Source organism: Apodemus sylvaticus, chromosome X (genome assembly GCF_947179515.1).
Source record: "Apodemus sylvaticus chromosome X, mApoSyl1.1, whole genome shotgun sequence".
NCBI lineage: Eukaryota > Metazoa > Chordata > Mammalia > Rodentia > Muridae > Apodemus > Apodemus sylvaticus.
Window position 1 is genome coordinate 120,914,028 of NC_067495.1, and position 285,283 is coordinate 121,199,310.

Here is a 285,283-nt window from a genome sequence, read left to right on the forward strand (position 1 = left end):
TTACATAAGTCGGCTCCATCTCTGTGTCAGCCTCTTTCTGTCCTACTACCAACATGCAAATTCCATTTTCTCTTGGGACATTCAAAAGAAATAACCTGTCAGTGCTCACTTTCAAGACTGGTCAGGAGAGTCAACTGCCAGGTACACATGGACAACACTCCTCAGAGACATCTCTTTCAAAATCAGAATACTTGCGAACACCAAGATCATGTTTCCCCACCAAGCAATGGAGTAAGAATCCCTCTTTAATTGCAATCTCTTGCTTGTCACTCATTTATGATAATTACCTGGTGCTTTGAGACATTTGAGTTTGAGCACTTCCAAATTCCTCCCAGCTTTTGCAATCTTAAAATTCAATTCTATATTCTCCTAGATTCCCTTACACTGAGAACATTGTGGATTGACATGGGCTTTCATGAATGGATAATTTGGCAACAAGCTGGAAAGGCATTTCATTTGCCCTCTGACTGAATTTTCTAAATAGAGACTCTACATCTCCACACTATAAAGGCATTATTCTCCTCTACTGGAATTATGGTAATTTCATTATGCCATGTACTATTATCATCCTGTCAAAATGAAAATCTTCCAGAGAGCAGGCAAAGGCCTTATCAAATCAAGTGGAAGTGATTAAGGGCAGTTTTAAAAAATAGAACAATTATACATACACTGTTAAATAATGCAAAGAATGAGAATCCAACTAATCTTCAGATTTTCAGAAGTAAAGTTTACAATGTGGCAATTCATTGACTCAATAGCAAATTATCAATTCATTAAATGTTTAAACCATTTATCAAAACTGTGAATGACAAAGCAATCAGAGACTTGAATAATTAGACTCTGAGTCTGTTCTTTGTATAAAATGCAAATGCACCCAGCACAACATAATTTCGTACTTAATGTTACTCATCTAACCAGCATATTCCTGCCCCAATGTGAAATCTTTGTTTTAATCATGAGATACAACTGATATGGAAGCCACAAAAGAAAATCTCATTTATATAATCATAACAAGCATGTTATCATGGTTGTCAAAATTAATTAAACCCAATTCACTCTGTTTTCTAAACTTAAATTTGACATAAAACATTTTGGCAAAAGTCAAACCTGCTAAAGAACTGCAGAAGTCGGTAGGTACAACAATCAATTGTGAATCCCCATAGTTTGTTTAGCTTCAATGAAAGAGCTACTACTGATTATAAGAGACTAGACCACCGAAACAATTTTTAGAGCTTAGTAGAGTGTGAACATTCTCTCTGTACAAGCTTTAAACTTTGACTTCTAGTAAGTGATAATTCCCACTGGTGCAATTACAACAAAAGAAAAAAACTGAAAACCCTCTATTAACTGACACTTCTGGGGAAGACATTCTTTCCTAAGGCAAGGGATGCCTGTATTTCATATTACAATGACAACTTGATCATCTTCCAGGCATAGCCAGTATTCCGCCTATACCAGTGTTTCTCAAACTTCAGTATAGATCAGAAACATTTGCAAAACCTGTTAAATGTACATATCCTGAGGTCTTACTACACGCTTCATTCAAACTTCTCAGCAGGGACTGGAGTGATGGCTCAGTTGGTAAAGTGCTTGCTATATATGCATGAGAGCCTGAGTTTGGATCCCTAGCAGCCACATTAAATGCCAGGTAAGGCAAAGTTTTCCTATGTCCTCGTTTGCTGTGTTAGACACCACAACCAAAAGCAACTTCAAGGAAGAAATGATCCGCTCAAATCCAAATGGATCAAGGACCTCCACATAAAGCCAGACACTCTGAAGCTAATAGAAAAGAAACTGGGGAAGACCCTTGAGGACATCGGTACAGGGAGAAAGTTTCTGAACAGAACACCAATAGCGTATGCTCTAAGATCAAGAATTGACAAATGGGACCTCATAAAATTGCAAAGTTTCTGTAAGGCAAAGGACACCATCAAGAGGACAAATCGGCAACCAACAAATTGGGAAAAGATCTTCACCAACCCTACATCAGATAAAGGGCTAATATCCAATATATACAAAGAACTCAAGAAGTTAGACTCCAGAAAACCAAACAACCCTATTAAAAAATGGGGTACAGAGTTAAACAAAGAATTCTCACCTGAAGAACTTCGGATGGCGGAGAAACATCTTAAAAAATGCTCAACTTCATTAGTCATTAGGGAAATGCAAATCAAAACAACCCTAAGATTTCATCTTACACCAGTCAGAATGGCTAAGATTAAAAATTCAGGAGACAGCAGGTGTTGGAGAGGGTGTGGAGAAAGAGGAACACTCCTCCACTGCTGGTGGGGATGCAAATTGGTACAACCACTCTGGAAATCAGTCTGGCGGTTCCTCCGAAAACTGGGCACCTTACTTCCAGAAGATCCTGCTATACCACTCCTGGGCATATACCCAGAAGACTCCCCACCATGTAATAAGGATACATGTTCTACTATGTTCATAGCAGCCCTATTTGTAATTGCCAGATGCTGGAAAGAACCCAGGTATCCCTCAACAGAAGAGTGGATGCAAAAAATGTGGTATATCTACACAATGGACTACTATTCAGCTATTAGAAACAACGAATTCATGAAATTCTTAGGCAAATGGATGGAGCTAGAGAATATCATACTAAGTGAGGTAACCCAGACTCAAAAGGTGAATCATGGTATGCACTCACTAATAAGTGGATATTAACCTAGAAAACTGGAATACCCAAAACATAATCCACACATCAAATGAGGTACAAGAAAAAAGGAGGAGTGGCCCCTGGTTCTGGAAAGACTCAGTGAAACAGTATTCAGCAAAACCAGAACGGGGAAGTGGGAAGGGGTGGGTGGGAGGACAGGGGAAGAGAAGGGGGTTTGCGGGACTTTCGGGGAGTGGGGGGGCTAGAAAAGGGGAAATCATTTGAAATGTAAATAAATTATATTGAATAAAAAAAAAAAGAAAGGATCCTTTTGGTTTACAAGTTATAGTCAATCATTGCAAGAAGTCAAGGCAAAAACTCAAGGCAAGAACTTGTAGAAATCATGGAGCAATACTGCCTACTTGCTGGGGACAGCAAACAATGACAGGGACAGCCTGCAGGAGGCCAGGATGGAGACATCTCAGTAGCCCACAGCCGCTCTTTGTAACAACAGTTGTTCCCATTTCTCCTAACCTTAGCCCTGGACGACAGCTGTGTAGATTTCATTTGTGCGTGACTGTTTTTCAGTTGGCCTTGGTGTGCATAATTATTCTATCTGACTTTCTTACTTCTTTCTCCTTATGGTCTGGCGAATTCTCTGAAACTAGATGTTCCCTGATGTAATGATTCTTAAACAATTAAAAATTGAGGACACAGCACAGCACAGTCCTAATGGCCCAGGTGCACGCTATGTGTTCTCATCTTAGAAACAATGCAGTGACTGCACAATGGTAGTTCCAGATTAGTGCTTGACTTGCAAAGAAAGTTTGATGAAATTATTAGAAAATGAATTAAAGCCAACATTGGGACCCCAAAGAAAGAAAAAAACACGATTAAAGTTATGAAATAAGTTCTGTACAACATTTGAGAGTGGTTCCTGGATAAGCAAGTATAGAATATGTTAAATCTTAGATTAGTAAAACTAAGTCAAAACACTGGGACTCTTAGGAGAGTCATTGTGTGCAATGTGTAGAAGCAGAAAGCTAGGGGAACTACCGAGTTAAGGGTTAACTTGATTCTTTCTGGCCACTGCCTGGCAGCTTTGCCCATGTCATTTATCATTAGAGCTTCATAGGAAAATTCAAGTAGCTGGCCTGAGAGTTCTGAGCTCTAAAGTATAAGTTAAAGTTAAAGTTTAGATAATGATAAGTTTGTGATTATTATTATTTTGGATATAGGCCTGGGAATAGGGAAGCTTGAAACTTTGGGGAACAATTGTAATTCTTGATTCTTTGTGGGACTTGGTTATTCTTTTGAATTTGATTTGGCAACAATTATACAATGTCTTTTTTTTAAATCTGCTTTTGGAGTATCAATAAAAAGACTGGTGCAAGAAGAAGGCAAGAGAGAATGCAGAGTGAATGTAGAGAGAATGTAGCAAGAATATAGAGAGAATAAAGAGAGCATGTAGAAAGCGAGTAGAGAGCATGTAGAGAGAGTGTAGTGAGCATGTAGAGAACATGCAGAGAGCATGTAGAGAGCATGCAGAGAGCATGGAGAGAGCAGGTATAGAGCATGTAGAGAGCATGTAGAGAGCATACAGAGAGCATTAGAGAGCATGTAAAGAACGAGTAGTGAGCACGTGAAGAGCGAGTGAGAGAGCGAATGTGGAGAGCATGAAAAGAGCATGTGAAGAGTGAGTGAAGAGAGAATGTGAGGTGTGTGTGAAGAGTGGGTGTGTGTGAGTGAGAGAGTGCATGTGGTGTGTATGCGTGAGATGTGTGTGAAGAGTGTGTGTGAGTGAGAGGAGAGTGCATGCAGTGTGTGTGTGTGTGTTAGAGAGAGAGAGAGAGAGAGAGAGAGAGATGTGTGTGAAGAGTGTGTGTGTGAGTGAAAGGTGAACACACAGAGGTGTGTATGAGCGAGAGAGTGCAAGAAAAGAAAAGTGCACAGGAGAAAAGCAGAGTATGCAGGAGAACACAGAGTGCGCAGGAGGATGCAGAGTGCACAGGAGAATGCAGAGTGTGCAGGAGAATGCAGAGTGCGCAGGAGAATGCAGAGTGTGCAGGAGAATGCAGAGTGCACAGGAGAATGCAGAGTGTGCAGGAGAATGCAGAGTGTGCAGGAGGATGCAGAGTGTGCAGGAGAATGCAGAGGGTGCAGGAGAATGCAGAGTGCGCAGGAAAACACAGAGTGCTCAGGAGAATGCAGAGTGCGCAGGAGAATGCAGAGTGTGCAGGAGAATGCAGAGTGTGCAGGAGAATGCAGTGCACAGGAGAATGCAGAGTGCGCAGGAGAATGCAGAGTGCGCAGGAGAATGCAGAGTGCACAGGAGAATGCAGAGTGCGCAGGAGAATGCAGAGTGTGCAGGAGGATGCAGAGTGCGCAGGAGGATGCAGAGTGTGCAGGAGAATGCAGAGTGTGCAGGAGAATGCAGAGTGTGTGCAGGAGAATGCAGAGTGCACAGGAGAATGCAGAGTGTGCAGGAGAATGCAGAATGTGCAGGAGAATGCAGAGTGCACAGGAGAATGCAGAGTGTGCAGGAGAATGCAGAGTGCACAGGAGAATGCAGAGTGCGCAGGAGAATGCAGAGTGCACAAGAGAATGCAGAGTGTGCAGGAGAATGCAGAATGTGCAGGAGGATGCAGAGTGTACAGGAGGATGCAGAGTGCACAGGAGAATGCAGAGTGTGTAGGAGAATGCAGAGTGTGCAGGAGAATGCAGAGTGTGCAGGACAATGCAGTGTGTGCAGGAGGATGCAGAGTGTGCAGGAGAATGCAGAGTATGCAGGAGAATGCAGAGTGTGCAGGAGAATGCAGAGTGTGCAGGAGAATGCAGAGTGTGCAGGAGGATGCAGAGTGTGCAGGAGGATGCAGAATGCACAGGAGGATGCAGAGTGTTCAGGAGAATGCAGAGTGTGCACGAGAATGCAGAGTGTGTGCAGTCTCAAGCTGCGAGCGAATGGGCGAGAGAGAAGAGAGTGAGAGAGAAGAGAAACTTTAAGCCTTGAAAAATTGCCTGTCAGCTTGTACCCAAAAAGTAGTCTGTGTATATTTAGTATGCGCCTTCCAGATATCCCTGCTTCCAGTTAAGAACTCTGAGCCTGGATCCTGTGTCTAGGCTGGACCCTGGCTCCTACTGTCTCTCTTTGATTGGCTTGCTCAGCTATTTTTGTAGACAGCAATCACCTTGCCAGGGGCAGAAGTGGCTGGCCCCTCCCATGTCAATTAGCAATAAATAAAATGCCCAACAGCTAGGACCATGAGTCAATTGAATGCAGATGATTCTTCAATTAATGTTCCATCTCTCCAGGTTCCATGTGTGTTAGGTTGACCGATGATGCTTTGGTAGCTTGTAATCCCAGCACAGGAAAGTGTGCCCTCCCCCCAGTCTTTGAGCAGGAATTTCAGAACTCTGCTAGCCACTACAACTAGGGTGTAGCTCTATCCCTTTGTTCTCCAAGGACCTGCAGCTTCCTGAGATACACTAGCCACCTGATGCCAGCCTCCTGCAGAGCAAGCGAACCAGTTCTGCAGACCTGTTTCCAGCCTTTGGAAGAAGGGTCTTCCCTCGCCAATATATTTGGAGACCCCCCAACAAACTTTGAGCCTTGAACAAGAAATTTATCTTGGCTCCATGTTTCTCTCGCCATCCCGCCATGCTGTTTCTATCCTCAGCTTTCCTTTCAGGGAACCTGGTAACCTGTTCGAATGTAGCCGTGGGTGGCTATAGGAAAGACAGAGACTGGAGGATCCCTTGGGCTTTCTGCACAGCCAGAGTAGCCAAATCAGCATCGTTCCCATTCACAGAGAGTTTGTCTCAAAAAGTAATAGGGACAAATCAGTGGCTACACCACTGAGGATCACACATACAAATCACTCATGCTCATGCAGGCAATCATAATTAAATTCAATGAAAGCAAATAACATTAAATTAGGAGAGGGCTTATTAGGAAAGGGGATTTCAATAGGAAAGAGGGATGGATAAGAATCTGCAATGGGGCTGCGTGTCCAAAATTAATGTATATGTGTATGAAATTGTCAGATAATGAAGAGGTTAGAGATAGCTTAGCAGGTCAAGAGCACTTGCTGCTTTTCCAGAGTACCCAGTTCCCATGTTGGGACACTGACTGTGATTGGAGCTTCAGAGGATCTGGAAGTCCTATTTGAGCCTCTCTGCATACTCAATATACACACAGAATATACTTACAAAACACAAACATAAATAAAAGTTTTAAATAAGGTGGAAAAGAATGAAGAAAGACTTCCAATGGCAACCCCCAGAGATAACCTCTGGCCTCCACATACAAGTACACACATACACACACACACACACCTCAGCCAGACCTCAAAATCTTTATTTTTAACAAATACAGTAGGTAGGTTTTCAAAGTAGTAGTTAGTCAAAGAACCTTTGGAAATGTTTCCACATAGCGTTTTCCTTCTACCTTGGCAATATATTATTTGGAATCCTCACATTATGAATCTGCCCAGCATCTCTCTGGAGTGCTTTCTGCACGCTCTATTTAACCTCCACTTATGCTCTCTGGCCTAACCCCATCTCATTAGCCTGAACTAGAAAACAGCATATAGTTCTGACTCTTTCTCCATATATCTACCTCTGGCATCTTCACACATGCATTTCCTTTAGAAAGCACCAGAAACTGCACCTTTTCTCAGAGCCTTCCACAATCCTCCCTTCAAGCCGTTTCCCAAATATTTGGGACCAGGAACCACTCAAGTAAATGTACTCAAACCTCCCACCTACCAATGACAGCATTATCAAAACCTTTGGTGCCCTCAATATTACTCTGCAGAGTAGACAAGGGGAAAAAAGATGCCAAAGAAAAGGTGCAGTTTTCTTTTCTTGAAATTTCAGTTGTCTGCTGATATGAACTGTACAAGTTATCACTAAGATGACTGTAGCCATCTTGACTGTGGTCTCCATTACCCTGCCAAATAACCTTGGCATGCATTCAGAACCACATGGAACAAACAAAGTCATTAAGATAAATCATCCAAAATTTTGGTGCCAGCCACCAATGTTTTGATTCCTTCCTTCTCTCCCCCACACTCCTTTCTTCCCTCTCTTCCTCACCTTCCTTCTCCTCTCTCCTCCTTTCTCCTCCCCCTCACCCCCCCCCCTGCTCCCAACCCCCTCTATGGATGTTTCAGTGCATATCCTAGTCAAACCTCACACTGAAAAGCCTGGTGACTCAATCCTGATGGCTGGGAAGACAGGAATGTGCCACCACACCAGGTTTCAGCCTAAGTCTTAACATAATTGTTTACACAGTACTGGTATTTTTGCATGTGGTTTTGTTTCTAAGGAAGTCCTGCTACATTTTGATTGGCAATGGTTCACAGTCTATATTAGCATATAAGCCTCTTCTTCCTTATCTGGGATGTGAGGCTCTTCTCTGACTGGCACCAACACGTGCTTCTTTCTGTCCCTAAGTCCCTAATAAATGTTCTCCGTGCAATCCTCTCAGAAAACTCCTGGTGGTTCTCACATGTCAGGCCTTGCTCACTCACTGAGAAAACTGCCAAGTAGGAATTCACTGGGAGAACCTTTCCTATCAGTGCCTGGGTCCCACCTTACATCTGCATTTTTAATTGTTTACTTTATTTACATTTCAAATGTTGTCCCCCTTCCTGGTTTTTAAAAATAACTTTATCCATACAATATATTCTCATCATGAACAAATACACACACACACACACACATACCACACACCATAAGAACACAAAATTGGAAATCATAATATATAAGCAAAGACCAGTAATGTTTTTTAAATGGCCAAACAAAGCATTATAAAACAAAAACTTCAAAAATGCCATCAAGTTAGTTCTGTATTGCTTATCCACTGCTGGACATGGGACCTGCCCTAAGTGTGGTTTGCACACTCAGTGAGTCTCCATTGGAGAAGACTAATTTTGTTTTTCTGAGGGGTTGTCAATTGGGCAGCCCTTCTGGTATAAGGATGGAGAATCATGCCCACTTTTGTTCTCAGCACTGGGACTTGGTGTGACTTGGACTTGTCTTTTAGTTTATATGTGCATCAGTACTTCTGTGTCTGCAAGGCAGTTTTCTTGGTGTATTCCATCCCCTCTGATACATTTGTGATTCCGAACTCTGGTGCTATTAACCTTTGAGGCTGGATAAGTCTTTTTTTGTGTGTGACAGGGCTATGCTGTCTTTTCTGACTGTTTAGAAGCATAGCTGGAGTCTACCCTCTATGTGCCAATGTTACATCAGTACAACCAAAAATATCTCTTGACATTGCCAAATAGCTCCCTAGGGGAAGGTAAACAAAACCATCCAGTGTTGAGAGCTGTGCTTCTAATTCAATTAAGTGAGAACTTCTCTGAGTGCAGCACAATGTTCTTAAAAAAAAAAAATACCCCCGCCCCCGGGGATGATTCCAATTTACAACCAAGGTTAAAAGCTACTACTTTATAGAGATCATCGAGCCTTGACATTCTCAACTCTCAAATGGGGATGATGAGAATATTGGATTCATAAATTGTTCTCAAATCAAAGAAAACATGTCTGAAAATAAAGGTGGTGTGGTATGAGTTCTCCCATCTTCTGTGAAATACGTATCCTGGGCTTGTGAAATTGTGGTCAACAGTTTACCTATTTTTTTTATAACCTGTAGGCAAGGTAATTTCATGAAACTCACATTAAATCCAAATTTTGTATTCATATGCAATGGTTTGAATACGGCTTGAGTATTTCTCCAAGAATCCCTGTCTTAGAAGCTTTGTTCCCAGCATGGTGATATTGAGAAGCAACAGAAAGTTTAACATGAAAGCCTAGTTGAAAGGTTACAAGTCTAGTCCCTCTCCATGTCCTTGAGCTTCCTGGTTAAGAATGTGATATTTTCATAATGATGCATACCATCTACCATAGTGCTATACAGGGGGCCCTCACCAATGCCACTGCTATGTTATTTGAATTTTCCACCTCAAAAAGTATGAGCTACTGAACCCACATAAGACTAGGCCTGTCATCAATCCACTATGCATTAGGAATGGCTAGTGCAACCACACCTCACCTCCTGAATTTGCTGACTACTAGTGGAGGGGAGGCAACTGCTACCTGTGGTTAAGAGCACTTGTTGCTCTTGCAGAGGACGAGGGTTCAATTGCAGGTGGCATGTTAGATGTACAATAGATGATACACTATGGGTAGGAACACACAAGGCCATGCCGGTGAGCTTCCCATTCAACTCTGGGATGACCTTGCCCACACAGCCTTGGCAGTGCCAATGGATGCAGGGATGATGTTCTGAGCAGCCCCACAACCATCATGTCACAGCGTCCCAGAGGGACCATCCACAGTCTTCTGGATAGCATTTGATATTAGGAGGATCTTGAGACTGACATATGGAGACGGCCTTCCCACTGATGACATTTTGCAGTTTCCCATCCTCAGCTTTACTGTGCCATGAACTTGCCATGGGAAGAGTCATACTGGAACATGTAGACCACGTAGTGGACATAAATGAAAGGGTCATTGGCAGCAAAAATACCTGCTTTTCCAGAGTTGAAGGCCGCCCTGGCAACCAGGCACCCAATCCATTCAAATTTGTTCACTCTGACTTTCACCCTAATGCCTCAGGGAGGAGGCTGGCACTGTACAAGATGTAGCTGTCTCTGGAAAGGGATTGGCATAGGAGACTATATTTTTAAAATTAAACTTTAGATTCATATCTATTATTTAACTATGTAGACCTACAACTCTTAAAGTCCTGAAATAGAGAACATGATCGATTTTAAATTTTTATTCATTTTTAATGTTTTGAGTATTTTGCCCGTATGTATACCACATATATGTGGTATCTATGTGTACCACGAGCATGACTGATGCATGTGGAGAGCAGAAGAGGTCATTGGATACTCTGGAACTGAAATCACAGAGGGGTGTGAGCTGCCCTGTGGGTGCAAGGAAAGGAATCCACATTCTCTGGAAGAGCAGCTAGTGCTCTTAACTACAGAACCATCTCTCCAGCTCCTCCCCTTTTTCTCTAGCAAGATTTTTCCCAGACCCAAGATATTTTAAAAAAGACTGTTCGAACTAAGGAGAATTCAAATGTGAAGAACTGGGATCAGGAATAGAAATGGGCTTAAAAATGAAAAGGGATTCCCAAGCCATCTGTACTTAAGAGTATTGGGAAATTTTAGGGGTATTTCCATTAATGTTAGGAAGAAGGCAAAAATAAACTTGCTTAGGATATCATCTTGCCACATCATACATTATTATATTGAAGGTCATAGACAAGGCAACAGTAGAGGAAAATAACTAAATATGTTAAAATTGAAAAGGACTGTATAATTATGATGATGAATCTTCACCAACAACTTGACTAGATTTAGAACCACTAGTCAAGACAACGCAAGAGGCTCTCTGTGAGTTTGAAGTCAGTCTCATCTGCATAATGAGTTCCAGGATGGCCAAGGCTACATAGTAAGACCTTGTCTTAGGAAGAAAACAAATAGAATACATCTGCGTATAAGTATAGAAGTTTTTTTTTTTTCAGAAAGTTTTGACTAAAGATGGAAAACACACCCTGAATGGGAATAGCATCAACCAGTGTCCAGCGATGAGCAAAACAAAAATGTTAACTAAGCATTCATATCTCTCTCCTTCCCTGGCTCACACTTCAGACATGCTTGGGAGGATTGTAGTGCTCTACCCTGAAAATATTCAATAATTTTAGAAAAAAGGAAACCTTTTCAGGTGTCAAAGAGATTATGTTAGTTATAAAGCTTGTTCACCCACATGAAATGGGGGCAGGAAATGGTGTTCATACCTTCAGACACACATAGGCAGGCCCCTGGAGCTTATTGGCCAGCCTGCCCTAGTGAAATTGATGAGTTTCGGGTCCAAATCTGTATACACATGCACACACAACCATACAAACATGTATACACACACATGCAATTTCTGTCTGTCTGTTTGCTTGTTCGTTGTTTTTTGATATAGTCTTGCTGACTGTCTCAGGATTGCCTTGACTGACATGGAAGTCACTATATAGACTGTTGTGTCACAAAAATTTTCTTGGAATGACACAACACAGACATCTATTCACCCCAGATAGGGAGCCCACAATGGAACAAAGTACAGATAGCACTCGTATCTGACACATTTACCACTATTACCTTTGTAGCTTTCATAACACAGGTGTCTAGTAATATCTAGTAACACATATGATGCTTAATCTATATCATAAACATATGTCAACATTTGCAGGGCCCGGTGAAAAGGGCCCAGTAAAGTAACATTTTTAAAATATTGATCCGCAATGTTCCAAAAGCATGCATGTGTAAAAACTGCATCTTAAATAAGGATTAACTACAAGTTTCCTTTTTTTCTGCGTAAGGATTCAAAATTTTTATCATAGAGTCTTAGGCTTTACATTGAAACTAGCCCCAAAGAAATATCACTTGTCCAATTTTGGAATGTTATGAAACAATATCCCCCAGTTTCCTAAACAGGTTACTGAAATGTTTCTGTCCTTCAAGCATAAGGTTGCAGCACACTGACACCAAAGTAGATAAAACAATTGAACTCTTGTCTATTACACTGAATATTAAAGGGATTTGGGATAACATGAGTCAATGTTATTTTTCCCACTAAATGTTCCTTTTGTTTTGGACATCATTTTCTTTATACCATTTAAACTTAATTTTAAAGTTGCATATAAACACATTGTTTATACCCACACATACACACACACACACACACAATATATCAATACAGCATATGTTTCTCTGTTTTTATTGAACCTGAGAAAAATCTTTTATTTAAAGCACTGTTATTGCCTCCTAAAGTACTGGCTGCTTTTCTAAGCAATTTTTGTCCCTTCCTGTGTAATTGGGAGTGCAGGAGTTATCCTGGACTAGGAAGCAGGTATCCTGGGAAGGAAGATGGTTTACATCTCAAATGGTCAAGTGTTGCCCAGCTGGAATCGGTCCCCGTGGAGATTGTCTTTCATAACAGATTTCTTCTGGGGAATAGCAGAATTAGTAGGGTTTTTTTTTCTTTTTTTTCAAAACTCTGCTTCAGCAAGACGTGAAGAAAAAGAGTCCACAGGAGCTCCTCTGAGTCCAGATAGGATAACAAGAGGGCTGCCGGGGAACCCGCCACTAGGAATGGATCTGCTCAATCACCTTCGTGGCCCCGGCCCTCCTCCGATGGCTGGCGGATGAGGAAGGTAAATGTCCGCTCTGTGAAGCAGACAGCTAGATATGCGCATGCGGAGAAGGAAGCCATCAGGAGGTGAGGAGCGGCTCACACAGAAGATGGTGTGTGTCCAAACAAGGACTGCTCTGTGTCGTCACAGAAGAATGAGGTCCTGCTGGGAATTCCCTCTGCAGGATCTGGTCTGACTGATACACAGTTCTATAAATGTATATGTTGTCTCCTTATCTCTTTTGTATAGTTTACTAAAGTATTAATATAGTTTTAAGAAGTAAATATTTTTGGTTGCAAAACTTGAATCTTCATCTTTATATGATCATATCCAAAATCTTTGATCTAAAAGAAATAAAGGCCCCGTATTTAGTCCTGAAAAAAAAAAGAGTTACCCTGAGTGGCAGCCCTATAGTTTACCATATTAGCCAATTATAGCTGAGGAAGAGGCCCTACACAGAGGAGGAAAAAAAAGATAAACAAAGCACTGTTACTCTTGCGTCTGCTTGTCACACTCACACACAAGTACAAGAGAGAGCAATCTGAGTACAACAGCCTTATGGCGCAAGATTATTATTAAATGATACTGGAAGAAAAACCAAATTCCCTTGTGGAGAACTGCTTTCCAGAGGAGACCTCGCTCACTTTTTCCAGATTTTCATCTACTTTTCAGTTGAACTCCTTGTGCTATCTGTCTCCCTGGCAAGTCTGCTGTCCTCCAAAGCCTTAGGCAATGATCTCTTCCTGGCTTTCTTCTTTCTCTCTCTCTCTCTCTCTCTCTCTCTCTCTCTCTCTCTCTCTCTCTCTCTCTCTCTGTATTTGGCTCTCTGGCTCTTTCTTGCTCTCCCTCCCCCTCCCCCTAACTTTCCTTCTCTCCCCCCTCCCTGTCCTACTCCACTACTCTCTCTTACTCCTTCTCTGGACATCTATGGAAGCTATCCCCTAGCTGTGATAGACGAGGTAGATAAAGACCTACTGGAATCCAACTTGGGGAGTGGCCAGAAGCAGGCAAGTGTGTAAGATTGTTAACACCACTTTGACCCACATTCACCCAGCACCCCCCCCCCCCAAAGTAATCCTTTCTCCAGTATCTGTAAGATGCTGTGAACTTAAAAGTTCTCCTTCACTAGGGCTTCTCCCGTTTCTGTTTCCCTAGCCTGTACCTGACCTTATCGCCATGCTGAGAAGTTATTCTAGTCTCCGTTCCTGGAAAGACACCACCTGCCATCTTCACAGTCAGTATTGGACTTGCCCCAGCTCTGTGCTTGCCCATAACAGCCTGGGCTTCTCTCTACTTTGGTAGACTCTAGGGTCTGTTTCCCGGGATCTTCGCTCACCCTTGAACACAAAATGTGAAATCTGAACAACATGGAGGATGATTTTCCACTGATTATGGAGAAGTTTCTCAGTTCATGTGGACTTCTCCCGACTCCTTTCCCCCCACAGAAATGGGTCACATCTCATAGTGTCACAATCATCTGTGTAAGTTGCCATAACTCAGATTTCTGGAAACCAAGTGTGTATGGGGTGGAGGCCAGAGGTGCACTCTTTCTAATTCCTAGATGTTGCTGCTTATGCACCCTTAGTGCCCCAGGCCGCTGTGACACAGTCCACTTCTAGCAAAGGTTTCCGTTCAGAAATCTGAAGGCTTCTCCATGGCTGTGGAGCTTGTTCTGAAGACCTCACACTTGAGACAGAGGCAAAGCTAGGGTTGCTTACGAAGACAGAGGTTCGTCTTATTTGTTTCCCTTGCCCCCATTTCTCCTGCTCTTTTGCTTGTCTCTGTCTTCTTTCCATACAACACATAGGGTTCTCTGGAAGAAAAGAGCTGACATAATGAATATATATTCAAAAAGGATTTATTAGATTAACTTATGTAGTATGATCTAAGTAGCTGATGTCACATCAGAGAGGCTGAGAATATGGTAGTTGCTGGATCCATAAGGCTGTGTGTCTCCATTGTCCCCACCTGGCAGAGTCCTGGCCTGGAAGATTCCTGTAGAGCAGTGGTTCTTAACCTGTGCGTCAAACTACCCTTTCACAGGGGTCACCTAAGACCATAGGAAAACACAGATATTTACATTATAATTCATAGCAGTAACACAATTACAGTTATAAAGTAGCACTGCCCATAAATTTTTGTTGGGGGGAAGGTCACTACAATATGAGGTATTAAAAAGTCATAGCATTAGGAAGGTTGAGAACCACCACACCTTAGGGCATGTTGGAAGCCTGAAGAAGCTGGTTCTAATAGTATTAAAGGATCAATAGTGGCAGCCACAGAGTAGATGAACTCAGCAGGCACAGCAAACCCCAAGCCAGAAAACAAGCAGTAAGCTTTCATTATTCTATAGCCTTTCATCTGGGCCACCAATGAGAAGATGCCACTCAGCTAAAGGGTAGGCCTTCCTACACCAGTTAAGACAATCAAGACAACCTCCCACAGACATCCCACAGGCCAACCTGACATAATCCCTCATTAAATCTCTTTTCCCAGGTGATTCTAGGTTGTGTCAAGTTGACATTTAAAATTAGCTGAGTGCTCCTCTGTTTCCACTACACCTGAATTCCATTGCTCACTCTCATCCTGCCCAAGACCTCTCTCATGCTCCCACTTTTCATTTGATCTACTTTGATACACACATACACACACACACACACACACACACACAAATGCAAGCAAGCACACAACACATTATGAATCTAAAATATGTGATGTGTTTTTCTAAGTCTGACTTGTTCTACCTGATCATTTCATTTTCCGGAAAATGTTAAGGGAATCAGTACACTAACCTATATCCCCATCAGTAACATTTAAGACCCCTGTTTCCCCACAACCTCATCCACATTTATCCTTTATTTTCTTGGTACAATCCATCCTGACTGGGGTGACATGGAATTTCAATATAATCTTAAATTGCACTTCTGTGAGGGCTAAGGATGTCAAACACCTTTTCAAGGGTTAAATGGTCACTTGTATATCTCCTTTTGAGAACAATCTATTCAGATCATTTATCTATTATTTGAATACTCTGATTTTTGTGCTTAGTTTGTAGAAAGTTTATATAGTCTAGATATCAACCACCTATTTGATATATAGCTGGTGGTGTTTCTTTCACATTATGTATTTATTAATACCAGTGAAGAGATGAACTTGCCAACAAGATTACAGGAATCTTCTCAAATGCCACCAGAAGGCATGGCCCACAGTAAATGTGGACCTTTCCACTTCAAAAGATCCAGATTTAGGGAGGGTCTTCCCACTTTAAATTACCTAATTAAGAAAAAAATCCCTCACAGGTGTTGCTTGGCCTGTCCTCCCATTTGGCCCACCTGCCTAGCCAACCAGAGGACACCGCTTGTGGGCAGAGCTTATTGAAGTCACTCTTGGCTGCTCCCCTCAGAACTGGGTTGGGTGGAAAGCAAGATTGCTGCTGTCTAATCTGAGCATTAGTGGCACCAAGAGTTTGTGCCACCAGAGGCGAGACCTGTGGAAGTGAAGCAATATGTGTTGCAGGGCAGGCGTTGGTGAGATGTGTGCACCTTTTGCCTCAGTCTCAGATATTCTGCAATTTAGATCCCACACAAAATCACTGGCAACTGCTCTTCCCACTCCCAGAGCTCTTGCTTGCTGAAGGGGAGGGGGAAATCTGAACAGGAATTGGCTATCTTTTGTATTCAAGAGCACCTTCTTACCATATTCTTACTACCTGGAGCTCTCAGAGGCCATATAAGCAGACAGGACTAATGCAAGATGGTGCCCAATCATTGCACCTTAACTAAATGCTGGCCTGGAAGAGACTATTTGCTGCACCAATGAGCTCTGCAGATCCCAGGTCCTGCCTACTTAGGCTGCTCTTCTGCACAGTTCTAAGGTCTGTCTTGGTTGTTTTCTGAATCTCCCTTTTTGTTGTTGTTTTGTTTTGATTTGATTTGGGTTTTTAAATTTTTCTTCTATTTATTTGTTTGTTTATTCATTCATTCATTCATTCATTCATTTCATTTCATTTCATTCATTCACTTTACATCCTGATTGCAGGCCCCGCTCTCCTCCCAGACCCACCTTTACAATTTGTAGCAGATATGCAGCTTGGTCTTCATGTAGATCCCCTAAATTAGAGTGGAGTCTGTCTCTGACTCTGATGCCTGCCTTTGGATCCCCTTCCCCTAACTGGACTGCCTGGTTGGGCCTCAGTGAGAGAGGATGTGCTCCACCCTGCTGCAACTGGATGTCCCAGGGCAGGGTGGTACCCAAGGGGAACCAGAGAAGGAAAGGGGTAATGGGGTAGGAATCTCTCATTCTTTCTCATCCTCTGCTATGTATTACTGAGCCTCTCCACTCAGGCAGAAAAACTTCTCTCTCACCCTCTGTTCCACTCACCAATATTCCTAGGTGATGTATTTGATTACTCTTAAAAGTTTATCACAACAAGCTCCTCACATTGTTATATCATAGACAAAAACATTGAGATTGACCAGCACACAGCTATAAAGTGCCCTCTATCCCTCCCATATCCCCCTTCCATTCCTCCTGAATTCATGAGCTCTCTTCTCATTGTTATTGTCACAGAAATATAAATGCACAAACATTTAGCTATAGCCTGCTGGGTCCGTTTAGTGCTACTTGTGTGCATATGATTTCAAGGCTGCCCAGCGGATGCTGATAGCCAATTGAGTAAGTACTGATAACCAATTGGGGGCCTCATCCCTAGGGAAGATTAGTTCTCCTGTTCGCAGGGGTTTTTTTTGTTTGTTTGTTTGTTTTGTTTTTTTTATTCGATATATTTTTTATTTACATTTCAAATGATTTCCCCTTTCCTAGCCCCCCCCACTCCCAGAAAGTCCTGTAAGCCCCCTTCTCTCCCCCTGTCCTCCCACCCACCCCTTTTTGGTTGCCTATAGTTCTTTGTCTAGGACTGAGGCCCTATGAGATTTCCTTCTTCCATGTTAACATGTGTATTGGTGTTGTGCTTGCTCAAGGCTTGTTTTTACAACCATGTTGTGGAGGTGTCGCTTCTCAGAGACTCAATCACACAGAAGATTCTTTTCAAGACTGTTGGCAACCAAAACTTCAGCACATTCCCAAAAGTCACTCACCTCATGCAGTAGATAGCTGCTCTCCAACTGATTTGCTTCTCGTTTAATCAGTGGATGCTAGTAAATTCTGCTGTTTTTAACTGCCCTTTTTCTGGTTTTGTGTTTCTTTTGATAAGTTTACTCCTAAATCCTCCCATAATTTTTGACGTTGTTGAATTATTTTCTTACTTTTACTGTACAGAAATAAGATTTCCTTCTGTATGATAATAATGGACCTTTAACACTGCTCCATGTATCCTCTTACTTCATTTATTAGTCACAATAATTCTTAGTATATTCGTTCGAATTTTCTACATACAAAATCATATGATATGCACTGTTTCTTCTTTCTTTACTTTTAAGATGTCTTATATCTCACTGTTTTGTCTTCTTCCCTAAGTAGAACTTCAATGTGTGATCAACTAGAAGTAGTCAAGATAGAAATGGTAGTAATGGGGCTGGGGACATTATTCAGTAGTTAAGAGCACTGGGTGCTATTGCAGAGGACCCAGGCTCAATTCCCAGCATCCCTATGGTTACTCACAAACATCTGTAACTCTGGTCCCAGTGGATGTCAGACCCTCTTCTAGCCTCCTCAGGCACTGTACACATGAAGCAGTGTCAGCCATGCAGGCAAAACAGCCATACACATACATAAAAAATAAGTGATAGTAGCATTCCTGTGCTTTGTGGGAAATCTCAGTTGTTTATGATTTCTGTAGACTCTCATGTCACATGTAAACTACATATGACTATAGATCAATTGTAGCTATGCTATTTCTTTTTCACATCAGTCTACAGACATGGATCTTTTCTCACTTTAGGACCCAATAGGAAGACGCTTTAACTTAGCTGGAATGTCCTACTCTCCTGGTAGATATCAAAACCAAGAAGTCATATATTGAATAGACATAGAAAACTGTAGCACATATACATCATGGAATATTAATCCTCTCCAAAGAAGAAAATTATGTCACTTTCAGGAAAACGGAACATGAGGTTATCATGCTAAGAGAAATAAAACAAACATGGAAAGATGAATATATGTTTTCTTGTATATCTTTTTATTATTATTATAAAGAAAGGAACAGAGAAGTTGTGATGAAGTAGAGTAATAGAGGAAAATATGATCAATATATTATATGCATTTAAGAATATCACAATGAAACTCATTTTGTACAATGAATATACACTAATAAAAATCATAAACTGTAAAACAGTAAAAAATAGCAGGTAAGAGTACTTTCTACTTTGGCAGAGGATGAGGATTTGATTCCCAGAACCTACATGGTGGCTCACGATCATCTGTTCCAGGATAACTCCAGTTCTAGGATATCCAATGTTCTCTCTGAGCTCTATGGGCACTGCATAGATGTGGTGAACAGACACACAGGCAGGCAGAATGCCCATACATATAAAATAAAAATATGTCTTCAAAAACCAAGAAAAGAAAACAAGAAAAATATCCAAACAATCCACATAATCATATACAATTTCTACTCAGATGCACCTACCACCTGTTACACAGGTTCCCCAGTCTAACCAGACCTGGAAACTGAAATATCTATAACACAGAAGCACTGGAATGTTCCTTTCAACATTTTTGCATTACGGTGGCAAGAAGCCACCTGAAATGGGTACAGTCTGAGTTTATGGCTCTGAGAACCAAGTGCCTGGATTTTCCTATCTTCAAAAAATTAAAATCGTTTTTTAAAGATTTACTTATTATGTGTAAGTACACTGTAGCTGTCTTCAGATGCACTAGAAGAGGGCATCAGATCCCCATTACAGATGGTTGTGACCCACCGTGTGGTTGCTGGGATTTGAACTCAGGACCTTCAGAAGAGCAATCAGTGCTCTTAACCACTATTAGCCTAGAAACTTGGAATACCCAAGACATAATTCACATATTAAATGATGTCCAAGAAGAACGGAGGAGAGGCCCCTGGTTCTGGAAAGGCCTAGTGCAGTAGTATAGGGCAATACCAGGACAGGGAAGTGGGAAGGGGTGGATGGGGGGAGAAAAGAGGGTTTATGGGACTTTCGGGGAGTGGGAAGCCAGAAAAAGGGAAATCATTTGAAATGTAAATAAAAAATGTATCGAATAAAAAAATTAAAATCAATAAGATATCTACCTCAATTCCTCCCACAAGAGGCACAGCAAGTCCACTAGGAATGACAGTCATATAGAACCATCTTTGTATTTGTTTCTGGGATAAGGTCTTATAGGTCTCCCTGGCTTATCCCATACTCAAGATCTCAGGCCTCAGTCCCATAGTGCTATGATTTAGGAAAGATGGGGAGCAAATTTCATCAAATTTCATTTCTAATTTCTACTACTTCTAAGAAGTGTAGAAAAAATCTTAACTAAACAAGTTCAATTAAATATAGTATTATAAAAATGCTTTGAGACCAGATTTCTTTGTGGTCAAGATGAGTTGACTCTTTAGAAGTTGTGGAGGGTTACAGAGAGAATTGCCCCTGAGAAAACACCCAGAATTTGAAAGTAAGGGAACATGATGACCCTGTGACTTGATAAGTATAATGGTAGCACATTTTCTTCCAAGCTTCACTGTCAGCCAGCAGACCGACTCAATGATTTAATTTTCACTATCGACAACTAATTTGAATCCAGAAGGTATTAGTCTCATAAAATTAAATGTTAACTTCCAGATACTACTGATCTGCTTTGGCTTGCAGTCAGCTCAAAAAGACTCAGTGTATTGCAGAATAAAACATTAGCCAGAATTGAATGTAAATTAGTACGCTTAGTTTGGTGTTTCCTCCACTCCCAAACTGATAACATCAGTTTGTATTCCTCAAATGTTCTTTGCAGCATTCTTGTTTATCTATAAGGTTTTTTCTTCCATTAACTGAATAAAAGTGTGAGGCCGGATATGGTGAAAGATTTCCAGTTTAAGGACAAGAGAGGACTGAGGTCACAGAGCCTTGGAGTCAGCCTGTCAAACAAAGGACAAAATGACACTGTCCCATCCATATAATACCCAGGAGCCATTTCCTGTGCTCCAAGTCTTCTCAACTGTGGGTCTGCAGCCAAGAACAGAGCTGGTTTTCTGACACCTTCATGAATGCCCCCCAAATATTATGTAGCCTCTTGCAGACTTGTGATCAAAGTGAAAGATTTTTCTTCTGCCATTTGGAAGTTTCACCATGCCTAAAATAAAGTCTTTAAAACAAACCCTCCAGCCCCCCAAAAATTAAGACCATTTTTATTCAATTATAATATTACTAAATGCCTTTGTGTTTCTACTGACATCTACTCCAAAGAGTTTGCCCTGAATTCCTCTCCATCCAATAATTTAAAAAAACGCTATATGTTGCACATCTACTTGCTATGGAGACAAAGAATTTAGAGCTTATTTGAGCCAGTAAGCATTCCAACTTCACCTGGACACATTTCATAGAGATGTTTATTCCAATTTGGGCCCTGTCATTTGAGAATTGTATGTTCACTTAGTCCCTTAATTGATCTTTTTAAAATTACTTCCTGTTTTGCTTTTTCAGTTTCTTGTATATTCTATATCGGAGGTTCTCACCACAGGGGTCACGACCCCTTTGGGGCGGAACAACTCTTTCACAGGAGTTGCCTAAGACCTTGAGAAAACACAGATATTTACATAGCAGTAGCAAAATTACAGTTATGAAGTAGCAATGAAAATAATGTTATGGTTGGGGGGTCACCTTAACATGAGGTACTGTATTAAAGGGTCTCAGCTTTAGGAAAGTTGGGAACACTACTCTATATATTAAATTTCTGCCTGATGTTATAGTAGTTTCCTTTTCCTGTTTCTGTGATTTTAAAGAAAACTGTCAAAAAATCAACTTAAGGGCTAAAGGATTTGTTTTGGCTCACGATTTTAGGGAAGTCATGGCAGCAGGAGATTCAGGCAATCGGTAACATTGCATCTAAACTCAGAAGACAGAGTGGGTAATACTGGTGCTTGTCTCACTTTTCTCCTGGGCAGGATCCCAGCCCAGGAAATGCTACTACTCACATTTAAAGTGGGTCTTCCCATGTCATTTAACCTAAACTAGACAATTCCTCACAGCCATGCCCAGAGATTTATCTCTAAGGAGATTAGACCCTATCCAGTTGACAATCAATTTAAACCACTACAGATGTCCTTAGCAAAGATTTTCTAAATCTGTAGGCATTTCATTCATATACTTAAGTGTTTCTTTTGCTGTACAAATGTTTTTCAATTTCATGAGGTCCCAGCTGTCAAATGTTGGTGTTAATTCTTGAACAATCAGTCCTTTTTAGGAAGGATTTGCCTGTGCCTATATAACATAAAACTATATAACATAGTTTTCCCTATGTTTATATCTGTTAGTTTTAGAATTTAGGATCTTTACATAAATGTCTTTTATATATTCAGAGTTGATTTTTATACAACGTTAGAACTAGGGATCTAGCTTCATTATTTGACATATTTACCTGATTTTCACAGCACCATTTATTGAATAGGTTGTGTTTTCTCCAATGTTTAGTTTTGGACGTCTTTACCAAAAACAGGTGGCTGTATTGGCACAGGCTTATATTTGGATCCTATATTTTAGTCTATTGATCTGTTTTGTTTATGTGCCAGTACCAGGATGATTTTGTTACTAGAGCTCTCCAAGATAACTTGAGACCTTCAGCATTATTCATTTGCTAAGGATTGCTTTGGCTATTCATAGTCTATTGTGACTCCATGTGAATTTTATCATCACTGGATTTTTTGTTTTGTTTTATTTTTTGTATTTCTGTGAAGAATGGTTTTGGAAATTTGGTCGTGATTGCATTGAATATGAAAATTGGATATGAAAATCTTCTCCAATGGGTGGGAGCCAGGAGGAGTGGCAAAAATTTATGCAATATGTCTTGGGGTATAATGCCTTGTAAGTGCTCAGTTATCAGGTGATTAAAGAAAGCAACCACGTTGGACACTGTGACATAAGATGGGAAAGTTCTCCGCCCCCCCCCCTCCGGCTTTTCTCTTGTCTTAATGCTCAAGATAAAATTATCTATTCAAAGAACCAGCTAGCTCTTTATTTCATAGGTTTTTGTTTTGTTTTGTTTCACTTAGTTTTGTACAGGTGTGCTTTATATTGGTATTTTTCATTTATTTGTTTTATTTCTTTTGAGAAACAAATGGTCTTCAGCCTATGTAGACTTCAGCCTTCCTAGGTAGCTGAGGATGTCCTTCAATTTCTGGTCATTCTGCCTCCATCTTCCAAATGATGGAATTACTATCACAGCTTCTTTATGCTCTTCTGAGAATGGAAGCTGGTTGTATTGTCCTCGACAAGCACTCTGCCAACTGAGTTCTAGTCCTGGTTTCACTGATTCTTGGGTTTTGATACTGTTTCTCATTTCCATTTTGTGTATTTCTGGCCTAGTCTTGTTTCTTTTGATCTGCTAGTTAGGAGTTTGCCTTGTTCTTGTTTTACCAAAGCCCTATCATAAATCATTCTTTTAATTAAGATCTTATTTTTTATTGGATATATTCTTTATTTATATTTCAAATGTTATCCCCTTTCCATTGCCCCCACTCCCAGATAGCCCCTATACCATCCTCCCTCCCCCTTGGTTCTATGGGGGTGTTCCACCACCCACCCACTACCACCTCCCCACCCTCGATGCCCCTATATTGGGTCATAAGATCCCATTGTTAATGCAGGCCCATATTGCTGTGAATTCGTCTCTTAGGATTACTTCCTTTTATCCCACAGGCTTTTGTACTTTGTGTTTTCCTTCTCATTTGATTCTTAGATTCCTTCTTGTTTTTTTTTTTTATAAATGATTCGTTTATTGTTCAATAATACATTGTTCAGACTCCATGAGCTTGTGCATGTTTTGTTTTGCTCTTGCTGTGGGTTTCTAGCTTTATTCTACTGTGGTCAGAGAAAATTATAAGTATTTATTTCAATTTTCCTATATTTGTTCACATTTGCTTTATGTCCTATTATATAATCTATGTTAGAGAAAGTTCTATGAGATGCCGAAAATAACATGTATTAGTTGGTATTTGGATAGAATAGTCTGTAGAATGTCAAATAGATCCATTTGAAAAATTATGCCTTTTACCTTATTCATTTTTCTATGTATGTTTTGTTCTGGGGACCAGGTTCAATCATTACTACTACTCTGAGACTAGAATATTGTCTGCAAACTGCAAAAAGTCACTATGAAAGAATACCCCCTAAACAGTAATAATAAAATAAGAAATAATCGCGTCTTGAACCAGAGGGGAAAGGGGAGAAAAGAAAAGAGAGAATGAGGACACAGTGGGGGAAAGCAGGCCTCTAACTTGGCACTGGGTAGTCTACAACATGAATAGCACTCCTTGCCTGTTTCCTGGTTCAGGCCTCAACTCTATGCAATCCTTCAGGGCTCGCAGCTGTTAGGCAGTGCCTTGGCAGGTCTTTACACAGTTAGATCCCATGCTAGTCCCGTCTCCAAGGCTCAAGTTGTGAAGGCTCTCTCAAACCTGAGTGGTCTTTTGTGATGTCACAGTGGCTGAGCTAGTTTTCATTGGTCAGGTTTTGACTATGGGAGTTCTTACATGTCACCTTAAACCTGCGTCTATGTTCCCCTGCAGATTCTGGCTCTGACGAGGTTTCCACTTCATTGACTATTGCATGGTTCTGATGTACTATTACTTCACACAGTTTAGAAGTCAGGTTTTGGCATATAGATAGTTTCATGTGTTTTGATTTTGGTTTCCTAAGACTGTGGGTTTATGGGGGTGGTGAGGGGTTGAAGTATTCATCTCTTCTCTTCTTCTGCTACTCCTCCTTTCTTCCTCCTTCTTCTTTTATTGCGAGATAACATTTTACTGCATGACCTTGACTGGCCTGGAATTCCTTATATAGAACAGGATAGCCTTGAGCTCACAGAGATGTGCCCGCCACTGCAACCCAATCATTGGTGTTAAAAACGTGCATCCCCATACCTGGACAACCAAGGTCTTTTAAAAATGGGATTTCTGAAAGGCATGCAAAGACGTCATGACTTGCAGTCAAAACTGATTACCTGAGTTCAAACCCAGAACTCATGTGGTGGAAGGTAAGAACCAAGTTTAAAACATTATCATCTGACCTCCATACATGTGCATGTGGGTACACTACCCACCCTCCATCCATAAACAAAACATAAAATAAAACAAAATAGTACCTTTGCTGGTTGTGTACTGAAAAGAGGATTTTCTTGGCCTCTCCCTTTTGCCCCATCCCCACCCCACTTTTCTGCTCTTAAAAATGTCTGGCCTCATTTCAACTCAGCTCAACATCAGCAGGGACTAGTGGACCCAGCTGCTTCAAAAGTATGTCCTGCCACCTTGGACGGCTGATGTGCATGACAGTGTAGTCCCTCTGTGATAGTGGGGTTGTGAAGAATCACATGTAGAGGAGGCCAAGCCTTCTTTACACAAGTCTGTACACACCAGTGGAGTTGCAATAAACACTTAACAGCCAAAAAATAATCTGGCCTCAGTGGGATGGGGATGCACTTGATCCTGTGGAGGCTTGATGTCCCAGAGAAGGAGGTTACTAGAGGGCTGACGGGGGAGTGGGTGGGCGGGTGGGGGAGCACCCTCTTAGAAGTGAAGGGGAGGGGAGGGGAAGATAGGGAAAATATTTGAAATGTAAATAAATAAAATAATTAATAAAAAATAAAAGAAAATATAACATTTTAACAAAAAATGACATTGAAAGCATAGTGCCAATTTTCTGCAAATCTCTGACTTAAGCCATGGCTCCAAGTCAGTGTACTACACTTGCCCTCTCTGGGAGAAAAGAGTTCACCAAGCAGAGTCAGTCTCTTGGACAGGTTTAGGACTTGCTTCCCTATTTGGCTTTGCAAACTTTCCTGTTTTACTTTACTTCTGAAACTAGGCTTTCAGTCATTTCAAACCTCTTTTCCAATATGCCATGGTTTGTTTGCCAGAGAGTCTAGCAAATTGGGCCTATGTGTCACCCACCATTTCCAACCTGTCTTATGTTCACTTTTGCCATCTTAATCAGAGCACTGTGCTTACCTCAGAGACCTTCCCAAGATCCAGCCTGTTGATGCTCTCTCATAGGAGAAGGTGGGGAGTCACCTGAGATTCAAGTCTCTCCCTGCTGCGCCTCCCTTGCAGCTATATATAATTGTGACTCAGGGCATGTAGTCTCATAAAGTACTATCATATAGAAGATGAATGACTAGCTCAAGATCAAGGAGGAACTCCATCTATATAGCTAAGGGACATCATCATTCATGCTAGGATGGGGCTTTTTGATGAAGCAGCAATTTTCAGGTCACCCATGCTCCTATAAGAATCCCTTCACCCATCTTTTGTAGGAAAGCCCAATAAAGTCATTACTCAACAAGCTAGAGATGGGATGGAGTTGCTAATTTGGTCTATCGTCAGTGTCTTCTCTGAGATGAGTAGACATTTGTTCCTGTGTCCTCATGAGAAGTTCACCCAAAAAAAATCACCTTTAATTAAAAGAAATTATACCAATCCTGAGAAAAGCCTTCTACAATAATTGTTCTAGAGTTAGGGAAAAGCAGGAATAGCCGTTATGGTACAACAAGCAACCTGGAAATTCATTTAGTAAGGCTCCCTACTAGAGACAACATGTCTGATTACCAGCCATCTTTTTCAATGAGTAATACTCCAAACTCAATCAGAATGTCAACTATTTGAAACTTAGAATATATTTTTCTGTAAGAACAAAAAGGTGATTGGGAGCTCAGACCAGATCCTCAAATACTCTTTTAAACTACTTGACTGCTACTAGTAATCTGTATTCCGGGTCTTGAAAGCAATAAGCTGTAACACAGAAAATAAGACAAAGGTGCCGTCATTTTCCTTCAAGTTACAGACTATTTTATGACCCAAAGACCAAACCTAGGTGTGACACCTCTGCTCTTTTTTCGTCTCAGTAATTTGTTTATTTATTCACTTTATGTCCTGATGGATGCCCCCCTCCAAGTCTTCTCCCTCACAAAGTCCCTCCTCCTACCCTCTTTCTTTCTCCTCTGAGAGGGTGGAGGCTCCCTGGCTATCCCCCCTGGCACATCAAGAGTCTGCAGGGTTGGGTGCATTACCTCCTACTGAGGTCAGACAAGGCAGCCCAGATAGTGGAATGGATTCCACAGACAGGCAACAGCTCTAGGGATAGTTGTTGGGGTACCCTTATAAAGACCAAGCTGCACATCTGTTACTTATGTTGGGGAGGGGGTAGGTCCAGCCTGTGTATGCTTTTTGGTTAGTGGTTCAGTCTCTGAGATCCCCAAGGGTTCAGGTTAGTTGACTCTGTTGGTCTTCCTGTGGAGTTCCTATCCCCTTTAGGGCCCTCAATTTTTTCTCCAACTCTTCCATAAGAGTCCCCAAACTCTATCCAATGTTTGGCTGTGGGTGTATCTGTCTGAGTCAGCTGCTGGGTGGAGACTCTCAGAGGACAGTTATGCTAGTCCCCTGTCTACAAGCATAGCAAAGTATCATTAATAGTGTCAAGGATTAGTGTGCTTGCCCATGGGATGGGTCTTAAGTTGGGCCAGTTATTGGTTGACCCTTCTCTCAATCTCTGTCTCATCTTTATCCCTCCTACATTTCTTGTAGACAGGACAATTTTGGCTTGAAAGTTTTGTGGGCATGTGGTATTTTTATCCCTCTACTGTGGGTCTTGCCTGGCTACAGAAGGTGGCCTGTTCAGGTTCCATATCCCCACTGCTATGGGTATGGGGGTATCTTTAGGATGTGACAGAGACCTGGGATGGGGGGAGGCTCCCAGGAGTCAATGGGGCTGACCACTGCTCTTTTAATGGTCCTCTCTAAAATTAGTTAACGCTTCCCAAGAGCCTGGAGGATATTATAATCCTTAGTTATAGATATGAGTTGTAGCAAATGGGGCAGGCTGGGCAACAGGTATTAGAAATCCAGCCATGATATATTCTTTGTAAAACATGGACATTAACTCTAGACAAACTGAGACACAAATCAAGGACTGTTTATCAAACATTTGTGCACATATATGGTTTGCAATAGGGCCAAGAGAAAAAAATTTTTAACCAAAGAGCTTACAACAGAACCAGCAGTGTTAACTCCACCAGGTGAGAAATAAGACAAGTACCACAATTTTGAAACAAATTTGAAGCAAGTATTATTAAATACTGGTCAGGACGATGGACACTGGCTAGGTCCATACTAGAGAGTCCAAGAGTACAGCGCCAAATTACATTAGTCAGGGGTTATAAAGGCAAACCCCACAAGGCTGTGTACTTTCTGTCTTCATCAAATCAGGGGCAATCAATCATCATGATGTACTTCCTACCTAAGTACCTCCCACCTACCTCCACCTACATATGATCAAGCACATCCTGTGCACTTGACTCAACTAAGCCTGTTTATGGAACTGGAAATACCTGGTTTGTTATCTTATATGAACAACATTCCTCAACATTCCAGGAAGTTATCTGAGCTTGGGCAAGTGGAGCTTATAGGGTCCAGGCATTTTTGTTTGTTTTATGATCTCTTTAAGCACAGCAATTTAAACTTAAAACATAATTTTAGTCAACATAGCAGCAAAACAAATCTCAACTTGCTGAAAAGTTCGTCTAAAAAATTTTCACATTCCTTCAGCCCAGGAACAGAATTGAGACTAATGTAAGTTTGCAGCTCGATTTACTAGGAGTTGACCATCCAAAATGATGCAAGCTGATGCACTACAAAGATGGGAGTCAAATGCATAATAATCTGTTGAGCTGATTTGAAAAGCATTTCTATTCTTTTAAAGAAATAGCAATGGCTCATTTTTTAAAACTTTTTATTTAAAGTAGTCTTTTCTTATACAGTATATCCTGACTACAGTTTCCCCTCCCTTTCCTCCTCCCAGTTCCTCTTCCACCATATCTTCTCTCAGGAGCTACTCCCTTTCTGTCTCTATTTTGAAAAAAAAAAAAAACAGGCTTATAAGAGATAACAGCAAAATACAACACAATAAAATATACTAAGGTAAATAAAAAACAAACAGCACATCAAGGTTAGACTAGGCAAACCAGCAGAAGGAAAAATAGCCCAATAGAAGACACAAGAAGTCACACTCTCAGGAGTCTCATACATACACTAAACTGAAATCCTTAACAGTTACATGTTAGTCCTATAAGAATCCAGAAAAGAACCTGCAGGACTCCATTTTGAAGGCAGGAGCCATTTTGTAGTATTGTTTCCTTTTTACCGTAAAAGCTAAGTTTTTGTTTTTAAGTTTCTGTTTTCCAGAATGTGACACACATCCATGACATTGAATTGTTTTTGAGAGCACCCTGACCCTCCCTAATCAGTGACCATGTGATGACTGTTTTTCTTTTTGAGATTTTTCTGTACCTATCTGCCACTGTCTCACTTGTATAAACCTGTCTTGCAACTACTCGTGATTTTACTCATTAAAAGGGCCTGAGAAACAGAATCTGGCTTAAAAATTGTGGTAGTGGTCTTACTCTTGTCCAGGGAGATGAACACCAGCAAACTCATACTTGGAATTTTTTCACAAATCAGTCCAGGTTGGAATATTAAAGTGGCTAGGACCATTTCTTAACTTTCTGTTCCCTTTCAAAGATCCATGTCTGATGACCTTGGCTTCCTCCTAGAATCAGGCTTCATCCTTTTCTTTGACTTTTCCCTATGTAATACTTTCCTTCCCAACCTCTCAGTACGTTCCTAGGAAATACTGGAACAAGATGCTGTCCCTATGGAAATCACCCCCCTCCCATTAACACTATAACTTAATTGATACTCACGTGCCTAGAAGACCTTACATCTAATTGTGAGAAGCTCATATACCACAGCCAACTAGTACGTGTTTTGGGTCCAAGGCCTTAGAGTACCTATAGAATCATATTACAGACAACTGCCTAGCCAATCTACGTGTATTAAAAACCAGGCCTAGAACATGAACTCCTGCTATCCCAATGCAGCCTCCAATTTTAAAACAAAGCAAAACAAAACTAGGGGCTGGAGAGATGACTCAGCGGCTAAGAGCACCTACTGCTCTTCTGAAGGTCCTGAGTTCAATTCCCAGCAACCACATGGTTGCTCACAATCATCTGTAATGGGATCCGATGCCCTCTTCTGGAGTGTCTGAAGACAGATACAGTGTACTCATATATAATAAATAAATAAATCTTTTTTTTTTAAAGGGGGTGGGAAAAGAATGGAAGAAGTAAGAACCCACAAAGTAGCCAAAGACCAGCTACATTCATATGTACAAAATATCAAATAAATGTTTTAAAAAACCTAATGTGTATCATACTAAACATAAATCTGTGCCATATATCATTCTAAGAATGTTACATAAATTCTTATTTAGTCTTTAGAAAATCCTGATAAAATGGTTGTTAAATACTAGTATTATTTCACAATGTGAAAACTGGGACAAAATCCTTTAAAAACAAAACAAACAAACAACAACAAAAAGCAAGAACAGAAAAACAGCAATGAGCCCAGAATGCCAGGCAAGATGTGCCAACAGGTAGGTGCCATGAAGGGGTAACCAACTATTTCCTGATTGGATAAGGGGCCAGCTCCACAGGAAGCAGCATGACTGGTACTGTACTTCTGATCAAAGCCCATGGCTTGAGAGGTCCCAGGCCAAGGACAAGCCTACTACTACTGTTGTTTTGCTAAAAGACCACATTGTAAAACTGCTTTCCGAATTTGTGTATGCACCACACAGATTAGTGCTGTGCTAAACCTTGGCTAGAGGAGCTTCTCTCTACACTGGGCATCGGTTAATGCAGAGATTCATAACCAGTCAAAGTGCTGAGAAGAAATGTCTAGAGCTTGGCTCTAGACAGGACATCTACAGTAACCTCCTATGGCTCAGAGCATTTCTAAAGAGAAAACAGAAGAAATGTAAGAGGCAGAGGATAGGGAGGAGTTTAATTCATTTTTAATTTAAATTGAAACCATGTTTCTTTTTTAAGATTCATTTATTTATTTTATGTATATGAGTACACTGCAGCTATACTGATGGTTGTGAGCCATCATATGGTTGCTGGGAATTGAACTCAGGACCTTCAGAAGAGCAGTCAGTGCTCTTAACCCCTGAGCCATTTCACCAGCTCCCTGAAACCATGTTTCTACAGACACTTTTTGTCAGGGCCAAGCAGATTTTTCTTGCATGTAGAGTATAAAAGGAAACACTGCTTGGGGCTGGAGAGATGGCTCAGCTGCTCTTCCAGAGAATCTGGGTTTGATTTCCAGGACCCACATGGTAGCTCACAACTGTCAGTAACTCCAGGGGATCCAATGCCATCTTCTGGCTTCTGTGGGTAGGTACCAGACATGCACATAATGTATAGACATACATGCAAGCAAAAAACAAATAGATATGCATATTCAAAAAAGAAGTACTTCAAGGATGCTAATTCTTGCCAATCCAATATATGCTTTGTTGTGTTTACAAATACAACTAGATATGATGAAAGTAACGAGAGAAGAGATATTAGAAGTCCCCACTAAAAGTGTGGCCACCTTGATGACTGAAAAACTGCTTTGCCCACACCCTGCCCTGATTCTTAGATACTTTTTAAAGCTGTAATGGCCATTCTTACCTGGGTCAGGCTTTAAAAGCTTAATTTCTTTGATATGTTGCTAAATGGAGGTGCTTAATGGAGGGAGCAGAAGGAAAGGAGAAGACTCTGATTGGACATAAACTGGATAAGTATGCAATTATAAATCAGACATAGCCTTTATTTCATGGATACGAGCTAGAAAATACTTAACCCCTAGTTTTAGGTTGACCTTTTTTTTTTTTCCAGATGACAGCAAGATGTCATTTAACTTGAGTATCTGCCTGACTAAAATGCTACTAATTTCTCTGCACCCACAAGTTGTTTTGTATCAGAACCTCAATTATACTGCACTATGTTTATGGATTTTATGATCCTAATTTTATGTAGTATGAAATACTACCTATCTCGGGTTGGACATCCCATTATTAACAAATAACATTTATGAATTTTTACTGGGTGTGCCTCTGCTAGGCACTACCATCTATGTACATTTTATGCTTTCTGGGATAATTGATCCAAGGCATCAATAATAAAGAGAAAAATATTCATGGCTTATAATTTTAAATTTATGATTATTTCTTTATGATACACAGGAAACCAGGTATAAAATAGCACATGAATCTAGAAAGCAGGTATATTTGCAGAGGACTGTGTCTACTTGAGAATGACCTAGGGCTAAGTGTGATGGAAGAGGTAGCTTTCCACAGATTTATCTAAAAAGGCACTGTGCCAGATTTACACCAAGGTAGCATTAGTACTTGGATGCCATGGTTAACTGAGTGCTCATGACCAAAAATATCACTTGGATTCCAGACCATTGATGAAGCAATTAACCACACTAGTCCAGGACTAAATGAGTTTCTGGAGGCAAATTCTATTTGGATATGATTCCATTCTGCCTTAAGACATTTTGGAGCCGGGCGTGGTGGTGCACACCTGTAACCCCAGCACTTGGGAGGCAGAGGCAGTCGGATTTCTGAGTTCAAAACCAGCTGGTCTACAGAGTGAGTTCCAGGACAGCCAGGGTTACACAGAGAAACCCTGCCTCAAAAAAACCCCAAAAAATATGTTTGATGAATGTCAATAGTAAATATTATCCTAAGGCACAGAAACAAAAGGCCAAAGTGCTTAGAGCCTCAGGTGGAGTTAACTCTCTCAACCATAGATTGTAACCTAAAAAACTAGATGCTGGTCTAAGAAACAACAAGCTCCTTCCAGTTAACGTTGTTCAGTGATGCAGACTGTAACACGGGGCAAGATAATTCTTTTTGAAAAAAATGTCTGTATTTGCACAGTTAAAGTATTCATCATAAAAGATAGGATGGCAATCTGTGCACGGATAGTACACACACACACACACACACACACAGAGAGAGAGAGAGAGAGAGAGAGAGAGAGAGAGAGAGAGAGAGAGAGAGAGAGAGTCAATTTCCCTTTCTTTCTTTTCTTTCTGGACAATTCAGACCTAAAGCCATTAGATAAGGCAGAGCAAGAAAGCCATCCATGGTAGACAGTGGTGGGCAGGGGCCGGGGCAGGGGCAGGGGCAGGGGCAGGGGCAGGGGCAGGGGCCGGGGCCGGGGCCGGGGCAGGGGCAGTCAACTAGATTAAAACGTCAGAGGCCAAGCGGAGGGAGGAGGGTGTTTTTGTGGAGGGTGCCTGCTAGGAGGGGTTAGAGTCCAGCTGTCTGATGAGAGCATCCCTGTGGAATGGCAGGCTGACTGACAAAGACAGCCCCTTTGGCCTGCGTTCTCAGAGCCTGAGTAGGATGAGGAGGACATCTGTGTGTGTGTGTGGGGGGGGGGGGTGGTGGTAATATGGGGAGAACATTGGGGAGGAAATCCGTGTCAGGGGAGCAGTTCTTACACAGAATCAGAGGCCTCCATACCTATAGAGCTTCGTGTCTCACCTTTTTGCTTGGGTGTATAATCTTCCACTAGAGCATTATTGATTTACCAGGGGATACGCTCTTAGAGAAAGCTCTCCTTCTCCTTCCCAGCAGCTAGCAATTGTAAAGAGTGCCAAAGCTAGAAATGTGGTATGTGTTCAACTTCTCCTTTCTACACTGGAATTTGGTCTGGTCTGAACTTGTAAAGGTTTTGTGCATGCTGTTGCAAGTGCTGTGAGATCATGTGTGAAACTGCCCTTTCCAGGCAGTGGTGGAGCACGCCTTTAATCCCAGCACTTGGGAGGCAGAGGCAGGTGGATATCTGGGTTCAAGGACAGTCTGGTCTACAGAGTAAGTTCCAGGACAACCAGGGCTACACAGAGAAACCTGTCTGGAAAACCAAAAAAAAAAAAAAAAAGACATTTTAGGAGGGGAAGGGAGTATTTTTATTCACCTGGAAAAAATGAACATGTGACATCACTAATATTTTATTACATTGATCAATAGTAATCTTATTTTAAGTATCTCTATAGATGAAAAGCTGTTGTCTGTATATATTGTCTTGTGCACCTCTACATCTCTGATGAATTCTACTAAATTACACTTCCTTGCCTGCTGTGCACAGTGGTTTTCTTCCAATAAATTAAATCTTCACAGTACATGTAACACACCTAAAACAGTGCCTACTCTATAGTAGGTACTCAATAACCGGCCTTAGTTTTAATTATTATTGGTGCTATATTTACAAGTTTATAAACTAGGAATCATCAGAAAGAAGCCCCCACTTAGGTATATTGAATCAGAAGCCCTTTGGGTGAATTGTCAGAGTGATTTTAGAACTCAGGTAATTCGAACGGAGAAATAGCATTTGGAAATTACAGAATTTAACCAGCATGAAATCCCAGCATTTCTGTTCTTATTTGGATAAATCTCATTTATAGACTTCTTATCTCTGTGGGTAATAAGTATATTACATCCTAACAACCCATGCTTTCTAAGGAATATTTTGAAAGAAAGGGCTCTTTCAGGATCAGAGCTCACAGGTGCCTTACAACCACCTGTAGTTGCAATTCCACGAGGATCTGACACCCTTTTCTGGCTCCCCAGACCCAGACAGATTCACATTATTAAAAATAAAACCGTTCTTACAAACTAAATTATGCTTCTAATGACACAAAATACCAAGCTAGTGTATTACAGCTTCTATAAAAGCAACCTGAGAAATCTGTATCCACAATAATGAAAAAAAAAAAAAAAAAAAAAAAAAAAAAAAAAAAAAAAACCTCAAGGCCAGACACAGCTTTTAAAACAGAGGTACTTTTCATAATATTTGCACCATGGTAACAATGAGTGTATTGAGTCTCTGATTTTTATAAATATGGTTATACAATAGGGAAATGTCAGGAAACTTACAGGGTGTTGTGGAACTAAGTAGATCCTCTTCTCCAGCCTTTCTTCCACACGCCATCCCTTTGTCTCACCCTGGAAAGACACTGACACAGCTGGCCATGGAATCAGATGGGCAATTTTCACTCTCCTTCTGACCCTCCAATCCCAGTTCTTAAATCTTATTCCCAGCTTGGCAGCAGACCACCTGCTATGGTCTCTCCTTCTTCTCTTCTCCAAAACTCAAGAAATTAAGTAGATCCTCTCCTACAGCCTTCCGTCCTCACTCCACCCTTTTGACCCACCAACACCCAAGATCCACTCCCCTGGAAACCAACAGGACACAATGGCTAGGGAATCAGATCCTCCTGGCAGACTCAGCTTTCCTCCCTTCTGTGGACCCTCTGAGGCCCCTGTTCTTTGAGTCCATCCTTATCTTGCATGCCCATTTCCAATACCTAGAAACAAATTTACCTGGGATCCCCAGTAGTCACACCTAACAGAGACTCAGAAGCATTACCTAACAGGTAACCTACAGGCACCACCACACACTCCTAGGATCCAGGAAAAAGAAACCTCCCACCCAACAAAAGCATGATCATATATCAACACCTAGAATTGTAATCATCCCAAACCCAGATACCTAGGACACCATAAAACACAAACACCCAGGACAGTAAGTCTCCACTAGAACCCAGCTAGACACAGAACTACAAACACTACTACAATAGACACAGAACTATAAACACTACTACAATAGGCACAGAACTACAAGCACTACTACAATAGGCACAGAACTACAAACACTACTACAATAGACACAGAACTACAAACACTACTACAATAGACACAGAACTACAAACACTACTACAATAGAACTTCAACACAGCTGAAGGATGAGACAAGAATTTCAAAATACTTTCTCATTAGGTTAGAGGTTCTTAAAAGAGGATATAAATAAATCCATTAATGAAAATACAGAGAAATGAAATGAAGAAAACTTTAAAGACAAGAAAGTAGAAATGCAATCAATTAATAAAAAACAAACTGAGGGAAAACAGCAAATGAAAGTTTTAAGAAGTCAAACAGGAAACTCAAAGGCAAGCCTTCCCAACAGAATACAAGAGATGGAAGGATCACACGTGTTGAAGACACCATGAGAGAAGAAATGGATAACACTATCAAAGAAAACTTAAATTTTAAAAAAAGGTACAAAATATCCAGAAAATCTGGGCTACTATGAAAAGACCAAATCTACAATAATAGGAATAGAGGAAGAAGAAGAAATCCAGGAGGCCAAAAATGCAGAAAATATAAACTAAAGAAGGCCATGCTTACCGAGGTACAAGATGCAGACAGAATACCAAATAGACCAGACTAGAAAACAAATTCCTGATGACAAATAATAATCAAAACACTAAACACATAGATCAAAGAAAGAATATTAAAAGTTATATGGGAAAAGCCTGGGTAACATATAAAGGCAGACCTATTAGAATTACACCTGACTTCCCAATGGAGAAACTAAAACCCAAAAGGGCCTGGGGAGAAAATCTACATATTCTTAAACCACAAATGCCAACCCAAACTACTACACCCGGCAAAACTCTCTATCACAGTAGATGGAGAAAGACATTCTACAATAAAGCCAAATATAAGCAATATCTGAAAACTTCAACCTGAAAAGGTAGGTTGAAAAGGTTAGCCACACCCAAGAAAACACAAGGAATAAATCATCTCAGACAAACGAATCAAAAGAGGAGTAAAAATACTCAATCAAAACAACAAAGTAATGGTGTTGGTATCAGGAACTGGCTTTACAGTTACAGGTAGCCTCCAAATCCAGCACTGATGGTGACATCACCCATAGGCCACAGGGACCCACACATCTGTTCCCATTGCAATCACCATACATTCCCAGCATCCACCTGGTTTACCTCCCACCTTTACCTGTGAGCAGTTAAGTCACAGCCTAAATAAAAGGCAGACCTTATCCTTCTGCTACATCCAAGAAATACACATTAACATCAAGGATAGACGTCATCTCAGGATAAAATATGGGAAAAGATATTGCAAGCAATTGAGATCCAATAAGGAAGCCAGTGTAGCTATTTCAATTTCACCCAAAAAAAGGCTTCAAAGTAAAACTAATCTGAAGAAAATAGGAAAAGAAACTACATAGTCATCAAAGGAAATCTACAGCAAGAAAATTGCAATTCTAAACATGCAAGTACCAAACAAAAGGATGCCTATACTTATTAAAAAAAAAACCACTACTGCAACTAAAATCACTCATTGACTCCCACAGTGATAGTGGGTGACCTCAATACCTCATTCTCACCAATACAGAGGTCATCCAAACAAAAACTAAACAGAGAAGTCCTGGAGCTAAATCACATAAACCAAATGAACCTAAGAGATATTTACAGAACATTTCACCCAAAGATAAAAGAATATACTTTCTTCTCAGCAAATCATGGAACTTTCTTAACAGTTGATCACGTATGTAGACACAAGGCAAGTCTCAACAGATAGAAGAAAATTGAAATAGCACCTTGTATCCTATCTGACGCCACAGATATCAACTACAGAAATAACAGTTTACAAAGCCATGGAAACTGAGAAGTTCACTGCTGAATGAAAGATGGGTCAAGAAAGAATTAATTTTAGAATTGAATGAAACCTGGTATAGTGGCACACACCTTGAGTCTCGGCAGAGCCAGGGGGAATCTTTGAGTTACAGGACATGCTTGTCTAGAGAACGAGTTCCAGGACATCAGGTTACACAGAGAAACCTAGTCTCAAAAAACTAAAAGAGAGCCGGGGCGGTGGTGGCACACACCTGTAATCCCAGCACTTGGGAGGCAGAGGCAGGCAGATTTCTGAGTTCGAGGCCAGCCTGGTCTACAGAGTGAGTTCCAGGACAGCCAGGGCTACACAGAGAAACCCTGTCCCGAAAACAAAAAACAAAAAACAAAAACAAACAAACAAACAAAAAAACTAAAAGAGAGAATTGAACGTTTCACTGCCTGAGGGAGTGACCAGACTCAGGAAGCAGAGAGACACATTGTATCCCAGGAGCCATGAACTTAACCTTGACAAAATCTATGACACATGCCTCTCAAGGCAGCTGGGAACCAACTTTATGGCTCTTTGCTATGTCTCCTTTCTTTCTTTCTTTTTTTTTCTTTCTTTCTTTCTTTCTTTCTTTCTTTCTTTCTTTCTTTCTTTCTTTCTTTCTTTCTTTCTTGTTTGTTTATGTGCATTGCATGCACTGTTCCTGTCCTCAGGCACACCAGAAGAAGGCAACAGATTCCATAACAGATGGTTGTGAGCCACCATGTGGATGCTGGGATTTGAACTCAGGACCTCTAAAAGAGCAGGCAGTGCCATCTCTCCACTGAGCCATCTCTTCAGCCCTCTCTTTTGCTATTATAATTTATTTTGTTTCATTTTAGGGCATGCAAGTCAATCCTTATAGGAGACAGCAGACATGGAGCAGCAAATAGATCTCAAGGCTATAAAGCTTTCTAGCATAGCCAATAACAAACTTCCCAGAGGCATTCCTGTGCACCATAGCCCAGAGAGCAAAAATAAAATAAAAAACAAGTAATGCCTTTGCCAGGTTTTGTGCAGCAAAAGAAAAGAGTAAGTCACATAGCTTTGAATATTAAATGGTTAATATTTCAGCATGAAAGTCTTGAATGTCAATGCTCAAATTATCACATGACCATCACTATCGTGGGGAACAACATGTTTAGCATGGAGGCCCCCAAGATCTCAGAGCCATTAACATAAAGAGGAAAGTTATTTCCTTCCCACTTAGAAAGTGAAGCACAGGAGAATGAGGCACAGAAGGCCAATGGACTTCAGGAGGAGCAGATGCATTCAACGGAGCACATTCAACACAGCAAGGAACAGCAACTCTGTTCCCCTGAACACCCTTCCCCTGAGATCTCACCAGGCCTTTTCTCTCCTCAGTCACAAGTTTCTTCATCTGCATCATTCTTGGTAGGCTCACTCTGTTCTTCATAGGTGAATAATTCCATTGCCCCGTTCTCTTCCTTTTCTTCAGGTGTAACCTCTGCAGACACGTTGGAAGCTCTTTCTGCATCTTCCATGGGGCAAGTCTGTCTTTCAGGTATCCACAACAGCTTTTTAGCACCCTGGGGCGGCAGGGGTGGGTGGGAGGAAAGAACAGCCTCAGCTCCTATGAATTAGTGGATCCTGGCCATTCAATTGGCCATAAATAACATCTCTCCAACGGACTAAGACCCTGAATTGTTTCAGACAGGCTCAAAAACATTGAGCAGCAGTAAAGTCATCTTACCCAAATTTTTAAAAAATTAAAGTACATAAAATAGAAGATAAAATAAAGTGAGGAGGAGCCATTGTTACACTACTTCCCCTTCTTTATTTTTAAATAAAGTTTAAGTTGTCTATTTGCTCTTTCTATAAAATATTGACCCTGAGTGTTATATGGAATGCCTGTGATGTGGGTTATATCAAACTGTTGACAATATTCCTGAAAAGGCCTGGCAGTATATGTAGGAGAATTGTTAGTTTTTAAGATTTTACAGGGGCATAAATTAGCAAAGGTGTTTAACAAAATTTTTATTTTTTAATGAGAAATACAAATTTAAAAGATTAACCCAATTTTATTTTCTAGCATTTTATTATTTTATATAGAAAATAGAATATCATTCATGCAATGTATTAGAAAAGCAAGAGGAAACAACATTTTAGCTCTCTTTAAAGCGGTAGCAGCAAACTTTTGGCATAAACTTGGGTTATTTGTCATTTTTTATCCTTTTTCCTTTGTTGAATGAATGTTGTGGCCTATAGTTGATGGCCACAGACAGAGTTACTCCTAGAGTATATGAAGGCATTTGAGTGTATCAGCATAGAGGCAGATGAAATCATTAATATCACCTTTCTTTCGAAAGGGATGGATGGCAGTTTGGCTTGCAGCATTAGGATCCTAATATGGAGCCACCATCTTGCACAGGCAGCTCAACCAGGTACGCAGAGAGCACCAGAGTGAAGGATTGCCCAGGACACAGCATGCCTGGATTCCTTCCACACTGAGGAGCTAGGCTCGCATCCTGCGGGGAGCGTCTAACCTGCAGAGGGTCCCACGGTTAGATGGAGCCCTGGTGGTCCGAGGTCGCCAGCCACCATCTTGCACAGGCTGCTCAGCCAGGGAAGTGCCTGACCTGCAGAGAGTCCCATGGTTAGACAGAGCCCTATGGTCTGAGGTATCCACCATCTTGGCCCTGGCAGCTCAGCCAACTCAGCCAGGGGAATGCCTGAACTGCAGGGGGTCCCAAGGTTAGACTGAGCCCTGTGGTCAAAAGTCACCACCATCTTGGCTCCTGCGACAGAGCAGCCAGATCAGCCAGAGACCTGTGCCACATCTGACACGGGGAAGACTCCACTACCTAATACTCTCTAGAGAACTGGCAGGAACAGGTTAATCGCCACGGCCCCTTTCCATCAGATGTGGTAGACCTGTGACACATCTGACACGACGGGGAAAATCCTACTTCCTGAAACTCACTCAAGAACAGACAGGAGCAGGGTATTCAGTAGAAAGGAGGGCATTCGAGAACCAGCATCAGCAGAGCATTTGAAACCCAGCAACAATCCCTGTACTGGGCTGTTGGCCCTACAGAGTGATCAGCTCTTAGAGGGGGTCCACATGGCATCCACCATCTTTACTACCAGGTGGAACAGACAGGCAACACCAGGTACACAGAGACAACCCGAGTATAGCATTGCTTGGAGCAGGACACACTAGGGCTTCAATGGCACCAAAGAGTAGGGCAGCACATCAGCAATCTGTGCCAGGGAAAACCTAGTCATCCAGCAGTGCAGAAATAGCCTTACAGTCCCACGGGAGGTTCAAGCACCAGCCAGTGGCTGCTGTCACTAACCAACTAACGTCAGAGATAACCAGATGGCAAAAGGCAAACGCAGTATCCTTACTAACAGAAATCAAAGCAATATGGCAGCATCTGAACCCAATTCCCCAACATGAGCAAGTCCTGGATACCCCAACACACCAGAAAAACAAGATTTGGAGTTAAAATCACTGGTCATGATGCTGTTAGAGGAACACAAAATGGACATAAATAAAGCTCTAAAAGAAATACAGGGAAACATAGATAAGTTAGAGGCCCCTACAATGGAAACACAAAAATCACTTAAAGAAATTCAGGAGAATAGGGGTCAACAGATAGAAGCCAATAAAGAGGAAACGCAAAAATCACTTAAAGAAATGTAGAAGAAATTGAGTCAACAGGCAGAAGTCATGAAAGAGGAAACACAAAAATATACTAAAGAAATACAAGAAAATACAAACAAACAAGTGAAGGAACTGAGTAAAACCATCCAGGATCTAAAAACAAAAGTAGAAACAACTAAGAAATCACAAAAGGAGACAACCTTGGAGATAGAAAACCTTGGGAAGAAATCAGGGGCCACAGACACAAATATGAACAAAAGAATACAAAAGATAGAAGAAAGAATCTCAGATGTGGAAGATACCATAGAAACCTTTGACTCAACAGTGAAAGAAAATGCAAAAAGCAAAAATCTTGTAATCCAAAACATGCAGGAAATCCAGGACACAATTGGAAGACCAAACCTAAGGATTATAGGTATAGATGAGAGTGAAGATTTACAACATAAAGGGCCAGCAAATATCTTCAATAAAATTATGGAAGAAAACTTCCCTAACCTAAAGAGAGTTTTGCCCATGAATATAAAAGAAGCCTGCAGAACGCCAAACAGACTGGACCAGAACAGAAATACCTCCTGTCACATAATTATCAAAACCCTAAATGTACTAAACAAAGAAAGAATATTAAGAGCAGTAAGAGAAAAAGGCCAAGTAACATATAAGGGAAGACCTATCAGAATTACACCAGACTTCTCACCAGAGAGCATAAAAGCTAGAAGATTCTGGGCTGATCTCACGCAGACTCTAAGAGAACACAAATGCCAGCCAAGACTACTATACCCAGCAAAACTCTCAATCACCATAGATGGAAAAACCAAGATATTCCATGATAAAACCAAATTTATACAATATCTTTCCACAAACCCAGCCCTACAAAGGATAATAGGAGGGAAACATCAATACAAGGAGGGAAACTATACCCTGGAAAAAGCAAGATAGTAACCTTTATCAAGCCCAAAAGAAGATAACCACTCAAATACAAAAATAACATAAAAATAACGAAGTAATAATCACTACTCCTTAATATGTCTTAACATCAATGGACTCAATTCCCCAATAAAAAGACATAGTCTAACGGACTGGATATGTAAACAGGACCCTACATTTTGCTGCATACAGGAAACATACCTCAGTGTCAAAGACAAACACTACCTTAGAGTAAAAGGCTGGAAGACAATTTTACAAGCAAATGGTCCCAGGAAACAAGCCAGAGTAGCCATTCTAATATCAGATAAAATTGACTTTCAACCTAATGTCATTAAAAGAGACATGGAAGGACACTTCTTGCAGGTCAAAGGAAAAACACACCAAGAAGAACTCTCAATCCTGAACATCTATGCTCCAAGTGCAAGGGCACCCTCATTCATAAAAGAAATTTTACAAAAGCTCAAAGCACACATTGCACCTAACACAATAATTGTGGGTGACTTCAACACTGCACTTTCCTCAATGGACCGATCAGGAAAAGAGAAACTAAACAGGGACACGGTGAAACTAATTGAAGCAATGGATCAATTGGATTTAACAGATATATATAGAACATTTCATCCTAAAGCAAAAGAATATACCTTTTTCTCAGCACCTCATGGTACCTTCTCAAAAATTGACCATATAATTGGTTACAAGACAGACCTCGACAAATATAAGATCAAAATAATCCCATGCCAAAATAATCAGATAACTATGCAATAAGACTGGTCTTCAATAGCAACAAAAACAACAAAAAGCCCACATACACATGGAGGCTGAACAATATTACTCAATGATACCTTCGCCAAAAAAGAAATAAAGAAAAAATCAAAGACTTTTTAGAATTTAATGAAAATGAAGGCAAGACATACCCAAATTTATGGGACACAATGAAGGCAGTGCTAAGAGGAAAACTCATAGCCCTGAGTGCCTCCAAAAAGAAAATGGAGAGATCATACACTAGCAGCTTAATGGCATACCTGAAAGCCCTGGAACAAAAAGAAGCTAATTTACACAGAAAGGGTAGAAGACAGGAAATCAGCAAACTCAGGGCTGATATCAATCAAGTAGAAACAAAGAGAACCATACAAAGAATCAACGAAACCAGGAGCTGGTTCTTTGAGAAAATCAACAAGATAGATAAACCCTTAGCCAGACTGACCAAAGGGCACAGAGAAAGTATCCAGATTAACAAAATTAGAAATGAAAAGGGAGATATAACAACAGAAACTGAGGAAATTCAAAAAATCATCAGATTCTACTACAAAAACCTATACTCAACACAACTGGAGAATCTGGAGGAAATGGATAGTTTCCTGGACAGATACCAAATACAAAAATTAAATCAGGATCAAATAGAACAACTGAACAGTCCCATAACCCCTAAAGAAATAAAAGGGGTCATAGAAAGTCTCCCAACCAAATAAATAAATAAATAAATAAATAAAAGCACAGGACCAGATGGTTTCAGTGCAGAATTCTATCAGACCTTCAAAGAAGACCTAACACCAATACTCCTCAAATTATTCCACAAAATAGAAACAGAAGGAACACTACCCAACTCGTTCTACGAAGCCACAATTACGCTGATACCAAAACCACACAAAGATCCAACAAAGAAGGAGAACTATAGGCCAATATCCCTTATGAATATCGACGCAAAAATACTCAATAAAATTCCTGCCAATCAAATCCAAGAACACATCAAAGCGATCATCCACCATGATCAAGTAGGCTTCATCCCAGGGATGGTTCAATATACGGAAATCCTTCAATGCGATCCACTACATAAACAAACTCAAAGAAAAAAAAAACCCACATGGTCATTTCATTAGATGATGAAAAAGCATTTGACAAAATTCAGCATCCTTTCATGCTAAAAGTCTTGGAAAGGACAGGAATTCAAGCCCATACCTAAACATAGTAAAAGCAATATACAGCAAACCAGTAGCCAGCATCAAACTAAATGGAGAGAAACTTGAAGCAATCCCACTGAAATCAGGGACCGGACAAGGCTGCCCCCTCTCTCCATATCTTTTCAATATAGTACTTGAGGTACTAGCTAGAGCAATTAGAAAATATAAGGAGATCAAAGGGATACAAATTGGAAAGGAAGAAATCAAACTATCACTATTTGCAGATGACATGATAGTGTACTTAAGCAACTCAAAAAAACTCCACCAGAGAACTCCTACAGCTGATAAACAACTTCAGCAAAGTAGCTGGTTATAAAATCAACTCAAGCCAATCAGTAGCTTTCCTATATGCAAAGGATAAGCAGGCTGAGAGAGAAATTAGGGAAATGACACCCTTCACAATAGCCACAAACAATATAAAGTATCCTGGGGTGACTCTAACCAAACAAGTGAAAGATCTTTATGACAAGAACTTCAGGTCTCTGAAGAAGGAAATCGAAGAAGACCTCAGAAAATGGAAAAATCTTCCATGCTTGTGGATTGGTAGGATTAATATAGTTAAAATGGCCATCTTGCCAAAAGCAATATACAGATTCAATGCAATCCCCATCAAAATCCCAACTCAGTTCTTCACAGACTTAGAAAGAGCAATTCTCAAATTCATCTGGAATAACAAAAAACCCAGGATAGCTAAAACTATTCACAACAGTAAAAGAACTTCCAGGGGAATCAGTATCACAGACCTTAAACTTTACTACATAGCAATAGTGATAAAAACTGCATGGTATTGGTACAATGTCAGGCAAGCCGATCAATGGAATAGGATTGCTGACCCAAAAATGAACCCACACACCTATGGTCACTTGATCTTCGACAAAGGAGTTGAAAGCATCCAGTGGATTAAACATAGTCTTTTCAACAAATGGTGCTGGCTCAACTGGAGGTCAGCATGCAGAAGAATGAGAATTGATCCATTCTTATTTGCTTGTACTAAGCTCAACTCCAAGTGGATCAAGGACCTCCAATAAAACCAGACACACTGAAACTAATAGAAAAGAAACTGGGGAAGACCCTTGAGGACATGGGCACAAGGGAAAAGTTCCTGAATAGAACACCAATAGCTTATGCTCTAAGATCAAGAATTGACAAATGGGATCTCATAAAATTACAACATTTTTGTAAGGCAAAGGACACTGTCAAGCAGACAAAACGGCAACCAACAAATTGGGAAAGGATCTTCACGAACCCTACATCCAGCAGAGGGCTAATATCCAATATATACAAAGAACTCAAGAAGTTAGACTCCAGATAGTCAAATAACCCTATTAAAAATGGGGTACAGAACTAAACAAAGAATTTTCACCTGAAGAACTTTGAATGGCTGAGAATCACCTTAAAAAATGTTCAATATCATTAGTCATTAGGGAAATGCAAATCAAAGATTTCATTTGATTTCACCTTACACCAGTCAGAATGGCTAAGATTAAAAACTCAAGAGACAGTAGGTGTTGGTAAGAATGTGGAGAAAGAGGAACACTCCTCCACTGCTGGTGGGGTTGTAAGATGGTATAACCACTCTGGAAATCAGTTTGGCTGTTCCTCAGAAAACTGGACATAACACTTCCAGAGGTCCCCACTATACCTCTCCTGGGCATATACCCAGAGGATTCCCCAGCATGTGATAAGGACAAATGCTCCACTATGTTCATAGCAGCCTTATTTATAATAGCCAGAAGCTGGAAAGAACCCAGATATCCCTCAGTGGAGGAATGGATACAGAAAATGTGGTATATATACACAATGGAGTACTATTCAGCAATTAAAAACAATGAATTCATGAAATTCTTAGGCAAATGGTTGTATTTGGAAAATATCATCCTAAGTGAGGTAACCCAATCACAAAAGAACACACATGGAATACAGTCACTGATAAGTGGATATTATTAGCTCAGAAACTCTGAATACCCAAGACACAATTCACATATCAAATGACTCCCAAGAAGGAGGAAAGAGAGGTCCCTGGTCCTGAAAATGCTTGTTCCAGCATTGTAGGGGGGAGTACCAGGTCAGAGAAGTACGAGGGGGTTGATAGGAGAATGGACAGAGGGAAGAGGGCTGAGGGAACTTAGGGGGAGGGGGAAAGTGGGAACGGGAAAATCATTTTGAATTTAAACAAAGAATATTGAAAATAAAAAATTTATAAAAAAAATAAAAAATATTTTTAAATTTAAAAAAGGATCCTAATATGCCAGTTGTTTAGCAATAATCATTCCTGCCTTCCCATCAACCATCATGCAATTGACTACCTGCAAAAGACAAAAAACAAAATCTGATGTGGCTCATCAGATCCCTGTCCAATTTTAGAAAGTTCTTCTGTCTTACCCCCCCCCCTCGCCCCCGAATCTGGTAGCTTATGCTGTGCCTGTAAAGTCAAAGCACTCGTTTATCCATAAGCCTCAGGAGGCTATGTAATCTGTCTTTGAGCTTTATCATACATGCCTTCTCTTGTTAAATTTCAAAATTTATGGGCACATTATTTTGTGGATTTCTAGTAGCTTGGTCCTGACATCTTTTTGAATAAACAGTCTTTCACAGTATAGATTTACCCCCCTAGTAAGTCAAGGTTTTGTTAAGATCTGGCAATCAAAAAAAAAAATTAAGTTTCCCCAGAAATAGAAGCAAGGAGAAACAATGCAAAAGGAGCATTTGGTTCATATTGAGCACAAGCCTGCTTAAGATCATTAAAAGTCTTAAATGAAATGGGTACATAGTTTCTACCTCTTTGCCCTGTGTTATTAGGATTGGGCATTTCACACACTAGGAAAAGAGAAAATCCTTCCATGCCTTTTCCCATCTCCAGGGCTCGATACAAAGTCTCTTATCTGGGAGACCCTTACCATGACTTAAAAGGAAGCAATTCTCTTATGAAAGGTAAGGAACTTCCCAACAACTTCAGAAAGAAAGGAAGCAAAGCATCGAACAGAGGTTTTTTTGTTTTTGTTTTTGATTTTTTTTTAATTCGATGTATTCTTTATTTACATTTCAAATGATTTCCCCTTTTCTGGGTCCCCACTCCCTGCAAGTCCCATAAGCCCTCTTCCCTCCACCTGTTCCTCCATCTACTCCTTCCCACTTCCTTGTTCTGGAATTCCCCTGTACTCTTGCACTGAGTCTTTCCAGAACCAAGGGCCACTCCTCCATTCTTCTTGTACCTCATTTGATGTGTGGGTTATGTTTTGGGTATTCCAGTATTCCAGGCTAATATCCACTTATTAGTGAGTGCATACCATGATTGATCTTTTGAGACTGGGTTACCTCACTTAGTATGATGTTCTCCAGCTCCATCCATTTGCCTAAGAATTTCATGAATTCATTGTTTCTAATGGCTGAATAGTACTCCATTGTGTAAATATACCACATTTTTTGTATCCATTCCTCCGCTGAGGAACACCTGGGTTCTAATCAGAAACTGCACTGGATGGATAGCATTTAAGAACACAGGAAATTGGAGTTGGAAGTAGGGGGACAGCAAAGTCAGCACGAGGAGAACAGCCTCATCAAGACAAGGACATTAGATAATACATATTCAGGGTCTAATTTTCCTTTTCTTCCCAGCATTAGTTCTGCCTTTTTCTGATCACTTTCACTTTAAATTGTGTCATTTTTATCTTTTGTTTTTCTTTCCAAAACTGAAAGGTATCACCAGGAATTATTTCTGGTTTTCTTACATCAAATTCTCCCTAAATTGCTCTTCCTGAGATCAAGTTCTGGGATCCAGAGATCCCTGTACAGAGAAAAAAGGCTGTTTGCTAGTGAATGCCAGGAACTTCATCAACTGGTGTGTCCCATTTTCACTCCTTTCTCCAGCAACAAAGTGTACAGAACTTCTGCAACCAAATGTTCCTCCTTTGACTCTGTCCCATCTCATTACCTCTAGTGAATGCTCCTGACTCATTAGACTTGTGTGCACGGTATTCCCAGGAGATCCTCACCACTTAACTTTTTTTCTTTTTTCTTAAATTCTCATATTTTAGGTCCTCCCTCCTGGTGCCACCTGTAAGCTCCCCAGCTTACTTACAGAGCCAAGGTCATCTGATATGACCACAAAGAATAAAACCAGGCTCGTGTTGGAGGGACCACATCAAGACTGCCTCTGAGACAATTTTATTGAAAGAAATCAGACTTTTTATACCTTTATCAGAAACAGAATATAATGGCAATTACCAGGTTCAATATAGTTGTATTGGCCAAGATACAGTGAAGTTTTGCAAAGTATTCAGGGTACATAAGACTAAATGTCCTGTCAAGCATCCATGAGTGAACACATAGAGAAACACAAAGCAGCCTGAATGTTTTATTTACTGCCTGAGGGAGTGTATCGGTCTCTCAGGAAGTGGAGAAACACATCGTGCTCCAGGATCCATGGACTCTAACCTGAACAGCCAGACACATGCTTCTCGGGGCACTTAGTCAGACCAACTCCACGGTTTCCTTCATCATTCCATGAGATGGAACCCATGCATCTTCTATTGCTGTGAACAGACACCATGACCAAGGTAACTCTTCTAACAAACATCATTTAATTGGGGCTGGCGTATTGGTTCAGTTCGTTATCATCATTGCAGGAAGTGTGGCGGCAAGCAGGTAGACATGGTGCTGGAGAAGGAGCTGAAAGTTCTATATCTTGGTCTGAAGGCAGACAGGAGGAGGTTCCAACATTCCACACTGGTCAGAGCTTGAGCACATAGACCTCAAAGTCCACCCCCACCATGACACACTTCCTTCAACAAGGCCATTCCCCATGGGCCAAGTATTCAAACAAATGGATCTATAGGGGCCAACCTATTTAAACCACTGTACTATGCTTGACACTGGGTAGCTAAGTAGGTAGACCAGGGACCCCGGGAAAAGCCAAACACTACTGCACTGCTAAAGAAATGTAACAGCAAAATGACTTGCAATGACATTCTGCTATACTCATAGTTGAATGTCTTGCTCAGCCATCATTAGAGAAGCTTCTTTCTGCAGTAGATAAGAACAGACACAGCTGGACAAGGTGCAGAAAATGATATTGGAATACTTGGTCTTAAATGGGATGTCTCCATCAATCCCATACCATACCCCATCTAGGAAACAAGGTCTTCTAAATACAGCAGGACTGATGGCCATAAGAACTCAGAGACTGTGGCAGCATGCATAGGACCTGCACAGGTCTATACCAGATGGACTCTCAACACTGGGAGAAGTGGACACAATGTCTCATCCCTATCCCCAAAGTGATCTCCAAATGATAACCACTCACCAATGAAAAATTTCTTTTCTCCAACAGAGTTTCACTGGAGATAAAAATCACTCTCTTAAGACCAGGACTGTGTCCAGCAGGAAATGGATAACACAAAAAGAACTCAATATTTTTCCAGGTGTCTTGATCTTTATTTTACCCTTTGTGTTTTGTCTGGACTTTCCCCCACTCCCCTCCCCCTTATTACCCTGCAGGTCTTTTATTTACATAGTATGACTTGCAATTTTGTGTTTTTAAGGCATTTATGTTGATGTTAGTGTGTGTGCACACGCGTGAATGTTTGTCTATCTATATTTGTTTCTCAAGCTTTTACCCCAGATCTTCTTCTGTTCATGTTATTTTTAACATATTTTATTATTATCTTTAAATGCCTGCTTTCTAATGAAAACGAGCAAGAAAAATGCAGATTTGAGTGGGTGAAGAGGATCTGGAGTTGAGGGAGGGCACCATAATCATATATGAAAAAAGCTAATTTCAGTTATAAAAAAGAAAGGAATGTTATCATAAATTTCAGGTTATATACCCTCTTGCAAATATTCAAAATTGTTTTCCTGGACCAAACAAAACCATCAAAAAATCTGTATGTCTGGACCACTTCTACTATGAAATGCGTTGGGGGAGGGGCAATCATAATCACCCAACCACTAACACTCAGGGCCATTCAAAAACACTTTGCACTTTGTTTTGTTTACTTTTGAAATGTTACACTACATAGTCCTGGCTGACCTGGAATTCACTAGGTAGATCATGACTTTGAACTCACAGAGATCCACCTGTCTGTCTCCCAAGTGTCACACTTAAGATGTGTGCCACCAAGCCTGGTACTTCCTACTGTTTTATTTCCAGGAAAAAAATCTTAACTTCTTAGTGAATGCAAATAAATTTCTTTCCATCTTCAGTGACAACAAAATGCTCTGAGGAGGCTGGGATCTTATCTGAAATATAAATATACCCAAGCCCACTAATACATCTAAGATTAAGACCTTTACGTAAAAGTGACAAACCTCAAAGCCACTCATTAAAACTCAGATTCTGCATATTGCATAACTTTTATGGGTATCACTGGTATGTTATCCTACATCACTTGTAAATAAATAATTGATTCAAACTGGGTGTGGTGGCACACACTGTAATCTTAGTACTCAGGAGGCAGAGGCAGGCAAGTTTGTCAAGGCCAGAAAGGACAATGCAGAAGGCTATCAAAAATATACACAGAGCAGCAGAGCATAAAACTCATAACATGACCAGGAGTGGTGGCACACACATAAAATGTCAGCACTGGGCAGGTGAGTCAGAAATATAAGGCCTCCCTCAGCTAAATGGTGTGAGGCCAGCCTGAGATTAAATACTTATTATGCTAACTACCATTAAATGTCCTATTTCATTCACCTTCACTAATTATGCTATATTAAAGGTAGTAAGCAGTGAGCCCTGGCTCAGCAAGCCTCCACAGAGCATCTTCCTCTACTTAACATTGTGTATTGTCTGAATCCACTAATGAAAATGGATGGTCCATAAGGGCAGATACTTCTGTTCTGTTTCTAGGATAGAAGAGGCACTTAAAACATCCTGAAGGAATCTCCAAAAGGAGAAATACTCTAGATCAGGCCTGAGACAACTAGAGCCTGCACACCAAATGATGCTATGTTGTACTTGCAGACAGGAGCCTTGCATAGCAGTCATCTGCGGCTCTACCCAGCAGCTGACTGAGACATAGATACTTACAGACAAACCTTGGACACAGGTTGGGGACCCCTATAGAAGAGTTAGAGGGAGGATAGAAGGCCCTCAAGGAGATTGCAACCCCCTAAAGACCGTGTCAACTAACCTGGACCCCTGGGAGCTCCGAGACTGAGCCACCAACCAAAGAACATACATGGGCTGGTCCTAGTCACCCCACCCTCCAAGATACCTATTTAGCAGATAGCTGCCTTGTCTGCTTGTCTGGCCTCAGTGAGAGAGGATACAGCTAATCCTGCAGAGACTTAATGGACCAGGGGGGGAGGATGCAGAAGGGGGGGCACCCTCTCAGCAGTATAGGGGACAGGGGTGGAGAACTCTGCGAGAAGAGACTGAGGGCAACATTTGGGATATAAAGTATTTTTTAAATAAAAAAAATAAACCCTTGATGCTAAGTCAAAAAAAAAAAAAAAGAGCTCTTCTTTAACACATTTCATACATATGATTTAAAAGTAAATCATAGTTATTTTCTCACATTCAACTCACAAATCACTTTACTCAAGATTTTTTTCCCTTGAAATATTATTTTTGGCCAGGTATCTAACAGGTGTTCAAAAGCCAATATGCAAACTCCACACCCATAAATAACTGTTCTGCTTATGTTCTGAAAATTTTAACTGCCCAAAAAGGAACATTCGAACATCTATTATTTTATTAATTCTAAAACAGGGTCATCACTTCATAATCCTCTTTTTTTAAAAAACATATCCTTTTCCAACTCTGAAAATTCTGATTTGTGTAGATATAGTCTTCAAGACATTGAGAAAAGAGATACTAGGTATATTTTCAGTCCAGAGCTTACCCTAAGTGCAAAAAATAATTAACAATAGTAGCATATTACTAGGTGTTATTTGACAACGTAGCCCATGTAGAAAAAAAATAAGGGCCAAAAGATAATTAACTTTTAATTTATGCTAAAGAAGTAACAATATACACAATGATATAGTCATTTGAGAAAACTATTGTTTATTTAGAAAAATGGTTACACTGGTAGAATTCAGTAGATAAAAAATTCTCTTAAAAATGTCACGTGAAACTTTTCCAGATGTAAGTTTAGCAATACAAAGCTCCGGTAGCTGTAAAATTAAAACACAATTAATTTTTTATTCCCTTCTACCCCCAAGATTTCATAATTACAAGGAAAAAAATGGCAAGGGACAAGTGAGCGCTGGTATATTTTTCTTTGTAGAACATGTTTTAATGTTGTACACATACTATATAAAACGATTCTTAGGCGTTGCATAAGACAGTGCTCCACTTTATTTTTAGTGACTAATATTAAAAACAGGCCAAATAAATTAAAACTGAGTTCTAAGATGAGGTAAATTCAAAATCATTCATTAACTGTTTATTTTCAGTTTCAACATTAAAAAGGAAGCATTTCAAATGGGGGAAGGGACTTGAAACTCAGGCAGTATTTAATCAAAAGTGAAATTCTGTACACATGTAACCTTATTTGCTTATTGGGAAGTATATGCAGCACATTGTGCTAAAATATGGAATAATTAACACTTTCAGCCATTACTGAAAATAAACATGTAGAAATTAAGCAACAAGTTAAAGTACAATAACATACAACACAACAGTTTTAGGTTTTCTGCATGGAGCAATAAAGCAGGTAACTGAAAATGGGCCCGCTTCATTCACAATTCTCAGAAATCTACTCAGGAAAATACAATTCTGGTCACAGCTGTATGATTTCATTTCATTTTCCACCTAAAAGAAAGAAAACTGGTTACACAGATAGACAAGTGGCTGAGGGGAGTGAGGAGGAAAGCCAAAGCAAGGCAAGAAGAGGCCAGAGAGAGAAGGCCAGGGAGTGATCAAGGGGAAAAAAGGGGGAAGGAAAAACCATTTTAGGAAACAAACGACATTATTATTCTACTAATAACAAAGACCTGGAGGAAGTTCCCAGAAAATGAGGAAATATTTATGTGTCTCTGTCTATTCTTAGAAATCATTAAGACACTATGAATTTTACAAAACATTGAAACATTTTTCTGTGTGTGAGAGGGTGGAAGGATTCTGGGGTAGAGAAAAAGATTAAAGAGTAACAGGTACATTCTATAGGCGCAAGGAATAATGTATCAAAAATAAACAGAACATTTAACAAAGGAAAAGAACCTATCTTACATGATCAATCAAAAGAAATAGAGAGAAAATGACATCGATTTTTTTCACAAGGACACAATTTTAATAGTGAATTATATTAAGATGCAATGTTTGCTAACTTATAAAAATTGCTTTAAAAATATATTGACTCAATTATACTCATTTCCTTTCCTTTATGTAGACATTTTTCAAATACTGCATAATGAAATAAATTCAAAATGTGATCATTACAGCATGTGGCAAATAATTCATCTGCCTAACATTGTTCTCAAATTTTAAATTAATGCTTAATGCATTAAACTTTATTAATGAATATACTACATTCACACAGTTCCAAAAATCATAGCTAGAAGGGGCCTTAGAAAATAATTACACTTGCATGAAATGCTGACAAATAATTTACATATCATTTCTACACAGCATTCTGTGCATACCGCGTATAATCTTGACATCAATTATAATTTTGGATACATTGATGTTGACCTTCTAATTTTATTACTTAGAAAGTACAATTGTTTCTGTCCCTCAATGAATAAATGGGTAAACAAAATATGATACACATTCATTCTATGGAATATTTAACCTTTAAGAAGGAATGGATTATTGACACATGCTACACCATGGATAACTCTTGATAACATGATGGTAGTTGAAAGAACCCTGGCTCCCAGGACATGATATTGCACAATTCCATTTATATGAAATGTCCCAAAACAGGCAAAATCATAGGCAGAAAATGTGTCAGTAGCTTCCAGTGGCTGAAGAAAGAAGAGGGATAAAAATGACTGCTAACCTGTATGTTCTGAGATTAGACTGCTGTGGTGACTGCACCACACAGTCAATGTACTAAAGACCACTGAATTGTCCACTTTAAAATGTTGACTGCATTTCAGGGTTTTAAACTGAAAATGGATAATGCTCCAATAAAGAACTTCATGGTATTCACATGACCATGTTGGTGAGAATAAGAAATGGGTCACGATTATGTTTCTGTAATATTCCAATAAAGAAAAAGAACATCATGGTATCTATATGACAATAATCAAAATAAGAAATGAGGTCTCAATTATGATCATGCCACACTATGAGAACTCCTTAAGGAAAAAGAAAACTTTTGATGACATATTTAAGGGTATATATTAAATGATAAAAATGTTTTTGCCATTAAAACACAAAGATCTTTCCCATGAATTGGAATTACAATTTTATAAGAAGCCAAAACCCTCCAAGCAACATAATCAGCCCAATGTTTTCACACATAGAGAATTCACACACAAAGGCAGCCTATCTACATCATTAAGGAATTGGTTCCAGGAGGCAATTTCCTCTCCTTTCTGAGAAAGAAAGATGAACTAAAAGTCAGTTTGTGAATTTTCCTTTAGATGCTACTTCTGGATGGCATATCCCACATAAAAATTGTATGCTCGGGGACCTTGCTCCAAGAAATTGCCTGCAGGTGAAAATAATGTTCTGAAAAATCAGTGACTTTGGAATGTCTTGTCAAAAGGATGGTGTTGTGTCTGCATCTTCTGACTTAAAGCAGATTCCCATCAAATGGACAGCACCAGAAGCTCTTAATTCTGGGAGATGTCATTCTGAGAGTGACTCATGGAGCTTTGGCATCCTCCTCAGGGAGACGTTCAGCTTAGGGGTCTGTCCACACCCTGGAATGACAAATCAGCAAGTCCAAGAGCAAGTGGAAAGAAGATACTCAATGTTAGTCACGCCAGCTCAACAGTGTCCACAGAGTCTTATTCAATAACACTGAGGTTTGGGGGTTACAAGTGGAAATCCATTCTGAAGCTCAATGAACTTCGAGAAGAGGTAGTTACTACCAAACATACTTATAACCCTAGAAATTTGTGAGTATGAGTCAGGAGGGTCACAATGGGTTTGATGCCAGTCTGTGCTATATAGAATTCTAGGACAGCCTGAGCTCCAAAGTGAGTCCCTGTGTCTAAAATCCCAGAACACTAAGAAGGCATAGTGACAAAACAGCACTGAACTCACAGTTTGGATTTTGTTCTCCACACATTTACAATATTATTGTCATTAACAATGAACTTAAATAAACTTGAATCATACATAAGCAAGATTAGCTTATAAAGCTAAGGTGTCACAGAACCCTATCTTTTCCCAGTTAGGATTTTGTTGATAGTGTTCAGTTCAGTCTGCTGTCAGTCACACAACATATACTCTTTTGAAGCTATCAACTGTATTCTTGATGCCACACAGAACACAGTCAAGCAAGTGTCCTATTCTGCTGAGAGAAGATTACATGTATAAAAATCATTTTATATTATATTAGTAACTATCAAGTTCTCAATTCTTTTTATCAGATTCAATAGTTCAGATGTCTCTTAAAATAACCTTTTTGAGAATATTAAAAAAAAATAAGAGAAACTTTAAAATACAAACCTGCCCCAAGAGTAACTCAATGGGTAAGTGTCATTTGACGATTTTGTGACTCACCCCTTCAATGTTTACCCCTCTCCCTCTCCAAAGCTGAAGCACATAGAAGGGTGAAGTTGACATTTAGAATATCAAAGGAACATTCACAAGGAAGAAGTTATAAGGAGAAAAACATAGGGACAGGCATCATAATCTAGCATTCCATTCCATCAACAGGTACCCTTACAAACTTTTACAGCAAACACAATCCCTGGGATGTTCTGTGTCAGTGAAATGTAACACAAAGTTAAAGTTGAGAATCTTTTAAGCTGAAACTTAACTGCATACAGGGTTGCCTGTCAGAATGAAAAATGTACAAGGAGGATAGTCACACACATGGGCAAGTGTAGGAGAAGAACCGTTTATAAGCCCCTATCCCAATAAGACCTTGAAAACGCAAAACAAAATAGTACCTTAATGACTATTTGTCTGCCTGAAGAGGAAAAGTAAGGAAGTGCAGAACTCTTTCTAGCTTCAGCTACTTAGTGCCTATGAGTATTGGTTTACATAACCTACAACTAGTACTTTTAAAGAATAGAAATGGTAATGAAGAGAAAATAGTTGTGTCTATCACTTCAGTCTCTGATCAAGAGCTTTATATATATTAAATGATTGCTATATGTAAACCAAATTTAAAAACAATAAATATCCTCAAGGTTATAAAACAATGGTTAGTCGGTATGGTTTCCCTTCCATCAAACAGTATAAGTAAAACCGAGCTTGTTTGATAGCAGGAAAAAAAAATTTTTTCTTCTAGCATCGTTCTCACCAACATTTTCATTGATTAAATCATTTCACATTGCAGTTACTTCTTCTGTATACAGATTTCCATGTACAGTTAACATACTGCCTAAACATCACAGATAATAAAAATAACTGCTTATTTGATTAGAAGAATGGGTAAGAGATCATTTGTTCAACAAAAATCACAAGGGAAGCATTTAGATATGTCTCATGCTCATACAAATGTGGGAACCAGTAACTAGGACAAGCTCACATATGAGCAATGACTAGCTCCTGAAAATGCATTCATCAAATATTCTATTTCCTAATAGGAGTTACTACCATATTCAGACAAGCCTTGGAATGCCAATGCATCCCTGAAGTTAGGAATCTGTGAGAGCTTAGGAAGCCAGTTTCCCAAGTACAAAACAGGAGGGGGAAAAGGCTAGACTAGGAATTATACAATCAATGTCTACAGGGGATAAGCTATAATGGAAACAAAATTGACCATGTATAGAATACTGGAATAAACAGCCTATTTCTTCCTCCCCTAACCACCTTGTCTGAAAAATCCTTGTTCTATGGGGAAAGCACATAGGTCAAAGTTTGATTGCTACCATGTAAAAATCAAAACACAATGTCAAATGTTTCAAGTCATGAAATGAAATTGAAATTCTGAGTAGTCGATTCTTTCGAATTGCTAAAGGATATTAAAATATAGTGTTTTTGTAGAATGGTACATGCGTATAATTCCAGCACAACTGAGGCTGAACTGGTTGGTATGTGTGTATGTGTGTATGGGGAGGGTGGCACTGATTTGTTATCAACCTACGCTACACAGTGAGTTATGGGCCAGCTTGGAATACAGAGTAAGAGCCTACTTAAACCCAACCAACAAATAAATAAAACAAGGCTTTCTAAATGTAAACCCTGGATAGACTAAGTAAGGCCTTACCTAACAAGGCATTTTATTTTCAAAAACTAGTTACTTTTCTTATCTTTTAAAGAATAAAAGAATTAGGTTGCATATATGAGACTAGAAGTCAAAAAGAAATTGGGACTTGTGGGAATGGCAGGCTAGAAATACAATGAACTAAAAGTATGGACAGAATAGGGTATGAGTTATGGCCCATATATACCAGGTAATAAAGACATAAGTCACAAAATGGTTGTTAGCTAACAATTTAATTAGCATGAGTTTTTGTTTGTTTGCTTTTCCCCCCTTTGGTGTTGGGGATTAAACTTAGGGCCTTGTACAAACCAGACAATCTACCACTGAGCTACATCCTAAGCTTCAGGCAAGGATTTTTAAAGATTAAATTATAAGAAAATGTTAAGGCAAAAGCAGCTAGTGATGTTCAAGGAGAGGTAGAATCTGGACAAAGATTTTACAGGTAAAAACAAAATGCAAGAGTTTGGGAACTAACAAATAGGAGAAAGGATAAGAGACTCTAAAAAGAAAGTAATCTAAATCACATTTATGTATGGTATTCTCTTGATTCTAATGTACCCATTTTAATATGTCTGTACTCAAGGTGACAGGTACAACAAATCAATGTAATTTCTCTGCTGACTCCCTAAACTAACTTAAAATTAGAGAGCACATAAAATTATGGCAATGTAATATGTTAGTAGCTCTTCTTTCTGCAGATTAGGAAACAAGTTAACAGGGGATCAAGAGAGGCAGATTTTGATACACCCTGGAGACAGACAACGGTACCATAGGAAATAAGGTTTTTGATGAAAAGAAAGAAAATTGGAAAAGCTTCCCCAACCACGGATTAAGCACAAATACAGAGGCAACCAGAAAATAACCAGAAGAAGAAAATCAATCATAGACTCCCAAGAGTAAGAGTCTGTCCCAGAAGGAAATACGTGGGACACACACAACTGTCACCAAGCTACATATACCTGTAAAAATTCATCTAGTTCTAGATTTCCTACAAGACCAGCAGTCAAACAGCTAGTCCTTTCCAATCATACTGCCCCTCACCTTTTGTTCCCAATGGATACTCCATGGCCAATGTAAATATAACTCATAAAAATCTGTATCAGAACCTTCATGTGTAAGAAAGCAAGCTTGGGTTCTGAGCGAAAATAGACGCATAAGATCACAATGAAAGCTGTCAGTGACCAAAGTTGATCTGTTCCACATGAAAATTTGATAGGAAGGATTTATGTTTCTTTTAACAGCATGTTAAATAAAAACAAACTAAAAGGCTAAGATTAGAATAAAAACAATATATAGTATGCATAGTATTCAGGAATATTATATATATTATATATAATACAGATCATATAATATATAAATATATATTATGGTTCCCCAGAGTAGATAGTCAGAAGGATGCCTAGAAGACTGAATAATACTATTTCTTTTACAATTTTCCTAATTAAGAAATAAAAAAAGGCTATTAGCCAGGTGAGGTGGTCCATACCTTTAATCCTATCACTGTAAATTATAAATACTACCCCCACTTGTTGGGCAACAGGTGCTTTAAAAATATAATTAATTTTCCAGAAACGATGGGACTAGGTGGCAAAGAGAAAGCCAGGTGTTCTTAAATACATATTGATGGCTTTTTAAGTGTAACTAATCAGCAAGATTAAAGTGAAAAGAGCTTTAAAATAACTTCAAATTTTATATCTATACACAAAAAGTCTGTTTGTTATAGTCAGGTAAAAATTCGAGTAGCTGTATCCTGCAAAATAGATGTAGTTCTTTTACCCTTTCCAGACCTCCTTTAGGTGTATCTCTAAATGCAAAGGAGGGGAGAAAATACTCACCTTGGTTGAAATTGTTCATTATCTGTGCTTGTCAGAGGACTTATGAGTAGATGACAAATTAAGGGAAAACAACTTTGGGGCAGGAAGATCGTGTCCTATCGTTTGGTATGACCCCTTCAGTTTCTAGGCCTAGTTGGCTCTGATCAACCTAGTAAGTGCAAGTACTGAGAGCTCTGCTCACGTGTCCCATCATTCTGCACTTCTCATCACCATCCTTCCCGGACCAAGGGATTCTGTTTCTCTTTTTTGTCTTGGTAACAATACGAAGGGATAGCAACTACTAAAGTACAAGGAGTCTACACAACTTTTGTCATAAAACATCTCTATCACTACAGAATCTTTTTTTTAAATCATGAAAATCAATCTGTTTTCAGATTATACACTGAAAGTTAACTACAGACATCATTTTAAAACTAATAAGCCCCTGCGTATTTAGATTACATAGAAGAAAGGTTTCATTCTAAACATGAATAGTACCAAATCCTTCTACTATAGTGAGTGAAATATAAAGATGAAAAGGATATTGTTTCTTCTCTTCCTTTCCTCCTGAACTATCCCGTTTTTCTTTCTTTTCTATCTTTTCTTTATCATGCCTGGATTCCTATGAGGAATGATGAAATTAGTTTGGAAAGGAAAAATCAAATACATTTTAAAAAAACAGCTTGAAATTCCCTTTTATCATCTACCAGCCATAGTTTTTCTTCAAAAAAATTGAACTCACTCCTCCAAAAGTAAAAACCTTCATAAACCATAGGGAAGTGTGACAGCTTATAAAACAGGAAATGATATTTGCAAAAAAGTATAGCAGTCACATATCCAGAATATCTAAAGAAATCTTAAAAGTGAATGTCATAAAAGACCCATTTTGAAAATGATGTGAAGAGATTTCTCCAAAGAACATATACAAAGGCATGGAAAGACAGACATTTGGTACAATTAGTCACTGAGGAAATACAAATCAAAACCACAATGAGTTACAACGCACATCCACTAGGATAGCTGTGAATAACCTAAATTAAAAGGAGCCAGTGTTGACAAGGATGTACAGAAATTGCACCCTAATGTGCTGCTAGTGGAAATGCAAACTATATAGCCACTGTTTGGCAGCAATTCAAAAAGGCTATACAAAATTATCTAATAACCTAAAAATTCTATTCCTAGGTATATACAAGAAAATTGAAGGTAGTCAAATGAATTATCTTCATATCAGTACACAAAATGTAATAACATTATTTATAATAGCCAAAAATCAGAAACAATCTAAATATCCAACAATTGGCTAGTTGTGGTGGCTTACCCCTGTAATCTTAGCACTAGGGAAGCTGGGGCAGGAAGACAGACTGCAAGTTTGAGGGTAGGTTGAAGCACTGAGGAAGTCCAAGCCAGCTTGGGCTACTAAGGGAGGCTCTGTCTCAAAACAACAAAAATTCACCAACTAACAAATGATTAAATAAATGTGATATCTTCATATAATAGAGTATTATTTGGTCATAAGATATTAAGTAATGGCAGATACTACAATATGGAAGAACAATCTCAAAATCATTCTAAGAAGTCAGACACAAAAGACTGTATTATTTTATAATTCTACTTAATATGAAACATTAAAAATAGGTAAAGCCACAGAGACAGAAAGATTATTAGTGGTTGCCAAGGACTGGGGAAGGCAAAGTGAGGAGTAAATGTATCATGAGCCCATGCTTCCCCTTTGGGACAACTACAATGTTTTAGAAGCAGACAAATACCAAATTACAATATTGCAAATATACATACCACTTAATTCAGTGGTTGTCAACCTTTCCTTCCTACTGCTGTGACCTTTTAATATAGTTCTTCATGTTGTGGTGATCCCAACCATAAAATGATTTGTTATTTTATAATTGTAATTTTGCTAGTATCATGAATAGTAATATAAATATTTTTAGATGGGCTGGAGAGATGGTTCAGTGGTTAAGAGAACTGACTGCCCTTCCAAAAGTCCTGAGTTCAATTCCCAGCAACCACATGGTGACTCACAAACATCTGCAATGTGATCTGATGCCCTCTTCTGGTGTGTCTGAAGACAAGACTACGGTGTACACATATACATAAAATAAATAAATAAGGGTTTGCAAAAGGGTCTCTGCAACCCACAGGTTAAGCACCATTGATTTAACTGTATCATTCTGTTATCCTATGTGAACTTATCTCAACTGAAAAATATTAAAAGAAATAGCCTATCTTTGGAAGCATACAGAATTAAATTATTCACCATTTACTTTCTAAAATTGCTTTTTAAAACTTATAAATATACTACACATTTTTAACATTCATAATAATGCTTTGTTAACAGTTTACAACTTAGTAGTGGCTTGTCAATTATTTTATGGAGCATGCTTGAGATTTGAAAATCAATCATAAGTATATAACAGAATGCACTTTATACATATATAAATATACTTCAAGAATAAGAAAAACTAAATACAAAGAACTGTGGATAGAGGAAAAAGTTAACACAAAGAAGTAAAGTGGTGAGCCAAGTGGTGGTAGGAGTGGTGATTAGGAGTGGTGCACGCCTTTAATCCCTGCACTTGAGAGCCACAGCTAGAAGGATCTCTAAATTCAAGGCCAGACTGGTCTAGAGAGCAAATTCCAGGACAGCCAAGGCTACACTGAGAAACACCCCCACCCCTTAAAAAAAGAACTGAAGTGCTAAGAGTAAAAAGGAGAGAAAAAGAACCTCAGAAGTGTACTAATTCTAACTTCACAGTAATTTAGGACACACCTAGTTCAAATTTTCTAACCAGAGAACCTGCTCCCTCTCAATCCTCCTGTTCCCATTCCAAAATTAACAAATGACTATCTGGCAAGACTATACATACATACATACACACTGAAGCACTAAAGTTATAGGGGTAAGTATTTTCCTCACAAGGCCATACCACTAGATGAGGAGCTACATGCAATTAATGGCTGCTTTGAAAGAGAGCCAGCCTTCTCTAAGGACAAGACCTCTGAATGGTTCTCCAATCCCAAATCGTCAGTCCTAACACATACACATGGACAGCACTAAATGGACTCAGCAGGTGATACTTCCAGACACATAGATAGGTGTGATAATAATAATCATAAAGAGGTCATGAAGTTTAGAGGAAGTTAGGGGAAGACACAGGAAAACAGAATCAAGAGTTTGGGGTGGAAATGATGTAAATACAGTACTCATATATGATAGTCTCAAAGAATAATAAAATACATGTTTTCTGAAAAGTATACAGTTCCTATGCATTCCTAATTTACCTTTTTGCCACCAGATGAGATTTTATCCATCTTCTCAGATTTAAACGAATCACTACTGCTTTTTTCTTTGCCTGAAGATTTTGACTTATTTTTCTCTTTGTCTTTCTCATTTGGATATTGAGACTCACATGGACTCTCACTTTTGTGTTTTGAAACCCCCACTAAAATTACAAAAGAGAATAATGAAAGGCTTTTCCAGTTCACTCTGATGGCTGCTTTCAAGGTATTAGTAAGTCTACCTACTTGTTCCATTCTCCTCTTTCCGCCTCTTTGTTATGTCCGGTGGCACTTCACGGTCATTGTTTGAATGATCCTAGAACCAAGAATTGTGAACTACATTGATCAAGGGTTATAGTTTTTATTTTGTTTTGAAGTATTACTTTTATACAAGAAAGACATCACTAACTAGTACTGGAGGATATTTACAGTACCACATATTTGGTAAAATGGAATGATTACTAAGCTGAAGGTTTACTGTAGAAGGCATGAACATACTTTAGGATGAAAATACTAGCTAAAACTTGAAACAGACTGCTGTAGAATAAAGCAGTATTTTCTAAAAGCAGAAAAACACATTACTATACACAAAATAAAGCTTTTCCAAGCTAATTTTTAAAAATTACAAACCCTTTTCCGCTCTTTCCTGTCCTTTTCATCTTTTTTCTCTCTTTCTCTGGATCTTTCCCTTGACTTGTCCAAATCTTTCTTGTCCATTTCTCTCTCCTTACTCTTGGACAGTGGTGGAGGATTATGGTTAATGTAGAGCTGTTAAAATTAAGGCAATATTACTAAAGATTATTAGTTTTCCAGTATTGACAGCCTTCGGTGTTTCTTTTCTTTCTTTCTTTCTTTTTTTTTAACTAAACGAAAGATAACAGGTAATTATATATAAGGTCAAAACTAGTTATCTATTTGTTTTATGAGAGCTAAAATAAAAGAATGCAACACATATACAAAGCCTTTAATCCTACACCTTAGAAGGATTCCCATTTTAATTCAGTTCATTATTGCCTCAAGTAGCATTTCCAGTAAATTTACAAACTAGCATTCTCCTTGTCACTCCAGTATATAAGAGTTCATATGTAAAAAACAGTGACTATACTTTCTCTGCTGAAAAGACAAAAACAAATCCCTATGCAGTCAAGATATTTGTTTTACCATCTACTAATAAGCAGTCAATGACAATGGTCAAAAAAGTTATAAGTAAAATCTAGCCATTATTTTGCTACTACATCCATTTTGCAGAGGTATAAACCAGGCAGTGATTATCTCAAAGACTTTTGGAAATATAAAGACAGATGCATATTCTCTACTTCTGAAAGTACCATAGTTCTATCAAATAATCACAACTGTGAATTCTATCTCACTGGTTCTAAACAGCCCAGGACACCATCAGTTCAGCTTATGGTGACTAGACTCAGAAGATGGAAAAGTGACAGAACAAATATTCTCTGTAAAAATGTCTATTAGTGATAAAACAGCCAAACATTAAGGTTATTCTAATTCCAACTGAGAAAAAAATCCTACTTCTGAAAGTTGGAAATATAGAAATCCATTATAAAAGAAAATGTTTAGGAAGTAGTCAGAAAATAATCAGATGCCTAACTTTATTGCATTTAGAACTGTGGTACAAATCTGTTTCATTTGATACATTAAAGGAATAATGGATAGAATTCATTATGTAGCTACCTAATTTTATATATACCCTAGGAAGAAACAAAACAGTGAATGCAAGGTAAAATAATTTTATAGTAAGGAATCCTATGATAATCTAAGAAATGCAAGAAAAAGAACCATCAATTTGAAGTTTAAACACTTATTTTTAAACACCAAACATTTTCAATTCAGTTGCCTAGGAAATGTTATCAAAGCAACAGAGTGGATTGTTTTAAAAAAAAAAAAACAAACTATGTTTAAAAGCTAAAGAATGACTGAAACACTCAAAGTGTTTATTGATAACAAAGATTAATAGAATAATCCATACTCTTAAAGTACTATTTAAAAGATACTTTCACTGGGTGTGCCTTAAATGACACTCAAAATTTTTCTAATTGTGAAATTTATTACATCTTTTCTCACATATTCAATATTATTTATGGACTAGATAAGATAAATTGAATAATAGATTTAATACTCAACAATTTCCTTAAAGTACTGCTTCACTTTTCCTACTACTAGAGTACTGCCACACACACCAAAACAAAAGACATTTTCCATGCCTATGTGAATTCTGTACTGTAAGGAATTAAGAAACTTCTCTAGGATTTCTGGCATTAATACTGAAATATTTCATTATTGACATTCAATGTCAAATAGTTAACTGATACACAATCCAGTTCTAGGTTTAGAAATAAAGCAATTAATTTCCTCCTCCCTGTCTTTCTAATAATTGTGACAGCACCCTTTACTATATTGCCTACTGAGGAGAATTCATACTTCTTCGTTTAGGCATTCTAAGCATGCTACATAATCGTCATAATTATAACCTAGCATACAGCAACCTAAGGTTCTGTGGCCATCAGTAGTGCCAAACTTTCATCCTTTTTACCATACTGGAATAATTAATTACTTTTATCTTAAATTCTTGGGTTTTTAAAAAAAATAATAGCTTGAGAGCCATCAGCACCCTAAATTATTTCTCAGCTCTATGATTCACTTTCCATTAGACTCCTATTATTATTGTTATTTATATACCACTTCTGTAACAGGGTTTGCTTAGTAATCTCAACCTATTTATTTCTGTCCATAACCATTTCTAGTACATCTCCATCTAGATGCCTTTTCCATTTTTATATACATCTACAATGTTTAACACACTCTTTGCCAGATAAGGTTAATGATATGACAGGACAATCTATATGTAACACTGTAGGATTTTTGTTACTGGCTTGATTTTATTTCTTTAGCTTGAGACCATGAAGATCTAACAAAGAAATCTAGCCAATTTTCCACATCAAGCCTTGGTTGGCGTAGAAACATGTTTTTAGCACTCTCTTCATCATATGTAGCTGCTTGTACTGCTAAACCAAAACACAACTGATCAGAAGTAGAACTATATGAGGCAGAAATGGGAGTGGAAAGTGAACTAACAAAATACATGAATCCTATATTAGGTTAGTCATTTTTCATCTCATTAAAAATTAAATCTATGCATTACTTTACTATGAATTGGAAAGTAAAATATACCCAAGAATTATTAAGAAAGAAAATTTGGGGAGCAAAGCATAACTTTAAAATAAAAACAAACTAAAATCAAGGAAACAATTTTACATGTACAAGTAACAAGGTAACATGAAAGACAGACAAATATCTTTACAATAAAACCTCTAGGAAGTAAAAGCTATCCCAGAAACAGGCTATATAACTTGCTCAAAGTCCAGAAAACTTTAACACAAGTCATTCAAATGCTAATAGATTTTCTATATACTTAAAATTATAAAACAAGCTACTACAAAAAATACTACTTTGGAGAGCTTATGAAAGGCTTATGACTTCATTAAAAATATTTCTTGAGTGGCTAAACCTTTAAGATCTCAAGCCAAGCTAAGGATCTAAAACATGAAATGAATCTTATAATCTTTAATAGAGCGTGTGTGTGTGTGGAGAGAGAGAGAGAGAGAGAATTTTTTCACACTTTCTGGTTCCATGTGTAATAATCATTGAATTTCAAGTGCCCACAAGAATCTTCTTATACAAAAATGTTGGAAATTTTACTTGAATCACCACGTTTAAAAAGTAATATAAACACACTAAAGGAGCTAAGAAACCTTTTGCAGCTATTATTAAATTGGATGTTAAGAACCAAGAAACCTTAATTTTAGCTCACATTTTCAGTAATGACAAATTGTATACCACTGGGAATAATGCCACTGGGAATAGTTCAATCTCTCATTTGTCAAAAAGACACTACCATCTGCCCTATTTAATTCATAGTACTGTTATAAGCATGAGGTGAGACAAATACATATCATCTAGACATGGAAAACTGACAAAACAATCCTCATAACAAATGCAAGAAATAGTAATCTTCATCACTAACAAGAAAATCTAGTTAACCTTAACATCAGGTTTCAAACCACCTTGACATACACCTTAATAAATAAATACTAACAAATCAAAAATATTACAAGCCCATAGATATAAAACAACGCACACAAGCCACTGGTTAAGACTGTCAAATGCAATCCCAAACTGGCTGCAAAGACCTACTATACTACAGTACAATGTTATGATAGCCAATAAAAAGGTTTTACTTTAAAATAAACTACTCACAGTTTAGCATAGTAAAAAAAAAATGTACAATTTTTTAAAGTATATAAAATTTCAGGTAATAGTTTATCTTAAAAACAATGCCATATTTTTAAGACAGGCACTTTGGTTATCTTAACCACTAATGTTTGCCCAGAATCCACAGACATTTCAAAATTCCATATAATCTATAAGCAAAGAATCATACTTAGCATATAAATAGAAAACATCTAGTAGAAAAACCAGCTGGACAGTGGTGGTGCACGCCTGTAATCCCAGCACTTGGGAGGCAGAGGCAGGCGGATTTCTGAGTTTGAGGCCAACCTGGTCTACAGAGTGAGTTCCAGGACAGCCAGGGCTACACAGAGAAACCCTGTCTACACAGAGAAAACCTGTCTGGAAAAAGCCAAATCCAATCCAAAAAACCAAAACAAACAAACAAACAAACAAAAAAACAAAGAAAAACCAAAGTAAAGAGGGTACAGATTTCATAATGGGACAAAATGACATGATCAATGAACTCCATAATAAAATACACAAACTGCACACTGTTTTTAAGAATCAGAATACCCTGGAGAGTAGTGTAAAAGAAAAGAATTAATACTGACATATAAACATAGCCAAAAGTTGAATACTTCCTTCCAGGAGAATGATTATTTTATATTTACTCTATCATTTAGTATTATGCCACAGCTACTAAAAGGATACTTCAGCAGAGAGAGATATAAAGAAATTTATGGACTGAGATGGATTCAATTTTTAAAAGTTCTATGAATGCAGCAAATTACTTTTTTGTTCTTCTGAGTTATCTATAAACAAATCAATAAAACTGGCAAGTTTGCTCTGTGAAACTATGAAAGTCTACCGACCACCCATCTCAAATAAACCAGCAACTCTTCCTTCCCCAAATCTAAATCATAAAAGAAAAATACATAGCACAGCAAGAAAGAATATATAAAAATACTGGTACATCAACATACAACAATGTGTCTATGTGGTCCACTGTCATCTGGGTTTTTTTGTGTGTGGTCAGAATCTTTAAAGATGATTCTCTATAAACTGATAAATTTCTCTCAATCCTAGCACACAAAGTTTACTATGATGATGGCCCTTACTAAATAAAGGATCTTAGCAATTTCTGGTTTACTTAGGCATGATTTTAAAAGACTCAAACCTTTGATGAAGATTCCTTGAGATCGATGAGACTGTCCTGTAGAAAATGAATGGAGATGACAGGTGAGCTGGCATAGTTCTCAGAACCCAGAGGAACTTTGGGAAGTATGTCTGTAACCTGGAAACAAACCAGCTATTTCTTGTGAGGATAAATTCCAGGAAATCATTATCAATATGAATATCAGCAATCAAAACAAAAATCAAAGCCATATAATGAAATTTTAATGTAAAAATTGTAAACATTAAATATAAAAAATTTAAAATTTTGTTCTGATTGAAAATTGAAATTAAATGTAGATGCCACATGTTTCATGTTAAGCTACAAGTAATTAAGAGGCTATAAAAAGGCAAAACATTTTTCTCTACCAAAAGTTGAAAACAGTAGAGGTCACCACGAGAAAAAATAACTAATATTTTTATAGTTATCCTCTAATTAAAAGAGTTCAAATTTTATCTATTTACAACTCCAATAAATATAAACATTTTATTCTGTCTAGAAAATTCAGTGGCATTAGAAGAAAAAATATTTTATATAACAGTTTTCAATATTTTGTTGCAAAGTACCATGATTATTCAATCTCATGCCTCTCACAAGGAAAAAAATTAAAAAAAAAAAAAGAAACCAATTACAGTATTCCACCACAGTGCTCTGGATGAAGAATTAATTAACTTACAGTTCTTAAAAGTTCAACGTACTGCAAATTCAAAGATTCCATGAAATTAGATGACTTTAGAATTAAAATTAAATATGGAGCAAGGAATGGCTACCCTGAGTCTTCAAGAAGGCTACACCCACGATTTTGTGCTGCAGTTGAATGCCTGGGGTTTCTCTTTGCTGGGTGGTAGGACTGGATGCCACATCTGCTCTTATCGTAACGCAAGGTTCAACTTGTTGGGAACCCAATGGGTATAAACAAACCTCCAAGGGAAGATACAACAGAAGCTGCATGCTCACTGAATAAACACAACTACAGGAGAACTGATCACCAAGGAGACTTTAAAATGGAACTCCTTTCAAGACTCCTTCTTAGAAGGCACATCGGTATGATGCTCATCAAGAAGCTTGATAAATTCAGAGGTATCTTGTTTATCCTGTATCATTCAGGAAGTCTTCAGTGCTATATAATCTTCAACATTTATGCCGAAAAATAGCTTCATTCTGCTGAAAAGATTCATTTGCTTGTAGCTACCATTGCACTCCAAAAAGGACTGCTTAAAGCAGTGAGGCACTTCTGGGTAAAATTTCTCTTGCACTTTGTAACACAATAAAATTAGTGCTAGGAGTCCTTGAAGTTCTAACATTTTTTATAAGAAAAATACTCAATAGGAAAAATCAGTCCACCAATACAGAAAAATTTCATTTTCTAATGCAATATAAAACCTCCAGTGGCTCCAGTGAATACTTGGCACAAGACTTGAAGGAAGTCAGGACATTGGTATTCCAAACAGGTGAGCCTAATACGGATGCTGCCTTCCTCAGGCTATACTAACCTTTACTGTGGAGGAATGTGATGGAGAAGGATGAGTATCAAGTTTGCGGCGTTTTTGTTCTGTTTGGACAAAAAGAAATAGTCAGAATAGGGTATATGTCCAGTCATTCCAAACACTTCAAAAAATGAACAACTTTAAAGTCCAAGTATTTGTTGCACTAACAAAATCACTACCATAACAAGACAAGGAGATAACCAACAAGATAATTAGATCCAAAAAGTAAATATAAAAAGGTACACTTGCCCCTGTCAGGCTCCGAGATATCTGATCGGGGAACAGGTGACTTCAAGGACCCTGAAACTGGTGTTTTTTCTCCTCCTTTAACATTTTCCTTTGATTTCATTTCCTTTGATACATCTCTTTCTCTGGATGGCTCCTTCTCTCTTTCCCTTTCTTGAGTCGATTTTGAGTCTACGATGGGGATGGTAGTCTTGAATTTTTCATCTTTAGCTTTTTCTTCCTTCTTGAACTTCTCTTTCTCTTTCTCAGATTTAGGTGTTCTTTCCTTTGTCTCTCTTGCTTTGTCATCTTTATTTGGCCGTTCTTCCTTCGGTTTTTCTTTACTATCTTTACCAAGTACCCTGGCCTCTGGAGTTGTAGCTGGAGTCTTCTCTTTTTTCTCTTTTTCTTTCTCTTTTACTTTTTCTTTGTCATTTTCTTTAACAGCTTTGTTGCTTAAGAATAAAAAAAAATATTTAAAAAAAGTCATCATCAAATATATCCCATATTTAAAACCATAAGTGAGCCAGGAGTATTGGTGCATGCCTTTAGTCTCAGAACTTGGGAAGTAGAGGCAGGTGGACCTCTGTGAGTTTGAGAACAGCCTGGTCTACAGGGTAAGCTGCAGGACAGCCAGGGCTACACAGAGAAATCATGTGTTGACATGGAAGCAAGCAAACAAATACACAAATAAGCAAATAAAAAAATCAGAAAGGGCTTCCATTGACTTAAAAAAATGCCATGAAACTAAGAAGAACCCTCAGAAAGATAAATAAGGGTTTTAGGGAAAGTCAATTGTTTTGTTGTTTCTAAGAAATATATATCACTGCTAGAGATGCCTACAGAGTGAGCCTCAAAAGATAGAGGTCAATCTACCAAGTGAGTATAAGCCAAAGTAAAGCTGTCATAGCTCTTCTGGTAGCTAACAAAGTAGAATTCAATTTTTTGTTAACAGTTAAATAATGTAGCTATATATGAATGCTTCAAGAATATGCAACAATCGGGCTAGAAAATTGGCTCAGTGGTTTAGAGCACTGACGGTTCTTCCACAGATCCTGAGTTCAATTCCCATTAACCACATGGTAGCTAACAACCATCTGTAATAGAATCTGATGTCCTTTTCTGTTGTGTCTGAAGACAGCTATAGTGTACTCATATACATAAAGTAAAATGAATCTTAAAAAAGAATATGTAACAATCAAAGCTCATATGCACTGAATGTTAGATCTGTGAATTTCATAAAAGGAAACATTAATGTACATAAATAAGTCACACAGTTCTTGATAAAGTAACAGTGGATCATTCTGACATTCCAATGTCAACTTTAGATAGCATTCAGACTAAAAATCAACAAAGTAAGTACAAAGTTAAACTACACCAAAGAGCAAATGGACGTTACAGATAATCTGGAGAATATTTTACCAATCAGAAACTGAATGCACATCCTTCCCAGCAGCCCATAGGATGCTCTCTAAAAGATACCTTATTCTGACCACAAGTATGTCTTAAGAAATGCAAAACTGATATAATTTTTTTCTATCTCATTAAATCATAGTGGACTATAATAGAAAACAATAGCAAGAGAAACTATACAAGTACTTGGAGACTGAAAACTGCACTCATGACTGACCAGTGGGTAGTTGAAATCAAGGAGAACTTTTTAAAATTCCAAGAATAAAATGAAAATTAAAGCACAACGTACTAGACTACTTCAAATACAACTAAGGCAATTTTAGCTATAAAAGCTTAAATAAGCCGGGCGGTGGTGATGCACACCTGTAATCCCAACACTCTGGGAGGCAGAGGCAGAGGCAGAGGCAGGTAGATTTCTGAGTTCGAGACCAGAGTGGTCTACAGAGTGAGTTCCAGGACAGCCAGGGCTATACAGAGAAACCCTGTCTTGAAAAAACAAAATCCAAAAGCTTAAATTAAAAAAAAAAAATCAAAGTCTGAAATAGTCTAAGCATGTCTTCAAAAACAAGAACAAAGCAAACCACAAAGCAGCTGATAACAAGAAATAATTGAGGTCAAGGAAGAAATCACTGAAACAGAGACTAAAAGAATAATATAGAAAATCAACCAATCAGAGCCACAGTTCTTTTTAAAAAAAACTTTAAAAAATTTAGTAAAGGTCTAGCCAAACTAATCAAAACAGAAGATTCAAGTTAATAAACATTAGAGATGAAAAGGGTAAGTTTATTAATTCCAATGATATCCAGTATCAAGGAAAAACTAAAAATCTATAACAAATGGGTAAAAATTTTCTACACACACAAATTAATTCAATGAAATACAAGCAATTTAAATAGATTCATAACAAGCAATGAGACAGAAGAGAAGGCCAGAACAATTCAGATTAGTAAAGCCTACCAAATCTTTATAAAAGTGCCAATGCCAAAGATTCTCAAAGTGTTCCATAAAATAGAAAGTAAAGAAACACTACTGTGGTGGTTTGAATATGCTCGGCCCAGGGAATGGAACTATTCAGAGATGTGCCCTTGTTGGAGTAGGTGTAGCCAAGTTGAAAAAAGTGTGTCACTGTGGGCATGGGCTTTAAGACCTTCATCATAGCTACCTGAAAGCGAGTACAAGCAGTCTTCAAATGAAAATGTAGAACTCTCAGCTCCTCCTGTACCATGCCTGCCTGGATGCTGCCCTGCTACCCCCTTGATGATAATGGACTGAACCTCTCAACCTGTAAGCCAGCGCCAATTAAATGTTGGCCTTTATAAGACTTGCCTTGGTCATGGTGTCTGTTCATAGCAGTAAAAACCTAAGACACTCTGAAGCTAATAGAAAAGAAACTGGGGAAGACCCTTGAGGACATCGGTACAGGGGGAAAGTTCCTGAACAGAACACCAATAGCATATACTCTAAGATCAAGAATTGACAAATGGGACCTCATAAAATTACAAAGTTTCTGTAAGTCAAAGGACACCATCAAAAGGACAAATCAGCAATCAACATATTGGGAAAAGATCTTCACCAACCCTACATCAGATAGAGGGCTAATATCCAATATATACAAAGAACTCAAGAAGTTAGACCCCAGAAAACCAAATAACCCTATTTAAAAATGGGGTACAGAAAGAGCCTGAGGGTAGCTCTAAGGTAGAGTGCATGTTTGGCATGCGTGAGGCCTTGGGTTCAAACTCAAGTGCCAACAAACGCAAGACAAAAATGGGGTACAGACAGTGACAGGCAGAGGATCAATGGAACAGGATTGAAGATCCAGAAATGAACCCACACACCTATGGCCATTTGATCCTCGACAAAGAGGCTGAAAACATCCAATGGAAAAAAAGATAGCCTTTTCAACAAATGGTGCTGGTTCAACTGGAGGTCAGCATGCAGAAGAATGCGAATTGATCCATCCTTGTCTCCTTGTACTAAGCTCAACTCCAAATGGATCAAGGACCTCCACATAAAGCCAGACACTCTGAAGCTAATAGAAAAGAAACTGGGGAAGACCCTTGAGGACATCGGTACAGGGAGAAAATTTCTGAACACAACACCAATAGCGTATGCTCTAAGAGCAAGAATTGACAAATGGGACCTCATAAAATTACAAAGTTTCTGTAAGGCAAAGGACACCATCAAGAGGACAAATTGGCAACCAACAAATTGGGAAAAGATCTTCACCAATCCTACATCAGATAGAGGGCTAATATCCAATATATATAAAGAACTCAAGAAGTTAGACTCCAGAAAACCAAACAACCCTATTAAAAAATGGGGTACAGAGTTAAACAAAGAATTCTCACCTGAAGAACTTCGGATGGCGGAGAAGCATCTTAAAAAATGCTCAACTTCATTAGTCATTAGGGAAATGCAAATCAAAACAACCCTGAGATTTCACCTTACACCAGTCAGAATGGCTAAGATTAAAAATTCAGGAGACAGCAGATGTTGGAGAGGGTGTAGAGAAAGAGGAACACTCCTCCACTGCTGGTGGGGTTGCAAATTGGTATAACCACTCTGGAAATCAGTCTGGCGGTTCCTCCGAAAACTGGGCACCTCACTTGAGAAGATCCTGCTATACCACTCCTGGGCATATACCCAGAGGATTCCCCACCATGTAATAAGGATACATGCTCTACTATGTTCATAGCAGCCCTATTTATAATAGCCAGATGCTGGAAAGAACCCAGGTATCCCTCAACAGAACAGTGGATGCAAAAAATCTGGTGTATCTATACAATGGAGTACTATTTAGCCATTAGAAACAACGAATTCATGAAATTCTTAGGCAAATGGATGGAGCTAGAGAACATCATACTAAGTGAGGTAACCCTGACTCAAAACATGAATCATGGTATGTACTCACTAATAAGTGGATATTAACCTAGAAAACTGGAATACCCAAAACATAATCCACACAACAAATGAGGTACAAGAAGAAACGAAGAGTGGCCCCTTGTTCTGGAAAGACTCAGTGAAGCAGTATAGGGCAAAACCAGAACGGGGAAGTGGGAAGGGGTGGGTGGGAGGACAGGGGGAGAGAAGGGTGTTTGGGACTTTCGGGGAGTGGGGACTAGAAAAGGGGAAATCATTTGAAATGTAAATAAAAAATATATCGAATAAAAAAAACGTTGTTTAGGGGAAAAATGGGGTACAGAGCTAAACAAAGAATTTTCACCTGAAGAATTTTGGATGGCTGAGAAGCATCTTAAAAAATACTCTACTTCATTAGTCATTAGGGAAATGCAAATCAAAACAACCCTGAGATCTCACCTTACACCAGTCAGAATGGCTAAGATTAAAAATTCAGGAGACAGCAGGTGTTGGCAAGGATGTGGAGAAAGAGGAGCACTCCTCCACTGCTAGTGGGATTGCAAGCTGGTACAACCACTCTGGAAATCAGTCTGGCGGTTCCTCAGAAAACTGGGCATGACACTTCCTGAGGATCCTGCTATACTACTCTTGGGCATATACCCAGAGGATTCCCCAGCATGTAATAAGGATACATGCTTCACTATGTTCATAGCAGCCCTATTTATAATAGCCAGAAGCTGGAAAGAACCCAGGTATCCCTCAACGGAAGAATAGATGCAAAAAATGTGGTATATCTACACAATGGAGTACTATTCAGCCATTAGAAACAATGAATTCATGAAATTCTTAGGCAAATGGATGGAGCTGGAGAACATCATACTAAGTGAGGTAACCCAGTCTCAAAAGATCAATCATGGTATGCACTCAATGATAAGTGGATATTAGCCTAGATAATTGGAATACCCAAAACATAATTCATACATCAAATGAGGTACAAGAAGAATGGAGATGTGGCCCCTGGTTCTGGAAAGACTCAGTGTAGCAGTATAGGACAAAACCAGAACAGGGAAGTGGGAAGGGGTGGATGGGAGAACAAGGGGAGGGAAGGGGGCTTATGTGACTTTTGGGGAGTGGGGGGACCTGAAAAGGGGAAATCATTTGAAATGTAAATAAAAAAATATATCGAATAAAAAAAAAAAGAAAACAGAAAAAAAAAAAACCTAAGATAGCTACCAAACTCATTATACAAAATCACTATTACCCTTACATCCAAATTGAATAAATATACAGTAAAACAACACAACTACGGACAATTCACCTAATAAGTTAAAAAACGCACACACATACATACATACATACACACACACACATACATACATACATACATACACACCCACATACACACATACATATACACACATACACATACATACATACATACATACATACATACATACACACACACACACACACACACACACACACACACACACACACACACACGCTTTTGGGCTGGAGAGATGGCTCAGCTGTTAAGAACACTGACTGCTCTTCCAGAGGTCCTGAGTTCAAATACCAGCAACCACATGGTGGCTCACAACCATCTGTAATGAGATCTGATGCTGCCTTCTAGTGTGTCTGAGGAGAGCAAAGATGTATTCATATACATAAAATGGATAAATAAATCTTTTAAAAAACCTTTCATGTTTCATTTCTTTATTTTTATACAATGTATGTTTTCCTTGCATGTATATATGTCTGCGTATGACATAAATGTCTGGTGCACACAGAGGCCAGAAGAAGATGTCAGATCCACTAGAACTAGAGTTACAAATGATTGTTAGCTGCCATGTGGCTTCTAGGAACTGAACCTGGATCCTGTGGAAAAGCAGCTAGTCTTCTTAACGTTGCTGAGCCATTTCTCTAGCTCAATATGCAAAAATTCTTAAAATCTTGCAAACAGAATTCAAGAACACATTAAAAACATGCACAATGACCAAACTCAATTCATTCCAGGGATGTAAGAATGATTCAAGAAATATAATACAGCAGATAGGCAGACTCAGGGTAAAAAAAATCACAAGATGATGCCAATAACTGCAGAGAAACACTTCAATAAAAACATCCTTCCATGAATAAAAAAGTCCTAAGGGAACTAGAAATATAGGGACCATACAACAAACCTTCAAAAACAGTTTTGGCAAAATCAGACTCAACTCAATTAATATAGTGCTCAAAATCTTAGCTAGAGCAATAAACAAGAAAATGAAGTGAAAGAGATAACAGGAAAAGAAAAATTTCAAACCATGTCTATTTAAAATGTAACATGATCCTATCCTTAAAAGACCCAGAAGACTATACCAGAAAAGTCTTTTATCTAATAAACACATTAAACAAATTATCAGGCTACAAAGTATCATGAAAATTAAAAGCTCTATTTACTAAGGATTAAATTGTTGAGGAAGAAATCATCCACAATTACCTTACAGAAAACAAAATACTTAGGAATTATTCTGAGGAAATGAAAGACTAATAAAAATAAATAAAAAGAGACCAACAGAAGAAGAGACTGTCCTATTCAGCTTACAATGCTTTAATTTTATCTTATTTTAGCATTATTAATTTTTTGATGCCTATTTGTTTTCTAATGAGTAAGAAAGGACGTAGATTTGGGTGAGTAGGGAGATGAAGAGGAATTAGAAGGAGTTGGGGTAGGGGAAATCAGAATCAAAATATATTATATGGAAAAATATATTTTTAATACAAAACAAGTTTTACATAGCAAAACTGACAGGATCATGAAAATAAAATTAAAAAAAAAATGAAATCCCATGCTTATGGATTAGAAGGATCAATATTGTGAAAATGGCTCTATTACCTAATGTGTTCTATATATTCAACACAATCCCTATAACAGTCAAAGGAAATTCTTCATTACAGAATTACACACACACACACACACACACACACACACACACACACACACACACACATATACATATACACAAACACACAGAGAGGCATGCTTGCATGCATACATACAGGCACACAAGCATGCACACACAGAGACACACACACAAGTACACATGCACACACCCAAAACTGAAAAATAAATACAAAAGACCTGGAATAGCCAAAGCACTCAACAAAAAAGGTAGTAATGCTGGAGGTATCTTAATATCCGATCTCAAATTATACTAGCGATCCATAGGGACAAAGACAGCATGCTAGTGGAACAGGAACAAACATGGATAAGTGGAGATCATTGGAACAGAATATAGAAGCAAGAAATAAATGTGCACAGCTACACTCACCTAATTTTCAACAGCAGTATCAAAACATAGATTGGAAAAAGGACAGTATGTACAACTATCATTGGGAAAACTAAATACTGCTATATAAATAATGAAACTAGATCTCTAGTACTCATTCTGCTCAAAATCAATTCAAAGATCAAACACCTTGATGTTAGAGTTCAAATTAAGCTTCTATACAGCTGAGGAAACAATCATCAGAGTAAATAGACAGCATGCAAACTGAGAGGAACGGCTTTGCAAATTATGTCTCAGACAGAAGAGTGATATTTAGAAATAAAAAATTGCAAATAATTCTCCAAAATTCACCTAATAAATAAGCAGGCTGGTAATTAAGTCATAAAATGAATATAAATGGCCAGTAAATCCTTTTAAAAGTGTTCAACATCTTAGCCATCTGAGAAATAGAAATTAAAACTGTTTTGAACCAGTCAGAATGGCTCTCCATTAAGAGAATAAGCAAGAAAAAAGTTGGTGAGAATGAGGGTAAAATGTTATACTTATAACTTGCTAATGGAAATGTTAGCTCATGCAATCACTATAGAAGTCAGTGTACATACAGGTTTCTCAAAAACTAAGAATAGAATATCTCAGCTGTTCCACTCCTGAGTGTACACCCAAAGGTCTCTAATTCAACATAACATGGAGATACTCACATTTTTGTTAATTGCTGCATTATTCACAATAAATGGGGCCAGCCTACTTATATATTAACAGATTTGTGGATAAAGAAAGTATGAGATGCATACAAAATGAAATTCAACCAAAGTGAAAACTGAAATGATGGCATTTGCTGGAAATGGATTCACCCAGAAATCTTTATGGAACTTGAAATTAGAAAGGCTCAAAAAGGCAAATATATCTCCTTTCATATGCAGAACCTATATGTAAGGATGTAAATACCATATATATTATGAAAATAGTAAAAGGGTCATGAAAGAACAGTTCTCATAAGAGAGGAACAAGAGGCAGAAGGAAAGATAATAGAATATACATGTCATTTAAAACAGAAGGAAGATTTTTTGGAAAGAAGACCGAGACTAGCAAGAGACAATGGGAGCAAGGGAGGTCACAGGGGTAAGGGCAAATTAGAATGAAGTATAATGAGACATATATATGGAAATGCCACAAGTATTCTATATGCTAACTTAAAAGAGAATTTTTTTTAAAGGAGAGAACTCTGGAGCTCGAAAGATGGCCATGTTTGTAAAGTGCTTGCCATGCAAGTATAAGAAAGTAAGCTCAACTTCTCAGAACCCACATAAAGACAAGCATAATAGACCTCATCTGTAGTCCCAGTGCTCCTATGGTACAAAGGAAGACAGAGAAAAGAGAACCTTTAAAAGCCTACAGGCGAGCTGGCCTACTACTATATGCAGCAAAGAGGATCTAATTTCAACAATGTACAAGGTGCGGAGTAACATCTGAGGTTAGACCTCTACACACATTGTGGCAAGCATGCACGACCACTTATATATACATAAATGTGCATACATACACGCCCATGGTATACACATGTGGATAAAGAAAGTATGAGATGCATACAAAATGAAATTCAACCAAAGTGAAAACCGAAATGATGGCATTTGCTGGAAATGGATTCACCCAGAAATCTTTATGGCACTTGAAATTAGAAAGGCTCAAAAAGGCAAATATATCTCCTTTCATATGCAGAACCTATATATAAGAGTGTAAATACCATATATATTATGAAAGTAGAAAAAGGGTCATGAAAGAACAGTTCTCATAAAAGAGGAACAAGGGGCAGAAGAAAAGATAATAGAATATACATGTCATTTAAAACATAAAGGAGATGGTATACACACACAGCAGCTGCAAATCAAGAGAGGGTTTAGAATTGTTACATACAATACAGTGTTCCTACCTGTTAGAGCCACTATTTCCATTGCTTGAATTCCCTTTTGGTGTGGTACTAGAAGCCTTATTAACAGCTTTTGTACCACACTGAGATCTCTCCCTTGATTTATCTGAAATAAAAACAAGGCTTTTGTTAGCTAACTCTAAATACAAACTCTGACTTCACAGCAAAATGATTAGTGGATAATTAGGAAGGCCCAGGAGGCTGATTAATTCTTAATAGTTAATTCTTAATAGTTACATACTCATAACTAGGGAATAAAATGCAATATGAGGCTAGCATTGTAATTATCATGTGATAAAACATTTCAATACATTGTTTAAAAGTGCCTACAAACAAGCGTACCAGTCTCCTCAGCACCGCTTTCATCTGATTTAGATGCACTTCCTATAGATGATGAAGAAGTCCCACCACCAGGCCCATTTTGTACACTGGCAACAGCATTCCTTGGAGGAGGATCCTTGTGATGAAATTCATTTTCAGGTATCATGTGTGACTTTCTACTTTTCAACTGCCCCGAGTAGCTGAAAGTCGCACAAAGTGTTTAAATACACATACACAAATCAAAAAAAAAAAGATAAATATGGGGTTTAGTCAAATAAAATTAGCAAATTTATTTACTCTGCTACTTAGCTCTAGGAAATAAAGTGCTACATTTCAGTATATTCTTCAAGTTCTTTAGAGTGTTCTAAAACCTTAGTCATTCTTTCAAATTAAACTAATTCTTTAACTAGAGAGCCTTTTTCTTTTTGCTACTCAAGATGTGAGAACTATTAAAAATTATATCTCCCCCCTTCAAGAAATATATTTCTTTGAAACTATCATCCAGTATAGACCGGAAGTTGATAATCAGAAGTGACAACTCTCACCAGCCTGTGGAAACATGATCGCATAATCTCCCATAATCTCCTGAAGCAAAGCAGAAGATAAGACTTCAACATTATAAAACAGTTTCAAATCTTCAGAATCCTTCTGTAATCTAGTCTCATAAATCACATTAAAATATAATTGTGTTACCCCATAGCCAATGCATAAAGATCTGGCCTCTTCTCTTTTTCTTCTTGGCATATTTTATTTACTCTTCTTTCCAAAGCCTGACCCAGATTCAAAACTTTTGGGTACCAAGGAAGTATTTTTGTTAGTACGATCAATATATTCCTGATGTGAGTATATTCGCCCGTCTCAAGGCAATGTACCGATGCCTACAATAGATGTTTAAAGAACTATTATCATAAAATACAGGTTTGAAGAGAAAAATATCTTTGAAAAATATCCACTAGATTTTACCTTGGTTAGTTTGTAATGCCATTTGTGGACAACATGTCGAAAATTTTCATAATCTAACTGATCGGCTTTATTCCCACCATCAAATCCAGTTGCCCGTAATATGGTAAGGAATCCTGGATAGTTTCCACATTCCTAAGAAAAATAAGTTTCTCATTTATAGAGGTAAAATTAATCCCACAAAATAGGAGAATAAGACCATTTCAGTGACTCTTACAGAAAAGAAAGGTTCAGCTTATCCAATGATATTAACTTGAAATGTCAAGTTGAAATAGAATAAAAAAGATACTTTTTATAATATGTTATTTGTGATTTTAAGTATTACTTTATAGCCGAATCTTAAATTCTTTTAAGTGACTAATCTGAAGCAATAATTATACACATAAGTAAAACATAAAGATACTTATTAATTATATACCTTTTCATATGTGGCTCTATCACTATGCCACCTGGTCACCGTCTCTAACATACAGCAAAGAAATCTCCCATACCGACTAGCTTCATTTTCAGTGCAGCTTGCAACCGTGTAAATTATGTCAGAAAAAACCTAGAGGAAAAATGTTCAAAAAAGATAAAACTAACTGAAAATATTATAAAACTATATTAAAGCAAATCATAATATACACATAAATTTAGTAAAAAAATGTACTTTCTCCTTTTATATTCACACCTGTGGAGATTTTCTTTTTTTTTGGCAACTCTAGATTCTGTAACAAAATAGCAATCATAAAGAATCCAAATGTATTTTTATAAAGAAATCTAATTTTTAATAATAAAAGAAAAGGCTATTTATTATCATTTTATTACATAATGCTTCTTGGAGACTTAGTCATTCATGACTGAAACTGAATAGACAGTAGGCAAAGGCAAAGGTGATAAAATTTAAAAATAGGCAGCAGGCATACTATAACACACATATTTTAAACCCACAAACAACAGTAATGCAAGACAAAAAGGCATGATGGAATATCCATCAATATGACACTAAAGAACTTTCCCTGCTTTCATGTGGTATGAATGTATAAAGGCTTTTATTTGGGTAGAAGGTTGCTATAGTTTTAGGGGTAAAAATTAAAGCATATAGAACGGCTTATAAGGTTACAAGATTATTAAATTCAAATCCTGAGTAAATAGGTTAACCTTGAGTGCAACAGACACCATTTCATGGAGATCTTATATATAGTAACACATTTAAGCCTCAGATCAATCTTACAAAGCAATTCCCTTTCTATAGATAAGAAAACTGAGGCACAGAGAGGTTAAATACCTTGTGAAAGATATAGTGTGGTGATTTGAATATGCTTGGCCCAGGGAGTGGTACTAATAGGAGTTGTGGTCTTGTTGGAATAGGTGTGGCATTGTTGGAGTAGGTATGTCACTGTGGGAGTGGGCTTTGAGACCCTCATCCTAGCTACCTGGAAGCCAGTCTTCTCCTAGCAGTCTTCAGATGACAATGTAGAACTCTCAGTTCCCCCTATACCATGTCTGCCTGGATGCTGCCATGTTCCTGCTATGATGAAAATGGACTGAACCTCTGACCCCCTAAGCCAATCCCAGGGAAATGTCCTTACAAGAGTTGCCTTGGTCATGGTGTTTCTTTACAGCAATGAGAACCCTAATTAAGACATATAGTTTAAAAGAAGTCTAGTTAGGATTCAAGGTCACAAACTTGGTATTTAAGATCATGTTAATTCACTGTATACATAATGCCTCTAGAGTCTATAATACTTAGCTGTGTTTATGTGAATTGTTTTTTTAAAGGTTGCAATAAAAACTTACTCGATCATAGCAAAGAAGTGTGGAAAAATTTGGAGTTTTCTGTTGATGTACCAATTCAACAAAACGAGCACAATAAACAGCATCTATTGCTGAAAAAATGCATCGAGGAAATATACACAGCTGTAAAAATTTTGTGATGGTCTCATTTTTGGTAGACTCTAAAAATAAAAGAAGAATGTATTAAGCAGTTATCTTCTTCCTAAAGTGTCTGAAGACTACCAAACATGACAACTGTAGTGTATACAATGTCATAAAACCACAAATAAGGTGATAAAGATTCCTATCACTTTTACTCTGTAGACATTTACCTATAATGTCCATATTATAGATATATAATATCAATACTATGATCCTGTGCAGAAAATTTAAATAATAAACTATCAGTATTATCATTACACAAACTAATTTTTATTTCACTAGCAAACTGTCATCAGTCACTTCAGTGAATACATGAGGTTGATTCTGTGGTAATGACTAACTAAAGCGAACAGTAAACAGAGCAGAATATGTGCATAATCACTTGAACACCGCCAAAGTTAGAAATGTTTGTTTTTGCAATTTAGCAGCAAATAGTCAATCCCAAGAACTTACTTGCTAAAAGCCAGTTGTCTTTTTCTAGTTTCAATCTCTGAAGTACTCTCTGAACATGTTCCATCTGCTTCTTTTCTTCTTCAAGGAGCTTGTCCTGAAGGGCTGTGCAACGCTCCTTTTCTTTTTTCTTTTTATTTGGAGGCTAAAAAGTAAAGTCAGATACTTTTCTAACTGTATTGCCTCCTTTCATGTATAAATTTTAAAGAGAAAAGTGATTATACAGTATGATTATTGAAGCATGATTGTACAGAAGGCATGCCTGAATGTATTACTTTCTTTCCATTCAGCACATCTGAATCAGTATCAGTCTTCACACACCTTCTGAACAGGTTTTCTTCCTAATTCTGGTAGTATACAGCTGAGGCAAACAGTAAGTCATCTTCATTATAACCCACTTGTTGACAAGCCATATGTACTGCCACTGTCTCTAGCATAGCCTATAGTCTCAGTACCTCATACCAAAGTACTCTAAAAGGCACGCAGCTATGTATCTGGTCTCTAACTTCAGACTAAATATCCCCCCACTTTATCAAAATCACTTTTCATATTACTCTCATAATCTTTTTAAAGTTCCATTTTTACATGTTATTTCATAGCTAAGGAATCTAAATCAGCTCTTAATTATATATTTATTATTCTACCTAACTTTCAGTATCTGCCTAATTATTTACCAACCTGACTTTTGAAATACATTATCAAGTAAAGGAGGTCTCCTTAAACCCCATACTACTCCCTATGTTTGCTGGATTATACATACATACATACATATATATATATATATATATATATATATATATATACACATATACACACACACATACATAATTATGGATGATAATAATAACCCTTTGGGAATTCCTATTGCTCTTGAAATAGGAGCCACACAAATAACATTAGGTTGCTATAGCAGTATTCAGTAGAAAAGACATGTGTGTCTTTTATTCCTTAATCATGATTTCCAACCATTTCCTAAGATCCTGCCCCAATCATTGAGATGTTACCATTAAATCTACTTAAAATAGAGAGACAAGACTGAAAAATCAAGAATCTTAAACTAAAAACATTACAAAATATGGATAACACACATAAATGTCTCAACTACATTTGCATTGCTACATCAAAACCTACCATTTCCTGATTGTCATCGATTGCTTTCATCTGGACTTTAAGTTTGTTGACTTCTCTTTCATAGCTGGTATGTGGAACTGCAAGGTCATACATTGTCAGTGACCAAAATGTAGCATAGAACTGAGGGCTGATATCATCCCAGACTTTGGCAACATGTAAGGAGACCACTGCTTCATGGACAGGCGCCATCACCATCTCGCATGATGTAATGTATTTATGGACTTTATGTTGCTGTTTACTTCCCTTTTCTGATTTTTTAAGTTCATCATATTTTGACTGGAAATAAAAAGTTAAAACATATCATATATATTTGTGCAAAACAATCGTGGCAATTCTAGTTTCTTACCAAAAGCACTTATTCCAAGATAAATTACTGCTGAAATCTGTTCTAATCCTTTGTTTCATGTTCTTAACTAGTTTTTGTCAATAAAATTTGACCTAGTATCTCCAGTAGGACATGTATCAACAAGTTGGATTGCCACTAAGAAAGGTTATAAAAAGTTACTGAGACTACTACCTCAGAAGCTAAACGTCCAGTTTTGCCAGACTTATAGGTTTCCCAGAATGCAATACTTTAATGCTGAAAATGACAAAATTCCAGACAGAACAATCAACTACTTTAGTCTACTTTCAAGCCAAATAAAATTTTCCATAAGCACCTGCAATAAATTAAATTGAAACCATGTCAGAACTGATGCTATAGTTTCTTTATCCTGATGCATTGTCCTAATTAGAAAGAGAATTGGAGGAAGACTATACTTTCAGTTCCATAAGATAAAAATAAATCTATTAGTGCAGAAATGCTGACATAATTATTTCCAAATGCAGCAAAGAAAATTAATACACTGTCTCATGTCTTTCAGCCATTTTATGATGAAAGACCTTTTGCCAAGAAAATGGGCATGATCCTTAAGGTGAATCTAAGTCCTGCAACCAGCTGTTTCTTTGTATTAGAAAAAGCATTGAAATAATTCAATTTATGCTAAGTATATAACAAGATGACCATCAGTCAAAGGTTTTGAGTTCTGCACTGATTGGTAATAGTCTCAGCTGCCTTGAGACTGACTGGGCTTCATGCATGCTGACTAAACTGAAAGTGTACAATCTATTACATTCAATGATATGTCACGCAAAATCCAGGAATCCTGCAATTATTCTAAAACTAGCACTATTTATTTTGATACCCAAGCTATTGAACATGCTGATAATTCCTGAAACTATAGAACAGATAAAGCTACAAAAATGTTAGCTATAGGAAATCATACAAATTCTATCAGAGACTATGAATGAGGGTGAAAGGATTTTAAATTTAAAAGGCAGATTTTGCCAAAGGCAACTAATAAGAATCTAGATGAGGGGGTTGACATCTGCTAAATGCTCTACCAGACAAGAGATAAAACAGTGCTGAAACTACCTGCATATGACAAGTTGACTACCTGAATAGGAAAAGTCTACAACAGCTAGGGCAAGGAAAACCTTCCTTTCAGATCTGTTTCAAGATGAGTCTCAATAATTAAAAGTGAAAATTAAGTTATATTTATGTGAAAACTGAATAACACCACAATAATACCAATCTTCCCAAATCTCTGGTCTTGAATCTGTGAACTTAGTAGTAGGCCTGCTACTAGTATCTAGTCAGCTTAGTCAAAAAGATGGTTATACTTCATCTACAATGCTAATTTTCCTTATCTAAAATTAATACCTAAGTTTATATATATTTTAAATTTTTTAAAGATTTACTTATTTAATCTATATGAATACACTTTGCTGTCTTCAGAAGAGGGCATCAGATTCCATTACAAGTGATTGTGAACCACCATGTGATTGCTGGGAATTTAACACAGGACCTCTGGAAGAGCAGTCAATACACTAACCTCTGAGCCATCTCTCCAGCCCTTATGTTTACATCTTCAATCAAACGGAGAATAATATAGTACCACTGATTTATGTCCAAAAAAGCTTTTTGTCAGGCCAAGAATCTGAGCAGTGTTTGTTTGAGGGCCCATGGTAGGCAATTCCTGAGGGGAATCTGAAGTTACCTCATGTCCTCTCTCACCATTTAAAAAAAAAAAGATTGTATTTTTAATATTCTCTCTCTTTCTCTCTCTCTCTCTCTCTCTCTCTCTCTCTCTCTCTCTCTCTGTGTGTGTGTGTGTGTGTGTGTGTGTGTGTGTGTGTGTGTCTGTGTGACACATGTATATGAGTGCCTGTGGAAGCCAGACGATACCTGATCCCCTGGAACTGGAACTAGAATAATGTGACCCTCCCCATAGGTGCTGAGAACCATCTTGAGAATAGCATCCTCTGTAAACCTCCAGTCCTCTCATCATTTTCTTACACATTCTCCCTCATCAAAAGCTAACTGAGGAATTCACTTAAGCAGCAAAGTTAGGGCAGTGTGGACACCCAGGTGGCCTATATGAAGAACGTTCATATAGGACACATGTGGCCTATATGAAGTGGGTTGGGAGCACCTTATTATTGCCTGGAGTATATAAATGCCACGATATATTTCTTTGTTCTTAAACCCTGAGAAGAAAATGCCATTTCTTTTATTAGATTATATTATCTCTTAAAAGGAAACACTTTCATGCCCCACAAAAGATATGTTACTGATAGGAATGACCTGGTCCATGTTTTGACCAGGAATATCTCAAACAGCCAAGTATTTGTTTGCTAGGACTCATTACTGATTAGGGTGTCCAGTTCTCAACGTAGTAAAATATGATATGAAATTCCTTAGATAAACCATTTCTTCTACCCAGGTTCTTCAAGAAATCAGGTCCTATGTTTCTATGAATGAGACTTTTTGATATGGTTAGAGTGAGAATATAAGACATTAACTACATATAGCAGTGAATTCTCTAGAATGAGAAACTTCAAATGAGTTCAAAAGCCATTTTTGTTCCTATTAACCCTCTAGAAGATACAGGCAAGGAATTGCTGCATTAACACTAGTGAAGTGGTCATTAAATCAAGTAAGACTGTAGCAGTTGTTCATATGTAAACACTAACAGTATTCTCAATCACATGATCAAATGAACGTCAAATTTCTCCCTAGTGTCTTTCTTTTTTTTTTTTTTTGATATATTTTTTATTTACATTTCAAATGATTTCCCCTTTTCGGGCTCCCCACTCTACACACAATATAACATAAATTTTATAGAAAATAAAGAGGAAAACTTAGTTTAAGAGAAGGGGACCAATGACTGGAGTGAATACCACATTTAATATAGAATTAAACCATTTCACCCCACAAATTGGACTGAAAGCCACAAATAGTATAGACTATTTTTAAAAAAGTAGAAGGGCCAGAATCCAAATTAACAAAATGGAGAATATGTTGGGTCTCTATGAATTGACTATGGCCCTGTGGGGAAAGTAATAGGAAGACCTGTTCTTTAAAACAGCATTTCATTGTTCACTGCTGAGGCAAGAATAGTAATAGAAAATCAGAGTAATCTGTATTTATCAAATTAGAGAATATTTAAAAGTCAAATATTTGTGTAAACCATTCTTGAACACCAATAAAGACATTCATACTTACCGAAATATGGTGTGCATACATTGGCCTAGACAGAAAAAATGCTGCATCGTGTGGTGTATGAAATTCATTACAGAGCACATCAATTGAAGGCACTCGTTTTATATAATCTTCTGTACTTAGATTGGATGCTAAAAACCCACCAAACTGTACTAGGGTATCATGACACTAAATTAAAAATAAGACAAACAAGAAACAAATGTTAATATTTTCCAAAAGCAACATAAACCTTTTTCAAATGATTAAGAGATATTATTTTAACAGAATTTTAATTGACAATTAAGAATCCAAATTTCAACAGGGACAGAAATGAAGAACACTATGTTCAGTGAAACAAACAAGGGGTAGAAAGATAATTTTCGCATATTACCACTTGTACATAAAGTCTAAAAAATGTTGACATCACAAAAGTAAAAAGAAGAGTAGATACTAAAGGCTTAGAGTGTCCCTGGAAAGTGGTAGAGAGATTCGGGAGCTGGAGTACCACAATGCGTCTACATAGGGGAAGTAAGCTCTAGTGATATACAGCCAACAGAGATTGGCCATAGCTTATAGCAATTTGTGACATATAAATATCTAGAAGAAAGGAGTTCAGTATTTCTCAACAGGAATGGTAAATGTTTAAAAGCTTAAAATTGGAATTACCAATTTTATAATTTATACATTACATACATGCACTGAATTATAGCAATATACCCTATAAACATGCACAATTACTAGGTATCAAATAAAATTCTAAATTAAAATAAATATTACATATTCACATATATATAATTGGTCAATTATATTTTTCTATATGGCCTCCAAAAGAAGAGAAAGAACATGTGAGCTCTAAGCACAGTGATACATATTTATAACCTACTACATCTTCGGCTATGAGTATAAAAACTGTAGTAACTAGAGAAACCAGGAAAGTGTAAAGGGACCACTATGGTGGGGGGGGGGGACAATAGAGAGGGAAATAACAGGAGACAGCCGACTTGAAGAGGGCAAAGGAGAAAATAAGGAAATCTTTAATACAGGGGTGAGGAGGAAGGGAAATATAAAAGAGAGGAGAAGGGTAAAAGAACAGTGAAGATGTCAAAAATGTCATAAGGAATCGTACTATCAATTATCTACATAAAGATGCTCATAACACATATCAGTGCTTAAATATATAGTTTGAATGAAATTGTCCCATCTGAATTGACAACACTCTCCTAAAAGCCATAGACTATCAAAGAGAAACTTAATACTAGGTTGAAAAGCCACCTTTTGAGTTGCTAGCCAAGGACAGTCTAAGAGACTCCCAAAGCACTTACCTAAAATCCTATACAGCAATACATACATGCAATGAGAAGTCAACGACTTTGTCATTGTTTAAAGGATTAAAAAATAATAAGCACAAAAATATTATTACCCAACAAAATGGGTTTAAGTATTAGCAATCTTATTAGTAAGAAATAAGAGATAGTATCTACTATGGAAAAATTACAATTTCCAAAGATCAAAAAAAGGCATACAATCTGATGATGGCCGTTCATGATGGACTGTCTCATTAACTGAAAACCTTATATATAACATCTCCTATACCCATCTCGTAAATAGCATAGTTTGCACAGAAATAGAGGCCCTATTTAAGGAAAGCCTACCAGACATTCACATGATGTGTACAAATGATATGTTTCAAATGACATCACAATTTCTATTTTATTGAGATTTAAAAAAAAATGTCTTCCTCAACACCCAAGCTTCTTTCACTTACCTGGTCATAGAGCTTCCCCACAAGTTTCAAGTGTTTCTCTCCACCCTCCTGAAAAATTACCCCATTCCTCTGTTGTGCCATAAGCAAACAGAGAGGAAGAGCAAGATCATGGTCCAGTAGTGCATCCTTTAATCTCTGAGAAGATTTTTTAGTGTTTCTGATCTGGCCAAAATAACCACCCTGCATAAAAGAAGACAAAAATTCCTGCTATATGCAATGTATTCCATGCTGTCTCACTGGGAAAAGACACACAAGAAAGTTGAAGCATAATCTTTAAAATATTTCTGAGCTAGAATTTATTATCCAATCACATGGGAAATATAATCAAGGTGATTGGAGGTTCAGGACCATCCTCAATTACACATGTTTGAGGCCAGCTTGAAGTGACTACAAAGGACTCTGTCTTAAAAAAGCAGAATAATAAGAAGACATGCCTGGTTTAATATAAAGCAACACTGAATAAAATAAAGCATTTCTACAGCCTATATACATTCTCCTTAACAAATCTGTTTTAATGATACTATTGTTTATTATAAGCTGACTAATAGTAGCTCAACTGTGTTTAAACTCTTTGTTTCCATTTTCTACTTGGTAATATGTTACAAAGGATTATGTTTTTATTCAGGGAAAAGATTTAGTGGACTGTGATAGAGATTTATTCCAGTGGAAATATCAACGAAAACCTTTTCAGTGCAAATATAAGTTATTCTCTTATACTTTTGTATGTTTTAAAGTTCCAATTACTAGTGTTTGACAGCTCTTAAAAAAGAAAGTAGCAGTGGTTTTGAGAGGAGAACATATATGGCTTTGACATTAAGCTTTAGCTAATTAGATACTGTTTAGATTCTACACTATGATCACATATACAGTATTGTACAATTATCTGTGGCAGGTATGTTCCATAACCCACAATGGATAAATGAAAAAAAAATGTAGATTACAGTATGAAACTCTACAAAAACCATGTTTTCCTATGCACATATACTCATGACAAAGCTTAATTAAGCAAAGTAAGAAATTAGAAATCAACCAGACTCCCTGAGTTTTAGGAACTAGACTAACCAATGAGTACACATGGATGGGACCCATGGCTCCAGCTGCATATGTAGCAGAGGATGGCCTTGTTGGACATTAATGAGAGGAGAGGCCCTTGGTCCTGTGAAGGTTCGACTCCCCAGCTAGGGCGGCGAGGTGGGAATGGGTGAGTAAGTGGAGAACACCCTCATAGAGGCAGGGGAAGGGTGATTGGAGGCTTGTGTAAGGGAAAGTGGGAAGGGGGCTAACATTTGAAATGTAAATAAATAAAATAACCAATAAAAAAGTAAAAAAGAAATTAGCAACAATTAATATAACAATCTGAATGATACAATAAAAAGTACATAAATATGGGCAATCTCCAAATATGTCACTGCACTGCACTGACATTCTTATGATGTGATATGAATCAACACTTAAGCATAGTGATGAAGAACAGAGAAATTTAAGCAAAGGTTACTTGAATACAAGCATTTTGCAATATAGCCGAATGATAACCAGGACTACTATCCACATAGCCAATTTGACAAAGATGGCTATTATATGACTAATGAGTAGCTCAGACAGTATGGATACGATGGCCAAAAGGATAATTTATGTGCCAAAAGTGAGAAAGGAGAAGGGCAAAAATTTTTATGATTCTATACAAAATGGATCTCAAAGTAAAAAATTATCATTTATTTCCTTACAGATATTTTTCTTTTTAATTTTGACCCCTTGAAAGTCAAAGCCACAGATCTAGTAGAACAATAGTTGCCTTACCTCAGCCTTCAGCTGCTCCCCACCAGTCATGGCCTCTAATTGCTCCATTGTCATCTCCTCTGTAATTTCGATTCCTGCCATTTTCTGTACCACTTCTTTCAATATTAGTAGGTCAAAACTAATACAAAATTTAAAAGAAATATAAAAATTAAACTATAAAAATTAAAAGTATTTGAAGCTAAAACTTCAAGTATGAAAATAATAATAAATAATGAATAGTCTCCTGAGAATCTTTACTTAGACAAAGGAATGAGTGACAACAGCAAGGCTTTTTTATTTTCAAAATAAATGTTACATCCATTCTAGTACTACAATGAAAGTATTTCATGTTTCTCTTTGATTTATTTTTACCTGGATTAATTTGAAGTTTGGAGATAGGATACAAAAATAAAAATAATTTGAAACATCTTCTTTTTCCCTTTACCCAAGCTTCATGTGTTTTTCCTCACAGTTTTCATTTGTCATTTCCCTTCACTTCCTCCACACACACACCCTGCCTTTACCTCTCTCCTATTTTGACTGTCAATAAATAAGAAATGTTCTCCAGGAGTTCACGTGTTAAGGACTTGATCCCAATCTGATGGCACTATTTTGAGAGGTTCTTGAAACTTTGGGTGAGGTCTAGCTGGAGGAAGCAGATGACAGAATGCTGTCTGTTTCTTTCACTTCCTCTCTCATCACTCCCTCCACACCCTCCTTCCCTTACCTCTCCCTCTCTCTCTCTCTCCCTCTCTCTCTCTCACACACACACACACACACACACACACAGAGTGAGAGAGAGAGAGAGAGAGAAACAGACAGACAAATAGCCTCTTCCTTTCTTGCTGATAAATCTGTGGCCCCACACACTTTTAAGCCTTGATGTTCTGCCTCACAGCACACTGAAAGCAACAATTGCTAACTCAAGACTGAAACCTCTGAACTCACTTGCAACTGATTCCTCAGTTGCATGTTGCTTCTTTTAGGAATTTGTCACAATAACAAGAAAATAACACAAATATTTCAGAGAATGAATGTGGAAGTAGATTACTTAAGCCATGGCCTAAGAATGCATATTAGCACAGATAGAGCCACTTGCTCACACAAGTGCAGCTGTCACCAACTTTTCTAAGTCTGATGCTTAATCTACTGTTTATATTCATTCAACAGCTGCCCCAATAACATGTTCCTCAGCCGCCAATTCAGGATGCTCAATGATTGTTTTTTTACAGCGAAAACCATCTCTCTAAAACTCCAAATAATAAAAATGAATAAAGCCCTAAAACATTCATTCATAATTTAAAAAAAGAAGGGGGAAGGAAGGAAAAACAAAAGGGGAATGTGTCAAGTTGTGGTACTTGAGCCTAAAGTAAAAGGTTTTGTAAAATAAGCATTACAATCTACATTTTTGTAATGTAGTAATATATTTTTGAGACAAAACCTCCCTAGATTTCCCATACTAGCCTCAAACTCATGGTCCTCTTTCTTAAGTATTCTGGATTTATGGCCATCTGCCACCACACCTGGCTAAGGATGTACTTTAATCTGCAACATTTTCAACTGTCACTAGAAAAAAACACTTTGTGACTTTTATAACTTTCTCTAATTACACAGTACTTCCAAAGGTCAAAGTACAACTATCAATGTACAAGTTATTGAACAAAGGTATACTTTTCTAATATTCGTATCAGGAGCTTCTTTGCAATGTGTCATACTTTCTTAAACTAGGCAGTTTGGTGCAAACAAATATACAACTACCAATCCATCCAGGCTGTAACTCTAACAAATGTGGCATTCAACTGTTTTTAAAATGTTTTAATTAAATGGCCACAAATATGAATTGGCAATAAGGCAAACTAAACTACAGATTAAAATGACTGCTCTCAAGGCTTGTAAAAACAAACAAGTAAATTACACTCCTGTGATAGAGATGACAAAGCTATAGTCCCCTGTCAAGCCCAGAGGCTATACTATCTTCAATTTTTTCCAAAGCCAAAACAGCAAAGTACCCGTTCAAACCACCAAAGAGCTTTTATTTTTTTATTGAATTTCTATGAGAAATCTTCTAAAAACACTATGGAATTATTTGATTATAATCAATATACTTGTGCTGATGTTTAACAAATCTATTTATTCAAAGCCTACGCACTGCCCACAATAAACTTCAGCCTTTACAAAGAAGCACAGAAATCTTACACATCAAATTCATATCCAAAAAGTATTTTTCCTGTATACTCTCTTACAGAAAAAAAGCTTAATAGTATAAAATAAGTTAACTGACTTTTCAATGATGTATATATGTGGCTAAATTTTATAGTACTAAAGCAACCATCCCTCTGTATTGACTTCTAGTTTCTCTTAAATATTCAATAGCTGGGCATGGTGGCACATGCCTTTTATCAGAGACAGAGGCAGGCGGGTGGGTCTCTGAGGTCAGGGCCAGCCTGGACTCACTGTGAGTTCCAGGATGAGACTGTGTGTGTGTGTGTGTGTGTGTGTGTGTGTGTGTGTACACGCACAAGTGTGTATACAATTCTAACACTTGAAATGTTAAGTGAAGATTTCAATTCTGAGGACAACCTGGATTACATAATGAGACTCTACCTTAAAATATATATATTCTATAAATAAGTAACTATTCCAGTTGAATCTATGTGACTTTAAAAGTAACAGTAATCTCAACATTTCAAAACCACCTGAAGTGCTTGAGTTATTGAAGTTCATCCCCATATAATTTACCTTTTGCCTGCCTTTAATTGGTTGGCTACATACTGAAGAAGACCAGCAAGATCAATCGGGTATTTACGGAATACTGCACCACAGAAACTAGCCAGACCTAGACGAAATAAAAAACAAAAATGGTTCATTAGACAAAAAAATATCGTAAGTATAATTTCAACAAATTCAGTTTCTAAAGTAAAATGAGGTATGAATAATTTCTTAAGACATTTTTATTTTTGTTTCATGTGTATACATGTTTTCCTACATGACCATATGTGTACCACGTTCATTATCAGGTGCCTAAGGAAGAGCTAGAAAAGGGTCTTAGAGCTCCTGAACAGGTGATGTGCCTGACTGTGAGCTGCCATGCTGAATGTTGGGAAACCTGGTCTTCTACAAGAGCAGCCAGTGCTCTTAACCATTGAACCATCTCTCCAGCCCTGTAGATTTTGACTGTATAACTGAATGGAGTTTTACCATAGTAATAGCTAATATTTATTAAGCATATATAAGTAAACAGATTATATTGATTATAATAATTGTCTTAGATTAGCATAAATCTACTGATGAGGTAAACTGAAAATAGATGGGTCACGTGACTTGCTCTTCATAATACAAGCTAAGCAGTGGTTCAAACTATGCATCCTGGCCAATTAGGACTTAATCATATAGAACACTGTACTGGCTAGTTTTGTGTGTCAACTTGACACAGGCTGGAGTTATCACAGAGAAAGGAGCTTCAGTTGGGGAAGTGCCTCCATGAGATCCAGCTGTGGGGCATTTTCTCAATTAGTGATCAAGTGGGGAGAGCCCCTTGTGGGTGGTACCACCTTTGGGCTGGTTCTCTTGGGTTCTATAAGAGAACAGGCTGAGCAAGCCAGGGGAAGCAAGCCAGTAAGAAACATCCCTCCATGGCCTCTGCATCAGCTCCTGCTTCCTGACCTGCTTGAGTTCCAGTCCTGACTTCCTTTGGTGATGAACAGCAATGCAGAAGTGTAAGCTGAATAAACCCTTTCCTCCCCAACTTGCTTCATGGTCATGATGTTTGTGCAGGAATAGAAACCCTGACTAAGACAAATACCAAGGAAACTCAAACAACTAAATGCCCACCCTTAAAAAGTTTTGAGTCAGAAACTATTGTTTACATCTAGGAACACATAACAGTTGTACACAACAAAAGAAACAGGTAATTTTGCTAGAAGCAGAATGCTTTTTTGTAATATGTATGGGTGTCTTGCCTGCATGTATATTTATGTACCATGTGTATGTTTAGTGCTCACAAAAATCAGAAAAGGGTTTCAGACTCCCCAGAACTTAGGTTAAAAGGGGTTGTGAGTAACCACATCAGTTCTCGGACTAGAACCAGAGTCCTCTAGAAGACCAGTCAACACTTTTAAATGTTGTGTCATATTGTCAACCTTAGAAGACCAATTTTAACCAATAGCCCCTATCATTTCCTGGAAAGGAAGTGAAGACAAGAGGAAGATTATCCAATAATCTATAATATTTAAGTTATTTGCTAATTATATAAATCACTACACCAAACTTAAGTCCTGCCTTAAGGAGCTTGGAGTACAGTGGGAAATTCAGATTCATATACATTAGACAAGGGAAGAGTGTAATCTCTAAATAACAGTAAGTTAGAAAGAAAGGGAATGTCAGTTTCCAAATGCTTCCCCAAATTCTCCTATTTACATACTAACCCAGCCCAATCCCATTAAACTTCCCAGATCAGATGACAATCAAGACCAGGGTGGTATGGCCAGAGACAACTTCCTCAAATTCTATCATAGTAAACAAATAGTCTCTTGAGTAAAGAAAATCAGTAAGTACTTTTATCACTGTACAGACCCAAGGTCTCAGATCCTTTGCAGAACAAGCTTAGTGGCTAGATACTGTCAAGAGCTCTGGAGAAATAAGCACTTAAAAGCCTGAAAGCTTAGGCAGGCAAATAAAGCAAGGCAGTTACCACCTCCTTAGCTTCACAGATAGTACTACCATCCAGTTGGAAAAAGTACGCACTCTGAAGCCAGCTTGAGATGGTTGTGTCATCATGTTTCATTCTCTCCTTTTCTGGATTAGCTAAAGCTTCAATGATACAATCTTTCATACATTAAGAAAAAATTATCAGAACATCAGTAACAAATACCCTTAAACCCCCACATCTTCAGAGAGGAAAGAAAATAGCCACCATATTCATTATTTATCAACTCTCTTTCCCATCTCCTAACAGGTAACATTCCACCTATATCAACATGCTTGATAAAATGAGTGTTTCTCTCCTTTTATACAACACAAAGCACTAACAGATGTGCATGCATATACAAGTACAAATATACAATTTCCTTTTCAATACTTTGGTCTGACAACAGATCAGCCAACTGGACCAACTTTAGATTATTACTAAAGGAAGTCAAAGAAAAATTAGTCATTCACCACTTAAATATAAGGGACACATGAAATCTATATTTTGCTCCACATGAAAGGATACAGGCCAAGACATCATAATTCAATGAAGTGAGGTATTTCAATGAATCTACTACAGGTGTTATTAAGTTATCGTATTTCTGGATTTGTGACAAGATCTGGAAGATCAAGAAAGAGTAAGTTGCATTAACTACATAAAAACAACTTCTATGCTAAGTAAGGTTCATACTTTTCTAAAACTAGAAATAATACAATCAAAGTGGTTCTAGCCAAGCAGTGGTGGCACGTGCCTTTAGCTCCAGCACTCGGGAAGTAGAGGCAGGAGGATCTCTGTGAGTTTGAGGCCAGCCTGGTCTACAAAGCGAATTCCAGAACAGCCAGGGCTACACAGAGAAACCCTGTCTTGAAAACAAAGTGTCTTTACTGTTTTGCATTTATATAAAACATTTTACATTATCATTGCTATATAGACTATTTTCCTAAGGCTACATTTTCCACTTAGGAAACAATTCAAGAAGTCTAAACTTGTATTTTATAATAGTAATGGCTAGTCCTGTTTTAAATGTTATTTAGAGTCTTTCTAAAATAGACTCTGCTTTTTCTCACACAGGTACATATTTTTTTGTCTTTTTCTTAAATTTGGTTTTCCAAGTGAAAGAGAAAACATGGGGTTTGGTAACTAGAAAGTTAGGGAGGATATGGGAAGACTTGTGGGAGGGGAAAATATGATCAAAATATAATATATGAAAATTTCAACAATGATAATTTTAAAAAGAAGGTAACACTGCTATAACAGAGTTAAAGTGAAACGTTATTCAGATGTTTCTAAAATTTAACACTTCTGTTGTACATTACTAGAAAACAGATCAATGTGTTAAATACTGTATATGAAAAGTTTTGTTTTTAGCATAAAGTGGTATTTCATCTGCTTTTTCCTAACATTTTAAAATTTACTTCATTTCCTTTCCACTTGTACTGATATAAAGACAATCAAAAGGAATATCTCTTAAAATAATATTAACTTCAAAACATACATAATCGAACAAAATTGTTGGATTGCTGTGGCTCAGCTTGCCAATCTGTCTTCCTGAAGGCTTCACATTTTCCTTGGTTAGGCGCCTACAAAGGGAGAGAAACGTCAAGGCTCATACTAAGTAGCATTACTCAGGATGCTTTGCTGTATGTACTACATGGAAAAAAATACATCAAATGGATCCATACAAACAACTACATTTTCATCCACTCTGTAGCAAAGGTGGACTCTCTAAGGAAATTTCAGAGTTTAAATGCTAGTTATCTACTAAGGGTAAAAGTTATTTTACTGTAAAAATATATGAAAACTTTTAAAAAAGAATTACACGTATTTTAGATTTATAAGGTTTCATTTATCATTTCAGATATTAGTTCTCTCATTTTCTTATTCAAGATATACAATTTTTAAAATTAATAAATTATATTCCTTTAATTTTTTTTATTTCTTCTATAATCGGCATCTGTTTTCTAAGATTCTAAATATCTGTATCAGTGAAATCCTAAAACTTAAAATAATTATTACCCAAAATGTGAAGCTTTTTGGAGATGGTTAGATAATAAACACAGAAACTCTATATAAACAGCAACAAGTGAACAAATGAAAGAAGCTTTCTAAAAGAAATGTCCATTTAACACTTCTAAACATTCAAAAATACATAATGAATTAAAGTACAAGTTTGACTTCTAATTCAAGGAATGTAACCATTTTTAAAGTAATAATATAATTATGTTATGAAGCTTATGATAAAAGCAATCCAATAATTAAAATGTAATAATCAGCTGCTTCCCCTTCTTGTTTCCTACAGCTCAGTTTCTCCTATTCCCAGCCAATAGAGAAAAGTGACCACTGGTTTTAAATCTGAAATCATATTCACCTTGACCTTTAACCTAGCACCACCCTTCCCTATTTCGAACCCTGCTCCAGGTAGTTCTCCTATTCGCCTCACTCAAACTATACACTTTTTATTCTATTCCATTTGTCTTCACTACCCTAAAGAGAAAATAAGCAAACTTATACAAATATTCTCTTGATAGTGTCCTACCTTCAAGCTACCAGAATGTCAGGCATATAAAAGTCAATCGATGAGCATTTGAAGAATGAATGATTGAAAAATTATAAAATTATACAAATAATACCCTAATATGTTTTACTGTCAATGTAAAAAGTTGTAACAAACTCATAAAGTTTGGTGCAACAGCTAAGCTACAGCTAAAATGTAACAAAAATCCAAGTACATTAAAATTTCTACACATATTGTTCTACACTAAATAAAAATTTGCATCCATGTATGCATTCATTTATATTAATGCTTACTATGACAAAGCACTAAACATTAGGAATAGAAAAATGAAGAGTAGTTCTTGTTCTCAAGCCTAGCCCAACTAAAGACCCAGATTTAAAACAATGTTTTTTAAATTTCTGTGTTTGTTTGTTTGTTGATTTTTCTGACATAGTCTTATCTCAGGTAGCTAAAACAGGAATCAAAATCATTACCCTCCTGCCTCAAATTCCCAAGTACAAGAAATAGAGAAGTATACTATTATTCCTGACAAATTTTCTTTTTGAAAAGAAAACAATTTTGAGAACAGCACTTATATCCAATCAATAACATAAATAATATATACACATTGCCTTTTATATATATACTTGGAAAGATAAATAAGAATCTAAATACTGATTATTTTATTTGTCTCCTCTGGGAGAGAATTGAATATGTGAAGAACAGGATGTACACCTTTAGAAAATATGTATACTTTATAAGGGTACAACAGGATGTTTTTAATCTATATAGGCATTATAGAATAAATGTGTCAAGCAAATTATTTTTCATCTCAAAAACTAAATTACTGTAATGTGAATCTTTAAAAGGTAGTCTTCAGGAAATTTTGCAATAGACATTATTATTGTTGACTATGGTCACCACAAAGTATAATCTATAACTAAAATATTTCTTACATCTAAGTAAAATCTTGTATCCTTTGATCAACATTTCTCATTTCCTACAACTCTCTCTTTTCCCCAATAATTCTTCTACTAGTGTCCTTTAACATTTCAAAAAAGAAAATTCTCTCATTCACAACATGGACAAACTTGAAGAACACTGTGTTACCTGAACTAAGCTGAGGAGAATACAAAGAAATGCTATATGATAATATTTTTATGTAGAATCAATATACTCATTCATCTGCTGATTTTACACACTTACAAAAGGAACACTATCATAGTAATGTGCACAAGTAGAATGCTAGCATAATTTTCCTAAGGTGTACTGGTGGCACAAATCAATTTTGTTTGTCAGTATGTGCTGTGGAGGCTTCAGAGAGCTGGCACTCATGCACATTTTCTAAAATGAATCACCAGATGGAGAGGGAAAAAGCAAGCTAAGGGAAAATTTGTACAAATAAAGGAAACAAAAAATACATGCAAAGGAAGGAAAGCTAAGGAGAGCATGGTACAAGATGGTAGGAAAGATTAAGGACTATGTCTCCCATCACCATGCCATAAAGCTTGACATACACCTGCCAAGTATTATCAAATCACCCAAGGATTTTGAAATAAGAGAATAATTCAAGGTACTATACAATTCCAGATAAAAGAATAAGGCTGTGGTTACAGAGTAAAGAGAATCAAGAAAATCATTAATAATCATTATTTTTAAAAAGCACTCAACTCAGTGCCTAGCACAAATAGTATATGTGTGCATATATCAATGACATGATCATACGAATATATAGACATATAGACAAAACCTGATCTGATTGCAATAAGATAGAAATTGGGGGGATGGAGAGATGGCTCAGCACTGACTGCTCTTCCAGAGGTCCTGAGTTCAAATCCCAGCAACCATATGGTGGCTCACAACCATCTGTAATGAAATCTGATGCCCTGTTCTGGTGTGTTTGAAGAGAGCAACAGTGTACTCACATGCAAAAAATTAATAGATAAAACTAATAAATAAATATGAACTCTGCCATGTGCTAAACACAATCATTCAGTGTCCTTAAAAAAAAACTATTAAAACTGTATCTATAGGCTTCAGAAGCTAAAACTCTCTCAGGTTCATCGAACTGAATAGGCTCTCCAGCAATAATTTCTTCCCCTAGAACTTAGATATTTCATTCTCTCTATTGTCACACCTCATTATAAGCCAAACTATGACCATGTTCATGCCAATTTTCTCAGTAGCCAATGTTCAAAGACTATGTCACTGGGCAAACACAGTATCATTGCAAACTATTATACTTAGTGAAACCAAAGAAAACATAACTTTAATTAGAATAACTGTAAATGGATTTATGAAATGTTGGACAAATGACAAAATCCTTGTTGAAAACAAGTTTTCATAAGCTTCAAATAACTTACAAGAAAGTAGAATGAATATCATCCTTATGACCAGAGTTTGGTTCCCAGGACACACCTGAAGTAAGGTGAGAGCCCATGCCCACAGTTCTGACCTCCATATGCATGGCATACGTACACCCACACCTAACCCCATACACACACAGTAATCTAAAAAAATGTAAAAATAAAACATGACCTTGTAATTTAAATGAGCTAACAAAAACTAAGTCATTCTAGCTGCAATATATAATCAGTTATACCATTAAGAAATATTTATAAGCTTTCTCAAAATTGACACTCTACAAAATAGCTGAAACAAAGCAAATTATATCCAGACATATTTGAGGTAAATATAAAATAATTAAACTTACTTCATAATATACTTGGCTCTGTCTATTGTTTGAGCTTTTACTTTTACTAAAAGCGGGTGACCATTATAAGTTTCATTCTTCCACTGGCCATATAGACGATATCTTTAAGAAAATGAGGTGAAAATTTAGAAAATATTAAATGCTTAGAAGTTAATGTACTAAAATTAATAGGAGTTAACAACCTGAATAAGTATTTACCTATGCTGATAGGGAAATGTCTTAAACATTCCCCACAGCTCCTCAGACATGCAAGCATTGCAGTCCATCAAAGAAAGAGATGGAAGTAATACCTGGTCAGTAATGCTAAGCAAACAGCTAAGGATAACTTCCTAAAAAGAAAACAAAAACAATTATTTCATTAGAAGGTATATTTCAATATACCCTCAAAATAGGTATAAGTCTTAAAGGAATGATCATTTTTAAATCACACACACACACACACACACACACACACACACACACACATAAAACGTTCCCTACCCTTTCAGTGTCTTTTCTCCACCTAAGATAGCAAATGAGGAAAAAGATGGAGAGAAGGTAACAAGGCAAAGAGTGGCTTAACCTTTTTCCTTATACAGTATGGAATCTTCAAAGAGAGGATTATTAATCTTCAAAGAAAATGTTCAATGTGTTGCCAAATGCTGTACTGTACTGTAAAGTGTAAAATAACTATTTCTAAGGATAGCCAAGTCTCGTTCACAGTAAAATATTCGGCATGCTATATCCTGACAAACACACCCATTATTTAATTTTTTTCAGTCTCTTACCGTTTTCTCTTTATCTTCTTGTTTGCTTCCATCAGACTGAAACTAAAATTTAAAACAATATGTCAGAAAGTTGATCATTGCCTTAGTTTATAATCTGAAAAAAGTTATATATTATTTAGTTGTTTGCCATATATATATATATGTATGTATGTGTATATATATATATATATGAAATAACTTACCACTAATAAATATTTCAAATTTTCATGTATATTTTTAATCTCTAAATAATTTTTAAAAATCCATGGATTTTAAGTATAAATCAGGGGAGGTGTGTAATCCTCTGTGTAAAATGTGTGCCCCCACATTGTTTATGTAGTTCGGGGAATCAAGCCATGGGCTTCATTCACTAAGCAAGCATTCTGTCAGCTGATCTACATACATACCTAACCCTAAGTTATCAGTTTTAGGTGGCAATTCTTTTCTCCTTATAAACGAAAGCTTCCTAAAACTCATATTAAGCATTAATTATTAAATGTAATGAAACTGTAACCACCATGATCACTTAGTTCTAATATATTTATGTGGGTTTTTTTTGGAGGGGGTTGGATTTGGTTATTTCGAGACAGGGTTTCTCTGTGTAGTCCTGGCTGTCCTGGAACTCACTCTGTAAACCAGGCTGGCCTTGAACTCAGAAATCTGCCTGCCTCTGCTTCCCAGAATGCTGGGATTACATACAGGCGTTCACCACCACCACCGCCAGGGTGTATTTACGTTTTCAATCCAGGTCCTTCTCAACTTTCCTAATGCTGCAGCTCTTTAATACAGTTCCTCATGTTTTAATGGCCACCAACCATAAAATTATTATTTTTGTTGCTACTCCATAACTTTAATTTTGCTACTAAGCAGTGTCTCAGTTCCTAAGACCATTGGATGGTCATGACCACAGGTAGAAAAGTGATGCTTTGCCAAATCACTAAAATTCAAATACTAATGTAACCAAAAGTCAAAATTAAGGAAATGAACTTCAGTTGCATTGTAATTCACCACTACCAAAGCACTCAGCAAAAAGTAAGTCCAAAATATTTGGGACACCGCTGACAAAAGAATCACATCCTGGGTCTGTACTATCCCAATACAGGCTGAACCTTAAAGTGTCTTGTTTGACAACACTGTCTAGTCACTTAATAACAACTCTGAAAGCTAAGCAGAATGGCTCACTCCTTTAATCTCAGCACTTTGAAGACAGATCTCTGAGAGTCTAACATCAGCCCTGTCTATACATAGTGAGTTCCAAGGAAGCTAGAGCTGCACAGAGGATCCTAGTCTCAAACAAAAAACAAAGGAAAAAGAAATGTTAGTGGTGCCTATAGGTGTATATGTGTATAAAGGTATGTGTACCAAAAGTACAAAGAAAGAACTGATACCTAAGGACAATCTAGACATGAGGGAAAGACCTAGTTCAAAACTCAAGCATGGGAAGGAGAAAGCTAGGATGCAACCAAATACTCTGTATACTCCAGAGGCATCTAAGTGCTTTATTTTACCTAACAATTCTGGATGCCTAACAACATACTTTCTTTTTCTAATTGGCAGATTCAAGAAAATATGGTTCTCTTTCACAGATACAGCTGAGTCAACATGTATTTTGTCAGCAAATGAGGAATTCAATTACAGAAGAGTGGCCTGGCAGAAAAAAAAAGAAACAGCTATTGTTTGTTGCTGTTTTCTTTTAGATAGAGAACTGGTCTCTCAGGTAACATATAACTTATAAGGGGGGGGCGGGGAAGCAGAAAGTAGGACAGGCCATAATTAGAAAAACTCGACTTTATTGTTTATCATTTAAGACAGTTAGGCGACCCCTTTCCCACTAAACCAAGATTTAAATGAGCCTAATTTTCACAGTAACGTACTTAGCTGGTTTGCTTCCCGAGTAACTCAAGTGAGTTGTGAATGTTCATGTTGATTCTTTGTATTTCATAAGCAAAAAAAATAAATATGGAAAACAAAACAAAGCTACCTAGATGTACACTAAACATTCCTATCAAAAACTGATTATAGCAAGGATTAGGCAGAAATAATCAGGGGGGACATGCAAATCAAAAGCAAATTTTTAAAGATAAACAGATTCTACCCTGTTTATATTTTCTTTACTTCTTAGATCAGGGGTAACCTAGACTACTCAATGCCACTGTGACACCACACTGAAACAGGAGAGAGAGACACAAGGAAGTAGGTCCAAGGGGCCATTATTTACAAAGTGCCAGGCACTGAGCTTTTGAACAGAAAGAGGACATAGTTCCCATCTTTGAGGTGACAACTCTTAAGCTACAAGTACATTTAGCATTTGAATTTTAAATTTAAGTAAAACAGCACTCAGCTATGTTTACAAAGCCCATCATAAAAATGAACTAAGAGGTTCCAACATCACTCTATAAAAGCAGTGCAGGTGATGGCACTATACAACAATATTCAGCACCAAAAAAAATAATAGCGAAAGGTATTTCAAGACATGCTTGAGAGTGTTGAGAAATAAAGAAGGAATTATAGACAAAACTATAAACAAATAGCTTCTTATAACTAATAACCTAATTCAGTGCCTTTAACCCATGAATATTTCAAATGCTGCTTAAGACTATATGGTACCTCTGATTTTAAAAACACTTAAGATTTGTGACTAGAATGTCTGTTAAAGAAAAAAAAGTATAGCACTATTTTCACTTGCTTATTCTTTATACTAAGTACCAATTATTAAGTACTTAGTAGGTATGGCACATTAGATTTAAAACTACCTCAAATATGCCGCAAAACTATTCTATGAAAAACCTTTTTGATAGAGAGAATCCAAAACAGGTCCCATTAAAGTCATTCTAAACTGACCTAGAGAGATGGTATAGCAGTTAAAAATCACTGACTGCACTGGGAGGTGGTGGCGCACACCTTTAATCCCAGCACTTGGGAGGCAGAGGCAGGCGGATTTCTGAGTTCGAGGCCAGCCTGGTCTACAGAGTGAGTTCCAGGACAGCCTGGGCTACACAGAGAAACCCTGTCTCAAAAAAACCAAATTAAAAAAAAAAATCACTGACTGCTTTTCTAGAGGACCCCAGGTCTGATTCACCACACACATGAGGCAGCTAACTGTAACTCCTGTTACAGTTACTTACTATCTGTAACTTCAATTCCAGAGAATCCAACTCCTACTTCTGGCCTCTGCAGACACTGTACATGTATGCTACATAGACATAAGTGGAGCCAAAACATCCACACACATAAATGCAGATTTTTTAAAAATAATTAAATAAAAGTAAAATAAAATAATTTAGAACTTCTGAGGGAAGTGACATACGTCTGGAATCCAGGGATCTAGAAGAAGGTGAATTTTGAGTTTAAAGCAAACCTGGGCTAATTATCAAGATAAAATAAGAATAATTTGGAGTTTAAAAATCTAACTCGCTCTGCTCCTTCCCCCTCTCTCTGACTCTCTTCTCTCTCTGACCCCTTTCTTCTTCTCTCCCCTTCCCTTTCCCCCACTCTCCATGTGTTTGTTCCTGGAAGGCCCCTTCCCTCCCTCTCCCTGCTACCCTTACTTCTCCCTCTCTTTCTCTCTCTTTCTCTCTCTTTCTCTCTCTCTCTCTCTCTCTCTCTCTCTCTCTCTCTCTCTCTCCCTCCCTCCCTCCCTCCCTCCCTCCCTCCCTCTCCTTCTCCTTCTTCTCTGTGCCTTCTTTTTCCTGCCTCTACTCCTTTATCACCTTCCCTTCATGCCCCTAAATAAACTCTATTTTATACTCAAAAAAAAAAAAAAAAAAAAAAACTCAGAGAGTTACAGGAATAGGAGATTACATCTGGAAATTCTTTCACATTCTTCCAGTACTAGATATGGCTATATTTAAATAGTTTCCATCATAAAACAAAAAATAATATGTGCATATAACTTTTGAACAAATTATGGCTTATACATTAAATCTATTTAAAGAAATGCATTCTTATATTTTAGTTTGCATTTCCCCAGAAGCAGACCATACTCAAATTCAGGAATGTAATCCTAAGAAGCACCAATAGAAAATTGGCCGTGTGGATAAAAAAGGTTCAACACCACAACAGGTTCTGAGTCTCTAGAAATGTCTTGAAGATAAATGATTCTTATCTTTCATTGGTTGAAATCTGAGCAGAGGGCCTGAGATGGTTAATGGTGAAAGCACCTGTGAACAAAGTTAATGACCTGAGATTGACTCCCCAGAACCCAGAGAGTAGATGGAAAGAACAGACCCTTAAAAGGTATTCTTTGATCTATACATGTGCTCTGTAGTATATATATATACATCAACATGTATATGCACAGCATAAATATACTTTTTAAAAAGCTTAGAAAATGGAGTATGGTATTAGTTCCTTGGCAACTCCTACCTTACTTATGTGCATAGCATATGATCCCAGGAATAAACACTGAGAAATCAGACATCATGCTAACTACTTGATGGAACAAAATAGTATACGACAGCATTTCCTATGTCCTGAGTTAAAAAAAGAAAATAACAAAAACCCAGTTTCTCACAGGTCAGCAGTATCACAAATATTTTCAAATGTTACTTTAGTTCTTTACATTTGGAATTATTCTTTCTTGAAATTAGCTTCAAGGATTGCTGTCCCAAAACAAATACTTGATGGCTGGAGCAATAGCTCAGAAGTTAAGAGCACTTGCTGCCCTTGCAGAGGGTCTAGGTTCAGTTTCCAGCATCTACACAGTGGCTCACATTTCGTTGTAACTCCAGTTCCAGGGGATCTGATGTCATCTCTGGCTTCTCGGGCACCTGAACACATGTAGACATGCAGTGCATGTGTGCGTGTGCGTGCATGTGTGTGCACATGCACACACGCGCACACACACATCTAAAAATGTATTTATTGGAAGATCGAGCAAGGGTTAAAATACTTATCTACCTTTTTCTTTATATGGAAATATACTTTTAGGAAGAATATAATCAACTTTGTACCTGAAGTCCCACTTTTAGTAAAACAAGTCTCCTTAAAACTAAGTCACACACCATTCATATAGAGTTGCCATTTGCCTATTTGTTCTTAATATCTTAACCTAGAAAGTATCACTAATGTTAAAATTCCTACATAAGCTTCTTGTCCTGGTTGCTACTAGAGAGCAGCACCCAAAGCCCCTCCCAAGCCATGCCCCATCCCACCCCCCTCACAACCCCATTGCCAAGGGTTTCAACAAGGGCCACAATGTACTGAAGAACATCAGCAAATCAAGGCACAGCCAGCACTGCTGGCACCTCACCAACACACCAAGTGGGACATGATCCAGGAAGTGTACAGCCTCACAGCTTACAAGCGACTCAAGGACATGCTCAAAGTGTTCAAGAACAAGCACTACCACAAGTTCATAAAGAAAAGGATGGGCTAGCACATCTGCACCATGAGAAAGGAAGAGCTGGGCAATTTGCTGGCAGCAATGAAGACATGCTTGTCTGTGGCCAGGAAGGACTGATGGCCCCACCCTGTTCCCCCCTCAATAAACTTTATGTTGCACAAAAATGGCACATAAGGTTTGATTTGTAATCCATCCCTAAATAATTTAACACTGTCACGTGAAGCAAATGAGGTGAGTTTCAAACCAATTATTATAAATGACAATGTAAATAAAAACATCTCAGTAGTTCTCCCTGATCAGCAAAAATACAGTAGGAGGTACAACAAATGGTATCAATAACAAGTGTCTATTTGAAAATATTTATCTACTTGGAAATAACTATAATGAAATGTTGTTTTGGGTTTTTTTAAATATTCTTGGACTGATGAACTGGCTTATTAGGTAGAGGTGCTTGTCATCAAAGCTGATGATCTGGGTTTAATCCATGCAACCTATATAGTGGAAGGAGAGAACTAACTCTCACAAGTTTCCTCTGACCTCCATACAATTCTATGGCATACATGCATATACACACAAACACAAAATAAATGTCATAAAAAGGTTTTTTCTTCAGAAAGGAAGTAAAGAACCAGGGGCAGGGGGACAACAGGAAGGAGGGCATCTAGCCACCTCAAGATCTATCTACACCACCATTGGGCACATACCCAAAGGACTCTTCATTCTACTGCAAAGGCATTTGATCAAACATGTTCACTGTTGTTCTATTCATAATAGCCAGAAACCAGAAACAACCTAGATTTCATTTCCTTCTGCAAATTAATAAGACAAAAAATATATGAATATAATCTGTACACTACCAAAAGAGAAACAAACACCATCCCAGTGTTTGATATACAATGGTGTTCTGCAAGTAAGATATGCTAATACAATGGAATCTATACCCAACACTGCTTGGGTGATGAAGAACCAGAGACTATCTAGATAGTTCATTACTCCTAATGGCATTCTGCTATACTCAACTGCCTTTTCAGCCATCATCAGAGATGCTTCTTCCTGCAACAGATGGGAACAAATATAGAGACCCAAAGCCACACATTACACAGAGTGTAGGAGAGTTTGAAATACTCAGCCCTATAAGCAATGTCTACAATAAATTCCTTCCCTCAAGTCTCAGGGATCCCTGCAGAAGAAGAGGCAAAAAGAGTGTAAGAGCTGGAGGGGATGGAGAACACCCTAAAAACAAGGCCCTCTAAATCAACATGATCAATACTCATATGAATTCAGAGAGACCGAGACAGCATGTATAGTCGGCACCAAGTCCTTTGCAGATATATTATCGTTTCTACTTTAGTGTTTTTATGGGATTCCTAAGTGTACAAATGAGTGGGTTTCTTTCATGTGCCTTCTCTTGGGTTCTTTTCATTTTGTTTGTTTTATCTAATACTGATATATTAGTTTTTGTTTTATCACATTTTATATATCACAATTTATATTATATTATATTATATTATATTATATTATATTATATTATATTATATTATATTATATTATATTATATTATATTATTATTGTCCCTTAGAAATCTTTTGTTTTCTAATGAGAGAAAGGGGGCAGATGTGGATGGGAAGGGAGGGGAGAGGAATGAGGAGATGTAGAATGAAGGAAAACTCTAATCAGAATATATTATGTGAGGGAAAAAATTATAATTTCAATAAATAAAAAAATTGTTTTCAAAATATTATATTATGTTATGTTATGTTATATTATATTATTATTGTCCCTTAGAAATCTTTTGTTTTCTAATGAGAGAAAGGGGGCAGATGTGGATGGGAAGGGAGGGGAGAGGAATGAGGAGATATAGAATGAAGGAAAACTCTAATCAGAATATATTATGTGAGGAAAAAAATTATAATTTCAATAAATAAAAAAAATTGTTTTCAAAAATGCTATAATAAACCTACTTCTCTGTATGCTAATAAAAATAAATACATAAATATTTGCTTTTCTATAAAATAGAGACAAGCCCCAAACTCCAATGACTGGTTCACACACAATATCCAACTAGAACTATTTTCTGCCCTTGCATTTTGGAAAGAGACAAGACTGAGTGGATATGTGTCCTGCAGGTGTTTTTCAGTAACATTTTTGGCTTTTTGAGGAAGGTTATCATCAAAGGAAATGGAAAGATATGCTACTAACAAGACAAGACACATCAGCACTCCATGAACTGCAGTGTATTTTTTGGAATCTCAGCATTCTCAAAGTCAAGAAGCCTGATACAGAGGAACCTTTCATGAAGTATGGTAGAATTGGGGGTTTCTCTGTTCATAGGGGTTGTGTCTTCACACAGTACATTAAAAACAGAAATGCCCAGAATGCTGGATCAGAGAGGATAGTAGGGACTGCTGGTCAGATTTTAGATTATTAGTCACTGCCACCCCCTCTAAGATCAAAAACGAGGATCAAATATGCTTACTATATTAGAATAACAATATGGTCTTTGGACCAGCAGCATCAATATTACCAGGGAACATGTTAGAAATGCAAATTTTTGGGCTAGAGAGATGGCTCAGTTGTTAAGAGCACTGACTGCTCTACCAGAGATCCTGAGTTCAATTCCCAGTAACCATATGGTGGCTCACAACCATCTGTAATGTGATCTGATGCACTCTTCTGGTGTGTCTGAAGACAGCGATAGTGTACTCATATACATAAAATAAATAATTCTTTAAAAATTAACTAAAAGATATTTAAAAAAAGAATTGTGGGCTGGTGAGATGGCTCAGCGATTAAGAGAACTGACTGGAGCGGTGGTGGAAGCAGCAGCTGCGACGGCACCTGGTCCAGAAGAAGGGCCATCAGCAGTGGAACCAAGAAGCCACATCAGAACTCTGCCTCTCGCCAGTCAGTTACAAGAGTCTCTCCCTGCCATCTTGGATCTCAGGCACCAGAGAGAGCAGACAGACTGAGGTACACAAATATAACCCAAGGCCAACATCGCGGGGTTCTAAGCCCAACGGGCGTTGGCCTACACCCAGGCCCTGGGCTGTTGGGGGGGCCATCGGTGTGCGAACCAGGCCAGGAGGTTGATTGCCCGGCCAGCGCACATTCCGCCATTTTGACTACAGGACACCAGAGAGTCCTAGCAGGCAAAGTCAGCTAAGAGTCATAGCCCAAGGCTAACATAGCAGGGGGTCTAAGATGGACAGGCTTTGGACTGACCCCAGGCCCTGGGCTGCTCCGTGGGCCATCTGTGTGCCAACCCAGCATGCAGAAGAATGTGAATTAACCCATCCTTGTCTCCTTGTACTAAGCTCAACTCCATATGGATCAAGGACCTCCATATAAAGCCAGACACTCTGAAGCTAATAGAAAAGAAACTGGGGAAGACCCTTGAGGACATCGGTACAGGGAGAAAGTTTCTGAACAGAACACCAATAGCGTATGCTCTAAGATCAAGAATTGACAAATGGGACCTCATAAAATTGCAAAGTTTCTGTAAGGCAAAGGACACCATCAAAAGGACAAATCGGCAACCAACAAATTGGGAAAAGATCTTCACCAACCCTACATCAGATAGAGGGCTAATATCCAATATATACAAAGAACTCAAGAAGTTAGACTCCAGAAAACCAAACAACCCTATTAAAAAATGGTGTACAGAGTTAAACAAAGAATTCTCACCTGAAGAACTTCGGATGGCGGAGAAACATCTTAATAAATGCTCAACTTCACTAGTCATCAGGGAAATGCAAATCAAAACAACCCTGAGATTTTCACCTTACACCAGTCAGAATGGCTAAGATTAAAAACTCAGGAGACAGCAGATGTTGGCGAGGATGTGGAGAAAGAGGAACACTCCTCCACTGCTGGTGGGGTTGCAAATTGGTACAACCACTCTGGAAATCAGTCTGGCAGTCCCTCAGAAAACTGGGCGTGTCACTTCTGAAAGATCCTGCTATACCACTCCTGGGCATATACCCAGAGGATAACATGTGCCACAATGTTCATAGCAGCCCTATTTATAATAGCCAGAAGATGGAAAGAACACAGGTATCCCTCAAGAGAAGAATGGATGCAAAAAATGTGGTATATTTACACAATGGAGTACTATTCAGCCATTAGAAACAATGAATTCATGAAATTCTTAGGCAAATGGATGGAGCTGGAGAACATCATACTAAGTGAGGTAACCCAGTCTCAAAAGATCAATCATGGTATGCACTCACTAATAAGTGGATATTAGCTCAGAAAACTGGAATATGCAAAACATAATCCACACTTCAAAGGAGGTACAAGAAGAATGGAGGAGTGGCCCCTAGTTCTGGAAAGACCCAGTGTAGCAGTATAAGACAAAACCAGAACAGGGAAGTGGGAAGGGATGGGTGGGAGAACAGAGGGAGGGAAGGGGGCTTATGTGACTTTCGGGGAGTGGGGAACCAGAAAAGGGGAAATCATTTGAAATGTAAATAAAAAATATATTGAATAAAATTAAAAAAAAAGAACTGACTGCACTTACAATGGTCCTGAGTTCAAAATATGCCAAATTTCTACTTCATACTGGGGGCGGGGGGAGGTGAATTCCCTACTACAGCTCTAATAATGAGAAGACACACAGTTCTTGCCCACAGTGTCCCTGAATGAATAAAATGGTTACCTTGTTTTCGCTAATTCTTTGCAAAGATATAGAATAGAATAAGGGAGCATCTAAAAGTCTCAAATTGTTCTCAAAAATATAAAATACTATAAACATTGTCAACACTGTCAAACAGTTTTTTTGCTGTTTTAACAGAGTGTTTCACTGTGTAGGCTTGGCTGGCCTGACCACAAACTCATATAGAGATCTAACTGCATCTGCCTCCTGAATCCTAGGCTTAAAAGTATACACAACATCCAACAATTTTACAGTTATACTTATTTATTTCACTAATCAATCCCACTTGAGAAACACAAAAGCATGCCTCCCAAAAGTATATTCCCAGAAATAACCTAAATATCAATCACCTGGTAAATATAATCAATGACATATCTATGTTTCTATATTATTACTCAGTAAAAGGACTTAATAATACATGCAGTAATTTGAATGACTCTAAAAACATGAAGCGAAAGAAATCAGAAAAGAGAATATATAATTCTATTTAAATGATATCATAGACAAAACAGAACTATAGTGACAGAAAGCAGCAACACAGAGGAAAGTGACATAAGTGGCAGAAGGTAACAGCATGTGTGATGAAAGTAGTCTACTAATTATTTATGCTGATTATGGCAATGGGTATTAGATAAATAGATAGACAGAGAAACAGACAGATTTTTTTCAGAAGATGAAAATTAAGCATCTAAGGCTAGAGATGTTCTATCAGATGAACATTCAGATTTTTTAAATAGTCTAAGTGTTTACAAATTAGGTAGCAGCATTGCTGATACTATTCAATTTCTTGATTTAGGTGGCAGACACATGAGTGTTTAGTTTTAAAAAGGTCACTGAACTGTATATTCACAGTTTATATATTTTTCTGTCATCTAATTAATTTCAATAAAAGCTTTATTTACAAAGAAAAATGAGCTCGGCACATAGCTCCACAGTAGAGCATATACTCAGAACACCCAATGCTCCAAGCTCAATCCTTAATCCCGCAAAATAAGGAAAAAAATACAATAATAGGCCCTGAGCAGTTTGAAGTTGGAAAGCCTCCAAACAATTAATAGTCATGACTCAAAACTGCATGAAAGAAAATACATAGAACACAGGTAAGGGCAAAGAAGAGTAAGCAGAGTGCAAGTTACAATGGAAATCAAGCAAAGAGTTTCCTAAGGGAAGAAGATCTTGAATGTATACCTAGATCTGGGGGTTTTAACACATGCACATGTTCACCACTGAGACACAATGGGCTTTCCATAAACTGAGTTTACTCAACACAACTTTCCTTATCTCATGTTTACTTTTTTGTTTCTAGAAAATACTAATGAAAACAAACATATAGACAACATTTCATTTCAAATTTTAATATTCTACTAGGAAGAAAAACCTTACTGACCTCCTTCATAAATGACTTGCCTATGCGCACGACTTTTGCAAATAAAATGGGATCATGTGAGAGGTGAGGACCAAGGTAACAGAACATATTGAATACATCCCTCCTCAAATCTTCAAAGCTCTCTACTTGCTTCGGTGCTCTCTTGTTTTGCAAAGCACTAATCGGTGAGCCCTTAGCACCTTTAGGAACACCAACTCTATTAAAAAAAAACAAGAAAGATTTAGAAATCTATGCAATAGATAGATAGATAGATAGATAGATAGATAGATAGATAGATAGATAGACAGTCTCCAATATAAGACACAATCGTTTTCTTGTTTATATTTGCTTTAACTATTCTAATCATCACTCACTTTATTACAGTAAATAATTCTCAGCTGGCAAAACACAAAAATAAATTCAGTAAGCATGAAATCAAAACTCAGAAAGACAGTGGTTCAAACTAGCAACTTAAATAAAGAACTCTTAGTGTAGATCTCAAGTAACATTTAATATGAGTTTAAGTTAAGTTTGGCCAGCACAGAGACTGTAGTTATAGTAATGGAGAATAAGGCATGGACATGACATGTATGACAAGATGAAATCAAACATGTCTCAATCTAGAATCTACTGTTTACCTATACTGAGTATGAGGAAGCAGTAGCAGGCAAGCTAACTGTTCAATCCAAGTTGGCCTAATAGAAAGGACAGCATGCCCAGAGTTTTCCATGCAGAGCAGGAGTCTTACTTTAAGAGAAGAGGCCTGCACTGACTACATCCCAGGTCACAATGAAAACAGCAGCTACACACAAGTCAAGAAGGCTGTGGCTTTTGAAACAGGCTCTTATGAAGCCAGAGCTGCTGCTAATACTGCTCATAAGCTCCCTACAAATAGGCTGATGTTAACAGGACTAGTTGACACATTCAACTGCAATACAAGGAATTATACTAGTTATTTCCCAAACAGCAACCTGTCAGAATGATAATGTCTTCAGTCACAACCATTAACACTGGAATAGAAAAATGTTTCCCTAAGGTTAATTTAAAAAAGGGAAACTTTCTGCCTCCCAAGAAGAAAAGGCAAAATCAGAAGAAATGTATTTTCACCCTCAATAATGCAACAGGTTCCAGAAACTTAACCTGGAATTTTCACATTACATTAGATCACACATTCTAGAAGACTGGGAAATTAGACAGAAGTCATGCACATATGGCTGACAAACCCTGTGAATAGTTCTTATGTTTTGAGAAAATACAGTAACAGATGCTAAATTTAAAGAGAAAAGATAGTAATACACAGATCTTTTTAGTAATCTGAAACTATTTGTATCTTAATGCTTAGTACAGAATAACAAACCTTCGGTAGAGAGGCTCAACAGTTATGTGAATGAGCTTGCAAATAGCAAGAGCTATTAGTTTATGTGAAGCTGCATAGTAGGGAGGCATCTGGTCCATGATGCTCTGTGCATGCTGCCAATCACCAATCTTTAACAAAGCTTCCAATAAACCAAGTTTTTGGTTGTCAGGTGGCTAAAAATGAATAAACAGAACAATGATGTTTGCAATATTGATATTTCTCTTTAAAACTTGACCTAAATATCATAATAATGTACATCAAAAAAGATGGGAAGTTTAACAGTAATTGCCTGAATTTTCAGTGACTTGAAAAAAATTATCTTTTGGGTGTTTTTTTCTTGTGTTGTTGTTGTTCTATTTTCCCATTTAGAACATATATACATATTATAATTTATAAATCTGAAATTAAGTTGGACTTAATGCTATACCATGCAAGAGACACTAGAGTTCATTCACTGAGAATCCCTTTAGGATTTAAAGAACAGTATATAAGCAGAAAAAAATAAAATCAATATTTTGTGATTCTTTTTTTGTTTTATTTTGAAATTTACAAGAAAAAAAGAGCAGTTTTTTTTTGTAAAGGTACCATTTTTATTAACGTCAAACTGAGCAATGCCCAAATCAAATTTTCACATAATCAAAATTAAGAAAGCATAAGGTGATTAAGCATGAGAAATTAAATTTCATGATTCTGAACAATGTAAGTTTTACTAGCCTGAGTGATATATGTACCTTCTCTACTTTCTCATCATCTTTGTCCTTTTCTCTGTCTCGTTCATCAAGTTTTTCAGAAGACAGCACAACCATTGTGAGTTTTCTTACAATTTGCTTAGCTTCCACAATTTCTCGTTTGTATTCATCCATAATACAATTATCAGCTGGAAGGAGCTAAAAATGGACCGTTAAAATTTCATAAGTTAATACAAGCAGTTTACACATATAAAAAGCAGACTATTATTCATTTAGTCTATCAATAAATAAGAAGCCTAGCTTATTCATATCTATGAATTCGTTCCAAATAAGTCTGCCTTATTGTCCAATAATTTTAAAAGGTTAGTACCTGAGTTTTACATAAACTTTAAAGTCATATAGCAATAAATATCTTATATCCTTGGTATTTTAAAAGTTCTAAATTCACACTACAGAGTTATTTACCACTGAATTTATAAATATACCTAAAATATATAGCTATTCCATTGAAAACCCCAGGAGCAGAAAGAGGTGCGCTTCAGTAGAACAAAGTTTGCCCAGTCGACTGGATCCCCTGTTTGACCTCCACCACCAAAATAAAAGTATATATTTCAGCCGGGCAGTGGTGGTGCACACTTGTAATCCCAACACTCTGGAAGGCAGAGGCAGGCAGATTTCTGAGTTCAAGGCCAGCCTGGTCTACAGAGGGAGTTCCAGGACAGCCAGGGCTACACAGAGAAACCCTGTCTCGAAAAAACCAAATCCAAAATACCAAAAAAAAAGAAAGAGTACATATTTCTCCTTTAAAAGTCAAACTTCAAACTAAACAAAGTACTACATATATATCAAAAGGATAGATTTGAATGTTCTAATTTTCAATTACAAAAAATATTAATAAATTGGTATCTCATAAATCACAAACTAGTTTCTAGATCAATATGAAAACGAAAATCAATTTCATTATTGAGGATTGGTTATCATAAATCTAGCTACCTTATACATGTAAAGGATTGTTACTATAAGCATTTCATAATAATATACCTGACACAAACAAAAACACAGCAAAAGTTTTGTTTTTAAGTGACTTAGGCACTATAGTGAGCTACAATAGGAATGTTTCAACCCCTGTAAAATGTACAATCTATTTCAATAGCTAAGGCTAATATAAACAACCAGTAAACATTAGAGGCGAAATCCTAAAATACTGTCAGCAATGTTTACCTAGAAGTTTCTAGACAACCCCCGATTTCCTACAAGTTGCATATAAAATACAAAGGCCTAACATGGCATCTTTAATGCTTGGCCTTTCTCCCTATGAGCTAAGCACTGGTAATGATTAAAAAGAGCTATATATCCAATCTTTAAACTTGTAAGGGTGACTAAAAGGAATTTACCTTCCAGTGCTGATCAAAGAAGAAAATCTATTCTATTTTTGATTTAGACAAAGCAATAATGTATAATGGCTTCAAAAAATAAAACCTGGAAATCTAGAGCCAACACTGAAATGCTATATAATTGCTTACCCCTCTTCTTCACCCCTAGGATGCATAAGAAATACTCTTAACAATGCACTTGACTTACATGCACATAAAGATCGTCTAGATCAATAAGATTAAATTGCAAAAGGACTGCTGCAACTCTGTACAAAGATGAGGGCGTCTCACCACTTGGTTCCTAAAAAAAGAATAAGTCCCTTAAGGTATAGAATAAAATTAAATTTTTATCTTTTTTCTACCAATCATCAATAATTAAGTAATACACTTCAATATTCTTCATTATAAAATCAAACATCTGATTTTATTTTATTTTTGCCAACAAAGACTTTTGCAGGCATCCCAAAACATCTTCAGATGAGTACAAGAAAACAGTTTGGAGACTAAGCATCTTTTACAATGCATAGGAATATTTGAGTAAAAGCTGAGACTTGAACAGAATGTGAGATTTAAACTGTATAACATTACTTGCATTTCTGTTTACAGAGTTGTTCTTGTGGTTGTTTCATTTTTTTTTTAATACTTGCTTTTCAACTAGTTCTCAGTGGCCATGCAATAAGGGTAGACAACATTGATAAATGTACATACTCCATACTTTTATGTCTTGAACTTTATGCTATGTATGCTTACTTACACCCAGACTTCCTCTTCAAAACAGTTAAGATAAATAATTCAGCATTTAAAACACAAAATGGCAAAGTTAAGTCCAGATAAACTATGCGGGTCTATAGGCCTAGAAAACACACTGAACTAATCTTTAAACATCTATTTATTGTTAATAGAATAATAATAACAAGCCAAATGTAAATAAAATGCAAATACTGACAACATACTAAGTTTTTTTCTACAACACTGAAATAAAACGTCTGTAAATACAGGTAGCCACATTTGGTATGCATAATATGACAATAACCAAAGTAATTTGTGTTGTTTAAAGAAGATACTGTTTTGTTGTATTTTTTTACAAAAGATAAGTCTTTAACTTAACAATAGTTTCTTGATTCTAAAAATTTACACATAAATGGTTATTTTCTATTAAAATATTGTCAATAAAAACAAATAATGGTCCAAGTTTGATACCAAAACAAATTCACAAAGCATACTGAACTTATTGACAATCTGTCCTTAAATACATGACTTGAATATACTAACACCACATTCACTAGTCACATATCCTCAATTTAGATAACTGATGTCAAAAAATTTCACATCATTGTCCATCACTATAGCTATAATCAAATACCACACCATATGATCACAGGATATTTTATAATTCTAGATTTTCTGTGTTCTAAGTTCTAAATATATGGCCTGTGCTGAAGAATATTCCAGGTGCATTAAAAAGATATTGGTATTGTTGGGTGGAGTTTTCCACATGTGCCTATTAGACCCAATTCACTATAATGTTTTGTTGTATTTTGAGAGGAGGTCTCAATATGTAGCCCAAGAGTGAACTCATGTTTTTGCATCAGTCTCCCAAGTACCTGGATTATAGGCTCATCATTTTAAGCAAGTCTAGTTAATTTGATCATTGATAAGAACAGGATACACAAAAGGTAAATAATTATTGCAGGATAAATTTCATATTAGTCTAGTCTATTGGCAAAAGCTGGCTAAAAGAGCAAATTTACAAAAGCTTATTTAACTTCTAATCTCTTCTGAGATTGCTGAATAGAATATATTATGACCACTTGCACTGTTCCTTTAATTCTATTCTAAACAGTTCATCTCAAGAAGTTTCATACTCTCAGGGCAAAAATAAACTGTTCCCTCTGCTTCATAAATTTAGAGGCTATGCTGCTTAGCTGATTTGTGTTTATAACTATTACAAACTATATAAAAACATTACATGGACTGTCAGTCTAACAGGCCATTGATCATAATTTCATAACAATTTCTGACCTGAATTCTACCCTATCTGCTGTTGATATGGGCACCAGAGCTTTCTCCCACATGCAAATATAATATCTGCTTCTATATTGTTGTTTTCAAATTATTTGTACCTTTTCTTTTTTTACTTAGTGTTATACTGGATATTTTTATTTTGTTTGTTTGTTTGTTTGTTTGTTTTGTTTTTAGTACACTCTGCCAAAACCTGACTTTTAATTAGTGAGATTGACTTTATAGTTACAAGAATTAATATTGAGGATAGGTTTTCTGAGCCTTTTGCTATGTGGGTTTTGCTCCTCATTCCCTACATCACTAGCTTCTTTTGTCTGTGTGCTATTTGGATTTCTTTCTTGTCCTTTTTTGTTTCTTAGTGAGTAGTTTGAGCATTACAATTAACATTTTATACTTAGGAAAAAGTTACTTCGATTTAATTAACAGCTTAGCTCTAATAGAATAAAACTGTCTTGTGCCTACACATCCTGTCTTTCCCCTTTAAATAGTTTTGTCATATATGAGTTACAAAAAGAGGAAGTTAGCATTTTCAGGTAGTGGTTGGAAAGAACAGGAGCATTAGGGAAGAGACCAATATACACACTGCCTACACATTCCTAAGAACCTACACCCATGGTTACATCTCCTAAACAAAACTTGCTTCATACAGCTTTCCTTATTTTCCCTCACATGACCACAAATTATTTAAAATCACTGATAATTCTTCCCTTCCCTTCAGCAGCCTTAAGACTACACTCTCACAATAACTAGATAGCTTTGGCAAGAGCAAAAAAGAAATATTGTCACACAGAGTAGTGTAGAGGTATTTCTTCCAAGAACAAGTTGTTTTCTAACATTTAAGTATTTCTTATACTTAAAAACATCCAAAAGTATATATTAAGCATGTACTTTAAAATACACACAAAGTATTACTCAAATATTGTAAAATGTTCCCAGATATACATTGGTTATATCACTAACAGTATGTTCATGTAAAATTACTTTTAATTCTAAAACTAACAATTAACTTGATGCTGCTCAGAATGTCATGAATCTTTACTGTGATCTGATCTGAAAGTATTAATCTTGGACCAAGTTAAATTTTCTCTGCCTTTCCATTTCAGCCATTGGTTTCTTGATGCCTTTAAAACCTGATAAGACACTTTGACCTATTTCCCTATACTAAGAATGGGCTCTCAAGCTTCTGGTACGAAAATGAGAAGAAGCTTTGGCTAATGTTTTAATAAAAGCTTAATACCGCCAGAAATGACTTTTCAGTAGTTAGGAACCTCCAGCAAATCTTTTAGAAAGTAACAGTAGCAATAATATGATAGATTGAAAGAGAATTAACCAGAGAAATAGGGTATCTTCAGCTACTATGCTGTTTTAATAGTAAATTATGCTTGAGGTACTTAATATCCCAAGAAACATTCTAATGCTCTTCATATGTACAAACAAAACCTAAAATAACATGTAGCCAAAGGCCTAAGGCAATCTAATATGCATTTCTTCATCTAGAGATAATTTTCTACCACTCCTTTTCTCATGTTACAAAACAGGCAAGTAACAACCAGCTATTCCTTCAATCAGTTATATATTCCCACCCCACCAATCTTTAGTCTTACAGTGTATTTCTGCATAGAAAATTTTCAGTATGTCCCTACTTCTCCAAGCATTACTAGACCCTGTCTCCGGAGGCAAAATTTAATTCTGCTTTTCTCTAGACTGTCTCATCAAATCATTTATACTGTTAATGTAGCGCTCCTCACAACATATCATTAACTTTTCATTTCTCTATCTCATCGGCTAAAATGTTTGAGCTAAAACTAGGAAATAATACAACCCAAATAAAAATAAAAATAAAACAAACTATACATATAAAATTATGACAATGATTTACAAACATACATACATACAAATTTTTACCTGGTAAAACTTGAATTTGAATCCAAGAATATGACACAGTGTTTGTGGTTCACACATACTCATGTAAGATTCTAATAAAGATATAAAGAAGTCATCATGTTCTGGCCTGCATTCAAACACTTCTAAAATGACATCCAAAACTCTATTGGGATCCAGATTAAAGCATCCTGGAACAGAAAATTTACATATAAGTTCAAAAGTAATTACATCATCTCTGGTAAAGTCATCAACAATGATAATATATAGCAAGATAAAAATATTTTAATAACTTATTTTCAAAGTTTATATCCCCTCTTTCAGAGGAAAATCTTCTCAAGAACATTTTTAAAGCTACATACTTTATAGATGAAAATAGAAATAACCAGAGAAATAAGGTATCTTTAGTTTCTGTAATAGTTTAAAGAAGTCACACAGAATGGTAGAAACATTTTAACTTTAGATTTCCATATTATAGTAAAACTCTAAACAATCAGCAAGCTTCAATATTCAAAGTTATTTGTTTCAAATAATGATGGCTGTAGTGGAACTTAGGCACTCTTGTGTTTAAACACCCTGAAAGGATTTTGTTTACAATGATTGTTGGAAAAATTAAGTTGAGCTAATTTTTTAAAGATTTATTTATTCCATATATATATAAAAGAGTGCACTGTCACTGTCTTCAGATACACCATAAAAGGGCATCAGATCCCATTACAGATCTACCATGTGGTTGCTGGAAATTAAACTCGGGACCTCTAGAAGAGTGGTCAGTCTTAACTGCTGAGCCATCTCCCCAACCCCCAAACTGAAATTCTTAACATGGAAAATAACAGACCAAGGTTACTATAAGGAATACTAGGAGAGATGTCCATCTGTAAATTTAGGAAAAATTAAACAAAATTACAGACTTAATAATCATGTTGCTGGTAGGATAGACCTTAGAAGAGAGAAGAAAATGTGTTTTAGTTTAAAAATAAGAACTAGGAAGAATTCCTTTTTTAAAAGGTTAATAATAAAGCTGTAGACACAGCTTAATAGAAAGAATGCCTAATTAAGGCATACTCCTGAGTTCAACCTCTAGAGTAACTTCTCAGAAATACTACTTATTAAAAAAAAATACATAACAATGCACATCTTGAAGTGAGAATCACTGGATCATGATTCTGAAAATATACTTAAAAGCATGATTATCCTGAAAAAAAATGTAAAAGGTATGCTTGAGGATACTAAGCACTATCTTCTTTTGAATGGTAGAGGATGGAAACTTCAAATACATAGTCAACTGCAGATGCCTCTGACTTAAACAGCCTTGCTATGTATATTGTGACCAGTCTTCTTGCATCTTATTATGCCATGTTTAGTTGATACCATTGGGAAGCCCCTTTTCCAAAGGAAAACAAATGAGCAGTGGATCTGGGAGAGTGAAGGAAGGGAAGGCTCCAGCTGAGATGTATTATATGCAATAAAGGAAGGAAGGAGGGAAGGAAGGAAGCAAAGATGGATAGATATGGGATGTGTTGTATAAAAAAATGAATGAACGAACAAATGAATGAATAAAAGGAAGAAAAAGCTGCCTAGGATGGTGTTGAACACACCTTTAATCCCATCACTTGGGAGGCAAAAGAAAGTGAACTTCTGAGTTCAAGGCCAGCCAGAGCTAGTTCCAGGATAGTCATGGAGGGATACAGAAAAAACATTTAGTAGTAGTAGTAGTAGTAGTAGTAGTAGTAGTAGTAATCAGTGGTTTTGGTGGTATGATGGTGCTGGTGGAGGAGGTTGTTTAGGAGACAGAAAAAGCCAACTGGCTTCCCTTTCAAAGAAATTTTCTAAAAAGCTGATATAGTGACAATATGAATCTGGAGTGAATACATTTTATATTTGGATTATACCAATCACTCTCAAAAGAATGTAGTCAAGGGAGTTGAATGTCCTCAAATCTTTCAAAGAATTGTTTGGCTTGACATTTAATTTTCTTTTTAGTATTTTTCTGGTCACATTCCAAGCAACTAAAGGAACCCAGGAGATTGGAATAGAAAAGACTCTCATCCTACTTTTCTACACCAAATCTTCAAGCTTAGATACCAATAAGCAAAGCTGTGGTAAGACATCAGACTAAAAACAGCTTCTGGATTACTCACGTAAAGAGATGAGAAAATGTAAAAAGAATACATTGCTCCAAAGAAAAAAGGTAGAAAACTTTGGAAATTCGATGGCTCTCACAAAACAGATACAAACTATTAAGGAAAAACAGGTAACATGCGGAAAAGAAGCCAAGTCAAACACACACAGATACAGCCACGTGGCCCCCTAGTGAAGTTAGAAAAAGCAGTAGCCCCATTCAAAAGGTAAGATAGCCTTTTATAACTGGTGGTGAACGAGTATGCAGTGCCATGAAGGCATCAGCAACGCTTTGGGAGTACAAGGTGGTAGGGCGCTGCTTGCCAACCCCAAAGTGCGACACACGTCCACTGTACTGTATGTGAATCTTTGACCCAATCCTGTGGTGGCCAAGTCCCGCTTCTGGTGGTACTTTGTGTCACAGCTGAAGAAGATGAAGAAGTCATCTGGGGAGACTGTGTACTGCTGGCAAGTGTTCGAGAAGTCACCCATACGTGTGAAGAACTTTGGCATCTGGCTGCACTACAACTCACGCAGTGGCACGCACGACATGTTCTGAGAGTACCAGGACCTGACCACCGCTGGCGCAGTCACAAAGTGCTACCAAGACAGGGTGCCTGACAGACACCATGCTGGCGCACATTCCATCCAGATCATAAGGTGGAAGAGACTGCAGCAAACAAGTGCCGCTGGCCAGCTGTCAAGCAGTTCCATGACTCCAAGATCAAATTCCCATTGTCCCACAAGGTGTTGCAGCGCCAGCACAAGCTATGCTTTACCACCAAGAGGCCCAATACCTTCTTCTAGACACAGAGACCCACTGAATAAAAACTTCAGACTGTTAAAAAAAAAAAAAAAGGTAAGATAAGATAGGCCACCCTGCTCAAAAGAGACTGGCACGCCTACTTTGGGACAATCCTACAGACCTCAAAAGCCTAAAATCTGGATGCAGATTTTGAAGAAAGTGATTCCTCCACAAAATAGCTGATTCTGCCAGAGCAACAGGCAGAAGTCTCATTTTGACAGAGTTTGTGACTCAGAGTGCAATGATCCAGCATCATCTTCAAAATTTATCTTTTGCTTAAAACTGGGCTATATTGGGTGCCTGAAAACAAGGGACCACAAGTAAGGAAATGCAAACGCTAGGTGCCACAGAACTAGGGCAATAAACAAACAAGGCAAGTGTCATTGTTTGGTTGCTTCTTTTTGTTCTGTTTTCCCTAATAGAAATATGTCAGTTAAACTACATCATAGACCAAATTTAGTTAACAGGTATCTGCAGAATATTTTATCAAACAGACAGGGAATACACATTCTTGTAAGTGATCAATGAAGCCTACTAGAAACACAACATAAAACAAGTTTTCATACACACAAAAGAACTAATGTGAGTTCTTTTACAAGATCATAGTGGAACAAAACAAGCACCTGATAGCAAAAGAAATTACACAAATCTCAAATACTTGGAAAATGAACAATACTCTTGGATAACAAAAATGAGCCACTAAAGAAATCAAAAAGAAAAAAAGGTTAATAAAAGTTTCAAAGTGAAAAGTAAAATCAAACCTTATCAGAAGCTAGGAGATAATAGTTCAGGCAGTTTTAAAAGATTATAACTGGATATTTACATTTTTTTAAAAAATCAGTGAGCTTTCAAATAAATACCTGTATGATACACTTGCAATGTTGTAGGAAAAAAAACAAAAAAACAAAAAACAAGGACACCCCCCAACCCAGTAGGTGACAAAAATACTAAAAATGGAGGCAGAAATTAATCAAATGGAAACTAAATGAATACAGAATCAACAAAACAAGAAAATGGTGTTTGAAATGAAACAAACCAAAGAAAGAAAAGGCCAGTAAACCAAAGAAAGAAAAGGCCAGTAAGATCAGTAAAAGAGAAAAGAAAAGAAGAATTTTACAGCAGATTCCAATAAAATTTAGATGAGCATTAAGGAATACTCTCAAAACTTAAATTTAACACTGGAAATTCTAAAAGACAAATTGCTAAACACATAAGATATACAATCCATCAAAATTAAATCAAGAATATAGAAACAATTTAAATAGATCCATAACAGCCATGAGCTTGAAACAAAACAGCACCTCCCAAAAAAAAGCAAGCCACAACTGAGAAGAAGGACTCCACAATGTCACACCAATCATTTAAGGAAATGCTAATACTGATGCTCCTGAAACCATTCCACAAAACCAAAAGGGAAGAAAAGCTATAATGCTCATAATATAAAATCAACATTATCCTGATAGAAATACCAGATCAAAACACAACAACAAAAGAACATATCAATTTCCCTGAAAGACATGGGTGGAAAATCTGTTCAAAAGATACATAAAAAACAAATTCAAGAACACATTAGTGAAACCTCACATGACCAGGCATGGTGATGGAGACCATGCAGAGGCCCACCTGATCTACAGAGCAAGTACCAAGCAGCAGGAAGACATAGGCAGACTCAAGTCTCACAACAAAAATTAAAATTTCATTATAGAAGCACAAAAGGTCTCAAGTGCAGAGCTATCCTTAGCATAAAATGAAATGCTGGTGATAACACAGTACCTGGTCTCTACACTACAGAAGCACACTGTCAAATACTATATACGCACAAACTAGATGATCTAATAAAACAGAGCTATTTAATTTTTGACAAAATAGCCAGAAACATATATTGAAAAAGAGATAGCTTTCTCAACAATTATATCAACATGGAGAAGAATGTAGACCTACAGCTCTCTCCTCCTCCACAAAAATAATTCCAGTAGATCAATAACCTTAACTTAAGACCTGAAACTTGAAATGCTAGAGGAAATTTAGGCATAAACAAGGACTTTCTGTAACGGACTCCAATGGCACAGGAAATGATCACTTGAACTGACAAATGGAATTACATGAAATTTAAAAGATTCTGCACAGCAAATTAAATGATAGGGGAGGTGGGAGGAAACATTGCCAACTATGTATCAAATGAAAGATTAGTAAAGTAGAATATGTAGGAACTACAACAATTCAAAAGACTCCAAAAAAAAAAATCAAAAAGTTGAGGCAGGAGAACTAAGGTTTCAGGCAAGGCTAAGTGATATCCAAGACCCTGACTCAAAAATAAAACAGAAACAAAAATGAAAGAAGAAATAGTGTTGAACAATGACTTAGATGAAACTATTGCAATCATTTTTTATTGTGTATATTTAAAGTATTGAAAATAATGTTTGGGTTTTTTGTTGGTTTTTTTTTTAAGGACAGACAGATACATGTCAATAGTTTAGTAAAGGAAAAGGAGCCCACTTCTATTATTTTTCTTTGATTTTTAAACTATACATTATATCTGCCACCTTGACATAAAATTCCCTTGAAAGGATCTATGTATTAATAGTGTACTTAACCATTGTTCATTCCCTACTTAGTAAACTATTCAGACTTAATGTCACACTTTAGACAGCAATCATCACTGCACAATCCTAGCAGCTCTACTTCTGTGCTTACTTACATAGTAATAAACAACACAGGCTCAACAGTTACATGTACTTTCATCTGCCAGAATCTTAAAGGGTGATAAGTGAGGATTTCTCCAGACCAATGCAACTGAATACACCTGTTCTCACCGTGCATACCTTCCAAACTAAGTATTTGTTTCTCACAATGGCTAATGAGCATCAGAGCTAAGCTAGTTTTGTATGAAGTATTACTGATCTAGATTGCACATTAAGAGAAACAGTGGAAATGAACGTGGAGAAACTATCCAAAGATGTCATAACAACCAGGATGCTGTAAAGCTGAAGCACTTTGGTCAGATGAGACAAGACCTAAATGTAACTGTACTGAGAGTGCGCACAATTAATGTGAATGTTGAAAAAATATTAAATGAAACTAAATTCTTAACCTCAGTTTCTACATAAAAAGTTCTTTTCTTGACCAACCAGGGGGAGGGAACAAAAGGTTATCTAGGCAGAAAGAAACACTGAGTCAGGGAGTTAAGCTTTCTAAATCTCTCCATGTCGGAAAAGAGAGGCTAAAAATCACTAGAGACACTAGAAATGGGCAGAATATTGATTAATTTTCCATTTAGTTAGCTATTTAGCACCAAACAAACCCTAAGAATAGAATACTAAACAAAGCAAACAAAAAATATTGTCCTCACAGTGCTGATGGTAGAGACATAAAACTCAGTATCTAAGTTTGTTCCAAGGCTGCCCTAAGGATGCCAAAATCAACAGATGCTACAGTCTCTTATATAAAATGGAACAAGATGTGCATATAATTGATATAGATGATCTTAAATACTTCATATCACAAAAAGATTACTTATAATAACTAATATAACATAAATACTCATAACAGATTCTTCCAAGAATATTTTCAACCTTGTGGAAAGAGAGAATCAACTGTATTCGATATAGCTAACATTAAGTGTTAACAAGAAAAAGAACCTGAAAAAACTGAGTGCTGAAAGTGGTGGCCAGGAAAGCCTTAAGAAGATGCTATCTGAGTCTATCAGATCTACTGCACTTTATAGGATGCCAGATGGGTTAAAATAAATGCAGACCAAGAAATCAAATTGTTTTAATTACAGATTATCCATGTAAATCATAAGCCTTAAGTAAAGATGCCATCACATTGGACAACAGAGATAATAACCTCTTTTCTAGAAGAGCAAAGTTGGAGAGAGGAATATACAATTTCCAGTTACATAAAAGCACACCTTTAAGAGAAGTCTTTGAAATGCTCCCAACATAACAAAGGCATAAAAAAGGTAAGAACCCAGAGAGGAATTTAAAAAAAAAAAAAAAAAAACAGGAAAAGAAGATGTGTACATAAAAAAAGAGGTAAAGTGAAAGCAAGTGTTGGGAGGGTTTCCATAACATGAGATCTTAAGGGAGGGGACACTATCTCAAGTACACAGTACAAGGAAGAAAAAAACAGTACAGCATGGCAGTACTGACAAGCCTCACAAGCTAGGTAAGAGGGTAAAATCTGCAGCAAAAATGCACAACCTGTTCTGGAAAGAAAAGATATCTCTACTAGAGGAGTTTTAAAAACAGGTCACTGACATAGTCAAAGTCATAGAAGACAGCAAGACTCCTTCAGGGCTAGAGGCTCACTCACCTGATGTTCAGTCACCATAGGACAGAAGTACAAAAGAAACTAGATCAGCTACCAGAACCTGACTTCAAAGAAATAGGTAAATTTAAACTGAATGTAGCCTTAGCTTGTACACTTGGAGTCACTAAAAGCCAAGCCAAAGAATAAGGAAGACTGAAAGAAACACAGCTTTATTTGAATGTCTGCACAAAGCATTAGGAGAAGGGAATAAGGATTCAGCCAAACTTATGTTCCTTACCCATAATTGAATCCTTATTCCCCTCTCCTAATGATCTGTGTAGGCCTTCAAATAAAGTAACCAGGAAGGGGATACCATTTAAGATGTAAATGAATGGAATGATTAAAAACAACAACAACAACAACAACAAGCTGAGGATAAATGGCAGCTACGTTGTAACCAATGAGGTATGAAATAATATTCCTCCTGGAAATCACAAAAAGAATGGTTTTACACAACTCCAAAATAGTCCCTCAGTAAAACACTACCTACTAAATAATGCCAGGAATTCTTGCCAATCTCAGAAAACCAGGCTTGCCCTATTCGTTCCTCCTGTCTATAAATGTCAGGCTGCTCTCTTCAAATGCTCAAGACAAAAGTAATGTGACAGAAATGCTATTTTAAAACTAGAGAGAACATTTTTTCTGCTATATTTTTGCAACTTCTGCTACTTTCAGAAATAAGGATAAAATGTGTTATCAAGTTTGTAAATTGTATTTGTAAATCAAGTTCAAAAAGACTATATATATATCAGATTTCAAGAGTTCTCCAAACATTTATTAAAGTTTTCTTATTTCTACCCTCTATAAAAATGTCTGAGATATAGTTAAAATTTAGAGACCAAAGAATTAGAGAGAATACTAGAATATATATACAGGTAACAATGACAAAACCATTTTTTCATAAAGATCATGATAAATTTTATAAATATTTATAAAATGCTCCAATTAAAAGTTACATAGTTCCAGGTGTGGAGTTCTTTGTTTTATTTCCTGTTGTACACAAACTCACTATACAACTGAGGGTGATTCATTTTTTATTTATGGGTATCTTCTAAAAGTTAAAAATAAATTTTATCTTAATAACACATACTAGATAGACACAGGTATGGCTTACCTATTAAAGATTTGATATTTTCTAATATTAAATCACTAGTAATATTTCCAGATAAATCTTGCCCCAGTTCAGCAATCAACTTGGCATAACCTTCATTTTCTTCTCTTAATAAATTGAATTTTTGCTGCTTATAACTGAAATCAGAAATATCATTAAAAGGGTAAAATTAATTCCAGTTATCAAGCTTGCACAATGTAGCGTACTCTCAATGAATATCACTAAAACAATCATGAGAATGGCTATTAGTTTTAATCTTTTATGTATCTTTTAGTTATAAAAAGCATTATTAGTTAACAAGAGAACACACCAACATACCAATATTTCTACCATTATAAATATGCTCTGATATAGCTATGGTTAAAAGTCACATAATGCTAATAACCAGAGAGTGTAATATAGGTCTGGAGATGTAGCTCAGTAGTTTAAAAGCACTTACTGTTCTTCCAGAGGACTCAAGTTCAGTTCCCAGCATTTATATCCTTCCCTGTAACTCTAGCTCCAGAGAGAATTCAATACCCCTGGTCTCTGAAGGCACCTTCACATTACCCCCACCCCCTCCATACACACACAAACATCATTTAAAATGCATCTTCTTAAAAAGAATGTTATCTCAAACTCAAATATGGACAAAGTTAACACAAGGATAGCTCACTGAAAACTCAGTAACTTACATGTTCTTAAAAAAAAAAACAAGCTAACCACAAACAACAAACAAAAATAGCCTTCAACGAGCCTTTTGAAACTGCTACTATTCAAAACAAGAAATCAACATTCAGCTACTTGATCTGTAACATAAGCCACATATACTTACAAGAGTTTTGTCTTGATTTTTACTGACTTTTGGTTGAACTGCTGTGACTGTTTGATAAGCCCTAAGGATTCCAAAGTATCTGGATCCAATCGTTCCTTCAAAACTGTGTCTGAAACTAAATACTGCATTAAAAATATTAAAGACCATTTATTCTTTAGCATTCCAACTATGTACACACAATCTTAAATATATTCAAAATAATCTTTCCAATGCAAGAATACAAAATTGTGTCTCTTTATAGGCCTAGACTTTCAATTCAACAAAATGACTCTCCAAATATTAAAAAATAATTTATTTAGCTCTTTCAAAAATTACCTTAAAATTACATGTTTGGTATATACAGCTTAGAGTAAAACTAAGATTAAATTCCTTACATTGAGCCTATCTTAACTCAATTTTCATTTAACATAGTACTTCAGCATTCTACATTTTCTACAGTAAGCCAAACTGTAATATAACAAAGGCAAGGACATTCGTCTACATCCTAGTAATGGCACTTTTCCTTGGCTCTAATTTTATGAACTTGAAGTGGCTTACTAGAAAATTTTGATTTCTATTTTTGTGGGGAAGGGTCATTGCTGTTTATTTAAAGACAATGTCTCATGTATCCCAGGCTGTCTTTGAACTCATTGTAGTTAAGAATGATCTTGGACTTCTGATCCTGTCTCCACCTCCCAAGCACTGAGACTACAAGCAGGTGTCACCATGCCCGGTTTATAGGGTAGTAGGGCTAGAACCCAGGGTTTCATGTATGCTAAGCAAGCACTTTATCAACTAAACCACATCCACAGTACATCTTGTATTTATTTTTTTAACTACCTCCATCATTTTATCCCTAATAAAGTCTACAAAAAAAGTTTAAGAACAACCTACAATAAATTCTACTTACTTCATAGTTGCTTAGAATTTCTATGTTAAGAACTGACTGGGTCAGAAATATCACTGAGGGTTTTTATAGGTATAGATTAAATAATTTAGAATTATGATTATTTCACAGAAATTACATACCTAATTTCACAAAACATTCTATTTCAAGATCTAAATCTCACCTTATCATGAAGTCAACTAAATGTCAGTATCTTCCTTCATTTAAAATTATCAATTATGATTATACTTATTCATTGCAAAATTGAGAAGGGGAAATATATTTTTAAACTTACCAAACATGCTAATACCAACTGTGTAAAATAGTCTCTCTTGCTTTTTTCTTCTAAACAATTTGTCTCAATATCTATAATGGAAAGAAAAGAGACATAAATTTCATTTTTCTATACTCTCTCCTACTAAAAGAGTCATCTTCTTTAAAACTTAGTTTAAAATGCCTCTTTCTGCATCAGGTATGGTAAGGCACACCTGTAAGTAATCTCAGCACCCAGAAGTAGGGACATAAGGCTTATAAGCTAAAGACCAACCTAATATGAGCTCCAAGTCAGATCACATACAAAGAAATACCTTGTCTCAAAAATAAATATAAGTGCTTAAAAATACAATAACTTTCTGAATCTGGAAAAATTATAAACTGTAATAATATATCTTTCATACACTCATAAAACCTTTAATTTCTCTAACTACTGATAACTGACCCTGTAACCTATAACATGCATCTGTAAATGAGTTTGTATCACAGGAAACACTAAAAACAAAATTTCAGAATTAAAACTATTTTCAAAAAGGAAAAAATCTAACAAATTTTAAATAACCACGTGTCAGAGGTACCAAAACAGAGACTCATTCCATAATGGCCAAGTTGAACTGGGAAACAAAAAGTCTCTTCCACATTAGTTGGGCTTTGTGGTACACAATTGTAATCACAGCCCTCAGAAGGCTGAGGCAGAAGGATCATGAGTTCAAGACCAACCTGGACTAAATAGTTAAGATGCTGTGTCGTAATAACAGCAAAAAAAAAAAAAAAAAAGCCCATTTTTGTTGGTGGTTGGTTTTGTCTCCCATGCCCTTTTTGAGTGGGTATATATGTTCACTGTGCATACTCAGGGGTGTGGTGTTGACATTGGCATGTACAGAGGCCAGAGAATGACTGATGTAGAATGTCTTCCTCAATTGATCTCCACTTTATTTGAGGCAGGGTCAGTCTCTCTCACTGAAGTCAAAGTTTGCCAACTAGCTAATATAACTAGCCAGCTTGCCAAAGATATTCTGTCTGTGCCTCTCATATTAGAATAATAGGCAAGCCACCACAGTGGCCCCTTCCCCCCTTTTTAAGACAGAGTCTCACTACATAATGCAGATGGCCTCAAACTCCAAGATCAATCTGCCTCTACCTCCCTAGTGCTGGGACTAGAGCCATGTGTGCACCACCACAAGGCCCTTACCCTAGTTCTTGTAGGTGCTGGGGATCCAAACTCTGATCCTCATGCTTTAGCAAAGGCTTTATCCACTAAGCCAGCTTCTCAGTCTTGGGGGTGTTGTTGTTTTTTAACAAAAATGTTTTATTATGTAGCAAGGCTTGTCTTCAACTTGCTATGAACCTCAGACTGACCTTCAAATCACAGCAATTCTCTTTTCTCAGTTTCCCCAGGGCTGGCACAAAAATGTTTCCTAACCTTAATGTCACTTACCAATAAAGTTGAGAAGTCTAATGCCAACAAGTCTATGAAAAGTCAGTATTAAGAGGTATATTTAAAATCCTATTTTGACTATTCTAGTCACTAAATAAAAGTACTCAATATTGGCATTTTATTCATACTGAAATGTGTAAAAACACAGACTTCACTCAGTTTTAGAAAATTGTTCAGAAAACTTATCCAAGCTTAGATCTGAGGTGTGGAAAAAATAAAACAATTAATGCAAAATGCCAAACATCAAAATTATCAAATAAGATTAGCACAATTACACAAAGGTTGATCTCAAATCGTTGCTTTAACTGACTTTTTTCCTCCTATGTGACAGTCTCTTGCAACCAAATCACTAAATAGCCAAGATGACCTTAAATTTCTGATCCTCTTGCTTCTACCTACCACATGCTTAGAATTATTTATTTTTAAAGTCAACTGGTAATTTAGACTGTACAATAAATGTCATTAGTCTTACTGAACTAATAACTAGTACCTCTAAGTAGATCTTCCAAAATAACATAACCTTACCATAGTTTTACTTTAGTTTACATTCTACTGTCAACATGAAAAATCAAAAGAGATGGAGATTTATCATCAAACGTGACTCTTAGCATCAAATATTTTAATGTCCCTTCACTATTCCTTTTGCCATTTGCCCATATCCTAGCCACTGTAGCACAAAGCAGCACAAGTACATTAAGAAAATTTTAGGACTATGGGTGTGGCTTAGTGGTATAAGCACTTGCTTAGAATCTGTGAGAACATGGGTTCTATACACTACAGCACACAGAAAAAAATAAAATGGAAAATTTAAGGTATGATTTATGCAATGTAACTTATAATACAATCTCAACATTTTTTTCCTGTCATGGGGCTTCATAATGCATCCCTGGCAAGTCTGGACCTTGCTGTGTAGACCAGGCTAATGACCTCAAGTTCATAGAGATCCGTGTACCTCTGCCTCCAGAGTGCTGGGACTGGAAGCATATACCCCCAAGCCCAGTTAATCTCTACTTTTTAATGGTGTTTTCTCCAAAACTTAAATGATCTCATTTTTTTTCCAGGGCTTGCCAGTTATCACTGAGTCCTAAAGTTTTTAAGATGACATCACTAAGGTAACATGTGGTACTCAAGTCCTCTTAACTACCTGAGCTGATTATGGTACTATTCTCTCAGCTTATGATTATGGTAGTAATATTGAACAGGATCTCAGGATATCTGTTAGTTAACCTGTCTCAACACTCAGTTTAGTAGTTATCCCAATTATACTTTCTCTATTTTCATTATTATTTTTCTTCTAACTCAAAATACCATTCAAATAAACATTTCATCATACCTTACTCTGGTATCCTGAATTAGCAATTAGTATGTTATTTTTTAATTTCCCCTATGATTTTCTAAGAAGCCTTCAGCTTCTTCCTACTCCTGTCTTCTATATCACTAACCAACTGGCCCACCTCTAAGGTCTCATCAGTGCACTGTGTTACTTCAGAATCAGTCTCTTGAGTTACTCAGGCTCCTTCACCCTCAAGTGATTAGTCTTTTTAAAAGGTGTCTTAACCTGGAAAGTATAGGACTATATTGCCTCATTACTCTTAATACATTAAAAAGACAACTTGATATGGTAAAAAGTTCATGGGCTCTGGAGACAAAGGGACTGAAGTTTAAAGGCTGCCTTACTCGCTGCATTGCCTTGAAAAAAAAAAAAACCATCTCCCTAAACCTCATTTTGCCAATCTGCATACCTATCAAACAGTTGTTATAAGATTAAGATGAAAAGCCTTAACATAATGCCTAAAATATGAAAGGTGTTCCAAAAATAGCACCTATGCCATAATATCATCATCATTATTACACATAACTTATTCTTTTTAAAGATTAATTTTATTGCATGAGATTTAACTGCATATATGTACATAAACACAGTTAAGCATGGTACCTATGGAGGTAAGATCCTCTACAATTGGACCTAAGGATGAGGAGCTGCCATGTGGGTGCTGGGAACTAATCTCTGTTCTCTGCAAGAGCAACAAGTGCTGTTAACTACTGAGCCATCTTCCCAGCCAGCTAGATCACATTCTATTTTTGTTTTTTAGGATTTATTTATTTATTATGTATACAGTGCTCTGTTCGCATGAATGCCTGCACATCAGAAGGGGGCATCAGATCTCATTATAGATGATTGTGAGCTGCCATCTGGTTGCTAGGAATTTGAATTTAGGAACTCTGGAAGAGCAGCCGCTATGTTTTAAGCTCTGGGCCATCTCTAGAGCCCTAGATCACATTCTTAATCCTACTTTCTCTACTTATTCTGGAGTCACCCTTGCATCATTTTTGCCCTGCCAAGAGTGAGTGTGCATGAGGGGGCAGATGAAGGATAGTCTTATCCAAGTATGGGATTCTAATCATGCCTGTAAATATGGGTTGGGTAGTATGGAATAAATTTTTCCCTAAGTAACCAAGTATCATCATCATGAATCTAAGTTATGGTAAAATGTAATGACCTATACAAATAATTTGTCTGAAAAAATGAAAGAAAGCTATATTTTAACAAAATAAGTCAATTTAAGAAAAACTACTAGATCTGAAGAATCAAACAGTAAAAAGGCTAGTAACTGATGAGTACTAAAGAAAGACTATTAAGGAACAACATCTTCCAAAAATAGCTCCTATAAACAGTTTCCTAAATATAAAATTTGTGGAAAAAGACAATTGTTTTTACATTGGCATTTGTTTTATGTTAAATATGTATTGTTAGTATCATTTTCAAATATTAAGAAGTAACTCTTTTCATTTTATATAAACCATTCAATTAAATACCATGAAAATGCACTCTATCATTCAAACCAGGACAGTTCAATATAAAAGATGACACTACTAATGATTTTTCCAGGAGGCAACTCATGGCCAACTCATTAGTAGTCTGTCTTTCACATTTATCACTGACATATGTTTTAACCTGTTCCACAAATTGCCACTGTTCTGAAACCTGAAACATTCCCAAAAAACATACATAGGAATTCATATCAGCTAAGACCAAACTCTACTCAGTGAGCCATTTAAGTAACTCACCAAATCCTAGGAATTAAGAGTAATAAACTAAAGTAACTCCAACTTGACAAACCCTCAGAGGATAGATAGATAAGGCTTGTCTTAAAGGTAATATATGTCTAGCAGTGTTATGTTAGGACTCAAAGTTATAGAAAGCACAAAACTAATAGAGAAGCCATGCTCAGTTATTTAATCAATAGCTAAAAATTTAATCAATAGCTAAAATTAGACAAATTTGTAAAAGATATTTTTTATAAATCCATGTTTTCTTCAGAGACACTACCTTTAATTGGGAATCAAAGAAATACTCCTTTTTTGAGAAAAAATGTCTTATATGAATTCTTATTCTGGATAAATACAACACAAATTTCTTACCCTCAAAACAAAAGTACTTTTAGCCAGCGGCAGTGGTGGCGCACGCTTTAATCCCAGCACTTGGGAGGCAGAGGCAGGTGGATTTCTGAGTTCGAGGCCAGCCTGGTCTACAAAGTTAGTTCAGGACAGCCAGGGCTACACAGAGAACCCCTGTCTCAAAAAAACCAAAAACCAAAAAACAAAAAACAACAAAAGTACTTTTAATGACTTTGATTAATCTTATTCAGTTTAAAATTAAGAATCAAAAGGAAACCAACAGCTAAAAATGTACGAGATTCAGTAACTACATGATGTAGTTACTAAAATTGCAGAAATGCAAACAAATGTGAGAAAACTTGAATTTTTACTTGAAATTAGCCCATTTAACCCAAATTCACATAAATATACACTATCAATCAAAAAATTATACTGTAAAATTAACTTATAAAATTTATGAAGTAATTATGATGACACTTGATTTACAAAACCATATATTATATAAAGTTAAAAATGAAGATTTGCAGAAAATCTGCATACTTTGTTTGTAAAGCCTTAAAAGAAAGCATTTAACACAAACTTACCACAAAGTTGCTACATGCAATATAAACATTTCCTACCTACCTAATATGCAGAACACATCAGCAAGGATAGAAGGCATATCCTCACGGAATTCCTACAATAAAATCAGATTTACAATCAATTCCAGAATAGCACAGAAAGTGTTATTATTTCAAAACGACTCTCATCAATCAACTAGAAGTCAACTAACGTCCAACATCTCTACATTAGAATTCTCCAAGCTAAGTTTCATAAATATAAGAACATCAGTTAGAATAAAGTACTTCTGTTGGATGTGGTGGTACAGGCTCTTAATCCCAGTATAGAAAGGCAGAGGCAGGCAGGCGTCTGTGATTTCAAAGTCAGTATGGTGTGCAAACCCCTGCTTAGCCAGGGTTACATATACATAGTAAGACCCTGTCTCAAAAAACCCTAGTGTCAGAAGATCAGAAATCTAAAACTTTTATCAAGCAAAAGCAATTATTCTATAATTCAAGATTCTGTGATGATGAAATAATTATCAATTTTTATTTTCTTTATTCACTCTTTGTTTATAGTTTTTTGGGGGGCGGGAGGAGAACTAACCCAAAATCATGTTTCTGGATGAAAGCACCAGCATTATTCCACATTTACCTCTTGACTTGCTACTTCCATGACCAATTTTAGAGCCATTTCTATAAGGATCACAGTTCAGTTACTGTAATTGGTAGTGGGCATTATAGCAACCCTAAAAATCATCTATTTTCAGAGACTGCAAGAAAGAAATTCTAATTAAAAAAAAGCTGGCAGCTTCTAGGAGTCATATAAATCCATGAGTGGTTAAGATAGTGGACAAATATATATTAGTATGGAAAAGCCATCGCAAAGGCAATGCAGTATAGAATGAAGTATTCAAAATAAAGGACATACTAACTTCTAAAAGCACAGTATAGATAACATTTGTTTAGACTATTTTCATAAGTGGAAAAATAATTATAGTCAATCATTTTTATAGTCCGAATACAGACTAAAATTATATCAACTCTCAATTTACAGAATGAAATTATCTTAGTGGTCTGTCAGTTGTTCAAGGGCTTTAAATGCAAATATTCAGATTAATTAAAGGGCAGATGTAGAAAGAAGCAAGAGTTTTTCCAAAGAAATATACTACTTCAATATGAACTACCTTAACTGGAGACAGTTTCAGGAAGGAAGAGAAATACATATTAAAATTTGTACTGCTCAGATGAACTTAGGAAGGGGCGGAGAGTATCACAACAGCTAAACTTAAAACTTCCATTAAAACTACCCAAGAAAAGCACAAAAACCATATGAAGCAAATTCTGAACTCCCACAGAAAAGAACTACAGAAACAAAACATATAGAAAATTCACATAAATTCCCAAATACCATCTCAATATTTATTAGAAAAGTTGAACAAATAATTTATACAAATCCAAAGACCAACCTAAGAACAGACTAGCACACCACTTGAAATCACGAATTTATAATAAACACCCTAACAAGTAACAGTCCCTCTCCAGTTCAAATTATCAAACCACCAACAGCATGAGTCATTAGCAATCTGCACTGAATCTGCATTTCAAAGTAACTGCTCTGAATCTACCCTAAATCCTCCAATAAATGTAAGTAAAATCGAAATAGCCCTTAAGGTTTTTAAACAATCTAGTTGTTCTTTTCTAAACATAAGTACGAAGTAGATACAAACAAATGAATGTCAGAGTTGTACAACCACAATTTAAAATATTTTAATTCTTAAAATTAAAATCATAATTATCAAAAAGTAACATTATTTGAAGAAAATACTTTATTTCTAGAGTCAAAATATTAGTTAGGAAGGCTTTGACTTCATTCCAGTACTTTTGTTTTGCTCAACCCAGTTTCTATAACCTTTTCTTCCTTACAAACAGAAGGAAAGACTAAAATATCACTTTCTGTAGAGCAAAAATGGCTTACCAATATTACCTTTAAAACTATTATTTTGACAAAATACATGTTACACACTTCAAAGAACTTTGTAGCAAAAGTGGAGATATGCAACAATTACTGTTTTAAATAGATATACTTACGCTAATATCATTAAGAACACTAGATGCCTGTTCGTGCTTTAAATTTCCTTTAATGACATGATATGACAACTCATAGAGAGCTTGTTGAAAATCTGTTGAAAATAAAAGACATAATGTAAAGATAGGATCTTTAACAAGAAAGGCACTCCTAAAAAATCTATTCTTTCTTATTTCTCACAATTATTATAAAACATCAGTAATGAAACATATATGTATATTAGTTTACTACAGGAGCTTATCTTTTCACTTCTATAAAAACAACATTAATGGGTTTAGGAAAAGTTAACCATTTGTTGTCTACTGTATTATGACTAGAGGTTAAGCATTCCCTTCTTTTTTTCCATAACTAGAAATTTCACATATTCAAACATTTACTATGTACATCATTTAATATTTTGATTCCTCTTCAATACTTTCTTTTCTTTTCTGGTAATCCTGTAGCTTAATGTGTGCTAAGTAAGTGTTCTATCAATAAGATGCATCACCAGATGCTTTTAATTTTAGACAATGTCTCATTAAGTTATAAAGGACAATCCTGTCTCAACGTCCCAGGTACTGGATTTACAGACATGCACTAACACACCTGACCCACTAACACATTTTAAAGCATTTTCCCACTGAGGTCTTCTTCGATTTCCTTCTTCAGAGATCTGAAGTTCTTGTCATAAAGATCTTTCACTTGTTTGGTTAGAGTCACACCAAGATACTTTATATTGTTTGTGGCTATTGTGAAGGGTGTCGTTTCCCTAACTTCTTTCTCAGCCTGCTTATCCTTTGAGTATAGGAAGGCAACTGATTTGCTTGAGTTGATTTTATAACCAGCCACTTTGCTGAAGTTGTTTATCAGCTGTAGGAGTTCTCTGGTGGAGGTTTTTGGGCCACTTAAGTATAGTATCATGTCATCTGCAAATAGTGATAATTTGATTTCTTCCTTTCTAATTTGTATCCCTTTGACCTCCTTATGTTGTCTAATTGCTCTAGCTAGAACTTCAAGTACTATATTGAAAAGTTATGGAGAGAGAGGACAGCCTTGTCTAGTCCCTGATTTTAGTGGGATTGCTTCAAGTTTCTCATTTTTCACTTATGTTAACAAAATTTCTTACAAAATAAACAATATTATTTACTTTAAATTATCCACATGACCTTTTAAAGCAATCACTTAAAAGAACAAAGGTGATTCTCATTGTGGTCTTGGAGTATGTTATATACTGTTCACTGGAGCTCTGTGGACTGTAATCTTAACCATATAAGATTATAATGGAGAAAAATGACCCAGGTCATTTTGTTAAAAAAAAATGAAATATAAAATGAGCCAAATTATAACCCACAAAGTAGCCAAGAAAGATTCTAAATCGCAACTTCTCTGAGTAAATATTTTTAAATGACCATGAACTTCTATTATATTTAAAGAAATGGTAAATATGAGTTGCTTTGGATTCACAGTATTTTATCAACAGAATCCTAACTAAGACAGAAACTGGTATCAGATCATGAGGTATTGCTATGACAGACTTGACTATGTGTTTTGACATTGGCAATCTGAGCTGAAAAGGACACTGAAAGCTTGGAGATCAGGGAGCTTAGATGATAAGAAATCAATGCAGATATTAGTGGCTGGGCTTTTGATGTTTCAAAGGAAAGTAAAGACTCTACCATTGTGTGAGATTTTGTGTTAATCACCTGTAGGCTAGCTGGAGTAAAAGAGAAAACTGGTGATTAACAAGAGACCAGAACCTAGGGCAACTGGATGCCTGTTAGCTGAAGCAGAGAAGTATGTAGGGGATTAAGAGACTAGCACAGGAAAGCTAGTTGTGCCCATCCCCGGCTGTGGCACTCAAGAGAGCTGGTTCCACCCCTCACCTAGGCAAGCAAAGGAGAGCTGGCCTGGTGGCTTGTGCATGAGGGCTAGGGGACACACCAACTCAACTACCAGCCAGGCCCAGAAGGCCCAGATCCAGAGCTTTGAGTTGGCCCACCCAACATCTATCACATCTATAAGTTGCTGGAGTGTGTGAAGGGACCAGAAAGTTGCAAGATCTCCTTGACTCAGGGAAACAATCCTGGTGAGGAGCCAGTATTGATTGTATAGAAGAAGCCAAAGGCCTCGAACCAGATCAATGAATCATTGCAATGAACATTTGCAAGTAAAGCTGTTTGGGCAAGGGTGTACTGTGTGACACCATGTGGCACACCAAAGCTTCCACACCAAGATTTTGGGGGTTCGTTTAATTTTTATTTTTTAGTTTTTGTTTTCTTTTGAGGGGAAGGCTGCAAAGGTAGAGGACATATATGGAGGAACTGGGAGATGAATAGGATTGGAGTACACAATGTGTAATTCACAAAGAATATTTTTTTAACCTAAGAAAGGCAAAGAAAAAGTAAGGAACAGAAGACATGAATGGAATTTTAAAAAATGGATTGATTGTTGTGGGCTGAGAAAGTGTTGAGATTAGCCCTATTTTCTTATATATTTCCTCTTTCAACAGACAGTGCCCATGTCTAAGAATTCTGTGATGCCTACTATTTTCATATTATCAATTATTCTTGAAGCTACGAATATGTGAGAAGTGAGACTCCCTTTCTGCATACAATACTATCTGCCTTGAGTGGTTTCAAGTAGGATGTGGGAGTCATGGACATTTTTCTTTTCTGCAACTCCTTTAACAAAGCATAAGTTCACTATTATCCACTCTAATTGGGCTAACTTTCAGGGAGGGGAACCATAGACATAGCCTAGCCTAACTGCCTTGAAAGGTATGCCTCGGGGACTGGGGAGATGGCTCAGTGGTTAAGAGCACCAACTGCTCTTCTGAAGGTCCTGAGTTCAAATCCCAGCAACCACATGGTGGCATACAACCATCCATAATGAGATCTCATGCCCTTTTCACGTGTCTGTAGTATATTCAGACAGCTACAGTGTAATTATAAAAAAAAGAAAGGTATGCCTCATAGATTTTCAGGTTAGAGTCCATGGCTCATGGAGCACAATATGCCTTGCAGTTCCTGTGAGATTAATGCACTCCCTCAGGCACTGAAGGGTTCAGATCACTTTGTGCTTCTCTGTATGTTCCCTCAGAAGTCAAGAAAGTATGTAATCTTGACAGGACAACTCGTCTTAGAAAATCCTGTGTACCCTGAATAACTTGCAAACATTATATCCTGGCAACTGTTACTGTATTGATCCTAGCAACTCCCATTAGATTCTATTTCTGATAAGGGTATAAAAAGCCTGATTTCTCTCAATAAAAATTGTCACAGTCTTAGCAGAGAGGACCCAGGTTCAATTCCCTGCACCCATGACAGTTCACAACTGTCTGTAACTCCAGTTCCAGAGGATCTGACATCTTCACACACACACATATATATAAAGGCAAAACACCAATACACAAAATAAAATTGAAACAAATCATTTAAAAATTAACAAAAAACTGAAAAAAGTCATAGTCTCAAAAGAGGAGGAGGAAGAGACCAGCATCAGTGAGGTAAAATCTTGTGGGAAGAATTTCCCTGGAATCAGGAAATAAAAGCTATGGTCCAGAGAGGGCCAAGACTGTACCTCATGCTGGGAGAAGAACTAAGTAATTCTGAAGAGTTTCCTAATGATTTTATAGGCATTAGAGCAGTGGTTCTCAACTTTCCTAAAGCTAAGACTAAGACCCCTTAAAACAGTTCTTCATGTTGTAGTGACCCCCAACCAGAACATTAGTTTTATTGCTACTTCATAACTGTAGTTTTGCTACTATTATGAATCATAATGTAAATATCTGATATGTAGGATACCTGATATGTGACCCCTGTGAAAGGGCTGTCTGACCCACAGATTGAGAACCACTGCATTTGCTGGGCGGTGGTGGCGTACGCCTTTAATCCCAGTACTTGGGAGGCAGAGGCAAGCCAATTTCTGAGTTTAAGGCCAGCCTGGTCTACAGAGTGAATTCCAGGACAGCCCCGGCTACACAGAGAAACCCTGTCTCCAAAAACCAAAAAGAAAAAAAAAGAGAACCACTGAATTAGAGAATTTTGAAGAGCAACATTCTGAGAGGCCATTAGTAAAAGTCTGGCCTCTGCTGCAGTGAAAATCCCAGGACTGAAGAGGACATGGAGAGCAGCTGAGACTTGACATCATGAGAGACCAAGACAGGCCATGGGTGACTGTATAGCCTCATCTGAAATAGAAGACCCAGGAATGGAGACAAGAAGGCTTCATGCCTTGTGACAGGATCAGAGTCCCTGAAGAGAACTCAAGAAAGGACAGTGGTGAAGATGAAACCTAGTTATAGCAGGAGACCCTAGCATTTTAGAGAAGTCAGATGAATGCTCACAGCGAAGCTATGGAGTGGAGCCAGCCCAAGCCTAGGAAACTAGCTGGATGAGCTGCAGCTGGCAGAGCAAGAAGTGCTGCTGCCAAGGCCCTTTGGTGCCAAGATGATAATGAGTAGGCCCCAGACATCAACCACTGAACTCTGTTCACTGTTGAACTTTGGTTTTGCTTTCCTTTGACTGTGCCCTGGTTATTTCCTATTGGAGTAAAAAAAAATCTATGGAACTTTATTTTTAACAGGAACACATAGTTGAGAGACTTAATTTTTTTCTTTTTTTTAATTTACTATCGTCTTCATTTACATTGCCAATAGTAAAACCTTTCCCGATTACCCCCTCCCTAAAGACCCCCAAACCCCTCCTCCCACCCCCTGCCTCCACATATATGCCACTCCACCTGACACACTCCCCCCACCATTTCCCTTTGTTGGGGCCTCTGTTGAGTCTGACCAAAGACCACTCCTCCCACTGATGCCCAACAAGGCATTTCTCTGCCCCATTTTTGGCTGGAACCATGTGTGCCCCTTGGTTGATGGTTCAGTCTCTGGGAGTCCTGGGGCATCTGGGTGGCCAACATCATTGTTCTTCCCATGGGGCTGTAAACCCCTTCAGCTTCTCTGGACCACCCTCCAACTCCTCCATTGGGGATGCCCACGCCCAGTCCAATGGTTGGGTGCTAGCATCTGCCTCTGTATTTGTAAGGCTCTGGCAGGGCCTCTCTGGAGACAACCATGGCATGCTCCTTTTGGTACATGCTTCTTGTTGTAGTGTCGGGATTTGGTGACTGTTTATAAAATGAATTCCCCATGTAGGGCAGTCGCTGGGTGGCCTTTACTTCAGTCTCTGCTCCACACTTTGAGAGACTTAATTTTTAAAGTGACTGGAGGGTTTTTTTGTTTTTTTGTTTTGTTTTGGTTTGGTTTGGTTTTTTTCAAGACAGGGTTTCTCTGTATAGCCTTGACTGTCCTGGAACTCACTCTGTAGACCAGGCTGGCCTCAAACTCAGATATCTGCCTGCCTCTGCCTCACAAGTGCTGGGATTAAAGGCATGTGCCACCACTGCCTGGCTATGGCTGGAGTTTTTAGAAGGACTTAAGATTTTGGAGACTGGATATTTTGGAGAATTTGAATATTTTGCAGATGCTTGAACTCTGAAAAAAAAACTTTAGCTGTTTTAAAGAGACTAAATTTTTAAATTGTTTGAATTTTTAAAGACAGACTTCTAAAGTTGGAATATTTAATACTGTGATATTAATATTAATATGAGATCTTGAGAATGAACAAAAAGAAAAGTTAGAGTCTAACAATGCTGTGCTTGTGTGTCAAGTTGACAGCGGGTCAATTGTGCTAGCTAGTTTTATGCTAATTTGACACAAACTAAAATCACTTGGGAAGACCAAACCTCAACAGAGAGAATGTCCCCTACCAGACTGGCCTGTGGGCAAGACTGTGGTACATTTTCATGACTGATTTTTGATGGCTTCTGTAGAAGGGCCCAGTTGGCTGTGGGCACTGTGACCCAGCCAGGTACACAAGGGAGAAGGGGTAGGCCATAAGCAGAGCCCCTGCACAACTTCAACATCAGCTTCTGCTTCCATCTTCCTGTCTTGAGTTCCTGCTCTGACTTCCATCAGTGATAGATTACAAGCTATAAAATGAAATAAACCCTTTCCTCCCCAAATTACTTTTAGTCATGGAGTTTTGTTTCAGGAACAGAAACCCTAACTAAGAAAATGGTACTTTAAAAACTACCAAGCTAGCCAGAGTTGGAAAACTTTACACTTATATTCACAATGTGCAGGGAAACATACAATCTTTGTATATGAAAAAAATTCAGTAAATACTTCACATTAGTGCTAACATTTTAGGAAAAGCGTTTTTAAGGACAGCAACTAGACAGAGGGATACCTGCATGTAAGTGTTTGATGTCAGGTCCTTTCAAAAGAGCAATGAGTTCTTAACTGCTGAGCAATCAATAGCCAACAATATTGTTTTATTGCTAAAAAGCAGAGAAAACTTTAAAAGTGAACAAACAGTATGCACAATGTAAATTGTGTGCCTCAGAAATGAAAGTAATTCCAAGGTATAAGAAGGGATATATAAGAGAGAATACAAAGCATACTAAATCGAAGACAAAACGAAGGAGATTCTAAAGATGGTATTAAGTCAGTTTCCTCCACAAACCACTAAATAGGACCTTACACAAAAGCTTGGCTACTGGCAGAGATTAACCAATGGATATATGTGTTGAGAAAGAAAGAGAAATGGAAGGAGAATAATGGTTATTCAGCCAATAAGGCCATAGCCATAACTATTTTTGATTCATGTGTAAACCAAAACAACAAGTAAATGAACTATAATCATATACTTTTAAGGATCCATGCAGTCATTTAAAACTGAAAGAGTAGTAACACATTAACTTATACACATAAATTTTCAATCAAACAAGATCAAAATCAAATAAGTCTAAAAATAGTAAGCATGGAGAATAAAAAATAAGTAATCTAGTGGTTTGGGAGTACTTTCTTTTTGGAGGGAGGGGGGGTCTCACAATGTATCCCAGGGTGACTTCAAACTCTCAATCCTCCTGCCTCTGCATTTCCAGTACCAGAACTTTTTATAACCAGGCAAGGCTAGCAGTGGGACTCACCACCAATTCAGCCATAAAACCTTCAACCTATAACCTGTTCTGCCTGCAAGATGTGCTGGGGCAATGGTGGCATAGAAGTTGTGGTAATGCCCAACCAATGACTGGTTCAGCTTGAGGCCCACATTAAGAGGGATCCCATGCCTGATACAGCCTGGATGGCCAGAAAACAGAGGCAGAACAACCCAGACACTTGTCATCCACCTCTGGCCTCTGCATGGACATGTTTGTGTAATTGTACTCCACACTACACACACACTTGAAAGTCATTATGAGTGATCATACAGTTTTTCTTGAAATACTGGAAACAAAAAAATGGGGCTTCCAATCTGCCTGGCCAGTGCTCTACTGCTGAGCTATACATTTATACAGCCCAATTGTATGACTTTATCAACAAGGTAAAAATCTAGTATTTGTGGGTGTCATGCTAGGCACATTAAAAGACTTTTATGATTTTTTTCTTGTTTGCTACTTTATTGGTTGTTTTTGAGACAGGGTTCTACTATACAGCTCAGACTGGCCTAGAACTTGCTTTGTAGCCCAGACTGGCTTTGAAATCACAATCCTCATCTCAGCCTCCAAAGTTCTAGGATTACAGGAATGTGCTACCAAACCCAGCTGAGATGTTAAGTCTTAAAACAGAGCTTCCTAAAATAGCAGAAACCAAAACTTGGTATTTCATTTGTTAAAAATACATTCCCCTCAACCCTCCAAATGTTCCATCTAATAAATATATTCTCTCAAATTAAGGTCATACTCAATTTTTGATATACCAAAATAAGTTTTTCTATAGAAAAAACACTGTTCTTAATCATCTATTCACAATGCCATGTAACTACAATAATTGTTATATAATTATTTTGTTAAAATAGACTATTAATTATAAAAAATACTGATTTCATACCAAAAATATAGGATTATCTTTGATGAAAGCTATAAATAAAAAACACTATAAATCAGACATAATTGCTTTTTATTCTGGCTTGTCTTTTGCCAAATCCATTTTCCTAGTTTTAAATTAATGAAAGCTAAACAGTAAAATCCTATAAAAGTAAAATCTACATCCTGCTTAATTATGGAACACTTTTACTTAATATATCCTATCTGTGTATGCAGCAAACACTCCTTTGCTTATATTCCATGACAACTGCTTTTAATAAGCTCCCCAGATACCACCTGAACACAATCTGCTTGAGCAAAAACACTGAACTTGGTTGGTGGAAATTTTCTAGTGCAACTATGACCAAAGCAGTTTTTTTCCAGGATTGCAAGCTTTCTTGCTCATTTATGACTGGCACAGCTAACTACAGAAATTTAAGCAAATGTACAATTATAAAAGTCAGACCGATGAAATAATGTGTGTATCCAAGCTGTATAGTCTTACTGTAACTACAGTTTTATTACTGACTATAAGGTCTTATTTACATGCACTCTAACATAAGATAAAATAAAGATTTATAATTTTAAACAAGCCAAAAATGATAGCTATGATAATTTTAAAAATTCATACCTCTGTAAGTCGAACTGTCATGGCTTTTATTTTCACTGAGAATCCGGCATAAATGCAAACTAGAATTTAAAAAAAGAAACAAAAAAAAAACACTATCAATTTTCAATCCTAAAAACAGTTGATTCCTAAGGAACAAGTCTATCTCCTAAAAAGTATATGGAAATGCCCCAGATGTATTTAAATACCTATGATTATGACAAAACCTTCTTTTTAAAAAAAATTCATTATATTTTTTATTCTTATCTTTTATTGAATATATTCTTTATTTACATTTCAAATGTTATTCCCTTTCCCTATTTCCTCCCCCTCCCAGAAAACCCCATCCCATCTCCCCTCCCCCTGCTTCTATGAGGGTGTTCCTCCACACAACCCACTCCCACCTACCCTCCCTTGATTTCCCTAAGCTGAGGCATATACCAAGCCTTCATAGGACCTCCAGCTGCACTTGTAGCAGAGGAATGCCTTGTCGGGCATCAATGGAAGGAGAGGTCCTTGGTCCTATGACAAAACCTTCTAAAACATCAGAACTAAAGATCAGCCCATCTTTCTAAAAATTGGCAAACCATTTTTACATAAAATCTTTTCTGTCTCTCATTATAAACACTGGATAATTCAATAGTAAATAAGAAATGTCTCTACTTGATGTAGTGATGGATGATTGTAATCCTAGGATTTAGGAGGTAAAGAAAAGAGACTCAGCCTCTGCTACCATAGTAAATTTGAGACCCTATCTCAAATAAAATCTCCATTTTGAACTGTTTCAGCCCAGAGAGGGGAATGATGGATGAGAAATCTTAGATTTCTCCCTCTTTTTTTGGACAAAGGCTAAAACATAAACGAAGCACTGTGAGGGAGGCAGAGAGAAGAGGGAATGATTGGGATTGGATATGACCACAGTAAATTCTACACAGAAATGAAAAGATCATAATAAAACCCATTATTTTGTACAATAATATATGCCAATAAAATGATAGAATTAGAACATCTTCATTTTAAGATCCCTAATAAAAAAAAATTATCCACCATCTGTCAGTGGCTTTTCACACCGTGGAAACAGACTAAAAGCATTATGTCCCAGCTACTGATGAAATAATACACCAACCAGAGAAAATAAAATCAGAATGTGAAAGAAATACTACATTCTCATCTTCAATATAATACTATAGATAACATGCCATCTACTACAAATACTAAACAATGAAATAATTAATGGGAAATATAATTGAAACAAGATTGGCAAAGAGTTGGTGACTACTAAACTGCAAACTAGAAATGTTTGTGCAACCCAAAATAAAAACAGAACAATCAAAACACCAAAAGGGACATCCCACAGGATGCGAATTAATACACTGTGGGGAGGAGTATCCCTTATCTACAATGCTTAGAATGAAAACTATTCCAGAATATAATTTTTTCATATTTCTGTTCAAAATATTTGCATGTACCTAAGATGTCTGAGGACTAAAACATAACACAAAATGTATTTTGTTCCATATATACTTTACACATATATAAGATTTGTTTTCATGCATGTATGTATATTTTATTAGTGTATACCATGTTCAGGTGCCTGTGGAGGGCACAAGGTGTCAGATCCCCTGGAGCTGGATTTACAGGCAGGCAGCTGGGAAGCTGCCCAACATAGGTCCCAGGAGCTGAACTCAGATCCTCTGAAAGAGCAGTTAAGTGCTATCAACCGCTAAGCCGTTTCTACAATCCCCTAACAATAATCTTATATATTTTTTAACTTTATGCACTTACCAAGTTTACTGTACAGTGACAACACATATGCCATTTTATTACTTAGTATGCAGATTTGCAAGTGAAAACCTGGACATGCTCAGAAAAGGTGTTATTGTAGCTGAAAGGGACTAACCGGGCCTTGTTTTCCTTGGAAACTAAATAAACCATGTTCTTAAGCTGTGTTCTTTCAGCCTGTCAGTAATGGAAGTTTCTACTAGTGGTATCTGAGTACTCAAGTTTTAGACTAGCCAGGCAGCGGTGGCGCGCACACCTTTAATTCCAGCACTTCGGAGACAGAGGTGGGCGGATTTCTGAGTTCAAGGCCAGCCTGGTCTACAGAGTGAGTTCCAGGACAGCCAGGGCTACACAGAGAAACCCTATCTCAAAAAAAATTTCAGACTTTGGAGCATTTCCAGTCTCAGCTTAGGGATGTCCAAATCCTCTTCACTCCCTCCCTTTCCTTTTCAGTGGAATCATGTCTTATGCTTGCAACTGCATTTGTCTTTTGACTGCTTTTGCTCTTAGCAGCACTACTTTCTCCCCATACACACTGGGTGATCGTATCTACTTCTAATGCAGAAATTCCTAAGCCTATCTACCTCCAATTTCATCTCTACACCAAACATATTTACAACTGCTAGTGGATTTTCTGACTCAGATCCTTAGTAGACATGCTAGACAAAAATAAAAAGGAATCAACCCTAATATTTTGGCCATCATCTTTCAGCATAGCTGCAACACAGAGGCTGTCTAAAAAATATTATTGTTTATGAATAAAATCCCTAGCACCAAACATTTATTAATTATTAATTTACGTAAATTAAGAACACAGGGCTGGGGTATAGTCCACTAGTAGACACTTCTTAGCATGCATCCTGGGTTCAATCTCCAGAACCAACAAAAAAATATGTCTGAGCTCTGAAATATTTGGGGTTTGGGGGGGTAGTTGGTTGGTTGGGGATTTTGTTGTTGGTTAGTTTGGTTTAGTTTAGTTATTGAGAAACAGTCTTACTGTATATCGCAGTGGCTCTGCCTCCAGAGTGCTGGCCTAGCTTTTTTGTTTGGCAGACACAGACTCTTAACATGCAGCCCAGGCTAACCTGGCACACTTGATCCTCCTACCTCGGTGCCAAAAACACTGAGATTCCAAGTATGTACCACCATATCCAGTGCTGTCATTTTTCAAAATGTCATTTAAATGCCCCGATAAAATGAGAAATTTGCATAAACAATTCCTACCCAACATTAAATTAACAGTTGCCTACATGAAAACTACTTGTAAATCTTTATTTTTCAAACAGGACTTCTTATTTATGGTTGGAATAATGCAGCTTTGACTAGCCTCTAATTCAATGTAATTCTCTTACCTCAACCGCCCAAAGTGTTGGGATTATAGGTAGTCACCAACATGCCTATGACAGTGGTTTTTAACTGTAGACTATCTTGTTTTTATAGAGCACCATTTTTTTCCACTTGAGAAACAACTAACAATTTATGACTACAATCAACCAAGTTTGTAACTTCAAGGAAAATAGAATATTTGATGTCAATGATAAAATAACTTTGAAAAACTTGTTCCTGCCACTATGGGGATGACTACTCTCATCTGTCATAGAGCTTTGCCTGATCATCTTTGGTGGTGACCCTAAGGAATGTGTATTTAATACCATACAATGAAGTTTGTCAATATTTGGAAGAATTACATAATTCAGTGAAATACTTTTTCCAAATGGTCACTGTACATTGTAAAACAGCTGTGGATAAAAGATCCATTCCAAAATGAAAAATATCAAATGGTATTTATAAAGTATCAAAATGGCATTGGTTTGTATTTGATTTGGGGGAGGGAAGTATGGTTTAGCTAGGGGTTTCTGGTTTGATTTCTTTTACTTTTTATTAGGCATCGGGGGATTAGAAAGCAGACTCCCACTATGCAGCCCTAGCTGACTATATAGACAGGCTGACTTGGAATTTGTCACTGTCCTCCTGCCTCCACTTCCTGAGTACTGGGTTTACAATTTTGTACCACCATACCTGGTACCAAAATAGTTTAAACTAGGATAAAAGGAGAAAGGATCACTTGAGCCCTTGAATTCTAAACCAGCCTGGGCAACACAAAATCGCTCTTTAAAAAATAAAATAAAAAGCAAGGCCAGTTAAGATAACAGATAAATCATAGGTACTGAGTACAATCCCTGGGAATCACATGAAAGGGGAAAGAGAAAATACACACACACACACACACACACACACACTCACAGAGAGACAGGCAGGCAGGCAAGCAGACAAAGAGAGGGAGGGAGAGACTGAGATTAGACTTTTGACATGGTATCTAATAATAATGTGCATAATTAACCAAGAAGCTTAATACAATTGTGCTGCCCTTGCCAGCTATTTAGCTGTGTGAGACTAGATTCTCTTCATAACCTCAATCACAATCCCTAACTCACAATAAAAATCAATGCCAGCTACAAAAGACTGAAAAATGAAGGGCTGGCAAGATGGCTCACCAGATAAAGGTGCTTGCCACCAAGCGTGAGAACTTGAATTTAAGGAACCTACACAAAGGTATAAGGACAGGAGAGAACCTATGCAAAGTGGAAGAAGGGAATATCTCTGACCACCACAGCATGTAATAATATACATGTACACAGGTATACATATGCCATATACATTCACATACACAAAATAATAATGATTTTAAATGCTAAATCTAAATCAAAAGAATAGGGGTGTCATGCCTCATGCCTATACATGGCTATACACCATACTCCTGAGGTGGAGGCAGGATGAATACCTTGAATTTGAGGCCAGTCTGGCCTACAAAATGAGTTCTAGGAGATTGCAAATCAAGGTTCCAGGGTAGATTACAAATCAAAACCCCATTTCAAAAAGAAAATTAAGTTCCCAAAATAATATAGGATAGCTTCATTAACCTTGGAGTCACACAAGATTATTCCAACACTCAGAGAACTGAGACAGGAGGACTGTCTTGAGTTCCAAGAAAGTCTGGGCTAGCATGAAACCCTGTCTGAAAAAAACACACAATGAGAAAGTGGGAGAGGGAGGCATTAAGAGTAAAGGTCACTAGTATAGCAAATAATGGATCAATTTGACAATAGTAAAATGAATCATTTCTGTTTGTCAAAAGTCACTATTAAGTCCAAGTGTGGATGCAGATGCTAATTATGAATTACAGACCACCCTGGGCTACATAGCCAGATCTTATCTCAAAAAAAATCAAAAAGCTCACTATTAGCCAAGCATGATGGCACACAGCAGCATATAGGCAGCTAAGGGAGGGAACTTTATTGTGAGTTAGAGACCACCCTTGGTTACATAGAGTTCTAAGATATCCGGGGCTACAAAGTCAAGACCCAACCTCAAAAAAATGTTTAGAGGTCACTGTTTGAAGATTGAATATGTACTAAGAACATGCATGTACCTGCAAAAAAATGCAATATAGGCAACAACATGAAGCATCTCAAAGATAGCAAAGAAAAATTAATAGGAAACACAAAGATATAAAGAAGATTCTCACAAGGATAAGCCAGAACTTCTAAAGACCAATAATACATATTAAAATGATGTTCAATGAAAATATAAGCTACAATGAAGTAACACAAATCACACTGACAAGTTTTGCTGCTGTTGCTTCTGAAACAAGGTTTCCTGTTGCTCAGGCTAATCTTAAATTCCTGATCCTCCTGTCTCAGCTTGGCCAATCTTCCCATCCTCATTAATATGTGATCCTAACTTTAAAAGTCCGGTATAATGACACATGTCTGTAATCCCAGAACTTATAAGGTAGAATACAGAGGCCTAAAACATATATGTCAAAATAATGATTACCACAAAGGTGGTGAAAAGAGATCAGAAAAAGAGGTTATATTACCTGATGGGGATGTAAAATAGATGGTATATGCATTTTGGTTTTTGTTGTTTTGTTTGTAAGTTTGAGTTTTGTTTTGTTTTGAGACTGGGTCTTCCTATGTATCCTTAGCTAGCCTAGAACTTGCTCAATAGACCAGGCTAGTTTCGAATTCAGAGATCTATACATCTCTTAAGTGCTGGGATTAAATGTGTTCCTGACACTCATGTAGCTGTTAACTTGCTTTTTGACTCTATTTAGCTGAGGCTGGCCTCAAATTCATGATTCTCTTATTTTAGCCTCTGAATGTTGGACTATGGACATGTGACTTGCATTTGAGTTACACAATTCTCTAAGCACTACATGTTAATATTTAGGCACTTCCCTATATTTTTGTTCAATTTCACAACTTAGAAAAAAATCTTACAGGTCAACTTTTTTTGAGACAGGATCTCAATATGTAGCCTTGGCTGGCCTAGAATTCACTTTGTAGACAGTTTGTCTTTGAACTCACAGAGGTCTGCCTGTCACTGCTCTCTGGGTGCTATGATTAAAGGCATGGGCCACCATGCCCAGCCATGCCAACATTTTAAAGTAAATGAAGAAAACCAATGAATTTCTTTCTTTGTTTCATGATAATTTCATGAGTACTGTATTTACATTAATTCCACTCTACCCTTTCTCACCTCTAACTCCTGCCAGCACCTCCTTCACTCCTGTCCAATTTATGAGTGGGTTGAACATGTCCCTGGCATATGCAAAGCCTGGAGTTCAAGCCTCAGCACTGGGGGGAAAAGCTTATAGATTCTGTTTATCTATCCTATCTTATGCTAATATGATGCCACAGTACCATCACTTACAGAGATGCTATAGGCTACCCACATCCCTATACCCTGCCTCTGTATCATATATTTTGATACTCTATTTGTTGGCTAGAAAACCCAATAAACATCTTCTGGTCAACAATTCATTTATTTTTTTTTTCTTTGCTGCTTTGCTACTGCAACTGAACCCACGGCCTTGCACATGCTGGGCAAGCACTCTATCAACAAGACCCTTATCCCTCCTCTTCTATTTTTTTCTTTGGACAGTCTGGACAAGTTAATTAAGCTAGCCTTGAACTCATGCTATAGCCAGGCAAGCCACAAACTATGATTCTCCTATCTCAAGTAACACCTAACCTAGCTATACAATTATGTTCAAAATTAAGAATAAAAGGCCAATGTAAAACAGGTTTTTTTTGTTTGTTTGTTTGGTTTTTTTTTTTTTTTTTTTTTTTTTTTTGGTTTTTTGGATTTGGCCTCGAACTCAGAAATCCCCCTGCCTCTGCCTCCCAGAGTGCTGGGATTACAGGTGTGCACCACCACTGCCAGGCATAAAACAGTTACTAATTAAATCTATATAAAAATTGAAAATCTCCATTATAAACTATTAACCACCCACTATCTATTAAAAAATGTTATCGAACTAGACAGAGCTAGCAAGATGGTTCAGTTGAAAAAGACCTGTCTCAAAAAAGTTGCCAGTAGAGAGGATTTTCAAGTATTCTCAGCACAAAGGATAAATATTTGATGTAGCAGTTCTCAACTTGTGGGCTAAAACCCCTTTGGGGGTAGCATATTAGATATCCTGCATATCAGATATTTACATTACAACTCATAACAGGAGCAAAATTAGTTATGAAGTAGCAATAAAACAATGTTATGGCTGGGGCCACCACAACATGAGGAACTAAGTGCATTAAAGGGTCACAGCATTAGGAAGGTTGAGAACAACTGATCTCAGGTAATGGATATACCAATTACCCTGGTCTGGTGATTACATACTGTATATATGTATTATTGTTAGAAGGGTTTGGGGTTTTGGTTTTTGAAGCAAAGTTCACATAACCCAAGATGATCTCAAACTCACTACGCAGTTCAAGCTGGCACTGAACTTCTGATCCTCCTGTCTCCACCTTCCATATACTGGGTGTACTTAGCGTTGTATACATGTACTGAATACTAACTATGGGCTCAGGATATGGCTCAGTGATCACCCAGAATACATAAGCCTTGGATTTGATTCCAAGCAGCACACAAACCTAGTATGGTGGCATACACCTGTAATTCCAAAGTTTGGGATATGGTAACAGAAAGATCAGAAACAAGATCAACCTGAACTATATCAGTAAGCTTTGTACCTGGGATGTATGATAACTTGAAGGAAGGGTAGGAGGGAGAGAGAAAAAGAAATTGGAATGAGCTGTAGGAATTCATGCAATTGAAATCCCAAACCCTTGAAAGACTGAGGCAGGGTTACCACGAGTTCTATTCTAGACCAGCATGGAATACAGAGTAAAATCCTGTCTCAAAAGGGGAAAGTGTAAAACTGGGTTTTTTATTCTTCCTTATTACAAATGCCTTTATTTGCTCGCATTTCCACCAGCTACATCTTAGCTACATCTTTCACTACTTTCAACAATGCTAACACACATCTTTTTCAATAAGCCTTCCAAAGACTGAAGAGAGACTATGTCAGTGTTCCGAACTCCTACCTATGGTACAGTCATCATTACATAAGAAATAACTGAAATGTCATTTTATATTGTCAGTCACTAGGCCACAAGCACATTTATTAGCCTGCAGATAATATTGTCATCCCTCAAAGATTTGCTAAAATTGTGTACAAAATCATTAAGGGGTTATCATATTTGGGCAATTCACTTGCATAACAGATATGTATACTTAAAACAAAAATAAGCACTTAGAACCTGAGGCAAGAAGTTAGAAAATTAAGGCAGACCTGGATATAGGAGTACCCTGTCTCAAAAAAAGTTTTTTTTTCAAGTAACAGTTTAACTGTGTTCTCTGGGAGCAATCCACAAATAGTAGGCCCACAAGTATCCTTAAAAGTAATTGGTTCTGAATTTTGCTTACTGTCCTATCTATCAAACACTTCTGGTAATCTAACCTACATTACAGAATGATAAATACAAAAGGACCTCAAATACTTGCCCACTATAATATGACCTTAAAATATTCAAATATTCTGTCTCAGTCCAAACATCAGTAGTAATTTATGCCCTTAATATTTAAGTTGACCAGTTTTTCCTCATGTCAAATAGTTTTGTGCTATTATGGAAATGCTGCCTCAAATTCCTGAGAATAAAAACAGAAATCTACTTTCTGTCAAAGATCTGTGAAAACATGAATGAATGAGTTATGTTCTTCTAATGATTTCAGAAGTGTACTATGAATCTTCTTAATGTGAATACTTAGCTTTTCATCTTCCTTAACCTCCCCGCCCCATTTTCAGCAAAAGAGAAACACAAAGAAGCCTGAAGTACTTGTACTCACAGCTTGCAAACTTGCTTCACATAGTAAAGACTGATGTTTACCTGTGCTTCAATTAATTTTTAAAAACAAAAGAGCAAGAAAGGTTAAATAGTTTAAGCAAAGTACTTGTCCTTATTTTCAATGTTATAACAAAAACACTACCCTCAAAAATAAATATGAGGACAAAAACATTTTACCTTGTAGAAACATGAACTTACGAAGAAAACAAGAAATGTCATAAAAAAACAAATTAGCAAAAGCTTTTACCCTTGTAAGTAGGGAAAAGTTTCATTAGTGGCAAATTATCAATTTCAGCATTATAAAATAATTTAGCAAACAAAGCAGTAACTTAATAACTTCCTAATGTTGTATCAACATGTTCTAAAGAATGAATTTCTCTTAACAGAAAATCAGACCAAGATTTGCACTTAATTCATGAATATGAGTTAAAATATAAAATCAAATTAGGAAAGGTTTCAGGACCAGAGATGTAGTTTAGTGGGTAGAGTGCTTGCCAATGTATTCTGTGCCCTAGGTTTGATCTCCAGTGCACATAAACTAGGTGTAATACCATCAGTCTGTATGGAATCCTTATCCTTGAGAAGGGGCGAGATTAAAAATTCAAGATTGCTGGGCGGTGGTGACTCATGCCTATAATCCCTGCCCTCTGGGAGGCAGAGGCAGGTAGATTTCTGAGTTCGAGGCCAGCCTGGTCTACAGAGTGAGTTCCAGAACAGCCAGAGCTACACAGAAAAACCCTGTCTCGAAAGAAACAAATCCAAAAAACAAAAAGAAAGAAAGAAAGAAAGAAAGAAAGAAAGAAAGAAAGAAAGAAAGAAAGAAAGAAAGAAAGAAAGAAAGAAAGAAAGAAAGAAAGAAAGAAAAAATCAAAAAAAAAAAAATTTCAAGATCATCCTCAGCTACAAAGCCAGTTCAAGGCCAGCCTGGAATATATGGCACACTGTCTCAAAGAAAAAAAAAGTTTCAGGGCCTGGAGACCAAGCACGCTGAAATAGAATTACCAGGCATTCTAGGCCAGCTTCAACAATACTTACAAATTACAGAATAAATCAATAAAACAATCAAACCTTCAGGAGCCCTCTGCTGTTTTTATACCTCTTGTGGAAAAAAAAAACTCATAAGTTTTATAATCTTTTAAACATTTGTTTAAATTTTTTTTTTGGTGTATGTGTGTTTAAAGCATATGTATGTACACCATGTGAACACATACAGAGCCTGCAAAATTAAAAGAAGGTGGGAGACATATCTCCTAGAACTAGTTTGGGGCAGTTAAACCCAGGTCCTAAGAGCAATAAGTATTCTTTTTTTTTTTTCTTTCGAGACATGGTTTCTCTGTATAGCCCTGGCTGTCCTGGAACTCACTCTGTAGACCAGGCTGCCCTCAAACTCAGAAATCCACCTGCATCTGCCTCCCAAGTGCTGGGATTAAAGGTGTGCGCTACCACCGCCCGGCTGCAATAAGTATTCTTAGCTGCTAAGATAGCTGCTCTTCAGCACCTAAAGATTTACTTTGATTAGCTTTAACTATGTATATGTGTGTCTTTGAGTGTACACATGTCATGTATAAGTGTATGGGGATGCCAGAGGTGATGGATTCCTGTGCAGCTAGAGTTACTACTTGTAACTGGTTACGAGTCACCCCAACATGGACAATGGGAATAAAACTCTGGTCCAATGGAAAAGCAGTACATGTCCTTACACTGAGCCATTTCTCCATCCCTACCAGTTATATAATTTATCATCTAAAAATATATTTGGTGGACCAGAGAAGTGTATTAGTGGGTAACGGCACTTGCTGCCAATTGGGCCTGATGACCTGAATTCAATCCCCTGGTCTCACATGGTGGAAGAAAAAAAAAAAACAATTACCAAGAATTTTCTTCTGCCCTGCATCCTAGCATGCATAAATACATACACACACACACACACACACACACACAAACCTTAAATGTTAAAAAATAAGTGACATTTATACATATACTCTAGAAACTAAGTGTATAAGAATATGAGGAATATGAGGAACATCAGTTTTGATAGATGAAATATTACCTAACAAAGCTTATTCCTCTCAAAGGTAAGATGATGTAAATAATAGACAATTGGTTTTCATGGAGCACAGTTACATATTTGTCATTGAAAGCTCTGTCAGTTATAAATTTAAAAGAAGGCAAGAGGTTATATGGAAGGGTTTGATGGAGAAAAAGGAAAGGAGAATGATATAATCATACTATAATCTCAAAAAATAAAAGAAACATTTTTTTTTTGATTTGGCTTTTTCGAGACAGGATCTCTCTGTGTAGCCCTGGCTGTCCTGGAACTCACTCTGTAGACCAGGCTGGCCTCGAACTCAGAAATCCGCCTGCCTCTGCCTCCCAAGTGCTGGGATTACAGGCGTGCGCCACCACTGCCCGGCTAAGAAACATATTTTTAAAGTCCCTGTTCTGGTGGACAAAGTAAAAGAATATTTTTGGGGGGTTGTTCTTGTTTTGTCCTTTTTAAACACACTAGAAAAGGCCTACAATTATTATGTGGAGAGGAGTTGTCAGGGGAACTGCAGGTTACTTTGAGACAGAAGTAAAAGTCTGAAACAAAAGCAATGCTGATCTATAGCCAACAGTTCCTAGCAGCAGCTTAAATAGGAAATCTTTTTTTGTTTAGGACTGCCATAGGCACAGTTTGGGGGGGGGGGAGGCAACTATTGATTAATGCAGTAGAATGTCAATTAAATGTTCGTTTCTAATGTCTCTCTCTGCCTTAGCATTGTCTTTTTATTACATCAGATATACTGCCCTGAAAATTGTGGTAGTAGTACCAGGAATAAAAAAAAAAAAAAAAAGAATATTTCACTAATTAAAAAAAAAGAAGAGCCGGGCGGTTGTGGCTCACGCCTGTAATCCCAGCACTCTGGGAGGCAGAGGCAGGTGGATCTCTGAGTTCGAGGCCAGCCTGGTTTACAGAGTGAGTTCCAGGACAGCCAGGGCTACACAGAGAAACCCTGTCTCGAAAAAAAAAAAAAAACCAAATCCAAAAAAAAAAAAAAAAAAAAACAAAACAAACAAAAAAAAATAAGCCGGTCGTGGTGGCACAAGGCTGTAATCCCAGAACTTGGGAGACAGAGGAAGGCGAATTTCGGAGTTCAAGGCCAGCCTGGTCTACAGAGTGAGTTCCAGAACAGCCAGAGCTACATGAAGAAAACCTGTCAGGGAAAAAACAACAACAACAACAACAACAAAAAAAAAAAAAAAACATTAGCCAGGCAGTGGTGGTGCACTCCTGTAATCCCAGCACTCTAGGAGGCAGAGGCAGTCTGATTTCTGAGTTCGAGGCCAGCCTGGTCTACAGAGTGAATTCCAGGAGAGCCAGGGCTACACAGAGAAACCCTGTCTCAGGAAAAAAACAAAAAACAAAAAACAAAAAACAAACAAAAAAACCCCACAAAATCATTAGCCGGGCGTGGTGGTGCACGCCAGTAATCAGAGCACTTGGGAGACAGAGGCAGGCAGATTTCTGAGTTTGAGGCCAGCCTGGTCTACAGAGTGAGTTCCAGGACAGCCAGGACTATACAGAGAAACCCTGTCTCGGGGAAAAAAAAAAAGAAGAATTTACTACCTTGAAAATTATAAAATGCCCTATACAGTTTGTGGCTTTGTTTTTCATTTTTTCTTTTTCTGTTTCTTTCTTCAGTGCTGAAGATCAGGGAACTCAGCTTGCTATAGTGACATTTTTGAGAATTCTGGAATTTGGGTTTCTTTAAAAAACACAGAAATATTATAAGAATGTGTTTTGTCTTAATCCCACAGGAAGGGATGTGGGGTTGTTTCAGATTGTCTGCAGCAGGTGACCATGATTTGCCTTGTGCTCTAGATGAAACAGTTTTGCCAGCTGCAGATAATTTCTGCCATTGTGGGACATATGGAATTCTGGGAACTTTACAGAGGGTACATATTCAAGGACACCCCCACCCAGAAGCAAGATGGGGATTTGTTGCACAGTTTGTTAGTAGCTGTGTGGTCAAAGAAGAAACAAAGGAAAGAAAATGGATCCAGGGATCTCTTACTTTCTTCTTCCTCCTCCTCTCTCCTTTCCCATCCTCCTTGTTTCTTGACTAACTAGTGTGTATGTGTGTGTGTGGGGGGGGTGAAATCGTGGGATAAAAGGGTGAGAAGAAGAAGAACCCATAAAATAGCAAAGACCAGCTACACTATGCACACTGCTTTACCTCTGAGCTTATTGTCACCATCATGTTGCTTTATCACTACAGACACTGTAACTCTCACAATAGGTATGTACTGGTACAATGCTACCAACAATACAAATTTGGGAATCTCATGAAACAAAACACATACTTTAAAACAATTCAGGTCTGGAGAGCACCTGTAGCTCTTTTATAAAGGAATGATCAGCTAGCCATTGTGGTACACACGATCCCAATAGTGAGAAAGCTAAAGCAGGAAGATAAGGAATTCAAGGTCACCCTGGATTACAAAGCAAGTTCCAGATCAGCCAGAACTACATTAAGACCTTATCTCTAAAAAGCAAAAACATTTAAAACTATTAAATGAGAAGGGAAAATCCACCTAAGAAATAATTCTACATACGGCCATACTTGAAAAACCAAATGTATTCACTCTACCCTCACTTTTAGCATTTCTAGTTGCTATTTCATATTTAAGACATTTGTCCGAAGAATTTTTTGTAATATATTTACAATATACAATACTATTTGTTTTAACAAGATGAAAATGCTAATATCTGTAAAACCACAGGATTTAGAGGATTTTTAAAACCTCTAAAATTAAGCTATATAAAACAAAGTTTGTACACAAGGAAAAGAAGTCAAATAAATGAAAACCAAGTAGAGGATAGTGATATATTTACAATATTTAAATAGTGATTGTTTAAAATATTTCATTATAGCAAAACCTGACAATGCAGGCCTGCAATCCCAGCAACTTGAGAGAACGGAATGCGATGATTTCCTATTCAATGCTGGCCTCGACAAAGGAACAAGACCCTGTCTTAAAATAGAAAATTAAAGGGATGAAGATGTAATTTTGTTGGTACAGTGCTTGCCTTAGCATGTCTAATGCCCTGGGTTTCATCCCCAGGACTGAATAAAATGGGTGCGATATGCCTTTCCAAAACTTTCTAGCACTTGGGAAATAGAAGGAAGACCATAAATTCAAGGTCATTCTCAGTTATACTGCAGTTCAAAGCCAGTTTGGGATACATGATACACTGTCTTTAAAAAAGGAAGCCTGCCTGTGGTGGGGACATATCTTTAATCCCAGCACTTGAGAGGCAGACCAGGACATCTAGAGTTACACAGAGAAAACCCTGTCTTAAAAACCTAAAAGAATAAGAGGAGGAGAAGGGGGGAAGGAAGAAGAGGAGGAGGAAAAAGAGCAGGGGGAGGAAGAGGAGGAAGAGAAAGAAGAAAAGGAGACAGCAAAATGGACTGGGCACAAAGGAAAACAAAATCATTACAGGGAAACAGATAAAACAGGAAATTATTATTTTAAGCAAACCCAAACCACATTTTTAAGTGTACATATACATATGTGTAAGTCATGAAAATAGAAAGGTACAATGAGAGAGGAGAGAATTCAAAGGAAAGAAAAGGGTAGATTAAGAGTAGATAATGACTGAGTTCAAGGCCAGCCTGGGCTACAGAGTGAGCTCCAGGAGAGTCAGGGATACATAGAGAAACCCTGTCTCGAAAAACAAAAAAACAAACAAACAAACAAACAAAAAAAAAAGAGTAGGTACTGAAGATCAGCCATGGTGGTGGTGTATGTATGCCTTTAATCTCAGAATCCCAGCATTTTCCAGCCTGCTCTACAAGGTAAGTTCCAGACCAGCCATGGCTACAGAAGAGGAGAAGAGAGGAGAAGAGAGAAGAGAGAAGAGAGAAGAGAGAAGAGAGAAGAGAGAAGAGAGAAGAGAGAAGAAGAGAAGAGAAGAGAAGAGAAGAGAAGAGAAGAGAAGAGAAGAGAAGAGAAGAGAAGAAAAGAGGAAGAGGAAGAGGAAGAGGGGAGAGGAAGAGGGGAGGAAAAGAGAGGAGGAGAAGAGGAGAGGAGGAGGAGAGGAGAGGAGAGGAGAGGAGGAGGAGAGGAGAGGAGGAGAGGAGGAGAGGAGGAGAGGAGGAGAGGAGGAGAGGAGGAGAGGAGGAGAGGAGGAGAGAAGAGAGGAGGAGAGAAGAGAGGAGGAGAGAAGAGAGGAGGAGAGAAGAGAGGAGGAGAGAAGAGAGGAGGAGAGAAGAGAGGAGGAGAGAAGAGAGGAGGAGAGAAGAGAGGAGGAGAGAAGAGAAGAGAAGAGAAGAGAAGAGAAGAGAAGAGAAGAGTAACCAATGGCAGGACTAGTTAGAAGAGGGCCAGCAAGAAGTGGGTAGAGGAAAGCAGTAGGGAAGAAGCCAGCAAATTAAACTATGACGTGTACGAAGATGCCATAATAAAATGTATTACTTTGTATGCTAATGCAAATAATTTCATAAAGGGCTGAAGATATAGTTCAGTAGTAGTACTTGCTTAGTATGTACAAAGCCTCTAGATTCATTCACCAGTAAGGCAAAACTTAGAATATTTCATTATATTAAATAGCTTCAGTTCTTGGATGCTTTAGATATGTTTTAATTTTGTGTGTGTGTGTGTGTGTGTGTGAGAGAGAGAGAGAGAGAGAGAGAGAGAGAGAGAGAGAGAGAGAGAATGTGTGTGTATAGGTGCCTGTGAGACCAGAGCTTTTAGATCCCCTGGAGCTAGGGTTACAGGAGACCATAAGCCATCAGATGTAGGTCCCGAGAACTGAAATAAGTAAATGCTTCTAACTCCCCACCCATCTCTCCATCTCTCAAGCCCTTGTGACTTTGTTTAATTTCCTTTTGCCCTTTATTATTTTGTTTCAAACAAAAATGTAACTGTGTAGCCCCTGCTGACCTCAAACTCCTGGGACTCCTCCGCATTCTCCCTAGTGCTAGGATCACAGGTGTGAGCCACCACACTAGGCTGCGCCATCCAACTTTAAATTCTCAGCTAAGGTGGGGGGGCCTGCCTATAATCTTAGCACCCAGATGATTATAAATTCAAGGTCAGTATGAGCTACAAGGTCACTGTCTCAAAAAAATACATTCTCTTAAAATAGTAACAGAAATTATATTTACATAATCATTAAACTATCACACTAATTCGGATGTACTATAATTCAAACCACATTCCACAAGCTATGCAATAAATACACACATGAAAATCCTAAGTACAGTTTTTAAATAGCTCTTTTAACACTAGATAGCATGGATCATGGAAACATATATAAACTCAAAATTCCACTTTATATTCTTGGCTTCATAGACCTCTTAGTTTTTCTCCACCTATTGCCAGTCAGAAGTTAGGCAGGGCTCTTCCTCCTATTGCTGATACTCATTCTAAGGTGGAAGTAAAAAAACATTAAGCTGGGGACTGGAGAGATGGCTCAGTGGGTAAGAGCACCGACTGCTCTTCGGAAGGTCATGAGTTCAAATCCCAGCTCCCACATGGTGGCTCACAACCATCTGTAAAGAGATCTGACACCCTCTTCTGGTGTCTGAAGACAGCTACAGTGTACTTACATATAATAAATAAATAAATCTTAAAAAAAAAACATTAAACTGTTAAAAGGAAACAGCTAGGCCTGTGGATGTAGGTCACTGGTGGAGCACATGCCACCCCCCACCAAACACACACCGTGGAATCCACCCAGTTCATAAATGAATAGGCTTTAGATGCTAAATGATGAGCTGAATTGTTTGGGGAGGATCACTCTCAAATCTGGAATGGTTTAGTTGTGTTGCTTCCCATCCTGCCTTCTCAGCACTCAGGGTACCTGATAGGTATCTGTTAAACAGCACATAAAAATTAAAAACGAATGCTTATCTTATATGTGAGACATACCTGTGAGTTAACAAAACACTATGGTACTATAAAGTATATGCTGGAGGACATGTACCAAAAAGAAATGAGGTGCCATCCCTTTTCTTCAAGGGCCTCTCAACTCATTAACATACAAAGGTAAATATGCATGACATCAGAGGCTAATTAATAGCTAAGCAAAGAGATAGAGCCTGCGTGTGCAAGAGCGGTCCTGAGAAGTCAAAATTTCTAAAAGCTGGAATAATATTACTTGTAATAGCTATCACTTGAGCCAAGTGTTTTACAGACATTTATCCTTCACAACAATCCTTTGAGTAGAGCTCTGTTCTTCCCAGTTTACTCAAGGGGAAATGGTGTCCAAGCGGTTAAGAATTTATCCAAGGTCACTCAGCTAGTTAAGTGGGCTAAGCCAGCCACTTATTCAGACAATCCAATTCTAGAACTCACGCTGTTACATTTCACAGAACAGCAAAGGGAGCGGTCTGTGGGAGTAAGTCCTGTCACAAGAGAATGATCCTGCAATTGGTGTTTCGGTGTTTCTTTTGAAGTAACAAAGTTTCAAAGATTCCTATCTTCCTGGGAGCAGCTGGGAACCTGATCCTGGACTGGAGTGTGGGAGTGTGGAGGGAGAGACAACTCAAGCAGCTAGGGAGAGTTAATCTCACACAGGATTGACTGCTAAGCTTCCAGAGCGACTCAGAAGTAGAAATTAGAACTTTCGTCTTTTCAAATCAGCGGTTCATTTTGCCACTGAAACGGGGAGTGGGGAGGTGGGGTGGCTATTGGAGGAGAGAAAGGCGCCACTGTGGGAAATTATCTGAGTGGGAACCAAAATAAGTTTTAAAGACCTAAAGGCAACAGAACATCCTAAAGTACTAGAAGAGCTTTGAGGAGGGCAAGCACTCAGAGCAGTCCCAGGCCAAACTGGGGCTGCCTAAACATTATAGCAGGAAAAGTTGAAGCCCATCCCGATGCCACTCCGAGGTGACATGCCAGTGGGGACTTGGCAAAAAAGCGGCAATCCCTGCCACACTTTCCCAGGGACCGCAGGGCGAGGACAGCGCAAGCTGACGTTCCCTGAGAAAGCAAGAGGTGCCAAGCCTGGCTGTCCCCGCCGCCCCGTGCTCCTCGGCCACTGGCGGCGAGGACAGGAGAGAGTTCGGGACAGTTCGCCCTCCTCAGACTTCGGGCACAGCAGAGGCCGGGCGCCAAACTGCGGGAGTCGCCTTAGGCACAGACAGAGTGAGGGGGGGGGGGGGAAAGGGGGACACTGAGAGAAATGGCAAGCGTGGACCCAAACAGCCCCGGCGGCTGCGAACCCACGGAGAGAAAAGGAGCCGAGTGCGGCTGAGGCAAAGCGAGCGAGACGGACAAAAAGACACAGGGCAGGAGCACAGGGGGACCCGAGGGGACGAGACGGAAGTTCTACGCAGAGACCTCAAGGAAGCGGAGCTCCCGGGGTCCACAGGGCTTTCGGGGAGGACGAGGAAAGGGAGGCGCGCGCGGCGGCGGCAGCTGCGGCGGCTACCGGCTCCTCTCCTCAGGCAATTCGAAACTCCTGACCAACCAACCATCCTCAGTCGCCACCCGGGTGGGGGAGGGGGCGCTGCTGCCCCCGGCCCCTGAACCCCACTTCCGAATACGCCCAGCACCCCCAACCTCAGGGCGCCCGGCGCCTTCCCCCAGGCCGGCACACTCACAATTCGCCTCTCCCTGATTTCTCCCAGTTCTTTATCCACTCTGCGGGAACCACCACAGTCGCGGCCGCCATCTTCCCCTCGCTAGTAACAGTGGCCCGGATGTGTAGCTCGCGAGTGAGAGGTCAAAGGGGAGCACCGCCCACAGGGAGTGACGGAAGCTGCGAGTTCGGTTTTAGATTTCCCGCCCCACCTACCTCCCCACCCAACGGAAGCCCCGGGCCTGACTGACAAAGAGGTGGCGGGCACCAGGGAGGTCTCCACAGCTTTCACCCCTACTTCCCTTTAAAATAGATACACATAAAACAACAACAAAAACACCGCCCAGACCGCTGTGGCCTTTATGGTCGCCCGTAATATCTACCCCAAGCCACTAATTCAAACACGTAATTTTCCAAGCGCGGTATGTTAGGCAGTGGCGGATGCTGGAACTGTAAGCCATGACATGAGCTTCTGGAAAAGAGGAACATGAGATAAGAAATATCTCAATCAACTACTAACTAGAAAATGTATACAGATAGGGCTATGACGCTTGGCACGCCAAGTAACGTGCTACCATAATGAATAAAAGCTGGGAACCACATGATCTCCCAAATATTAACTCCTTACTTTAGCTGTCAAACTAAGGAGCATTAGTGTGCCGAGAAACGATGTTTAAGGTGTTATAAACTCTCCACAAAATATTTCTTATTACAAAGTGAAAACGTTAATGAAGGAAAATATGGAAGATATGACCCTATGGTGGTGAAAAAAAATTCCACCAGGGTTAGAACTGTAGCTTGGGTCTAGAGCACCTGCTTACCTTGAACCAGGCTCTGGTTTAGTACTTTACTACTGGAGGGGAAGGGCACCTAAATTATCTCAGAAACAGGACAAGTGAACCAGGCACAGGCTTACACAGATATAATTCCAACACTTGGGAGCCTGAGGCAGGAGCATAGCGACTTCTCATCAGCCTGAAAGTAATTAATGCAAGGTAACCAAGCATGCGAAAAGAAATGAACATCACGAGACTGCCAATGCAGTGCTAGGAGAAACACTACTCAATCTTTTTTAAATTGTTAATACCCAAATTTTATATATTAACTGAATGTTGTAGGGCAGCAGACATAACCATCATTGAGAGAGAATCTACAAAACGACTGGCCTGTCCTTCTCAAAGTATCTTAAAAGATAGTAATTCTTCAAGATGTATGAAGACTGGAGGCAGAGGCAAAAGGATCTCCATGAGTCAGAGGCCAGTATTATCTACATAGCAAGCTCCAAGCCAGCCAATAGTTTACATACACATTTTCTCAAAAAGATTAATGGAGACAAGAAATGCAAAGAATTTTTCACCCCTCCAAAAGTCCTATTTTTCTTTTGCTATAAAATCTATTACTGACACAATTGACTTCATAAGGATATCTGTAATAAAGTAATAATATTATATCATGTTATTGAACCCAAATAACTCTACTTGCTAACCACTCCCCTTCCCCGCCCCCGCAATGTTCTGGGTTCTCGAATAAAAGACACACACAATGAAGCCTCCTATTTTAATATGCCTTAAACAGCTCAATGGTTGGGCCACTTCTAAACCTTCGCGTAGATAACACACTCCCCTCCAATATTTCTGAGTTATTGCTTGTTACAGAAATATTTATGTTGAATTACAGATCAATCCTGTTTTAAGAAACAAGACTTGGCTGGAATAACAACTCAGCAGTAACAAGCATTGGTTGCTCTTCCAAAGGACACAGGTTGGATTCCAGCACCCAAGTGGTGATTTGAAACAATGTGTACCTCCAATCCCAAAGGACCTGACACCCTCTTCTGACCCCTGATGACAGTGCACATATATGGTAAGAGACAAACATGCAAACAAAGCATCCACACAAAAAAATTTTTTTTACAAAAGAATTCTTTTAGCCGGGCGGTGGTGGTGCACGCCTTTAATCCCAGCACTTGGGAGGCAGAGACAGGCGGGTTTCTGAGTTCGAGACCAGCCTGATCTACAGAGTGAGTTCCAGGACAGCCAGGGCTACACAGAGAAACCCTGTCTCCAAAAACAACAACAACAATAATAATAATAATAATAATAAAAGAAACAAGACCTCACTCAGGATATGTTCTACTTCCATCCATTAATGCTAGAGAGGTGAGGCAGGAGTGAGTGGGTGGGGGAGCACCCTCTTAGAGACAAAGGGGAGGAGAATGGAGTGGGGGCTTCGTGGAGGGGAGACAAGTAAAATGAGTAATAAAAAAAATTAACAAAACAAGACTCAGCCAAGCATTGTGGCAGAAGCCTGTAATCTCAGTACTCAGAGGCAGAGCCAGAAGGATCCCTAAACTGAAGCCATCTTAGGGCTATGTATAGCTGGTCTTGGCTATTTTGTGGGTTCTCCTTTTCCCACCCTTTACCCACTTTTCACCCCCTAACAGTAAATAGGGGAGAAAGAAGGAGAAAGGAGAGATTCCTGAAAGCTAATTTCTTCCCTGTAGTTTCTTCTTTGACCACAACTACTAAAAAACTGCAAACAACTTCCCTAAAAAACAGTCTCTCTGAAATATTGACACCCTTTTCAACTTATTCTCAAACATGTTTCTTAGAGGGAAGGGGGTAAAAGGGGATTTCAATTTGACTAAGCAAATGTAAAGTCATCACTTTAGAAATGTTAATTGAAGGCATTTAGAAAATATTACCTCTAAAATATGTACTTTGAATATTCAGGTTACTTCATAATAGCTAGACTATCAATGAGTGACCTGCCTTAGTCTCCTGAGCACTGGGTTTACAGGCCCAGGGACTACACCTGCTTAAGAATTTGTAACAGAAAGGACCCCTCTTTGAATATCCCAGGCTGGAAAAAAAAACTGTCAATTGTCCAATTGTCAAGAATCATCTCCCTGGAAAACTCATTAACAAAATAAGTCAACAACAAAAAAATACATACTCTATTATCTTAGAAGAGAAAGCTTTAATCAAACATTTTTGTACATGTGTAAATACAGAGATAGATAGATAGAAATAAAGAAAGGAAGGAAGGAAGGAAGGAAGGAAGGAAGGAAGGAAGGAAGGAAGGAAGGAAGAAAGAAAGAAAGAAAGAAAGAAAGAAAGAAAGAAAGAAAGAAAGAAGAAAGAAAGAAGAAAGAAAACATAAAAATAGATGGGAAACTGTGTGAGGAGAAGAAAGTGTTTCTAGAGGTATAGAACAGGAGGAGACAAAAGAATGAGGGCAATATAGTAGGTAGATAAAATGGCACCTTCCCAGCAGGGAACTTCGGTACACCAGGGTGGCTTTACCAGGTTTATCTGCTTATAGGGCACAAAGCAAAAGGCAGGGAGCAGCCAGGAGTATGAGGGTGAGTCTGGGAAAAGACAGCCAAGTGGATCTGGACAAGAGGAACACTGATTGTAGTGGCTATTCCTGATCATCAACTTGACTATGTCTGGAGTCAACTACAATCCAGAATTTTAAGACTCACCTGTGATCCAAATCTTGAGGCTGAAAGACACAAGTTTCTGACCTGGATCTTTTTTTTTTTTTCTGTTCCAAAGCTTTAATATGGAAAAGTAGCAACAGAAATGAGATAGAGAAGTAAAGAGAGAAAAAAATAGAGAGGTGAGAACTGTCCATGACCACGTGGAAACAGGGGGAAAAGAGAAAGGGCAAGAGGGAGAAGCAAGAGAGACCAAGAAGCATCCTTTTATAGTGGCTGGGTTACCTGGCTGTTGCCAGGTAAACATGGGGCGGGGAAAACCTGGCTATAGCCAGGTGACTGTAGGGGTGGAGTCCAGCCAGAATGATGGCCACAGGGTTATGGAGTTGAAGAGTCAGGAGTCTGGGAGCATGGCTCACTGGTACTGTCCCTTGTAAAATGTTCTACTGGGTCTCTGGATTAAGCCTTGCTCAACCAGGCCACAGACTGCTTTACAAGGTCCCACATCTCACCCTTTTACTTTTTGTTTTTTAAAGAGAAGGGTCACTGAAGTGGTTGTGTCACTTGTAATGAAAATTTTGGGTGGGGTGGAGGTATCAGAAGAAAGCCAGAATGGTAAGGAAGGTTGAGGTGGGGAAAGCAAAAGATGATCGAATCAATGGGCAGTACAGTTTGAGGGTAATAACATCAGTTTTAAACAGCAATCAATCAATATAAATAGGCATTATGTTTTTCTCACTATCATGTAATTCCCCCCCAAGTTCAACAGCCATTTGGCCTTGGCAAGAGAGTTCATCTGTAGTTGGCAGGTCCCAAGTCTTTCCTCTGTGGGGTTAGCACATGGCTCTGGATCTCAGCACTTGTCTTGGGAGTCTTCAGTCAGATGGGGTGTCTGGAGGAAGGCAGCTCTGTTGCCTCATGCCTCTGCTGGCTCTGTGGCAGCAGGCAATGTGAAGGGATAAACCTGTAGAGAGAAAGGCTGGGTAGGCAGGGAGTCCTGGGTCCTATCCAGAGGCTGGTAACACTGAGGCCTGTCCCATGCGCCTACACAGCGGGTTTTGATAAAAAGAGACAGTCCATAGGTCCAAAGTTTTATTATAGAAAAGTAGGAAGAGAACAGGAGATAGAGAAGTAAAGAGAGAAAAGAAGAGAGGTGAGAACTGATCACGACCACTTGGAAAGAGGGGAAACAGGAGGACAAGAAAAAGGGCAAGAGATAGAAGCAAGAGAGTTCTGACCTGTATCTTGACATGGAGTTCTTGAGGCATAGTGGCCATGAAAAGCTTGGGCTCAAGCAAAGTAGTATAGACCTTTAATCCCAGGTGAGTGAGGGAAGGAGATGGTGACTTCAAGGTCAGCCTGGGACAAAGCAAGTTCCAGATCCAGGCCTGGTGGCACACACCTTTAATCTGGGCCACACCCTCTCTGCTGGAGACCTACATAAGAGCATTGAAAGAAGGAAGATTTACTATCTTCTTCACCTGCTTGCCTTGGGGGACTGAGCAACTGCTAGATCCTTGGACTTCCATTCTCAGCTGCTGCTGACCATTGTTGGGGAGTTGGACTGCAGGCTGTAAGTCATTAACAAATTCCCTTACGATAGAGAGACTACCCGTACGTTCGGTGACTCTAGAGAACCCTGACTAATACAGTAGTCCAGCATAGTGGGATATTCCTGTGACAAACTGACCATGTTTTGGGGAGGACTGTAGAAGGACTTTGGAACTTTGGGCTAGAAGATCATTTGGTGTCAAGAGTTCTGTGGGATGTTGTATAGGAGTTTGGAAGATAATGTTGAGAACAGTGCAAAAGATGGAAGCCTAACTTATGAAATTTCAGAGGGAAAATTAAAGACTCTTCTGAGAGCCTATTTTGATTGTGAAGATTCTGTGGTTTTTGGTTAGCTTGGGCTGAAGAATCAGCTGTGATTAACAAAATACCAGAACTACTAAAGCAAAACCTTTCCATTACTGGAACTATTGATGCTGGTTAGCTGGAGCTAAGAAATTAGTGGTGATTAAGACAAAACCAGCATCATTAAGGTGAAATCTTCTGGGAAGTGTTTTCTGAGAGTACAGAAGCTGTGTTCCAGAGATAGCCAAGGTTGTACCTGGTGCTACAGCAGGATTCGGTAATGTGTAAGAGTTACCCTGGTGGTACTGGTTTTGAAGGCATGAAGGGGTCATGAAGAGCAGCTGAGGCTGGGCACTGTGAGAGACCAGGGAAGGCCATTGGTGAAGGTGCAGCCTCAGTTGCAGTTGATGACCCAGGATGGAAGGGATCATGCAAAGGAGTTGAGGCTTGTTACCATGAGAGCCTATGAGAGGCTATTGGTGAAGCCTAATTACAGTGGAAGATAGCAGTGTTTTGGAGATGCCAGTGCCATGAGATGACCACCAAGAACAGCAGCAGCAGTGGAGTACAGGCAGCTGGAGCCTAGAAGACAAGGTGTGTGCTACAAAGGGCAGATCTGGAGAAATGACCCAAGCCTTTGGAGATCCAATCCAGAAGATCATGAGTGGATCACAGACATTGGACGGTTGGGGTTTGATTTTGATTTTGATTGTGACTATGCCCTGATATTTCCCTCCTGAAGAAAGTATTTTAGTGGAGCCCATAGTCAAGAGACTTTTAATTGTAAAAAGACTTTGAATTTTAAAAGAGATTGGATGTTTTAAAGGGATTGAAGTTTAATATGTAAGAATTTGCAAAGACTGGATTTTTTAAAGTTATTTAGATCTTGGGGATGAATAAAAAAGTAAGAGTTGAGGCTTAATAGTGATGTGTTTGTATCAAGTTTACAAGGGGTTAATTGTACTGGCTGGCTTTGTGTGTCAACTTGACATAAGCTGGAGTTATCACAGAGAAAGCTTCAGGTGAGGAAATGCCTCCATGAGACCCAGCTGTGAGGCATTTTCTCAATTAGTGATCAAGGGGGAGGGCCCCTTGTGGGTGGTGTCATCCCTGGGCTGGTTGTCTTGGGTTCTATAAGAGAGCAAGCTGAGCAAGCCAGGGAAAGCAAGACAGTAAGGAACATCTCTCCATGGCCTCTGCATCAGCTCCTGCTTCCTGACCTGCTTGAGTTCCAGTCCTGACCTTGAAGGGAGTTGGGACTTTTCAGAATCCATAGTTGAGGCAGCAAGCAGACTTAGAGCCCAGGCACACCAGACAAGCTTGAAGCAAGGTTGTGGTTGAGTCATTCCACAAACAGACCAGCCATAAAAGATAAGGAGCAGGCCTGGGAAAACTCCTATGGGTCATACACTATCTGGACTGGAGTCTCCTGTCTCCTGTCCCTTGGATGCAGTTTACTAATGTCAAAGTGGCCTTCCTGCTAACAAAAATAAACCGCCCTCCTACATTGTTGAAGGCCTGATCTGCACATATGCCAAAAAGCCCACCCTGCGCACCAGAATCCCCCGCCAATGTTTGAATCAGCAAATCATATGTAACCACGCCAACCCCCCTCCCCCCCCCACAACCCCCCTGACTTTTCCTATATAAAACCCTAACCTTTCAGCCTCAGGGTCGACTCCTCTGTCTCCTGCATGAGATACGTGTCAGCCCAGAGCTCTGATAATAAACTACCTCATGTGTTTGCATCAAGTCGGTCTCTTGCATTTCCTTGGGTGTATGCTATCCTGAGAATGGAGCGGGGGGGGGGGGGGGTCTCCCCAAAAGGAGGTCCTACAACCTCCTTTGGTGATCAACAGCAATGTGGAAGTGTAAACTGAATAAACCCTTTTCTCCCCAACTTACTTCTTGGTTATGATGTTTGTGCAGGAATAGAAACCCTGACTAAGACACTGATTACTTAGAATCCAAGAGAGGAGTTAGAAGCAGGGACCTGAGAGTATGAAGCAGCATATGCCTCTATTTAAAAAATATGTCCCCTGGCCACCCAGGTGCATAGTGTGGAAGCAACATCAAGAAGATGATGTGGAGAAATCATTTGACTAACAGAAATGAGCCCTTTGAGGCAACTGGCCACCAGAAAAGATGACCTTTTTTGGACAATCTAAGAACCTACCATTTTGGGTCTTATTTAATAGTCCCAAGTAACCAATACTGATAGGAAAATGTGCAAGGTGGTTCTCACTGATCATGATGTTAACCTAGAGAAGACTCAACCTTCTCAAGGACCTGAAGACAGTGGGTTAGAAATTCAGGGATGTAGTCCTGAGACTCGGACTATATGCACACCCAGTCACTATCACCTCAACTTGGGACATTGGAATTAGCAGATGCTCAAACACAACAACTCTAAAAATGGACAAAGCCAGATTAAAAACAGAAAGTATTCAGTGGAAAACTAACAAGCTATCAACTCAGGAGTTTAAAACAAATTGATTTGTGAAGATGGGAGATAGAACCAGTTGTGATGAGTATGGAGTCACATACCTGTAATTCTCAGTACAAAACAGGTTTTGAAGCTAGATAGAGCTACAACAAGACCCTGTATTGGGGGCAGGGTGTTTGTTTAAAAATCCCTTGTGTAATGGTTTGTATAAGCTTGACCCTGGGAATGGCACTGTTGGAAGGTGTGACCTTGTTGAAGTAGGTGTGGCCCTGTGGATGTGGGCTTTAATATCCTTGTCCTAACTGCCTGGGAGCCAAACTTCCACTAGCAGCCTTCAGATGAAGATGTAGAACTCTCATGGCTTCTTGGCCTGTTGGCTAAGATCAAGTGAAGAAGTAGAACTTTCAGCTCTGCCTGTACCGTGCCTGCCTGGATGCTGCCATGCTCTCACCTTGATGATAATGGACTGAACCTCTGAACCTGTAAGTCAGCCCCAATTAAATGTTCTTTGTAAGACTTGTCTTGGCCATGGTGTCTGTTCACAGCAGTAATACCCTAAGTGAGATACCTTGCTTCTCAAGGAAAACACCAAACAGTGGATGATGCCAGTTCAGGACCTATGCAACCCAGGCTGGGGAAGCCAAGGAATTTCTTCTAAGATCAGGCTAAGACCATAATGCTCATGGAGGCAAAGCCAGAGAGAGGTAGATTTCTGTCACTAAGCTGGGCAGCCTAGTCAAGGACATAAGAATCAAGTCCATGAATGAGATCTATCTATTCTCCCTGCCCATCGAAGAGTTGAATTTATTAACCGTTTTCTGAACGAATCCCTTAAAGACGAGGGTCTAAAGATCGATCATGCCAGTGCAGAAGCAGACTCAGGCTTGCCAGAAAATCAGATTCAAGATTTTTGTTATTACTGGAGACTACAATGTCATGTTTGTCTGAGTATTAACAGACCCAAGAAGGTTGCTACTGGCACTCCTGGGGCCATCATCATTGACCAAGCTCATCACTGTCCCTGTGTGAAGAGGCTACAGAGAAAACAAGATTGGCAAGCCACACACTAGTTCATACAAGGTGACAGGCTGTAATGGCTCTGTGCTGTTGAGCCTCATCCCTACCCCTGGTCACACTGGTATTGTCTCTGCTCCAGTGCCCAAGAAACTGCTGCTTATGGCTAGTATTTATGACTTCCACATGTCACCATGGCTTTACTGCTACCCTAGACAATTTCACCAAGGCTACCTTTGATGCCATCTCCAAGACCTACAACATCTGACCCTTGACCTCAGGAAAGAAACCATATTCATCAAATCTTCCTATCAGGAGGAACTTTTTAACATCAGATTCCCTGTGCAGAGAATCCAGGTTTTATCTGGAGTTACCATATAGGCTATTCATATAAAAAAAAACTAAGTTAATTAGGCATGCTTACAGGGGGAAACCTTCAAGAGAGTTCTCAAAAGCAGTCTATATTATCTGTATGCCAGGAGCAGTGCCCTCTGTAGTCAAATAATGTGTTTAATAGGTATTCTAAAGTTAATGGCAAGGATTACTGAGAACACCTGCAAGCAAGAAAAATAGGCATCTACCCCCCTACATTTGAGCCACAACAGACTGCCAAAGATCATGGCAACTATGACCGTGCCAGCTATGGTACAGGACGTAATTGGGCTCATCTATTACCACTACACAAGTGAAAGGCAGGAGCCCAAGCTCAATGCCAAAGTTAGTGCTCACTTCCTTCATATTGCTGAAGGTAACACACAGATATTACACCCTCTCTGCTATCTCCATTAGCCATATAGCCATAATAGCTTCAACACTTTGGTCCTGGCTGAAAGTATTCATTTTCTGATCTCACTATGAAGAGAAAAGAATCTTGTTAAAGGTGGAAAAAAAAAGGCTAAGAAAAATGGCCCTAGAAAATGTCAGTGTGGGTAAAGTACCAGATGTATGAAAAAAGTCTCGCAAAGTACTGATGAAATACCAGTCAGAGAAAGGTTCATGTAAACCACACAAAGGATGTGAATCACTGTAATAGTATAAAGAAACACAAGGACACAGACAAGGAAAATTACAGAAAATGAATGACGTGCCTCATATTATTGAAGAAATGGATGTAAATAATCAGCAAACTGACAGACAAAAATAGCATGTCTAAAAGCATATGTTCTACCTGAGAACCCAGCCTAGTCTCTGCTGCTTTCCTCAAAGCTCTCAAGCCTCCTTCTGTCTGACCAAAGGCACATTTCAGAATTGAAACAGTAAGACAGTTCCAATGGTGCTCATCTTCCCCATAATCAGTAGCAAATCACAGACTCATTATGTGTTATCTGAGAAGAATAGCATTGTGATTTCAGTTGACAAATACATGAATAAACATAAGACGTAAAAAAAAAAACAAGACAGATCTTGTATGTTTTCTCTCACTGAGAATCTATTTTCTCTCACTGAGAATCTATACACATATGTGTATATAGCATGAAAGCAGAAAGGAGACTATGGAATGGTGTGTACCAGGGACACTGATGAGAGTAAATATTATCAAACTACAATGTGTGTATTATGAAAATGCTACAAGGAAACATTCTTTTACATGATAACTAAAACATTAATCAAAATGATAAATTTAACCAGGTGTGGTAGCACATGCCATTAATTTTAGCATTCAGGAAACAGAAGCAGGTGAGTCTCTCTCTGTGACTTCAAGGCCAGCCTGCTCTACATAGTGATCTCCAAGAGACCCAGGACTATGTGGAGAAAACACATCTCAATAAAATATCATTATTGTGTGTTTGGCCTGTGGGTGGAAATACAGGCATGGAGAAGTCAAAGGACAACTTCTGTGAATCTGTTCTCCACCGCCCCCTTTAGGTTATCAGACTTACAAGGCAAGGGCTTTACCTACTGAGCCATCTTGCCTGTCCAATGAGTGTGTATGTGTGCTAGGGGTAAAGGTCAGAGGTAGGTACTGAGTAGCTGCCTCTATCCTCTTCCACGTCCTCTTTTATTAATTATTTTATTTATTTACCTTCCAGCCATTGTCCACCTCCAAGTCCCCACTCCCACAGTTCCTCATCTTATTCCCCCTCCTCACTTCATTTTTAAAAACTGGTCTTTTACCAAACCTTGAGCTCACCAATTGGCTAGACTGGCCCACCAGCAGCCCTTGAAAGCTCCTGTCTTCACTTCATCAGTAATTGGATTACAAAGTTGAACTGACACATCTGGCTTTTTACATGAATGCAGGGAGTAGGGGAGGGGCATAACCCCAGTTCAAATAGTAATAATAATTTACAAAGAGGGTATACTTAGTTGAATCATTGGATTTCATATTATCAGTTCAATTAGGAACTCTAACAGGATAATTACCTTCTTCAGGATAAAAGACATACAGGGATGCTTTTCTGTTTGTGAAACTTTTTAAAATACAAAGGGTTTTAAAAACACATATTTGGGGCCAGGGAGGTAGACTGATAACCTGTTCATAAATAAAGATGTAAAAAAATACACATTTGGCAGAAAGTTTATTAATACTCATAAATTATTTTACTAGACATATTAATAGATGGACTTTACATATATTTTTAGTGTGTGTACACGGGTGCACTCATGTGCAAACCATGGTGCATATATGGAGGTCAGAGGGCAATGTGTTCAGTTCCCTCCAACCACTATGTGGGTCCTGGGGATCGAACTCAGGTCATCAGGTTTGACTTCTTGACTGATATCACCAGCCTAACCTAGGAAGTCTAGAACTATTGGTTTCTTCTAAATTTAGCAAGTTTTATGAAATGATCCACATTTATGTGGATATAATAAACTAATAAACTGAAACTGAAGAACAGGCTGCATTCAAAGTATGTCTGAAGAAAAATAAAACTATATATTATGTTTTTCCACTAGCTGTATCTTTTCAGAGAGCAATTAATTTTAATGGAAGAGGAATGATTTCAGACTATTATCTAGTTTTAGATTATACCTTCGACTAATCTCTTAATGTCCTATCTGATTCAAAAGTTTGAAAGCTACTCAATAGAAAACTATATGGAGTTGAGTTTCAATAACTTGGGTTCATTAAAAAAAAATTCTAGGGAATGCCAGGACAGGGAAGCGGGAGTAAGAGGGGTGGTGAGCAGGAGGAGGGAGATGGAGTAGGATGTTTTTGGAGGGGAAACCAGGAAAGGGGCTAACATTTGAAATGTAAATAAAGAAAATATCTAATAAAAAACAATAAAACATTCTGATGTTTTAAAGAGAATCCAAGTATGAATACCCTTAGCTCTCTTCAGATTTTATTTTCATGAAACAAAAACTAAATATACACAATGTTAAAAAGTTTGTGAGGTTGTAATTTTCGTGTATCATTATTCTCCTTGTTAATTTTTGAAGCCATTATTATGGAGTAGTTTGTATGTGACAGGAAGCACTAGATATTTTTATGTTTATTTCTCTATATATTCTGTCAGAGGGATCTCCTCTCCAACTCAGAGATCTTCCAACTTTTGCCTTCATCTACATTTTAGATGCTATTATTCTCTCTGTGTGTGTTTTGGAGGTGGGTCCTATGCACTGTAGGATGCTGAACATCTGTAGGCTTAGTCTACTAGACAACAGTAAACACACACACACACACACACACACACCAGTGTCACCTGCAGGGCAAAATTGTCCCCTTCTGCTACATTATAACTTACTTTGCTACACATTGTGGTGATGTGCCCTCTCAAACTCAGTGTGTCACAAGTGCGACATGACTAAAGTCCAACGATGTCCTTTGGGGACTTGGTTTTCTCTTTTCATGGAGCCAGCAGAACTATTTTTATATGATATGATGACTCCCTTAGGAATTTCTCAGAGCTAATTGGCTTCTTGCTCTACAAGATTGTGAAGCTATCATATCTTTTCTGTCATTGCCTGCTTGCTCTTTGCCACCAATATCTGGCTGTTGTCTCAGTGGATAAAAGAGCATTGTTCCTTGGTGATCTCAACAACTCATGAGGTACCAACAAAATCTGTGAAAAATGCTACAACTGGACACTTACTATGTGGTCAATCTCATACATGGACTGATAGGTAGATTGTAGGCAATTGTAAGGTCAAACAGTCTTGACAGTATATGAGAGTTTAGGAGCAGAAAACCAAAGAAAAAATACTTGAAAACCAAATAAAATGAAGTTCTTTAATACAAGCTACCTTACAACTTCTGTATTTTTTAAAGATCTTATTTATATATTTATTTATTATACATAAATGCACTGTAGCTGTCTTCAGACACACCAGAAGAGGGCATCAGATCTCATTACAGATGGTTGTGAGCCACTATGTGGCTGCTGGGATTTGAATTCAGGACCTCTGGAAGAGCAGTCAGTGCTCTTGACTGCTGAGCCATCTCTCCAGCTCATCTTCTGTATTTTAGGCTAGAGCTGTTTATGCCAGGCTGGTCTCCTTAGCTCCATCCTATCCAAGTTGTTTCTTTGGTGTGAAAAAGTTCTTTACATTGTCTGTTACTAGAAAAAAAAACTTCCGTTTGAAAACTGGAATCCCACAGGTGAGGCAGAGAAGGAAGAAAGAACAGGGCAAAGGTTGGCCCAGAATCCTAAAAGGGAAAGTTCTCAACATTAGCAGTGTCAAAGCAACCAGTCTGATAACTGACTTTACTATGTATCTCAGTATCTCACAGGCATTATTAGAACCCAGATTACAGTCTTGTCTCCTGTCAATATTTTATGACTGGTCTCCCTTCAATTTAATTTTCCTCTGCTCTCTTCCAACTCAGTCAGGAAACAGAGCTCACCTTCTTGGCTGTCTATTTCTCAGAGGAAAGATGCTTTGTTTCAGTTGTCTTGGTTGGTTGGTTGTCATTGTTGGTTGTTGTTGTTCTGTTTAGGTTTTTTGTTTGATGGTGCACATGGAACCAAGGGTCTCACACATGTTAGGGAAGTAAGTGTTCCTTTGCTAAGCCCCATCCCCTAGCCTTAATATTGGAATGTGAACTCACTTTTCACTACTTGGCATCATAGACTTAGCTACATAATTTTTTCTCTATGATTCTGTGTCTTGCTTTATCAAATGAAGCTAAAAGTATCTACTGGGACTGGAAGGGGCCAAATGACTCACTGTTCTATTACTGTGAAGAGCCAATTCCACACCCTGGCCCCCATGGGATTGTAGCCATATCATAATGCAAAAAGCATTTACTCCAACTTCTGAAGTCCCCAGAGTCTTTCACTCTCTATACTGTTTCAAGTCCAACGTTTCTTCTGAGACTCAAGGCAATCTCTTAACTGTAATTCTGAGTAAAAGCAAAACTAAAAAAAAAAAAAAAAAAAAAAAAAAGCAGATCACATACTTCCAATACATAATAGCACGGAATATACATTACCATTCCAAAATGGAGAAAGGGAACCTAGTGAGGAAATCCTGGACCAAAGCAAGAACACAAAAAATAATAATAACAATAATAAAATAAAATATCAGGGCAAACTCCAAATTAATGTCTGATGTCAAAGCGCTCTTCAAATCTCCAAATCCTTTCAGCTTTGTTGACTGCAACACACTTCTCTCTCTTGGGCTGATTCCACACCAGGTCTACAGCTTTCCTTGGCAGGGATCCCATGGCTCTAGCATCCCTGACATCTTGTGGTCCCTAGTACAACCCAGGCTTCACCTTCACAGCTTCAGACAATGGTCTCTCTGGGCCTTCATGCAGGGACACCCCTGACACATGCCTGGCCTCAGCAGGTTTTCCTGAGCCTGGAAGGAAGATTCCACAACTCCCATTCCTGTAGCTTTGATTCTAAAGCCAGAAGTGCATGGTGTAAGCTGCCAAGTTCTACTGCTTGGTAGGGCTGGAACTTGGCCCTGTCATTCGGGTACATTTGCATCAGCTTGCTGTTGCAGATGGTTTCCTTGCTGCTTAAACTTTTCTTTGATTCCTTTTCACAAGTTGGAAGCTTAGCTGGGTAGGGTCTCGCCCTGAGGTCGCCATTCTCTTCTTTCCACTTTGCATCAGGCTTTTCTTTAAACTTTTTTTTTTTTTTATCTTTTTCAGCACTGGATGTTCCATTGCTCCTCAAACTGTATCGTAAGTATTTCTCTTTGTTCAGCTTGCTTCTTCTCATATAGATATGCATGAAGTGTGACTTCATACAACCACACAACATAGTCAATACTAGGCTATCTTGAAATCTCCTATCCCAGTGACATTAATTCAAACTATAATGGGCTATAGCTGATGTTTGACCATGGTGTTCATTGGATGAATGTGGAAAACTTTGATATTAACAACTGGCCTAGTGACCCATCTTAAATTTACCAAAAAAAAAAAAAAATGGATTTCTCTCCCTTGTCCTAAAAATATGACTGAGGCTGAATGGAAGAGTTTGGAGTAATGGTGCATGAGGTTTTGTTGCATGGATATACCCTGCTGTAAACTAGTTTTCAGATATGTATATGCTGAGTTGAAGATTTAAGCACATGTAGTGCACTAATGAAGTGTACACCTAGGAGGAGACCAAGTCTGAGGAGGAGATGAGCTAAGAAAGGATGTAAGAAAAAAAAGTATCAGCTTCTTCCTGATTCCATAAGTAAGCTCTAGAATAATAAAGCTTTTCTGCCTGATACAGTGCTGCATACCTGTAATTCCAGCAATGTGGGAGGCTGAGGCAGGAGAATTTTGAGTTCAGTAGTAATCTGGGTAAAATAGTGAGACCCTGTTTTAAAGTTTTTGGTTTATTTTTTTTCTTATTTAGGGTTTTTTTTTGGGGGGGGGGTTCCGAGACAGGGTTTCCAGGCTGGCCTTGAACTCAGAAATCTGCCTGCCTCTGCCTCTTAAGTGCTGCAATTACAGGCTTGTGCCATCACTGCCCGGCTTCTTATTTAGTTTTTATTGATAATCATAAACTTAACTTTGCAATCCAGCTAGACTTGAAGGAGAATGAGGAACCCAGAGAACTTCAGTGAGAGCAGAGATTACAGGGTATTGCGAACAGATGGGGGGGGGGCGGCGTTCTCCTGAGCTACAGAAAGAATCTTTTGATGGGTAAAATGCCCACAAGTCAAAAGAGTTGTCCAGAGTTGGAAATGGTGGTCTTCTTGCTGGTCTTGCCATTCCTGGACCGAAAATGCTCCATGGCTTCCACAGTGCTCATGCCTTCCTTCTCTCACCTTCCCAGAGATCATACCCTTGCCTCCCAGCCATTCAGTCTTGACAGTGTAGATTAAAACACTGGGAACCATTTGTGTTTGGTCCAGTATTTGCCACGGACAAGATGCCCAGGACCTGTACGCTTCAGGATGAAGTTCTCATCCTCAAATTTCTCTCTGTCGATGGACCTGCCACCAGTGCCATTATGGCGTGTGACATCACCACCCTGGCACATGAATCCTGGAGTAATTCTGTGAAAGAAAGAACCCTTGTAGCCAAATCCTTTCTCTCCAGTGCTCAAAGCACAAAAGTTTTCTGATGTCTTTGGAACTTTGCACACAGCCCGAAGGAGACACGGCCCAAGGGCTCATCATCAGTTGCAATTTCAAAGAACACAGTGGGGTTGACCATGGCTGCAGCAAGCGGGGTAAAGCAACAGTGGCATCTGCAGGGCCCTGTTTTAAAGTCTGAGAGGAAGCTATAGGTATAGCTCAATGGTAGAACACTTGTTTAGCATGTATGAAGCTTTGGGACCAATCTGCAGCACCGTAAAACCAAGTGAGTTATTGAGAAAGTGTCTACAATTAGGTAGCCAGTCACTCAAACTTCTACATGGGCTGGTCAATGATTACTGACCAGCTCAGGAAAAATGTTAACTGATAGGTATGTATAGATTTGTATACAGTTAAAACAAAGAGCACTAGTTGCTCGTTGTTAGTCAGTGAAAGTTAATAGAGGTATTCATTTTTAAATTTCACAAAAGGAAGAAGATGGTTGGCAAAAAGCTGGTAATTGAGAGTCAAGAGACATGCAGCCTATGCATAAATAAGAGTATTTCTTCTTGTGGGCTCTGTGGTGGTGTTAGATAAATTATTTGTTCTGACTAGAACCTATTTCTTGTGCTAAATGTTCTTATACGCCATAATCTATATGGGATTGTTTCATGGAATGCTAAGTATTGTTAATGCATTTTCATTAACTAAAGTCTTACTTAGAAGAAGAGCAACAACTCCCACCAATTGTCCTTTAATCATCACACACACACACACACACACACCTGAAGAGAAAATAACTAGAAGATTGAGAAACTTGAAGCAGCACCTCTCGTCCACCTCTTCTGCCCCAACAACCAGACAGCCCAGCAGCCCTGGAGCTGGCCTGTGTTGTAGCCTCCAGTGCACCCATGGCTCAGGAATCCCTATAACCACAGCCCACCAGCATCATTCATTCTTCCCGCAGTGGTACTGGGCCATGCTGTTGCTCAAGCTGCTATATAGATCTATATCTTTCTGTCTCACAGGCATGGACACTACTTCTGTTTTATGGGCATCATTATAACCATAGTTTCCACATTCCTATTTCAAGAGGTAGCTCTGGAATGTTTTATTTAGTTCCTATAAAGATAATGTGCTGGGAAACCCTTTTAGGATTGGCTCTGTCTGCCCAACCCAATTGACTAGTTTTAGACCTTGGTGAAAAGCTCAGATCATACACTTTCCTTCAGCGGCTCAGAGAACAGGTGGAAGAAGATCAGAAGGCAGTGAGAGAAATGCTTGTGAGACACATAACAGAAGCAGCCAAGACTTAAATGTGCAAGTCTGCTGATGCAGTGCATGAAGATGCCAGTGCTTGTCCCGGACACACCCTTGCAGGCCAAACAGCCCGAAGGACCTGACACCTAGTTTCTTCTTTACATGCTGCCAGACATTTATTCAATGTGCTAAACCCAAAAGTTTCTTGTAGTACTGTTTCTGTTCTTTTCAACAGTACCAAGGATGGTGTAGATGCCCACACTGGACTGATGAACAGTAAGGACAGACAGTTCAGAGGAGTTTACTTGATATCAAAGAAGGAAGTCCCCGGGTTAGTGCTAATGGGAGATTTGCTTTTCCTGGATGTATTTTCAGCAACCCACTAGGAACAAATCAATTCAAAAGAAAATTGCCAGAAAGTCTTATTTTTTTCTGAAATGAAACTGGGGTTGTCCTTTTGGCTCAGCGGGTAAGGTGCCTACCTCCAAGCCCAACAAGCAGAGCTGCATCCCAGGACTCTACAAAATGGAAGAGGAGAATCAACTCCTGCAAGCTGTCCTCTGACCTTTGATCTCTGACCCATGACCTCCATACCCCTGTCAGGGCATATGTACCCACACCCACACAAGTAAATAAATAAATGTAAAAAAAATAAGCTAAAACAAAACAAAAATGATGCAGTTATATTCAGTCAGGTGATACTGAATTCTTTATAAATGGAATATCTCCAAAGATACCTAAAAACTGCATAGTGCATAAACAAATAGAGAAGAAAAGGACCATCATTGATAGAGAACTGATTGTTCCACTTATGTGTTACAGGAGGAATCATTTCTCTCATCCATTTTGGAGGTAATGAAGAATAGGGATAATTCCTGTGATCTATTAAAATATGCACCTTGGCTTACAGGACATATTCACTGTCACCTATGGGCTAATTCCATTTGGGATGAATCTTGACAATCCTGGAATGGCAATTGTAACACATGCCAGCGAGTTTTTCCAAATTTAAGCCACTTGCCTACTTTCAGTTCATCTGCTATCAAAGGTTACACCCATCATATCTACCAACCGTCACAGACATATATTTACCTAAATGAATATGTCATGTTTGGGAAAGACATTTAGCCAGATGATTTTTTTTCATTTACTAAGTTTTCTTTACTTCTGTTTTATCTTTTAAGAAAACAAGACAGTACAAATCACAAAAATGTTATTGAGAATTCAATTTAATTATGGTCAGGTGATTTCTATAGTCACTCCAAAGCCAGGCGTATTTGACATGACCTATGCCAAACTGGGCCATTGTTTGTCAGGCCTTCTAGATTGCCTGGAGAACTGACTGCTATTCCAGAGGACCCAAGTTGGGATCCAAGTACCCATATGATGTAGTTGTCTTGTTACACCAGGGATTTGAGACATTCTTCTGGCTTCTGTGCATGTCCACGTAGGCAAAACACTTGTACACAGAAAATCATTTAAAATAAATAAATAAGCTGGGCTCATTGGTGTATTCCTTTAATCCCAGAACTCAGGAGGCAGAGGCAGGAGGATTTCTGTGAGTTCCAGGCCAACCTGAGGTACATCGTAAGTCTAAAGACTATCAGGATTACATAGAGAAGCTCTATCTCAAAAAAAAAAAAAAAAACCTAAAAATAATTAATTAATCAAATCTTTTTTAAAAAAATTGGTAAAATAAAGGTTGTGAAAATCTGGGACAGCAGTGATTTCTTTGGTGGCGGTGGAGGAAGACACCTATGTCTCAGGAGGCAGGGCTATCAGAAATATTGATATTAGACAGACTTGGCAGTTTCAGAAAGAAATAGTGTTTCTTATTATAAGCAAGAATATGCTGATTCCTGGTTCAGTGTGGGTTTGATTTTGGGCAAGAACATTTTCATGGACTGCATAAAGTAAACTTCCAAACCAGACTCCAAAGGCCAGGTTTTCCCTTATTTCAGCTTTCCATAAATAGTCAAAAGAGGAACTGAAGGCACCTCCTATGTCAGCCCAGTGCTCCAGCAAGAGTCTGCCAATAAGAGGTGAGCTGCTTGCCTCTGAGTGGAATGAGTGCAGCCACGATGGGTTTTCAGCTCATATTGCAAAGCACAGAAGATGAAGACTTCAAACTCCAGATAACAGCAGAGGTGGGTACAGGGAGCCACCCAAATTGAATCCCACAACCCAGAAACCTTGTTTTAAAAATTGATTAGCCAAAATAAAATAAAATAATAAAAAATAAATTGATTAGCCTTTTCACTGCTCTTCTAGAGGCAAAAATCTCTTTTCAGGACGTTCTCAGAGAAAAACACCTCAAAAAGGTCAAGAGTCACGGTGTTAATGTGATCTGACGGGAGAGTCCCAGAGAAGGTGAAAATCCCCCCTGGTAAATGTTTAACTCCTTCTGAAAGAGGCTTGAGTCTCAACTACTTGGACTTGAAACTGAAACATGGAGGAACCATGTTGAAGGGTTATGTTCTATACAGGTCAGGCTGAGGTCATTCCTGATGAACTTACAAGATACTAAAGTAAAAAAAAAAAAAAATCGTGATTTACTGACAGACAAAGCAAACGACAACGTAGATCTCCTACTGGACAAACCAGTTCACAAAACTTAGGCAATGTTGCAGCTTCTCAAAGATAACAGAAGGGAAAATACGTGTTTGGGCATGGGGACTGGAAAGATGGCTTAGCAGTTAAGAGCATAGGCTCCTCTTCCAGAGGACCTGAGTTCGGGTCCCAGCACCCACATAGCAGCTCACAACTATCTGTAACTCAAGTTCCAGTGGATCTGACTCCCTCATAGAAACATGTAGGCAAAACACCAATGTACATAAAAATAAAATACATTAAACAACAACAAAAGGTACACGAGCACTAACCAGGATCAGAATCTATGATTGGTTTGGAAATCAAAGCGTGATTGAAATTAGAAAGTAAGCCCCAAAGTGTGGCAGTCTTACTGGGGTGTCTCAATAGAAAGGTGTCTCTAGTTATGCCACCTGAGAGCCATATACCTGACAGCAGGGTATGTGTCACCACACTCAGCACTATGAGCAAATCTCATGGCAGTAGTTTTGCAGTTAAAGACCCTCTTCCCAGATGACTCTAGCTTGAATCAACTGAAATCAAAACTACCCAGGAGACACATGTTTAATGAAATTGATACAAACCAAGCTGGTATCTACCTGACAGAAAATCTAAACACTGGCTACCAGAATTCATGACCTGCCTTTATGTTTATACCATTTGACAGCTGTGGAACACAGGCTAATAAATGGCTTCTGGAAACATACAAGATTTCACTCTGCAGCCAGGGTTGAACTGCAATTCACTCTGTAGACAGGCCAGCCCTGAACTCACAGAAATCTGCCTGCTTCTGCTTAAAAGCATGTGCCACCATAACCGGCTGTAATTTATTTTAAGCTTTTACTTCTGATGGCTGGGTGGTGGTGACTCATACCTTGAATCCTAGCACTTAGAAGGCAGAAACTGCTGGATCTCTGTGAGTTTGAGACCAGGTTGGTCTACAGAGCTATTTCCAGGACAGCAGCGGTGCTATACAAAGAAAAACCCTGTCTTGGAAAAAAAAAAAAGTAAAAATAAAAACAAACAAAAAGATTAGTACTGATGTTTCTCATGTGGCTGGCCAGTTGAATAACATTAGAAAAAAGCTCTGAAGTTTGTTTGGCTGAATGACAACACTGAGCACAATCATAAAGATGTCCAGACAGTAAAAGCCATTCTCAGGGATACCTTCCTAGCTCAGTGCACCCCGAGAGTATCAAAACCATTTCCTCCATAAGCTTCAGAATGGACGGGTGTATTGAGACCAAATTGGGGGAGGGGTTATTTTCCTATCATGTGCTAGTGAAAGTAGAAGGTGTTTCCCAGAAGTAGGATATACAAAGTAATCCCAATCAAATAGATACAGAAGATCATTTGAAAATGTTCAACTTGAAGATCTTAAGAGAGCTGGTGCTATGTAACCATTTTCTCAAAACTGAAGCATTCCACCCTATGAGAAGCTTCTCAAGCAGCAAGGTAAGCAATGCAAAAGAGTTTCAGGAAATCCTTGAAACTGACCAGATTCTCTAAGCCCTTCTAGGACATTGGAAGCAATAAAAGCCCAGAGTTTCCCCCTCAGCTGCCTCAGAACCAAGCTGCCAAAAAGACTCAAGACAAGCTGCACTGCAAAGAAGTCTCTGAGACCAGACTATCTGACTCAAGAAGCAGAAAGCAGTTGAGCTTCCTGGAAGAGATTTAGATCTAATGAGGCTCCTGAACCGGACGCTCTGTGACTTCTTGGGCTGCCTGCAGGCTATGCAGTGAGCTCCAGGCTCTCAGCTTTGTGACTTGTCACCCATGCTGGGGTGGACTTTGACAATGCAGCTGTCTTGAGTCATTTCTACTTCTGCACATAAGACCCAAAGCCTGTTGGTTCACCAAACTAGACTTTAGTGGTGGTATCCAAACTTTGGTCTGGCATGATTTCCCTAATTTGGAGGAATAGATGTATGTTGTGTCTCCCCAGGAAAAGTTTTGACACACAATAGTTGAGAAACCAGAGAGTGTAATTGAATGGATGTGATAAGACCCACCCACCCCCAACCCTGAGCTCCCAGGAACAAAACAACAAACAAAAGAATACACATGGATGGAACCATGGCTCCAGTTGCATATGTAGCAGAGGATGGCCTTCTCTGGCATCAGTGAAAAGAGAGGTCCTTGGTCCTGTGAAGGCTCATTGCCCCAGTGTAGGTGGTGAGGTGGGAGTGGGTGGGTGGGTGAGGGAGCACCCTCATAGAAGCAGGGAGGAGGGGAGATGGGATAAAGGGGTTGCAAAGGGGAAACCGGGAAGGGGATACCATTTGAAATGTACATAAATAAAATAACCAATAAAAATTGAAAAATAAATTATATACAATAAAAATTAGAAACCAGCAGTTTGCCGGCCAGTGGTGGTGCACCCCTTTAATCTCAGCACTCTGATGGCTGAGGCAGGTGGATTTCTGAGTTCGAGGCCAGCCTGGTCTACAGAGTGAGTTCCAGGACAGCCAGGGCTATGCAGAGAAACCCTGTCTCAAAAAACCAAAAAAAAAAAAAAAAAAAAAAGAAAAAAAAGAAAGAAAGAAAGAAAGAAAAAAGAAAAAGAAAAAGAAAAAGCAGCAGTGAGAGGAATAGCTGGAGGTAGATGGATTGCTGGAAAGGACAAGACAGGAGAGGAATGAATGAAAATAAAGTATAATCATATACACGAACACCCCCCACACCCCACAATGAAGGATGAAACTCATTACTTTGTATGCTGACTTAAAATTTAAAAGAGGGTCAAAAAGAAAATAACAATTTTGAATTGAACATCATGTACACAAATAAAATATCTGACGGGCTGGAGAGATCCTCAGCAGTTAGGAGCACTGACTGCTCTTCAGAGGTCCTGAGTTCAAATCCCAGCAACCACATGGTGGCTCACAACCATCTGTAATGAGATCTGACGCCTTCTTCTGGAGTGTTTGAAGACAGCTACAGTGAACTGACATATAATAAATAAATAAATAAATCTTTAAAAAGAATCTGATATTTAGGGATTATCAGTATCCTTTTAAAAAGGAAAATCCTAGACTGGGAGAGATGACTCAGTAGTTAAGAGCACTGACTCCTCTTCCAGAAGACCCAGGTTCAGACATGGCAGCTCCCAACTGCCATGTGGTAACATACATATACACCTACATGTAACTCCAAGATTTGACACCTTCACACATGCATGCAGGCAAAACACCAATGCACACACAAAAAATAAATTTGCAAAGAAAACTCCCTAAAAGGGGAGGAGCTGGAGAGATTGGTCACTGGTTAAAGGCACTGGCTGCTCTTTCAGAAGACCTGGGTTCCAGTCCCAGCTCACAACTGTCTGTATCTGCAAGATCTGACAGTTTCACTCAGACATACAACAATGGACACACAATAAAGGTATACATTTTTTGAAGATTTATTTTTTAAAGGAAAATCCAAAATGTCAGCATTTACTGAGACTCTAAAATGGATATTCACAGTAAAGACCTTGCTATGCAAGCCTGCAAACCTGAATTTGGATGTCAGACACCCACATAAAAAGCTATGTCTGGCAATACATGCCAGCACCATGGAGGTAGAAATAAATGAAATCTTGGGGCTTGCGCTGGCCAGACAGCCTATTTGGTGAACTCTAGAATCAGTGAGAGAGACACTCTCAAATAATAAGGTAGAGAGTAATTGAGGAAACTATCTGATTATCAATCTCTGACCTCTATGCTTATACACAAGCACACCTGCATGTACACATTCATACACACCAACAACACATGCTACACAAAAGATACAAATTTCTAAGGATGTAATTTGAAGATTAGCCATCTTGGTTTAAAGAAAGGAAATCGTGCTTTTCTGTGCCTTAAATATAGTACACACTGGCCAGGAACCATCTAATCAACACACTGAAACCATGTATGTTGAACAACCCTGAGCTGATTTTACTTTGAAAGCATTTGTTCGAGAGCCTGTTACTCACTATTTAGTAAAATCCTTACTGACAAGCTGCAAGCTTCCCACTGAAGTCACTGTGAAGTCAACCGTGGCCAGTCTGGGAGCAAGGATTGAGAGATCTTTGTCTTTGCATTCCAGAGGGTTCAAGGTACAGTTTTCAATTTTGTTTTCCTTTTTATCCATTTTCTTTTTAAAAGCATTAATTCTAATAAGCATATAAAATGAGTTTCTTCATGATATTTTCATATATATGTCTCATCATACTTTGCTCATATTTGTTCTATATTACCCTCAAATTATCTGTCCCCACTGGTCCCCTTCCTACCCCAAAGTCTCTTTTCCTCCCTCAAAATAGTCCCCCTACTGCATTAATGTTATGTTCAATTTCCCACGTTTATAGTAAGTATCTACAAAGTTCACTAGTTATTCTTGCTTCTGCAAATAAATAATCAGGTTGTTCATATATGCCTTTATATATGGATGTCACCTATCAACAGCATTTACATTGCAGAACTTATTAACACTTCAGTGGTCTCAAACCACTAACTACTGACACGAGAAACACTGTGCTGCTTCATGCTAGTCCCTGAGCATGTGGTGATTTCACATGTGGGCCTAATTACCAAGGAGTAGAGTTAAATAGCAGTGCAGTTTGCTGGATGAAATTGTTTTGGAAATGTACATATTGAAACAAAAGTGCCTCCTTTGAGGACTAAGTCATCCTGCTGGCCCTGCCCACCGTTGCAGTTTCTATTTTAATATGCCAATGGTTTTCTTTTCTAATTGATTTTGTACAGAATAGGGGTCAACAATCTTTTTCTCTATAAAACCAGATGATACACAATTTTAACACGTGTGTCTCTGTCACATGTTTTTCTTTTTGTTGTTGTTTAGTTGTTTTTAAAAAAACAACCCATTAAAATATGACCCTTTACAAAAACAGGCCACCACCAGATTAATCAACAGGTCATCAGTGACAAACCACTGAAAATTAGCACTTTTAAAGTATCACATTGTTTTGTTTTGCTTTAGTTTTGGTTTTGTTTTGCTTTAGTTTTGATTTAGTTTTTTTGTTTGGTTGGTTGGTTTGGTTTTTTGAGACAGGGTTTCTCTGTTTACTCCTGACTATTCTGGAACTCATTCTATAGATCAGGCTGACCTCAAACTCAGAGATTGGCCTGCCTCTTGCCTCCTGAGTACTGGGATTAAAGGCATGCACCACAACTGCCTGACTGAAATGTAACTTTTGTTTGTTTGTTTGTTGTTTGTTTGTTTTATATCTAGATAAATCTTGACATTCAACATGCTTTGATATATAGCATTTAAACTCTAAGTGGGGGAAGGGGCTGGAGAGATGGCTCAGTGGTTAAGAGCACTGTCTGCTCTTCCAGAGGTCCTGAGTTCAATTCCCAGTAACCACATGGTGGCTCACAACCATCTGTAATGGGATCCTATGCCCTTTTCTGGTATGTCTGAAGGGAGCAACACTGTTGCTCACATACATAAAATAAATAAATCTTTAAAAAATATTGAAAAACCCATATATTAAAAATAGTTTAAATCATGATCTTGATTCTGTTTCTTCACAAATGACCCACATATTTTATAAAAAAAGAACTTGAAATGTAAATGTTGTACTATAAAAGTCTGTTGTTGTTGTTGCTGCTGCTGTTGTTGTTTGAGAAAGGGTCTCTCTATTCAGCCTTGTGGCCTGAAACTCACTACATAGATCAGGATGATCTCAAACTCACAGATCTGCATGCCTCTGCCCCCCACCAAGCACTGGGATTTAAGGTGTGCACCACCGCATCCAGAAAAAAAAATAGAAGTCCTATAAGAATTTGCATCCCTCTAGCAAAATAGTTACTTTCACAAAATTTCGATTTTCAAGTAAATAATCCATATCTTTTGAGGGGGAGATACAGGTCTCAAATGTAAAGAGACCTGGAACCTTTCCAGGTCTCCCCTGCAGAAAACCCCTATCCCTCCCCCTCCCCCTGCCTCTGAGATTACTCCCCCACTCAGCCACTGCTGTCCTCCCACCCTGGCATTCCCCTACATAGGGGCACTGAACTGGGTTAGGGTTACAGGGTTAGAGGGTTAGAGGGTTAGAGGGTTAGAGGGTTAGGGTCTGTATGAGGTTTGCCCAGGATCTTCTAGCTTTCATGGTCTCTGGTGAGAAGTCTGGTGTGATTCTGATAGGTCTGCCTTTATATGTTACTTGATCCTTCTCCCTTACTGCTTTTAATAATCTTTCTTTGTTTAGTACATTTGGTGTTTTGATTATTATGTGACAGGAGGAATTTCTTTTCTGGTCTAATCTATTTGGAGTTCTGTAGGCCTCTGGTACGTTCATGGGCATCTCTTTCTTTAGGCTAGGGAAGGTTTCTTCAATAATTTTGTCAAAGATATTTACTGGTCCTTTAAGTTGGGAATCTTCACTCTGTTCTACACCTATGATCCTTAGGTTTGGTTTTCTCATTGTGTCCTGGATTTCCTAGATGTTCTGGGTTATGAGCTTTTTGCACTTTCTTAGACTGTTGTGTCAGTGTTTTCTATGGTATCTTCTGAACCTGAGATTCTCTCTTCTATCTCTTGTATTCTGTTGGTGAGGCTTGCGTCTATGACTCTCGATCTCTTTCCTAGGTTTTATATCTCCAGGGTTATCTCCCCTTTGTGATTTATTTTTACTATTTCCATTTTTAGATCCTGGATAGTTTTGTTCAGTTCCTTTACCTGTTTTGTTGTGTTTTCCTGTAATTCTTTAAGGGATTTTTGTGTTTCCTCTTTAAGGGTTTCTACCTGTTTACCTGTGTTCTCTTGTAGTTCTTTAAGGGAGTTATTTGTGTCCTTCTTAAGGTCTTCTCTCACCATCATGAGATGTGATTTTAAATCAGAGTCTTGCTTTTCTGATGTGTTGGAGTATACAGGGCTCACTGTAGTGAGATAGTTGGGTTCTGTCGATGCCAAATAGCCTTGGTTTCTGTTGCTTATGGTCTTGCCCTTACCTTTTGCCATCTAAGTTATCTCTGGTGTTAACTGGTCTTGCTGTCTCTGACTGTGGCTTGTCCTTCCTGCAAGCCTCTGTGAACCAGTTCTCTCTGGGAAGAATTTGAGCATGAAGAGCTGTAATAGAGGGTCAGCTCTGGGGTACAGACCGATCTTGTCCCCAGCTGTTTCTTGGTTCCTGTGTCCTGATGGCTCTGGGAGGGTCCCTCTTGGACCAGGAATTTTAAGAGCAGTGTTCTTACCTGTGCTCACAGGCACTCCTGGGAGACAAGCTCTCTCCTGGTAATATTTGTGTTTGTAGAGCTGAGTTACAAGATCAGCTCCAGGTGCAGACAGAAACCGGAAGGCTCCAGTTCCAGGCCACTCCTTGGTTCCTGTGTCCTGAGGGTTCTGGGAGGCACCCTCTGAGCAGCAGTGGTGGTTTTACCTGCACTCACAGGCTTGTCTACACTCCTGGGAGACTAGCTCTCTCTTGGCACTATTTGGGTATGGAGCCTTATGGCACAGGATCAGCTCTGGGTGCAGACAGAAACCAAATAATTCTTTTTTCCCCTAGAGACAGGATTTCTCTGTATAGCCCTGGCTGTCCTGGAACTCACTCTGTAGACCAGGCTGGACTTGAATTCAAAAATCCACCTGCCTCTGCCTCCCAAGCACTGGGATTAAAGGCATGTGCTGAATAATCCAAATCTTAACTGTGCTCAGTTACAACTCTGAAATATGTGAAGAAAAAACTAACAGTAATTCAAGAAGAAATAGATAAACCTACTTCCATATTAAGAGACCTTTTATGAAATTGATAGATGGAAGTAGACAAAATAGTCAGTGATGATTTAGAAAAATAGAACAAGCATTTGTGTGTGTATACATACTTATATATGTATTTATTTGTATAGTCTATATATTCTATATTTATATTCATATATTATATATTAAATAATATAGCATCTATTACATTATTATATATTATGTTATAATGTAAATATAAATATATTATGTTATAATATATATTACTATACCAAGCAACTACAAACATGCTTTGTAAAACACATGAACAAGATCACATGGGTTCATTTGTGAAAGCACCAAAGCAAAGGAACCAATTGGACCACACTGATGATGTGTTCCACTTGCCAAATCACCTATAAAGCATGGTACTGCATCTACCTAATCTACACAAAGGGAATGTGTCATCTATTCTTGACCTACCATAAACTAGGCACAAAAAAGCACATGTGAGCACACTGCAAAAAATCACTCTCATTCAGATCACAACCTTTACACACTGATGAGACTAAATTGGGAACCGGTAATAAAATGATAAATAAAATGATCATCTTTGGAAACTTAAAAACATACTTTGTAATAAACCACAGCTCAAGGAAAACACATACTACAGGAAAACATAGATACAGGAATACACAACACCAGAACTATTGAAAATATTATACCTCAATAACTAATGAAAACCTCAATGCTGAAGTGGGATTTGAAAATAAAACTGTGTGTTTAAATTTATCATCATCATCATCATCATTGTTGTTGTTGTTAAGAAAAATGATATTGGAAATTTAAAACTAAGCATCCATCTTAAAAGGTTCCAAACACAAAAGTCTAACATGATGTCATCCTTAGAATTTGGGACTCTCAAAGAGAATTGCTGGCTTCTCTTTGAAGACTTCAAGGCTAACCTGACATAAATATATAGTCAGTTCCAGTGTCTCAAAAACTGGTCCAGGGTTAAGGATGTAGTTCAATTTATAGAATGAATGCCTAACTTCCAAAGGGCCCTAGATTCAGTCTCCAGAAATGCTCAAACTGTGTGTGTGTGTGTGTGTGTGTGACTGCATATGACTCTGATCCTAGTATTCATGGAGGTAGAAACCAAAGCTCAGGATTTCTCCCTCTCCCCCTCCCTCTCCCCTTCCCCGCTTCACCCCTTCCCCACTCTCTCTTTCTCTCTCCCCCTCTCCTTCTGCCTGTCTGTTCCCTGGCTAACTTGCTATTGATATTTTGTGAGTTTCACATCATGCACCCCAGTCCCACTCATCTTCCCACCCCCTCGCATCTGCCCTCTGCTCTTGCAGCCTTCTCCTACCAAATAGCACACACACACACACACACACACACACACACGGACACATACGGACACACACGGACACACATGGACACACACATACACACACACACACGGACACACACACACACACAAGGACACTCACACAGATACAAAACTTAAAAAAATAAACTAAATTGTTTTAGAAAAGGATCATTCTACCCTCTTGAATCTTAGACCCATATATCTTAGATCCAAGCAGGATAAAAAGTCAAAAGTCGTATTAGCCTGATTTAAAAGACTTACAAGGGGAACTGGGGAGGATGCACAGTGGTTCAAAGCTTTTGCTGCTCTTCTAGAAGCCCCAAGTTCAGTTCCTAGCACCCACACGGGGTGACTCATACCACCTTTGGCTTCAGTTCCAGGGGATCTGATACCCTGTTCTGGGTTCTGTTGGCACCCACACTCATGGCACAAACATATGCACATGCACATAAATAAAACTAAAATAATTGGTAGTTATTAAACATACTCCCAAGGTTCTTAAGAAAACACTCTAAACATGCAAATGTCTAAAGTTGCAGTCTTCCAGTAAATGCCATGACTGTGCTTCCGACAGGAAATGTCACCACTCGATCAAGTCACTTTTTTCCGGGTGATGACACCAATAAATTGCATGGGGATTGGTCTATCATGACATGTCCTCCATCCTAAAATTGAACTGACAGTGATAACATTAGAAGGGCTTACCATGGTGATGACTAAAATACTCTGAGTTCACAGGACTGGGCCAGCAAAAGCAGTCTTTCCATGAATAGCAAATCTATATTGTATATTTTTCATCCTGTGAAGACATTTAGAACCCAGTACATAATGGAAGAGTTCCAGTGGGACCAACCTTCTTCCACCAGGCGATCATCTGCTCCCCCTGAAGAATGGAGCCATTCTGGTATTTCACTGTTTGTTCTCTCCTGATAAACAGACTGACTGTTTAACTGTGGTGCCAGACAGATCAGCTTCAGTGAAGGAAACAGTGCTGTGGAGTCCACACGTAGGGCCCAGGTTAACAGTTTCTGGCATTTATTCAAGAGCCTACTGAGAAAGCACTAGGGTAGCTGAGGAAACAGATCACTAACATCTTTCAAATAGGTCATTAGATCACCTGGGCCTCCTTCACAGCAGATAACACTTTAAAGGCAATTAAATCTTTACAGCAAGGGCCCATTCTAGAGATCTACTCACGTGCATCTCTTCCTGGGCCTTCTTATCACCAAATTCCTAACTTGTTTTTAGTCATTCTTCAGTACCCAGCTTGTTAATGTTTGCAGAAGAGTAAGTGTAGAGCAGTTTAGTAGTTTGTTTCTTTTATTTTCCTTTCCTTTCTTTTTCTCTCCTTTCTTTCTTTTCATTTTCTCTTTTTTCTTTCCTTTCCATCCTTCCCTTTCTTCTTCTTCTCTTCTTCTTCTCCTCCTCCTCCTCCTCCTTTCTTCTTTCTTCTTCTTCTTCTCCTTCTCCTCTTTTCTTCTTCTTTCTTTCTTCTTCTTTCTTTCTTTCTTCTTCTTCTTCTTCTTCTTCTTCTTCTTCTTCTTCTTCTTCTTCTTCTTCTTCTTCTTCCTCTCTTTCTCTCCCTCTCCCTCTCTCTTTTTTTGAAACCAGGTCTCTCTCTGTGTAGCACTGATTTATGCTGGAACTCATTATGAGGACCAAGCTGTCCTGAAGCTCAAAGATATACTCCTGTCTCTGCCCCTGCCTCTCTGCCAACCAAGTGCTGAGATTAAAGGTGTGAGCCATCACATTAGGCTAGTTTATTTCTTTTGTCTCCAAAGCAAATGAGACTTGTTACTTTGGAGAACGTGAGGATTTTACTGTATGCGTCTGTTTTTTGTCTTGTCATAGTGTAATACATTGTCATGCAATTGTATGAGCTTTCTGAGTCATGAGGCCATGAAACACAACCGTCTTCACTGCAGGCCAGATTTGTTGTGGAACCATATTTTCAGGTCCCATTCAAAAATTGGCAGTCTTACTGTTTTCCCAGGAAATGGGTCGAAACAATGTGCCCAAATATAATATACTTTACTGTCTAAATCCAGACAGGCTACTGAAGATGGATTTATCTGTGGTGGGTGATGCATAAGAAAACAACTTGACTTTTGTGTATTCATTATTTGTTTGTATATTCATTTGTTTTTTGAGATAGGCCACATGTTTCCCAGGCTGACCTCAATCTTCCTACTGAAGATGACTCTCAAATTTTGATGCTCATGTCTTTATCTCCCAAGTGATAGAATTGTGGGCCACTACAAATACACGGAGTTCGTGTGGTGCTAGGATTTGAATCTAGAGACTCATGTATGTTGGACAAGTATTCTACCAAGCAATGTACTAAAGCCTTTAATTAACTTTTTAAAGTATATGTCTTTTTTGTTTGTTTTGTATGCTTGTTTTGAGACAGGGTTTCTCTGTGTAATAGCCCTGGTTGTCCTGGACTCCCTTTGTAGACCAGACTGGCTTTAAACCCACGGAGATCTGCCAGCTTCTGCCTCCCAAGTGCCGGGACTAAAGGCATGTGCCCCCACACCCAGCTTAAAGGACATCTTAACATGCTCCAAATGGCTCAACCATCTAAAAACATCCATGTAACAGACATTTGAACACTCATAGGGTATGGTGGTTTAAACAGGCTTGGCCCCCATAGACTCATGTGTTTGAATGCTTGGCCATAGGGAGTGGTACTATTAGGAGGTGTGGCCTTATTGGAAGATGTGTAGCCTTGTTGGAAAAAGTTTGTCACTGTGTAGGTGAGTTTTGAGGTTTCCTAAGCTCAGGCTCTGCCCAGTGCAGAAGATAGTCTTCTCCTAGTGGCCTTCAGATCTTGGCTCCTCCTGTGCCTGCCTGGATGCTGCCATGCTTCCCACCATGATGATAATGGACTGAACTTCTGAAACTGTAGGCCAGTCCCAATTAATGTTTATCTTCTATACTTTTCAATAAAGCTCTTAGTGTGCTTCACTCTTTCTGTTCAATGTAATCATTAGAATGATGTCATCATCATGTCTGTGGGATAAAAAAAGACAACCAACTTTCTTTTAGAATAGATTGTGACAGCAGGTAACACTGAAGTTATAAAATGAAGGTAAACACATTCCTTTTTTAAGATTTATTTTTTTGTATATAAGTGCATTGTATCTGTCTTCAGACACACTAGAAGAGGGCATCAGATCCCATTACAGATGGTTGTGAGACACCATGTGGTTGCTGGGAATTGAACTCAGGACCTCAGGAAGAGTAGTCAGTGCTCTTAACTGCTAAGCCATCTCTCCAGCCCAACACTTAAGATCTTTTTAAAATTATTTTTAGATTTATTTTATCTTATGTATATGAATGTATGTCTGTGTACTATATTCGTGCATGCCTGATGCAGTGAGAAGAAGGAATCAGATCCCCTGGAACAGTTACAAATTGTTGTGATCCACCAAGTGGGTGCTAGGAACTGTAAGAGTTATGAGTACCCTAAACCTCTGACCCATTTCTTGGGTCCGCATCCATGAAGGCTAGCTGTTTTTGATAATGTTCGCTAAGGCTACATGTGCCAAATGCTACATTAATTTTTTTCAGTAAAGTTATCACCTTGGGAGGCTGGAGAGATGTCTCAGTCACTTGACGTGGGTTTGGTTCCTAGCATATATGTTGAAGAGCTCACAAGTGCCTGTAACTCCAGCCACAGAATCTAACATTCTCTTTTGGCTTCCAAGTGTATCTGTATGGACCTACAGATATATACACCTAGACATACGTGCACATACACAAAGAAAAAAGACTAAAGACTAGGTGTGGTGCCACATGTCATTAATCTTAGCACTCGGGAGGCAGGGGCAAGCAGATAGTCCAGGGCTGAATAGGGAGTTCCTGTCTCAAAAAATATAATAAAATCCTAAAATACAAATAAAACATCAGCTTCTGAATCATAGTTCTGAGTAGCAATGCCAGCACCTATCTGACTAATGATAATCCATAATCGTACTCAAAAGCTTGCAGCTTTTCCCATAGTAAGCAGACAAGATAAAGAGGAGAGGGCGTGGTTAAAGTCATTGCATTTCCATGGTCTTAGTTATGGCTCGACTCATTTTGATTGTTCCTGGGATTCAGTATTGATTCAGTATCAAGGATGAAAGGAGAGGGAGGCAAAATTTCAGAGGTTATTTATTTCTATCAAACCCTCTTTCCAGGGTTTAGTGTGTCAGAAAAATAATGTGTGCTGGAGAGTTGGCAGCAATGGGTACAAGTTTGCAATGAAAACAAGACCAAGACTTCATTGAATATGTCCCCAAAATATGAAGCAAAACATAGCACTTACTTCAAAGGGAATATAAAATTGTTTATCCTAGGACCCAGAGAGATGGCTCAGCAGTTACAAGCACTGGCTTCTCTTTCAGAGGATCTAAGTTCAATCCATGCAGCCACTTCACAACTATCTTTAACTCTAGTTCCATGGGATCTGACTCCCCCACACAGACATACATCCAGGCAGGCAAAACAATACACATAAAATAAATATTTTTTTAAAAAATTAGACATTTTAAAAGATTTTTAAAAGATGGGTATTGTTTTGAGAGAGAGAGAGAGAGAGAGAGAGAGAGAGAGAGAGAGAGAGAGAGAGAGATTTTTCTAAAGCCAAATACAGGAGTGATCACAGCTTAGGTAAACAGACTTAAATTATACCAAATCCCATCAAATCCCATGTTCCAACATGGTAATAGTTTCATGAAGTTTCTATAGCAACAGAACAAAGAATATTATATATAAATCAAGACATTTTTCAAAACCATTGACAGAAACATCCTAGAGGCCAGTTACGCAAAACAGAGTAATCTCATATAGGCCTCAGATGTTGTCTAATAACAGTCTTAGCCTTTGGGTTGGTAGAAACTAAAGGGTCTGTTGGTATACTCTAAAACCTATTTACCTAATAGTTACAGGATTTTAGGTCACAAACATAGGTAAGTAATAAGTGGCTATTTGGAGGACTAATCCTAATATTTAACTCTGGGCATGCAATACCCCAACTCCCTACAATCATTAAACTTTCATCAAGCAGTCAGCCTTGTAGAATGTTTAATGTAGATGAGGCTTTTGAGAGGTGACTTCAGTTAATACCACTTTGTGAAAAACTGAAGTCTCATCTGAATATTCAAGAGTTAGCTTTGAGTTAGGCCTAATGGTACATATCTGTAATCCCAATAGTTGTTTTTACAGGAATTTTAATCCAGCAACATGGCTGCTCTGGCAAGGGATCAAATGCAAATATTTTCTAGGTCTGTGTGATCTGGCCAGAATACAAACATGCCCTTAATACATACCTTTGATCCCAAACAATGACGGTAAAGTTAGTTTGTAGAAGAAAGCAGCCATATTTGAAAGTGACATCTAATTCAGGGGCAGACAAAGTGATGAATCAGAGAAAGATTTCACAGAATGAGTTAGAATTAGGATATGCCCACTTCTCATGAGAACAGACAGGTAAGAACTTAAGAACAGGGCAGAGTGAGTCATGAAGGAGTTCAGTAAGTTCAGCTCAGTTCAGTGAGGTTGGTTCAGTTCAATACAGCTGAATTCAGTTGAGTTCGTCCCATTCCATTCTGTTCAGTTCATGCAGTCAGTACAGTTCAGTTCCTGGAATTCAGAGGTGGTTTTTACAAGCAGAGCAATTCAGTGAGGAGCCAAATTTGAATCAGTCATTCTGGAGAAGAATTTTGAGCCAGAGCAGCTGAGTTGAACCAGCCAGCCAGAGTTCAGAAAGAACTAAAAAGGGTGAGCTTATTCAGCAGTAAGCTGAGATGACAATCACATCTGGTGAATAAAAGTTACTATTGGGGTCTGGGAATCCCCAGACAAATCACTCAGCCAATCTCAGTCAAATGGGTATGGTTTATTGAACACCATACCCCAAGACTTATTGGTCAGGGCCATGTTCCTGGCTGAGGAGCTGAACAGTGACCTTGAGTTAAGATCCTACAGGGCTTAGGGATCCAATCAGGATTTGGGGACAGGGAATTTCCTTAGAAACATGTCTTTGTTGTACATTTATTCTGTTCCCATTGTTTGGGGTATTCAACTGTAGTAGGGGACTTGCCTTGCTTAACATTCATGTCTTAACTTGCCAACCAGGATGCCAGTTGCCCACATACATGTCTATTTCTGCCAAGTAGAATGTCAGTTCCCAGAGAGGTCTTGGGAGCTTAAACTTTACTCGACCCCTACTCAAAATGGAAGTCTTATTCTAAATAGTTTCTTATATTGATATATGGATACCTTATATTAGAGTCCATGCCAGGGGCAGCCTATAAAAGCAAATACCATAAAAGCTTATACACAGGTGCAGAAGGTGGTGCTGGTTTGTTTGAGGCTAAGCTTATTGTGGGTAGCTATACAAAGCAATTCTACTGACTTCTATTGTGGTTGGTTTCCGAGGGCTCAGAACATAACAGAATAGGTAATCAACTTAGGCATGAGAAAGTTTTCTAATAACAGCAGAAACCACACATGAGAAAATTTCCTTATATTCCATGTAGGCCTTAATATTTTACCTAGGCCTTGACAGTTGCTTTCACAGTTGATCAGCTAGGGCAGGGATTATAGCAAGTCTAACTTAATCGATATAGTGAGCCCAGAACAGCTTGGACTATATATATTGTGAGACCCCGTATCAAAAAACACAAATGATTTTAAAAAAAAAAATCATAGAAGATTTAGTGCCAATTCAAAGACAGGATAATTCTGAGAAGGCTAGAACTATTTCTTTGTCCTTGGTCACAGTTCAATAACTGACTCCTGAGCCTCCCAATCTGAGGGAGGTTTGTAGGGGTGTAGCACATGTGTGTTTATCATAGCATAGCAGTAGGGCTGGCTCTTTTTCAAAGATATTCAGCTTCTGTCCTCATGAAGGGATCCCAGATCTGAGAATTGGCTTAGTAGATCTGGGAAGAGTGTCTAGAAGTCTGTCAAGTACCAAGTTGACATCTATACAGCATGGAATAAATCCCTGGGAATTGAATTCCACAGTCAGCAACTGCACTTTTAAAAGGGAAGCAGTCTCTTGTTGCCATCCTATCCCTGAGTTTTATTATGTTAATTTTGCCAACTTTAGCTCTAATACTTAAGTGTTATCCTCTAGAACAGTGTTCTCAGCCTTCCTAATGCTGCAACCCATTAATATAGTTCTTCATGTTGAGCTGACCCCCAACCATAACATTATTTTCATTGCTACTTCATAACTGTAATTTTGCTACTGTCATCAGAAATCAAGTCTACCCACCTGGGGCCAAGTTAAGGCCCTATGCACCAAGGGAAAGGTTATTCTACAAATAGCACAAAGACCTATGTCACTTGAGAGTCTCTTTGTGACAATGCAGCTGCTTTGGCCTGTGCATCTGCAGTAAGTGCCTCTGACCATGTGTGCTGGACTTAAGGTCCCTCATCCTCCTTTGCTTCAGCCTGTAGATTGGATGGATTGAGCTCCTGTTATCTTTACTAATGACTATGTTTCTGATTGGACAATGGGATTGTAAGAGACTCATTTATTCATCTGAAAAGTGGACGGCAATTAATTTTTCCTTAGGATTTGAATCACTTCCTACTTGAAGAATATCATAACATTTGAATTCCTATTACAAGGCAAATATAGGCTTATGTTCTACAAGATACCAGAACTACTAATCATAATTCAAGCTATTCTCTGATAAATATAATAATGTAATAATGTATGATAAAGATTTTTCTGATAAATATAATAATGTAACCAATAGTACTGGACATCCTTTGGATCCCTGTTGAGGGTGGCAAAGCATTATACACAAAGTTTTCACTGTCCTAATATTATTCACTACTCATGCATCAAATGATTACATTTATCTACAACTCAAATCAAAACTAGGCTGGACATTCCGCTATTAAAAAATTAAAAATAAAATAGGGGAGATGTTGGAACGTGATCCAAAAATGGAGAACTCTGAGTGCTTGTGAGAAGAATATTGCCTCCACCTCCAGAACTCAGGGTTTAAGGGCATGCATGGCCACACTTGGCTTGAGATCTAATAATTCTTTTTTTGAGGGGGTTGAGACAGGGTTTCTCTGTGTAACCTTGGCTGTCTTAGAACTTGCTCTACAGACCAGACTGGCCTCAAACTCATAGAGCTGTGCCTGCCTTTGCCTCCACAGTTATACTACCAGAGCCCAGCTAAGAGCTGATAATTCCTATGAGAGTAGGGACCCTGAGCAGTGAGGGTTGGCTCTGAGAAGAATCAGCATTTCTTTTAAGAACACTCCAGTGGAACTCATTAACGAGGTACATTAGTACCTTTAGAAGGGATAAAGGACTACTTAAATTTTCAAGAAAGGTTCACGGGACTATAGGGATTAATTTTTTCTCAGCCTCATCTGTTTATGCTAAATATTTCCAGCCAGCCCGTTAGGGTCTTATTCTTTCCCCCAGGTGTACCTTTAACTTGGCCTAAGAGTCCTGGCAAATCTGTTCCTTTAATTGATGCAATGCCTCTGTAACATTTATAATCGGTCCCCAAGCATGATCTTCAGGCATATCTGTTCTGTGGCTCTAAAGACTACTTTAATGGATGCACTTTGATTTTCTACTTTATTCTGAGTTATACATTCAAGTCTTTCAATTCATCCTCTTTTCTGTGTAAGCTCTCCAGGGTTATCAGAAAGAGTTGGTCATAACTGCATCCTTTGCAATCATCATCATCATCATAGGGATTAGGTGGTCTGGCCACTTGAATTTGCAAGGCTATACTTAAAATTGCATTAGATTTCAAACCACCGTGGGTGATAATTCAAGTAATCACCATCAGTGCATGCCCCATTATGAGTATCCCATTTCTCATTAGCAAAGAGCTCCTTGCAGATTGAATTCTTTAGGAAAGAGAAATTGAATCTGAATAAGCAGTGCAAAGGATTTAGTGATAAGTGAAACCCACAAAGGAAAGGAGGAAGTTGCAGGGTTGGACAAAGACAAGCAGACAGCAAAGCAATTCCTAACTTTCAACATTTAGGACAACTCACTGTCCCAGTCTCTCAGGCAGAAGGGCACAATGCAATTAACTTTCACAGGCAGTTAGGCTGGTGTCTCTTCAGTCACTGGTACTTTATCAAGAGTTCACAGCAGGGTGGTGGTGGTGGTGGTGGTGGTGGTGGCAGTGGTGCCGCATGTCTTTGATCCCAGCACTCAGGAGGCACAGACAGGTGGATCTCTGTGTAAAGGCCAGCCTGGTCTACAGAGTGACTTCCAGAACAGCCAGGGCTACACAGAGAAACCCTGTCTCAAAATACAAACAAACAAACAAACCAAAACCAGCAATTTCTTGGGAATGCAACAGCAGCTAAATCACCTATGTAAAAGCAAAGCCTCAGGGATGGAGGCAGGGCTCAGCAGCTAGGCACCTGTACTGCTTCTTGCCCAGGGCTTGTGTCCAGTTCCCAGTGCCCATAATCGCCTATAATTCCAGCTCCAGAAGATATGGTGCTTTCTTCTGGCTTCAGGCACTCATATACGAGTTTACACACATCCACAGACATAAAAATAAAAATAAATCTTAGAAAAGAAAGCTGTATTGTAGAGGATGGAATCCTCTTGGAAAAGATACTGAAGAAAGCAGGGGAAGTGTTGACTAGAAAAAGAAAGCCAAGGTGTCACAACCCCCTGGGGGGCTTGTTAAAACAGTGGCTGCTGGGCCCAATTCCCTTGGTGTCTGGCTTAGTAGCTCTGGGTGGGGCTTAGGTAATTTGCATTTCTAACAAGTTCCCAGATGATGCCAAAGCTGTTTGCCTGGAGACCGTGTTTCCAGAATCACGGGTACTGGGCCAGGCGCCAGCCTTTAATCCCAGCACTTGGGAGGCAGGGGCAGGCGGATTTCTGAGTTCGAGGCCAGCCTGGTCTACAGAGTGAGTTCCAGGACAGCCAGGGCTACACCCTGTCTTAAAAAAAAATTTCAAAAAACCAAGAGAGAGAGAGAGAGAGAGAGAGAGAGAGAGAGAGAGAGAGAGAGAGAATGAATCACTGGCACTCTTAAATGTAAGAAGTGGTTCGACAACTGAGGTAGGACCTCAGCAACTGAGATCACAATCACCTAGGTTAACGTACATCCTAGATCCACAGCCTCATGGGATGAGACAGACAAATGGGCACAGAATGTCATGAAAACAGAGTAGAGGATAAGAATGGAAGACTGACAGAGCTTGCTATGTTAGTGATGGCAGGTAGCTCTATAAAGAAACCATTGTACAGAGACCTTAATGAACAGAGAACAGAACTACCAATTGTGACAGTTTATATTAATATTTCCCTAAATTTTTTCCATGCTGAAGATAACGTTAATGGAGAATGTTAACAGATTTAAGAGTGGTGAATTACTAGAGTAATTCAACCAATGGGTCCTTTAGAGCCTGGAATTCCTTTACCTTCGTTATTGCCTGAGGCATGGCCTATGATAGTAATTGATTTAAGAGATTGCTTTTTTACTATTCCCTTGCATGAGCAGGATAGGGAAAGGTTTGCTTTCACAGTGCCTGCTTATAATAATGTTCAATCTATAAAAAGATATCAGCAGAAAGTTCTTCCACAGGAAATGAAAAGCTGTGGACACCGGGATGCAGTTATGGTCGACTCTGATAACCCCGGAGAGCTTATACCGAAAAGAGGACAAATTGTAAGGCTCCACTGTATAATTCAGAATACAGATTAGAACTGAGCAGGAGAGTCTCCTGAAAACTTTGGCCAGTGACCTGAAAAGCACTTATTTTATTGAAAATGTCCTTGCTTAAAATTTCTTACTACACACAACAGAATTAATAACTTAAAACATGTAGTGACATTTTCTAAGAATTCGGGAATCAGGCTGTCTTTAACACAACATAGAAATATTATTATAAGAATGTGCTTTTTGTTTTAATCCCAGGTATAGGTGCGTGGGGCTGCTTCAGAATGTCCACAGCAGCTGACCATGACTTGCCTCCTGATCTAGCTGGAGGCAAATCATGTTTTGACAGCCACAGATAATTTCCGTGTTTGTGCAATGTTTGGAATTCCAGAAACTTTTCAGAGGGTGCATCAATTCAAGGGCCCCCCCGGAGAGGCAGAGTGTGTGTAGTGGTTGGTCTTTTGGGGAGGTTGGTTGAGATTTGTTAGTAGAAGAAACAAAAGGAAAGAAATTAGGTCAGGGATTTTCCTCCAAAGTACTGGCACTAAAGGCAGGAGCCACCACACCTGGCCTTCGGGGCATTTCCTAAGCCCTCTCACCCTTACTGTTGTCTAGTGTTAGGGGGTGAGACCTTGGGGATAAAAGATGAAAAAGAGAAGAACACACAGATTAGCAAACCCAAGCTACATATTAATATTTTAATACATGGTGGAAGAGTAGTATAAGAAGGAAGAGAAGTCCGTGCAAAGAAAGGAGAAGAATATGGTATGTTTCTGGAACAGTTCAAACCCGAGAAGTGGTTTCTTGTCTGTTTTTATATTTATTTGCTTTGAAAGATGAAGAGTGTTTGTGGACAACCTTGAACATAGAGGAGTTGGTTCTCTCTATCCGCCACATGAGTTCCATGGATTGGACTCAGGCTGACAGATTTGGCACCTTTACCTTTACCTACTGAGCCACCTCTCTGGCATTAAGAATTGTTTTGTTTTTATGCTTATTTTTTTGAGACAGAGTCTCATGTAACCCAGGCTTTCCTTAAACTAGTTACTTATAAGGTTGGCCTTGAACTCTGGGCTCTCCTGTTTGTGCCTCCTGACTGCTAGGATCATGGGTGTAAGGGACCACACCTGTTTCCAAACCAAGAAGTTGATATTTTTGTGTTCTTTCTTTTCCAGGACAATAAGTTTCCATTTTTTCTACAACATAAAGTATTACAACACATCTGCAACTTGCATTTTCCCTTGATGATAAATTACAAATATTCATATAATTACAGTTAAGATCTACCTTATTGTTTATAAAGGATGCAGGGTATTTTCTTCTATAAAATGTACAAGATTTTTATTTTGGAAAAAAATCAGTAGTTTTCTTCATTTTCTCCATATCAACAGTTAAATTGTTTCCAGTTCTGTTGTTATTATTGTCGTTGTTAGTTTTTGGATTTGTTTCTCTGTGTAGCTCTAGCTATCCTGGAACTCAGAGATCTGCCCTCCTCTGCTTCCAGAGTACTGGAACTAAAGGTGTACAGTACTAACCCTGCCTCAAGGACCCCAAATATCCTTCATCAGGATGCACACTTTGCATGTATGTGTACTTCAGTATGTACACCTCTGTGCACTAAAATGTGCTGTGTGTTAGGTACCAGGTTACATGTTAAAAACACAATAGTGAGGGTTGGAGGGATGGCTCAGTGGTTAAGAGCACTGACTACTTTTCCAGAGGTCCTGAGTTCAATTCCCAGCAACCACATGGTGGCTCATAACCATCTGTAATGGGATCCAATGCCCTCTTCTGGTGTGGCTGAAGACAGCTACAGTGTACTCACATATATAAAAGAAAGAAAGAAAGAAAGAAAGAAAGAAAGAAAGAAAGAAAGAAAGAAAGAAAGAAAGAAAGAAAGAAAGAAAGAAAGAAAACACAATAGTAAACAAAACAGACAATTCCTTTTCTTATGGACTGTTTGAGTATGGCATAAAAATCATACGATAAATAAAAATGATGAGCAGAGGGAATTATATCAAAATCTGTGAGATGTTGTTCAGCTGACTCAGTGCTCACTCCTAGTACCATTTTGCCCCTCAACTCCTTTTGGGCTCGAGTTTTGGCTAACAAGACTTTAGTGGGTCATAGTAGGCATTATAATGCATGCCCCCTAAAATGACCGTGTCCATATCCTGAGAGTCAATGAATACATTAGATTGCATGCCAAAAGAAGATTAAGGTTGCAAAGACAATGAAAGAAGAATATCAGGGTTCTTAAGTATGTAAGCTAGAGGGCTGCTGACTCAGAAAAGAACACATACTCGCAGAAATGGAAGTGAGGGTCTCAGAGGGTAACTCTGTAGTAAAGGACTTGCATGAAGTACTGGGTTTCATTCTCTGTAGTAAATGAACGTGCACACACACACACACACATACACACACACATACACAAACACAAAGAGAGAGAGAGAGAGGGGGGTATCAGAGTGATATACACATTGGCTATAAAAATGAAAACTACCAGCCAAACATTTTACTCCTTCAAGACAAAGACATTTCCTATGGCTTCCAGAAAAAACTTGGCCCTCCCAACAGTGATTTTTAGCCCATCAAGCTCCACTTTGGATGTCCAGAACTCTAAGATAATATTAATCTCCTATTCCTTGAAGCCACTAAATTTGTGATATGTTGATTATATTAGTAGGAAGAAACCATTGCATGGCTTCTTTGGAAAACTGTTTGCTTTCCTGATGCAGGTACTCTCTCTCCTCTCCTTTATTCTCACCTTGAATAGAGACCTAGCGACGTTGGGAGAAAGGCCAAGAAGGCTGCACATCCACCATCCCTGACATTGTTGTGTGAAACAAGGGTCAGCAGCTCCCACCCTCAACCTTCCTGTGAGGAAATAAGCCCTTATCCAGACAAGAGCATCTCTGAGCCATAAGGCAGAGGCTCCAGGAGCTGGGAGAGACCATTACAGGAACTCGACATAAGCATCAAAGATCTATGTAAATAAAACAGAATTTGAATTTGTCTTTCTTCCCCTTCTGCGCCATCCATTTGAGGCATAGGTTTCCCACCATGCACAGCTTTTTGAGAGTGCACTGTCAAACCTACTAGCTTGAAATCCAAAGACGAAGTATTTGATCTCTGAGGAGGAAATGTTCCATCTTGATGCCTTGGGCAACCATTGCACAGACACCAGTTACCACCCCCCTTCCCCCTCCACCAAAAAGGGAGGGAGGCAAAGATATTTCAAGGTTCCATGCTCTCTCTCACCCACCTACAGGCAGCTCACTGGGGCGGCTCCTCTCACTGTGCCCCAGGCGTCCATTGTTACTGTACTAGTAGTTTCTTACTACAAGCCTTCATGCCTCACTGCCTGAGGGCTTTCTGTCCACAAAACTGTTTGATCAAAATATAAGGTGGGCCAAAGAAATGTCAAGATGTTAAGCACACCAGGAGCAACCCTTAATCAATGACTATTTTTTTCTTTTTTCTTTTTCTTTTTCTTTATTTTTTTCTGAGACAGGGTTTCTCTGTGTAGCTCTGGCTGTCCTGGAACTCACCCTGTAGACCAGGCTGGCCTCGAACTCAGAAATCCATCTGCCTCTGCCTTCCAAGTACTGGGATTAAAGAAAGGTATGCGCCATCACTGCCTGGCTATCAATGACTATCTTTATTTTTTTTTTTTAATGTACTGCTGTGACAAAGTGCCTAGCTGAACAACCTGTATTTTGGTTCAAGATCTTCAAGGCTTGGTCCTTAGTTGGGTGTTTCCATTATTTATGGCTTGTAGTGAGGCAGAACATTATGGTGGGGAGGGCTGGGATGAACAACACTGGGAGAGAGAGACAGAGAGAGAGAGAGAGAGAGAGAGAGAGAGAGAGAGAGAGAGAGAAACTAGGAACAAGATATAGCCTTCTAAGATACATCATTTTAGAGACTTATCTTCTCCCACTAGACTCTGCCTGCTAGTATTTCCAGAGCTTCCCATAGCTGCACTGCCAGCAGGGGGGCCAAGCCCTCAACACAGGTGCCAGTGAGGGACAGAACTACATGAATAGAGGAAGGCAACTTCAGCTTTCTTGTTCTTAGGTGGGAAATGCCAAGGCTCCTTCTTTCTAGTTAGTCTTCCTGAGATCCCAGTGGAGTTGAATGTCATTTGCCCGTAGCATAACCTATTCATTAAACAGCCGTATCATTTTTTTTTCCTTTGTCTCGCTTCCCACCGTTGCTCCCTGGGAATACGTACTAGATAAAACTCTTGTCCTCAGATACTCACCTCAGGGTGTGTTTTAGTCAAAGTAGGACAGTTGGATCAGAAGTGATTCTTTAAAGTAGCTCTTCAAGGTAGAAAAACCTGAAAGAATCTCTACCTACAGCTTTGAAATTTTTGTCACAATGAAAGAACAATCTATAAGAGGATACACGGGAAGAAATTGGGAAGTTTTATTACAAAGTATACACTCACAATGACTATAACCTTCTCAAGACTCAGATTTTCTCTTGGAGGAATGTGTACTAAATTTGTGGGATGCTGAATAAAGTGAGTGACAAGTTTTGCTTGTTTAATTTTAGTTTTATTTCTTTTTAAGGTTCACTTTCATTCTTTTTATTTATGTGTATCTTTCTCTTTCTCCCTCTTCCCCCCACCATGTGTATATGTGTGCGTTTGTACACTGTGTGGATATATGTGTATGGCAAATAGGTGCAGAGGCCAGAAGATGGTATCAAATCCCCTGAAATTGGAGCTATAGACAGTTGTAAGTTTCCATATGGGTGCTGGGAAATCATATTCACACTCTTTCAAAGAGCAGCAGATGTTCTTTAACCGCTAACCCATCTTTCCAACCCATAATTGTTAATAAAACCAAATGGAGTGTTTACTTTAGCAACACACATAAAAATTTGGAGGAATATAGATATTAGCATGCCTCTGTGCAAAAATGTCATTTACATCTATAAAATATTTCATATTTTTAGAAAGTTCACTCAAACTAACAATGAAAAAAAGCTTCTGAGGTAAACTGTAGCATAGTTGACAAAAATTTAACAGATGTATACACAAAATAGAGAACATATATTCTTCTGAGCTCCTCGTGGGAAGTCTCTAAAATAAACCCACATTATAGGCCACAAAGCAAGTCTGAACAAATATTTAAAAAATAGCTTTTACTGTCCTATCAGAACATGGTGAAAATAAACTAAAAATACTGAAAGGCAGTACAGAAATTAGAGAAATATTGGAGACTAAATAATATATTCTTGAACCAGCAATGGATCATTGAAGAAGTGAAGAAGAAAATTGAAAGCACTTCTAGAATCAAACAAAAGCACCATTTCTAGAAACCTTTGGGATGCAATTAAGTAAGTTTTTGTTGTTTTTGGAGATGGGATCTCACTGTGTATCTCATGGGGTCCAACCCTTAGCAAAAGAACTACAAGCAACTAATGACTGCCAAGAGAGGGAGTATTAGTCTTTCCCTGGGTTGAGCCCCTTAATTGATTACCCAATCCCAAGTGATCAGCCATGAAATCATATACACATAAGCAACAGTGAATGGACCCATCAGGCTATGTTATCTATTTGTGTATTTATATGTGTGTCAAGGAAGAAGATGTTTTGAATTAGAAAGGAAATGAAGGGGATATGGGAGGGGTAACAAGGAGTGAACAAGGGGGAAAGGGAAGGGACAGATGATCTATTACATTTTAAATAGAATTTCAAAAAATTTAAAGTCCCTCAATAAACACATCCCGGATCAATGCATTCCCAAATTCTACCAATTTTTTAAAGAAGCACTGACATCAATATACCACAAACTTTTCCCCAAATAAAAAGTGGAGAAAATACCATACCAGTCATCTGTCTTATTACTCTAGCTAAAAAGAAAGAGAAGGGTACAAAAGGAAAGGAAAAAGCCCAAGCATCAGTAGTTTCAGACATGACTCTACTTGAAACACCATGAAGATTCTACAGAAAAGCTATACCTCATACTTACTTTCAATAAAGTAGGATATAAAATCAACATACAAAAATCCATAGCATTTCTGCATACCAGCAATAAACTTGCCAAAAATAGAAATCAGAAAAAAAAAATGGACACGGTAGCTCATGCCTGTGACGCCAACAGGGGCAGAAAGATCTGGATGCCAAGGCCATCCTCCTCTACATAGCATGATCATAACCTGATCTACATACGACTGCCTCAAACAAACATCTCTTTCATAAATCTTTTTTTGGCTTTTTGGATTTGGTTTTTTCGAGACGGGGGTTTCTCTGTATAGCCCCGGCTGTCCTGGAACTCACTCTGTAGACCAGGCTGGCCTCGAACTGCCCAGCTTCATAAATCTTTTTTTTTAAATATATTACTGTCTAGAGAGATGGCTCAGCAGTTAAGACCACTGCCTACTCTTCTAGAGGACACAGATTTGGTTCCCAGTACCCATATGGCATCTCACCACTGTCTAAGATATCTGCTGCCCTCTTCTGGACTCTGTAGGCACGACCTCTACACAATGGACAGACAGATAAGCAAGATTTAAAAAAAAAAAAGTTCACACAGTTGAAATGGCTATCATCAAAACAAATGACAAACAAATGCCAGTAAGGTTGAGGACAAAGAGGAACATTTATACATTCATTGGAATGTAAACTGGCATGCCTACTATGGAAATCATATTACACTGATACTTGTACATCGACATTTATCGCTGGAGTATTTGAAATAAGCAGGAAGTAAACTAGCCTAAGTGTCTATCGATGAATAATGGGCAAAGAAAATATGGTACAAATCTCAATGCAATTTTTCACCCATAAAGAAAAATGAAATGCCATTTGCAGATAAATGGGTAACTAGGAATATGCATGATAAGTGAAATAACTCAGACCCCAAGAGGCAAATACTTCCTGTTTTCTCTCATACAAAAAATCTAGATTTAAACATATATGGATGGTGCTAGGTGTGTATGAGTGAGATCCTGAGAATAAAAAGATCCCATGGGAGGAGGATAGTGTGGAAAGAGAAGTAACATGGAAACAGGAAGTGTGGCTCTGCAAGGGGAAAACAGGTATATGGGGAAAGGTATCAGAGCAAAGTTAGGAAGAACAGAGTTCACAAAACCGTACCTATGGGCTCCTGAGATGACTTGGCTGGTTAATGTGCTTGCCTGTGAGCCTGGTGACCTAAGCTTGATTCCCAGAAACCACACTGAGAAAGGACACACTGACTCCTGTAACTTGTTCTGACCACATTTAAGCGCATTTGCCTTGGCATACTTGTGCCGCACTCCTATACACATAAAATAAATAAATGTAATTTTAAAATCTGTAAATATAAATGATTTTGAAATGTATGAGAATCCAGGTTTTTTTTTTAATTATAGCATAAAATAGGAGATCTAAAAATGCTAGAGGAGGGAAGGCTAGGGAGATGGCTCAGTGGTTAAGTGCACTGTCCTGAGTTCAATTCCCAGTGACCACATGGTGGCTCACAACTATCTGTAATGGGATCTGATGCCCTCTTCTGGTGTGCGTCTGAAGACAGCTACAGTGTGTTCACATATAATAAATAAATAAATCTTTGGGCCTGAGAGAGCAGGGCCTGAGTATAGTTCCCAACAACCACATGATGGCTCACAACCATCTGTACAACTACAGTGTACTCATACACATAAATAAATCTTTAAAAATTCTAAAGGGATGGGTGGCCCAGAAGTTGAGCACAGTTGCTGCTGTTCAGAGGACCAGAATTCAGCTCCCAGTGCACATGTCAAGCAGCTCATAACAATCTGTAACACCTCTGTTCAGGGGATTTGATACCCTCTTCTGATCTCCAAGTGCACTTACACTCATATACACAGAGACACATGCACATAATTAAAACTAAAATAATTGCTGGTGGGATTGCAAGCTAGTAAAATCCACTCTGGAAATCAGTCTGGCGGTGCCTCAGAAAACTGAGAACCGAGCTATACCACTCCTGGGCATATACCGAGAAGATGCTCCAACATATAGCAAGGACACATGCTCTACTATGTTCATAGCAGTCTTATTTATAATAGCCAGAAGCTGGAAAGAACCCAGATGTCCCTCAATGGAGGAATGGATACAGAACATGTGGTATATTTACACAATGGAATACTACTCAGCCATTAAAAACAATGAATTCATGAAATTCTTAGGCAAATGGATGGAACTAGAAATTATAATCCTGAGTGAGGTAACCCAATCACAAAAGAATACACATGGTATGCATTCACTGATAAGTGGATATTAGCTCAGAAGCTCTGAATACCCAAGACACAATTCACAGATTACATGAAACTCAAGAAGAAGGAAGACCAAAGTGTGGGTGCTTCCAGCCCTACTTAGAAGGAAGAACGAAACAATCATGGGAGGGAGAGGGAGGGAGAGACTTTTGAGGGAGAGAGGAGGGGAGGGAAAAGGGGGGCAGGATCAGGTGTGGGAGGAAACAGGGAAAAAGTACAAGGGGGTCAGGAATTTGAACAGAGGTGTGTAGTAGTGGGGGATGAGGAACTGGAGGTAGCCACCAGAAAGTCCCAGATGCCAGGAAAGAAGACGCCTCCCAGGACCCAACAGGGATGAGATTAGCTGAAATACCCAACAAAGTAGAGGGAGAACCTGTACAGGGCTTATCCAGAGGTTAGGCAAGGCCCGCAGTTAAGGGATGGGACCACCCACCATTCCCAAAATTTTAACCCAGAATTGCTCCTGTCTAAAGAAAATACAGGGACTGAGTGGAGCAGAGACAGAAGGAAAGGCCATCCAGAGACTGCCCCACCTGGGGTCCAGGTGGCTCAAATCCACCAATAATGATAGCGGATGCCTTCCTCTGTTATGCAGGTGTACATGCAAATAGAGCACACATGTGCATAAGATAGATAAATACATCTTTAAAAACAAAAACAACAACCAGAACCCACTAAGCTAGCTGGTATCATTGTCATAGAGGTCCAGAACATGGGACATCTATGAACTTTCCCTGTTTGATTTCAACCCAGTCAAGTCAATGTTGAAATAAATAGTCAGGACTCCTCAGTAAGTTGAGCAGCTGGGGCTCTCTTGACCTCAGGAGACATGTAGTCAAATTCTGTTCATGGGCTCAGCTCAGCCCATCCCTCCCCAAATATTCTTCTGTTTTTAATTAGCATATAAAATAATGGGTTTTAGCATGGTATTTTCACACATATTTCAGTTCTGTGGCGCCTCTCCCTATTCCTCTTCTCCCCACCACCCACACAGAGGAACCTTACCTCTGCTTTCCTAACACATATTAAAAAACCGCCCTTGGCCCCTTGCCATTAGTGGTGGTGTAGATCTTGAATCCCAGCACTCAGGAGGCAGAGGCGTGCAGGTAACCTGGGAGTCTGAAGCCAACCTGATCAACACAAAGAGTGCCACTTCCACCAGGGCTACATAGTGAGACCCTGTCCCAGAAAATCAAAACAAAATCCAAAAATGAAAAGTTAAAAAGAAATGTTGCCTTTAATTCTGGCAGACCTCAATCTAACAGAACAAGTTTTTTAATTTAAAAAAAAGTAGCCCCTTTAAGATATCATTTTGTCACAGTTGCCTACCTTGTTTAGAGACAATACAAGGAAGGTTGGCATCAAAATAGTTTTATTTAAAGGCCTCATGCTGGCAGACAGCCCTCTGAGCATTACTTATTTTTGCTTAATATATCATTTCACAGATCTGAAATATCCACTCTGCAGATTCATGCACATGTATTCCAATTGCAAAACGATTTTACAAATTGCATATAGATAAAAAAAAAAAAGGTAGATATTTTAGTACGATGAATTTACCTTTTTGAGTGTAGCTTTTGCTTTGCGGCTTCTAGTTTGTGTGTGTGTGTGTGTGTGTGTGTGTGTGTGTGTGTGGTGTGTGTGTGTGTGTGTGTGTGTGTGTGTGTGGTGGGTGTGTGTGTGTGGCGCGCGCATCTGCATGACCATACTTCAAAGGAGTCTCACAATTCCATTGGATGGAGTGCAAGTAGCTGTACTGGCTACCTGCTGTTCCTTCTTCCAGGGTCCATCTCAGTGTTGTGAGCTGAGGTCATCCTCTCAGGATGTTCAAGGCAAAAGATGAAATGAGAGGAAGTGCTGGGGTCTGACATTTGCTGTTCAATGCGCTGCTCCTCTGAGGGGCAGCGATTGCCTCCCAATTCCCCGATGAGGCAGCAGAGCCATGCAGGTGTGTGCTGCACACTCCCCGCGCACCCTGCCCCTCTTTTCACAGGTTATTCCTCTAAAACTAGTCTGTGCTCTTAACATATTTCCCAGAGAAGCCAGCCAGTGACAGATTTTTGTCTCTGGGTTATTTCAGCTTTATCTTTCATTAATTGCCTGTTTGTCTTTGATTTTGATAAGTCGTTGTTTATGTGCTCTTAGCAGATTCCAGAGTTTTCATGTTTTCAAATTTGTTTTTAACAATAAAAGCATTTACAGTAATGGGTTATTACATGCTGTGAACTTGAATGTTTTTAGGTCACTCTCCTACTTTCCAAGTCTCCACAAGCCATGTCTCCCAAACTGTGCATCAGAAGCATTCTGCCGTGCTGAGATGATAGCTCAGTTAGTAAAGTGCTTGCCTAGCACGCAGAAAGCACTGGGTTCAATATCCAGAACCATAGAAACTGAGTATGGTTTTAGGACTAAGCCCAGAACTAGGATGATAGAAGCAAAGGGAGTTAGAAATCCAAGGTCATCATCCATGGCCTCATAGCATGTTGAGACCCTGTCTCAAACACAACAATGGAAAACATACAAAGTAAAGTGAGGCACAGACTTATTAATGCTTTTGCTTTTGAATTCTTTGTTTGTTTGTTTTTTTTTTGAATTTGTTCCCCCCCCCCCCAAACAGGGTTTCTCTGTATAGCCCTGGCTGTCTCGGAACTCACTCTGTAGACCAGGCTGGCCTCGAACTCAGAAATCCCCCTGCCTCTGCCTCCCAGAGTGCTGGGATTACAGGTGTGCGCCATCACCGCCCGGCTCTTTTTTTTTTTTTTTTTACTTCATAAGACTTACTTGCTGAACTTGGAATGTGACTCAGCGGTGTGTCATGTGTATAACCTCTATGTGAACCTGGTTTCAATTCCTAGTGTTCCAAAACAAGAAAAGAAAAAAACACATGGAGACTTAATTGGCATACATTACAGACTTGTGATTTCAGAGGAGTTTCATGCATTTAGGCACAGCCTGATTTGCTTCAAAAGACTGCAAGCAGTGTGTCCACTCAGGGTCTTTCACAGGCTATAAAGTGCGTATGATCTCAGCTCAAGACTCATCTGGGGTAGGACCTAATTTACATGGTTGTTGGAGGCTTCTGTTCCTTGCCAGGTGGCTCTCTACAACAGTCACCACATAGAAAGAGTCAGTCACAAAGGAGAACAAAGAATAGAAGTTGACTTTCATGTTCTGGGCTTCTCCAATTTGCTAAAGTCAGTTTTACTAGTCTGAACACACACAGAGCGAAGATGGAAAGGTGTTTGTTCATTCTGTAGGAGGAGGTCTCACTATGTAGATCTGGCTGTCCTGGAACTCATTCTGTAGACCAGGTTGGCCTCAAATTTACAGAGATTTGCCTGCCTCTGCCTACTGAATGCTGGGACTTAAGGCATGGGCCAATATGTCTGGCTTTGAAAGGATTTTCATAAGACCATGAATTCAGGGCTAGTGAGATGGCTCAGTGGTTAAGAGCACTGACTGCTCTTCCAGACATCCTGAGTTCAAATCCCAGCAACCCCAAGGTGGCTCACAACTATCTGTAATGAGATCTGATGCCCTCTTCTGGTGTGTCTGAAGACAGCTACAGTGTACTTACATATAATAATATTTTTTTAAAAAAATCTTTAAAAAAAAAAAAAGACCATGAATGCCAGTAGCTGAAGAATCAATAGAAGCCTTTGTTGAATCAAACAGCTGAATAGAGGAGTTTTAGTTCTTTTCTCTCAACATTTTGGAGTTGGTATTTGTGGCTATTCTTGGTTGTCAACTTTACTATGTCTGGAATTAACTAAAGCTCCAAATGAGGCACACCTGTGAGGGGTTTTTGCTTAATTGTAAATGGAAGGTCCACTCATAATTTGTATTTTTGAGGTGGAAAGACACAGCTTTAATCCAGATCTTTTGAGGTGGGAAGGACCCAGCTCTAATCTTGGCCATACCTTCTGCTAGAAGTCTATATAAGGACATGGAAGAAGGGAGGCTTTACTTTTACCCTGTACTTGCTTTTGCCTTGCTAGCAAGTCCATTCCTTCACTTGAATTAGAACCTGTGAAGAATTCTTCAGAATTCTGGCATATACTGAAGATCAGTTGAGACATCCAGCCTTGAGTACTGAACAACTAATGGCCACTTGGACCTTCTATTCATAGGCAGTCGCTGTTGGCTTAGCAGACACTGCCTATATGCCATCCATATATATTCCATCCATATTCTAATATATACTTGGAAAAGACATATTCTAATATATTATTCATTCTATAAATTCTGTTCTTCTAGAGAACCCTAATACTGTAACCCACTGTTTTGCAGCCTTTGTGGTGTGGATAAAAGATCTAATCCTAATTCATTTTTCTTGGCAGATGTCTCAGTTACAGTCCAGCTAGAAAATAGAAGCCTATCCAGGTAAAATAAAAAGAATAGATGAGGAGGTAGAGGCGGTAAGATGACAAGCTTGAAGCCAGCCTGACCTACACAATGAGACTGTTTTGAAGACTAATTAAAAGTAAATATGATAGGGCCTACAAGGTTGCTAAGCAGATAAAAGCCTTTATCTCAAAAGCTGTCCACAACCTGGGATTGATTGCTATAACCTACCCTAGAAGGAGAGAACCGATTCCACAAAAATGTCCTGATATCCACATGCTCACTTTGGTACTGGTGCCCATACACACACACACACACACACACACACACACACAAAACCACCACCACCACCGCCACCACCACAAACAACAATAAGTTAAAATATATAAAATAACTGGACATGGTAACACATGCCTATCATCCCAGCACCAGAGAAGCAGATGTAACAGGATCAAAATTTCAAGGTCATATTTTGCTGCATAGGCCAGCCCCAACTACTCGAGACCCTGTCTCAAAACAAACAAACAAGCAAACAAACAATATAACCCTCCCCAGAGAATATAGCAATTCAAAGAATAAATTACACAAAGAATATAATAACTGATAAACCAAAGAGGGACAATGTGGAACATTCCTTAAATAGAAAGTTAAAACGAAGTAAAAAATAATATTCCTGGAGCCCAAGGTGAAGGTTATACAATGGAAGTTTATGTGGCAGTATCTGAGTTGCTGTAGACACTAGCCAGAGGCACTGAGGGAGAGAAAAAGACAAAGTCTCTTGCCTTCTCCTGGATCTCTGTCTCCAGCCTTCCACCAGAACTTCCTGCTACCCAAAGCCAGCTGCCAGACACAAAGTGTTCTTTGTGTCTGAAGCTTATAAGACCTTCTCTTTATCTGAGAATTTAGGGAGTTCTCAAGGGTAGGTTTGTGTGTCTTTTGTTTTCTTTTTGTGTTTTTTTTTCAATATGATGCATGATATTCACTGAACACCTTCAGTTGGTAAACTCAGCTCTCAGTTCAACCAAGGGAAACTTTCTTCTGTTGTTAATAAATTATTAGTTAACTCTCTTCCTTGCTCTCCCTTTGCTCTTTTGGACTCTTAATGTTTTCCATGACAAGTCTCTAGAATCTGTTCTGTATTTTTTAATCCCTCATGATTTTTACCTCTTTGAAAGAGCTGCTAAATGATATTTCTCTTATTTGATCTTCCAGATTATTGAATTGTTTCTGGGGTATACATAATCCCTTTCTTTTTCAGTTTATGTATTTTTTATTTTTAAAGATTTTTAAAACAAATTTTATGTATATGAGTCTTTTGCCTGCATGTAATGTGTGTGTACCATATTGCCTAGTGCCCACAGAGGCCGGGAGAGGGACTTGTCTCCTCTAAGACTGGTGTTGAGGTGTTTGATAGACATCATATGGATGCTTGGAACTGCATCTGGGTCCTCTGGAAGAGCAGTCAGTACTCTAACTACTAAGCTATCTCTCTCTCTAGCCCCACCCCTGTACTTTTTTCATTTAAATGTGTGTGTGTGTGTGTGTGTGTGTGTGTGTGTGTGTGTGTGTTCTGAGAACACATCCTTGAGAACTCACATAACTTTTCTGTTGCTTCATTTGACTGGTTTGTATATCACACATGCAAATACACATGCTATATGCCAGGCTCTTTTCTAAATGTTTTACAAATATTAACTCGTTTAATCAGTTCATATTTTACTCTGCCTCATCCTGTAGTGCTACATCAGTAGAAGCCACTTTTCTAGTTATTCAAGTTAGTCTTCCTTTATCTAGTTGATACAACTAGAATGAGTCATTCTCCTTTGCTAGGTCATGACTTGAACTTCTTGCAGGTGTGACAGATTATTTGAGTCCCATATGCAGTGATTAGCCAGTAAATAGTAGAAGACTTACCAGCATTAGTTCACGATTTGATGAAAAGCCATTATCCCTCTGCTGAAACTTAAGGAATTGTCTTTTCCTCAGGTTCCTCAGAAATTAAGTCACAATCTCTTCAAATCACAGCAGCTAAAAACAACTCTGGCCAGCTATCGAGTATCCTTTAAGGCCCATCATAGTCATCAGAATCAGACAGGCACCCTACGACCTCAGGAAATCTGGTAAGTAAGTCTATATTGCACACTAAGGATAATTTTCTTGAAGAACCACAGCTGACTCCCATCATCCTAAGTATCATATGCTGTATTCTCCATACCACCCCAGGGCTCTCTTCAAGCACTAAGTACCCTGGAAAGTTTGGCCACTTGAGTGAAGCAGCTTAGGGAAAAGATTGCCTAAGTGTTGTGAGCTGTCAACTTGGCTACACACAATCGTTGGCTAGACACTCCTCAGATCTGTATTCCATCCTATAAGTGCAGCCTTAGATACACCTTGCAGGCTCCATCATTTATGTCAGCTGTGGAATCAGTCACAAACAGGATTCATTGATAGATATGTGGGCCATGTGTTTAAGCTACCATTGTGCCAGGGAAATGTTAGTGATCCCCTAAAAACTGACAGGAGCCGATCTTATGCAACTCACAGCAGGGTCTTTATTCTATTTGAACTAGCTCCAGTCCCCCCAATGCACCTCTGTCACATAGGATGGTTTTGGTGGTGGGGGAACCCCAAATGTCTATCAAGGCAAGGCTTTATAGTAAGCAGCAAGCCAAAAGTATATGTGCAAGCATCTAGTTGGAAAGCTACCATGGCCTTTAACATAATTGGCTGGTGCTGGGAGTCATATCATAAACTTAATTTCTGCTCCCCTCTGCATTGGTGGTCGTTAGGCAGGGGTGGGCTTGTAACCTGGAGTGCAGATTTGTTGGGGGAATAACCTGGTCTGGGGGAGGCACTGGTCTTGTTGAGGGTGTAACCTGGAAACCCTGGTCTTGTTGGGAATTAGCCTAGAGACTGGAGCTAGGCTCGTGTTTTGTTGGGCGGCAACTTGGAAACTAATGCTAGGTACCAGCCTGTTAGTTTACCTGAGTTCAAACTTAGGTCAGGTTCTCTAAAATGGAGTCTGAACTTAAAAGATTTGGTATCTCACTAGTATCTTCTCAAATTTGAGGATAAAATCCCTGTTTTTTCCTTTACTTTAAATGCTATAGAGACCTTGCATCAGTGTTAATTTGAAAAAGAAGAATGCAGGAAAATCTAATAGCTGTCTGTTTTCTGAGAGTTAGAAATGATCAGCATCTTAATGACTAACCTGAATTCCCCAAGGCAAGATTGGCAATCTGAAAGATTGGGGTCAGACAGGTAACGACATGAAGAGTCAGGAGCAGGTGCGCAATCACTCATGGGATCCGTAGTAAGAACTGGGATGGCTTCCAGATCATAGGCTACTGAGCTCAGAATACACTGCAATAAAGAAGAGCCAGCATATTTTAAAAGGTTGGTTTTATCTTTGTTTATGTATCTGTGTCTGTGCCTCTGTGGATGCATGTGGGCACAACAGGACATCAACTACTTTGAACCTGAAGTTACAGGTGATTGGGAGCCTGGGTTCTGGGAACCAAATTCTGGTCCTCTGTAAGTGCTCCAAGTTTTCTTAACCACTGAGTAATCAATCTATACCCCCACCTCAGTGTTTGTGTGTGTGTGTGTGTGTGTGAGAGAGAGAGATAGAGAGAGAGAGAGAGAGAGAGAGAGAGAGTTTGAGGGTATGAGGCCAGGCAGAGCAACTCAGGAGAGGTCCAAGAGAAGCTAGATTGAACTAGTCAGCTTAGAGAGGAGTCTGAGTCAGAACAGCTGAGTGGAGCCATCCATTCCGAGCTCAGAAAGATCTAGAAGGGGTGAGCTTATTCAGCAGTAAGTCTCAACGGCTAAAAACGTTCTAGGCCTAGATAAGATTGTACCGTGGCTAGAGGCTTCCAGTTCTAGGCCTAGGTTAGCAAGACTGAGGCAGTAAGCCTCTGAGACAACCATTAATACAGGAGAATACAAGCTACTTTTACTTGTGTGTGTGGAGGCCATAGGAGGCTATCCCTGTCTTATCACTGTATACTTCATTCCTTTAAGACAGAGTCTCTTGCTGAGTTTAGACCCAGGCCAGTCACCAGCAAGCATTGATGAACCTCCTGTCTCTGTTTCTGAAAGAGCTGGGGTTACAGGCATTCATGACTATTCCTGATTTTTTTTGTCTTTGTTTATTGTTGGGACTAGGGAAACAGACTCAGGTCCTTATGCTAGTGCAGAAAGTACCCTTGCCCACTGAGGCCTCCACATTCTCTGTTAACAATACAAATGCCATCCAAATACTGCCTTCATCAGATAGAAAAAGCCTAACAAAAGGTTGGAACAACACCTCCACTCCTTTGTCTATTAAAAAGTTAAACCAATTTGTAGCTCCATTGAGACCTGTCATTAACATCACCATTGTAAATGCTAGACCAGCTTTCAGTGCACCAAGCAAAAGTACTTATTCAAACCAAAACCATCATTATACCATTATTTAGTTTACTAGGAAACAGTCTTAATAGAATCATAACTTACGTTCATACCAGAACATAACTCTTCCTAGGTAACCCCATTGTATCACTTTCTCTTGGATGATACCACTTCTCCTGGTATAGATACTACCAAGTAACCTCAGAAGGCTTTTAAAGCCACCAAATACTAAACACATGTACTGGCGGCAGGTTTTTTGTGTCAACTTGACACAGGCTGGAGTTAACACAGAGTAAGGAACTTCAGTTGGGGAAGTGCCTCCATGAGATCCAGCTGTGGGGCATTTTCTCAATTAGTGATCAGGGGGGAGGGCCCCTTGTGGGTGGTGTCATCCCTGGGCTGGTGTTCTTGGGTTCTATAAGAGAGCAAGCTGAGCAAGCCAGGGGAAGCAAGCCAGTAAGAAACATCCCTCCATGGCCTCTGCATCAGCTCCTGCTTCCTGACCTGCTTGAGTTCCAGTCCTGACTTCCTTTTGTGATGAACTGCAACGTGGAAGTGTAAGCTCAATAAACCCTTTCCTCCCCAACTTGCTTCTTGGTCATGATGTTTGTGCAGGAATACAAACCATGACTAAGACAACATGTAAGAGGCCTTGCTTGCCCTGATGAGAGCCTGTATGTATTCATAATTTCTCCACCAAGGAACAGACCTGTCAATATTTTGAATCATTGCCAATCCAATAGCTCAAAGGAAGTGTTTTTGCTTTTTGTGTCATTAATTATTAGTAATGTTCAGTGTCTTTCATACAGTTATTAGCTATCATATGTTGGCCTATCTTTTATTGATTGATAAGGGTTCTTTCTTTAAACAAATGTTTTTCTGTCATCTGTAGTGCAGGCATTTATGTCCATTTTTTTTTACTTTTAAGTCTCACATTTTACAATATGTAGGTTTACTTTTGCCCTAGTGTGCACTTAAATTTGTGTATTTTGCCTTTCTTTTTCTTTAATTTTTTTTTATTTATTTTTTTTTGAGACAGGGTTTCTCTATGTAGCCCTGGTTGTCCTGGAACTCACTCTGTAGACCAGGCTGGCTTCGAACTCAGAAATCTGTCTGCCTCTGCCTCCCAAGTGCTGGGATTAAAGGTGTTCGCCACCACCGCCCAGCTGTATTTTGCCATTTGAGTTTCTGGCTTTGTGTTATGTTTGCAAATGCCACACTACCTTTTTCCTCTTTATAATACTTTTATGTTCCCATTAATTAAATCCTCAAGATGTTTGAATTTATTCCAGAGTAAGAAAAGCATCCCTAATTTTTCAAAATACCAGACAATTTTAAACCAGATTGGCTTAATTTGATACTTTTACTATTGGTTTCAAAATACTACCTTTACCAACATCTAAATTATCATATCTATTAAATTTATTTATTTTATCATATATTAATCGAATGATATGATTAAAATTTCTACTTACTTACAGTTTGTTTTAAAGTATAGTAGACGTTGACTTCCTTTTGTGTATGTGTGAGGGTGCATGACAAGATTTTCATTAACTTTATGAATCAATTTGGGGATAACAACTTTGTAAAATTTGGTCCTTAAATGTTGCTTTGAGTTAACTTTAGTTTCCTTTATACAGATGCTGCACACTGTCCTTTCTTCGTTGGATTTTATTTTTATGTTAGTTGTTTCTTTCATTAATGTCACAAATGCCTGAGATAACTACCTTTAAGTGACATTTGTCTAGGTCCCTGTAGAGCAAAATGGAGAAAGCAGAAAGGTTTCTTTTGGTCCATAGTTTTGGAGAGATTTTGAGTTCATTTGGTTTTCATTTGGTTTTTTGAGTCAGGGTTTTCTATAGTCTGGCCTGATCTTGAACTTACTACTGGCCTAGAGTTTCTGATCCTCCCCAATGCCTAGGATTGCAGAGTGCACACTGACATTGGAGGTTTCAGTCTGTGGTAAATTTGGTTCCATTGTTTATGTGCCTGTGGCAAGGAACAGATGGTAGAAGAAACCTCGGCGCTCGGGACAGCTAAAGAGTGACAAAGGACGAAGAGGAATGGGCTCCTTACACCCTATTGATGGGCACATTCTCAGTGAGCAGAAGGTCATGCTCTAAGAACAAACTCTTACTGTGTTTTACCACCTCCCAATAGCAGCAAGTTGGGCAAGAAGCTTTTAAAAACAGAAGCTTTTGAGAAACATTTTAGATCCAAAACGTAGGTCCAATAATATTCTGGGCCATGGTCACTTTTATCAGACGCTAGAGTAAACTGTCTCTCATTGCTTTTGAAATGAGAGCTGTGTGTGCGTGTGTGTGTGTGTGTGTGTGTGTGTGTGTGTGTGTGTGTGTGTGTTGTTTAGGGGATGTTTGTTTAATATTGTTTTGTTTTGATATTGCTCAATGAGGGAAGAAAATCAAAATATTGGGTATTTTATGTCATATGGGAAATTAGATTCAGTATCTTTTTCTGTCACTCTGTCTGTCTGTCTCTGTCTGTCTTTGTCTCTCTCTGTCTCTGTCTCTCTCTCTCTTTCTCTCTCTCTCTCTCTGTGTATGTGTGTGTGTGTGTGTGTGTGTGTGTGTGTGTGTGCAAGCAGGAAAAGCCGGGCAGTGGTGGCACACGCCTTTAGTCCCAGCACTTGGGAGCAGAGGCAGGCAGATTTCTGAGTTTGAGGCCAGCCTGGTCTAAAGAGTGAGTTCCAACCAGGGCTATACAGAAAAACCCAGTCTCGAAAAATTAATTTTGGGGACTGGAGAGATGGCTCAGTGGTTAAGAACACTGACTGCTCTTCCAAAGATCCTGAGTTCCATTCCCAGCAACCATATGGTGGCTCACAACCATCTGTCATGAGATCTGATGCCCTCTTCTGGTGTATCTGAAGACACTACAGTGTACTCACATATAATAAATAAATAAATCTTTTTTTTAAAAAAAGCAGGAAAATTGTTTATATGGAGTTAGGGAAGCAGCAAAAGGTGATGAGCAGGGACAAGGGAGGGTAGTGGAAGGGCATATATATATGTGTTTCAATATATATAATTTAAAAAAGAAACGTCATAGAGGAACATGCCTTTTATTATAAGAAAAAAGTTTTACAGGAATAAAGGGGGATATGCTATTTTCCATAAGGTGGTCAGGAAAGCCCTTCTGATGGCAGGTGAGATTTGAGCCAAAATGTGGAATTGGACAAACCAGCTTGGAGGTGTCTTAGTAAAGAACATTGCAAGCCAGGGAGAGGGAAACCTTGAGGCGCAAGCATACTTGGCCCATCTGAGGAATAGCCAGCTGCTAGCTGACTGCAGTCTTCATGATAAGATCTGAATTGTAACCAGGGAATCAGTTATGTAAGTTGTTGATGGCCACAAATTCATTTTGATTGGGTTCATAAGCCACGGGGGGGGGGGGGGAGGGGGGGGGGAGAGCAAGTAGAGGAATGAAATGTCTGATTTATTGTTAGATAAGATTATGTTCACTTGCACTGTAGTAGCACTGGTGGTGCATACCTTTAGTCCCAGCACTCGGGAGGCAGTTTGAGGCCAGTTTTGAGGTCTTCAGAACTGTGTTCCTAGGACAGCCACAGTTACACAGAGAAACCCTGTCTTGAAAAACAAAACAAAACCAAACAAACAAAAAAAAAAAGATCAAAAGATTATGGTCACTTTTCTGGGACCAACAGCTTGTGGTCAGAACACAGAGCTGTGAATGCAACCTGTCTATACAGAGGGGGGCACTTAACCAAATTCAAGGCATTTGTTATGAGAGAACTATACCAGAAATATAGGAGACAAAACTGTGTCTTTCTATGATGTCAGGATTTACTGAATAACAATAAATTCACTAAGATCAGCAGTTTCAATGACAACAATTTTCTAGGTAATCCTGCCTACCTTAGTAATTGGGCTGAGATATATTTTCTTATTCTAATCTTAATTATTAAATAAATGATACATAAGGGAAGGCAGAGATGGCATCATTCTTCCAGAGGGCCAGAGTCCAATTCCCGCCATTCACATTTGGTGGTTCACACCTCTTGCATTTCTAACTCCAGTAGATCCAACTCCTTTGGTAACCACAGACATGTGCACTCAGTGTACACATTCATACACACCACACACACACACACACACACACACACACATGCACAAAAAATTTTACAAATAATTTTAAGAGAGTAAGTAATAAACTAACTCTCATACTCTACTTTAAAAGAGTAGATATTTCTGATATATGCATATATGCATTTACAACATAAGTACAAAAATGTTGTAAGCAGATTCAGTAGTACACTGATATGTTAATAGAATCTGGAAGGAGCTGTTACTGTGGTCCATAGCAGGGTGGAGTCCAGGCTGTGAGGTGACAGCAGAACAGAGAGTAGGCTCAGGTCCTGACAATAGGTAGATGAGCAGGCAATTGAGTAGACCAAGTCACACACACACACACACACACACACACACACACACACACACATGAGAGAGAGGGAGAGGGAGAGGGGGGAGGGAGAGGGAGAGGGAGAGAGAGAATACAGTGATACAAAACTATAATTCCAACACTAGGGGAACAGGAGTAATATGGTTAGTGCATGGCATGTCTGAACTAGCCTGGGCTGTGTAGTGAGTTCCAGGCCCATTAGGACTATAAAACTCTGATGCAAAAATACAGCTCACAGCTCAAAGGAAATAAGAATTTATTCTGGAGCCAAATATGTGACCCTGACCCAGGAGCCCAGACTCGTTATTACAAATATTATGTTCCGATGTAGTAACCGTTTCATAAAGTTTTAGAGTAATAGAACAAAGACAATCGTAAATCAAGATACTTTAAATACAATAGTGGAAAAATCAGATAGTCCAGTTACAGCAAAACAAGGCAATTTGTAATAGGCTGCAGATGTTATCTGGCAGAATTCTTAGCCCTTGGGTTCCAAAATGTATTTAAGTACTAGTCACAAAGAAGTTAGGTCACACACATAGGTAGTTAATAAATGGCTATTTAGGGGACTAAGATAGTCCAAGATAATTTTGACCCAACCTGTAACATTCCCATTCTCAATCATCCTTATAGAATGTTTAATACAAGTATAGCTTTTTGTTATTTTTGAGATTGTATTTTAATTACATTTCTGCCTTCCCTTTCCTCCCTCCAAATCCTCCCCTATTCCCCTTCAAATTTATCGACTCTTGTTCCTCAGTTGTTACTGCATACATACATACATGTGTTTGTATATACATATATATTCCCAAATATAACCTGTTGAGTTCATATAAGGTTACTTGTATACATGTTTTCAAGGTTGACCATTTGGCACTGGCCAACCAATTGCTTTGCTCTTCCCTGGGGAGAGCCACCTCCCCTACTCCAAGTTTTGATCAGTTACCTGTAGATCTTTATGTTGGTAGAGACTTTGTGGGCTTCACCCCACCCCATGTACTCCCCCCCCTACTCCATGCAGTGTGACATGCTCCTTTGTGTGGTTCTTATTCAGCACATGATTATTCTGACATGTTGGTGAGACTTTATGGGTATAGCTTTTGATGTTACTAAGACACAGTCTCACAGCAAACTCCCTGATCCTCTGGTTCTTACAGTCTCTCTGTCCCCTTCTTCAGAAATGTTCCCTGGGCCTTTGATGTGAGAGCATTTTTGTAGATGTATCCATTAGGACTGGGTTCCACAACTCTTCATTTGATTGTGTTTTTCTGTGGTGGTCTCCATCTGGTAAGAACATGACTTTTTTCTTGGGAACTTCGGTTCACAATAGTGAGAACTTAACCATACAAGAGAAAAGAAAAGTAGGTTATAAGGAAGTGACTGCCCAGCTACAATTGTATGTCAGTGGAATATATTTGAAAAACTAATACAGGTGGTGGTGGTGGTGGTGGTGGTGGTGGTGGTGGTGGTGGTGGTAGTGGCGGCGGCGGCAAGCCTGTAATCCCAGCACTCTGGGAGGCAGAGGCAGGCAGATTTCTGAGTTCAAGGCCAGCCTGGTCTACAGAGTGAGTTCCAGGACAGCCAGGGCTATACAGAGAAACCCTGTCTCAAAAAACCAAAACAAACAAATAAATAAATAAATAAAAATAAAATAGTTTCCCATGACAGCATTTACTATCAGTTAGTGAACAAAGTTTTTTTTTAATTGTAATTTTTAATTGGAAAACAAATATACAACTTGGAATGGATTTGAGGCAAATTGTTCCATAAGAAGATTTTCTCTAAGTGGCTAAACAAAGTTTAAAAAGCAAGTAACAATAAAAGAAAATGTTTCTGGTACAATAACAGCAGTACAAAAAAATAGTCTCCAAGTACCTGTATAAAACACCCCTTTGAAGTACCTATTGCTAACTGTCCACAGTCCACACAGAGTTACAGCTCCACACTTCAACAACAACATGCTGACAGTTCCTAAAAGCTACTTAAAAAGGGCATAACTCATATGTTCCCTCATTTGACCAACTCCATCTAAGTTTAGATGTGCAGAAGGGCTTCAATATATCTGGAGTAAGCCACATGCATGCAACAGGTTAGTTGATCAATTTTCTAAAATAAGGTTTAAGGACAATGACCATAAGATAAGGGAAGAAAACATGGAGGAATGAAGTCCTAATTACTATACATGCATATTTTTGACAGTGGGGGGGGGGGAACTTTTACAGATAAGTTGCAAGCAAAGAAAATGCAAATATACAATTTTGTACATGAAATTTAACACATTCTGTATAGTGTCTTGACTTTGCTGTCATCATTTGTACAAACTCTTCGTAGTTTACCTGAGCATCCCCATCAGCATCTGCTTCCCTGATCATTTCATCAACCCCTTCATCTGTTAACTTCTCTCCGAGGTTTGTCATCACGTGGCGAAGCTCTGCTGTACTAATACAGCCATTGCCACCCTTATCAGACACACAGAATCCTTCTCGAATTTCTTCTTCACTGTCTGTGTCTTTCCTTTTTCTTGCCATCATTGTCAGCAATTCCAGGAAGTCGATTGTGCCGTTACCATCTGCATCTACTTCATTGATCATGTCCTGCAGCTCTGCTTCTGCGGGGTTCTGCCCCAGGGACCTCATCACTGTCCCCAGCTCCTTTGTTGTTATTGTCCCATCCCCATCCTTGTCAAATAGTGAGAAAGCTTCTTTGAAGCTCTTCTCAATCTGCTCTTCAGTCTGTTGGTCAGCCATGCTGCAAGGGCTATGGATTTCCGAGATGTGACCACACAACCACTCCACTCACTCGTTCCACTCAGACTAATTCTCCTCCACCTCCCCCAGCTCCTCATAAACACCTCCCTCCCAGTGAACAAAGTTTTAAACACTGTTCTTAAGGCTGAAAGAAGATAATCCCAGGCAGAAGATAAGATTAGAGCAGGGAATGAAGAACAAAGAAAGTAGTAAGAGTGGGTTCTAAAGAGATATTGATAATTTAGTAAAGTAATGGTACTACGTCTCACCCACCCGTCCCCAACCCCAACCCCACAGGGTACTTGACCACGTTTATAGACCAACATAGAGCGAAGATAACCAAAACTCATTCTATGAATTTATGAAACTATTAAGCCATTTGTTTTTGAGAAAGAGCTTCACTATGTAGCCCTGACTGCTGGGAACTCACCACAATGGTCTTGAACCACAGAGATCTGTCTACGTCTTCCTTCTGAGTGCTAGGATAAAGGGGTATTGCTACCACGCCTAAGTCTGTGTTATTTAGGCTGGTCTTGACCTTGTGAGCTTCCTAATTTTGCCTCTTTAGATATTAGTGTGCTATCACAACTAGTAAAAAAAAAAATTTTTTTTTGAGATAAGGTCTCGTTGTGTGGCTCTGGAAGTGGCGGTCCTGGAACTGGCTATGTAAAACATGCTAGCTTTGAACTCCCAGAGAGCTGCTTGCCTCTGCCTCGTGAATGCTGAAATTAAAGGCATGTGACACAACAACCCGCCCCCAAATTATTAAACAATGTATGTTAGTGAGTTATAGTAGGGAATACATTTCTTTATCTCAGGAATTAAACCTGAGGTCTCTTGTAAGCTAAAAAAGAATCTGTACTATTGATCTACTCAGTCCCTATCCCATGAATAATTTCAAAAACACCCCCTCACTGGCTTCCATTTTCTATAAAACCTTGTCCCGATCCAAACTGTTCCATGGGCTTGTGGTGAGTAATTCCAAACTCGAATTTGTAATAAAGAGACTCTGATGTGATTACATAAGAAACAGCTCCTTGGTAGTCTTTTGGGGTTCATGAACATTTTGTGGCACAACATTTTGGTGAATTGGCCAGGAACTCCAAGGCTACCAGGACCCAACCCAGAGGGTCTCAGTACTGGTAATGTCTGAATGTGAGTGTCTGTCCTTATCTAGGTCTGTCTATGTGTCTGTGTAGTACTGGCCATGATGCCGCAATAATTCTGTTCTGAATAATTCTGTAATCCTGTTCTGAAGTGGCCTAAAAATCTATATTTCATGGCCAAAAAATGACTAAAGTGGATGTGGAATCCTGCTGCAGTGGACACTCTAGTATATCATAGCCTCAGGGACTTGAGAGACGTTCCAGAGACCATGGGGGATGCAGTACCCCTGGTATTAATTTCTGGGAAGGACTGAGCAGATGTGGAACCCCTGCTAAAGGACACAGAACCCCACTACATGCTGTCCTACTTATTTTCTCTGTTTGTTGGCTAGCTTTCACTACCTTCTTGTAATGTAAGGGTCAGAAAATTTGCTGAAGAAAGACCACGGTCTCAGATAGTATGTAAAAAAACAAAGAATATTTATTCTTCAGAAACAGCTATCATATTAGGGGTCACCAAGAATTGGCAACCAAGACATTCAAGTCCCTCTTATAACAGGACTTCTTAATTGCTTCTAAGATAACAGCAGACTTCTAAAACTTAGGGCACATTCCAAGGGTTTTCAGAAACCATTATCCAAAGGTCATAAAGAAGATAGACTTCAGGCTGGAGAGATGGCTCAGTGGTTAAGAGCACTGCTTTCCCAGAGGTCCTGAGTTCAATTCCCAGCAACCACATGGTGGCTCACAACCATCTGTAATGGGATCTGATGCCCTCTTCTGGTGTGTCTGAAGACAGCTACATGTACTTACATAATAATAAATACATCTTTTCTTAAAAGGAAGATAGACATTAAAGGACCCCAGGTACAAAAACAGGAGTTATTCACTGGGTTTGTCTAAACAAAAAACTTCAAGGATGCCTTAGTTACAGTCTTAAACTTTCCATGACCCTGCAAGCTAATAACAAATGGTGAAAATTAAACCCCTAGTGTGTACACACATATGCATTCTGTTATAACCTCTTATTCAATTTATGACTGAATTTATGTGCAGACTCGAAGAGAACTTTTTTTCACCAAAGTGAGCACATGCTCTGAGAGTATTACAAGTACTGAGAACAAAAGGCAGAGATAAGTCTGCCTCCTCTTTTCTCCCTGAGACTTCAATTTAGAGGAGTACAATTTCCTGCAGAGGCTTTGCCTAACCTCAGGCTCTTCTAACCAAGAGGCTGCATCATCTAGCCCCAGGGCAACTCAGACTGCTGGATTATCTGAGAGAATAAGTACCTGGGGAATTGGCTTGTGGCCTAATTTCTGGGTGGAGATAAAATGGGATATGAAAAATGAACTCCTTAGTAACTGTCAATGTTGTGTGTGTTGTTTCTTGTTAAGAGGCCTGAGAGTCCCCAGCTGAGAAGCAGGTGTCCTCAGCTGTGGTGGGACAGCAACGCAGGGCTGTGGAGTGCGTCTACGACTTAGCCTGGTTCTGGTCATTTGTATAAGGCGGTGGCCTGTCTGCCTCAGGGCAGGTCTGTCCCAGGCAGCTCTACTGTAGCTTCATTTCCACGCCCACCATTCTGATTATTTCCTGTCCCTTCCTTACTGAGAGGAAGGGACAAGTTTCCCTTGTGTGTGAGCGCCACCTGCTGGTTATTTCTTGTTCCTGCATGATACAGAGGAAAGGACAAATTTTTCTTTTTTTTAATTAATTTGTTTTACACTCCATTTTTTGTTTTTGTTTTTTGTTTTGTTTTGTTTTGTTTTTTTCGAGACATGGTTTCTCTGTGTAGCTCTGTCTGTCCTGGAACTCACTTTGTAAACCAGGCTGGCCTCGAACTCAGAAATCCACCTGCCTCTGCCTCCCAAGTGCTGAGATTAAAGGCATGCGCCACCACTGCCTGGCTTACACTCTATATTTTATCCCCGCTCCGTCCACACTGACTGATCCACACCCCATACCTCCTCCCCACCCTCCTGTTTTCATGAGGAGGTTCCCACTCCCCACCCTCCACCCCACCAGAACTCTAAACTCCCTGGGGCCTCCAGTCTCTTGAGGGTTAGGTACATCATCTCTGAATGAACACAGACCCGGCAGTCCTCTACTGTATATGTGTTGGGGGCCTCATATCAGCTGGTGTGTGCTGCCTGGTTGGTGGTCCAGTGTCTGAGAGATCGCAGGGAACCAGGTTAATTGAGACTGCTGTCCTCCTACAGGGTCACCCTTCTCCTCAGCTTCTTTCAACCTTCCCTAATTCAACCACAGGGTCAGCCGCTTCTGTCCATTGGGTGGGTGCAAATATCCACATCTAAGTCTTTCAACTGCTTGTTGGGTCTTCTGGAGTGCGGTCGTGATGATAGGTCCCTTTTGTGAGCACTCCACAGCCTCAGTAATAGTGTCAGGCCTTGGAGCCTCCCCTTGAGCTGGATCCCACTTTGGGCCTGTCGATGGACCTTATTTTCCTCAGGCTCCTCTCCATTTCCATCCTTGAAGTCCTATACCCCACTTCTTGATTGGGTTGTTTGGTTTTTTGGTGATTAGTTTCTTGAGTTCTTTATATATTTGGGATATTAATCCTCTATTGGGTATGGGATTAGTGAAGATTTGTTTCCCAATCTGTAGGTTGCCATTTTGTCTTATTGATTATGTCCTTTGCCTTATAAGCTTTCCAGTTTCATGAGGTCCCATTTATCAATTCTTGATCTTAGAGCATGAGCCATTGGAGTTTTGTTTAGGACATTTCCCCTGTGCCCATGCGCTCCAGGCTCTTTCCCACTCTTTCTTCTATTAGATTCAGTGAACCTGGTTTTATGTGGAAGTTCTTGATCCACTTGGATTTGAGCTTTGTGCATGGGGCAACTTTCTGACAGATGTTGAACAGGGGACAGGAGCCTTCAACCCCACTGAGTTGTTCCTTAGCCACTTTACGGATGTTAAAGTAAGGGGAGAGAATCTCTCCGTCATTATTTTAAAAAGATAAATTAACCACATTTTGCAGGTCAGAGTGACCCACTTTCATCACTGTCTGGTCCCCAGAGGGATCCTTTGACCTGGGATTGGTCCAAGGGATTAAGAAAATCATTTTCAAACCCAAACTTAGCCACCTGGACCAAATACCTTATATGGTGATTTGGCGAGGCTGCCTAGAGGACCGTTGGCTTAAATTATTTTCTTCTCAGACTACAGGCAGAAGACTTAGCCCCCCCCCCCCCAAAACTTCAAGGATACAAAGGAAGAGACACTGGATCATCCATCTCCTTTTGCTTCATCCCTCTACCCGGCACTGGGCAGCGGAGGTTATCTTTCCATCCCACTCCACCCCCATTCAAACCCGGAGGTAGAACAGCAGCCACCAATGCAGGCAGCTCTGCCACAAGCAGCTGCCGCACCACCGGCAGGGGAGGGGGATCTGCTACAGGGGATCTGCTACAGGGACTCGAAAGACAGGGGCTGCCTCCTGAGTTGGAGTCTTCTGTCCTGCATTTGCCTGCAGCAGAGCTTGTCAATGACGAGAGAAAATCAACCTCATCACTATTGGCCCTTTGCCACTAGTGACCTTTGTAACTGGAGAACTCAAAACTTCCCCTTTTCAGACCAGCCCAAAGATTTAATTAATCACTTAGAAACAGTCCTCTTCACCCACCAGCCCACTTGAGAAGATTGTCAACAGCTTTTGCAGGTTCTCTTCACCACAGAAGAGAGGGAGAGAATGCAGATAGAGGCCAGGAAACTGGTTCCTGGCTCCACAGAGGAACCCGTCAATAACCAAACACCTATTGATGCTGACTTGCCCTTTTTTTTTTTAATTTTATTCGATATATTTTTTATTTACATTTCAAATGATTTCCCCTTTTCTAGCCCCCCACTCCCTGAAAGTCACATAAGCCCACTTTCCTCCCCCTGTCTTCCCACCCACCCCTTCCCACCTCCCTGTTCTGGTTTTGCCCTATACTGCGTCACTGAGTCTTTCCAGAACAAGGGGCCACTCCTCTGTTCTTCTTGTACCTCATTTGATGTGTGGATTATGTTTTGGGTATTCCAATTTTCTAGGCTAATACCCACTTATTAGTGAATGCATCCATGATTGATCTTTTGAGACTGGGTTACCTCACTTAGTATGATGTTCTCCAGCTCCATCCATTTGCCTAAGAATTTCATGAATTCATTGTTTCTAATTGCTGAGTAGTATTCCATTGTGTAGATATACCACATTTTTTGCATCCACTCTTCTGTTGAGGGATACCTGGGTTCTTTCCAGCATCTGGCTATTATAAATAGGGCTGCTATGAACATAGTGGAGCATGTATCCTTATTACATGCTGGGGAATCCTCTGGGTATATGCCCAGGAGTGGTATAGCAGGATCCTCCGGAAGTGACATGCCCAGTTTTCTGAGGGACTGGCTGGCTTTCCCTTAACCTGTCCAGATTGGGATTTTAACACCACTGAAGGTAAGGGAAGACTCTTGGTTTACTATCAGGCTCTGTTGGCAGGTCTCAAGGCAGCTGCAAGAAGGTTTGGCTAAGATGCATATTAGTCAGCGAGATAATGAGAGTCCTGCTACTTTCTTAGAGAGGCTCATGGACACCCCCATGGACCCAGAATTACCAGAAGTAAAAGCAGAGGTGTCTCTAGCCTTTATTAACCAGGCAGCACCAGATATCTAGAGAAAGCTCCAGAGAGTTGAGAGGTTAGGAGAAAAGAGTCTGAGAGATTTAGTGATAGTGGCAGAGAACGAATGGAGGAAAGACAGATGAAAGGGCAGAGGCAATAGACTGGTGACCTGGCAAAGATCCCGTTGGTAGCAACAGCCAAACCAAAAGATTGTAGGAGATGCCTAAGACAGATGGCTTCCAAAGAAGGAGATAAGGGGCCCTACGGATCACGAATGCCCCAACTTTAGAAAGAACCAATGTACTTATTATAAAGAGAAGAAGAGAAGAAGAAGGAAGAAGGAAGAAGGAAGAAGGAAGAAGGAAGAAGGAAGAAGAGAAGAAGAAGTCTACTTTAATATTTTAAACCAGCCTTAGAAAATGAAACTAGGAGCTAGAGAGATGGCTCAGTAGTTAAGGTTATGCCCTTTTTGATGCATCTGAAGACAGCTACAGTGTGCTCGTTTACATAAAATAAATTAATCTTTAAAAAAAAAAGAAGATGGAACTAAAGATGATGGATGGGGTTTGTATCCCTTCCCCAAGCCCAGGGAAACCCTAAAAGTGGAAGGGAAACCCAGCAGTTTCCTTGTAGATAGTGGAGCTCAACATTCTGTCTTACTGAAGCCTGAAGATAAAATCTCTTCAAAGAAATCCTAGGTCTAAGGGGAAACAGGAATTAAACAATACTCACAGACTACTGGACTTAGGAGTGGGCAGGGTATCCCACTCTCTCCTTGTACTTGAGTGTCCATACGCTCTCTTGGGGAGAGATTTGTTGACAAAAATGAAGGCACAACTACATTTCTCCCCAGAAGGAGCCAAACTCTTAGATTCATGGGAAGGGAAGTCTATTCATGTCCTGACCACCACTCTGCTGAAGAGTACCAGTTGCTTGAGCCCCTCCCCATCTCAGAGGACTATATTACTACTTGGCTAGATCACTTCCCCCAGTGTTTTGGCAGAGCCAGGAGGAGACAAGATAGCTAAACATTGGATCCCAATTTGGATTGAGCACAAGCCAGGGGCAGAGCCTGTATAGACAGTATCCCATGTCCCTGGTTTCCAGGGAAGGCAGAACCCCTCATATTAGGAGGCTATTAAATGTGGGGATCCTGAGACCATGTCAATTGGCCCAGAACACTCCCTCTCCTGACAGTCAAGAAGCCTAGAACTAATGATTATAGAGTGGTACAAGACTTAAGTGAGATAAACAAATGGGTTATAGATATCCACCCAACAGTCCATAATCCCTATAACCTCTTGAGTGCCATTCCTCCAGAATGTCATTGGTACACAGTGCTGGATTTAAAGGATGCTTTCTTTCTTTCTTTCTTTCTTTCTTTCTTTCTTTCTTTCATTCATTCAAAGATTTTATTTATGATAAGTGAGTATACTGTAGCTATGTTCAAACACACCAGAAGATGGCATAAGATCCCATTACAGATGGTTGTGAGCCACCATGTGGTTGCTGGGATTTGAACTCAGGACCTCTGGAAGAGCACAGTCAGTGCTCTTAACCACTGAGCAATCTCTCCAGTCCCTAAAGGATGCTTTCTTTAGCTTACTCTTGGTACTCAAGAGCCAAGATCTCTTTGCCTTTGAATAGCATAATCCACAGCCCAGGATTAGCAGGCAGCTGACTTGTTGGGTTTCATTTAAATAAATAAATAAATAAATAAATAAATAAATAAACCACTTTGGCTTGTGATTGGGACAGAATTTCCAACACATTCTGAAATGACACTAAACACACTTCTGCTATTTTGTAATACATACTTATACAAGGAGGCAGTTACATCATGAGAATTACAAAATCAAAGTAATGATCAACTATGTAAAATATTGAAGATTACAGCCGGGTGTGGTGGCGCACACCTGTAATCCCAGCACTTGGGAGGCAGAGGCAGGAGGATTTCTGAGTTCGAGGCCAGCCTGGTCTACAGAGTGAGTTCCAGGACAGCCAGGACCACACAGAGAAACCCTGTCTCAAAAAACAAAAAACAAAAAACAAAAAACAAAAAAAAATATTGAAGATTATCTATATCCTGCAGTATCAAATATCCAGCCAAGATTTAATTCTATATGTAAAAAGAATAGGCATTTTGTTAGTGTGCAATCTTAATTTTGTCTTCAATAAATGACAAAATTATACGTTTTATTAGTCAGGGTTATCTAGAGTCACAGAACGTATGGGGAGTCTCTATATAGTTAGGGAATTTGCTGATGACTTAAAGCTTGTAGTCCAACTCCCCAACAATGGTCAGCAGCAGCTGTGGATGGAAGTTCAAGGATCTAGCAGTTACTCAGTCCCACATGGCAAGCAGGTGAAGATAGTAAATATTCCTTCTTCCAATGTCCTTATATAGGTCTCTAGCAGAGGGTGTGGCCGAGATTAAAGGTGTGTACCACCTCGCCTTTAATCCCAGATTACCTTGAACTTGGAGATCTCCTTGTCTTAATCTTGTGGAATTCATAGTCACTATGCTTCAAGATCTCCAGACCAAGATCCAGGTCAGAAACTTGTTATCTCCAGATTAGAATCATAGGTGAGCCTTCCAATTCTGGATTATAGTTCATTCCAGATATAGTCAAATTGACAGCCATGAATAGTCACTACACATGTATATAGGAATTTCTCTAAAATAATTTTCTTTGTTATTTTATTTTATTTATTTATTTTTTGAGCTGGGGTTTAACTGTATCACCCTGACTGACCTAGAATTCACTATCTATGCCAGTCTGTCCTCAAACTCACAGAGATCAACTTGCCTCTACCTCCTAGTTCTGATATTAAGGTTGTGCGCCACCATGACATGCCTAAAATAAATTTCTTAATAATTTGTTATCGATAAATGTTTGATTTGTACAGACCTATTTTATGAACAGACATACCTGATGCTGAGGAAAATTTTCTTCGGTGAAAGGAGTCAAGAGTGAATAAAAGTGCTGGAGTGAGGGCTCAATGGGGTGGGCAGCCACCGGGATACTAGCACTAATGTAAAACCCTCACGCGTGCTTCTTACCCCAGTGCTGCAGAGGGCAGGAAAAAAAAATCGCTTCGAAAAAATCGAATTACACAGAAAATGATAGAGGACACCCTGAGCTCCTCTGACTTTCATGAGAGCAAAGGTATGCATAGCTTTCTACATATATGTACATATATCACATACAGATACACTGCACAATGCACACACACAAAATAAGCAAAACTTAAAAGTTTATTTTACTTATTTGTGTGTGTGTGTGTGTGTGTGTGTGTGTGTGTTTACTCCAAAAAGAAAGAAGTGTCCAAAACTCCCGGAGCTGAAAGTTGCCTGATGTGGGTACCAGTCTGAGCCCAGGTCCTCTGGAAGTACACTCTTAACTGATGAGCCACCTCTCTAGCTCTTTAAAGTATTTTAAAATGAGTGAATAATGTTTTAAAACCCTTGGTTTAAATAGTATGTTTTTTTTAAACACATCATCAAAAACACTAGTAAGCTGGTTATGGTGGCTGTAATCTCATCTCCCAGGAGGTAGAGACAGGAGGATCAAGAGTTCAAAGTCAGTGTCAGCTACAGAGCTCAACGTCAGCCTGTGCTACCCAAGGCTCTGTCTCACAAAGGGACTGAGGAGATGTGTTAGTTGGCTTACTATGCATGCATGAAGTCCTAGGTATAGACCCTAGTAGCCACATAAACTCAGGGGTGGCAGGATATGTCTGTAATCTTAGCGCTGGGGAGGCAGAGATGAGAGATTTCCTGGAGCTTACTGGCCAGTGATTCTTGACAAGTCATTGAGTTCCAGGTTCAGTGACAGACCCTGTGTCAAGAAATAAGATGGAGTGTGATAAAGACATTCAACCAAATGAAAGAGAGAAAGAAAGAAGGAAAAAAGAACGAGAAGGCTAACGAGATGACTCAGTAGTTAAAGGCTTTTGTAACCTATCCTTACAGCCTAATTCAATCCCTAGAATCCACACTGTGAAAAAAGAGAACACACACTGGCAAATTGTCATTTGAACACACACGTGCACACACACACACACACACACACACACACACACACGTGCACATGCACACACAAACATACACATATACATGCAAAATGAATGTAACACTTTTTAAGTGAAAAGATAGCTGAGAATTGTGGTGCATGCCTATAAAATGACTAAAGCAGGAAGATAATTTGTTAGAGGTCAGTCTGGGCTACAGTGAGTTTCAGACCATACTGAATTATATAATAGAACCCCATCTCAAAGATATATGAGTAAAGGAGACAATGAAGAGAAAGCCAATAGGGGGCTGGAGAGATGGCTCAGTGGTTAAGAATCCAGAGGTCCTGAATTCCATTCCCAGCAACAACACGGTGGCTCACAACCATCCATAATGGGATCTGATGCCCTCTTCTAGCATGTATGATAGAGTGATAGGTAGGTAGATAGATAGATAGATAGATAGATAGATAGATAGATAGATAGATAGATAGATAGTGTAATATATATATATATATATATATATAACACTCATGCATTAAATAAAAGTTTTAAGATAAAAAGAAAGCCAACAGAGGGACTGGAGAGATGGCTCAGTGGTTAAGAGCACTGATTGACTGCTCTTCCAGAGGTCCAGAGTTCAATTCCTAGCAACCACATGGTGGCTCACAACCATCTGTAATGAGATCTGATACCCTCTTCTGGTGTCTGAAGATAGCTACAGTGTACTCATATACATAAAATAAATAAATCTTAAGAAAGCCAACAGAATGGAAAAAATATTTGCAAATATATATGAAATAATAATTATGCATAAAGAATATTGAAAATAATCTGGATAAGGTAGACTGGTTCCATTTTTAGATTTATTTATTTATTTTACATATATGAGTGTATTGTAGCTGTACAGATGGTTGTGAGCTACCATGTGGTTGCTGGGATTTGAACTCAGGATCTCTGAAAGAGCTGTCGGTGCTCTTAACCACTGAGCCATCTCTCCCTCTAGACCAAGGTAAGACAATTCTTTAATCCCAGGACTCAGGAAGTAAAGGCAGGAGGATTACTAAGAAGTCAGAGCTAGCCGGGCAGTGGTGGTGCATGCCTGTAATCCAGCACTCTGGGAGGCAGAAGCAGGAGGATTTCTGAGTTCCAGGCCAACCTGGTCTACAGAGTGAGTTCCAGGACAACCAGGGCTATACAAGAAACCCTGTCTCAAACAAAACAAAACAAATCCAAAAAACAAAACAAAACAAAAAAGTCAGAGCTAGTCTGGTATTCAAAGTTAGACACTGTCGAAAGACCAAAATAAAGAAATAAATATATATCAATAAAAATGTACAAGTGGAGAATGCTCTGTGTGGCGCGAGAGCTGTTTAATAGCCACAGTTCCCAGGAAGCAAAGAGCAAGAACCTGGGCTGAGCCTTAAGTCTCCAGACCTCTTTGTGGGATAACCATTCTTTAAATGTTTACCTATCTGTTGGAGGTCTTTTTTTAGACACTGTGGATGTAAAGGTGACACCTGGGGTGCCCAGTCCGATATACTTTTGGCAACATGGCTCAGTTGGAGATATCTCAGAAGGTAAAGTGCAGGGGCTGGAGAGATGGCTCAGTGGTTAAGAGCACTGATTGCTCTTCTGAAAGTCATGAGTTCAATTCCCAGCAACCACATGGTGGCTCACTACCATCTGTAGTGGGACCCTATGCCCTCTTCTGGTGTGTCAAGGACAGTATGATCATATACATAAAATAAGTAAATAAGTCTTTTTTTAAAAAAAAAAAAAAAGAAGGTGAAGTGGACCATTCTTTCTTTGACAGTGATTTTGAAGATGCAAAGAAATGTGAAAGTAACTCCATTTTTGACAAGTGATGATGATCTTAAGGAAGGAATAAATAAGGACACCAAAAATGTAAACTTGAAATTTGGAATATAAAATGATGATCTTAAAGAGAAAATAGATAATGACACAAAAAAATGTGAACTTGAAACTTGGGATACAAACAAAGAAAAATTACCTTACTCAGAAAAGAAAGGAAAGAAAAGCAAAATGTTCTTCAAAGGAACAACATGTACAAAATGATCCTACACAAACAAGAAGTTCCTTATTGTTGATTTCTTCAAGATCAAAAAGAATCCTGTGATGCCACAAAAGGTCATAAGTTACACTTACCCGTTCTAAATAGAATTCCTAAGATTTCGAAAAGTGAGAAAGATTACTACACAGATGGAGAGGAATGCAGTGATGATGGGAAGAAGTACATGAGGTCTAAGTCAGCTAAGACCTTTAGTAACTTAAAAAAATGGCTGAATAGTACTCCATTGTGTATACATACCACATTTTTTGCATCCACTACTATTCAGTCATTAGAAACAACGAATTCATGAAATTCTTAGGCAAATGGATGGAGCTGGAGAACATCATACTAAGTGAGGTAACCCAGACTCAAAAGATGAATCATGGTATGCACTCACTAATAAGTGGATACTAACCTAGAAAACTGGAATACCCAAAACATAATCCACACATCAAATGAGGTACAAGAAGAACGGAGGAGTGGCCCCTTGTTCTGGTAAGACTCAGTGAAGCAGTTTAGAACAAAATCAGAACAGGGAAGTGGGAAGGGTTGGGTGGGAAAACAGGGGGAGGGAAGGGGACTGATGGGACTTTCAGGGAGTGGGGGTCCAGAAAAGGGGAAATCATTTGAAATGTAAATAAATATATCAATACATTAAATTTAAAAAAATGAGTAAGAAGTATTCCAAAATCAATTCCTTCTCCTCTTTGTCTTCCTCATCTTTAAGATCAAGCTCAGATTGCTCAGATATAGGATCTGACATGCAAAATAAATCTGATTCACGCTCCTCAGTATTTCTAGTGTAACCCCGTCGTTACCAAAACAGAAGCGCAAGTCAGGAAGAAAATCAAGTGCACAGCTTTCCAGTACAAAACAAAAAACTGGTGACTATAATGAATCTGAAGACAATGTAACAGATGTAACGCCTTTGTCAACTCCAGATATCAGCCCTGCCTAGTTGTTTGAGTTGGGCCAATCACATGATCAAAAAGTAAAAGATAAAAGACTAGAAAATGTGTGCTAGGATGTGTATGAGGAGCCTGGCGGTGGTGGCGCACGCCTTTAATCCCAGCACTTGGGAGGCAGAGGCAGGCAGATTTCTGAGCTGGAGGCCAGCCTGATCTACAGAGTGAGTTCCAGGACAGCCAGGGCTACACAGAGAAACCCTGTCTCAAAAACAAACAAACAAACAAACAAAACAAACAAAAAACACAAATCCAAAAAAACCAAAAAAAGAAACATCACTCTGAGCAGCCTTCAGTACCACCTAGGAAAAACTGCTCTTTCACAGAGAAGAGGTGAGACAGATTAATTGGGAAAATCAGAGGCTTTTGAAAGAACTGTCAAGACAGGCTGAAAAACCAGGAAACAAAAGCACAACTCCCAGATTGATCAGCCATCCCCCTAAGTTGTATCATAGTGCACTCAACAGACAGAGGGAACAACAACGGATGGAAAGAGAAAATAGAGCCTTACTGAAACGGCTTGAAGCTGTGAAGCCCACAGTTGGCATGAAACGCTCTGGACTACCATCAGAATATGAATTGCCTCAATCCTTCACTGTCCGACCGATGAGTAAGATCTACTCTTGGCCATTATAGCCCACTGAGTAAAAATATCAAAAGCTATTTTTTTAACTTGGTTTTTGTCTCCTTTATCTTTTCTAAATAAAAAGTGTAATATATGTTCTTATGGTAGAGATTTAAAATGCTAAAAAAAAAAAGTATAAATGGCCAGGCATGGTGGTGCACACCCTTAATCCCAACAACCCAACAATTGGGAGGTAGAGCTAGATGGATGTCAAAAACAAAAGTATACAAGTAGTCAATGAGGCTTGAAAAGATGTTCAATTATGGGAGTAATCATTAAGGAAATACAAATGAAAATGATGATGGCACATCACCAGGGTGGCTACAGTTAAAAAGATGACAAATGTTGAAAATGTGAACATATGGATACTGTTGTACAGTGCTGGTAGGAATGTAAAATGATACAACTACTTTGTTTTGGATTGTTTTTTAGACATGGACTCATGTATTTCAGGCCGGCTTCAAACTCACTATTTAGCCAAGTAGAACTTTAAATTCCTGACCTTCCTGCCTATACCTCTCCTACTGGTGAGATTGCAGGCATGTACCATGACATAGAATCACAGTGTTCTCAACCATTCTCCACAAGCATTCTACCAACTGAGCCAATCCCTAGTCCCTCATACAAGCACTCGGTAATACCATTTAGCCATTCTTCAGAATGCCAAACATATGGCTCTTAAAAGTCCTACTAATCCTATCTCCAGGTATAGTCCCAAGATAAATGAAAACATATGTTTGCAAAAAACTTGTGCACAAATCTTCACAGTGACTGTCTTAGTCAAGGTTTCTATTCCTGCACAAACATCATGACCAAGAAGCAAGTTGGGGAGAAAAGAGTTTATTGAGCTTACACTTCCACGTTGCAGTTCATCACTAAAGGAAGTCAGGACTGGAACTCAAGCAGGTCAGGAAGCAGGAGCTGATGCAGAGGCCATGGAGGGATGTTTCTTACTGGCTTGCTTCCCCTGGCTTGCTCAGCCTGCTCTCTTATAGAAACCAAGACTACCAGCCCAGGGATGGCAACACCCACAAGGGGCCCTCCCACCTGATCACTAATTGAGAAAATACCCCACAACTGGATCTCATGAAGCTCCTTTCTCTGTGAAAACTCTAGCCTGTGTCAAGTTGACACATAAAACCAGCCAGTACAGTGACATTATTCATAATAGCCAAAATGGTGCTAGAGTACATTTCAGTAGTACAGTTTATATGTATGAGGGTCAATCCCCTGTAACAATAAAACAAAGTCCAGTCAGATAATAGCCAAATATTGGAAAGGTCCAACATGTCCATTAACCAGTCTTCGAGTAAGGAAAATATGAGATATCTATACAATGGAAGATTACACACTTATAAAAGGAATAAAATACTGGTGGTACATACTATGTAGTGCACAGATAAACCCTGAAGAAATTGTATCCGAAAACAGTCACTAAAGACCACTCCATTTATTAGAAATGTCAGGCAGGAAATGGGAAAAAGAGAAGGGAGTTCTGTAGAGTACCATCACTAACAAAACCTATGCTCACCTGCAGTATGTACTTGAAAGGGAAAAAGGGCCCACCCTAAGTGAATACAAAGGGCAGGTGTGAAGCCTAGGGAGTCATAGCACTCGATAAATCTCCAAAGGAAGGTGTCAAACATTGCACCAGACAGAGCTAGAAATCTTATGGAGGCAAGAAGATAGAAAAAAAGAAATTGGCTTGCTGGTGGAGTAGCATCACAGCCATTAATCAAATGGCCCTGCTCCTCCTTTCCCCCTCTTCCTTCTCCCCTCTTTTCCTCCTCCTCCTCCTCCTCCTCCAAAAGCTAGGTTCATCAAAGAAATTGTGCCTCATTGTACCAACAGAAGAGGGTGCTCTTGAGCCAGTCAACTAAATAAGGCAACCAAAATTTGACCTGATAGCATTATTACCACTGAACCAGTAAATTTGGGGATACCCTATCACAATGAGGAAAACAAAACAAAACAACAAAAACAAAAACAAAAACTAACCCACAGCATCTGTATGAAGGTACAATAAGAGAAAAGCAAGCATCTATACTTTTTTTTCATAACCTTATTATTCTTAACTTTGAAGTGGGGATGGGGCAGGGTCTTTCACCTCATGGGTGGAGGTGAGAGGAAAACTAGCTTAAGTCAGTTCTTTCCTTCTGGTAGGACCCAGAGATGACACTCAGGTTTTCAGGCTCAACAGCAAGCTTTTTTTTTTTCTATCATATTTTTTTTATTCGATATAATTTATTTACATTTCAAATGATTTCCCCTTTTCTAGCCCCCCCTCTCCCCGAAAGTCCCGTAAGCCCCCTTCTCTTCCCCTGTCCTCCCTCCCACCCCTTCCCAGTTCCCCGTTCTGGTTTTGCCAAATACTGTTTCACTGAGTCTTTCCAGAACCAGGGACCACTCCTGCTTTCTTCTTGTATCTCATTTGATGTGTGGATTATGTTTTGGGTATTCCAGTTTTCTAGGTTAATAACCACTTATTAGTGAGTGCATACCATGATTCACCTTTTGAGTCTGGGTTACCTCACTTAGTATGATGTTCTCTAGCTCCATCCATTTGCCTAAGAATTTCATGAATTCATTGTTTCTAATGGCTGAATAGTACTCCATTGTGTAGATATACCAGATTTTTTGCATCCACTCTTCTGTTGAGGGATACCTGGGTTCTTTCCAGCATCTGGCAATTATAAATAGGGCTGCTATGAACATAGTAGAGCATGTATCCTTATTACATGGTGGGGAATCCTCTGGGTATATGCCCAGGAGTGGTATAGCAGGATCTTCTGGAAGTGAGGTGCCCAGTTTTCGGAGGAACCGCCAGACTGCTTTCCAGAGTGGTTGTACCAATTTGCAACCCCACCAGCAGTGGAGGAGTGTTCCTCTTTCTCCGCACCCTCTCCAACACCTAACAGCAAGCTTTTTTGCCCACTGGGCCATCTCCTCAGTCCTAATTTTATATTTCTTTTTCCTTGTATTTCTTTATTGCATGCTTGCTTGTTTTTGTTTTTGATGACCTTGACCTAGATGTAGAGCCAAGGACTTCGTTGAACCCCTGATTCTCCTGCTGCCTCCTCCAGACTGTGACCACTGCATGCTTGTGACAGTCCACTCTGCTGAGTCCAACCTTTTTTGGTTTTGGTTTTGTTGTTGTTGTTGTTGTTGTTGTTGTTTTGTTTTTCTGAGACAGGGTTTCTCTGTGTAGCCCTGGCTGTCCTAGAACCCAGAAATCTGCCTGCCTCTGCCTCCCAGAGTGCTGGGATTACAGGCATGCGCCACCACTGCCAACCTGTTTTTTAAGGCTTATTTATTTTTACTTTCTGTGTGTGCATGACTTGCCTGAATGTATGTCTGTGTATTGTGTGTGTGTGTGTGTGTGTGTGTGTGTGTGTGTGTGGTGTCCAGGAAAGACAGAAGATACCATCAGATTCCCTCAACCTGGAGTTACAGATGGTGGTTAGGTGCTAAAATGGGTTCTATACAGAGAAACCCTGTCTTGAAAAAACAAACAAACAAAAAAAAACCCTTGTGATAAAAAGAGCCACAAAGCTGAGGGATTGGACTGCAGAGATGGTTCAGTGGTGAGAGCACTTGTTCTCGCAGAGGACCAAGGATTGGTTCCTAGGATCCATATGATGGCTTACAGCCATCCATCTGTAATTCCAGTTCAGGATATCCAGTGCCCTTTTCTGGCCCCCGCAGGCACAAGCATGCACAAGCACATATGCAAAAAACACTCAGCCAAGCAAAATAAAAATAAAAAAAAATGTTTTCTTTTAACGATCTGCAGGAGATAGAAAACTTAGTGATAGAAACAGAAGAGTATGAAAGGAATGTTAACTGAACTCAAGGAAGACACCGAAGGGAAAAGAAAGACTCATTCCAGGAGAGAAGAGTAAATTATAAGGTCCACAGGGGTTTTAAGGCTGTGGAGAGGAGCATCAGGAGTTCAAGGCCATTCTCAGATACTCATCAAGTTGAAGGCCAGCAGGGTCCCCATGAGACTCAACATAAATAAAACATAGTAAAAGAAGTCAAGCCTAGTGGCATATGACTGTCATCCCAGCTACTTGGGTGATTTGCCAGGAAGCACACATTTAAGGCCAGTGTCAGCAATTGGTGAGACTCTGTCTCAAAATAAATTGAACAGGGAGCTGGGGTACAAGGTAACCAGTTCCCTAGCATACAGGGGAGTTTGGTGTCACTCCTCAGCACTGCAAGACAAACTCACAAACAGGTAAAAGACACAAGCCATGCCAATGAGAAGTTCAAGGAGTAAAGGGTTTAAAAAGGTGGGCTCAGTATATCCAAAATGTCTTTTAAAAATAAAGCAGAAGAAAAATCATGGCACACAAATCTCCTTTAAATTCATCACAATGGAAACAGAACTCTTAGGAAACTAAAGACCATCTAAACGTGTGTATTAAAAGATCCTGCGTGTCCTTGAGAACATCTGTAATGGAGGGGAAACTTCAATAAACCTGCTAGCTTCTCTTTCTTTCTGTCCATTTTAAATTTTCTAATTTTTGGAGGTCATGCAGCTGCACAATATATTATTAGTCTCCCACTAGCCTTGCTGTCAACAGCACTTCTGCTGTGTGCCTAATGAGGATAATGGTTGCCTAGGTTACTTTTCAGGAACATGGAGTCCACTTTGGCTGAAAGTACTGAGCCCCGCACATGTCCAATGAGTGACTAACTCAGTAGAAAAGCTTGGCCTCTCTGCCTTCCAATCGCACATCTCTTTTGCTGCCTTGACCTTCGGGTCAGACTGTTTCCTCTCAATTCTGCATGTAGATAGATGAGCCATTTAAAAAACAGTTTGTGTAGAACTGCACAAGGTTGATTTGACCTCAAGTTACTGAATCTCTCCTCCCTTTCAAGAATGAGCACACCAAGATAACAGCGATTAAAACAACATTCTGTTCCAGGTTATTGGAACAGCCCCTGGAGATGTGCAGACATCAATTCTACCCTGCATAATCTTCCCCAGATCCTTCCTATAAAGCCCTTTGGCAAACTGAGCTCTCTAACATGATTTATGTTGCCTTCCAGCTTTTCCTTTTCTTTGTTTTGTTGCTTGGTTTAACTCTTTCAAGGCAGGGTTTCTCTGTGGAGCTCTGGCTGTCCTGGAACTTTCTCTGTAGACCAGGCTGGCCTCAACTTAACAGAGATCCGCCTGCCTTTGCTTCCCTAAAGCTAAGACAAAAGGTCACCATAGCCAGCACCCTTCAGGTTCTTTGTTTGCTAGTTTTCCACATAAACCTTTTTCCTTGCTTCAACCACTGGTCTTTGATCAGTGGCCTTTTCCAGAAGAAAATAGCAAAGTTGGATTTGGCAAGCCAAGTCAAGTTTGGAACAGGGCTAAGGCAAACAGATGTTGATGATACAGAACCAAATACAGTCAGCCAAGTATGACGATGCAGGCCTGAAATCCCAGCATTCAGGAGGCTGACACAGGAGTGTCACAAGTTACAAGTCAGCCTGAGCAACACAATGAGACTCCATATCATAAAGAAAAATAAAATTATCTATAAGCCAAAAAAAAAAAAAAGTAACCCTATAGGACTTATAAGAAAGGAAAAACAGAAAGGACAATACTGAAAGAGAGATGTCAGGGTGAAACTACTGTAGAGAAATTCAAGTCAAAGAGTAAAAGTGAGGGCCAACAAGATGGCTCGGAGGGTATGTGTCTGCCACCAAGCCCAATGACCTGAGTTCAATTCCCGGGATGCACATGGTGGAAGGAGAAAACTGACTGCTGCAAGTTGTTCTCTGACCTTCATATATGTTCTATGTCATGCAGGTATGTGCACGTGCGCGCGCGCACACACACACACACACACACACACACTAAAATTTTAAAAAACAAAAAAACAAGTAAAATAAAAGTAAACCAAAAAAAAAGTGAACCAAAATGTTCATTTTATACATTGAAGGCCTGAGGAAATTTTGTATTCAAAATAGCTCTGTCTGAAGATTCTACCTGAATCTTACATCTAAGATCGGAAGCCTAACAAAGAACTACATAATCAGAGTTGTATAGGTTTCATTATAAACCTACCACACTTGTCAACTTTTAACCTTGGACAACAAAAAAAGTGGTTAAGAGCTGAAGAACATAAAAGCTGGGCCTAGGTGGTGAGTGTGTAATCCTAACTGGTCCGGAGGTTGAGGGAGGAGCATGCCAAGCTCACAGCCAGTGTGGTTTACTGACTCAGCTCTCAGCCAACCCAGCCATATTAGTATGATGCAGTCCCAAAAGAGAAAAGGTAAAAATAGACCCGACTTGTCTAACATGAATAAGCCCTTGCATTCCAGACTGGAGATGGAGCTCCGCTGACAGAGCTTGCCTAGCATGTAGTAAGCCTGGCACTGCATAAACCAGGCCTGTTGGTGCATCCTCAAAATCCCCGCACTCAGAAGGTGGAGAGAGTTTAAGGTCATAGCACTACTACTAAATAATTACGATAATAATAATAATGATTATGATGATTACGATAATCCTGCTGCTGCTATTGTATGAAATTTAAGGCTAGCCTCACCAGTGACATGTGGAATGTAAAGATTATAAGCAGTCTAAACACCTGAAAATGGGAGCAAAGAAGAAACAGAACAAGCTCTGTGACTACTGCAAAGGTCAAGTTGTTTCTGTAGCAAAGCACAGCACTAGAACTATAGTTCAGGGATACAGAGTCTATATGGGGCCTCTGATTTGATCTCCAACACTGCAAAATGTACTAAACAATAGGAACCTAGGTAAGGAAAGTATGTAGTGAGCACTAAACCCCTTATCTAGTCCTTAAGTATTTCTCTATCCTAGTTAAATGGTTTCCCATAAGCCTCCAGGAGCTCCTTCTTATAAATATTCCTGTAGCAGACAGGCTCCATATTATCAACCTTCCTTTTCTCTGTCTCTCTGTCTCTCTGTCTCTCTGTCTCTGTCTCTGTCTCTCTCTCTCTCTCCTACCTCCTCCTCCTCCAGCCACCAGTCCTGGGCCATTCATTGCACAACACCTCTTGATTCTATGTTTTAGAATCTGTTGTGGTAGCTTAACATCAGGCCACAGAGAAATTCTGACCTTTTCTGTTGAGCCAACTATGCCACTTCCAGCCAGGGCATCCAAGGCCTCCTCAACTTGTTAGCTCTCCCATGAGCGTGTTATTTACAAAATAAATTCAGTGGTAGGGGTAGCAATGCATCTTCATTCAGAGACTGATACTGAAAGAATTTTGTCTCTTTTCCAGTAGATGGTTAAATTAAAAGATTTTTTTCAATTCCAAATTGTAGCATCTGCTTTAGTACTTTCTTCATCACAGAAAAACACACAGGAGGAAAAAAAAACATGATTCTGGCTTTTTACTTGAAGTCTATTTTTTTTTAATTTTTTAAATCACATTAAGACAATCTCCATCTGTCCCTGTTTAATTAAAAATGTTTAAAAAATAGTATCAGCCAAGCATAGCAGCACATGCCTATAATCCCAGGAACTGATTGGCATAGACAGAAATTCAGGGCCATCACCTGGAGTTTAACGTCAGCCTGGTCTACATAGTGAGCTACAGGCTAGCTAGCACTCCATAGCAAGATCCTGCCTCAAAAAGATTGGTATCATAAATAAGCATTGAATTAGTCCAGATTATTCTCGGGACACATTAATTAAGGCAATAACATGGGTGTTAATGAGATAGTCAGCAGTGTGATAATGTGAGTGCCACTCAAAGGGACACATTGTTTGTGTGACCAAGTAGCTTGTTTAAGCCAAGTAGCCCAGCAAATAAATTATTTTTTGTAATTTTTTTTTGTTACTTTCTTTTCTGTGTATAGGTGTTTTGCCTGTCTGTATGTTTGGTGCCTGCAGAGGCCAGAAGAGGGACTCAGATCCCTGGAACTGGAGTTACAGGCAGTTTGTAAACCACAGTGTGGATGCTGGGAATCTAACCCAAGACCTCTGAAAGAACAGTCAGTGCTCTTAAACACTGAGTTGTCCCATTTAGGCCCAGCAGTTCTTTCTGTAAAAGGGCAACTCATTTTATACCAAGATCCCAAATGGGCTGCCCAGTACAGTTGATCAAGATGACTTCTATCTTTAACCCACGACTAAGGTGGTGACTATGTCTTATCACCTTAGTGGGAGTTTGACTTCACATTCTGATTTGATTGGCACATAGGGAAAGGGGGAACACTCAGGATATGAATAATTTTGCTGGGCTGACAACCTTTTACTTTTGTGATTTATACTGTAATGGCATCATGCTCCCCTTCCCTTTCCTCCCTCCAAGCCTCCCATACACTCCCCTCATTCTCTTTTAAATTTATGGCCTCTTCTTTTCATTACTTTTGCTAAATACACACACACACATAGACACACACACACATATTTATACACACACGTGTGTGTGTTTGTGTGTGTGTATAAATATATATGTGTATGTCTATGTGTGTGTGTCCCTAAATGCATAATACAATTTAAGGATTATGCTGTTTAGTAGTGGCAGGTGCTTTTATGTCCTCCTCCAAGATCCATGACTTCCCTAGACCTGGGTAATTGGCTAGGTTTTATTGGACAGGTCCTGGAAAGACTTGATGCCGTAGTGTAGGAGAATACCAGGACAGGGAAGCAGGAGAGGGTTGATTGGGGAAGGGAAGATGGCTTATGGGATTTTCATGGGGGGAAACCAGGAAAGGGGACAACATTTGAAATGCAAATAAAGAATATATTTAATTTTAAAAAGTGAAAAAATAATAAAACTTAAATTACCTTGAAAAAGAAAACAAAGAAGGAGAAAACAGATTCCGGTGAGGCATCATCTGACCACCACACATGTTCCTGACATGTGTACACCCGCACAAATTAATAGTAATAAAGTCAATAATTTAAGAGGATCATGCAGTTTTCTGCCTATTGTCTATCTATTAACTCAGTAACTATTAGAGGGAGTTAGGTGTATAATTCAGTGATATCACAAAAACTTAGCATGCACAAATTCCTGGATTTTGTCCCTAGCATAAAAATAAATAAATAAATAAATAAATAAATAAACAAATAAACAAATAAATAGATAAATAAATAAATAAATTTCATCATGCGGAACTATCCCATCCTAAGGATGAATCTCACGTAATCTTGGCTAATGAACTATTAGATTATCTTTGTTAGATATCCTTAAAGGATGTTTTTGTCAATATTTTCAAAATAGTATCTCACATAGCCTAAGATGGTCTCAAACTACTCATGTAGATGAGAATGAATTTGAACTTGGACTTACCCTTTGCCTCTGCCTTTGGAATGCTGTGGTTACAGGTGCATTCCACTATACCCAGCTTAACAATATTTTTAATGATATTTCATCAAATTTTGTTTGAACAGTCAATTTTCCTTGACTTCCTTGTTTTCTAACTAATCATCATCTGTGTCAAGAACAGAGCTCAAGGGCAAGGCAGGGCATGGTGTGCATGCACCCCTTTAATCCCAGTACTCAGGACGGCAGAGGCAGACAGACGTTTTTGAGTTCCAGGCTAGTCTGGTCTACATAGTGTGTTCCAGGACAGACAAAGCTACACCATAAGACCCTATCAATGAAACAAAAGAGGAAGGCAGAAGAGGGAGTAGAAGAAGGAGGAAGAAAAAAAGGGGGGGGAGGAGGAGGAGGAAGAGAGTTCAAGCTAGCTGTGGTGGTGCATGTCCATAACAGTAGCACTTGGGGAGCAACAGCAGGTGTATCATCAAAAGTTCAACATCAGCCTGGTCTATAAAACGAGTTCCAGGACAGTCTTGGTTATGTATCAAGACCCTGTTTAAAAACAAAACAAAACAAAACAAAAAAAAAAAAAACAGAACAAATGGAAGAAAGCCAGGCACAGTGAACATGGCCGGACATACCATGTCCTAGTACAACAAGTGGAGATTTTCCATGGCCTAGTGTCCTCAGTTCTCATGGCCAGAAAGCTGGGAGATACTCTCTTAGTTCAGGATTCTTACCCAGACCTAGATGGTCTCAATTTACTAAAGAGATAATCTTTCCCAGGGACAAAACAAAATCAACCAAAATAAGATCCTTAATATAGTTCAGGGTGTGGGGACAAGTACAGGCCCCACATGAGACACTGCGGAACATCTTAGAGCATGCTGAGCATGGCGATGCATGGCTAGTTCCTTGGTTCTTGGAAAAATAAAAACAGGAGAATCAGGAGTTTGAAAGCAGCCAAGGCTTCATAGCGACTGTGAGGCCAGCCTGGGCTACATGAGAGCAAAAGTTAAAAAAAAGCAGTGGTGTCCATCAGGTCAGACCTTTTGCCTCCACACGATGCTTTTTGTCTCCTTTTCATTTCCCTCCCTCCCTCCCTTGCTCCCTCCCTCCCTCTTCTTTCCCCCTTCCTTTCACTCTGTTTTAATTGAGCCAAGATTTAAAAATCAGAAGATTTCACTGTTCAAAACACAATCTGGATTTCTGCAGAGTCTCTCTTAGAAGTTAGGAAATATGGCAGTGCTCGACTGCTTTCCCGCACAGCTACATCAGGGTAGCAGCTGCCTTTACTTCATTCCATTCACAATTCTGCTCCAATGTTGGCTACCATTTACCACTGAGCTTATACTATTTGTTTTTCTCTCATATTAGACTATTTTTCTGAATCTATGCTTCTATGGAGTATGTTTTAGGAAAAAAATGGGAGTTCCTTTTTTCTCTCTATGTATTTTTTTATTCGATATATTTTTATTTACATTTCAAATGAATGTAAATGATTTCTAGCCCCCCACTCCCTGAAAGTCACATAAGCCCCCTTCCCTCCCCCTGTTGTCCCATCCACCCCTTCCCACTTCCCTGATCTGGTTTTGCCCTATACTGCTACACTGAGTCTTTCCAGAACCAGGGGCCACTCCTCCTTTCTTCTTGTACCTCATTTGATGTGTGGATTTTGTTTTGGGTATTCCAGTCTTCTAGGTTAATATCCACTTATCAGTGAGTGCATACCATGATTCATCTTTTGAGACTGGGTTACCTCACTTAGTATGATGTTCTCCAGCTCCATCCATTTGCCTAAGAATTTCATGAATCCATTGTTTCTAATGGCTGAATAGTACTCCACTGTGTATATATACCACATTTTCTGCTTCCATTCTTCTGTTGAGGAATACTTGGGTTCTTTTCAGCTTCTGGCAATTATAAATAGGGCTGCTATGAACATAGTGGAACATGTATCCTTATTACATGCTAGGGAATCCTCTGGGTATAAGCCCAGGAGTGGTATAGCCGGATCTTCTGGAAGTGACATGTGAAAGATCTGTATGACAAGAACTTCAAGACTCTGAAGAAGGAAATGAAAGAAGACCTCAAAAAATGGAAAAATCTCCCATGCTCATGGTTCGGCAGGATTAATATAGTTAAAATGGCCATTTTGCCAAAAGCAATATACAGATTCAACGCAATACCCATCAAAATTCCAACTCAATTCTTCGTAGAGTTACAAAGAGCAATTCTCAAATTCATCTGGAATAACAAAAAAACCAGGATAGCTAAAACTATTCTCAACAACAAAAGAACTTCTGGGGGAATCAGTATCCCTGACCTCAAGCAATATTACAGAGCAATAGTGTTAAAAACTGCATGGTATTGGTACAGTGACAGGCAGGTGGATCAATGGAACAGGATTGAAGATCCAGAAATGAACCCACACACATATGGCTGCTTGATCCTCCACAAAAGGGGCTGAAAACATCCAATGGAAAAAAAGCCTTTTCAACAAATGGTGCTGGTTCAACTGGAGGTCAGCATGCAGAAGAATGAGAATTGATCCATCCTTGTCTCCTTGTACTAAGCTCAACTCCAAATGAATCAAGGACCTCCACATAAAGCCAGACACTCTGAAGCTAATAGAAAAGAAATCGGGGAAGACCCTGGAGGACATCGGTACAGGGGGAAAGTTTCTGAACAGAACACCAATAGCGTATGCTCTAAGATCAAGAATTGACAAATGGGACCTCATAAAATTACAAAGTTTCTGTATGGCAAAGGACACCATCAAAAGGACAAATCGGCAACCAACAAATTGGGAAAAGATCTTCACCAACCCTACATCAGATAGAGGGCTAATATCCAATATATATAAAGAACTCAAGAAGTTAGACTCCAGAAAACCAAACAACCCTATTAAAAAATGGGGTACAGAGTTAAACAAAGAATTCTCACCTGAAGAACTTTGGATGGCAGAGAAGCATCTTAAAAAATGCTCAACTTCATTAGTCATTAGGGAAATGCAAATCAAAACAACCCTGAGATTTCACCTTATACCAGTCAGAATGGCTAAGATTAAAAATTCAAGAGACAGCAGGTGTTGGGGAGGATGTGGAGAAAGAGGAACACTCCTCCACTGCTGGTGGGGTTGCAAATTGGTACAACCACTCTGGAAATCAGTCTGGCGGTTCCTCCGAAAACTGGGCACCTCACTTCCAGAAGATCCTGCTATACCACTCCTGGGCATATACCCAGAGGATTCCCCACCATGTAATAAGGATACATGCTCTACTATGTTCATAGCAACCCTATTTATAATTGCCAGATGCTGGAAAGAACCCAGGTATCCCTCAACAGAAGAGTGGATGCAAAAAAATGTGGTATATCTACACAATGGAGTACTATTCAGCCATTAGAAACAATGAATTCATGAAATTCTTAGGCAAATGGATGGACCTAGAGAACATCATACTAAGTGAGGTAACCCAGACTCAAAAGGTGAATCATGGTATGCACTCACTAATAAGTGGATATTAACCTAGAATACTGAAATACCCAAAACATAATCCACACATCAAATGAGGTACAAGAAGAAAGGAGGAGTGGCCCCTTGTTCTGGAAAGACTCAGTGAAGCAGTATTTGGCAAAACCGGAACGGGGAAGTGGGAAGGGGTGGGTGAGAGGACAGGGGGAGAGAAGGGGGCTTATGGGACTTTCGGGGAGTGGGGGGCTAGAAAAGGGGAAATCATTTGAAATGTAAATAAAAAATATATCGAATAGAAAAAAGAAATACAAGAGAACACAGGTAAACAGATAGAAGCCCTTAAAGAGGAATCACAAAAATCCCTTAAAGAATTACAGAAAAACACAACCAAACAAGTGAAGGAACTGAACAAAACCATCCAGGATCTAAAATGGAAATAGAAACAATAAAAAAATCACAAAGGGAGACAACCTTGGGGATAGAAAACCTTGGAAAGAATTCATGAATCATAGATATGTCACCAACAGAATATAAGAGATAGAAGAGAGAATCTCAGATGCAGAAGATACCATAGAAAACATTGACACAACATTCAAAGAAAATGCAAAAAGATCCTAACCCAAAACATCCAGGACATCCAGGATACAATAAGAGCAAACCTAAGTATAATAGGTATAGAAGAGAGTGATGATTCCCAACTTAAAGGGCCAGTAAATATCTTCAACAAAATTATAGAAGAAAACTTCCCTAACCAAAAGAAAGAAATGCACATAAATATAAAAGAAGCCTACAGAACTGCAAATAGACTGGACCAGAAAAGAAATTCATCCTGTCACATAAAAATCAAAACACTAAATGCACTAAACAAAGAAAGAATATTAAAGGCAGTAAGGGAAAAAGGTCAAGTAACATATAAAGGCAGACCTATCAGAATCACAGCAGACTTCTCACCAGAGACCAAGAAAGCTAGAAGATCCTGGGCAGATCTCATGCAGACCCTAAGAGAACACAAATGCCAGCCCAGTATTCTGTCTGGACTCCACCCCCACAGTTACCTGGCAACAGCCAAGTATGCTCCTCCCCACAATCACCTGGCAACAGCAAAGTAGGCCTGGCCCACTATAAAAGGGGCTTCTTGCCCCCTCTAACTCTCTTACTCTCTTACCCTATTGCCTCTCTAACCCTCTTACTCCTGTTTCCTGCTTTCTTCTCTCTTGGGCTCTTCTCCCATCCCCCTCTCTCCATGTGGCTATTGCCAACCTCTACTTTTCACTCATCACAACTCTCCACCAACAACAATAAATGCTTTAAAACAATGGACTACCACTTCTCATCTGGATCCAACGAGCTGGAACAATGGAGCAGGTCTTCCTCTAAAGAGCTGTGCCCACCCGTGGGTCCCCACTCTGTTCTCAGCTCTTCAGCAGCATCCAGTGGAGTCTGTGGTGTCCAAGAGCTAGAAACTGCTGTCATCAGCCACGCATGAGGCCCAGGGATCTCTGAGCCAGCTCTTCCATGGCACCCAGCAGCATCTGTGGTACCTAAGAGTCCAAGCCTGACTCCATCAGTTCCCCAGGGAACCCAGACTGTACTTCTCCGCCCCTGTAGCAGGGTCCTGCAGCTTCTCACAGCCCAGTGCCTTCCTGGCAGTGGTGTGGGGTGCTCGGGCAGTCATACTTCACGGGTCCCCCTTGCCTAGGTGCCTGAGCCCTGGCCAGACTCAGGCTACCATTTTAAGCCACAAATCGTCACAAATAATATAAAGTATCTTGGTGTTACTCTAACCAAACAAGTGAAAGATCTGTGTGACAAGAACTTCAAGTCTCTGAAGAAAGAAATCAAAGAAGACCTCAGAAGATGAAAAGATCTCCCATGCTCATGGATTGGCAGGATTAATATTGTAAAAATGGCCATCTTGCTGAAACCAATCTACAGATTCAATGCAATACCCATCAAAATTCCAACTCAATTCTTCATAGAGTTAGAGCAATTCTCAAATTCATTTGGAATAACAAACAAAACCAGGATAGCAAAAACAATTCTCAACAATAAAAGAACTTCTGGCAGAATCACTATCCCTGACCTCAAGCTGTACTACAAAGCAATAGTGATAAAAAACTGCATGTTATTGGTACAGTGACAGGTAGGTAGATCAATGGAATATAACCGAAGACCCAAAAATGAATTCACACACCTGTGGTCACTTGATCTTTGACAAAGAAGCTAAATCCATCCAGTGGAATAAAGACAGCATTTTCAAAAAATGGAGCTGGGTCAACTGGCAGTCAACATGTAGAAGAATGCAAATTGATCCATTCTTATCTCCTTGTACAAAGCTCAAGTCCAAGCAGATCAAGGACCTCCACATAAAATCAGATACACTGAATCTAATTGGAAAGAAACTTGGGAAGAGGCTGGAGCACATGGGCACAGGGGAAAAGTTCCTGAACAGAATGCCAATGGCCTATGCTCTAAGATCAAGAATTGACAAATGGGACCTAATAAAATTGCAAACTTCTATAAGGCAAAGGACACTGTCAATAGGACAAAACGGCAACCAGCAGATTGGGAAAAGATCTTTACTATTCCTACATATGATACAGGGCTAATATCCCATATATACAAAGAACTCAAGAAGTTAGACTCCAAAGAACCAAATTACTCTATTAAAAAATGGGGTACAGAGCTAAACAAAGAATTCTCCACTGAGGCAACTCCGAATGGCTGAGAAGCACCTAAAGAAATGTTCAGCATCCTTAGTTATTGGTGAAATGAAAATCAAAACAACCCTGAGATTCCACCTCCAGTCAGAATGTCTAAGATTCAAAACTCAGGTGACAGCAGATGTTGGCAAGGATGTGGAGAAAGAGGAACACTCCTCCATTGCTGGTGGGATTGCAAGCTGGTACAACCACTGTGGAAATCAGCCTGACGGCTCCTCAGAATATTGGATATAACATTACCTGAGGACCCAGTTAAAGGACTCCTGGGCATATACCCAGAGGATTCCCCAGCATGCAATAAGGACACATGCTCCACTATGTTCATAACAGCCTTATTTATAATAGCCAGAAGCTGGAAACAACCCAGATGTCCCTCAACAGAGAAACGGATACAGAAAATGTGGTATATATACACAATGGAGTAGTACTCATCTGTTAAAAACAATGACTTCATGCAATTCTTAGGCAAATGGAAGGAACCAGAAAATCTCAATGTGAGTGAGGTAGCCCAATCACAAAAGAACACACACGGTATGCACTCACTGATAAGTGGATATTAGCCCAAAAGTTCAGAATACCCAAGATTCAATTCTTAGGCCATATGAAGCCTAAGAAGAAGGAAGACCAAAATGAGGATGCTTCAGTGCTTCTTAAAAGGATGAACAAAATACAGGAGAAAATATGGAGACAGTGTGGAGCAGAGACTGAAGGAAAGCCCACCCAGAAACTGCCCCACCTGGGGATCCATCCCATAACAGCCACCAAACCCTGACACTATTGTGGATGCTGGGAAGTGCTTGCTGATGGAAGCCTGATATGGCTGTCTCCTGAGAGGCTCTGCCAGTGCCTGACAAATACAGAGGTGGATGCTCGCAGTCAACCATTGGACTAAGCTCTGGGGTCCTTGATGGAGGCGTTGGAGATTGGGACTGAAGGAGTTGAGGGTATTTGCAGCCCCTTGGAGGAAGCAACAGTGTTAACAGGCCAACACCCCCCCCCAGGAGCTCTCGGGGACTGAACCACCAACCAGAGAATATACATAGAGTGATTCATGGCACTGACCACATACGTGGCAGAGGATGGCCTTGTTGGACATCACTGGGAGGAGAGGCCTTCAGTCCTGTGAAGGTTTGATGCCCCAGTGTAGGGGAATGCCAGAACAGGAAGATAGGAGTGGGTGGATGGGTGGGGGAGCACCCTCACAGAGGAGGAAAGGGGGGGGTGGGATAGGGTTTCTGAAGGGGAGACCTGGAAAGGGGAAAACATTTGAAATGTAAATAAAGAAAATATCTAATCCAAAAGAAAAAGAAAATGTGGGATTTAAAAAAAACAAAAAGACAAAAGCCGGGCGGTGGTGGCGCTTGCCTGTAATCTCAGTACTCTGGGAGGCAGAGGCAGGTGGATTTCTGAGTTCGATGCCAGCCTGGTCTACAGAGTGGGTTCCAGGACAGCCAGGGCTATACAGAGAAACCCTGTCTCGAAAAAAAAAAAAAAAAACCAAATCCAAAAAATCAAAAAAAAAAAAAAAAAAAGACATAAAATACTCAAGTAGCTCATCACAGTTGGTAAGTAATAAATATCCATGCCTAATTAACAAAAAGAAAAAGAAAGGAATGGGGAGAGCTCAAGCCAAGCGGTTGCCATGCTATGCCTATGCTTGTCTGTCTCCTTATGGAGATGTGGTGGAAACTCTGAGGCATGGGGTTTAAAACCAAGTGTAGTGGTGCATGCTTGTAATCCCAGCACTGGAGAGACAGAGGCAAGGCCAGCAAGATGGTGACAGAGTGAGGCCCTATCTGAAAATTTCAAAACAAAATAAAAGGGAATCAAGGTGCTAGGCAGTGGTGGTATACACCTTTAACCCCAGCACTTGAGATCTCTGAGTAGGCAGATCTCTGAGTTTAAAGCCAGCCTGGTCTACTGCATGAGTTCCAGCACAGCCAGGGCTGTTACATAGAGAAACCCTGTCTTGGGAAAAAATTAGTGGGGCTTAGTAGAAGAGAGTTATGCTGTCATGGTAGTAGGCTTAAAGGGAGTTTACATTTGCTGTGCATTAGTATTTGCGAGAATGGATTACTAATAAGGTGGGTTGAGCATCCTCAGCTCTCTGGCTTCCTTCCTCATTGTCTGATATACTCACACCATGAGGCCATCTGTCATGCTGTGATATAACCAGAAGTCCCTCACCAGAGCTGAGCACATGCTCTCCAACTTCCAAAACTTAAGCTATATAAAACTCTTTTCTGTATAAAGCTATGAGCTCTGGGTATTTTATTAAAACATTACCAGAGCCAGGCAGTGGTGGCGCACGTCTGTAATCCCAGCACTCTGGGAGGCAGAGGCAGGCGGATCTCTGAGTTCGAAGCCAGCCTGGTCTACAGAGTGAGTTCCAGGACAGCCTGGGCTATACAGAGAAACCCTGTCTCGAAAAAAACAAATCCAAAAAACAAACAAACAAATAAAACAAACAAAAAGCATTGCCAGAATATATGACATATTTTGACAGATCAGAAGATAATACTATGATGGTCAGTCTTTTGTTGTGGCTATTGTTGTTGTTGGTTGGTTGTTGCTTTTTTGAGACAGGGTTTCTCTGTGTAGCCTTGGATGTCCTGGAATCTCGGCCTTGGACAGCCATCTGCCTCTGCCTCCCAAGTGCTGGAATCAAAAGCATGCACCACCACCGCCCTACAGATCAATCTTGATTGTAATTTGATGAGATTTAGAATCACCACAGAGTGCCAGGGGTGGTGGCAAACATCTTTAATCCCAGCACTTTGGGGGACAGAGACAGGAAGGATCTCTGAAGTCAGCATGATCTATATACCAAGTTACTGAACAGCCTGAACCACATCGAGAGACTCTATGTCAAAAAGAAAAAGGGAAAAAGGAAATAAGTCTCTGGATATGTCTGTGAGAGATTACCTAGATCAGATTGGGGTGTGAAAAACCCACTCGAAATTAGGGTAGAATCATTCCATGGTCTGGTGTGTCAGACTGAAAACAAAAGAGAAAGAAAGCTGAGCAGAGAAATACATTATCCTCTGTTTCCTGACTGACTGTGGGCACACTGGGCCAGTCACCTCCGGTTCTTGCTGCTTCCCTGTCATAATGAGTTGTATCTTCTAGAACAAAACCTAACTCATTCCTTTCTTCTTGAAGTTGCTTTTTGACAGGGACATGGTTGCTGCAAGAAGACAAGCAAGTAATATAAATAGCAACAAAACCAAACCTATGGTCGTTCCTTCTGCCATCCGTGACACATTATGAGCTATACTATAAAGACCTTTCCCAGTGTGTGAAGTTAAGTCCTTCAGATATGACAGACAAGCCCAGAATCACAGATTTCTGTGATTTACCCAACTATAACATGGGTATAGACACGGGTTTTCTTGATGGCTTGTTCACAGCAAACTAAGTGGCAACATGAGAGAAAGGTCTGCAGTCTGAATAATTAGCTCAGCCTTCCCAGTCATGGAATATGCATCACACACACACACACACACACACACCACACACACACACACACACCACACACACACACTCACACACACACACCACACACACACCACACACCACACACCACATACACACACACACCACATACACCACACATAGCATACACACACCACACACACACACCACACACACCACACATACCACACACACCACACACAGACACACACAGACACACACACACACACACACACATACATAAATATAGATAAAGATATAGATATGGGCTGTATCATCTTTTACATAGTCCCTGGTCTGTGCAGGGGGCAGCTCCTATAGGCTACCTTTGAACATGGGCTATTATATAGGGAGAGTGGCTATATCAATCAGTCTAGGTATGTCTATGCTGATTTCTTTTTCTTTCTTTCTTTCTTTCTTTCTTTCTTTCTTTTTTTTTTATTTGGTTTTTTTTTTTTCCGAGACAGGGTTTCTCTGTGTAGCCCTGGCTGTCCTGGAACTCACTCTGTAGACCAGGCTGGCCTCGAACTCAGAAATCTGCCTGCCTCTGCCTCCCAGAGTGCTGGGATTACAGGCGTGTGCCACCACCGCCCGGCCCGTCTATTTTCTCTCTCTCTCTCTCTCTCTCTCTCTCTCTCTCTCTCTCTCTCTCTCTCTCTCTCTCTCTCTCTCTTAACTCAATGGCTTGAAATCATATTGATTTGACTAAGGATCAAACTCAGTTGGTCGAATGCTGGAGAAAGAGCACAGTGGTTAAGAGCACTAGCTGCTCTTGCAAAGAGCCCAAGTTTAGTTCCCAGTGCCCACACTGGAGGGCTCAAACCTGTAACTCCAGCTCCAAGTAATGTAATGCCAGCTTCTGTCCTTCATGGGCATCTGTACTCAAAGGCACATACTCTGCCCCTGACATATGTATAATTAAGATTTATTTACTTATTTTAACGTTTATTATTTTGTGTGTGTATGGGTGTTTTGCCTGCCTGAATTTCTGTGCACCCACAGGTATGCCTGGTGCCTGAAGAGGGTGTCAGATCTCTAGAACTAGCGTTACACAGACGGCTCTTAGCTGTCACAGTCTCTGGGAAGTCAGCCTGTGTTCTGAACCATCTCTCCAGACATATATAATCAATACGTTCAGGTGTGGTGGCACATGTGTTTAGACCCAGCACTCAGTGTGGAGGAGTAGCCTGTGAGTTTAAGGTCAGCCTGGCGTTCAAAGTGAATTCAGGCCAGCCAGGGCTACAAAGTAAGACTCTAACTCAAAAAACCAAGAAGACAGTCTTTAAAACAACAACAACCTACTATCCCTCAAAAGACTTACTTTTCATTCCTATTATACCCAACATAGTTTAGAAAATGGACTCTGTTCACATTCAGCAATTACAACTAGATCAAGATGAACAGAAGCGAGCTGGATCAGTGTGGTGTTTTCTGTGAAGCCTGGTGATCTGAGGGCCAACCCTCAGATGCACATGGGAAATTGCAGTACACCCGTACACTTATCTCTACACCCTTCTACTCACTCTTCCTTTTCCTACTGTACAGTTTGTAACGTCTGTCTAAGACTATGTAGAAACAACACTGAACAGGGTCCAGTTCTATCCAAAATCCTAACTGAGGGACTGGGGATGGAGTTGGGACAATGCTTGCCTAGGCTACACAAAGCCTTGAACTTATCCTCAGTACCACAAGAATAATAATGTAAAATAAATAAACCTCCTGGCTTAGCTGTCTCATTAATCCTAATCACTGATCCGTAAATACTGTGGAGGTGTTTGCATGCATAGTTATCTCATATGCAAATAACAAGAATTTAAATTTATCCTCTTAGAACCTTGTACTATTTTTACCTGCATACCATGTTTGTTGTTTGTTTTTGGTTTTCAAACAGGATCTGATGTGCCCCATATGAGGCCTCAAATGCCCTATGTAGATCAGACTGGATTTGAACTCCTGATCCCCTCCCCATCCCGGACAAGTGCCACCACACCTGGATGAGCTTATACTGTTTTTATCCTTCTCTTGTCATTAGCGCTTGTAGATGATTTTTATTTATGTGCATGCACATGTATGTGTACCAGTATGCGCACGAGCATAGGTGCCAACCGAGGACAAAAGAGGGTGTCAGATCCCCTGGAACTGGAGTTAGTGGCAGTTCTGAGTCACCTGCTGTGAGTTCTAGGAATCAAGTTCCCATCCTTCGGAGGAACAGCAAGCACTCTTAACTGACGAGCCATCTCTCTAGTCTTAGAAATTGATTTTTTAGGACTAACTCTGGCAAATGAGAGGGCACTTCATGGCCCAAGATGACTGTCCTGAAGGATCTGCCACACCAGGCTCAGCCAGGGAACCTTAGAAGTGAGTTCAATACCCTAAACCCCTGCCACTGCCACCTCCCAACAACAACAAAAAGGAGGGGCCCCAACTGTGTACGGTGACACAAACCCACTTAGTGACAAACAACTGGGAAAATGATCAGCTTAGCTCTTCCCTGCCTCCCCTCCCCCACATCCCAGCTCTTCTTATTCTGCTAGTCTTTATTCAGAAGTCATGCACACAAACGTCCTCATCCTCCATCCAAAGGATCTGTGTCCTGACCCCTCCAGAGGAATGCAATCATTGCTGCTATTTTTTTTCTTTTTCTTAAAAGAAATATATTAACTGAGTCAGGTATTGTGGTGCAGCCCTGTGACCCCAGCACTCAGGGGACAGAGATAGGCTGATCTCTATAAGTTCAAGGGTGACATAGTAAGTTCCAGGGCAGCCAGGACTACATAGTGAGACCCTGTCTCAAAAACCAGAAATGCATTACATTTATGTAATTATTTGTATGAGTGGGTGGGGGTGGGGGATGGGTGGGGGATGGGTGGGTGCAAGCAGCATGGCGTATGCTTGGAGGTTAGAGGACAATCTGAGGGAATTGGTTCTCTGGTTCTACCATGTGAGCCCTGAGGATCAAACTCAAATCAGCAGATTTGGTCACAAGGGCTTCACCCACTGAGCCATCTCACAGGCCTGGAAGTCTGTTCCTGAGTGCTGCAAAACCAGCCATTCAGCTTCCTCTGCCATCAGTCAGTCCGAATTTTTGCCAGGAATCCCTTGGCCATGCAGAGGGCAACAAGGAATGCATTTTCTCCCATTGCCAAGAATAGAAAACAACAACAACAAAACAAAAACACAAATTGTCCTGGTTTCTACTCTGTGTCAAAGCTGCCTTTTCCCTAGCGGGACACAAAAATTCAAACACAGGGAGCCCAATGGAGGAGCTAGAGGAAGGACTGAAGGATCTGAAGAGGTTTGCAGCGCCATAGGAAGAACAACAATATGAACCAACCAGAACCCCCAGAGCTCCCAGGGACTAAACCACCAACCAAAGAGTACACATGGAGGGACCCATGGCTCCAACTACATATGTAACAGAGGATGGCCTTGTTGGACATCAGTGGGATAAGAGGACCTTGGTCTATGAAGGCTGGATGCCCCAGTGTAGGGGAATACCAGGACAGGGAGGCCAAAGTGGGTGGGTGGGGGCGTACCCTCATAGGAGCAGGGGGAGGGGGAGGGGATAGGGAGTTTCGGGAGGGGAAATCCGGAAAGAGGTTAACATTTGAAATACAAATAAATAAAATATCCAATAATAAAAAATACAAAAATTCAAACTCTACTCTCAAGGACTACACATAGAACCTTTGACATAACATCGCAATCCTCAGCATCCCATGGAGAAGGCAGAGATACACAAGAACAGCATCTATGGTGACAAATCCCCCTGCTACCTCTGCCTGTCACAGACACACATCACAGCACTAAGAAAGAACTTGTGTGGCCTGTATCTGCCCACATGTCTCCCATCACCCAAGAACAACCTGGCTATTCCTCTCTGTCACAGTGGGTGGGTCAAGGTGATGATCTTGGTGGTGACCCCACATTCTTACTCATGGACAGGAAGCCCCTGTCACTCACCCCAAGTCCTCGAGCACACAGCTACACAGAACTGAGCTCCTCTCCAGCCTGTGTTGCCTGTGTGTTAGAAGACCCAGAGGGGAGTGGGTAGCTATGACCTGCACACACAAGGCCTGAGTTCCCACAGACCGACCTTCAGGGGAGGACACACAGGCCAACACGGTGCTGTGCAAAAGCTGAGGAGGGAGGAGGCAAGAGGGGCTGCGAAATCACGACTGACCCCACAAGTGGCCGGCATCAAGAGTCCTGTCTACTACCTCCACGGGGGCAGTCAGTGTGAGCTGACGTGGCTTAGGTGTGTGGGTGCAGCCTTAGCTATCATGAGAGGCCTGGAGGGCCCTTGAAGTCCTGCTGTTAATGAAGGTAATTTGGCAGGCTTGAGGGAACAGGGGTGCCCTGGAGGAGCACAGTTAGCTGTAGCTCAAATGGTAGTAGTGATGGCCCTCCAATTCCAGGTCAAGTGCTGGCTTCTGAATGCCCAGAGCAGCCAGGAGCCAGGACACACCCTCACTTTCACCCTCACCCTACCTGTCTCTCTCTGTCTCTCCCTGTCCCTCCCCCAAATCTGTCTGCATGCAAGGGCCCAGCACCCCTCTGAGCAGTGGCAGGGAGATGCCCCATCACAGGGAGACACGGGCCAACCTTACCAGCTCTCTTAGGCCTGTAGCATTGCCCAGGCTACAGGAGTCAGCCTTTGCATTTCAGGTGGCCTTACTCTGAGGAACGAATGGCCTAGCAGTGTGTGGTCTTGGGACCATGAGTCCATGCCCCATGTAGCCCTTGAGGTGGCATGTCTTAATCCTTCATCTGGGTAGACAAACACCATAGACACTTTCATCCAGCTCTTACTTGGGGATACTAATAGGTATATTCACAAAAGGCCAGTGGCTGGACTCATACCATTCTATGAGGTTCTCAGCTAAGGTCTGTGTGTGCCCTGAAATTGTATTGGGAACACCTTAATTTTGGCATAGCTCCATACTATAGACTGAGTTTGCCACGGGTATGTGGTTACAGTTGCAGCCAGGATCATGTGTGTTGAGATGGGGGGTGCTCATATGTTGGTCTCAACAAAGCTTGATCTAGGCAGTGGAGGCAGAGGCAGTATTTGAAGCTAAATGTTGGCTATAACCTGTTGTCTGTCTAGGAAATGTTTTATATAGGATTTCTGGAGTCACAACAATGGAAGTGATGTTTTATGATGTAATCCCTCCTATTGTTATCCCCTGAGAGATGCTAGAGATTAGGAAATGGGCTGACTGTCCCCTAGCAGGAAGATGGGGAGCTGTTTTGTTTTGTTTTAGACAACTGTCTTCTTGGGACTCATGATGTTTTTATTTGTTGGTTTTGAATGACCCAACTTTTCATTTAGTTTTTAATTGAAACAGAGTCTCATCACACCTCAGTAAATAGCTGAGGACTTTGCTGTCCTTATCCTCCTAACAACTCTTGACTGCTCGGATTACTAGAATGTACCACTGTACCTGACTCCAGAATGTCATCAAAAGAAATAATAAAGGGAGCTTCAGAATCTAAGTCACTCCTGTCCTGGGGCACTAGGTTGGCCTGCTCTGTGGGCTCGTGGGCTACAGAGTAGGCAGCCGCAGGGGGCTCTCAGCTGCGCAGGTGCAGAGTGGGCTATAGACTAGAGGTCATTGTGTCGTGAGGGGACATGGGTAGTGGTTTCCAAGAGAACAGACGGAGCTGCTTGAGCCACTCCCACCCCCCACGTGCCAGCTCCTCAGTGGGTTGGAGGGTCTCAGCTGAAGCCACCGCTTCTCCAGGGCCCCATGGCAGCAGGGACCCTGAGCCGACATCTGGAGTAACCAGCTAAGGCAATGTCCAGGGCCTCACATAGACCAATTGAAGAAATCCTGAAGAACAAGATGCCTGTGTCTTCCAGGCTGGTGGCCTGGACAGAATCAACCCAGAGGAAGAGTTGAGGACAAAGCCCCAGAAACAGGATGAAATAATACTCTGGCAACATATCTCCTGATGGAAATTGATGAACCCAAATGTTCCTCACTGTAATGTGATAGGTGATGAGGAAGAGACCTATAGAAATCTAGAAATTGACGATGTCATGACTGCAGGTTTCTTAGCTAAGAAATTATCTGCTGCCAAAGGCAAGAGCCCAAAAGCATCAGATTCAGGAACAAGAAGGCCGTGGAGAGGTTCTCCCCCAAGAACCAGCAAAGCAACAGTTTAAAATGAAATGGAAGCCAAAGGACTGAATATGAAATTAGCTAGACCGTTCATTTCAACAGGCGCACATGATATAACCAAAGATGAAGAAATGTCAGAGGCTGCACATGGACACCCCATGACTGTTGAAAAGTCAAATCAAGGACCCACAACAAGTGACCAACTGCAAAACAAATCACAAAGTGTAGTTGTTTGTCAAATACAACCCATGCTACTATAGTACTCTACTTCATGTTCTCTTATAAAAAGTCTGTAAGAGGGGGCTGGAGAGATGGCTCAATGGTTAAGAGACATCTCTGTTCAGGTAGGCAGTGGCGCAGGCCTTTAATCCCAGCACTTGGGAGGCAGAGGCAGGTGGATTTCTGAGTTTGAGGCCAGCCTGGTCTACAGAGTGAGTTCCAGGGCTACACAGAGAAACCCTGTCTTGAAAAAACCAAAAAAAAAAAAGGAAAAAAGAGAGCACTGACTGCTCTTTCAGAGGTCCTGAGTTCAAATCCCAGCAACCACATGGTGGCTCACAACCATCTGTAATTGGATCTGACGCCCTCTTCTAGTGTGTCTGAAGATAGCAACAGTGTACACATATAAATAATAAATTAAACTTTTTTTTTAAAAAAGGTCTGTAAGAAGCTTTGATTGTTTTTTCTATTAATCCAAAACCTGTTGGTATGGTGAAATATTTAGGTAGATATTTAGGCTGAAAGATATTTTCACTTGTTTTCTTTAGCTCGTTTGGGCTAATTGGGAGGTATTCTAAGAGTTACTTTTGCATTTTTTCTGATCTACAACTGAAAATCCCTGTTGATGTTTTTTGTGTGTGTAAGGAAAGAACTGATTTTTTTTTCTTATCCGGATTAGTTTTCCACACTCCCACTCAAATAAATGTCCATGTTAAAGTGGCAGTAACCTCTGCCCTGCTTGTTTTTGGGGCACTGGGCAGACTTCAGATGATGTTTTGGTACTGTGTGGCTAACTCGGTGTCCCCTTTATAAACTGCCTTGACCTGCTTTTGTGTCCTAGCCCCCTCTGCCAATACATGTAAAATTGGAAGGATTATATTGTAGAACGGCAGAGGCTGTTGAACATGAGGAACTCTTCTTCTCTCAAATATTCTGTCGTTTGTTGCAGTAATGAAATTCTCACTTTGACACCTACTTGTTCTAATGCGTGAAGGAAATAGATCAAGTGGTCACCCTATAGCAGGAAGGACATCTCTGGTTGACAGCTCAGTCAATACATGGCTAATAGTAGGTCATTTGCCCTAATTAGGCCTTAGAAAACAATTAACTGAGGCCTTTTTTTTTTTTTGAGACAGGGTTTCTAACCCTAACCCTAACCCTGGCTGTCCTGGAACTCACTCTGTAGACCAGGCTGGCCTTGAACTCAGAAATCCACCTGCCTCTGCCTCCCAAGTGCTGAGAGTACAGGCGTGTGCCACCACCGCCTGGCTGTGGCAGACTTTTAATGTAACTTCTCTATATTATATACACAAAATAGCTTTTATTAAACAACTTATCTTTAACTTTAAATGTATGGAACTATCATGATGTCAATATTTTTTTAAAAATGGGGCAAATTGAAAGACAAAAGGAAGATAGGAAGGAAGAAGAAGGAAGGGAGGGAAGGAGGGTCAGCAAGTTAGCTCATTAGGTAGAGGTGCTTGCCGTCAAGTCTGAAAGCCTAGATTTGAGGCCTGAGATCTGCATGGTGGAAAGACTCCCGTGATCTGTTCTCTCGCCTTCATATATGAACAGTGACACTTTTATAATTCTCCCAAATAAATGGATTTTTTAAAAAGAAAGAAAGAAAGAAAGAAAGAAAGAAAGAAAGAAAGAAAGAAAGAAAGAAAGAAAGAAAGAAAGAAAGAAAGAAAGAAAGAAAGAAAGGAAGGAAGGAAGGAAGGAAGGAAGGAAGGAAGGAAGGAAGGAAGGAAGGAAGGAAGGAAGGAAGGAAGGAAAGAAGGAAGGAAGGAAGGAAGGAAGGAAGGAAGGAAGAGAAAAAGGAAGGAAGGAAGGAAGGAAGGAAGGAAGGAAGGAAGAGAGAGAGAGAGAGAGAGAGAGAAAGAAAGAAAGAAAGAAAGAAAGAAAGAAAGAAAGAAAGAAAGAAAGAAAGAAAGAAAGAAAGAAAGAAAGAAAGAAAGAAAGAAAGAAAGAAAATATAGGGTTGACAAGGCAGCTCAGTTGGTGGATTGCCTGACCAGCATGAAGCTCTAGATTTAATCACAGCACTGAATAAGCTGGGCCTGATGGCTCACATACCTGCTTTCCCAACACATAGAAAGTGAAGCAGGAGGGTTAAGAACTCAAGTATCATATCCTATAAGGTAAGGTCAAAGCTAGCCTTCACTATATGGCATGGTGGTTTCCAAAACAAAATACCACCCACCCAAGCCAATACAAAAGAAAATAAAGATGACAAGCCCCAGTTGAAGCTCCTTCTCTATGTCTTGGATCAAGTCTCGTAACTCCTGAGGTAACTAGTCCCTGAAATGGAACTTTATCTTTCCCATACATGCCAGAGCTCTTAGCTAGTTTTCTTTTTAGCTTTCTTTTCAGAATCTCATCATCCAGTGAGGGCAAGAAATACTAGTTTTTCAAGTTCATGTAGACACCCCCTCCCCTAATCATTTTCTTCATGCCTCTGATGAGGTTTACTTTGAACTGGTTGTTTGGGGTCCAGTGTCTTTATTTTTGATGACTCTAATTTATTCATGAATGTGGTTGGCAGCAAGGGAGGGGTTAGTACTGTACAGAGCTGGAGCCATGACTAAGTCATGTAAGCCACAAATGAGTGCTCCCCAGGCCTGGAAGGATGACTGAGTGAGCATGTAGGGGCATTTCCCATCAAGGCTGAAGACCTCAGGTCAATCCCCAGGAGTCACATGGTGGAAAGAAAGAAGGTATTACTACAGGTTGACTTTCTGACCTCTGCATTCCATGGCGCTTGCTAAACTAGGGATTGAGCTGGTTAGCTGATTAAAAACATCTCAGTTAGCAACAACAAAAAGAAAAAGAAAAGATCTCAGTCAAAAGGGTGAAGGATGAAGGAAATCAGAAGTTTCGGAGTGTGGTCTTCAATTTACACTATGAAATTAGTTACAGAGAAACACGGGAAGTTTATAGCTGCTGAAAAGTCCAGATTGAGAAGCCATGTATGGTAGGTAGCATAGGCTCCTTCCTAATAGCACCACTTAGGAGGCTGAGGCAAGAGTTTCAGTGTATTTGAAGCCTACCTGGGTTGCACAGTGAGTGCTGGAGCAATCAAGCCTGCACAGCAAGGTCCTGTACACAAACCGGAACAGGCTGAGTTAAAGAGCTGAGCCACACAAAGAGGAAAGGACAGTCGGGGCCTCGGGCATATCCTTTATTGATTTATTCCTCTAGATCTACTGTCCCTCTGAAGTGCTCCATAGCCTCTGGCTGTCATATTGGCTTGTCCTTTGGAGAGGCCTGGCATGCATTTACAGGGACTTGTACTTGGATGTCTTCCTGCAGGCTAGTTTGATTGTTTCATCTGTGAGTCTAAGCTCCTCCTGCTTGGCAGCTCATTTCAGAGAATACTTGCTGTTTCCCAATGCAGGTACAAGAAAGCACATCTCTTCTGTTACCTTGTCAGGCAAAAGGGTGTTCATAGCCTGTCACTTTGTTAGCCTGTGTTCTGCAATATCAGTGGTGGCTTCACTGTAGCCTGCCTAGGTGTCACAAATGGTTGCTTCATAAGACACTTCTTTCAAAAATATTGAGGTGAATGTGGTGCCAGAGTCCTTTAATCCCAGCATTAAGGAGGCAGAGGTAGGTAGAGCTCTGTGAGATCAAGGCTAATGTGGTCTGACAAGTTCCAGGGCTACAGAATGAGACCTTGTCCATCAAACCATATCTAAAGATGAGACAAGACAAGAGCTTGCGTAGTTGGGAAGAGGTGGGAAGGTATGCTTGGATCTGGGAAGAGTTAGGGGGAGTGGTGGGGAGCTGAGAATGATCAAAATATATTGGATGAAAATCTCAATAAATATTGTTAGAGAAATCACATCTTGGAAGTCTGGCTAAGTGACAGGGAATGTGCTTTGCATGCTGGCAAGACGAGAGAGGGGGGGAGGGAGAGAGAGAGAGGAAATATACAAGAATTTAGGAATATTGAGCCCTCAACTTAGGAATATGTATTCTTTTCAAATGTTTGAATTTTTAACACAATATTTGAGACAAATCTTACATATTCTAGGCTAGCTTCAAACTCTTCATAGCTGAAGATAACCTTGAACTTCTGATCCTTCCTGACTCTCCCTCCCAAGTCCTGGGGTTACAGGTGTCCAGTACTCGGGACGGGACTCCCGGCTTCCTGAATGCTGGGCCAACACTGCCTACTGAGTTACAACCCCAGCCCGAAGTGAGTCATGCAAAGGCAATCTCACTTGTATACTCTCTGCTTCCCCCCCCCCCAAAACCCCATGATAATAGAGCCTTGCTTGCTTTATCTGTTTGTTAATTTCAGACTGGTCTCTCTCTGTAGTCCATGCTGGCCCTGAAGTCATTGTGTGGCCCAGGCTGGCCTGGAACTCATTGTCATCTTCCAGTGTAGAGGATGGCCTCAGCCTCCCAAGTATTGCAATTACAGCCATGATTATCTGTGGAATTCACTGCAGTGTCCATCAGGGTAAGGAGAGTAGCTCTCAGACAGTACTCACAAACATTTCTGGTTTGGTTTGTTTCACAGTGCTGGAGATGGAACCCAGGATATTGTGTATGTTAGGCAAGTATACTACCGCTGAGTCATATATTTCCAGATCTAAAAAAGAAATCTTCAAAAAGCTATTTGAATGAAAGCCAGGCCTGACAGTGTCTGCCTATTACCTCGGTGCTTGGTCGGTAGATCCTGCATGGTGAGAAGATAAACCTGGGTTATATGAGACCCCGTCTCAAAAAAACATTAATATATGAGTAAAAAAATAGATGATAAGAGAGATCACTGGTTAGAAAGCCTTAAAAATAATAATAATGGTGAATAAAAACAGTTAAAAGCAGCAGGATAAGCAATTAAGCAGGATGGATGCCTGATGAGTCACTGACTTCGTTAGCAACAGACTTAATGAGGCAGGCACTTGTTTGGACATCTTTCTCAGAAGATCCTGTGACCTCTCCGTGGCTTATAATCATATCTTCTTGTGAAGGTAGTGTGGGAGTGTTCACACATATTTCAGGGTGTCTGCTCAATTAGAGAGAGAACAGGAGATGGTCAATTTCAACACAGCAGGCACGGAATTGTTTGAACCTTAGGAAAGCCTTCACACATTCAGAACTGAGAAATCCAGACCGCATACTTTACAGGGGAGTGCCAGCAGGATCGATTGGAGGCTGAAGGGAAGAGGCAGTAATATCAGGCCACCTAGAGATGCTTTAGTGGGAACACCAGCCGAGGTTTTAACTTTCTCGGACCCTTATCTCACCCATTACCTAAGCAATAACCTGTATTAGCCCACTTCCTTTCTGTGGGGTGTTCGCTTTTTTCAATGCTTCTGACCAATCAACACATGTTCATACTATAACCATTATGCCTCCTGTCCCGTGAAGAAACTCTTCTACCCCCTTGGCATGATGAATAAGACACACAGTGTGTGTGTAATTCCTCATAGACTCTGGAATCCACATAGACAGTAGAGCCACTGTCACAGTATGTTATGATACGTGCTTTCATGAAGCCATTGTTGTTTGGTTTCTTGTTTTTTTAAAGATTTATTTATTTATTTTTATGTATGTGAGTACACTATTGCTGTCTTCAGACACACCAGAAGAGGACAAAGGATTCAATTACAGATAATTGTAAGCCACCATGTGGTTGCTGGGAATTGAACTCATGACCTTTGGAAGAGCAGTCAGTGCTCTTAACCACTGAGCCATCCCTCCAGCCCCTGGTTTCTTGTTTTTAAGATTTACTTTTATGTATACGAGTCTTTGCCAGCATAAATGCGCATATACCATTTATATGTCTGGTTCCATCATCAATACTGAATAAAAAAGCAATGTTTGTGAATACTGTTTCTGGGATTTTGTCCTGATCCTCATAGACAGGGCAGTGAATACAGCAGCTAATGGGGTCCATATTCCCAAAGTTTGGGAGGCTGAGGCTGGAAGATCACAGTGAACCTGGGCCACACAATGACTTCAAGGCCAGCATGGACTACAGAGGAAGGCCCTTCTAAAATTCACAAACAAATAAAACTGGCACTACTCTATTTTCATGGACTTCAGTGAGGGAAACAGACAGTATGCTAGGCCGAAGAGGGCACTGACTCCCTTGGAGGTAGAGTTACAGATGGTTGTGAGCTGCCATGTGGTCGCTGGAAACTGAACCAGGCCTCTGAAAGAACAATAAGCCTTCTTAACCACGGAGCCAACTTTCTATGTCTTGTCATTTGGTTCCGTTACTTTTCATTCAGAGAATTCCCTTTTTAGGCAGGGTTTCACTCTGTAGCCCAAACCTCACACTCTCATGAGTGGTCCCTCTTGCCTTGATCTCCCAACCGCTGAAATTATAGGCATGAGATGCCACATTAGGCTTTGAAGAGAACTCTAAGCTTACAGGAAGAACGCTAGAAGAAAAATAGTAGGAAGGATACTTAGATATCAATTACCAAGGTTTCACTTTTTTTTTTAAGATTTGTTTATTTATTTTATGTGTATGAGCACACTGTAGCTGTCTTCAGACACACCAGAAGAGGGCATCAGATCTCATTACAGATGTTTGTGAGCCATCATGTGGTTGCCAGGAATTGAACTCAGGACATCTGGAAGAACAGCCACTGAGGTTTCTTTTGTTTGTTTGTTTGTTTTGTTTTGTTTTTTGGATTTGCTTTTTTCAAGACAGGGATTCTCTGTATAGTCCTGGCTGTCCTGGAACTCACTCTGTAGACCAGGCTGTCCTCGAACTCAGAAATCTGCCTGCCTCTGCCTCCCAGAGTGCTGGGATAACAGGCGTGTGCCACCACCGCCTGGCTCACTGAGTTTTCTTAACCACTGAGCCATCTCTCCAGCCCCAAGGTTTCACTTCTTAGTGAACTCTTTACCCCAGGTGTGTTACCATTTCTGTGCTTGTTCTCTCTTTCCTTTTAAAATTAAATTGTGTGTGTGTGTGTGTGTGTGTGTGTGTGAGAGAGAGAGAGAGAGAGAGAGAGAGAGAGAGAGAGAGAGAGAGAGAGTGAGTGTGTTGATGTCCATACTGCTGTGCTCACACCCATGTGTGCATTTGGAGGTTAAAGGACAACTTGTAAGATTTGGTTCTCATCTTCCATTGTGTGAGTACTAGAATTGAATTCAACTTGAAAAGCTCAGTGGCAAATGTCTCTAATCTCTGAGCCATCTCACTGGCCATCCATCCATCCATCTGTCTGTCTGCATGCCTTCTCTCAACTATTGGAATGTAGTATATATCCTGGCTCTTCCTCCCAAAGTATTTCTATGCGTTTCCTAAAGGGTATGGTAAACCACATGTAGTTATAAGTTCATGCTTGTAATCCCAGCAATTGAGACACTAAGGCAAGAAGGTTGCCCCAAATTAATAAGCAAGCTTGAGACACACAAGCTATACTCTGTAGTCAGCTTGACTATGGAGTGAGACTATGTCTCAAAAAAGAGAAAGAAAGAAAGAAAGAAAGAAAGAAAGAAAGAAAGAAAGAAAGAAAGAAAGAAAGAAAGAAAGAAAGAAAGAAAGAAAGAAAGGAAGGAAGGAAGGAAGGAAGGAAGAAAGAAAGAAAGAAAGAAAGAAAGAAAGAAAGAAAGAAAGAAAGAAAGAAAGAAAGAAAGAAAGAAAGAAAGAAGCCCAGTGCTGCTGGACATGGTGGCACACACCTTTAATTCCAGCACTTAGAAGGCAGGGGCTGGCTGATCCCTGAGTTCAGGGCCAATCTAGTCTACATAAGGAATTCCAAGACAGCCAGAGCTACATAATAAGACTTTGCTTCCCCCACCCCCCAGACAGGGTTTCTCTGTGTAGCCCTGGCTGTCCTGGAATTCACTCTATAGACCAGGCTGGCCTCGAACTCAGAAATCCGCCTGCCTCTGCCTCCCAGAGTGCTGGGATTACAGGTGTGCGCCACCACCACCCCCCACCCCACCCCCCACCCCCACCCCCGGCTGAGACTTTGCTTTAAGAAAACAAAACAAAACAAAACACAGTCAGGCTAGTATCGACTTTTTATCATTTTACATTTTTATCAGTTTTACCTTATTTTGTCAATTTTACATTGTTTCACTTTGATTTAATCTAATGTGCTGTCTTATATTCTAGCTTCAGCGGTTGATCCACTAACTTTCTTTACTGTGGTTCCTCCTTCCAATACGGATTGAAACCTATAGTCTGCCACTGTATACTTAGAACACCTGCAGCCTTAAAAAGATGTATTTCTTTGGAATACTAAATAATCATGACACAGGCCTGTTTGAAAAACCTAGAAACTAATATTCTTAATAAGGTATATGTGCCTGCCTGTGCGTGGATCTGAGCATATGAGTACAGGTGCCTGAAAAGACCAAAGAGGGCATCCAATCCTCTGGAGCTGGAATTACAGGTGGTGGTAAAGCACAATGGGTGTTGGGAACCAAACTCAGGCCCTCCAAAAGAGCAGTAAGCGCTTTTGACCACTGAGTCATTCCTCTAGCAAAAGTCTAGAGACTGCATTTTCCCCTAGTGGGTGGTATTCAGAACACACTGAGACAGAGTTTAACTTTGTAGTTCAGATGGGCCTAGAACTCTCTCTACAGCTCAGACTGATCTCAACTTGTGGTATTTCTGCCTCTACCTGCCAACTTCCATACCCATCCCTTATTTAAAAATTTGAAGTAACTTTAAAAAATATCCACAAAGACCATGCTTAAACATCTGCTTTATTTGTTAATGACATGAGTGTGTTGCCTCAATGTATCCCATTTGTGCCTGGTGCCCGCAGAGGCCAGAAGAGGGCGCTGGAGCCCCTGGAAGGGGAATTTTAGAGCCACTGAATGGTTTGCAGCCTTAGTGATCTGGGTGCTGAGAACCGAACTTCGGTCTTCTGGAGGACAAGCAAGGGCTCTTAACCCCCGAGCAATCTCTCCAGCCACAAGGAACATGCTTATGTTTATCTTGCTGACACTGCACACGGTGGGTGTCGGGAGGGTCCTCCCTCCCACATTATCAAACTGCAGTTGGGAGACCTTGTCATTGCTTTTTTGTCATCAACTTCTTGCTCCGCAGGGCCAACGTCTGTGTCTCTGAGGCCAGGCAGGGAAATTAATACCCATGGAAAAAAATAGGTACCAACCTCTCCCGAGATGCTCATTATTGAAACATCATTTACTCGTGGGCTTTGTGCAATTTGATACTGATGCCAAATCACTGTTGAGTTGCCTGCCTCTGTAAGTCATGAGACGTGCCCAGACACGCTTGAATTGCAACCATGGGAACAACGATCACAAAGCAGGAGGCTACACGACTACTGTCTTTCCAGGAGTACATCTAGCTGGTTCTGGAACAAGGTAAAGCCATCACGAAGTTCACAGGCAGCACCCCGTATTGGTACTGCCCTACTTAAAAAAAATCAATGACCTCTTTATTTTTGATTTTATTTTTCTGTTTCTGGTTCAGATAAAGACTCTTCATTCCTCTGAAGTCTGAAACTGAGAGTACTTAAGCTCCCTGGGCACAATCTAGTTAGACAAGTAGGGACAGACAGTGGGTCTGCGCTAGCATCTTTGTTTAGGGTCTGGTAGATGTAGTTAAGCCTATCTGCCTTGTCTTGCTTTTCCACAAAATGCCCTGTAACCTTGTAATAATGAATGTAATAATCAATGCCTCTTGCATCATTCTTTAAGATTGGCATTTGCCTATTTTAAGGGCCCCAATCCATGGCTCATTTGAGGACTTGTAGACTCCCCAGACTCACTGTAAGTGGCACTACCCAGCCTCAGTCCTATGGCCCCTCCTTACCCTGGCTGGATGGCTCATTTGAAGGGTGGATCTGAGGTGAATTAAATGCAGATGTAGGTACGGAGAAGGCAACTGCTATAGGCTCATAATGTCTTCAGGGCTATAATAGAAAAAAAAAGAGATTTCTAGCTTTATTAGTCAGGGTGCTCTAGAGAAACAAAACTTACAGAGTGAATATATATTAAAATGAATTTATTGGAGTGGCTTACAGGCTGTGGACAGGCTAGCGCAATGATATCTCTTAAAGGAAAGTCCAAGAATTTGCTGGTTGTTCAGTTCACAGGCTAGGTGTCTCAGCTGGACTTCAGTGTATGTTGGAATCCCATAGAAGTAGGTTCTAATACCAAAGAAGGAATGTCTCAGCAACAGGATTGAAAGACTTGCTAGTGAAAGTGAGGGCAAGCGGGCAAAAAAGCCAAAACCTTTTTCCTCTGCATCCCTTCACGTGAAACCATGGCCCGAATTTGGAGTGGGTCTTCTCACCTCCAAAGGATCCAATCAAGAAAGTTCATCACTGGTTTGATCACCTGCTTGGATTTTAGTTTATTTCAGATGTAGTTAAGTTGACAACCAAGGTTAGCCATCCCACTAACCCTCACCTAGAAAGGAGAAAAATAAACATTAAAGTTTGGTGAGAAAGGACGCTGTGGAAAGGGGATGCCCAATAGCCATTATGTCCACTGGGGCATCATAGCATCCTGTCACCATGACGTGGTCATTGTTGCTTTGAAATAAAGCTTCTGCATTTATGCATTTATGTGTTTACCCACAGGACTCCCTCACAATGTTTGGCCCACTTACATTTCCTTGTGGAAAGGAGGAGAGCTCTTGTGACAGCCCTTGAGTTTCCATCACTCTCAGAGGATCTATAAGCACTTAACGGTTGTTGTGGGGAAAAGAGACATACATTTCCTTTGGTGGTATAGCTGCCTGCCATTAGCTGTCCATGCTCCTGTGAGTAACCACCTACTTACTCTCTTATTGGTAGCCCGGTTAAATTAAACTTACTATGTTAAGAACGGACTATGCCCAATTCTAAGTGACTCCATATTCTATAGAACAGTGGGTTTTCAGGATATGCATGGCTGTAGGAGACACCATTTTGCAAACAGGCTTTGACTCTATTCAGAGGAAGAAGGAAGATTGCAACCACTGGGTGGACCGAGAAACTGCACCATCTGTCAGACACCACCCGTCCAGCACAGACTGATAAGTGACTTATTCCTGGGAACAGCGAGGGAACCACCCTATATGTTTATTGGAGAGACTTGAAACTGTGGGGGCACTTGGGCGTATTAAAATCTTATCAGGGAAGCCAAGCCTAAGAACTTATCAAACACACCAGATCAAGGAAAGGGCGTAACTCCTTCACCTGTACTCCTTAAAGTGATGGGCACCCCATGTAGGGATGGTGTGGCCCAACACCAATGTATCATCTGATATCTAGTGTGCATTCAGGGACTGATGACTCCTGTATGTGGCTTTTCCCAACTGCAGTTCATGGAGGCTACTCTACTGTCTGCCCATCCACTTGTCCATCTGGACCTGGACTGGCCCAGTTTCCCATTCTGAATCTGATGTAGCCTTTTCGCCTTCAAGTTTTCAGTTTCGCTGTTAAACACACAGCAGCACTTTTGCCAGCAGCTCCCTTCCAGCACTATCTTCTCTATACAAACTTTTCAGCCCGCTTCTGGATTATCTTGACCACTGTTGCTTTAATGTTTTATTCACCCTGCACTGTTCATTCTGGATTGCATGCATGCATAGGCACATGCACACCCACAATAAATACATGAACTGTGTGCTATGTGATGAATGGTTTTCTTTCTTTCTTTCTTTTTTTTTTTCAAGACAGGGTTTTGCTGTGTAGCCCTGGCTGTCCTGGAACTCACTCTGTAGACCAGGCTGGCCTCGAACTCAGAAATCTGCCTGTCTCTGCCTCCCAGGGTGCTGGGATTAAAGGCGTGTGCCACCACCTCTGGGCTGTGATGAGTGTTAATATTAGCCAATAAGACTGGAATAAAGGGATCTGCATTTTCTACTGCCGAGCTACCAAGGTAGGCAGGTTTTCTGACAACTTTCTGTCATTACACCTTCCAAACCTTGTGAATTTATTTTTATTTAATAAGTTCTGACATTGTGGGAAAGCACAAGCTTGTTTGTCTATGTCGCTGCTGGCACACTGTCTTCCTAACACAGTGATTCACCGAGCTAGTCTGGAGTCAAATGGTCTCTTTGCTCTGTCATTACTACCCTACGTGATGTGACTAGATGTTTGTTCGCGCTGTCCCAGGAAAAGTTAACATGACACACGGCTGATCATGAAGACAATAGCAATACTAAGTACTCAGACTGCAATTTCCCTGCACACAGTCTGATGCCACTGCATGCTGCCTACCACAGAGCAAAGCCAAATGGAAGCCAGTGATCGAGAGAGCTCACAGGATACAGATTGTGGCAAGGTCAGCTTCCAGGGCACACAGGGAGGCAGAGAAAGGCAGAGAATGGAATTTGAGGATCCAGAAAAGGTATCCAGCATTTTCTTGTCCTGAGCGGAGTTTGAAGTATCACACTTCCTGTCAGGTCTCTGTGGGACAAGCAATCGAGGGAGGACTCTTTCGAGCTGCTGGCAGGACACAGAGGTGAATGGTAAGGTCCAAGTTGTTTGTTCTTGAGACGGGCCTCTCTGTATGGTTTGGACTGCCCTCGGACTCACTATGTAAGTCAGGCTGGTCTCTAACTCACAGAGATGTGCAAGCCTCAGCCTTCTGGGTGCTGTGATTGAAGTGTGCACCACCATCACAACTGGCAAGGATCTGAGGTTTTTATCCAGGAATTGTGAAATAGTGGGGGTAAGGGACCTAGGTACAACATAGAGATTGGGAGAGAGTCAGATGTGGATGCTTGTGATCCTGGCCCCCAGGGAGGAGAGGCAGGAGGAGCAAGATTCAGCCCATGGAACTGACAGAGGAGCTGGAGGAAGAGAGGAAGGAGAAGAAAAGCCTTCCAGCTTCATTGCTGTTGTTCTGACAAAAAGCAACTTAGGGAAAAGGAAGGTTTTTCTGGTTTATAGTTTCAAGTTACAGTCCATCACTGTCAAGAAGTGGAGGCAGGAACTCAAGTTGGTAGTCACATCACAACCATAGTTGAGAGCAAATGGGGGGGGGGGGGTAACACCTCCTCACTTGGCTGCTTGCTTATGCGCAGCTAACTTTCTCCACAGCTATGGCTCTGGGCCTAGTTCCTGAAATCCTGCACTCACCCTTAGTTACGGGTCACCTTCCCTCTTCAGTTAACAACCAAGACACACCCTACACACATGCCCACAGGCCAATCTCATTTAGGCAAATCCTCAATTGGGGTTTATTCCCAGGTCATTCTAGTAATTCCAGCATTTGGATGGCAGAGGCAGGTAGATCTCAGGATTGGAAGCTGGCCAGGTCTACATAAAGAACTCTGGTCCATCTAGGCTACATAGTGAGTGAAGGGAAGGGGGTGGGGGAGATTGCTTTCGTGACAGGAATTGAGAACAGGCAGAAAGGCCTTTTGGAAGAGGCATGCGTTGGAATTAGATGGACCTTGGGCCTTTCTTGCTTCTAGTGCCACATTATAATTGTTTTCTTACTGTGCCGGTGCAGCTTCATCCCACAGTTCTCCTTCTGCCAAAAAATTGACAGATAACGAACGGGCACACTTCCCTATTTGAAGGTACCAAAAGAAGTCAGATTGCCAGAATAGATCCATATGGTAGCTATTACAAACATAAAGGTTGTTACAGGGGAGATGTGCAATAGAGTAAGAACATATGCACCCCAGCACAGACAAAAGCTGTGGCCTAGCAGGGGTCTGAAGAAACCAGGGGCAAACTCCAATTGTCCTATGGGAGGACTTTGTTTGCAACCTGAAACCACTAATGTTCAACTCTAGAACCCTGGAGGAGGAGGTACAGCAACAAAGCCAGGTACAAGTCATTACACCACTAATGAACTCAAATACTCTGTCATCCAAAATACCTAAAGAAGTCTTCCAATTGGACAAATGTAAGACCGCCATTTAAAACTGGCCAAGGCATCTGAAAAGTCCCTTCTCTAAAGAAAACAAAATGAGTATTAATGATATTAAAAGATACTCGTTAGTTATTGATGAAAAGCAAACCAAAGCCTCAAGACTGCACTTCAGACCACTAGGAACAGACACAGACACAAGAAAGAGAGGGAGAGAGGGAGGGAAGGAGAGAGAGAGAGAGAGAGAGAGAGAGAGAGAGAGAGAGAGAGAGAGAGAGAACGAACATGCAGTGCATAGAAGAGGATGCCTGTGTAATCTCACCTATGGGGAATATTATGAATTTGAGACCAGACTGGGCTATATGGCAAGACAAATTTTCAAAAAGAAAGTGAACAGGACAGCAACAATAAAAATCAAGGAGGTAGACACAAATAAGGAAGGGAAAAGAAAAAGATAATGGGAAGTGAACAGGCTCCAAATGCACGAAAGAGTGTATAAAGATGTCATAATGAAACCTATTGTGACACTTGACTGGCATATGCTAGTAATTTTTGAACGATGGCAAGAATGAAGAAGAAAGGGTACTAGCTTAGGTGGCTATGACACAGTACAGTAACTTTGGAGAAGTTTTTTAGTCATTCCTCGAAACACTAGTGTTCTCATATAACCAAGCAATTTCATTCTTAGGTGTATGCCCAAGAAAAAGAAAGACATATGTTCCTATTAAAGTATATATTAGTGTTCATAAAAGCATTATCTTAGTAACCAAAAAGTGGTAATAAGTGGTGAGTGGATAAACAAAATGCAGTGTAATTGCAAATGGAATACTATTTAGCCATAAAAAATTAGTCCTCTTATATGCTACAACATGGATGAACCTCGAAAACCTTGCCATATTGTGCTAGTCTGAAATGTTGACTTACTATAACCTAGAATCACCTGGAAAGAGAGCATCATTAAGGAATTGTCTAGATTAGGTCAGTCTTTGGCACGTCTATGGAGAAGAGTCTTGATTCTTGATTGATATTGGAGGAGTCATGCATTGTGGGTGGGACCATTCCCTAGACAGGGGATCCTGGATGACTGTAAAAATAGAAAACACTAGTTGAATAGCAAAAGAGCAAGCAGGAAGCAAGGGTGCTTTTGTTTATATGACTAACTGCAACAATTCCTATCTTGATTTCCCCTCAATGGTGGACCAGCACCTGGAATTTTAAGTTGGATAACCCCTTTTTTCCTTTCATTGATTTTTTAATAAGGGTGTTTTATCCCATTAATAGAAAAAAATAAACACATACAAAACAAGACATAAGTGAAAGTACTCACTTCCTTAAGGCATCATAGTATATGGTTCAAACTAATATGAAATGTATCTAATAGTAAAATACAAAGAGAAAAATAAATCAGAAGTTGCCAGGGTATGGAGGGAAACTTGGGGAGATGCAGGGTTACTTTTTGTGGTAATGAAATATTCTGGAATTAAATAGTGATAATGGCTGCACAACATTCTGAATACACTAAAAACAAACAAACAAAAACCTGAAACAGGCCTCCAAATGTGTGCCTGTGGTAGGATGTCTGCCTAATGTGCACATAACCAAATAAAAAAAGGAACACTCCTGCACTGTTGGTGGGAGTGCAAACTTGAACAACCACTCTGGAAATCAATCTGGCTGTTCCTCAGAAAACTGGAAATAGTTCTACCTGAAGACGGAGGGATGCCTAGGCCTATACCCAAAAGATGCTCCACCATACCCCATGAGCATGTGCTCCACCATGTTGGTGGTGAGGAGTTCATTTTTCATCTTATCTCCACTCAGAGGCCAGGCAATGGACCATTTGCTATCAATCCTAAGTGTAATGCACTCTGCTTCTGCCACTGATCCACCTGACTGAGTTGCTTTAAGGCTGACAGCTGCAGCCTTGGGTTAGCACCTCAAAAGTGACACAGCAGGAGGCTAGACAAAGCCTTGGCAGGGAATTGTACTTCTCTACCCTGAAGTCTGCCCTTTGTTCTCAGTACTTGTAAGACTCTCAGAGCATATGTTCACATGGTGGGGAAAAAAACTCATTGCAGGTCTGCACATAAATTCAGTCATAAATTGAATAAGAGGTTATAACAGAGAATACCTACACGCATATACACCAGAAGCAATGATCTGACTTAACTTTCCCCATTTGCTACTAGCTTCCAGGGTCATAAAAATGTTTTAGACTGCCAGGTGGTGGTGGCGCATGCCTGTAATACCAGCACTCTGGGAGGCAGAGGCAGGCAGATTTCTGAGTTCAAGGCCAGCCTGGTCTACAGAGTGAGTTCCAGGACAGCCGGGGCTATACAGAGAAACCCTGTCTCGAAAAAAATCAAATCCAAAAAAAAAAAAAATGTTTTAGACTATAACTAAGCCGTCCTTGAAGTTTTGACAAACTCAGCCAATATCTTATCTTCTGTTCTTGCACCTGGGGTCCTGTAGTGTATAGCTTCTTAATGACCTTAAGTTAATGGTTTCTCTAACTCTTTGGAATGTGCCCTAAGTTTTAGAAGTCTGCTGTTATCTCAGAAGCAATTAAGCAGTCAGTCCTGTTATGAGAGACTCAAATGTCTCTGTGGGGGGTTGCCATTTGGAAACAATGGCACCCTTCCGTGCTAGATGTTTCTGCAGAATAAACACTCTTTATCTTCACATACTGTCTGAATCCGGGGTCTTTCCTTTAGCGATTTTCAAACCCTTACAGATAGCAGCTTTATTCATAATACTGGGAACTGTAGAAACTATAAACAACCCAGACGTCCCTCAACCAAAGAACAGATACAGAAAATGTGGTTTATTTATAGCTGTTAAAAACAAGGGCATTGCCAGGCAGTGGTGGTGCATGCCTTTAATCCCAGCACTTGAGGGGCAGAGGCAGGCGGATTTCTGAGTTCAAGGCCAGCCTGGTCTACAGAGTGAGTTCCGGGACAGCCAGGGCTACACAGGAAAACCCTGTCTGAAAAAAAAAAAAAAAAAAAAAAAAAAAACAACAACAACAACAACAAAAGAAAAAACCAAGGGCATCATGAATTTTGCAAGGTAATGGATGGAACAAGAAAATATCATCCTGAGTGAGGTAACTCAGACCCAAAAGGACATGCATGATATGTACTCAGTAATAAGTACATTAATAAGATATTATCCAAAAAGTACAGAATACCCAAGATATCTACAGACCCAAATAAGTTAAACAAGAAGGAAGGCCCAAGCAAGGGTGCTTGGATCACACTTAGAAGGGGAAACAAAATAGTCATAGGAGGCAGAGGAAGAAAGGGATCTGGGTGGGAGAGTGGAGGGCGGCGGGGGGGGGGGGGGGGGGGGGGGGAGAGGACCGGGAGGCAGGATCAGGTGTGGGGAAAGACAGGAGAGGGCCAGGAGGATGATTGAAAATCCACAGCTGCCTTGGGTTGTGGGAAGGGAGAATCTCTAGGAAGTCCCCAGAGATCTGGGATAGGGTAAGCTCCTATCTGGAGGATCTGGGAGAGAAGTCAATGCAGGTGGCCAGGCAGGACCCGCAGTGGAGGGATGAAGGACACCAACCAACCCACAAAACTTTTGACTCAAAGTTTGTCCTGTCTAAAAGAAATGCAGGGCTGGAGCAGAGACTGAAGGAATGGCCAACCAATAACCCGCCCAACTAGAAACATATCCATGGGCAAGCACCAGTTCCTGACATAATTAATGATACTCTGTTATGCTAATAGACAGGAGCCATGCATAACTGTCCTCTGAGAGGTTCCACCTAGCAGCTGACTCAGGTGGATGCAGACGCCTACAGCCAAACCATGGACCGAGGTCGGGAACTCTTATGGAAGAGTTGGGAGAAGAATTGAAGGCCCTGAAGGGAAGGGAACCCCACAGAAAGAACAGTCAACTAATCTGGACCCCTGAGAGTTCGCAGAGACTGAGCCACCAACCAAAGAACATTCACGAGCTAGAATAAAACTGCTCCCATCCCCTATGTAGCAGAGATGCAGATCAGTCTCCACAGCTGCCTTATCTGGACTCACTGGGAGAGGATGCACCTAATTTGGCAGAGACTTGACATATCAGGGTGGGGGATGTATACCCAGGGAAGCCCCCCCCCCAGAGAAGAAAAGGAAGGGGAGAAGGGGG

At 39.4% G+C, this 285,283-nt stretch overlaps 2 protein-coding genes and 4 pseudogenes across 5 annotated transcripts; 3 read left to right on the top strand and 3 right to left on the bottom strand.

Moving 5' to 3' along the window:
* The first annotated feature begins 12,546 nt into the window (after positions 1–12,546).
* LOC127675642 (selenoprotein K-like) lies at positions 12,547–12,837 on the top strand (annotated as a pseudogene).
* Positions 12,838–51,837: 39,000 nt separating this feature from the next.
* On the bottom strand, positions 51,838–164,913 carry Thoc2 (THO complex subunit 2). Of its 4 annotated transcripts, none has more exons than XM_052170179.1 (39): positions 164,812–164,913; positions 146,259–146,317; positions 137,782–137,873; positions 135,776–135,827; positions 130,337–130,407; positions 129,177–129,298; positions 128,366–128,499; positions 120,039–120,205; positions 116,320–116,412; positions 114,781–114,936; positions 114,050–114,222; positions 112,714–112,909; positions 101,350–101,391; positions 100,781–100,911; positions 100,583–100,684; positions 96,871–96,955; positions 95,901–95,994; positions 95,432–95,512; positions 93,428–93,524; positions 90,710–90,827; positions 88,913–89,092; positions 87,172–87,336; positions 83,625–83,900; positions 82,497–82,638; positions 81,906–82,063; positions 80,545–80,673; positions 80,130–80,261; positions 79,860–80,044; positions 79,188–79,366; positions 78,849–78,951; positions 69,399–69,829; positions 69,156–69,214; positions 67,666–67,701; positions 62,871–63,008; positions 62,487–62,556; positions 62,244–62,404; positions 59,492–59,568; positions 58,968–59,013; positions 51,838–54,670 (listed from the first exon to the last, which is right to left on the bottom strand). In XM_052170179.1, the coding sequence occupies exons 1-38, from the start codon at positions 164,880–164,882 to the stop codon at positions 58,986–58,988; spliced, it is 4,785 nt and encodes a 1,594-aa protein (XP_052026139.1). In that variant the 5' UTR covers positions 164,883–164,913; the 3' UTR covers positions 51,838–54,670; positions 58,968–58,985. The 4 variants fall into 4 exon arrangements, with proteins under 4 accessions (XP_052026139.1, XP_052026137.1, XP_052026136.1 ...); XM_052170177.1 differs by having other exon boundaries at positions 58,968–59,007; positions 67,666–67,782; XM_052170176.1 differs by having other exon boundaries at positions 67,666–67,782.
* Positions 122,408–122,942, top strand: LOC127674383 (60S ribosomal protein L18a-like; annotated as a pseudogene).
* A 15,684-nt stretch (positions 164,914–180,597) lies between the features above and the next one.
* On the bottom strand, positions 180,598–181,109 carry LOC127674666 (peptidyl-prolyl cis-trans isomerase A-like; annotated as a pseudogene).
* Positions 181,110–228,168: 47,059 nt separating this feature from the next.
* On the bottom strand, positions 228,169–228,703 carry LOC127674667 (calmodulin-beta-like). The gene has a single exon (XM_052170330.1). The coding sequence runs from the start codon at positions 228,697–228,699 to the stop codon at positions 228,169–228,171; it is 531 nt and encodes a 176-aa protein (XP_052026290.1). The 5' UTR covers positions 228,700–228,703.
* Positions 228,704–237,542: 8,839 nt separating this feature from the next.
* Positions 237,543–242,177, top strand: LOC127674668 (cilia- and flagella-associated protein 97-like; annotated as a pseudogene).
* The last annotated feature ends 43,106 nt before the right edge of the window (positions 242,178–285,283 follow it).

What these genes read in the sequence shown, in the direction of transcription:
- Thoc2 (XM_052170176.1), bottom strand. Translation starts at nt 164,882, where the DNA reads ATGGCGGCCGCGACTGTGGTGGTTCCCGCAGAGTGGATAAAGAACTGG. An exon ending in AGACAACTGGCTTTTAGCAA is followed by an intron (nt 82,064 to 82,496) that starts GTAAGTTCTTGG and finishes TTTTATTTTTAG; the next exon opens with AGTCTACCAAAAATGAGACC. An exon ending in TCAAGGAATCTTCATCAAAG is followed by an intron (nt 63,009 to 67,665) that starts GTTTGAGTCTTT and finishes TAATTTTAACAG; the next exon opens with CTCTACATTAACCATAATCC.
- LOC127674667 (XM_052170330.1), bottom strand. Translation starts at nt 228,699, where the DNA reads ATGGCTGACCAACAGACTGAAGAGCAGATTGAGAAGAGCTTCAAAGAA.